Source organism: Theobroma cacao, chromosome 8 (genome assembly GCF_053813885.1).
Source record: "Theobroma cacao isolate CCN51 chromosome 8, ASM5381388v1, whole genome shotgun sequence".
Classification (NCBI taxonomy): domain Eukaryota; kingdom Viridiplantae; phylum Streptophyta; class Magnoliopsida; order Malvales; family Malvaceae; genus Theobroma; species Theobroma cacao.
Genome location: NC_142646.1, coordinates 5,699,892 through 5,974,433, shown reverse-complemented (window position 1 = coordinate 5,974,433; position 274,542 = coordinate 5,699,892). Strand labels below are relative to the sequence as shown.

Genomic DNA, 274,542 nt, shown 5'->3' with positions numbered 1-274,542 from the left:
TCCAGATGTGGTGATGCCTTCTAGAAACACTGCTGTATCTGATGTCCAGAGAATTCATTTGAGAGAGAAAGAGAAACTTAAACAAGCCATGGCCAAGGTACCTAATAGAATTTGCTTAACTTCTGATGTGTGGACAGCATCATTTCTGAGGGTTATATTTGTTTGACTGCTCACTTTGTCAATGAAAATTGGAAGTTATGTAGCAAGTTACTTAACTTTTGTCATATGCCTCCTCCACATGCTGGAGTTGAATTAGTTGCTACTATATTTAATTGTTTGAAAGAATGGGGAATAGATAGAAAAGTTTTCTCTCTTACTTTAGATAATGCTTCTACTAATGATAACATGCAAGGTATCTTGAAAAGCCATCTTCATTTGCAAAGTAGCTTGATTTGTGATGGTGAATTTTTTCATGTGCATTGTTGTGCTCATATCTTAAATCTTATTGTTCAAGAGGGCTTGAAAGCAATCAATGAAGCATTACTTAAAATTAGGGAGAGCGTGAAATATGTAAAGGCATCGAACGGGAGGATGAAAAAATTTCAAAAATGTGTTCAACGTGTTGGTATTGATGCAAGTGTTGGGTTGTGTTTAAATGTGTCAACTAGATGGAATTCAACATATTTGATGCTTGATAGTGCAATCAAATATCAAAAAGCTTTTGCTAGCCTCTAGTTTGTTGATAGAACTTATAAATATAATCCATCTGATAAGGAATGGGGGAGAGCGATTATAATTTGTGAATTTTTGGAGCCCTTTTATGAGACCACAAACTTGATATCCGGTTCATCTTATCCAACTTTCAACTTGTATTTCATGCAAGTTTGGAAAATTTAATCTATTTTAAATGAGAATTTGCATAATGAAGATGAGGTGATCAAGGATATGTCTCAAAGGATGAAAATGAAATTTGAAAAGTATTGGAAAGATTACAGTGTAGTGCTTACATTTGGAGCTATTCTTGACCCAAGGATGAAGCTTGATTTCTTAAGATTTTGCTATTCTAAGATTGATGCTTCTACTTGTCATGAAAAGTTAGAAAATGTGAAGACAAAGTTGTACGAGCTCTTTGAACAATATGCAAGCAACACTGGTGCATCAGGTACATTTTCTCACTCAACGAGTAATTTGCCTAAGCAAGCCGGAGGAGGAACTAAACCCAAGGGATTAAAGATCTTTAGTGTAAGTTTTGTGTCTTTCCTTCATCTTATTATATGAGAATTTATGTTACTTTATTTATGTTTTGATAATTATTTTTTTTGTCTATGTATTTAAAAATTGTAGGAGTTCAAAATGTTTCAAAATGAAACAATTTCTATTGCTAGAAAGTTTGAGTTTGATGTTTATTTAGGTGAGGCAAAGCTTGATTATGAAGTGTTTGAAGACTTGAATGTGCTTAATTATTGGAAGGATAATGCTAAGCGCTTTCCTGATCTTTCTGTTATGGCACGAGATGTATTGAGCATTTCGATTACTACGGTAGCATCAGAGTCTGCTTTTAGTATTGGTGGTCATGTTCTTACCAAGTTTAGAAGTTCTCTCCACCATGAAAATGTTGAAATGCTTGTTTGCACAAAAAATTGGTTACATGGCTTTTCTTTAGCTGCTGATGGTATTATTTATTTTATATATTTTAATGTCTTTAATTTTTACTTGTTAAATTAATAATTTTAATTAAAATTAAAACTCACTATATTCTCTTTTTTTTATGATTATGAATATTAGATGATGATTCAGAGTTGGAGACATCATTGCTGTCCAAATAAGACTCAAATGTTTTGATTGAGGATGAAGATTGAGAAGAATATAAATTAGTTTTAAAATTTATAAATATTTGATTATATACTTATGTTACATGCTAATGGGATTGTAGTTTGTGTATTTATGTTAAAGATTGAAATTTTATTTATATTTGATGTAGTGTATTTGCTTATTTATGTTTAGTGTAATTTATTTATTTGTAATATGTTTTTATTATTCAATTTATGTATTAAATTATTGTATAATTTTATTGATAAAAAAATAAAAAAAATTAAAAAAGGGTTGGCCCAGCCCAACCCATGGGCTAGCAAAGGGTGGGCTGGGTTGGGAATTTTACAACTCATATAAAATATGGGCTAGCCCGACCCATATTTTTTCATCCCACAAGGGCCTGGGCCGAGCTGGGCCGACTCGACCCATATTGACAAGTCTACCCAAGATATCCAATTACTTACTGCCTAACATCTTATTTTCCTTGATTCGCTATGTCACTTAGCTACAAACGCGAAAGCCCATCCATAATGTCAATAAGTAGAGTATTCATTAATTTTGAAGTATCTGAATTTAAATTCGATTAATAAATGAGTTATCCGAATATTACAACCATTTGAATATTTTTAAAATTTAATATTTTAATCCAAATTTTAATACATATCCACTACACAATAATTATCCGAATTCATTTAAAAACTCAATTATGTAAAAAATTATTAAAATACTCTTCATGAGTATTCAATTATCCAAACTCAAATCCATACCTATATCCATATACAATAATATTTCTCACCCATATTTCATATATTTCACTAAAAATTAAATTTATAAAAACACACAAATAATCAAATTTAAATTTAAATAATCAAAAACAATATTTCAAATATCAACTTAAAAAAATAAATAAAAATATTCAAATAATATCTTAAACAACATTACAAGTTTCAACAAGACAACAATATTACAAGTTTAATTAACTAATTGAGTTTGTTCTTAATTACATAAAATTAAAAAAAAAAAACTAAGTTCCAAAACTATTCTAATCTCACAAGTATATATACTATAAGTTTATATAAATAAAAGTATATATATTATAATTAATAATTTTATAAATTATAATTTTTGGAATGTCAACACAAAATAAAAAGTAAATATATTTATATTTAAAGTAAATATACTAAAAGTATATATATATATATATATATATAGTAGTAATTATATTTCTTATAAATTAACACAATATATAGAATATATATATTAAAAGATATTACAAGTTAATTAATAATCATAGTTTCATGAATTAATTTAATTAACAATATGAGTTTGTCCTTAGTTACATGAAATAAAAAAAAATAGGTAGGTTCTATAAGTATTTTAATCTCACAACTTCTTTTTAGGTATATATATTATAAGTTTATGTAAATAAAAGTATATATATTATAATTAATAATTTTATATGTTATAATTTTTGTAATGCTAATTCAAAATAAAAAGTAAATATATTTATATTTAAAGTAAGTATACTAAATGTATATATATAATAGTAATTATATTTTTTATAAATTAACACAATATATAAAGTATATTTATAAAAGACATTATAAGTTAATTAATAATGATAATTTCATAAATTAATTCAATTAACAATATAAATTTATCTTTAACTACATGAAATAAAAAAAAAAAACATAATTGGGTTCAAGTACCAAGTAGCAAGGGGTGGTATCAACTTGACACGAGTAGTGAAATTACTAGCTAAACCCGTCCCAAACCTAATTATAAAATATCTTAACCCTATATAATTGAATTGGATACCCATTGCCATCCTTAATCGATGTTGGAGATTTCATCATTCTTTCATTTTGACCATTTAGCTGATTCTTCAGCAACCAGCACGAACAATTGGTTAGCTGACTTCGAGTTATAAATCATAATAATCTACGCATATGCTGGTCTTGGTTCATAAATGCTTAAGCATGCTTGACGAAATACCTAAGCATCCTTTTGAAAGCCAGGGAGAATTGATTCTTAAGCTGAGATCTGTTAGTTACAAGGCCACTGACCAGCAGAATGCAAAATGGGAGTTTCTCCCCATTTTAGGTGGTCAGTCCTAACTACCATATGCAGTTCCAGACTCCATGGTGCTTGATGTGAGTTAGATATGGTATCTTCAAGAAAAATGAAGAGGTTCAAGTAGCATAAAACATCATTTAAATAATGAACTTTTTGAAACATTATTACAATTCAAACCGCTAGGGCAAACAGAGCTGCTTCCACAGAGACCAAAGCAACTACATACCATCCTCGGCAATTTTGACCAGCTTTTACAATTTTCTTGAAAAATAAATGGCAACCATCTCGGCAGCACCAGAAATTAATGATCAACTACATATACCAGAACATGATTTAATGCCGTTGGATTCGTTCTCTGCAGCATGAAATAATAAAAGCAAGAAACAAGCCTTAGTTAGGACTTAGGAGAGGCTTTATGTCTCTCTACAACAGCATTAAATCCCTTCTTTGCAGTCCGGGCATTGGTTTTTGTGTGCTGTCCTCTGCAAGGCAACTTATCCTCATGCCTGATCCCTTTATAGCACTGAATAACCTTCAATCTGGTCATGTCTGCATTGACACATCGCCTCTAAATCACCCAAGAAAAGAATAATGTTAGAGAAGGTAAGTTCCTAACGCAAGGAAGTTGAGTAGAGAAACAAGTTTATACCAAATCTTCTCCAATGACATATGTGGAAGAGACATGCTCACGGAGAGACATGAGTTCTTTTCCAGTTAATTCATTAGTGAGTTTGTTATCTATATTGAGCTCGCTTAAGATCTGGCGAGCTCTAGTACGGCCAATTCCAAAGATGCTCTGAAGAGAAACTGCAAGGCGCTTGTGGTCTGGAATTTCAGCACCTCCCACACGAATGTATTGCACTTTTATTCCATGGAACTGCAGAAAACAACATGTCAACAATAATAGGTTCCAGTTGGTACCGGGGAATTCATTAAAAAAAAATATTCATTTTTTGAAGGCAAATCAAAGAAAAAAATGCCTGATTTCAACTCTCAAGCTCAACTGATCCTATCAGGTAAGCATATAAACCTTGACCAAAACAAAAGTGCAGATAAGCATATGATCCTATCTGGGTTAGCTGCAGCTGAACTTGAGGGGAAAGAAAATAGAAATCCAATTAAACAATAACACTGCTTACTGCGATAAAAGCCTTAACCGTTATCCAATTTACATCTTAGTTAAAAGAAAATTTGTTTTCTAGAGTTCAACATGTTAATAGAACAACGACAAAAAGAACATCAAAATCCTCCCATAATTAAACAGTTAATATAAATAAAAGACAAGAGCAACAGACAGTCTCATTAACCCAGAAATGTATGACATTAAAATCTTGAATATAAATAGTAATCTTGATATAATCACAAACCTTGGCAAGAGGCCTTAACGCGTAGGAATATGATCAGCAAATTCTTAATGAAGACATTTTGGCTAACGAGAATTAAGGAATGAAACTCACCGTTATGTTTTGGAGAAGCTGATGACTGACATCGGAGAGTACTCCAACTGAACCCCGTAAACCCAACATTCTGGAAGGCGGTGAGAGTAGGTTTGACAAGAATCAGAGTTTGCACTGCGGTGACTGGGTGGAGAGGGTTTTCCGAGGATTTTGTTTGCCATTTTAGGAGTGGGAACTGGGAATAGCAATTATCAACTTGGGCCGCTGAAACTTCTGAGCCCGTTATATACAAAAGCCTCGATCTGTTCCCAGTCTTGCCTTGGCCCAAAGGCTTGGGATGAGTCAATTTTCCTTTTTTCCAAAAACAAAGAAATTGCATTGGGTAATGATTGTTCCTATAAATTATTAAAGGGTAAAATACTCTCACACTTTTAAATTTTGATTGAATTTATATTAAATTTTATTTATTTTTAAAATAAACACTCTATCTTTAAAACAATATTTTTTACTAGACATGTAGATCCAATTGTTAGTCAACCGTTAGTATTTCTGACAACTTGCTAACGTGATAATAATAAAATAACAATTTTACCTCTAATTAATTTTTAAAATTATTATTATATTATTTTATTAGTTAAAAAAAAACCTTCCCATTTAGGGGGCACTGGTGCTCCTTTGGGGAGCCTTATTTAGTGCTCCCTTTTCTTGGGAGTATTGATTTGTTTTTTTTTTTTTTTTTTAATAAAATAATAATTTTTTAAATTAATAGAGAAAGAAAAGGTATTTTAGTTTTTTTATAATTTCTATTAACGGTGTTTGCACTTTTGGGGCGGAGTGTTCATTTCGAAAACTAATGAACTTTCGTATAATTTTGATAAAAACTTAAAAAAATAAGGGTATTTTACCCATTATTAAAAGATAAAATACATTAATATTTTTAAGTTTTAACCATAATTACACATAAGTTTATTAGTTTAGAAAATAAACATCAAACCCCAAACACATAAACAACGTTAATGTTAAATTTAAAATATCTAAAATACTTTTTATTCATCTATTTTTTTCTTATGCCGATCGAGGAGTTCCCTTACATCAACTAGTCTCCCATCTCCTTGGGCTCCCTTAGGGAGCACCAAATCAAGCTCTTGGCTCCCACGAGAGCACCAAATTTGGTGCTCACAAGTAGCACTGATTTGGTAGAATCTGGCGCTCTTTGGCTAGATTCGACCATGGGGTGGTAGGTTCAAAAGTAATCAACAGGCGACAGGGTTGTTTTTTTTTTCTGAAAAATTATAATTTAATAATTTTTAAAATTAATGAAAGATAAAATTACTTTTTAAATAATGTCACATCATCAAATTAATGAAAATATTAAATTAACTATTGAATTTATATATCTAGCGGAAGATATGTTTTTGAGACAGAGTATTCATTTTAAAAGTTGATGGACTCATGTGTAATTATAATTAAAACTTTGAAACTTTGTGTATTTTATCCATTATTATATTTTATATTTCAATGATCTAGTGACCTAAAGTGTAAATATTAGAATCTCATGTCGTCCACTCCATACCGTAGATGTCAAACTTTATTCATGTATATAGTGAAAACTTTAGTTACTAGTCATTCTGCATAGATAAATGTACGAAGTATTATTTGATAAAGATAACTAAGAATGTCTTCAAGGCTTATTACCATTGTTTATGTTGTCAGCATTATGAACACTATCCTGCCAAGGTTGGCTACCTGGGCCTCGAGCAACGCCAATAGAGCAGGAATGGCCTAATAATTAAGGTTGAAGCCATGATGCCAACATGGAGAGGAACGGCCCAATAATTAAGGTCTCGATGGAGTATACGCTACATAAAAGCCAACTCTTTTTGCATGAAATAGCAATGTTAATTCGTTGCCGAATATGATCACCATGAAGGTGATGTGGTCCCGGGGCTCATCCGCCTGGAATCACACAAAATGCATGTCCATGAATCCTGGTTCAACCCGGATTTCTTCTCTACAGTATAAATTAGCTATTTCCGCTTAAGGTCCAATATTGCTTGCCAATTTCAAAGAGTTCTACGAGAATTCGTTCAGCTGCAACTAGAGGTCACTTTCCATCCTTAAATATTTGGCACCACATGGAATATAAAAATGAAAATTAAAAAAAAATTATTCCAGAAAAGAAAACATTCAATTCTGTTTTTTAAGTAAGAAATAGATATAGTTTCGATTTTGTAAAACTAAAAATAATGTTTCTAATATTTGTAGGGATAAAATTATAATTTTTTTTTAAAAAATAGAGATAAAATTATAAAAAGAAGAAGGGCTTCTGCTAACCTCTTCTGGTGGATACATTATTTTTTTTATAATTGAGAAAAAGAAGATTTAAACTTTATTTATTATTCTTTAGGCAAAAAATTCATACACAAACTAATGACCAAAATGCTTGAGTGCTGTGAATTCATATATTTATTGTTAAGTTAAATACTTAGATGCAAGAGTGAAGATTGATTTTTAATATGGTTCAAAATGTTCAAAGATTTTAACTTAAAATAATTGAGTCTAACTTAATAAACATAGGATTGATTATTGTTTTTTTTATTTACATAAAGGAAAACTTCGTTCTTTTACCACATAAAGGAGAATTTATCGAAATCGTAAAAAGACATACCATATATAATAAATAGGTGATATTAATTAACGATGTTCATTGCCACGTAGGAACAACGAAGCAGCGCTAGCATCCACAAACCAAACGAGCTTTCCATCTTGGGGCGAGACCATTTGAGCTGGATGTGATCCAATGGGCTTACGACTCACCATTACATCCATGAAAGGACGGGCCAGATCCATCCCCGCGGCCACGATCGCCACGTTGGCTGCCGCGTTGATCACCGGGAGAGTGAGGGTCACGCTCTCTATCGTACCGTCTTTGGAGACACAAGCAACCCACTGAGACTCTTCTTGCAAAACCGGGTCATTAGGATACAGAGACGCCACGTGGCCGTTGGGCCCTAAGGATAGGAGAACAAGATCGAATCTCGGGCAGTCGCTTGATGGAGAAGCTTGGACCGTTCGTTTTTTGACTTGTTGCCTAATAGAGAACTCGTAGCTACTCGCTGCTGATTCCCCTTCTACGCCATGGCTTACAGAGATAATGTGTGCTGGTAGTAAAGGAACCTGTATTAAATTCGTAATTAAGTGATTAAATTCCTTTGAATTAGGCCAAAAAACAAAGTCTGATTAATTAACGGGACATTACAAGAAAGGATAATTCGTTAAGTACAATTTTTTTATATAAATCACCTTACAATACTGATTATTTTATATATTTGCATATAATTAATAATAATACTAATTTCTATTATATTCAAAATGTGCTACTCATTCATAAATATTGTTTCGTTTGATTTTCTTTAATCAAAGTTTTTCAATTTTAAATTGAACTATTTTAAGTATTTGATTAAATTGAATTTTAACAAATATATATTTGATAATTATTTTATGCACAAATTTAAAATAAATTTTTTAAAATTTTAATTAATGATAATTAGATAAATTGAACTTGAAAAAATTAAATGCAATACACTAATAGTGTTAGGCAAGACGCCAGTAGCCCGTTTGAATTACGAAATAGACAAAAATAAAATAGAGTAACTATTACGTTGAAATAGAATGAGGTGAGAATAGAATAACATATATACTACGTAATTTGGTATGACGAATAGAGTAGAGTAAAAATAATTATTATGACTTATTACAACGTTTAATTGATAACAATAACTTTGAAATAAAAAAAAAAATAAAAAACAAAAATATCTTTTATTATGTATATGATTAATTATTTTTATTTTATTTTTTAAATATTAATAATGTATAGTTTAATTTAAATATTAATTATTTTAATATAATTTTATTATTTATTTTTTAATACTATTATGATAAAATATTATTAACTTTTTATATATTCTCATTAAAAATTTAATATATTAATAATTTAATAAATAAATAAAATTTTAATATTTTAATCATATTAATATTAATATTTTAAAATTTATAAAATATTTTTTTTCTTTCTTTTCTTCTCCATGGACCGACTACCGAAAAAGTGATCGGTGTAATAAGACGTCGATCTGACGTATCATGTGACCGAAACTGGCCACTAAGACGTCAGATCGACGCTTCTCGCTACTAGATCTGACCGTGAAGTGCTAGATCCAACAGTGGGATCTAGTCGAGAAGCACCAGATCCGATGCTTTCCATAGCCAAATGTAGTCGTGGAGTGCCAGATCTGGCTATTTCTCGATTCAATCTTATTGAAAAGGGCTAGATCGATGCTTTCTGACCATATTCGGTCGTGAAACTGTCGTAGCCGTCGCCATCTCCGATGATGAGTGCAGGTTAGAGAGAGAATGAAAGAGAAAAGAATATGAAAAAAGAGAAAAAAAATGAGAAGAAAAAAAACATTTATAAGTCTAAAATTGTAATATTTTTAAATTATAAAAAATATTTTATTCTCATTAAATTTTAATATTATTCCTCCAATTATGGAATAACAAAACTCATGCTGCACTATTGGTACAAGAAATAGCTAAGATATTCCCTGTCTATTCCCAAGGGAATAGTTTACCTTCGTTTGGTACAATAATAACTATTCTTTAAAATGGGTCAAAATCAAGCATAACTATACCCGAGCTTCCCCATATGTTTTTTATTCCATAATTGAAGGAATAACTCTAAAATGAGATGAGACTAAAATGCTCCTTATAACTTAAAAATATTACAACCCTAGGCCTATAAATATTTTTTTTTCATTTTCTCTTCTTTTTTGCTCTTCTCACGTTCTTTTCTCTCTCATTCTCTCTAAGTGACACTCAACAGTGAAAATGACGGTGGCGATGACTACGACCATGACGACGGCAACAACTGTGACGACGATTTCACGACAAAATATGATCAGATAAGATTCAAGCGGAGATCTAACCAAATATGACACTTAAAAGCCAGATCTAGCCGCGAGAAGCACTGGATCTGGTGCTTCCCAACCAGATCCCATAGTTGGATCTAGCACTCCACAACTAGATCCAACCGAAAGGGAAGTGCTGATCTGAAGCCGTAATGGTCAAATCCAACCACATGGTGCACCAAATCGATATTTTATTACACCGATTACCTTTTCGACGACCGACCCATAAAAAAAATAAAAAAATTATTTATAAAATTTAAAATATTAATATTTTACATAAAATTTAAACATTATTAATATTAATAATTAAAATATTAATATTTTAAACTATTAATGTTTTATTTATTAAATTATTAATACATTAAATTTTTAATAAATATAAATAAAAAAATAAAAAATAAAAAAAAATATATTATAAATAAAATATTATTAATTAAAAATATTAATAATTAAATTATATTAAAATATTAATATTTAAATTATAAATTATTAATATTTTAATTAATTATAAATTATTAATATTTAAAAATAAATAATTATATATATTAATAAAAAATATTTTTATCTTTTTATTATCTATTATTTTTTTATTTCAAAATTATTATTACCAACCAAATACTATCATAAATCATAATAATTATTTTTACTCTATTTTATTAATTATATCAAATTACGTAACACTTATTTTATTTTATATTCATCTTATTCTATTCTTACATAATAATTATTTTATTTTATTTTTATTTATACCGCAAATCAAATATTCTTATAAAAAAACTTAAATTCAATTAAACTTTAATTTTATCCCATTTTCAAAAATAACTATTACTAAATAATAACTATTTCTTATGACATTGCATACCAAATGAAGTTAAAAATAAAACATGAGAATAGACAAAGTATAGCTTAACTATTCCCTGTACCAAACATGCATTAATAGCATTAAAAAGGGCGTCGTAATAGTAATTTTTTTTTTAACCTACGCTAATATATGAAATTATCAATTGAGGAATTATCAAGAATAGTACAAAAGGACCTGTCAATTCCTAACACTCCCTGCACACTACACGAGTCTAGCCCGAATACTCCCACTCTCTTTTTACGCTGCCATTAGATGCCAACTTCTGGTTGCTCAAATACAGCAAAAATTTCAGACATATCGAAAGGATACAAATGAATTAGTAATTATTTGATTCAAATTTATGAACCTCGCTATACCATATTATTTATCGTTGGCTTAAATAGTTATAAATTCTTGAATCACTATCAATTTCTTTAATTTAAATTCCTATTCTTTTATTAGATTTAAATGAACCATTTTAATTTATATCCAAACAAATTTTTAACTTACGTGGAAAATTAAGCACCGTCAAGTCCCAACTACTATTTTTGGCTCATGTGACTTGAAGATGTAATCACATGGTAGAACAAAAAATTCAAAGATTTGGTGAACCACAATCGTTACCTCTGTTATCGATCATCGGTGGTTGATTGCCATCGTTTACTGACGCCAAAATCACAAAAAAAAGAAGAAGCCTTTTTCAATTTCTTTTATTATTTTCTTATCTGCTTTACTCAGAGTAATTTTTTAAAATATAAAAAAAAACTGAAGATCTAAAAGTTTTGAGATTTGTTGAAAATCGAGTGGACGTGTGGAGTGAGAGAGAGAGAGAGGAATTAGTAGCAAAATATTGCCATGACTAGATACAGATTTTGTCTTTTTGTGAAAAAAAAGAGAATAATGAGGAAAAATAGAGATTTTTTTTTAAAAAAATTAAATCAATTAAAAGGTAGAAGGATGAGTACGGAACTCAGAAATAGGATTTTTTTTAGGTTTGGTTGGTGACGAAAGACACCAACGAGAGGAGACAACAATGGTCAGATTCTGGGTAGATCCTAGAGATCGTGAGGCAAAGTGAGGATAGAGAGAGAAAAAGGAAGGAACAAATGAAAAGGTTTATATGGAATTCTCAAAACTAAGTCGTTTTAAAGAAAAGTGGAAAATTATCACATAATTACATTATCAAATAATAATATGAATAAAAAAGTTAACCTTTTACCAAGTAACTAACTATTCGAAAGGGTAAACAGAGATGAAGGATGCAAAATAACCTTGGAGATGAAACATTCTTTGGCTTGCCAATAGAGGCTATCAGGGTGTAACTTGGCGACGACGTTCTCCTCCGCCCAAAATACATGCCATTTCGGCCAGTCCACCAGTCTCAAGAACGGTGCTTTGGTCAGTTTCCTGCATTACAAAATGATCATACACAAAAAATGAAAAGGAGAGAGAACCAAACCATAAAGAAAAACAAGTATTATAGTGTGTATGCAAAAGGTTTATAAGGACCCTAAGCGCTTCGGTATGTCTCCTCCAGAGAGAACAAGAGAAAAAGAGCCTATATCTTTCACAGCAGATTCAGCGACTTGAAGCACATAGTCAGCAAGACCTGACGATAGCTCTTCACTGCTATCAAATAGTCTCAGCTCTGGCTCTATCTTCTCCATTGCTTGCAGCTCAGTTTTCTCCTCTCAATACACCAAGTTTCTTCACAACACATAATATATATATACACTAGCAGCAGGAAGACCAGCAAAAGAGAGAGAGAGACTTTTGGGGCATTTACGGCGAAGAAACATGAATAATGCTGTAGGCTTTCTTTCACGTTTCTTGGAGAATTGGGAGAACAATAAATTACCAACATTTTGCCGCCTTCAAGAGAGGAGCACAGGAACCCCTACTGCAACTAGGATTTTTTGTGGTCGTTCTTTCTAGTTTTAAATTACGAAACAACCCCTAGTCGCTTCTCAAGATTTGATGTTTCGGGGCAATAAATCACATGTTGCTTCTATTTTTAAAAGTTTGACTGAAGTATTGGATAAGGATGAAGTTACTGGAAGGCAGTTAATGGTTGGCCAGCGCGAGGACCAGCAATGCTAGGCCAAGGCCATTATTCCATTACCCTTCAAATTTGTGGAACCTCAAACCCAATGAGGTCCTGACAATCGGGGTTTAGCTCAAGTACTAATTATTCAGTCCTTTTACCTGTGCATTTCGGGTTGCGTTTTTCTTTTGTTTTACTTGCCAGGCAAATGTGATCCAGGTATATTTCTAGACAGGGCTACCAGCTCAAACTCCTAGTGTGGCTTTTTCATGTTTCATCTTACTAGTCAATCACGTGTTGAAGAGATGGTTCATAATACGATTCCAACCCCCCCAAATTAACTCCAACCACAATACATTTGTGAATAATTAAATTGAGTTTTGTCTTTTCATACATGCAAAAGACAAAAAAAAATGTACATAAATATTACTACTTCCTGCAAGCTACGTAATGATAAGAAAAATCAGATCCTATATTTGTTGTAGCCTAAGCTTGTCCTTTGGACAGATCAGGTTGAACAAGTAACAGATGATCTTCATATGATCTTTCAGTACTCCTTTTAATATGTACTCTTTGCCATTGATCGATTAGTATATTGATAGATCAGGTCTGAAATTAGCCAACTCTGGAGCGAGCTAGGTTCACTTCAAACCTCAAATTGCCTTATGTATGTTTTATTTTATTTTGTTGGATACGGAAGTTCATTATTCGTGTTCTTCTGTATGCAAGTTCTGTACTTGTTTTCATTCTTTACGGAATAGCAGGCTAGCCTGTTAACTAACACGATTCTTAGCTTTGACCTTATCGTTCAGTTCTTATTGTTTCTGGTTCTCTACGTAAAAAGGAATTTTCAACTTGGTTCTCTAAATATATATTGAAATAATAGTAACTTGCCTTAAAGTTTTGGGACTCTCTCCCACAAAAAAAAAAGTTATAGGCCTTTAATTAGGGAACCATAGTGGAGATTAATGATGGAGAATTGTAGATTTATTTTACAGAAAAAGCTCTCTATGGGAGACATGAAGGAGCACTTGTTCACTTCGATCTATTAAATTAAGTTCATGACTTTATAGAAAGAGAAATTCTAAATAACATAAAAGGACTTTTGCTAGTATACATATGTTCTTGACTTTCTTGTTTCCCATGCATGGACTGAAAGCGCCCGGAGACCTAGATAGTAAACATGATTTGTTTAATTAATTAAAACACGCGGGAATTGAAGTTTGATCTAGAGGAGGGAATTAACTATTAGTTTGAAGTCCTCAAAGCTAACAGCTCCATCGCCATCTGCATCCATGGAAGCAATAACCCCCTGGCATTCCTCCAGGGACAACTCAACTCCAAGATTCCCCAGGATTTGATATAACTCCGTCGCTGTCACAGCCTCTTCCCCATCAACATCAAAAGCCTGGAAAGCGCTCCTGAGAAAACTTGCAAGGTCCCCGAGTTCCATGTCCTTCGTGTTCATCTCCAGGAACTCTTCGATGCTCAGCAATCCATCCTTGTTAGTGTCTCCTTGTTGCATCATTGCCGTTACATCTTGTTCACTAGCGTTGTAACCAAGCGAACCCAGGATTCCACCCAGCTCCGCAGCATTGATTGCTCGATCGTTGTCTGCATCAAATGCTCTGAATGCCTCCACCAGACCCAGGACATGGCTCAGTGTCTCAGTTTCTGCAGACAAAGAACCCGGTTGAGCCATGGAGCTTAAATTTTACCATTCAACTTACCTTTGCCTCGCTCCCTTCCTATAAATAACTAGCGGAAAAGATTGGATCGCATATTTCTTTTTTGGCAAGGTGGCACTGGCACCTTTGTGTCGACATAAAGTTGAAGTGAAAAGAATGTCAGATACGCTTAAAGGTTCTTATCCTCCCTTTTGGTTGACAGTATGCTGATTCTCGCCCTCAAATTTGACAAGGTTGCTTAAATTATTCTCTTGCTTCGTTGCTGATAAGGTGATTCGGCCTAACGATTAATACGTGTTCCTTATTAAGGCAGTTGAGAGTTAAGATTCAAGCCTCATCTCTCCTTTAAGACTTGCTGACATATTGCAAAAAGAAAAAACTCCTATCGTGCCTTGGATCAAGATGTAGCTTTTTGAAAGAAAGATTGTAAATGTACTAATATAACATGAGTCTAGATATCAGGAATGGGTAATATATGTTGTAATGTTTTTTAGAAATTTTTATTAGACTATGATTATATAAATTTACTTGATATTGTATGGAATACAAACTCAAGGTAGGGTAGCACTATAATTCACTTTCTTTATCAACTTGGCAAAGGTACCATATATATATTGGGTTGCTATCTCACCAACGAATGGAAGTCTATTTCCCTCACAAGTTGTTTCCAGCTAAACACTATCTTGCTTTCTGGGATTCCTGATAAAATAGATGCCAATATTCACTTGTACAAAAATAGTGACACCTCGAAAGAGGAGCCGTTGTTTCTCAAGAAACCTAGGAAAATAACAAAAATTGGTTATTATTAGTGCTCAATATTTGGGCCTTGGCCACAAGAAAAAGGAACTTGAGGTTGTAAGTCCATGCATTGACCAGAGTCGGTGGTGGTCTGGTTTAGAATGAAACCCTTCGGCCTGCTCGTTGGAAAGGGTTTTTAGTGGTCTCAGGCTCTGAGCCTACATTACCTGGATTTGGCCTCTCTTGTTCTTCGGCCTATCAAGGTTCAGTTAATTGGACTGGACTACATAAATATATTATATATATATTCAAGCGGAAGAATTAACACTTTCAAGTTTCCAAGTAATTGTGTCAAAAGAGTGATAAGTATACAAGCCATAAAACTGACAATAAGTTTCAATTTGAAATCTTCAAAATTTTGAGCAAATTTAAAGACTTTCTGAAAAATTGAATCGACATCTTAGTTTCATTTCATGATAAATTAAATCCTCATTTTAATTAATTATTTTTCTTTTACCTTAATATGATTAATGTGAAATCAAAATGCAAAAAGCAATTATTCGATCTGTTAAGATTCAATCACATAGATTAGATATTTAAATTTTTAGACTTACCAATATTTTAGGGAAATTTAGTGGTAACAAGCGGCCATTAACGAAACAGAAAGTTGGAAAGCATAGAAATTTCTGATCATGAACAAAAATGGGAGGGCCGAACCAATACATTTCTATCAAACATAGCATGCTTTACTTCAAAACCCAAGTTCAATCCCCTTGACTTCGCAATGCAATTTCCTATTTGAGCCTTTTTCTGTCAAGGTCAAATATGTGGGGAAGACATTTAGAGAAGCATTACTTCATTTATGTGTTTCAAACTTCTTTTTGAAAAAAAAAATCCCCACAACACATTTGAACTTTAAGTAAACTTGCTAATTTTTCTTTTCTTATGAAATTAAGTAATAAATTAGTATGACAGGTCATTATCCATGTAGACACCTCAAAAAAAATAATATAATAAAAAAAATATATAATAAAAAATATATAATAAAATAAAAAATAAATAAATAAAAAGAGAGAAAGAAATGACTGGGCGTATGCCTGGCCATCCCTTCCCCAACCACCATGCATGATGGGGCTCGGCCACTAACTCCTTGGTGCCAGAACTCCATTGCTGGGTTGTCCAAATTTTTGGACAACCTAGCTTTTAAGGACACCACCTGCAAAACCAAAAGAGAGATCAAAATCCAAAAAAAAAAAAATCCTAAATCTACCAGCAAGCTACCTAGCCACAGGCAAAAATAAAAAAACAACAATCAAAAAACAAAGCACAATAACATATATACAAAAAAACAAAAAAAATGAGAGAGAGTAGGGGGCTAGGATTTGGATTCGGGTTTGTTTGAGTGAGGGAGATTGGTGAGTTTTGAAGGAAGTGTTGGATCTTTGGAGTGCCGGCTAAAGGAGAGTGGAAGCCAAAGCTTTTCGAGGTCGGTATACCAGCCACCGACAAGGGAAAGGGTAGACCCTGTTGGGTCACCGTCGACCGAGGCAGGGAGTGCTAGATCCGTCGATCGGAAGGAAAGAAGGCTTTGAGGGAGAGAGGGAGGCTGAAGTCTCATCGGTCGACGGTGAGGAAAACGGTGGAAGCGCCAGCCATAAGAGAAAGAGAGAGAGAGGGGAAAAATTTTAGAGAGAAGGCAGAGAGGCCGGCGGCTAGAGAGAGAAAAGAGGGCAAAAAATGAGAGGAGAAGAGAAAAAGAAAGCTTAAAAACTTAGGTTTAAGGTCTCCAAAACGATGTCGTTTTGGAGGAGCACAAGTTGCCAAACAAACACTCCAAATGGTGCGTTTTAGGCTCAGTTTAGTGGACCTAGGAAGTCAGATCCAGTGTAGCAGACTCGGGCTTTTTGTGGGTCTCCGAATTGGGCCAATTGCAACCCAATAAGGTATAACTCTTCTTTTTTTGCTTGGGTTTATTTTAGTTAGTATTGGGTCGAGCCCACTTTAATTAAAATGCATTTATTTTTTTTAGAAAAGAAATATATATATATATATATATATATATATATATATATAATATGAATGCTTATATTTAATATTAAAAAATCAAAAAAAAATAATGATAGTAATAATAAAAAATAATAGTAAAGATGCATAGTTTAGATAAATATATATATATATATATATAAAATAAGAAAATTCATAATAGATTTAGTTTGTTTTTTAAAAAATAAATATAGTAATAATGATAAGTAAATGAGAGGAAATAAAAAATAAAATAAATAAAATAATAAAAATAATAAAAAAATGAATGAAATGATTATTTGAAAAATTTCACCTAAGAGAGGTAAAGAATTGCTTCTTCTAAGTGGATTTTTTTTTTAATGCGAAGTTTGAGATGGATTTTCATCGAAGCGTTGGGATAAATCCGAACTCCAAATTTCAATACCCATCAACTCAAATAATCGTTGCTAAAATAATAATATATATTGAAAAAAATAAATCTACATAATATTGCATTTAAATCTAGGTTAGTGTAGTTAGTTAATTAGCAAATAATTATCATTAAATAAAATTAAGTTAACCATTAATTTAATTAATTATTTATTTGATTAAAAAAGGAAAATAATACATAAGATGGAATATTAATTCACTATGCTAGTTAAAGAATATAGATTTAAATAGGAAACTCTAAAAAATAATAATAAATAATTAAATAATACTAAGTATATAAACAATGTGATAAATATTTAAATACATAGTTGGGTGAATTATGAATCACCTAAGTCAATAAACGCGTGCATGTAGACATCAGCATTTTATCCTGTCATAGCACGCTACATTTATTTTGTAAATGGCGCGAGAATTCCGATGATGGGATTTTCCTGAGGAGCTTGTAGAGACGAGTTCTTCCGGGGATATCTCTATGTGAGAAAAATTTCGAGACTTCACCAAAGCGTTGGGATGGTCTTCGAATGATTTTCCAATAAAAGATTACCGACTCAATTATTTAAAATAAACAAGTCATGACATCATTTTATGCTTGCATCATGTGCATACGTAAAACCAAATAAAAAAACTCAGTCAGTCAATTTAATAAAAATTTAATTAATAAGTAGTGATTAAATTAAAGGTAGGCTATAATAAGATAACTTAAGATTAAATGGTACCGTTCGTGGAACGGGCGCTATGGAGGTGCTAACCCTTCTCCGTGCGTAACCGTACTCCCGAACCTGTCTCTAAACAACGTAGATCAGTTCTCGTTCTTTCGACGGACCTAAAATTAATTAAGGACTTCGTCGATTAGAATCGGATTAATAAGTGACCAATCACACCTAGATAAGAAAAAAAAGATTGATGGCAACTCCCTAACCATTTTAATTTTCGCCCGCGTCTGGAGGTCGGGTTCCCGGACCGGCATGTTACGACAGATGGCTACTCCACTGGGGACATCGAGAGTCAAACCATTAATTAATCATAAGTTATCTTAAGCCTTAAATAATTTGTTGTTTTCCCTAGCATCAATTTTGCATATTTTTGTTTAATGCATTCAGTTATTTTGCTATTATTACTTCACTATTTTTAATAATTACGGGAAATTTAGGATAAGGGGAATGTGAAATTATTGGTCCAAGGTCAATATATTCCTTCTCACACACTACTCCGGTGTTGGTGCCACCGATGGTTAGAAAACCTCTTATTTTGTATTTGACTGTGAACAAGAATTCTATGGGATGTGTATTGAGACAACATGATGAAACGGGGAAGAAAGAACGGGCCGTATATTACTTGAGCAAGAAATTCACGAAGTATGAGTCCAAATATTCTGCGATCGAAAAGATGTGTTGTGCGCTAGCATGGACTGTCCAGAGGCTCCGACAGTATATGTTGTATCACACAACATGGTTTGTGACGAAATTAGATCCCATCAAGTATATTTTTGAAAAACCCTACCTGTTTGGAAGAATAGCTCGATGGCAAGTGCTATTGTCTGAGTATGATATTGTGTATGTATCCCAAAAATCAATCAAAGGGAGCGCCATCGCCGATTTCCTTGCAGATCGAGCTAATGAGGATTATGAATCTATAAGTTTCGATTTTCCAGATGAAGATTTGATGGTCGTCTTGCACATAGAAAATGATGATTCCAATGAACTTAATCTATGGAAGATGTATTTTAATGGAGCATCCAATACTTTGGGGCACGGAATTGGGGCAGTGTTGATTTCTCCAAATGGAAAGTATTATCCAGCCACAACGAGATTAAATTTCAATTGTACTAATAATATGGCGGAGTATGAAGTGTTGGTAATGGGATTACAAGCAGCAATCGAGATGAAGGCTGACATGATAGATGTTTACGAAGATTCGGCTTTGGTGATATGTCAAATGAGAGGTGAATAGGAAACTAGAGATTCTAAACTAGTTCCATATAAAAAGTTGGTTATAGAATTAAGCAAACAGTTCAAAGAAATCAGCTTCAACCATTTGCCTCGAGAAGAGAATCAGATTGCTGATGCTTTGGCCACCCTCGCAGCGATGTTCAAAATAAAAGAAGCGACTGATGTACGCCCTTTTGATTTAGAAGTCCGTGAAGTCTCTGTACACTGCTTGAATGTTGAGGAAGAGGTTGATGGTAAGCCGTGGTATCATGATATCATGCCATACATCCAGCACCAGGCATATCCTGAGAATGTCACGGACAATGACAAGCGAACTCTTAGAAGATTAGCAATGGGTTTCTTCCTTAGCGGAGAAGTGCTCTACAAAAGGAGTCCAGATCAAGTACTCTTGAGATGTGTGGATATTACGGAAGACAACAAAATAATGAAAGAAGTCCACGAAGGAACTTGTGGAGCTCATGCTAATGGACATATGTTGGCTAGACAAATTATGAGAGCTGGTTATTATTGGTTGACATTGGAATTAGACTGCATAAACTTTGCTCGAAAATGCCACAAGTGTCAAGTTTACGCTGATAGAATCCATGCTCCACCAGCCCCATTGCACATTTTCATAGCACATTGATCATTTTCAATGTGGGGAATGGATGTGATTGGGCTTATTACGCCGAAAGCCTCTAATGGACATCGATTCATATTGGTGGCCATTGATTATTTCACGAAATGGGTAGAAGCAGCTTCCTATGCCAATGTGACACAAAAGGTGGTGTGCAAGTTCATCCAAAAGGAGATCATATGTCGGTATGGGCTACCGGAAAGGATCATCACTGATAATGCAAGCAATTTGAATGGTGCGATGGTGAAGGAGGTTTGCACTAAATTCAAGATCAAACATCATAACTCGATAACTTACCGTCCGAAGATGAACGGAGCGGTAGAGGCAGCCAATAAAAATATCAAAAATATTGTCGAAAAGATGACTGAAGTTTATAAAGACTGGCATGAAAAACTTCCTTTTGCCTTGCATGCATATCGAACTTCTGTGCTTACCTCCACCGGGGCAACTCCGTATTTATTAGTATATAGTACAAAAGCAGTTCTACCTGTTGAAGTAGAAATCTCATCACTGAGAGTGTTGATGGAAACAGAATTGGAAGATGCTGAGTGGGTCCGCTCCCGTTACGAACAATTGAATCTGATTGAGGAGAAAAGGCTTGCAGCTCTTTGTCATGGCCAGATGTACCAACGAAGGATGATGAGAGCATACGAGAAAAAAGTTCATCCCAGGCAATTTCGAGAAGGAGAGTTGGTTTTCAAGAGAATACTCCCTAATCAAACTGATTTTCGGAGAAAATGGATGCCGAATTGGGAAGCACCGTATGTGGTAAAGAAGGTTTTTTCAGGAAGAGCTTTAATTTTGGCTGACATGGATGGGGAAGATTTGCCTAATCCGATAAATGCGGATGCGGTAAAGAAGTACTATGCTTAAAAAAAAAAAACCAGAAGGGGTTCGTGGTGAAAACCCAAAAAGGGCAGCTCGTACCTAAAGGAGGAGACTCATGCTGAAAACCCAAAAATGGAGGCTTGAGGTCGAAAAGCAGGAAGTTATAATGAAATTTAAAGATGTCAGCCTAAATGGGACACAAGATTGAGGTAGAAATACATTATGAATGGAGCTCCACAATTTCACAAAACAGGGGAAGTTAGGGAGTCTGCAACCCACAGATTTGCTCAAAGCATCAATCAAGGACAATTCTTGAAATCGAATATCAGATTGTTTTCTCTGAATGGTCTGAGTGTTCATCACTTAAAGATCTAATGTTTGCTCTGTAAATTCTCTTTGCCTTGAATTATTTGATTTCTCATATATGAAATTCTCCTTTGCCTCTTTATTTTAACCCTTTCATTATTTACCATCCCATGATTCACATAGTGATTGTCATAGAAATGAATGATGACTGGTAAAAAAAATAAACTAATTAAGTAAGAAATTACACTCATTGTTCAGCAAAAAACTTAATGATGAGAAAAAAAGGAATGGCAGAGCCTCGAACCTAAGGCAAAGTCAAATGTCAAAAGAGAGGGTACTTAAGAAAAATCTGGAGTTACCTGAAGTCTCCAGAAGGAAAGAAAACAGGCAAAGAAGATCGAGAGTTACAGTGAAAAATCGGATGAAACAAGAGAAGGGTCTCGGAGCCTTAATGAATCATAAACATGAAAACATTTCATCATGTCAATCACGCATACATGTCTAGCCATGCACCCGACAAGAATCAAAATTAATTCATGTCCCAAGCTTCGAAGGTAGAAATTCACTTGACCTAAAGTGTTGGGATTGTAAAACTTTGATGGAAGGATTTGAGTTTTTTCATTTCATGTTAATCTAATTAAGTTAGCATTAAAGAATTTAATCGAACCTGTTGTGAGATAGGTCGAGCCTAAATTTAGTTTAGGAATTTTAATTTTGTTTTAATCAAACCTGTTGTGAGATAAGTCGAGCCTAGATTAAGTCTAAAAATTTTAATTTTTTTTAAATCGAACCTGTTATGAGATAGGTCGAGCCTAAATTTAGTTTAAGAATTTTAATTTTGTTTAAATCAAACATGTTGTGAGATAGGTCGAGCCTAGATTAAGTCTAAAAATTTTAATTTTGTTAAAATCGAACCTGTTATGAGATAGGTCGAGCCTAAATTAAGTTTAGGAATTTCAATTTTTAAATCGAATCTGTTGTGAGATAGGTCAAGCCTAGATTAAGTCTAAAAATTTTAATTTTGTTTAAATCGAAACTGTTATGAGATAGGTCGAGCTTAAATTTAGTTTAGGAAGTTCAATTTTGTTTAAATCGAACCTGTTGTGAGATAGGTCGAGCCAAAATTAAATCTAGAAATTTTAATCGAATTTGTTCTAATATGGGTCAAGCCTAGATCAAGTCTAAAAATTTCATTTTTGTTTAAATCGAACTTATTTTGAGATAAGTCGAATCTAGATCGATTTGATTAAATCAACTAGCTTCGAGATAAGTCAAATGTGGTGTCTACGTCTTTGCATTATCCTTGATTCTCAAGAATGTATAAAGAGGGACAATTGTAGACACCTCAAAAAAAAATAATAAAATAAAAAATATATATAATAAAAAATATAAAATAAATAAATAAATAAAAAGAGAGAAAGAAATGGCTGGGCGTATGCCTGGCCATCCCTTCCCCAACCACCATGCATGATGGGGCTCTGGCCACCAACTCCTTGGTGCCAGAACCCCATTGCCGGGTTGTCCAAATTTTTGGACAACCCAGCTTTTAAGGCACCACCTGCAAAACCAAAAGGGAGATCAAAATCCAAAAAAAAAAATCCTAAATCTACCAACAAGCTACCTAGCCATAGGCAAAAATAAAAAAACAACAATCAAAAAACAAAGCACAAGAACATATACACAAAAAAAAATGAGAGAGAGCAGAGGGCTAGGATTTGGATTCGGGTTTGTTTGAGTGAAGGAGATTGGTGAGCTTTGAGGGAAGGGTTGGATCTTTGGAGTGCCGGCTAAAGGAGAGTGGAAGCCAAAGCTTTTCGAGGTCGGTATACCGACCACCGACAAGGGAAAAGGTAGACCCGGTTGGGTCACCGTCGACCGAGGCAGGGAGTGCCAGATCCGTCTATCGGAAGGAAAGAAGGCTTCGAGGGAGAGAGGGAGGCTGAAGTCTCACTGGTTGGCTGTGAGGAAAACAGTGGAAGCGCCGGCCATAAGAGAAAGAGAGAGAGGGGAAAAATTTTAGAGAGAAGGCAGAGAGGCCGACGACTAGAGAGAGAAAAAAGGGCCAAAAATGAGAGGAGAAGAGAAAAAGAAAGCTTAAATACTTAGGTTTAAGGTCTCCAAAACAACGCCATTTTGGAGGAGCACAAGCTGCCAAGCAAACACTCCAAACGGTGCATTTTGGGCTCAGTTTAGTGGACCTAGGAAGTCAGATCCAGTGCAGCAGACTCGGGCTTTTTGTGGGTCTCCGAATTGGGCCAATTGCAACCCAATAAGGTATAACTCTTCTTTTTTTGCCTGGGTTTAGCCCACTGTAATTAAAATGCATTTATTTTTTCTAGGAAAGAAATATATATATAATATGAATGCTTATATTTAATATTAAAAAATAAAAATGATAGTAATAATAAAAAATAATAGTAAAGATGCATAGTTTAGAGAAATATATATATATAACATAAGAAAATTCATAATAGATTTAGTTTGTTTTTTTTTTAAATAAATATAGTAATAATGATAAGTAAATGAGAAGAAATAAAAAAAATAAAAATAATAAAATAATAAAAATAAAAAAAATGAATGAAATGATTATTTGAAAAATTTCACCTAAGATAGGTAAAGAGTTGCATCTTCTAAGTGGATTTTTTTTTTAATGCGAAGTTCGAGACGGATTTTCACCGAAGCGTCGGGATAAATCCGAACTCCAAATTTCAATACCCATCAACTCAAATAATCGTTGCTAAAATAATAATATATATTGAGAAAAATAAATCTACATAATATCACATTTAAATCTAGGTTAGTGTAGTTAGTTAATTAGCAAATAAATATCATTAAATAAAATTAAGTTAACCATTAATTTAATTAATTATTTATTTGATTAAAAAAGGAAAATAATACATAAGATGGAATATTAATTCACTATGCTAGTTAAAGAATATAGATTTAAATAGGAAACTCTAAAAAATAATAATAAATAATTAAATAATACTAAGTATATAAACAAGGTGATAAATATTTAAATACATAGTTGGGTGAATTATGAATCACCTAAGTCAATAAACGCGTGCATGTAGACATTAGCATTTTATCCTGTCATAACACGCCACATTTATTTTGCAAATGGCACGGGAATCCTGATGATGGGATTTCCCCTAGGAGCTTGTAGAGACGAGTTCTTCCGGGGATATTTCTAGGTGAGGAAAATTTCGAGACTTCACCAAAGCGTTGGGATGGTCTTCGAATGATTTTTCAATAAAAGATTACCGACTCTATTATTTAAAATAAACAAGTCATGACATCATTTTACGCTTGCATCATGTGCATACGTAAAACCAAATAAAAAAACTCAATCAGTCAATTTAATAAAAGTTTAATTAATAAGTAGGGATTAAATTAAAAGTAGACTATAATAAGATAACTTAAGATTAAATGGTATCGTTTGTGGAACGAGCGCTATGGAGGTGCTAATCCTTCTCCGTCTGTAACCGTACTCCCGAATCCGTCTCTAAAAAACGTAGATCAGTTCTTGTTCTTTCGACGGACCTAAAATTAATTTAGGACTTCGTCGATTAGAATCGGATTAATAGGTGACCAATCATACCTAGATAAGAAAAAAAAGATTGGTGGCGACTCCCTAACCATTTTAATTTTCGTCCGCGTCTGGCGGTCGGGTTCCCGGACCCGCACGTTACGACAATCCACCGTAACAAATCAAGCTCACTTCTGTATTGTAACATAAACCAATTAAGTGGAGAAAAACAAGGCAAGAAAAAGGAGGAAGCTTGAAAAATCTGAAAAATTTTCAGCGTCCCAACTCCTGTGAGCACGAGCTAAGGTCCTTTCATGTCTTTCCAGTCCCAAGTACCTCAGTGAGCTTCCTCAAGGTTTTGGGTGTCAAAAGATTATGATCTTTGAATGTGATTGACAAATGCAGAAAGCCAATGACAATGAGGCAGTACTGGTCCTGCCAACGCCTCTCTGCCTTATCCACATTTTCGAGCTGTCCACCACAAAATATGAAAATTATCATCCTTTATCTAATTACTCTGTCTACGCAAATCTCTCTCAACGGGCCATTGGTTAATTTGTACATCTTGCTCGAAAGCTTTTTGTCGTTCGATACTCTTCCATCGTTCCAACCAGACGCGCAGTTGTGTGTAAGATGTTTAGTTTGAATATATTAACATCAGAAAGTCGTTCTCAAGGCGTAGAAAAATATCAACTGGGGAGTTAGAAGCAAGTTGCCCACATAAATTCTGACAGCCATCTCGTGTTCGGAACCAGCAATGTCGATTGGTTAGACTTTGTTATCAACATTAAGACAGCCATTTGTTCCCCTTAGAAATCTTTGGCTCCCTATTGTGATGTAGTTGCACAAAAGCTGAACATACCACTTGTCAGAAACTATTATTGCATTCAAATACTATACACAAATGGGAGCGACTTAAGAAAGGCGACTTGACCACTGAAAAACGGAGAAATAGGGGGTTTCCAATGCCAGCGCAAAATCTGTTTATCTAAATCTTAATCATAATTAACAGCTTCTCAAGTTAACAATAGTGTATATATCTATAATCAAAAGCACCATAAGAGTAATCCATTTGTTTCCAAAGATCACATTGTCTTTAGGGTATTTTAACACACTAGAAGAATACAAGAATGGCTACTACCCTGTTTTATATATATATATATATATATATAAAATTAAGTAAAGAAAATGCAACTTACAATTTCTTCTGCATTGTTAATTAGACGCCCACAGTCCACAGGGGTTGGGAAAGTAACAGGCCAAATTAAAATTGCTGCCCATGGCCACTAGACAGCGGAGCATCAAACTGTTAAAACAAATAAAATAAATATATAAAATGATCAAATGCTACTACCACCCAAAGTGTTTGGAGGCTATTTCCAAATTGTGCGGACTTTCAATATTCTATCCTGCCGACAAACATGCCACTTACATTTCAACCAATTAAATTATCCTAATGATACTTCCAAGATAATTAAAAATAATCTATGACGTTTATTTCAGCAATTGCGTACTTGTTTTTTTCTTTTATTTGTTACGTAACTTTTCTTAAAATTTGAACTCCAATTATATATTTTTTCTGGCGCAAGAGCGGCTAAAGCCCATAGTTTCCCAAGCTTGGCTCATAGGCTTCCTTTGCTAAATATAAATTTAATGTATTAAGCTTTCTTAAATGCTCAATATATATATATATATATATATATATATATATATATATATATATATATATATATATATATATATATATATATATATATATGCCATCATCATTGCTAGCTAGTTCATTAAAGTGCATTCTTTCTATAGTAGTCAAAGGAACTTTTAGGAATAAAGTGCAAGTGTTCTACTAAAATTTGTCCATCTACCAATTTTTTAATTGAGGGCCATTCACACATTGCAGCAATGTACAATTAAAGAACTGAAAAACCAAGGTGGTTTTCACATAGTAGGATTTTTGTTGGGTGACAAATATTTTTGTTTTGAGGTCGAACACTCCTAGTGAATTGCTGACTTACAGATCAGTTGGAAATTTCTTCATTGGCCATTTCTACCTCTTCATAAATGTTTCTTCTTTATATTCAACACTGGATTGAATTTCTTAACGATTAATCAAAATCTGGTTGATTCAGCATGCATATGTGGTCCTCAACTTAACCAAAGAATCATTTGGATTTGAGATTAATTTCGCCAACTTGGTTTAACTGCTTGTAACAAGATGTGTAGTGACTGGTAATAAGGAGATTCCCACCAGGGCAGGCAAGTTGTAGCTGAAAAGATTCTTCAAAAACAACATGCCACATTAAAAAAATAGGAGATTCAGGGGAGCTCCTAGAGAGCCAGCAGTAAAATATAATGTAAAATGAGATGTTGTTACCATAAAAAAAAGTTAGAAAAACACAAAAACAATCTATGGAGTAGTACAAATTTATATTAATGTATTTGACCGCAGCACTCAAACTGAGGTGAGTAACAGCATGAAATGATTTGCTGGTTTGATTCCCACCTACTTAAATAAAGTCAGATTTGAAATATTTTTAATGAATTAAATAGAAGAGCAGCTGGGGGAAAGATCTCAAGTTTTCAAGCGTGAATTGAATAAAGACAAAAGATCAGGGAAGGGGGGGCCAATGTAAGGCGAGCGCGGAAACTAAGCAGAAGGTGACCCTTCAACATTCCAAGGAACCACAAAGGTTGCAATGCCAAAGCAATGGGTTAGTCAATTTGGCTCACGGCGAGAGGAGTAGCCAACGCAGCTATCGGACGCGGCGGTGGCCAAAAAAGGCACTGCTCTTGGACCCACGCTGCTCTAATTCACGCTTCATTCCCCCATTCTGGCTCGCGGTGTTTTTTTGGTGTCTAGCGATGACAGTGGGTCGGGTTTATCGGGGCACACACATGTCACATTCTGTCTCCGTACTCTATACCGTTCGTGAAATTTTTATATTTTTGGAGAGGTTTATTTTGCAGTATGAAATTTCTGGATTTATGCAACTTGCTGCCTTTGGTCAGTTTGTTACGTGTTTTTGCTCATTTTATAGACGAATACAAATTAAAGCAAAGACCACATAAAATTTGTGTGGAGATTTATAAATATCAGAGAAGGCATACGGAATATATCCAGAGTACTAAGTGAAAGGTACCTCTTGGTTGCTTAAGTATTAGTTTTGCAGAGTAAGATATTCTACAGGAATTTGTGGGGAGAAAAACAAAATCCTGACTTTCGGCTAGCTTCTTGTGGTGAAGGAAATTTCTAGTCTTTTCTCTCTACTGTTTCGATTGCAAATAATTCACGTGGATGAAAATTCGAAGACTTTTTTATATAGAATTTCTGTACATACTTATGGTGTGTAAATAACCAATTGCAACGCTATCTCTAGTCTTAATAAGTGCACTGAACTTCAACTTGCTGTTTTGGTCAATGCAGGAATTTAAGGTCGGTAGCATTTTCTTCAAGTGGGATTACAGAATCAAGTCTCCAAACCCCCTTTTCTTTGCAAGAAAAAAAATGGTGTCCAAGCCAATAAACACACGAAGCATCACTGTCAAAACCCGTAACTTAACTAGGTATAAGGTTTGGTAGGTTTTCGTGTTTAATGACTATGTCACCTTGGCTTTGTCGTGATCTCTGTATAGGATAATTAATCCGGTTGTATGGTGATTGGTAGCAGCCTAAATCAGTCAAATAAGGAGACTAAGCTTTGTACTCCGATATGTCACATAGATGTTTCTTTTTTCCATTTTTCAGTACTCCTGCAGAACTGCACGTAAACTTGCTGTCTGCATATTTACTGGTTGGTTCTGAATACGGCAAAGAAAATTTTAGTATCATTTGCTAGAGAACAACTTATCATGTATAGAAAGCCCAATTTACATTAGACTCATCATTGTTAAACTTTTGTGAAGCGACTTTTTCTTAGATATAATCAAGTAGTTAGTGAAATGGGAATCGATGAATATATTTGAATTACACAAACAAATCGATTAAAGAAAATTTGAAACTGCGTTTGTTTTCCTCTAAGCTATCATCCTTCACTGTTTCCTCACTGCTCAATCCATGTTAGTTGTCCCTGTTTGCCAGAGTGCCATCAACTTCAAATAAATTCATTGGTCAGCGAGTGGGATGTACTCATACTGCTCACTATGTATACTTTGAATCCCTAACCCAAAACTAACGTTAATTTGAGTTGAAAGAGAAATTCAAAAAAATCATACTCAGACCACGATGATGACAAACAAAACCTCTCACCAATTAAATAATCTCTGAAGTTAGTTGTATAAAATTTAGATATTTCAGCCAAGACTTTGGAATTATTTTTTATGATGAAAACGATATATATATAGAACTTGACACAAGAAGATTTTTCTTCTTTTGAATTGAACAGCACCCTTGATTTATATATATACATCATTCTCTACAAGAGAAGTACTACTCTAACTGAGCTGTTGCTGCTCATTGAAAAGACTAAAGAGAAAAGTCAATCTTTTCCAGCAACTGCCTTTCTACTTTTCAAGGGGGAAAAATAAGACTAATACAAGGAACAGTGGATTAAACAAATTTAAAACAAAAACAAAAAAGAAAAAGAAAATAAATAAAGCAAAGGGATTATAATATTCATATATACACAAACTGCATGATCCCATCCATCCCACAAGACTTATCATAATTTTAAAAAACCAACAAAGAATCCTTGACGTCATAGTTCATCTTCTCCAAATTAGGTTGCACGGCAAACTGAATCATTGGCGGCGGCCCACAAGCCAAGGCAAGAGTGTCGTTGGACCCCTCCGGGATGTGCTCCCTCAGAATACTCTCCGTGATGAATCCCAAGCTATATTGCCATCCTTCCCTGATAGATTCTTGCACCACGTACCACACCTTCAACCTATCATGCTTCTTAGCCCAACCATCCAGCTCCTCTTTCAGCAAAATATCGTCCTCTGTTCGGTTCGCGTACACCACATACATCTCTGTCTCGTCCTCGGGGTCCTTCAAGATAGCTTGAATGACTTGATAAATTGGCGTGATACCTGTCCCACCAGCCAACATTGCCAGCTTCTTGGCAAACTTGGGTTTGCCATGAACCATGAAATTGCCACGGCACGTATATTCAATGTGACCCAAAGGACCCTTCACGTCTAGAAATGACCCTAGTGGCAGAGAGTCCAAATGTTGTGACATGAGCCCTCCGTTAGGGAATTTCGGGTGCACCCCTTTGAAATAAACCTTGACCACTAGATCAAAGTGGCCCACTTCATCAATGGTGCTAGTTGGGGTGTAGGCTCTCATGCAAAGCTTATCATCGATAGTAGCACACAGAAATATGTGCTTCCCAACGGGTAATCCTAGAACTTGATCTTCCGATGGCAGTGCAAATCTGAACAAACGAACATCGTGAGAGATTGATGTTTTTTCGACGAGTTTGCATGGGATTTTCTCACGTGGAACCAGCGCTACAGGTCTTGTTGGCGCAACTTCTTTAATAGGAGCTAAAAAGCTCAAGTTCGATGCCCCATGCACGGAGTTATTAGGCGATGACGTAGACGAGTCCGAAGCATAACCCGTCGTGATCATCTCACCGATCCGATAATCTTCTAGCATTTTCTTGGCTTTGTCGGAGTGAATTGCGTCAAATTCTTCGGTGCAATCGGTTCCAGCGTTGATCAGAATACTGTCGGTGCCACCAGGGTGATCCTTGAGGAACCGAGTGCAATCGTAAACGTGACCGTGGACGACGATCCAAGCAGAATCAGCGGAGTTGTGTTTATTGACCTCGGACATCGAAAACGTTTTGGAGGCAGTGTTCATGAAAGGAGATGAGACACTCTTCTTCAGACTTGGGTTTGCATCGGCCGATTTTTCGAGGTGTCGTTCCTTTGCCATCCATCCGCCGGATTGGTTGCCTGGCAACGTTGGGTGCTCGAAAACAATGCCGATTTCTCCTTTGTGTGGCTTGCATATGTTTGTTTTTACACGGAACCAGCAGTTGTTCATCATTCCCTGTTACATTATGAAACCATTCATTAAATCCATTAGAGCTCATCCATTTATTTTTCCCTTAAAAAATAACTATGCATTCTTAGTACTTGTTTAGCATGATTTTTTTTCATCTTATTTACTTCTTAAAAGTAAAAATAAGACTAAATTTAAATTTTGAGAAGTTTTTAAAAAAATTAATTTTTTTAAAAAATAAAATTTTAAAAAAAAATTTAAGAAAAACTCCTATAAAGAATTTTTTTTTCTCTTCTTTTAAAAATATAAGAAAATTTTTATTTTTATTTTAAAAATATCTCAATCTGTTAAAAATAATTATAATATTACCTTCTCAAAAAAAATATTTTTTATAATAATTTAATAAAAATTATAATTTCTAAAAAAAATTTATAAAAAATTTTATCAAATAATTTTAATTTAATTTTAAAAGTTATTATTTTTTATAAAAATTTTATAATAACTCTTAAATTTAAAAAATTAAATCAAATAAGCTCTTAATTTTGTAAAAAATTAAATATTTTTTATGCAAAATTAGAATCAGACACTATAAAAGAGTATCTGGCTCTTTGTTTGTTTTTGATTTTTAGTTAAACTTTAAATTGTTTTTCGTCTTTTTTTTGGCCTTAGAAGTAACCCCATGGGGTGGATATGAAGGCACACAATCCCACCACACGCCATAGCCTCCTCCATGCAGGGGCTAGTAGGGACTTATGGCTCCAGCCAACTAACCTAACATTAGCTGGCTATCCCCAATGGGCCGCAAGTGTCCTACAAGCCACTTTCGACCCTTTGTTGACACGTGTCAGAACTGCACTGGATGATCAAGATTGATGTGATAGCTACTTCCCTACTACTACTACTACAGAATATACTCGGTATTTATCCTTAAAAAAAAAACATATATAAAAAAAGCCATAAAAAAGTTCTTACCATGACATTCCAAATGAGCTTCTCGGGCTGGGTGTTGAGGGTCTCATCCCAGGCTCGAACCGCTATCTCCTTGGCTCCAAGCAGATCGAGCACCTCCACCTCCAGCGACCAGAAGCACCAGCACCAGAATTTGCCATACTTGTTGGGTTTCTCAGGGTGGTCCAGCGTGCACACTTGCCACGTTTCACCACCGTCCATTGTCACTTCAACACGTGTCACCTTCTTCCCTCCACCTGTTGTCAATTTCACCCCAGGAAAAACAAAGCACGTTAATGTAGGAGATTACTTTCATTTCCACGACTCTTCCCACAACGGGAAAACACAACTTGCACTCTCCAGCACACAAGTTTTCAACCAAACGACTTTGCCATTTTACATTTTCCCTGACGTCTTTGATTTCTCTTCCATTAAACTTAAAATAAATTTTAGTCTTTGTCGGTAATGTCAGAACAGAAATTGCCATTTGCAAAGAAATCATTTCTCTTTAGAAAGATTGGCTCTTCAAAGTTTTACGGGGTTCTTGAGATTTGGCACTGAAACCAGCAGCTATTCTCACCAAATGATAAGCCCAAAAAAAAGAAAACACATTGTATCTGTCCCATGTTCCTATCAATATGACGGCCAAAAGCCAAATTAAAAAAAATTCCAAAGGATTTGATGTAAGTCAAGCCAACAAACAAAAGTAGCATTTTATGGAAAAAAAAATGATGATCAAGGTTTTTCATGTGCACCAAAATCTACAGTACTTACGACAAAAGGTTCCCCATCGATCGGATGAATTAAAAAAATAGGCAAGGGGCATCTATTAGAGGACAACCTTAAGTCTTGTCCAGTTTTGTAGTGGTGCATGGACCTAAGCTAACGCAAACCATGTCGAGGTCTTTTGTACGGATGATTCCAATTGGAGACAAAGACCAAAAGATTCCCTTTGAAAACAAAGCCTAAAAAAAGCGAGAAAATTTGAAAAACAAATCTCTGTTAACTCACCGGAATATGCATAGCCCCTCATATTGTATGGCCTCTGAGTCGTCCATGAGTTGATTGGCAAGATCTCTTCCTGACAAGGTGTCGTTATCACCGAGTTGATGTTCAACTCATTGATGATGTATTCTGGCTTATACCACCAAGCTGCGAACATTACATCACATGTTTCATTATCAGCATTTTCCCATGCAAGGTAATTTTACTGCTCTATTAATAGAAAATGTAAAACTTCTTCCTTTTTTTCTATGTACCTTCAGCGTTGGCTAGCTCTGCGTCAACATGAGAAGGAAGCACTCTATTATCTTTATAGTGATAATAATTCTCAGATTCTGGGGTGGTAACGATAATTCTCTTCAACCATTTCACCATTCTCCCACCAATAAACCCTGGAATGATCATCCGAACAGGGAAGCCATGATCAGGAGCTAAACACTCACCGTTTTGCATGTAAGCTAAGATAATATCCCGAGACGGGTCCATAGCAAACTCCTTCTTTATGCTAGTTCCATACTTGGAACCACCGCCACCTGGCAAATCCTCAGCCCCTTCAAAACACACATTGAGGGCCCCATGTCTCTTACTAAAGATCCCACATCGCTTGAGCACGTCACACAATGGTACACCTCTCCACACCGAAGTGGAAACTCCGGCAGCGCCCCAGTTGAAGCCAATCGTTTGTTTAATCATGTTTTGTTCTTTACGTCTGTTTCCAGCGCAAACGAGGGTAACCGGGAACTCACGGCTTTGAAACTCGTTGACAAGCTGGTCCATGGTTAACTTCATCGGCCTTTTAACCAAACCGGTCACTTCGACAGTCCAGTCGTCCCATGAAGCTTTAGGGACTGGACCATGGTTACGGACGTAGTGAAGAGGAACAGGGGTGATAAAGCCGTGGTGCATGAGACGGTTCAAGGGGGCTTCAGAGTTGAAAGGGTGTTTCCCTGTGAGACGGACCATGGAAGGGTTACGCTCGATCCAGTTATCAGCGGTTGCTTCGTCTCTAGGATCCAAGATGGACTGTTCAAGCTCCCTGTTGGATTTGATGATCATGTCTTTGTAATGGTTTGCCTCATTCTCTTCATCTTCGCTGGAAGAGTCATAATCTTGGTCCACGAAAACATGTTTCACAGGGCGGTGGGTTGGGGTTGGACCGGGCTTCAAGGGCTTAAAAACACCGTTCAAAGCCGGTTCAAGGCGCCTGAATTGTCGATTGTCGACCGAAGCCGCCATAATGGAGCGTTACTTGAAAAGAGAAGGAGGAAAGAAAGCAAAAACCTCTTTTCTTTTCTCTCACTCTTTTTTTCCTTTTCTTTTCTACTTCTTTTTCACTCTATACCCTTTTTTTTTGGGATTTGAGTTCCTCTGAGAAAATGAACGAAGCTTGGGTGAAGGCTTTATATAGGCTCGTGGGGTAGAACCGTGTCAAGAGAAAATGGGACCCTAAACGATTGCACGATTGCATTATAAATCTAGCGACATCAAAGCTGTTTTTCTCTTTACAGATTGTTTGTTTAATCTCCCTTTTTTCATGAGAGAGAAATTTTGTTTTGGCTCGATGGTTGGCGTCGCGTCGGCTCAAGTGGCTGCGGTGGTGGGTCAAGAAGGCAAGTAGGGTTCCCCTATAGCCACACGATTATTTTGCAGATCGCATCAGGCTAAATAAATATACACCATTTAAGGTTATACCGTCCACCTTTTTTTTTTTTTATATATTTTCACTACTCATCCTTCTTACAAACGAAGGATCCATCCACTTTTGGTGCTGGGTATTCATCTATTTAAATGTATTCTGATGATGAGTAAAGTTCCTGCCAAAGGGATTTGTTTTATCGGCTTAGTATTCATGTGGCTTTCATAAAGCTAATCCAGTGATTAGTTAAACACTGGCTGGATGGTAACTTTCCTGGAAGACAAAAGTGTTGGTATCTGGGGAAAAAAAGAGTACCATTATCAACAGTGTGACTTTGAATTCCTGTACTCCCAAACAATTTTAAAGCCAATTTCCTCTTATGGATGCAATGTATCCGATTCGTCAGACTGAGAAATCATTTTTTTACTCATTTGGATAAAAAGCAAATGACTACAAAATAACATTTAAAAAGCCAATATGCTTTTACCTCTTTATCTTTATTGGATTACGTTTAAGTTTATTCTTACTATGATAACATTTAACTAGCCCATAGCTTTAAAAAAATAATTAAAAAAGTCTCAATTCAATAATTAACGCATGATTTTTTTGCTAAAAAAAAAATTTGAATTCCCTAATCTCTCAAATTAATTAACTAATATCCTAGTATGTAAGGTTGATAATTCAATCATTCAACGTTGACAAGAAATCGTCGTTGATCTTATAATTAAATTTACCAGACAAAATGATATGTTTGCAAGTGGTTTGATTGATCAAAGAATGTGACTTGAGTATAGGTATACGAGCCTTCGTATTTATATATTTCCCTAAAATTAATAAGACGACTAGCTGTACGGTCAAGGATCATTGTTGCATCAGAAATCCTTTCTTACAAGCAATAACCTTGAAGTAATTTAGCCACTGATTTTAAATTCAGTAGGACAAAAACGATTCTTACCTTTTACTTATTTAAGCTTACACAAAAGGAATTAGAAAATAAAAACTTTATTATTTGAGGGTCATATCTACAACCCTTTTGCCTAAATATTGTTCATGCAGGATTTTCTTTTGTTTCCCTATACTTGATATGTTGAATAAATCTTGACATTTTTTCCATACCAAAGGAGAAAAATGAAAAAGAAGTAAAGTTTGACAGACTAAAATCATTTAAACCAAAAATTTAAGGTTGGAAATAGAATTATTTGTCAATTTTCATCACTTTTGACGAAAGAGATAAGAATTTTCGTATGGGTCTAAATATATTTGTCATATTTTTTTTTTCTCATTATTTTCTACCACAAAAAATAATTAAAAAAAATCAGAGCTAAGAAATATCATTATCATCAAATATCTATTTTCATAAAAGATAATAATGTGGTTGCCTTTCTGAACCTGCCTTTGTCGCTTCACTTTGTTCACGAAATAGCCTGGCATGTCCTATTGACTAGTCATGTTGAGGGAAAAAAAGGCTACAAAATTTGGCCGCATGGAAATTTAATCATTTTCCTTGCATGATGAAAGACACCAAAAAACAAGCAAGATTTATATATTTATACTTCTTTTTTATTAGTATTATGTTATAGCTAGCATTGCAAAGTCAAAAATGGGATATGGTCCAATTGGTAAGGTAGGAGCATGGATTTATAATGCTAAGACTTAGGAAGTTGCAAATAAGTTGCTTTCGGATCAAACGCTTTTGCCTATTTAATTAGCACCTTGGATATTAATATCCAACCTTAGTTTATAAATCGAATTAGAAAATATAACTAATGTAAATTTTTACTTTATAATTATAAATTAATAGATATTTGGTAAAATTTACATTATGAACATGGAATAAGACGATAAACAAAAAGTAATAGTAATACCCATTTGTGGAAATTTTGTTGTCGGTCCGTGACAACAAGGGTATTAAACTAAGTAGTAAGATTATTATTCAAGTAATACATGTGGCGACAAGGTTAGGGCAGGCTTAATTAAAAGTTTAATGAGCTTGATTAATGGAAGGAGATTAGACTAGACTAGATTAAAAATGTGAAGATTCTTTGGATTTGAATGAGGCGAGACAATAATTAAGAGGCTAAGCAAAGACAATAATAAAGAGAGTCCTCCTAATTAATTAAAGAATAGATTGTTTAGACAACTAAGAGGTAAAAAAGAAATAAAAGGGGTTAAAAGGAAGGTGGGGAGAAGGACAGGGAGCAGGCGAGGGTCAAGCCGGGTTGGGGCCAAAGGTGTAGCAAATGAGCAAAGGGGCAATTTGATTGCCTTTGTGGGCAATGGGAAGTGGCGCATGGGAGAGGCCAACGGCCAATGAACAAAAACGTGGGGCGGGTTTTGATGGCAGGAGGAAAGAGAGAGTACGGGTAAAGGTAACAAAAATGGAAAGGGTCACCAAAGAACAGAGTCAAGACTGGGGGCGGCTAATAGGGAATTGAGGGGGAAATGAGATATTGGCCCTTGGTGAAGCGTTGAGCCACCTTGGTTTCTGCTGGCTCTCATCTGTAGACTGCCAGCAGACAAAAAAGTTGTGTCAAACTTGAATAGGGTCCATAGATTGAGGGGCAACTTTCTCAATTCCTTTTAATGTTTTTTTTTTTTTAGTTCTTTTAAGGTTTTTTTTTCTAAATATAAACATGGTTGGGGGAAACAACTCGGCTCCTCCTCACCATTTGTATGATGGGATTGTCCTGGAAAAGGGTAAGTAAAAGATAAAAAAATACTCCATCAAAGATAATATGGGGGGGGGGGGCGGGGGATAAGATTTGGAAGAGAATATGTTCGGTCTTTTTCGTATGGCTTTGCTATTGGTTTAGGACAGTTTTCTTGCTGTACAGAAAAAAAAAGCCATACCTTTTATTTGGTCCTGTAGCATGAGATTTTTGGTCAAGTAGCACCTCATATTCACCAGCCCTGCCTACATGGCTGCCTCCATACTTCTTTTTCAAATTTTATAAAAGAAGCAGGAATGTCGTTCAATTGTTCATTATGCTTAAGCATGTGTTCAAAGCTGATTGGCTCGGTAGGGAAAAAGTTGATGATGCATAGTAGACATTGTCGATTTCAAAGACCGGGTTACCATATGATTGACTATGTATTATTTTTCTTTTCCTAATGACCATAATTAAGCTAAGTCATTGCCCTCTATATATATTTTAAGTTAATTAAGCAATAAGACATTCCATCCCATAGAATCATAAGAAACCAACAGCAAAGCAAGCATCAGCACACTGTTCGATTCAAGATCCTGAGAAGATTGTTTTCTTCTCTTTTTCAAGATCAATATCACAAGACAAGTAGAACTAGGGAACAGGTACTGTCAAAGAAAACATGATCAAAAGCAAAGCAATTATAGACAGTTGATTCATAAATCCAACAAAGAAATACTTAGAAAATACTTAGAAAAGAGTTAATTTAGATTAACTCTCTCAAGTGTCATCTAAATACTTAGATACATTTAAATGGTGATCAAGCAAATAAATGGGCAATAAACTCAAATTTGAGTAAACATCAATATTTTCATAGAAAATAAGCAATAAACCAACACAATATCCAAGTTTTTTTTTTTATCCACTATATCCACTTTTTATAAAAGACACAATATCCACTATAATTTAGATTAACGCTATGCTCGTTGTTTCCATGCTTTCTTTTTTTCAAGCTGCCTAGTGTAGAGCTACTACAGTCAAGCCATTTCTAATGCAATTTTGACCATGCTCGGATCAGAACTAGGCGAAGTGATAAATATAAAAGTTATAATCATTCCTCTTAGCTTTTCAATGGTCTAAGAATCACGTTGATTGGACTTCTGTAGCTTGAATTATGTCTGAAATATCACTGCATGTTCAATGAAATTTGCACCTGGCCAACTTGTGCCATTCATTACCACTTGATGCCTTATCTTTTGAGGACCTTGAAAACATAGGAACTAAATCAGCCATAACTAAAATAGGCATTTTTACCATACAAAAGAACTAAAATAATTTGGAGTAACTAGTTTAATCATAAGTTAACTAATTAAAAAAAAAAAAGAAAACTACTTACAACTTTGTCTAAACTCAAAAACTTAGCCAATATATCACTCAAAATATGGCAAGATAACTCTATATAATAGAGTTATCACTTTGCTGCATTACTTTTGGGTCCAAACATTAAGAAAAAAATTTGAAGCTTGGGTTATATGTATATATATAGTTAACCTAATTAATCTTGAAGCCAATGGGAAATAATATAATGCCTAGAGGATTTTTATGGTTTGGCTAATTTTGCAACTTGACACACGGGATTGCATTGCAGATAAAATAAGGCAAAGTTATAAAATGACATTTAAGTGTGACAAATCAACTATGAATAATATGAATGCATTCATCATACCAACCACTTGACTGCACTTTGATAGGCCTTGAATTTTTGCTTGTGACTTGACAACTAAACAATGATTCTGCTTTTGTATGTTGGGTTTTTTTTTTTTTCTTTTAATTTCTTGGATTGATTCAGACTATATGAAATTTCAATATTGAAATCTTACTGATTTTCTCTCTATATTAAATATTATTATCTTCCTAAAGCAAGTAGAGTTCTTTGGAGTTTGAAGCAGGGGTATCCTGCTATTTGTTGATTTGGGTTTTAGTAATTTTTTGCCTCTAGGTGACTAACCTGTTAACCACACAGTCGGCCAGTTCATATCATGATATCAGCAACAATACTCCAAAATGCTAAGAAGGCAAAACAATATCTTCCCTCCTTTCTTTATTGGGCTTCCTCAGCAAATTCGGTTCAAGCCAGACTACTCAACGACATCAAATCCAAGCCCAAAGTTGGCTTCCATCTAAGCCCTTCATTGGCCTTAAAATCACAACAAACTTAATGCCCAACACACATTCCATTGCTCTTCTATTTCATGGGTCAAGCCGATTGAGATTATATGTTTCATCTCAAACAGAGGAAGTTCGGTTTTGGAATGGTCCGAAAAAAAAAAGCCCAGGAATTATTAATACTTTAGGAAAAAAATTGACGAGAATAAAAACAAATAAGCAGTTAGTGACCAAATCCACATTGCATTCTATATTTGGTGAAATCACCTTGCATCGTATTCATTATGATGAGATTCTCTGTGTTACGTATTTACGAATTTCATCTTTTAAGTTAACAACAAAAGAGGTAGTTAATTATGACAACCCAATTTCCCTATATATCTTAATTAGGACTTGAGAGATCATTTGCCTTGCACTCTTTCCCCTTCTCTTGGCATGGCATGAGGGAGGGTCCATGAGAGGAATGCACACTGCTGTTACATTTGCAGCCAACTTTCTCTTTTGACAACCTACCGAATCCATGAGCAAGCAACAAGGAAATACAGATCAAAAGAAGAAGAAGAGTGCAAAAGAGATGCCCAACACGAACGGAGTTGTCATAACTACGTACGTAGAATCACCTTCGATCATCCGACCACTTTCAGAATCCAATCCTAACAAGAAAATTCAGCCAAACCCAGATTCCAGGAACCCCAAGAGAAGCCAAGGTTATGATCGGCGGGCTCAGCTCCTAGCTTACACTCAAGAGCTGAGAGCAGCAGACAACGGCGATCAGCTACTCCGATGGGGTGAAAAGAGTTGCAGGCACAAATCAAAGGTGATTGAATTTCTTTTCTGGCGTTTCTTTTTACCTTTTCTCTTCCGTATATACATATCATATCCACGCAAGCACAGCAGAAAAAAGCATTATCACAATGATGAATGATATGATGAACAGAATTGGAAATGCCCAACCACACCAAGAAAACTTGGGATTTCATTTCTGAGAATTTTCGGAAAGGCAAAACGGCGATGCAAGTATCAACGGATGGCATCTGAGGAGGATAAACCACGCAACACTAGTGGGAAGAAAAAGAAACATGGGAGAAGGAAATTTTGGGTAAATTTGTATATATTATTATGATATTTATTTCTTTCTTCGAAAAGACTTAAATCGTTTCATTCATCATATTTTTACCTTGTTGTCCACAGAGAAAACTGAAGCGGATGTTCAAAGGATTATCTTTTGTTTGGCATCGGAAGAAAGGGTAACATCGTAACGGAAAGCAATCGCGATCCCATACGAGAAGGGTGGGGAATTTGCTGCAGCTTGTTCCATTTTGCATGCCTAAACCGATGGCCACTTTCCCGGCATACACGGTCTCGCGCACGTATTTCAATCCACTATTTGCGATCTCTTTGTTACTCAACTGTAATATTTACCAACTGCTATTTATTTATTTTTTTTTGCAAATCCCTAATTATTATCTTAGATGATATAAAAAATTATTTCTTAATTAAATTCTCATGCGAGTGAAAAGATATGAATGCAATGCTAGTGATTAAAAAGAAAAAAAAAAAAAAGGAAAGCCCAAACTATTGACCTCACTTGATATGACGAAGGTTTTACAAGTCAAATTCATGAGATAGAAATAAATAAGCAAATCTCAAAATCATAGATTGATCGAGAGTTCACTTAAATGGAACTCTAAACCAAAGAATTGTTGATTCTCCTCTGAATCTTTTTCTTGAAGCTGTACACTAAAGAAAAAATATCCCGGAGAATTAAGGACCATTAGAGTGCAACATGAAGATATGTTGCCAGTTGCTTCTAAAACAAAGAGTACAGAAAGAATGTTTTCATTTTATGCTGCTGTCAAAGTAACCGCTATGCAAGACCAAACCATAATTCGAGACATATACCTATGAGGGAACTGACAGCTAAAATACCTTTGTTCGCCTCAGCGACTAAACACCTAATTACCAATGACTGACTTTCCTACATTCTGTTCATTACCTGCTATCAATGTTACATCACATCAAGGTATAATTTCCACCATGTGATGGCAGCTGCAAATAAATCTAGATATTCTGAATCACAGATAAGTAAAGAGTCCAGTCCTTGTAGCAAGTTACCCACTCCCATTACGTCCTCGAACCCTAGGGATTCGCCTTAGTCCCACTGACCCCAACAAGCGAGCAGGCCGAGTACGAGCTACTGGGGCAACAGCACGAAAAGCTTGGTGCATCCCAAAGTCATCATCCTCAATCAGACCATAGTCCATGAATCTAGTAGGCAAGCGAGCAGATGAATCTAGATGAAGAAAACCATCGTCTAAAGAGTCATCTGAATCATATTCATCTCTGTAGATACCGCGATAGCCTGGCTCAATAACATAATCCCCCAACACCACTGCCCCTGGTGTTGATGACATGATTGTACTGATCACATCATTCCGCTCTCTCTCATTTTCAAACTTTTTCCATTTTTCTTCAAGAACAGGGTCCACTGCTCGAGGTCGTGCCAATGGGTGCTTTGCCCTAACATGTTTCCTGAGTTCTTTGTAAGTTCCAACAAACAAGCACTTGTCTTGCATGCAAGCCCTTTTTTTCTGATTGAGATATTTTCGTACAGGTTCTACCACTGTCCAACCCTTAACTTGTCCCCGACATAGCGGGCACAGAAGCTCCGGTACTTCCATCTTTTCAGTGGGCTGCCCCCCACCTGAATCAAGACTTGCATTATCCACCAACCCATTGTCAACTGAAGTTACTTTAGTGTAGGCCTTTTTGTATTGCTCAAGACAATTGGAAAAGCGCCGGCTAGTAGCACACATGTATGGGCGGCAACCCTTATCATAAGAGGAACAAAGGAGGAGAACAGCATTGTGCGGGAACTCCAGACAAACTGAACATTTTGCAGCTTCCCAATCTTTCTTCTCTGAAGCTTTGGAGCATTTTTTCTTTCGGGATCCTTTGCCAGCCTTCTTTGGATAAGATGGCAATAAAAAAGGACTCACCTTTTTATGACTAGAACCAGACTTTTGCACCTTGCTAACTTTGGCCATTCACAAATTAAACCTGAAGCAGCAGAGAGAGGGAGAAGGATCAGATCATTGAGCACTACAAATTTTTGTAAAAACATAAACAAGATTAATCTATGCCTTGCACTTTACACAAGATTAAGAACAATTTGATCACATATTCCATATTTTCTGATGGGAGAGCCTACTAAAATTTACAGGCATTACCAAGCATAAACTTTGAAACATGTAAAATAACAACTAAAATGTTCTTTGTTTTGGGTGGAAAAAAGGGATAAAGCCTAGGACAACTAAGTAACTATGTCTCTAGGGAAGGAGAGTTTATTGTTAGAATGGGTGCATATTCTCAAAAAAAGACGCCTAACATGCTAAAGAATTGTCACTTCTAAGGCAACAAAAAATGGAAACTAATGCTTAAAAATTAAAAACTAATAAACATCAACCAATATTTATTGACCATTAACTAGACTGGACTAAAAAAGTTGAAGTACTGTTTGAGCATAGGTAATGTTCTTGTTGCCTAAAAACGGAAATTGTAGGCTTTTACAAGTAACAGTTTGATCTCTAGTTAAAGCAGAATATGGAACGCACTACCTGCAAGAAGGTATATCCTGAGCCCAATTAACAACATTCAGACAAAGGCATTATTTGGAACCATAGTTGATAATAAACAGATGGATCTGTCAAGAGAAGACTTCTAGGCCAGTTTGACAATATTCAGCACTAACCTAATTTCTGAAAACCAGTTCTTAGATGAGATACACCCAAATTCCAATACTAAGAAAATCCACAAAGGCCAATTCACTAAGTAGATGATCAAAAATATAGGACAAAAGTAGAGTGTCACATTATCAGAGACCCAATTGTCGTTGTTGGTCAATGACACATGATGGTTGAAATTATTACTAATACTTCCACTAACAAGGCCTCTAAAAACACTTCAAAGAAATATACAAGGGCTGATTTATTTGTGTAACCAAATTACCTTTTTTTATTTGTTTTGTATGAGACAACTGAATGTTACAAAAAATAAGACAAAAGGAATTTATATACAGGGCAAGTCTCATCAAGAAAAATATTTCAAAGCAGGAAACAACCTTGCCCAGTGAAACTAGAAAATGGGGGGCCTAGTTTACATGGAAAGGAGTAACACGGTGCCAAACAAAATATGAAAGAGGAATAATGGTTTAAAGCCATCACCACTTTCCATTCTTTTATCAATTACACGGTTAGCACTCTTACCTTGCCCTACACCCTGGGCTATCCTAACCCACCCCATAGCATGTATTGGATGGCAGCCACCAGATCAAGAAACGGTCCAGCCGTTTGAAGCCTTGACCTCTTGGTGAGGTTCCATCAAATTCACCAAAGAATTGTTGGTTACAAGTACATATTTTACCTGCATAGCACCTTTTGCAAATTATCTGGAAATCATAATCAAATTATATTTAACAACTTTCTTTTTAAATTCCATTTTCCAGGGACATAAATCTACTACATGCAAGGCCCAATTTGGATTAAGATAAAGCTTGTATAACTTTGAAGACAAGTTTAAGCAGAAGAACTAACATAAACACAAAATGATTCTACACTCTTTATGAGCATAGTGAAAAGCCTGCTCAATAGAGTTAACAAGTAAAAAAATGACTGACCAATTAATTCAGTCTGTAAAATTCTTCCTCCATCCCATAACTTTTGAGTGTTCCTTTATTTTTAAAATTTTCCAAACAAAATAGTATAAAGTAAGTCAACTTTTGAATCAAGCTCTACACTATAAAGAACTTTTTAAAATAATTTAATTACAAACTTTTAAAACACATATAAAGCCCAAAATTATTGGTCAGAGGGAGTAAGGCACTCGCACACTGACATTGCCCACCATTTTTTACATAAAACATTTGTAATGAAAAACAACAGCTTTCTTGAGAAATGAAATATTCCAAAATTACTGATAAACCACATCTTAAGTAAGAAGTTAAAAAATGCATTTCTAATAATCACAGCATTCCCATAGGACCCATACAAATGACTGCTCTTTCATTACAATCAAGATAGGAGGAAACAAGGGAAAAGATGAAAATGAATTTTGCAACAAGCACCATTTCCATCAACCTATCGACCATACAGACGTAATACTGATTTAAGTGTAAAGAAAAAAAAAAGGGTATGATACTCGGAATATCCCAATCGAAAATGCACGCCATACCCCATCCACGTTTAAAAACCATACTTGGTAAAAGTAGAGCCTAAAAGCAAAACACAGAATAATTTGCAATAAATAAGGTTTAGCTCTTATACAGTGATTACACTTTATAGCGAAAAGTATAGAAGAATAAACTTTTTACACACGGCAAATGAACGTTTCAAGTGTATACCTATCCTTTGAACTACAACACCAAGTTCTTGTCAATTCGTTCCTAACCAGTCCTGAAAAAACTAAAGTGCTACTCTTAAATCGTTGAAAGCAATAATTTTGTTTTTGATTCTCCTCCAATAACCACTAAATTAATCAACTAAACGTCAACAAAAATTAATGGAATAGAGTGTCAGCGTTTAGTTTGTAAAATTCCAATCACAAACTTGAATCATGTACATAAATAAAATATTATTAACAAAAGCAAGGAAACGTGCAGGAATATTCAAAAGGGGAAATGAAAATGAAAAATCTTAAGAAGCAAACAGTTATAACATCAATTAATCATTAACATTGTCGGATTAATGCAAAAAAAGAGACAGAAATAAAAGCCAATTTTCTAATCAAAGACGCAATTGAAGGGCAAAAAGAGTGTGAAAGCTGATTAAATTATAAAATAAAGCAGCAGTAAAAGCAGCCATTGTTTAAAGCCCCCTATGCTAAAAAAAATTGAAAATTTAAAGCGCGATCAGAACACGGAAGATCGAGGTGCAACATCTCCAAGAGCAATAAAATCCAAATTGAGAAAACGGAATTGACAGTCAAAAGATATGAATGTGGGAGAGATCGACGGTAGAGATCGAAAGGGAAATCGGAATCTTGCGTACCTGGATATGTAACCGTCGATTCGAAATTTTTTGAATACAAGGGGAAAAAAAAAAGAGGGAGAGAAAATATTGGGAGAAAATTTAAAAAACAAAAAAGAGAGAGAGGGGGAGAGAGGGAAGAGGGGAGGTTAAAAAATTGGGGGAAGGGAAGGGAGATAGCGATTGCGTAGGGAAGTAGTGGTTTCCGCTACCGCTGCAGCAGATTCTGGCGCTGTGGAGAGTGGATTTTACTTGACGTCTTTACCCCTCTCTCTTTCTCTCAGTCACACTACTGTTCTCTCTCTCTCTCTCTCTCTCTCTGAATTTGCCTGCTTTTAACTATAACGCCACGCCACCATGTCGATATTTTTACGCAAGTTTAGATACTAATTACGTGGACCGGATATTCAGGCCCAAGCAAAAGCCCCATCCAAATAATAAAGTTTTCAATTCCCTTTGTTGTTCTATATTTGAATTATACATTGGGTGCATAATGAAGCCCGGTCTCACAAAATAGTGGTTAGACGATCTACTGTCTGATTGTGATTGCTCAATGTTCAATTAACCTGGCTTTTAAACCAATTTTCAAGTACATGAATTTCCGGATTAGGTACATACATTTTGTCAAATTTGAAAGGTCTATGCAAACCAGTGCTGCAAGTTTTATTCTATTAATAAATTTGACCTTTTTAATCGATATTTGGGTGCTTATGTCAACCAAATGAAACTCATGTACCCATTCAGATCATCTACGTATGTTTGTTTTCAACATTGAGAATTCATTTTAACCAAACTCTCATACGCCTCCACCACTAAGGCAGCCAGTACCAATTTGAAAATTGGGATCTATCACGGCCAGGTTTTGGGCCTTTCGGCCGAAAACGCAATAATGACCCTCATTTTTAGGCCTTTGCCACTGGCCCCGCTCTGAATACAGTTGGCTCAAAATATAACGCGAAGCATATTCAATTAAAAAAATCTCTACGAGATTTAAATTTATCCATATAATTATTATATTTTTAATTTGATTCAAAAATAAAAAAAAAATTAATGCTAATAAAGTATATCGTAAGAAAATAAACGAATATTATAACTCTTGATCATAAATTTAAACCAAAGTATAAAATACAATATAAAAATTACATCCATTCAAACATAAGTGAAAACTTTTTTGTGATGGAGAGGGACATCAAGAGAAGAGCAAGCAATAAATCACGACTTGGTTGTGTACATAAACAAACTACTATTCATTTGCATCAATAATGAGATACATATATACAAATAGTGTTTCTTTTCCAACTGTTACCAACAATTTCTCCTACAGCTTGACCCTACACTGTTCACCCGTTAAAAGAAAAAAAAAATCTAACAGAAGAAAAGACTCGCTACATCAAACTCCACAACAGACAAAATGAAATGACAACAAATAATTTAAGAGCAGTTCCGCTCTGCAAAGCATCATTGCAGGAACAAGAACCAGGTGAAAATATGATTCCTATCATGGAGATTGAGATCTATGGCAAGGCCATTAGGCCATAGCAATGCTTAAGAATTGTTTTGGCCTACCTATGTTCAGACTCTCAAGTCTTTGGGAGAAAATCCAAAAGGTAGTAGCATTAGAGCTTGAGGAGGCAAACTTGTCTTCTTCGTTGTGATAGATGGAGCTGTTTCCAAGAGCAAAAACATTTGCATGTGAAAATCAAAATCAACTGGACTCAGTGAAAGGCAACAATCTAATGCATAACTTTCAAAGGACCACGCAAGTTTCACTTGCAAATGGCAGGATTAATATTAATCAACATGGATAAACATATGATAGAGGAAAATGTTTACCTCATTTCTTATTGCAACTTAGTTTTCAAGGCTAAAAATCAAAACCGTCGGCCAAGATGAGGAGATGCTGAGCCTGAGTGCGTTGGTAGAGGCCTCTTCACAAATGGATGCTGTAAGAGCTTAGCAGCAGTTGGCCGAGCATCTGGATTGACTTGTACGCATTGCAAGATGAACTCTCGTGCATCTTTTGACAAAGAATCAGGAACCGGTGGTGGTTCACCCCTGCCAATTCTAAACAATGCTTGCATCTGTTTTGAGTTGCACAAAAAGATGTCATTAATAACAGAACAATATTAATACAATGTTACAATTACATGAAAAAAGAGGGAATAAAATTTTAACTCCACAATAACACTTGTTCTTAGCTCTCCGGCATCAAAACAAGACACAACTCATATACAAGAACAACCAGCAAATTTCTTGCACAAGAAAGGAAATTATATGAAACAAACTGGAATAACCCTCCCCCTCCTCTTCCAACCTGCTTTTCCAGACATTTTATGCCCGGCATCCTACTACACTACACACGCTTCAATCAATCAACGCCACATGGTAAAAACCCAATTTCATTGCTTAAAAATTCAATAGGCGAATTTATGATCTGGTGATGACGACATAAAAATTTCCAGAATATCTGGTTGCCATTGTCTTTTTCTTTTTCTTTTTATTTTTATACTCACTTTATTATCAAAAAAGTCATGCCAGTATCAAGAAGAAGTGATACTTACACATTCCAAATGAGAGTATGGAAACAGACCAGTTAACATCTCCAACACAGTACAACCAAGGCTCCATATATCAGCAGGAAGTCCATACCCTTGACCCTTCCGGTTGACAACCTGAAATTCAACAGCCAATAATCAGAATTCAGTAAGAGTAAAAACGTGGTCTGTCTCACAAAGTTTATTACAACAGCAAAGACAACAACAATAATTGTATTTCTAGAGAAAACGTATTGAAACCCATCTAACTAGGAATTGAAGACATCATTCAGGAATGACCTAAAAAGGCCCAGCAGCATTTCTGAAAGGAAGAAGTGCCATCATCAAACATTAGCAACTACCAGTCCATGAAAATGATCTAACCTCAATACAAATATGCTAAGAAATTACTGGTGGCTAGATGTTAAGAAAAAGGAAATAAAATCTAGCAGCCTCATGATATTAAATCATGTTCCTATCAATGAGGCCTCAGGAAATGATGGTGGATCATCAAGAGTGATTTACACCTTTTTGTCCAGTATAGAGATTTGCTAAAAACGTATGCCACCAATTCTTTTGTCCATCATAGATGACTATTCCTATGAGCTAGATAACTCCAGCAGTATTTCTAACATAGAAGAGATGTATTTGCTAAGAGTGTATGTCATATTTATTTTGTCACCATAGTCATTTTTGAGTATTCCTATAAGCTAGATACCTAGAGCAGTTTCTCTAATACAGAAGAAACAGATAATGTCATGTAAATCAAACAACAGCCATAACAGGTTATCAATTCTGAAAGGAAAGAATAGAGGCAAACCTCAGGGGCCATCCAGTATGCCGTCCCTTTGCATGATTTAACATCATTCAACTTCGTTGCCTAAAAACAAAAACCACCACCAATATAAAAAATATGATCATTTTAGAAGCTATTTAGAAAAAAAAAAAAAAAAGAAGAAGAAGATCAAAGTCTTAGGATAGGACAAAAACCTTTGCCAATCCAAAATCAGCAAGTTTCACTGATCCACTTGCATCCACCAAAATGTTTGCACACTTAATATCTCTGTATCAATAAACCAGGAGATGAGCCTTCAGAGCATAAAATTCAAAGTGTGTAGTAACTTAGGTATAACATAAAACAAACAACTTTACTTTCAAGGTCAAAACTTGATTAATAACAAACACCAAATAAGGGAAGAGAACAGAGATCAAGAAGGCATCCAACCTTAAGGGAATAACAAAAACAAATATTAACGAGTAAAATGTTGAGAAAAACTTCCATGATCAAAGTAAATCATATTCTTGACCTTAAAATGTCCTCTCAGAAGAAAATATTACACATGCATACAGGTATAATGTTTCACTATGGCAGATCACAAAATAAATAAGGAATCAGAACTTCCATCAGGTCAGTAAGCAATGTTTATATTAAACGGTTATATTGAGCATATGAAGCAATTTGCTGTGGTCAAAGATAAGTAAGAAACACACATAACTAAAGTACAAATAAAAATTCAGATTTGGCTAGATCTAACAAACAAAAATTTTAAGTGGCATGTAAATAAATAAGCAGCAGCAGCATAAAAGGTCTCTTGACTTACCTATGAACTACATTTCGGTCATGAAGATACTTCAATCCATGCAAAATCTGTCTTGTATATGCAGAGACTTGAGAATCTTTGAGATGATATTTTGAATATAGACTTAAAAGGGAGCCTTTGGTTACAAGCTCAAGAAAGATGTATAATTTTGATTCATCCTGCAATGACCATAATATCAATACATTAAAAGTAGACAATTAACAAATAAGCTAAACTAAATGGTTATCCAATTAAGCCAAGGTATTTGACAACCCAACATATAATAACTAACAGGATAATGTTCCAAAATGCAGACATCAAATAGAGATTTACGTTCATCAACAGTTTGCTATTTGTTCAATATTTGGCAATGGAATGAGAATTCTTTTGTCAATCAACTCTCTATAGCTAAACAAGAAAAGGCTACATCTATTAAACACAAACTTTGGCACTTAGGCATTTCTTATAATGCAAGAATAAACTAAGTAAGGTAGATATTTAATAGTCAAACATTATATTGCAATAACACTAGAAATTAGCAAAGCAAAATAGCCTCAAACACCAGCAACAAAAGACCCTTTTAGATGACTCAGAGGGGAAAACCATGCAAAAGCCCACCTGAAATTAAGCTCTATATATTTTAACACACTCTTTTTAGAAAACTTAAACTTTGCCCCCGAGATAAGCCATTTTCTTTTTCCCACTAAAAATTTTCTGTGAAAATGCACATTTTGTCAATTTTAATTTTTAAATAACAAATTCCTGCTGAGGTGAAAAAAATCAAACTACACTGCAAATGGCTATAGTGAGAATCTTATGTTTAATATCTAAACATAGGAGAGAGGAGGCTTAAATGTTACAAATGGAATCACAAATTAGTTAAGTGTGTAAGTAGCCAAATAATAAGCTGATTTTTGTCTTCTACAATACTTTAAAAAGAAAAAAAAGGAACAAATTTTTTGTTTAATTGGTTATCATATCCAATTTTGTTAAAGTAAAAGAATATCTACGTAATCAATTCCATTAATCAAGGTAAATGTCAGAAATTAGTACCTTATCCGTGCCATAATACTGAACTATATTTTCATGTTCAAACTGACTTAAAAGAGCAATCTCCTGAAAAAGAAAGGAAACAAGAAATTAAATAGACAGAGACAAGAAAAAAACGGATTTTTCAAGAAAAAGATAAATTAGCACAAAAGAAAATGAGTATCTAAAGAAGTAAAAGACAAAATCAGTCTCACCTGTTCAAGTTGGATAATACTTTGCTTCCCCTGACTTCCTTGATCAAGCAGCGAAACTTCCTTGACAGCAAAGAAGAATCCATCACTACAGGGAAATGAATGGATGAATAATTAGTAAAGCATGTTTAAAAGAAAGCATCTCTTTCCTCACATAAGTAATACATAATTATTGGACAGTGGACAAACAATAAATTGATAATAAGATAAAATAGGCTTTCCGATGCTATTCTGAAAGATTTTATGACCAATGATTCCTCCTGTGCCTCCAAGAAAATACCATCTCATAGCTTAAACAATCCAAAATCTCTGCCTTAGCTCCATATCTCAAAGATAGTAGTGCAATGTTGCCCCGAATTTATATTTCTTAACTCTTAAAAAATAGTAAACAACTACATCCATCATCTTGAAATCAACCATAGAACAAGATATCTAAAGTGAAACAGTTCCTAACCAAACAGGATCACTGAAATTGACAATCAACATGCACTTACAAGCAAATGAAAATGATGATGAACTTAACTCAGGTATTTAGCTCTCTGTGCAACTACTCAGCATAGAGACAGGAGTTCCTAATAATCCACAAATTATTGAGCAAAAAAAAATCCACAAATTGCCCACAAAAAATGCCTACACGGGTATATCAATTATGCAAAACTTCAACCAGCAAACAAAGTAACACTTAAAAGCAGATAATCTAAAGACTAAAATCACATCAACCCCTTCAAGTTTGAGACAGCAAAACCATGAGATGTCCAAAAAGTAGTCACCATTGGTGTTCACTATATTAATAATATCTAGCAATCTAAGGATGCAACCATCATGAAGACGTCAATCTCAAACGTCAATCTCAAACAGGTAAAACGATGGTTTCTAAAGAAATAAGGGGCCATAGGAAGGCGCTTTCTCTGGATGCTTAATTAACACTAACAACACCTCCCAACCTAGATGCTTTCTAATCTCTAAAAAGGTGCCGCCCCAAGTAACCAAACTATGATTCAATGCAATAAGGTGGTACCCAAAATAATTTGCACATATCATATATAAATCAACTCGAAAATAACATAAAAATTTACATCTAAGCAATGAAATTCACCTAAAACATACATCTAATCAACATAAAAATAAAGTTGCCATCACTTACTCAGAAATTCCTTCGAAAACCGATCCAAATGATCCATTCCCCAGAGGCTCACCTTTCTCCCAATAAGTAATGTTCCTTTTGAACCTACCATTAGGTGAAATATTCGACGTAGGCTCCGTTGTAGAACTGGAAGAATCATCGTCATTCGAAGTCGTAAACGAACATGACTCTGAAAGAACCGCTGTCTCCCCTATTCTCATTAAACTCGCCTCCTGCTTATCATTTCCAACATTAACCCCATCCTCCTCTTCTTGACCTTCTTCATTTTCCTCATCGGAAGAGGAAAGTGAATGAACTGGAACCAAACACCCACTATCGTCTTCGGGGGCGAAATCCCTAAATAAATCCCAAGTTGAGCACGCGTTATCGATTACCGGTAGCTTCATCACCGCCGGCGGTGGCTTTAAAACCGGCGGCCTAGCCCCTTTAATTCCATTATTTCCTCCTCCGCTGACACCTACGCAACACGCGTTTAACTCTAACTTGGTTGTAGTAGTAGCATCCACCACAATTCTATCGGACAAGTAGCACTGGCTTAACTTCAACTCGACCGAGTCATCCCGAGTCAACTCAGTATCCAAAACCCTGTCAGACAATTCAGCAACTATCACTTCAGTGCGGTCTTTTTCCTTGGCTGTCTCTTCGTTCGGACTATCCAACCGGTTTAATCTGGACCGGGGTAGAAGATCCGATGACGATCGGATTTTACGGGCCTCCCAAGCGTCGGCTGGGATGGAAAAATCTTCAGGCCCACTAAAGCCCAAACTCCGACAAATCAGGTCGAACTCTCCGTCGGTTCCTTGGATACGGAAGCTGGTTTTATCCGATAAATCGAGCGATCGCGTGATTAGAGAAGAAGACGAAGAGGAATCTTCAAGAGACGAAGAAAAAGACGCTGCATCGTAATCGACGTGCTTCAATGCATTGCGGCGATCGAGTCTCGGCTTTCTTCTGCTCCTCTTCGAGTCCATGCCGCTTCTATCACTGAAGAATCGTTGCAAGTGATGCATATGGAGACAAATCCATCAAAAATCTCAAGAATTAAAGTAATCTAGGGTTTCCAAAATATCACTTTAGAAGGAAAAATAAAATTTTCTTTTCTCTGCAACTTTCGTGGGAAAATTTAGGTGAGAAAAATGGGATCGAAAAGGAGCTGACTCAAAGAGAAAAGAAAAGATCAAATGCGCGACAGCGAGACTGGTAAACGCCGTCGGAAGAGAGAGAAGGGTTATACGCGGTGCCACGTGTCGGCTTGAAAAGGTGAAAATTTTGGAAGGATTGTTTTGTTTGGCTTAAGGTGGGACCATTATGCCAACTCTGCAACGTCTTGCCACGTAAACACGCTGGTTTATTCTCTACGGCGGCGTGCACCATTAGTAGACCCCTTATGGCAGCTGTCAAAATGGAATATCTCAAATATGCCCCTCCCCTTTAGTTCGACTTTATGCGGGGTAAAGGTGTGAATTTGTGAAATGTTAAGTGGCAATTATGAAAATCCATAATGTCATGGACAGCAGCCAATCATCATCTTCGTACTACGAATAGATAAGCTTATCGATTAATTATTACTGGTAATTATTGCCAATACAAATTTTTAGAATTCTGACTGCTGTCCAACATTTTTTTACTTAGTACATGTACAATAAATAAGTATATTGAATTAATAAATTAAGTTAATTTTTTAAAATCGGTGCACAAAAATTCACCAAGAAAATAAAAAATAGTGTCGTTAATATCTGATGCAAAATGATTATCTAAATTCACTTTTTAAGGGTAAAAAAATTTGCAATATTCCAATCTTTACATTTTAAACTCAAAAGATCAAATTAATTTTTTAAATTTTAATGCACCCAGTAGTATTTATCAACCTCATACTAGCTCAAATTTGTTATCCATCCGTAAGTACTTGATGTTTAGAAGAAAAGTGTCCGTTTTGGAGAAAAAAAATCACAAACATAATTATTAATTTTAGACTTCATTATTGACGTTCTTATTATTTACTTTTTTGTTTTATATTACTTTTTAAAAAAATTTCTATTCATTTTTATAAAAAAATAGAAAAATATCAAATAGATGAAGTCTTAGTAGAATAAATGCTTCTATTTTATTTTTAGTATTTATATGGAATATTTATAAATTTTGTAGATTAAAAAAATCCTCCTTTTTTTTCACTATAAGTGATGGAAAATCATTATTTTGTTATAATACTTCTCTTCGATGTAATTAAGAAGAAAATAAGATGTATAAATCATCAAGCTGTCAATTGGTTTGTTGATAATAAAGCATTGTATCTTCCACGAGTATTTAGCTGTGATTACGACGTTCCACAAAGTTGGATGCCTAGCTTTCACTGAAAACTACAAAAGAAAAAAAAAATGAAAAATCAAGGTGCAATTTAAATTTAGCCGAGTAAGAACCACGAGGAGAAAGTCTATCTTGGCTTATAGCTCACGGCATTGCAGACAGTTAACCAAGATTTAAGATATTTTATCTATTACGAGATGAAAAAAAAAAACTTCCACTTTAAAATTATGTGTATAATGTGTATATTGTTATATAGATGAATGCGATATTATATATATAATTAATTAATTTTGTTTATATTCTAATAGTAATTGATTAAATGTATTTTAATATTATTAAAATATAAAATGTAAACAAATTATAAATTATTTAAAATAATTTAAATAAAAATTTAATCTTTATTATATTCAATTAAACACTTATAGATTTATTTTTAAATCAAATAAGATTTTTTTTATTTTAAACCTAATAAATCGTTACGATTAATAGTTAACTTAATTAAAATGTCACTTATCAATTTATATCACCTGACATGCTGACATATAATAATAAACGATAATATGACATATTGATGTAGCCACATAATATTTTTCATCTTTATATTAGTATTATGTGAGTATAAAATGATAAGTAACATTTTGATTAATAATAATTAATTAACTCTTATTTATAAAAATTTATTTTATTTAAAAATATAAAAAATTGATTAAAAGTGATAAAAAATAAATGTTTATTTAAAAATTTTCAAGCATTATGCCTATAATTAACTAACCTAATTGAATTATAATTCTAACATTATCATTCATAAACTTTGTTTTTCCTTTTTTTTTTCTACAATTCATCAATTTAAATAAGATCAAGACAAGCCACCAATTTTAATTTTATTCTCTTAATGGTCAAGTTATTATTATTCCAGCGACATATATTTCCAATGGAAAAACGCTTGGTTTTTAATGATTGTGATATTCATTCAACGTATAAGTTGGTCAATGTTGTTGCCGTTTGTTTCGTAGACTTCTAATTTATGCATGATATGTTGAATATATCAATATAGGAAGCTTGGGTTCTGACCAAAAGAATATACTAAAAATATCTATGTGGTTGAAGGTTGAAAATTAATGTTTATGGTTTTGAAATATTTGGTAGTCAAATTTCTGGAATTCTTAAACCTAATATTGGATGTTTTGATTTGACCTCATTTTTCTCTTTCTTAGACCACCAAATAGGAAAATTTTGAAGAGTATTTTTTTTTAAAAAAAAAGAAGAGATTCGAACTCATGAGATTTGAACTTATACTCTTTAAATAGAAAAATCACATACTAATTAATAAATCAAATGTTCGATTGTGAATAGTAATATTTTTCAATAATTTGAAACATTGAATAGGACGTAAAATGTAAGCATTTTTTTTGGCCATAAATGTTAACATTTACTACTTCTATTTCTTTGTTCATGTAAATTTGAAATAAGGTCCTAATTTATTATTTTATTTAAAGTAATAAATTAAATTTATCATTCATATTTGAGCAATTGCAATTTTATCATCGTACTTTTCTATTTGATTCAAACAAATTTTAAAAATTAACAATGATAATATTTCATTAAGAAATAAGAGAACATTCTACAAAATATTTTCTATTTTGATGATTTTCAAAGTCAATTAGAGAATATAGTGATAAAATTACATTAGTTTAAATATTCGCAAAAATTTTGGTAAGTCTTAAATAGAATAATAAATTTATATCTTGTCCCTTATACAACTTGATTGAGTTTTATTTCAAAAAATAAAATTTCATATTGTTTTTACTTTAAAAACCTGCGAAAATGATGAAGATCTTTATCTTAAGCTATGGATTGAAAAATTTAAAAGTTTGGGTTGCTTTCAAAACCACATGGAACCACGGTTAAAGTGGAAGGAAATAAAGAACACGAGAAGTACCCCCCATCTTCCTGTGCTTATTAGCTGTCTGTGCATTCTGGCCTTTATACCACAGCCGCCAACTAGACCGCCTTGTAAAAGAAAACCAAGTAATTTGGAATTCAGTCAATTTTTGTTACTAAGACCATCCTACTTTTTGCAACTTTCAAGTCTCCTTCCTATTTTCACACCTTGATCAAAAAGAAACATTACTAGTTATTGACAAATATACAGACAATTTATTCATTTATTGATTAATACGAAATTTTTGTAAAAAAAAATTAAAGTTGAGATAAATCTGAATTAAGATAAATCACTTTTATATATAGTAAAAAATAGATAGATTCGAATCAAGATAAATCATTTTTTTTTTGTAGTAAAAGAGATCATATAATAATAAGTACACGATTATATATAATAGAATATTACAAATTTTATATTAATAAGAAATAAATGAGTTTCGGGCTTATAAGAATTGTAAGAAAATTTTATTGTTTTATTAGTTTAGTTAATAATAAAATAAGATAAATTATACTTTTTTTCCAATACTGATTTTTTTTCTTTCATTTTTCTGATTATGTATGTTATTTGAAAAATCTATGCTTATTTTTTAATTTATTAGTTCAGTTAATACAATTGAGTTTCTCTACATGTTTGATCCATACCCAAATCTCAATTCAACTTTACCACTTGAGTTAAAGACGAAATAATAACAATTCATTCATTATAACCTCAAACTGAAAATCTTTTAAGCCTTTTTTTATATTTTGAAATAAAATAAAATTATAAGCTTATTTAATTTTTAAAAAAATATACAAAAAACTGTACTTGTGAAAATTCCAATTTACACCAATTCGTTTTACCACAGGGGCACTTGTCCTTTTGGATGTATGGATTCTTGCATCCCACAACCTTCACATGACCCGCTTGTGGCTACAAAACAAGAAAACAGAGAAAAAAGTGATAAAAAGAGAATGACATATACATATAACTAATCACGTGATCAATTATTAATAAAACTTGTTTCTTTTTATGATTATATTCCTTGATTAAAATCGAACATATTACTATAGGCGATGCTGATGCATGCCACCGTGATTTGATAATAATCCTTTACAAAAGCACACGTGAGTGTACTAATGTAGGCCATAATAAATACTACTAACAAATATACGTACACATGTCAATATAATTAAAAAAATAATAAAAGATGGCATAAATGCATATATTAAAAACAGAAAGCACAAAATCATCCTACCAAACCTAATTGCAACTAAATATTTATTGAAATTTTCCAAATGGTCCAAGTCAATTTAGCATAATTATTAAAATCGAATTGAATTAATGACTATATCAATTGGATCGGTGATCCAACCATTGGATTAATCTAGTTCTTATAGTAAACAAGCAAGCAAGTGATTTGATCAAATCTATAACATATTTAAAAGGAAGCCCCAAAAGGGGCTTCCTCCTCCAGCCACGTGGTGGGTTAAGAAAAAAAAGAAAAAAAAGAAAAAAAAGAAGAAGTGAAGTAAAAAGAGAGAAAAAAAACAACTAGAAAGAGGCCCGTGTGCAACGCACGGGCCATAGTCTAGTTTGATTAATTTTGTAATTTTTCAATTTTTACATTAGGTATTGATTGGGGTGGTTAATTCGGTTTTAACTTAATTTAAATCATATTAAAAGAAATTGTATTAAATTAGAAACACTTAAATGTCATCAATAGGGAAGTATCAAAAAAAAAAAACATGTCATCAATACGGTTTAGACTTTGATTTTAAGGAGGACCGAGTCTTTATAAATTATAAGCTTTAAATCAAGCATTATATTTGTGTATATATTTTTAACTTGTTATATTTAAAGATATAGTTATTATATAAAAAATACATTTAAATAGCAAAAATAAATTTGCAATTCAACCATGATTGGATATCTTTTAGGATCGATTCTGATAACTATACTGTTTAAGCTAGAGTTCATCTCTAGGTTAAGATAAAGTTAATTAATTTAATTAAAGGAGAAAGGATTAAGATGAAGATATAGAATTATAGATAATAGTATTATAGACAGAAACAGCCATCTAGCAACGTAGGGCCTTTGTCTACCACAACCCCACACGAGAGTTGCACCAAACAAAGCAGAACCCAGAGAAAAGCAGCAGACCATATATAAAAAAGCCAAACTTTCTCAAAGAAAAGTCAAGTTCAACACCAAATAAATTAATAAATAAATAAATTGCTAAAGAAAAAGAATTCCACAAAAATTTGACAATATTAATTAAATAAAATTAATAAAAAAAAAGAAAGAAAATTTTTTATTCTGTTAGAAGAAGAGCCTGTTCTTCATACGTTTCATTCCCCAGTATCCAAAAGACTAGAACAGAAGAGAAATTTTACGCCTCCGTCGCTACCCTCAGACAAACTGAAAACAAAACCCTAATTTCTTTTCTTTTTTTATTTTTGGCCATTCAGAAAAAAAAAAGAAAAGAATATCAAATAAAACCGGCATTTTTATTTTTTTCATTGAGCAATCTATCTTCCTCTCTTTTTCTCTGTGGCTTCACTTTCGTTTTTTTCCCTTCCTTTCCTCTGAATCTTTCTCTCTCGGTCACTTCCCTATAATTATTCCTCTTAAATTTTTCCCGGAAAGAGAAACGCATTGTTTGGATTAGGGGACGGTTATTAAAAAAAAAAAAAACGGTTACGTCTTTGAGGCAATAGCCAGGAATCGTAGCGGGGTTAGGGTTAGTAGTCTCTCCCTTTTCTTTCTTCTGCCCTCTTGTCATTTGTCTAGAATTTCCCCCAAATTTTCTTGTTGCCCCTTTGGGTTCAAACCCTAGCAGTTGGGAACTTATAATTGATATTTAATCTAGGGTTTCTAAATTTACTCCAAATTTATTGTTATTTAGGGTATTTTCCCTAATTAAACTGGTTTATGGGCGTTAACGGTAATTTGGGAATAGTTCTTTTTCCTATGTTTTTGCCTTTGTTGCTGATTTGAAAAGAGGGTTGGATCTTTTTTTCTTTTGTTGGGAAATATGAGGGTCATTTGAGACAGGAATATCTGCAATCTGCAAATCCATCTTTTAATCAAAGATGGAAGAGTAGGGAGAGAGTTAATTAACATATAATCTTGTTATTGCCATTGCCTTTGTTTTCGTTGCTATGGCTTCACACTTGTGTTAAAAATATGTTTCTCTTCTAAAAACAATTCCATCTTTGCCATCTTGTTGAATGACCCATTGAATCCATAAAATTACTGGCACCCCTGTTTTGGTGGTTTGGAAGGGGAAGAAAGACTACGGATAGGGTTAGGAGTTAGGAATTTAGGAATTTTGTGTAGGAAGGAGATTAATTTGGTGGTTTAGGGTTTGAAGAAGGTTGAAGAAGTGGTTCATTTCTTTTTAGTTTTCTGATGATCATGTTCAGTATCCCTTATGGAAAGAAGTGAACCAGCATTAGCTCCAGAATGGTTGAGAAGTACTGGCACTGTTACTGGGGGTGGCAATTCAGCCCACCACTTTGCTTCCTCTTCTTCTCACTCAGGTACCATGCATACTTTTAATATTCAGTGCATTTCTCATTCTATTTATACCGTTTTACAATGTTACTCTTGGACAAGTATCTGTCAGTTAGATGTACCTTTGATATGACAACTTTTAGATGCCCATCGTGTTTCTCATGTGCATTTATACTATTTTTTATGGTTGCGTATAGGAATGTATGAATATCATTTGGGAATATATAATAACTGTATTCTTGTTGTTATATTAGATGTTTCTTCAGTGGCGCATCATGGGAGGAATAGAAACTCTAGGAATTTAATTGATTTTGATTCCCCTCATTCGGCATTTTTGGATCGGGCATCTTCGTTGAATTCACGGAGGAGTTCTAGTAATGGTTCTGCAAAGCATGCTTACAGTAGCTTTAGTAGGAATCACCGTGATAAAGATCGAGATAGGGATAAAGAGAGGTCGAGCTTTGGGGACCATTGGGATCGTGATTCTTCTGACCCTTTAGAAAGTATCTTAACCAGTAGGGTTGAGAAATTAGGAGGTATCTCAATCAGTCGGGTCGAGAGAGAGACCTTGCGGCGTTCTTATTCTATGGTCTCTAGGAAACAGGGTGAGCCTTTGTCTCGAAGGATTGCGGTGGACTCAAGAGACAGTGGTAATGGTAACCATAACAATGGCAATGGTCTGCTTTCTGGGGGTACTATTGGGAGTAGCATCCACAAGGCTGTGTTTGAGAAAGATTTTCCCTCTCTTGGAAATGAAGAGAAGCAAGGGGTGCCTGAGATAGCTAGAGTGTCATCTCCTGGTTTGAGCTCAGCTTCTCAGAGTTTGCCTGTTGGTAATTCAGCTTTGATTGGTGGAGAAGGATGGACCTCAGCTCTGGCTGAAGTCCCCAGTGTGGTTGGAAGTAGTAGCACAGGTTCCTTGCCTGCCCCCGTAACTGTTTCCACCTCAGGTTCTGGTGCTCCTAGTGTTACAGCTGGTCTTAATATGGCTGAAGCACTAGTTCAAGCTCCGTCACGGATCCGTACTGCCCCCCAGGTAACTGGCTCAGTCACTAAGTTAATATTACATGGATAACTTATATTTGTGATCTAACTAGACATTTCTATTTCATACAGCTATCTGTCAAGACTCAAAGACGTGAGGAACTGGCTATTAAGCAATCAAGGCAACTAATACCAGTGACACCTTTGATGCCTAAGGGTTCAGTAAGCCAGTTGCCTTTGCTTTCAGCAAAACATTGTCTCTTAACTTTGTTAAGTTTGTAGTTTTAATACTACTAGACAAGTTTGGTTCCCCACCCTCTTCCTGCTGCCTTCCTGTACATCTTCTATATGATCAGAGATTGTATGCTGCTGGATATTTGTTTATTTCTAATGCCTGTCCATCTACCTTTAGGTTTAATATGTTACATGAAAGCTTTATTTGGAACTTCAATACTGGATCACATTCTTTTTTGATGAAATCATCAATAAGGCAATATAACGAAACTTTTGATCAACCAAAAGAGATGCATGTTCTTTTTGTAGATCATACTTATTCCCATTTAGATTAGCTTAATGGCGATAATGCACTGTTTTTGGTTGGAGATGCATTATACTGACCATTTGTCATTTCTGATTTGCTATCCTTGATCTTATGTCCTGTTCCTGTCTGATTGTCATTTTTTAAAGATAACTTGGGAGTTTGAATATGAGTCTTCCCTTATGAGTCAGATGCAGCAATAGAGTTGAGGTTAAGTTTTGAGAAAATTTAAATTTGTGTTCTTTATTTGATGTCAACCTCGTTTAGGAAAATTTACATTGGCCAAAGTAGTTGTTTTGTTAGACTTTTAATTTTTTTGGTTGCTTATGTTAGCCAGTGGCTAATGTCATTTTAATTGAGTTCTCTTTAATCTTAGAAGTCAGGTGTATTCTAGTAATTTTAGTCTATAGATTTGCCGGATATTGCTGGTATAGTTGTTGCTTGGATTATTAGGCTTTTTGGACATAAGCTTTTGTTCATAGCTTTGGGGTTATTTGGATTTAATAGTTTGTCTTGGATTGCAAGTCCTTTTGGGATTTTGGTTGCTAGAACTCTATTTATATGCATGTAACTTATTTTAATTGATAGAGAGAGAATCTGTTTCTGTTGCTGCTGGCACGCCTTCTTCTGGAATTGTGTGAACCAACCACAGTTGTTGATGTGCAGTCATAGGAAATCTAGGTGTATCCCAGCAACTTTTTAAACCTGAAAATATAACTTAGTTATGATCTTTTAATTCTATTGAAACTTTCTTGAAACTAATATCAATAATCTCTCTTATTTGCACTTAAATGATGAGAGTTATTTTTGCTACTGTTAACTGCATCCAATCACCTCTTTAGAGCCAGAGTATCTTATCCAACTGAACATCATTGCAAACCCTCATTCTCTGCATAGTTTTGGGGCTTGTCCCCTTATTTAACTCTAAATTATGGCCTTCAAAGTCTGTCTTGCTCTTGTGTCCTACATCAAGATCTTTTCCTCTCATCTGTGATAATCCTTTTACTCTTTTGCTTTATTGGTTAATGTTATTTTTGTAGTTCAAACTTAGAAGCTTGGCAAGTATTTTGGAGTTTTTGTTAACTCCTTTTCTGTAACTCCCATAATGTGTAAGAACACCTAGGTTGGTCTATGTTTTTCCATAGCTATGAATATCTTTGGCCATTTGTAGGGTGCACAACTTGTAGGTGGGTTCACATACCATGGTCTTTCCCCAGGTTTAAGTGAACCAAAATTTGTTTTGGCTGGAATATTGGTGGGACTGTTGGCATATATGGCATTTCCTTTCCTGTCTCTCCCACCTCCTCTCCCTTGCCTTCTCTCCCACCCCCTCTCTCTTACTTGCTCCCTCCTTCCCTAGCCTCTGTATGATTGTATGTGTAGAGGTTTCAACTTACTATTTTATTGAGCACTAAACGGACATGTTTCTTGTTTTATCTGATACAGATAATGCTCTGCTTTGGTTAGCTACTTCTTGTGATAATCTTCTTTGACCTTTATGATTTTGCATAAACTTGAATGTGAGCCAGTGTTGAATGTATGTGATGTTGCCTTAAGTTGTTGCAAATTTTAATGTAGGGTAGATATGGAACTACATTAATTATGTTTCAAGAGTATGCTGAGATTGTTGATCATCTTCATGATTGGCAGACAGAAATGAAATTATGGAAAGGAACTCATTAAGTCTCATGCATTTGATTAATTGGTATTAAAAAAAAAAGATGGTCAATTGATGTTCTAGAAGGATTAGAATTTTAGAAAAGTTATGCAAGACCATCTATTCTACCCCACCACCTAAGCAAGCCTTGTTTTCCTTTTCCTCCTTTTTCAACCGCTCAAGTGGATTTTCAGTTTGAAGTTCATGAGGACTTTTCTTTATCATGTGACTTTCCTGATATGGACTTTTGATTGAATTATAGCTATTCTGTGTGCATTTGCAAGGGAATTTAAAATGTCAAGATTAACTGTAGGTAGCTAGTGTGCTGTCTGCTCATGAAGTGTTGCTCAAGTTGCTCTGTGTTTGTGTGCAGTACTTGTCTTCTCTACTGCATGGAAAGAAGAACCACTTTTTTATTACTTTGAAATTCCAGGTAATAATTACCTGATTTTTTGTCCCAGGTTCTCAATTCATCTGATAAATCAAAAGCTAAACCAGCAGTCAGAACAAGTGAGATGAATATAGCTGTCAAGAGTGGGCAGCAACAATCCCCGCATGGTGGACATGCCAAGTCTGATATGCCAAAGACATCTGGGAAGCTTTTGGTTCTTAAACCAGGATGGGAAAATGGGGTGTCATCCCCTACTCAGAAGGATGTTGCTAGTCCAACAACCAATTCCAACAGCAGAGCTGCGACTAACCAACATGCTGTTGCTCCTGTCACATCTTCTCCTGCAAGAAACTCAAACAACACCAAGCTTTCTGCTGGGGAACGCAAGCCAGCTGCCTTGAATCCAATAGCTGGGTTCACTGTTGAAAAGAGACCATCTTTGGCTCAAACCCAGAGCCGAAATGATTTTTTTAATCTCCTGAAGAAGAAGACCTCAACAAACACTTCTGCTGCTCTTCCAGATTCAGATCTGCATAATTCGTCTTGCACCACAGAGAAATCTGAAGTAACAAAGGAAGTAGTCTGTGCTTCTGCGACTGCTCATGCTAATGAGAATGGTACTGCATCAAATAGCAATGGTGACGCCTGTCAAGAGGCTCAAAGATTTTCTGATGATGGAGAAAAGAATATGAGCTCCACTGCAATGGTTTATCCAGATGAGGAAGAAGCTGCATTCCTTCGTTCTCTTGGCTGGGAAGAAAACTCTGGTGAGGATGAAGGCCTTACAGAAGAGGAGATTAATGCTTTTTATCAGGAGGTAAGAGATGTCTTTTCTTTTTGCCTTTTTAGCAGTACTTTCCGTTCTATTGATATAACAATTTATTCAATAAAGTTGCATTGAAGTCATTTATGAGTCAATTTGTTTGATTAGTGTTTCTAATGAACCTTGATTATACTGAAAATCATGTGGAGTAGATCATGGTTTATCCTTTATAACCTTTGGAGTAGATCATGTGGGTAAATTTGTTATGCTTTAATTCTGATTCCATGTGCTACAAGAGAGCTCTTATCGGACAATTTCTGTATGATATTTGCTTATTTTGTGTGTATTCATATCATTTTGCAGTACATGAAACTGAGGCCGTCTCTGAAACTGTGCCGCGGCGTGCAGCCAAAGCAGGCTGAATCTTTTGCAACTAATTTGGGTGGAGCGTCTTCAGAATTGAGCTCGTTGGACTCTGGATCTGAAGCTTGACTTTCTCTGTCCTTGCATAGTAAATTGAAAGAAGTTCCAATTTTTGATGGCAGATGCTTAGTTTTTTTTTTTTCTTTTTTTTTCCCTTACTTTTTTGATGTCCTTCTGTTTGAAAGAAAGGTGATGAGTTGGGTATTGGAAGGGGGTAGGTTTTGGTATGATGGTGCATTTGGCAAATAGTGCAATAAGTCCTGCCCTGCACTGCCCGCCTATAACAGAGAATTCTTTAGGTTTCTAAGGTTGAAGGTTGGTTGGGGAAAGATTGATGGGGGCTATTTTGTCTGGCAGTGGGAAGATGCTGGAAAGTTGCATCTTTTAGGGATATTTCGTCCTTTTTCTTCCTTTCCTTGCCTTTCCTTTCAAGAGGGTGGTTCAATTTTACAAGAAATAGCTTTTATTGGTGTTTTTGGTCAATCTTACGGAAAATAGGAAATCAAAAAGTTCCATTTTTAGTTTTAGTTCAATGTTATCTTTTCATTCCTTTTCGTAGAGCACTACATCCACACGTGAATTTATAAAAAGGTAATTCAGTCTTCAAGAGCAGTCAAACCTTATCATTTATTTTCCCCAATTTTATTGCAAAGCTAAGTAATCTGTGTTACAGCACTTACTATTAGCTTTTTCGCGGGTGAATAATTTTCAGGGTAATGCTAAGTTCCAAGATCGATTTAAATTTAATTGAACATTTAAGTTAATATGAGTTTAAATATTAATTTTTAAGTATAATGCTTTAAAATGATGTTGAAATAAATTTGTTTTTTTAGTTGCGTTTCACGAGAATTTTTAAGGTGAATGGTAGAAAATGTTAAGTGGATATATAATCAAATCATATTAATATGTTAATATTTTACGTTAATATTACGTGATAAAAAATAATAAATGATATTTTGATTAATAAATTATTAATTATAAATTTTATTTAAATTAAAATAAAAATATAAAAATTTAATTAAACATCTATTATCAATAATATAAGCAATAACTAGGGAAAAAAAGAGAGGATAAAACAGTCTAGCTAAATCCGTCAAATGTTAGTTGTTATCAAGTAAAGGAGAGGCACATGGAGAATATTCCTCTAAATTAAAGTCTTGTTTCAAAAAAAAGTCCAAAATGCTCTTCTTCTACAGGTTTGTTCTGATTCTCATCCAACATTTGTAAAATGAATGTATCCATAAGTTGTTGTGGCCTCCTTGGAGTCCTCTCCTCACCACATTAAATTAAAGGTTGGAATTATGTATCCTTGCGTTGTCCTCACTTGCGTAAGGTTTCTTTCCAGCGCTTGGCCTACCGGTTCCTGCTATGGCAATTGAAACATGGCCTGCATTGATCTTTACCAATTCTGCATAACAAGCATCAAACAGGTTGTAGATTCCAATGTCGCAAACTCGAATGGCATGTGTTGAGGATCCGCGGCATAAGCAAAGTAAGGGTAGACGTTAAGCATGAGTGGTGCTGATGGAGGGGTGCAACATCATTCATAGTAACCAAGGCTTCCTTGCTGATGGAGGGGTTGAAATCAGAAGGATTTTTTTTGGGACAAAGGTTGTGACCCTGGTGCTGACTAACGTTAGTGCAGGGTGGACGTTGTCCATGGCTCCGTAAACATAGGCTGAATCAGAACCGGGGATTGCGTCATTACCTACGGCGACCCAACCAAACGAAACATCATCCATGTAAAGGGTCGATATCAGATTGAACCCAACTGCATATTGGCTCGGTTTCTAACACCAAGAGAGATTTGGATATTTGACCCCCTCAATGCTTCAGGTACTTCAGGTATTGGCTCAGAGAGATTCATGATTCAATACCACACCTCTGATAAAGTCCTACCACGTCTTTAGGAAATGGAAGATTCCTTTCCATTCCTCCCACGGTTAACACCAATATTATAGGTTCCTGCATAATTTGCCACCAACCATATAAATTTGCAGTAACATATATATAGGAAATTTCTTGAGCCTCCGATGATGAACCAAATTTGCTATTTGCAGCTGTACGGTTTGTTTCACTATAAAGACTCAAATTTTTCTGGTTTGGGGAAACTAACATGCTGACGGATGTGTTTTTATGCGTTAAAGGGGTTGAAATGATGTAGCAGAGTCTATAGTTTTAAATGCCTTGAACAATTTCATACCACTAAAAGCAGGGCCGGCCCTAGCGTGAAGCCACCCAAACAAGGGCTTTGGGCCTCTAGTTTGGAGAGGCCTCAATTTTAATTTTTTTTTATAATTTTATAATAATTATAATATAATTAATTATATTAAAAAATATAAAAATAAAAAATAATTCATCAAATTATTTGTTCTTTTACTTTTTTAATTATCTGCCTAATAAATTTCAATTGTCTATTATTTCTTTATTTTTAAAATACTATTAATTCACAACTATATTTTTTTATTTTCAATAAAATAACAGTTACATGTATTTAATCATTTCTAACAGCTATTTTTTTTCTCACTTATTTCTCTTATTTCCAATCAACACATTTAATGATTTCCAACAACTATTTTTTTTCTATATATAAAACTAATTATTGTTTTTAATATATAATATCTACTTTTGAAATTTTTCTTTCTCATTTGCTCTTTCTTCTTTTAACTTCAATTTTTCTCTAAAAAATACACAAGAAGTTTGTTCTTTTATTATCTTCATAAAACTGTGAGTCTCATTTGCAATTTGCAATAAGCATTCAACAATTAGATACTATTGTTCTAATCTTTATAGATTTTTTTACTTTAATTTAGATTTATATTATATTGTTATATTATTTTATTTTATGTGATAGTTAATTTATTTGAATTAAAAATTTTGATTGTTGATTTAATATTAACTATTTAAAAAATATAAGATAATTATAATAGTTAAATATTTTTAAAATAATTTTAACAATTTCAGTAAGTGTTTTTTCAAGAGAAAAAAGTTTTTCAAAACTAAAATTAATAAAATTTTATTTAAGATCAACAATGTTTCAAGAAAGATTAAATGAATTGATTATATTATCAATTGAAAAAGAAATATTAGAAGAACTTGATTATAAAAGTTTAATTAAAAATTTTACGTTTCAAAAAGCTAGAAGGATAAAATTTTAATAATTTTTTCTAATTTCAATAAAAAAAAAAGCCTCATTTGAATATTTTGTTTTAGACTTTTGAATTTATTGGGCCGCCCCTGACTAGAAGATCCCACTTCTTGTTTTCTACTTAGAAACAAAAATTCAGAGGAACCTAAAGATCCCAGTTCCAGTTTAGCTTATTGTGTTGTTGATTAAAAAGAGATGAAATCCAAATGGGATATTCAATTTGTACTGTAAAAGAGACCTTCAAATATCTTCGTTCAACCTATCTGACTTGGCCATCACCTCCAAAAGTATTGCATCTACCTCCAAACTAATGCTTTTTCAATCATCAGATAACTCATTAGCCTCAGGCCTTATAGCAAGTTCTTGGCAATATATAACTTTTCTTGTTTGTGAAGTTGAAGTGTTATAATACTGCAAAGCAAGTAGATTCTCTATAGGACTGGAAAGCATCTTTCCTTTCAAGGACAAGCAAACAAAAAACCTAAAAATGCAAAAGGAAAATGACGCATAGATCTCCAGTTCTGTTTCTGTTCATTGAACTGCAAAAGTAGGAGCATTACCAGCACAAGGAAGCCATTTGGTTTGCCATTAGCACGATTGGTTGTCACAAATATCAACTGATTCCACAAGAACCCCATTTTTACGGTGAACTTAACTTTCTGGTGTCTGCCAATACCTTGAACCACTTTGCATATGTACATAAAGCATAAGGAAATTTGCACCCCAGCGTTATAAACCAGCAATATAACTAATAATTTGGAAAAATAAAGAACTAGTTTCAAGATGTACATTAATGTCATTGTCTTTTAAAGTTTTAAGAATTATCGATGTGTAAATTTTAAAGATATAATGAAACTTACGGTTGATTGTTATTTAAAAAAAAAAAAAAGATTATAGTTTTCTCTATTATGTGCATTCGTTTGTACCAAAAAAAAATCTAATTATAAACCCAATAGATATAGGTTTATCTCAATAATCACAATTGTCTATTTTTCAACAAATATAATTATTTGAACTAACTTAATTATTTGATCGGGAAACCCACCAAGAAGGCTGTCACTTGGAAAAGACCACCTAAAAGTTGACTCAAATTTAACACGGATGGAGCCGCCAGAGGTTGTCTGGCAAACCTGGGGATCAGAGGGGTGCTTCGTAACGATTAGGGGAGGTTAAATTGATGTTTTCCAAGAAAGCTGGGTGGGGGATACCAGCCTTGCGGAAGTTTTGGTGACAAGGGAGGCCGCGACCATCTTTGCAGCTTCCTTACGGGCAAATTCAGCGAACCTTATCATTAAAAGTGACTCTAGAAACGCCATCACCTGAATCAACAAACTGGAGGGCTGCCCCTTGGAGACTTTGACATTTGATATTTCAAATCATTACACTCAAAGACAGAGTGGCAGACTGACAGATTCAATATACTCTAAGGTCTGGTAATGAGATGGCAGACAACTTTGCCAAACAAGGATTTACTAGATTAAGTGACCTGCAGCGAGTCTTCCCTCAGTATCTGCTTTCCTCCCTTCTGTTCGTATTAGAAGTTTATGTCAATTCTGGAACTTGGGCGGATATAGTGGATTTCATCCTATCCCATTCTCCTCAAGCACGAGGAGAAGTAAGAAGTAGAAACAGGCTTGCAGGTTTTGTTTGTCTTTCTTACTTTTCTTGATGTGAAATGATCGTGTGAATAGCTTAGTGCATGATTACAGTGTCGCTTGTCACAATTGTATAGATTTTGAGGCTGCAGGTTGTTGTGAATCCTGGTTTCTTCTTAAGTTCTGCTGTTGGCTACTTTTCTGTAAGCCATGCTAAGGCAGTAACTCGACTGCTCCCTGCAGGTGGCTTCTGCCTTTCTTTTGTAATTTTAAAGGATTTTTCCTTCTTGAATAAATCCATCTTAATCTTTAAAAAAAAAAAACTTAATTATTTGATCAAACATAACTTTTGAATAATTATAATTGTTCAAAAGACCTTTTTCCTTTTTAATTATTGAAATTCTTAAAACATCCTTAAGACATCCATATTAATTTTTAGATAAATCAGCATTTAATAAGAGCTTAACCTGATGATTAATAAACTTAAATGCAAAAGTCAGATTCATGCTGTAACGTTATCTCTATAAGCTTTACTTTTAATGCAGATTCTACATATAGTTTCACGTCAAACAAATTACTACTACTAAACAACGCCTAGAGCAAATTAAGTCTAAGAAAATGAATAAAATTGATAAACAGGCTGCATATATATTTCGCTTTTTAGTTAGACATTTCAAGAAAGTAGGCACTTGAATGTTTGGCCTCCCCTCTTAATTTGGAATCTCATTTAATCCTGACGCATGCTCCACGCATAAAGGTAAAGATCTTGTATAGCAGACTGGCATTCTACAACGTAAGTATAATGATTTTCCTTTTAAAAATGGAGAATACTAGTTTCCATTTTGTGGCAAAACGTTTGTTTGGGTTTATATTTTAGTGGAGAATTCATTTTGGATGGGAGAAAATTAAGAAATTTTGTTCCATTTCAATGGTGAAAACAATCCATAAAAAAAATTCACAAAAGAACTTCCACTGTACCATTACCAAAGATAGTTACATCTTATTTGGACTAATCTTCCACTTGATCCCTTAAGGGAAAACCACGTGAACGGTCTCTAGCAAAGACTAAAGAGCCAATAGCAATGGAATCACCAAAATGGATAGACAGGTTCCGTGCTGGGGAAGAAGAATCCGAAGTTCTGCTCGACTGCATTTTCCTTCAAGTTTTCATTGAACATCTCAAAGAAAAACGCCTCCATGAGATGTCCTGGCCTTCTTGGAGTCCCATTCTGCATCACATGATTCATAAGGTTCCTGTTATAAGTTTGAGCATTTGCCACACTCGAGAGAGGTGGATTTCCCGCAGTCGGCCACCCAGTCTCGGCTACTGCAAGTTTTACATTAGCGAAGTTGATCTTTTCTAAGGCGGCATTGAAAGCATCGCACACGGCATCAAAGAGATTGAAATATTGCAACCTTCCATCGCTCACCACCGCTGAAGTGGAAGTGAACAAGGCATATTCAGCGGAAATATGAGTAGGGTCCGAGGAGTATGCAAAGTATGGGTACACATTGACCATAAGGGGTGCATCCTCTTGAGCCAGAATGCCAGCAATACTGGTTATGGTCTCTGTTATATCGCTTGCAAAAACACCAGCAGAAGGAGGGAACGAGGCTCCCAGTGCAGTTCCAGCGAGTACAGTGGTGACCTTAACCCCGGTTAGCCCGACTGAGGAGAGTGCATTTCTGATGTTGTTCATGGCTGCAGGAACATTTGCACCCAATGGCCCTGGAATGACTTCGTTGCCGATGTTGATCCATTTGAACGAAACATCATTCTTGTAAGGGACGATGTTCGTGTTAACCCAGGCATTGGCTGCATCTTGACTTGCTGCAAAGCTCGCTATGTCTTCATTCCTTGGACCAATAGCGACGGATAGCCCTGACCCCCGTAACGCTTGAAGCACTTCTGGATAAGGCTCATAGATCCTGATATTGTCAATTTGACTTCTTTTGTAAAGGTTGATGACATCCGTCGGAGATGGAAGATTATTTCCGTTTAAACCATAGCAAACACCAATATTGCGGGCATCTGCAACATTATGGTGTATCAGTTAACATCGAGGTCAAAGACATTAACATTATGCAAGTAAACATGAAATGGAATGAAGATATAGTGCCAATTTTGGATGTATAATCACCAAGAGAAAAGATTTTACCAGCGAGAGAAAGCAACTGAGTTAACAGCACCAGTGCTGAGACAAACAACTGAGCAAATTTTGAAGCCATCCCTTTCCTACTTGCTTTTACAAATTCAACTGGACGCTTGAAACAAAGTTTTAGGCTATTGACAAAGGGATGTCCATTTAATTGGTGCTCTTTTCATGTGCACATAGCCAGATTTATATAGCCCTTAGGATTCCCCGTTTTTGGACAATAAAAATGTCATGGCATTTATTTGGAACATGATTAAATGCTTTTTAATACCTTCATTCATGTACTTCCCTGTTTTTTTCTTGTCCATGAGCATAACCTTCCTTATGCAGTAAAACAGTAACTTCATATACCCTTCTATTGACCAAGTAATATGAGAAGATGAACTGGGTTTTCATGGTACAAATTGACACAACGAATAGAGATGAGCTGGCTTCCCACTCGGTAGGAAAATGGTTTAATTGCACATTTAAAAATAAACGGGATTCGAACCCTGAAATTAATGTTTATGTATTAATGAGCCTGATTGTTTACTATTCCTGAGGAAATATACCCATGCATCAAGCTCAGATATTGGCTTCAATTTAAGTATCTTGGATGGATAGGTTGTTTTCTGACTTGATTAGTGCCTAGATTAGGAGAGGATGGGTTCATGTCAAATGAGTAGATAACTATGCAGGCGCATTGCATTATCCTTCCTTTTATTATTTAGCAGTAATTTGAGTTTCCTAACAAGTAAAAGTTTGGTTGTCATTGCTATGCACCATAAAAGAAATTTAAAAAAAAAAAAAAAAAAAAAGAAAGATTGGTTGACATCCTCTACTAAAGAGGTAAATCTGCAGTTGATATCTTCTGCTCCAATTTGACCTTATTCAACTGTAGCAAAGCGAAAAGCTTTCCATAGCTCAAATATTATCCCCACTGCTCCATATGCGCAGTTGTACCACGAATTAAGCTAGCTATTTATTTACATAGCTTAAACCTGTCAAATCACACTGGAACTTTCATTGAAGCAGTAGTACCTCCTTTAATTACAAAAATTTAGAACTCATTTGATTGATTTTTTTGCCTTTTTAAAAAATAAATAAATGAATAAAACAGAGGAAAACTCAAAGTTGAAAATGAGTAAAAAGGGAAAGACAAATAACAAAAAGTTAAAAAGCAAAACCATCAACCAAACAAATGTGCCTTTACAGGCAGGCTAGTGGGTTGAGTTGAGAGCTGTAGCTTGGAGTGGAATAACTAGGCTGATGGATTGAGATGTGGGAGAGGATAACTGAAGAGCAAAGACTATTGTCCGAACCAACAAAAATGCCTGAAATTGGCAAATTGAGAAAAGAGGAAGGTCAACGTGACCAAGACAAAATAAATTTGATTTGCCCCTGAATAGAACTGGAACAAAAAAAAAAAAAAAAAAGACAGAATAAATGTTGTCAAGCGCAGGTGGTTGAAACTAGAGTTAACCACCATCACAAATTTCAAAAGAGCAGGATGAATCATACTTTCATTCCCGAGACAGTTAGTACATCATAAGATTTACAAAGGTTAACAACTTTCTGTCCCACTGATTTAAGCACAGATAATACATACACATATAACTGCCTCACTTGTGGTTCCAAGCTCCAAAGTCCAAACACCAGATGCAAGGCATCTGTCTTCATTTATTCTGAGTGAGAAGTCCAATATATCAGCCCGCTGGAAGATTCAAATTAACACAAAAATGAAATTAGAGAACATCTTAAGAATAAAATTGGCAGTATACATACCAACAAGAGAGAAAGATATTCACCTTCAAATTGGAATAATTCTACAAAATTGAACTAACAAAGTCATGTAAATACATGACATTGATGATGGTTGCAATTCTGAATTTTGGAAAAACATTTACCTGATTAAGACGAACACACACTGTAAGACACCTGCAGTTCCAGTCCACACCGAAGGACCAGATTTCACAAGCGAATCTTGTATCAACAGGCCCACTGAAGCAGCCAGTGAGACAAAGGATACAACATAAGCAAAGAAAAGCCAGAGCTTCAACCTATTGCAATGAAGGATTAGCATCCATTATCCAGAAGAAGAAATCAAAGGAGTAATTTAATTCTCATTAAACAGTTTGAGTTCAAATACACAACAGAACAGATACAAGGATAACCAGCTCATTACATTCCTAATAATTAAAGTTTGCCATATAGATGATCTTAAATATCAGCAATTGACCGCAATTATCTGAAACCAAGCAAGGACAAGATACAAGGCGCGTGGCAAGAAAACAAGACAAAATGGAAATTAAAAGCTTAAGCACCATTAGTAATTTCCTATGGCTTTCATATAAAGCCAAATCCTTGTTTCGAACTCCAAATTTCGATCAGCGACTATGAAATGGTCATGCAACTGGAGCACATGTACAGATCAGTTTAATTAAATATTACTAAACACAGCGACGAACTGGATGAACCATGCTTAACAAATATTGATAGCCCATAAACCACTCCACTCCCAGATGGTAGCATCAATACATGATGCAAATTTCTTTACATTTACAATGAAAATTTTGAAGTAATTAAGCAAGACAATTATTAAGCTATCTTTTGACTAAGCATTGACTTAGCTCAAAACTAGAGGAACCTGCATGAAAGTAGAAGAAGCCAAATGGCTTAAGGGCATTTCTTGTGTCTCATAAGCAAATTCAGTAGTGACTCATACTGAATAACCTAGCTCAGGCAATTGAGTAGCATGAGTTATTGAGGAATGAGTTTGGGAAAATAAAACTAAAAATACATAAAAGAAAGTGTTTTTTCAATTCCAACTTAAAGAACCCAAGGTTCTCCTAGAATATCAAGAACCCAAAGACTGCAGTGAAAACACAAAGCCAAAAATGAATAATTTCAGCCATAATGACACAAGATTAGCACCCCTTTTTCCTTTCTTTTTTTTGCTTTATCCAGTGCCTAAATTATACAATTAGAAATAAGCCTCTGTCATTCCTTTTCTCACCATAATCCAATGTCTATACTCGAGCTACAATAAATGGCCATGGCAACATATGTGTTCGAATTGAGTTTGCTCTGGTGCAGGAAAAAACTAAAATGAATGACCAAAACAACTATAGGAAGTATATCAAGAAAAGTTTCAAAAAATCAACAAGACTGTTCATATTTTATATTATTTCTCCATAAGCAATTGGAACATAAACTGCAGAAAACACTATCATTCAAATTATTTTAATTATATTTGCTTTCTTATATTTTAACCCTTCTAAATAAAAGGAGAACTTGTAATTCAGCTCTTAAGTCTGTAATATTGGTTTTAATACTAGAATATCAGTTGGTAAACAGCATGTAAGTGTACAAGGTATATGATTTGTAAATGAATCATCATCACAACTACCATCCACAGATGCACTAAAGCCTCAAGGTTAACTTCAGTGACAACACACACAAAAGGTGGATAAAAAATTGTAAACCAGCACTCTGCGCATCAAGTATAAATCCTCAAAACTTGGATGAGATTTCTTTGATTTTCAAAAGTCAGCTCCTCCAAATTTATGCCATATTGCCAGCTAAAATGCTTCCAGGATCACGACATTATCATGTCATGCTTCAAACACAGTTGCATGAAGAGAGAGAGAGAGAGAGAGAGAGAGTTCAACATTAGGAGACTTTCTAAAATGATTTTAAGGGACAATTCCATATTAATAAACTCTACATGAATATGAAGACCCTTCAGTTAGATTACCACTTGAAATTATGCATCCAAACTGTTCAAACTTGCACCCAAAAAATGGGCGCTGGACATGAAAGAAATCTAATCTAGAACTGAATTTAAGGACATGCGTCTGTGCTAATATGCACCATCATACTCAATTAAAGTAACGAACAACGCATTACCACTGAGGAACAGCAAAACCCTAAGTAAGTTACATAACTTTTCAATCATACGCAAAATGATAAGAATTTTAGCACAATTCAGTAATAGAAAGCATAATCAAACAACACCGATAAGCAAATCAAACGTTATTCGATCCGGAAAAAAAATCAACTAAAAAAGAGCAAGCAATTGGGGGAGAGAAGCAAAGAATTTGCTAACCTCCACTCGCCTTCTTCATAGGGAGAGTAATCGATATCCTCTTTTCTAACACAATTGAACATCAAAGCCGCAATAGATGCAAATATTCCTAAAACAAAAAAAAAAAAAGAAATAATCAGCCATATAAACATCGATAAAAAAAACTTACAATTAAACAAAGAAGCAGATAATGGAAAATAGAGGAATTGTGTTGTACCAGGTAAATAGTGGACGAAAGAGACAGAAACGGAACTACAAACGACGGCGTCGATCCAAAACCACCAGCCGGCACCGAACACGGCTCCAGAGACGCCGGGCCCGAAGATCGCCCACAGCTCCCCTAAATCCATTAGATTATTTTTCAATTAATTAACTAATTATTGAAGATGAATTAACGATTCGATTCTTTTCTTTATCTTAAGCCCTCTCTTCTTTATTTTTTTTTTTTTGAAGTATATTTTAAGACTTCCTTTAGTACAGCCTATTTGTGAATTGTTATTTTCCGCCCTTTCTTTCTCTCTCCCTTACTACCTTCCTCCCGAATCCTCCCTACGTTCGCTGGCCTCTTCCCTACTGTCTTTTTTCCTTTATTTTGTTTGGTCTTTTTCATTTTTTAACTACTAGTTTTTAGTTTTTACATTTTACTGATATCATTTACGTTTCAGTAAAGTTTTTTTTTACTGTATCCTCGCATTGTTGTTTTTTCTCTCATTTACTAGAATCTTTGTTGTTTTCCGCATAATTTTTATTTTCTTTTAATAATAATGAATGAATACCTTGCATGATGTCAGTAAGATATTTTTTCTTTCATTATTTTCACTTTGAATAAAGATTTAAAAAAACATAATTTTTAAAATTTTAAAAAAAATAAATATTTTTTTATTTTTTTATTAAAATTAATAAAATTATTCTATTTTTAGTTTAAATTAAATAAATTTGTATAACTAATAATAAATGAATTATTATTAATTAAAATATTATTTATTATTTTATATTATATTTTGTTGACTTATCATATTGACATGTTTTAACAAATTTTAATGTAATTATTTTTCACTATTTATATTAATGTTACATTAGTACCACGTGAATATAAATAATAAGCTATATTTTGATTAATCACAATTGATAATAATTCAAAATAAAATTATAAAAAATTAATTAAATATAATCAAAAATAAATATTTATTTCAATCCACAAAATGTAACATGGGATTCATGTATACCCAACGATTAAAATAATCCATGGTGTGGTAATTATTTTCAACAAATCAAACATGAATAAAGCTAATGATATGAGATATTTTATAAAATAAGCTTTATAAAATTTTTTGTTTTTTCAGAAAAAATGTAAGAATAGTAAGAATGGAGCGAGTATTAAATAATGCATCGAGCTTTTAATGCAAAAACATTGTTAAGTTTACAAGTAATATGAATCCATAAGAGAGAAAAATAAAAGGAAAAAATGTGATTTTTTTCCTATGATTAAATGCTCAACCATAAGATCTATCACTAATTTTGAAACCATATTTTGATCAATTTTTTTAGAATAATCCTTTCATTTGATGCGTGGTTTTATATATTTTTTTCAAATCTGATATTTTCGTGGATAGCTTTCAATCTTAGTAATAATAATAACACTTCCTTAGTCTATTCTAAACTGTAAGAATGATTTTAAATTAATGATCCCTATTTATGTATAAAATAAATTAAATATTTATAAATTGTAAATTTGGACTATATAAAAATGGTATCCTTTTTAAAGATATTAATTGTTAAGCCAAAAAATTATTTAAAATATTTATATCTAATACAATTAATAAATGAAAAAATAAAAAGAAAAGTTATGAACAACACTAAATAATAGGTTAAAACTTTCAAAGTTATAAAATTTAACACTAAATAAATTATAATGTGAATCGAAATTTGAATTTATGATTTTTTTGGTAATATTTAATATTTATGAATTTGGTACACTATTTGATTTAAATTTATATTTATAATATTAAAATATTATTATTTTAATTAAGCATAATATTGAAAAAAATATTGGAATTATTCAAGAAAATTCACAAATAAGTACTTATTGTTTCATTGTATTCAATCAAATTATTGTACTTTTATTTTAAATCAAATACTCTTTTATGACTAATTGTTAATTAATTATCATTATTCAAAATACCACTTGTTATTTTATATTCACGTACTATTTATGTGGAGGGTAGAAAATATCATGTGATATTGTTATTATGTTATGTTATTATCCATTATATAATGTCAGTATATTACGCGATATAGAATGATAAATAACATTTTGATTAAGTTAACTATTAGTTATAAAAGTTTATTTAGTTTAAAATGAAAATACAGATAATTTAATTGAATACAATAAAAGAATAATGCCTTATTTAAAAAATTTTAAATAATTTGGAGGTTTTTTTATATTTTGCATTTTAATTCTTATTTTTTAAAAGATTATTAATCTATAAAAGCGACTATTCAATTGGTTCAATCTTAAAATTTCGAAAATTGAATTAACTAAATTAATGGAACTCTTGTTTGATGCATGATGCTCTTACCTAAAGAGTAGCTTTCGAATCCCTCTTTCTCAAATTATAAAAAAATTAAACTCTTATAAAAAATTAACTGAATTGATTGAACATATCTTAAAACCAAAAAAAAAAATCAACTTAAATTTGATAGGTTTTACTATATTTAAGCATTTATATTATATAAAATATTAATTATATTAATTAATTTTATAGTATACTAGGATAGTGCCCGTAGCTATGCTACGAAAAAGATCACAGAAAATATTAATTATGTTAGAGTTGATTTCAATTTGGTACCTTTAAAAGAGTTTGTAAAGAAAGCAATATTGTATTAGTCAACTGCATGAATGTTCGTTTTTTACTGATAGAGAAAAAAATAAATTAATATTAATTGAAAATAATTATTTGCTATAGTTTCAATTATCGAAAACTTGCATCTACATATATGATTATAAAACAGTTGAATATTAAAAAATGAGAGAGTATATAACATGTACTATTGACAGATTAAGATAAACAGTTGTACAATATAAGACAATCGTATAATATAAATATTTTATCAATATAAAATAGTTATTAATTTATAATAATATATATTTTATATATAAAATGAATGGCTAAAGATTGTCAAATTTAGTTGATTTATTTGTTCAATTATGACTATGTGCTATGTATATTAAGAAATGAATAAACTTTATTGACTTTTTCATTTTATTCAATGAATTAAATGAATATTTATTGAAATTTAAACATTCATGTATAAAAGAGATATCTAAATACTATGGATTCAGGTTCATGCAGAATAAGAGGATATAAACAATAAATAATATTAAATTGTAATTGATAAATATTAAATGAATCTATATTATAAATATTAAAAATTAAAAATTATTGTTTTCAAGTATTTTTTGTACTGAAATAAATAAAAATAAAAAAAACCCTTCAAATGTAAAAAAACAACGCAACTTTGACATAAAGTGTAAAAAAATTTTAATTCAATTGAGAATGATAACCAATTGACCTAATTAGTTATCCTATTTAAAACTGAATTTATTCAAAAAATACGATAATCCTATCAAAGATTATTAGATGTATAATAAACTATTAAAAAAATGAGAAAGTATATAACTTATACTATTAATAGATTAAAATAAACAGTTGTAGAATATAAGACAACAGTGTAATGTAAAGATCCTATCAATATAAAATAGTTAGTAATTTATAGTATTATATGTTTTTTATATTTAAAATGAATGGCTAAAAGTTATCAAATTCAATTGATTTATTTATTTAATGATGATTGTGTGCCATGTATATTAAGAAATTAGTCAATTTTTTTGACTTTTTTATTTTGTTCAATGAATTAGATGGATGTTTATTATAATTTAAACATTTATATACAAAAAAAGATGTCTATATACTATAGATTCAGGTTAATGCAAAATAAAAATATATAGATGAAAAATAATATTAAATTGTAACTGATAAATATTAAATGAATCTATCTTATAAGTATTAAAAGTTAAAAATTATTGTTTTCAAATATTTTTTACTAAAATAAATAAAAGTAAAAAAGAAAAAAAAAAACCCTTCAAATGTCAAAAGCAATGTAGTTTTGACGTAAGATGTAAACAAAATTAATTTAATTAAGAATGACATATGTCAATTAATTGACCCAATCAATTATCTTACTTTTATATAATGAATTGGATGGATATTTATTGAAATTTAAACATTTAAGTATAAAAGAGATATCTATATACTATAGATTCAAGTTCATGCAGAATAAGAGAATATAGACAAAAAATAATATTAAATTGTAATTGATAAATATTAAATGAATATATCTTCTAAGCATTAAAAGTTAGAAATTATTGTTTTAAAGTATTTTTTATTAAAATAAATAAAAGTAGAAAAACAAAAAAAAAACCCTTCAAATGTCAAAAACAATTTATTTTTGACATAAAGTGTAAAAAAAAATAACTCAATAGAAAACGAAAAGTCAAAAAAATAAAAAGAAGTTTTAATTGAATGACACTTGTCATTTAATTGAAGATTCAATTGAAAAAAATTAAAAGAAATTGAAACATCTTACTTTTATATATATTATAAAAATCTATCTTCTAAGTATTAAAAGTTAGAAATTATTGTTTTTAAGTATTTTTTTATTAAAATAAATAAAAGTAGAAAAATAAAAAAAAAACCATTCAAATGTCAAAAACAACTTATTTTTGACATAAGGTATAAAAAAAATTCACTCAATAGAAAACAAAAAGTCAAAAAAATAAAAAGGAGTTATAATTGAACGACACTTGTCATTCAATTGAAAAAAATAAAAAAAAAATTGAAACATCCTACTTTTATATATATTATAGATATAATGTACTTAAAAATATGCATTATTAATGATTGATTTTTTATTGGTTCAATTGTAGATTTTATATGCTGAAAGTCGATCAAAATAAGTAAATAGACTAAACCAAACAATCAAATAAATTTGCATGGAATTAACCAAGTTAAATCGATTTCAATTGATATACTTAGTGCTTGTTTGGCTTTATTTTTTTCCAACTTATTTTCCTTTTAAAAGTAAAAGTTAGGTCAAACATAAATTTTGAGAAACTCTTTAAAAGAATTAACTTTTTTTAAAGAATAAAATTTATAAGTACATTATAATTTTTGTAAGAACAAAAAAAACCTTCAAATAATGATTTACATAAAGGAAAAGAGGAGAAGAAGATCGATAAGAAACGAGAGGGAGTTTTTTTTTTAGAGAATTATCTTTTTAAGAAAAAATAGCTCTCATAATAAGTTGATGTGTTTTCAAAAAAAAAAGAAGAGAAAGCTCCTAATTGGAGGTTTTTTAAAGCTTTTTTTTCATATTTTATTCTTTAAAAAACGTTATATTTTTTTAAAGAGTTTTTTATGAAATCTTGTTTGGCTTAATTTCTACTTTTAAGTAGTAGATAAGTTAAAAATAAACTAAGTCAAACTGACACTTAATATTGAGTTTATTTAGATAGTTCATAATTTGAATTTTAAAATATTTTAATTATTATGTTTAAAAGATTGTCAAATCTAGAGTCTAGCATTTAGTCCATTCAATCATTACGTTTTTCAAGTACTAAATTAACTAAACTAATCAAATTCTTATAAAAAAATAACCAAATTGATCGAATCATGTCTTAAAATAAAAAAAATAATAAATTCAAAGATTTTACTATTTTTTAGTATTTATATTATTTAAATATTAATTAATTATATATAATGTATATAAAAATCTATATTATTAATGATTATATTTTATTAGTTCAATTCTAAAATTTTATATACTAAAAATCAATCAAAGTAACTAAATAGATTTAATTGAATAATCAATTAAAATTGCATAAAATTAACCAAATTTAATCAATTTCAATTGATATTTTGATTGGAACCCATTAATGCTAATTTTTAGAGTTGATGACTGGAATGTAAGAGCCTGTTTGGTCTGACTTTTTTTTAGTTTAAAAGCTATTATGAAGCTTTTATGAAAAATAATAACTTTTAAGATTAAGCTAAATCTATTTGATAAATTTACTTTAATAAGTTTTTTTTATAAATAAATTGTTTGACAAAATAGTTTATATAAGTTGTAATTTTTATTAAAATTACCATAAAGGGTGTTTAATAAATAATTTTAAATTAATCACAAATTCCTTTGTTCATAATGAAACAAAGTTAATTTTATTTTTTTATTTATAAAAAGTATAAAAAGTAATTTTTATATAATATAAAAATTTTAATTAATAATAAGTCATATAAAAATAAAAACAGAAAATGTTTGAATTATTTTTAATAGATGAGGATATTTTTGAAATAAAAAGAAAAATTCTCCTAAAAAAGAGACGTGTTAAAAAAAAAAAGAAAAAGCTCTTTTATGGAGCTTTTTCTAAAGCTATTTTTTTTAATTTTATTTTTTTAAAAAATTATTTTTAAAAGCTTTTTTAAATTCTTATTTGACTTGACTTTTACTTTTAAGAGATAAATAAACTGAAAAAAATCAGGCTAAGCAACCAATAAATTTGGCATTAGAACAATACGGATAGATATATAGTCTAAAATTTTAATTCCATAACCATGTACTTGCTCACCAAACTAAAAAGACTTTTGTGCTATTTGTTACAAACTTTTTGAAGTGCAAACCTTGAAAATTTGGTTATGAAAAATTTAAATTACCATAATTATATGATATTTTCACATTTTCTTAATCTATTTAAAAAAGTATAAAATTTTATTTGATTGTTATTTTGATTACTATTTAATTGTTTGAACCACATTATTTGAAGAAATATTTGATGAAGCACTCAAGCATATGATCCAATAATAAATAAATAATTTTTTTTTTCAAAAGAATTGGATTCAAATTCTTATTTTTTAAACAAAATATTAATAAATTAAGAAATATTATATTATGAGTAGAATTAATATATAAAATATATTCTTTTTACAGTTAGCGTAATTTACTACAAACAAGAATATTTCATTCCAAACCATAAAATTTATTATTTAATAAAAAATAGAAAATAAATAATAGTAGCAGAGGATTTTATTGGTTTTATGTAAAACGCAATTCATGATTACGTGCTAAACATGTATGTGATTTTAATTTGGATAGCAGAGGATTTAGGAAGGTAAGCAAAAAAAACAGATCAGCACTGATACTAATAAAACGGAAAAACAATCAACGGCAGAGGTGGTTACATCGGATCCTTTTAAACCAATATCCACACGCCACGTGCTGAAATCCCCGCAACCACACGAAAACACAGGAATTCCTTCACCACATCCTATCCAAACCCCACTTGAGAAAAAACAAAATAAAAAGGAAATATCACTCCTAAAACGGACCGTCCTCGCTGCCTGCAAAAAACGCGAATCTTTCTCTCTCTTATTATTTCTCTCTCATCAGTCTCTTTCTCTCTCTTCGAAGTCCCCCCAAAAAAAAAAAATCGAAACAACCCAAAAGAAAACAACGCACACTTAAAAACGGATCCGAAACCAGAAAAAATAACTGAAAACCCTAACCCTAGCCGCGAGTTTATCCTATTTCTCTTCCCTTCTGTGGCTATTCATTTTTCTTTTATTTCTTTTTGAAAAGACTTTTAGTGGAACTTGATTTTTAGGGTTAGGGTTTTGTGTTTACGAGGGGCGGAGATAGGATAGGATTAGGATTAGGGTTCGACGGTTATGGAATGCGAAGGGGGCGGTGGTGGTGTTGGTGGTGGTTGTTGTTGTCGGTGGTGACCGAAGCCCTATGCCACCGGCAGAAGAAGATGATGGGTAGGGGTGCGGATGGAGGTTGCGGCACCGAGGAGAGGCCTTGCCGCCCAATCTCTAGGATTCCGGGTCGGAGTCCAGTGACCCAACCTAAGAATGCCGAGAAGCAAATTTCCAGCGACGTTGGTGTTGATTTCTTTTCGCAGGCACGGAAAGCCCTTTGCGAACGTTCCCCTTTTGATGTCCCTGTAGATGGCTCTGTTTCCGGGTCGAGTGTGCCAACGCTGCCCAGTGGACTGGCTAGTTTGTTGAAGCAGACTGATAGTAGGAAGAGGCATAAGAAGTCGCATTCGGGAGCGGATAAGAAGTCTTCGAGACAGGGGGAAAGGGCGCGAGGCGGGAGCATTTGGGTTGAAACGGAAGAGTATTTTAGGGACTTGGCATTGCTGGATATTGATGCTTTGTTTGGGATTACTTCGTTTAGCTTTTTAGCTGCTAGGAAGAAGTGTTTTGTGATTCCTTACGTTGGAAATGAGCCGAGGGAGAATTTAAATTTGGATGCTGACATGGATGAGAAGGCGAATGTGAGTAGTGGAGAGAACTTTCATGTTAGGAATGAAAATGGTGATGTCCATAAAGAAGACGGGACGGAGATGGTCAAGGAGGAGGATGGGCAGTTAATGGAAATTGATAGGGTGGTAACTCAAGCTCAGTTTCCAGCGAAGGAAGAAAAAGTATGTTCTGTTTCAGATTCAGCTAGTGGTTTAGAGTGGCTTTTAGGCTCTAGGAGTAGGTTACTGTTAACTTCAGAGCGGCCTTCAAAGAAGCGGAAGCTTCTTGGAGAGGATGCTGGGCTGGAGAAAGTATTAATTGCGTGTGCATGTGATGGGAATTCATCTTTATGTCACTTCTGTTGCACGGGTGATACCAGAAAGGAATCAAACAGATTGATTGTTTGCAGTTCTTGTAAGGTTGCTGTTCATCAAAAGTGCTATGGTGTGCAAAATGATGTAGATAGTTCTTGGTTGTGTTCTTGGTGTAAGCACAAAAATGATGGCAATGATACGGTGAAGCCTTGTGTACTTTGTCCGAAGCAGGGTGGTGCTTTAAAGCCCATCCAAAAGAGTGATGAAAATGTTGGGTCTGTGGAGTTTGCTCACTTGTTTTGTTCGCACTGGATGCCTGAGGTTTATATAGAAGACTTGACAAAGATGGAACCAATTATTAATGTGGGAGGAATAAAGGACACCAGAAAGAAATTAGTCTGTAGTGTATGCAAAGTGAAGTATGGTGCATGTGTTCGGTGTAGTCATGGTATGTTTGTTGCTACCTTTTTCTATACCATTCTGCATCTCTTTTTTGGTTGGTGCACAAGGGGAGCATTCTTTATTCAAATCTTTGGCTACTTTTTACATCCGTTAGACTACAGATGTGCAACTGCAAAATGTGTTATTTGAAGTGCTTCCTATGAAGAATAATTCCTATATTTTTGTTGTGTAATTAGTAGTAACTTCAAAAAATTCAAATAAAAGAAGGGAATTGTTTGGATATGCTATTACTGCAGTTGATGCTTCTTGTTGTTGGAAATCTTTTTGTTTAACTTCATTTTCTGTTCATACAAATAAGTGCCACCGGCTCCTTTTTTGTTTTTGTTAGCTGAAATTGTTTTTTGGAAGTGTGAAACACAGTGAGTTGGATGATTCAAATTAGATGATTCAAATTACAAAGCTCTAAAACATTTTTGCCCTCTTTGGCCAGTGTGAATGATCATTTTGCTACCTTTTGTGCTATAAGAGCGTTATATCTTTTTCATGCACCTGTGACTTTGTTCCATTCCATATATTGATATAGTAGTTTGTTCAACAGTTTTAGAATATGTTTCCTCTTTCAATGTTATCTTAGCATATGCATGGTGAATCTGGTGGACAGAAGCTATACTTATATATAACAATTACTTGCATTTTTATTGTTGGTAATATGTAATGTATCATCACTGGCAGTTGGGGAAAATAAACTTAAGGTACTTCAGGAATAACATTAAACGTGAGGGTAGATGTTAATTACCAAGATGTAATGTTTTGTTTACAAGCAACAAACATGGTCACTTACGGCCTAGTGGTATGCGTGATTTGTTTAATAATTGTGATATTTAAAATTTCAGCTGTCAGCTTTTTATGGTTGTTGGTAGCTTTTAGGTTTATGGTTGTTGGTAGCTGTTAGGTTTATGGTTGGTTTCCATCCATGGACAAAAGTACCAAAGTTTGATTATGGGTAATTGTTTGTGGATTTCTGTTTATTTGTAGAAAGTTTGCTTTCCATTTTCTTTTTCAAACAGGAGGTAACAGTTAAGCTACCTATGCAATTGCAGGGTTTGTTCCCGTAATAATAATAATGTGAACATATCTATTTTTGATAAATTACTTGGAGGGAGCTTGTAAAAGTATGATGCTTGATGAGAAATATTTTCATCAACTCGCTTGAGTATCAACCTCCTTATCAAAATGTAACTTTTCCTCTCTCTCCCTAAAAAAATTGCTTGGTCTAAGAATTTTCTGAGATTATTATTCAAATGGAAGCAAGGTAGTTTGACATTCCCTCTTTTGTCAACAAACCTTTATAGAAGAGTTCCTCATCTGGTAATATTACTATCTTTGAGAAACAGGTTTGTTCGAGAGCGTATTTTCAAATTATAGCAGTACAGGTGTTTTAAAATTTGAATTTGTGCCCTTTGTATTTGAACATTTCATGCAGTAAATATTTAATGTAGAAACAGGAGAGGGCAGTTTTGAAAACTTCATACAGAAAAATAAACTGTAGGAACATCTCATGCTGACAATTTTTATTGTGATTTTTTGATACAAATGTGAGATATGGGTTCGGAATACTGTTATGTAAAAGTCCTTGAGAGAATCCTGGGTGATTACCCTTCCCTTCTGATAATGACTTGCTTGGTCCTTTTATAGGCATGTTACTAGGATGTTGCAGTTTATCAAAGTTTGAATACGTAATGGAAGTTATCATGAAAATATTTTATCATACTTCATACCTTAAAGTTTATATTGTTGGGTTTTCTTTAGTATAAACTGTCTTTGGGATAAAAATATTTGGATTAGAGTGGGGCTGGTGCTGTATACATTGACCTAAAGGGTTGTTGTCTTTTGTTGAAGATCATTTGGTTTGTTTGGCTTCTTGCCTCATGACAAACTGCTTCCTTTACAGCTACTTTTGTGTTTGTAAGCAAAACTATCGTCAGGAATCGGAGGAAAAGGTTAAGGGTAGTTCAGTAGTGTAGTATTCCCTCATTCTGTTTGGAGTCCAAGCAGTTGAAAATGATACTTTTTAGTTTCAAAAGGACTCCAGTGAGTTCATAAGTTTATATTCCTTTTTGTAGAACTGCTATCAGATTCTTCCTTTGAACAAACCTTTCAAAGGCAACTCTGCTGATGCTTTCAAGGTTGCAATGTGTCTATACATCATCATGTGTTTTGTAATGGGAAACTGGTAGTTGACTAGATGATATAAATGCCTCTCGTGTCCATAATATAATTTTTCTTTAATATCTTGATGTTAATAATATTTATATCCCATAGCACAGTTAATAGTTTATTAAAGAATGCAATTTTGAGACTAGTCTAAAATTGATCTTGAAGTAAATGATCACCAAGGTTCCACTTCCATGATCTTGGCATCCTTGATGCAAATTTTGAGCAAGTTTTGTTACCTTAATTAGTGTGCTCATTCAATGCTTAAATATCTGTTGTCTTGACGTGTTTTGTTTTCTGTTGTTTATTAATTTTCTTGACATTCTGAACATGTTTATAATGCTTCCCCTTTAATGGATGTTTATATGGGTGTTTTTCCAGGAACTTGCAGAACCTCCTTCCATCCTATATGTGCGCGAGAAGCCAGGCACAGAATGGAAGTTTGGGGAAGATATGGGTGTGATAATGTAAGTCTCTTAATTTCTTTCCTGTTAGTGGAGTTCTTTTGTTGTTATTATCTACTAGCAGTGACTGTGGATGTTATCGTGATGTCATAAATGCTCAGTTCTTTTTAATGTTTCTACAGATTGAGTTACGGGCTTTTTGCTCTAAGCATTCAGATATCCATGATAACAGCAGTTCCCCACAACTTGGAGAACTTTGTGCAGCTGGCAGTGACTCTTCGTTCACTGACCAACCTTCCCCAACATCAATAGATAATTCTCAAACGTTAAAGATTGGCCTAAAAAATGGAGATAAAATTGCAGTGCACGTAGAAGCTCCAGATGATAACTCTGATAAATCTGGTGATGGTGAATTACAAGAGATAGGCTTGCCTGATGCCAGATCAAATACCAGAGTTGCGTCAGAATTTGGTGATGCACAGCAGCTTGTTGATGTGGGGTTGTTGGAGAGGAGCAATGGTGATGATGTTTACCCATCTGACTCCCTTAACCTTGCACTGATTTTGAAGAAGGTATCCATCCAGTCATTAAGGGATTGATAATATTTTCTCAATGTTTCTAAGGCTCCCGACTGTTATATTGTCTTACAACCTGCAAATTATGCAGCTAATTGACCGAGGCAAAGTCAATGTAAAAGATGTAGCATTGGAGATTGGACTCTCACCTGATTCTCTGAGTGCTACATTAGATGTAATACGTGCAATCATGTGCTTCCTAATCCGGCTATTGTTTTCTGAAGTAGTTTTTTTTTTTTAGTTTGTGCTTTCATCATTTTTTAGTTCTCTTGAATGTTACTTTTGGTCTTTCTTTTTTCAGGAGGATAGCTTGGCACCCGACTTGCGATGCAAAATAGTGAAATGGCTTAGAAATCATGCTTATATGGGTCCTTCCCAAAAAAATTTAAAAGTTAAGATAAAGTCTTTGATTTCATCCAAGGGTGAGGCTGGAGCAATTGATAGTTCTGATGATATAATGGTATCAGAGTCTGATATAACAGATCCTGTTGCAGTTAAGTCAGTACCCCCTCGGAGAAGAACCAAAAGTAATGTAAGGATTTTGAGGGATAACAAAGTGGTATGCTCATCTGATGAAATTATTAATGATAATGGGGTAGTGATGGATGAAGGTAGGGTTGATGGACTTGCTAACGAAGAAACAAATGATTCAAGTAAAGCATTCATTCCTGATGCCTCTGGAAAGGTAAATTATCAATCCTTTATGATTTGGTTTGAAGGTTTTTTGGGAAGTTAACTTCTAAAATATTTTAATTGATCATTCTGTTAAATTTATGTCTTTGAAATTGTGTTAATATGTTCTGTTTAGTTCTCTTTCCTAATAATTGTTGGATGGATTAACTAATGATTGGTATCTTGACATCATTTCTCTTATCTGGTATAGGTTTGCTTGCTGATTAGTAGCTTTCAAGTGATTTTAAGTTTGGTCGTTTTTGAGGCAATGCTTCTTTTCTGCCGATTGTTATAGTTTTATGCTTCCATCAGCCATTAATACCTTTTGTATATTTTAATGCTTTGTCCCTTTTCTTTTGATGGGGTAGGGGACTGGGGGTGGGGGGGGGGGTGGGGTGTTTATGGCGTGCGTTTAGATGTGGTTGCGCATTGTATTCTATATTTTTGGTTTCAGTTGTCTTGTTTAGGTTCTCCTCTTGTTCTACACAACGGCCCTCTTCTTTCTAATGTTTTGATTTTGAATCTGCTTAGTACGTATGTAAGGTCATATCTCCCCAATGAAATACATCCTAATTGTGTATGTCATTGTATGCCATGAACATTGTAGGTGTAATGTTTATTATGGCTCTGGAAAATTCGTTTCTTGGAGTTGCTTTTGGGCAGATACCTTCCTGCCCACGAATTTATTTTGCCCTCCACAGTTGTTTTTGTCCACCAATACTCGCTTGGGTATACGTTGTGACGAGAGCTGATCTACCATGCCACTCATTAAATTGTATAAACTTAAGTGAAGTATTTCTTTTGTGATGTATAAACCTGTTATTTTAATCTATGATATTAATAGTAATATTAAATAGCAAATTAAAAAGGATAGTTGGGAGAAGGTTATATTTATGTTTGCTTTATCTTTGGTTGAATATGATGTTTAGATTTTCTTTGTCATGGTCTGTGAATGGTCATAACTTGTTTGGTGTTATTTTAAGATGTATTTATAACATTCACAATGAAGAAAATACCTTTTAATGAGCCAAGAAGTGAACTTGAACTTGAAATGTGTAAGACAGTACTTAAGTGCTTTAATTTCTTTGTGATCTCTGCTTTTACAATGAGCAATTTTTGAGTATCTGTGAATAACTTTTCGTGTCTCACCTTTCAAAAAAAATACTTTTCATGTCTCAAGATTCAAGAGAAGAAACTGCTTTGCAAAAAGTTTGCTTCTGTGCCTTTATATAGTCATTTGTTTTCATTTATATATTCTATATAGGTTTTACTTTATATTATTGATGCCCTTACATTATTTACTTCTTTTTTTCTTTTTGTTTTCTTGTCCTTACTTAAGTGATTTTTTTCATCTATGTAGAATTCAACCAAGCGTGATGGTTCCCTGGACTCTTCAAAGAGACATTTGCCCACATATGCAGGTAAACTTTGTTGAATTATTTTTTTTTTGTATAATACCCTTTTTGTTGGTCAAGTCTATTTTTGATGTGGTTCAATTTTTGTGGGTTAAGTAAATGCAGCCTTTATTGTTTCTAGCACTGTTATTTTTATATTTTCATTCTTCTAATATATACACTTGCCTTTGTTCTTTCTCTCTATTTTCATGTCACTAGGCCTTTTCGTTGAAAAATAAATGGAAGTTTGTTGGAACTGTATTCTGGTTGTTGCATGTAGAAGATTCTAACATGCATATATGAGAAAGTAACAATGCCATATTTCTGAAGTAAAAAAAATGTCTTGAAGAGGTATTCAAGCTTTATTGTTCTGAATCTCTCATTTGAAGAGGGAGCAAAGTTGTTACTTGCTAGGCTTCCTTACTATATTCTTATTTCACTGCAATGTATTATCCTTATACCTTTTAGGAAATGAAGGCTTAGCTTTGGTGCCCTTTCTTATCATATTCAATGTAATGATTTGCACTGTGGTGAACTCTGTCCTGTAATCTTACTTTGTTGTTTGTGGAAGTTTTCTCGCACGTAGTGAAGTATTAGTTAAAGAAAAAGATACCATCTGTTATGCAAGTGTTTTTTTGCAAGAAATATTTGTAGGAAAAAGGATCAACTTTTGTTTTTCCTTTTTCGTTCTTTTGCTGCTGAAATGCATGATGAGTTACAAGGGGGATGGTTTGCTGTGTCAAGCAGTTTATAGTGGCCCAAAGTTCTTCCTTTTTCTTTACTTCTTTTGTCAATCAAAGAGGGTCTACACATTTCTGATTATATGTTGAAGTTTAAGAAATATCTATACTTCTTTCCTGTATATGTTGCCCAAGGCTATTCAGATGAAGTTTTTCTTTTTAGACTTATCTGCTTTCAAAGCTAGTTCTTCAATGCGCTTTTGGCAGAGTTGTTTCAGGTCTTGATTGCTCTTGGGACCTTTGAGTTTCAGGTGGATTAAATATGTTAAATGGTTTTGGATTTTACTGTGGGTGCCATGCTACATTATTTAAGAGATGGCTCCCACCAATATTTCTTTTCCATAATTTGGTTTGAGCTGATTGTAACACGGTTGTCTTCTTATGGCAAGGACAAAGTAACCATTGTTAGTATTGGCATGCCGTGCATGCATCATGTAGAATCAATTCATATGCCAAGGATGGGCAATTAGTGAGCCATTTGATATCAAGTGTTAGGGCTAGAGTCTGAGGATACTTTTGCAGCCCTAATTGTCAGTTAAAAGTGTCACGTGGGCATCAGTTTGGAAGGGTAAATTACAAAAAGTCCCTGACAAGATTGCATTATTACAATATTCCTCAAAAGTCTTGCTAGACGTGCACTTCCTCACATAATTTATCTTAAAAGCATACATATTCCTCCTGATATTAGTATAGGAAGTTAAATTTACTTCAAATGACCTCTGAATCAATCACAGTATGGTATATCAAATGAACATGACTAGGCATCTCGTTTTTTACTTGCACTGGAGTTTCTGTTATTATGTTGTCCTTTCTTCTGTTTTCCTTTTTGTGGAGTTAGCTCATGAAGTAATTTATTTCTCTATTATGATTCCAATGTGTATTATATCAATAACTGGAAATTGTATGGTTGGACAGGAAATTCAGTTGATCCTTTAAATGACAGCCTCTCTGAAAGGAGTCAATTAGAGAGGGCAACCACTCCTGACAAGAATACTGCAGCAAATTCAGATCAAGCAAATTTTATTTGCCCAACTGTGAATCCAATTATCCCTGATCTCATGTAAGCTTTGCATAAAGTACACTTCTTTATTTGTTAAAGCTATAGCTATCTTTCTTTCTTTCTTTTCTTTTTTCTTTTTTGGTGTTTGTTTATAATTCAGAGGAGTTTGTCCATCTATTTTGACTAGATATTTTCTGTTGCAGAAGAACTGAAGAATTTTCTAATTTTTACATTCATCCCTATATACACAAGAAATTGCTGCAGATGCATAATGGGATGCTTTATAAGAATAGAGTAGGTGAGTTTGAAGGCAGAAAGGACAAATTAAAAGAGTTTGGTGGTTAGTTTCTTCTTTCTTTCAGCTTGTTGTTTTGGGTAGGTCTAACAAGTTCCACTTTGCAGGTGCAAGGGAAGGAGATCTCTCTCGCTTGGTGGCATCCTCTAATGCCAGTGTTTGCTGTAGTCATGAAAGTGAAAATTCAAAGTGCAATGACAAGAGTTGTTCATCTGATGATTCAGAGCAGTTGGTTAAGGCAAGGAAATCGGGAGCTCTCAAATTTTCTCCAGAAGATGAAGTTGAAGGAGAAATTATTTATTATCAGCATAGATTACTGGGCAATGCAGTTGGAAGAAATTGTTGGACTGGTATTTACCTTCTCCGCTCTAGGAGTCTTTTTGTCTGTGTGTGTCTCTGTTGTTTTCCTTTGATATATAACCATAAGACCTGCATTTTGTGCAATTTTTTCCTTGCAGATAATTTAGTTTCTAGGGTGGCTAAAAGTCTACCGCAGGAGGTTGAAGCAGCAAGGGGACAAAGGTGGGATGCTGTGCTTGTTAACCAATATCTTTATGATCTAAGAGAAGCAAAGAAGCAAGGCCGGAAAGAGAGAAGACATAAGGAGGCACAGGCTGTGTTGGCTGCTGCAACTGCTGCTGCAGCTGCATCTTCAAGGATTTCATCATTAAGGAAAGATGGCTTGGAAGATTCCAGTCACCAAGAGGTTATTCTCATGGATCCTTGTTTCTATGAATTCTTCTATTGCCTCCACGTAAGGATCTAATTTCACTCTAACCCCTTTACAGAATGTATTGAAGTTGAATGCTTCTGGTGGGAGGGCTGGCATTAACTATCAGCCAAGAGCAAAAGCTGCACTTTCTAGGAATGTTGTTTCAAGGATTTCGTCTGAAAAGTACTCTGATATTGTTCAATCAGTGTCAGATTTTTCTAAAGAACATCCCAGGTCATGTGACATCTGCAGGCGGTCTGAGACAGTGCTGAATCCTATTTTAGTCTGTTCTGGTTGCAAGGTTTTCTAGCCTGAAATAATGATTTTTTCCTCTTCATGGAAAATCTTACTTTTATGGAATTTTGATTTAGTCCTTCTGCTTACAGGTTGCAGTTCACTTGGATTGCTATCGCAATGTTAAAGAATCTACAGGTCCTTGGTGCTGTGAATTATGTGAAGAATTGTTTTCATCTAGATCCTCTGGAGCTGCATCTCTAAATTTTTGGGAGAAACCTTATCCTGCTGCTGAATGTGGTTTATGCGGTGGTACTACCGGTGCTTTTAGAAAATCTGTGGATGGTCAGTGGGTACATGCTTTCTGTGCTGAGGTGATTTATTCTGTCCTGTTGGTTAATTAATGTTTTGTCTCTTTCCAATGAAATGAATTGAAGTGATTTCTTGCCCTACTATTTTGTAGTGGGTTCTTGAATCAACATTCAGAAGGGGACAAGTAAATCCTGTAGAAGGAATGGTATGTGTGCATGTTAAGTCATTAGATAATTACTTTTTTTTTATAAACCAAGTCATTAGTTAATTAATACTTGAAGAAAAATAGGTCTTATTTAAATTTGTTTTGTGGAATTGAATATCAGGAGACTGCTTCAAGGGGGGTTGACATTTGTTGTATATGCCGTCGCAAGCATGGTGTGTGCATTAAGGTGAGAGCTATAATTGCTTCTTTCTTTTCTTTTCTTTTTTGAAAAAGTAATTGTTTTAATACTTAGGTTTTTAACTAGAAGGAGCTATTGCAATTAAGAGACTTTGTAGCTAAGTAGCTGAAGTTTTATTGTTTGCAGTGTAGTTATGGTCACTGTCAGACCACGTTTCATCCCTCCTGTGCTAGAAGTGCCGGCTTCTATATGAATGTGAAGCTTGTTGGTGGCAAATTGCAGCACAAGGCATATTGTGAAAAGCATAGCGTGGAGCAGAGAGCAAAGGTTTGAAAACTTCAATGTTTGTTTTTAAAATTATTGACTTGGTTTATTGTTGGTTTGTTGTATTGTATTGTTTATCTGTTGAATAATTTCTGTAGGCTGAAACTCAGAAACATGGAATTGAGGAGTTGAAAAACATGAAACAAATTCGGGTAAGGGCATTCTGCCACGTTTTGGGGTTTGTTTAGAATTTGTTCTATGTACTAATTTGGTGTTGTAATGTTTAGATTATTGTATGAACTGTGTAACCATTGAGTTTTTGCTGTGGATTTTCCTGTACAGGTTGAACTGGAGAGGTTACGCCTTCTTTGTGAAAGAATCATCAAACGTGAAAAATTGAAGGTAGGAGCTTTTCTAAATGGTTAACTTAACTCTCTTGTTTTGCTGATGTGGCTGCTTCTGTTAAGCAGTTTTTCCATTTCTCATGATTAAATGTGAGAATGCGATTGTGAATGTTTGCAGAAGGAGTTGGTTGTTTGCTCTCATGAAATACTTGCTTGCAAAAGAGATCATGTTAGTCGTTCAGTGCTTGTACATAGTCCTTTTTTCCATCCGGATGTTAGCTCAGAATCTGCAACAACTTCTCTCAAGGGCCATACGGATGGTTACAAATCATGCAGTGAAGCAGTGCGGTCGGATGATGTAACTGTGGACAGTACTCTTTCAGTTAAGCACCGTGTGAAGGTTCCTGTGTCTATGGACAATGATCAAAGGACTGATGACAGCTCAACTTCCCAGAGCCTTTTTGTTCGGAAGCCAACAGAGAGGGTGCCATTTTCCGGGAAGCAAATCCCTCATAGATATTCTCTTGCATCGCGTAATGGTTTGGATAATGCAGAATGGAACTCAAAATCAAGAAAGGTAGAATTCTATTTTTTGCATCAGCATTTTTTTCACTTGCGTTCTCTTTCACAACCAAAAAGGAATCTTGGCTGATGCTTGCCATGTTGTGAATCTCAGCCTATTGAAACATTTGAAAAGGAGTTGGTAATGACATCAGATGAAGCATCTATGAAGAATTCACGGTTACCCAAAGGATATTGTTATGTTCCTGTTGATTGTCTTCCTAAGGAGAAGCAGATCACGCAGGATGCTTGTTCTGATGGACAATTGGAGCACAATGGATAAGAGGAGGCTGAGTCAATACCTGGGTGTTCAATTGCCTAGCGATGGGAGGGTGGCAGCCATATGTGACCCTTAATAGCTGCTTTCTGTGCGGAGGTGCCTTGTTTATCAGATTATGAAGGCAGTACAATGGCAGGATGAATGCCGAGATGGAGATGTGATTGGGGCCAGTGTCGCCTTGATGATAGGGGAGCCACATTCTGGCTCGGGATGGTAAGTTTTGGCAACATTGTTGTATATTCATTGTGAGAGTAATTGTACAGTGGGTGAGGGATTATTCCATCATGTTTTGTCAAGGGGTAGAAAATTCGTAGGGGTTGGGGACAGGAGATCTGCATAGTGTAACTCTATGTGAATGTGAGGAATTAAACAAAAAGAAAAAGGTGTTGCCTGCTGTGCGTGCTCTGTATAGTTAGTGTGTACATATTCTTTGAACATTTTAATCTGCAAAGGAAATCTTGCTCAAAAAAAAATTGATACAAGCATCTGAATCCATTTCTCCTCGAATTTTGAAAGATTTCATCTTCTCTTATTGTGAGTAGGTTAAAGTTGATTGATGGGAAGGAACTTTTTTTTTTTAGGACAGCAAATACTGGCTTTACAGAATGCTTTAGTCTTTTTCCTAGTACTAGATTTTTGCATCACATTTCAAGAATGACAATAACTACGGGGGGAGAAGAGGGGGAAAGAGATGATTTCACACAAATACATGACGAGTCCTACTTTATTCATCCCCTTGAATTTGGCTTTAAGCCTGGGAGCACATAGTTTTCATCGGATCTCCTGTCCGTTGTAAGAAGTCAGATCTTGAACATATGGGAATTGACAGCACCGGATCAATCAGCTGGTAGTTGTGGCTGGTTTCGCTAGACTTGCCCTGTATGTCATATATAGACAGTCCCTAGGTATGAAAATGAATTGCTCACCAGTGGCTGCAAATGAACTGGGAGAGAGATGCAGCGTAGTGTATAATTTTATGTATTGATAGTGTATAATTTTATACACTTTCAAGGCATCAGATGACGTCATTTTATTAAAAATTAAATTTAAATTTTTTCAGGATTTAAATATAAATATTACTAATATTTTTTTAAAAAAAAATTAAAAATAAATAATCGTTTTATCTCACCAACTCTCTCTTGCTCAGTCTCTTCCCTTGAACAACAATATATTCAAAATCCTAAAAGGATTTTAAATTTTTACAATAATATTTACTTTTCTTCATAATTTAATTCTTAATATTTATTTCACTCTTCTATTTGAAATTACTTTCAAAAAATGATAATAAATACTGAGATAAAATTTATGATTTATTCAGCAACAGTTGCAAGCAAAACAACTCAAAGCCGTAAAGAAATATAATTGTCTTCTTGAAATATAAATGCAACAGGTGGTTTACCAAAGTTACCCAACCTGCAAGTGCAAAATTCTATTGAACTCAGCTTTCTTTCAATACCCAGCAAGTGCAAATTTCGTGAAGATTAAATAGGACGAAATAAAAATTTAGACATAATCTTCCTTTAGATTGATGAACAGATGAAACCCAATAAACAATTTTAAACAAAAATTTATTAATAAAAATTCATTTTTCTTCTTTACAGCGTAAGTCTCACAAGATTATCAATTGAAACTTCATATGTCAAGTGTCAAAAGTGTTCGAAAATTTTTTTATTAATTAAATAAACAATCATAATATATAAAAAATAGTAAACTAAAAAGACTATTATAAAAGAAAATTATTTTCACGAATCAAAATTTAAAATTTAAAATTTTAAAATTATATCAAGAGAAGCGAATAAAAAAAGAAGAAGTGATTGGGTGAATGGAAATGGAAAAAAAAATTGTTTTTATTTTTTAAAAAAATATTAAAATTTATTTTTAAACCTCCTAAAATTTTAAATTTATTTTTTAGTGAGATGGCATCATTTGATAGCTTGGATAAAAGTTGTACATTATCAATGTATCAAATATAAAATTTAAATTATATATATATGCTTTTTAAGTCTTTAAAATTAATATAATTTTTTATTATATATTTTTAAATACAAAAATTTTAAAATAAAATATTTTTACTTTTTAATTTTTAATTATAATTTTACATAAGTCTATTAATTTTTAAAATACGCAATACTGAACAAACGCATTAACAAAGTGTAAAATGTTAAAATTACCTTTCTTTCTTTTTACTTTTTTCATTATTTTCTTTTGTTTTCAAGCCAATCGGTGGCCCTCTGGGTCAGCCACCCCTGTGGCCCCCACCCTCATGCTCTCTAGAGGAGTCGGAGTGCGAATCTCGCCTTCCTCATGGGAGGCACGCCCCCTACCCCGAATGCTCCCCCAGGGAGCACAAATCTCGCTCTTGGAGGGGGGGCGGGGGGGTGGGGTGTTGAGGTAGGGGGCTCGAAGTGCGAGGGAGGGAGATCTAGCCAAAGCTGGATCTGACGTTCCTCGACTAGAGTCCGTTTTGAAGGTTCGATTGGAGAAGAGGCAAGGGAGGTTTTTTTGAAATAAAAAATAAAAAATTATAATTTATATAGTATATTAATTTTTAAAATTAATAAAAAGTAAGATTATATTTTCAATATTACAATGTCATCAACCTAACAAAAATTTTAATGATGTACTAACGGTTAGGTTTATATATCTAACAGAAAATATTATTTTGAAACAGATTATTTATTTTAAAAATTAATAAATTCGTTAAAATTATAATTAAAAATTAAGAGTAAAGTTACTTTACCTAAAATTTAAATTACTAATATTTCAGTTTGAGACAAAGACAAGGGGCTTATTTGGTAATTCAGTGCAATAAAAATTAGAAAACAGTTATCATTCATCTCTCTCATCTCAGTCGTCTACGTAACGTATGGAATCAAGTCAAAGGACGGAAGTCCATGGGCCAATGTCCAAAAATAATCTTCTTCCACTTTTTACTTTAGTATCCTCAAGGCCACAATCTTGAGCCCACTCGAAGTCTGAAACCTCTCGAACCGACGCTACCGACATGGGTTCCATAGACACACCGACGATTACGGAGAACGGTACAACCCAGTCTCACACCGCCGCCGCAGCGGCCGACGGCGACCAGAAGCCTTTGGCTTCTTCAAACGGCGCCCCAGCCGAGATGACGCTGGAATTGGAGGCAACGAAAAAGAGAAGGGCGAGTATGCTACCTCTAGAGGTGGGTACTCGCGTGATGTGCCGGTGGAGAGATGGCAAGTATCATCCCGTCAAAGTCATCGAACGTCGTAAGGTGCATTACGGTGGACCCAATGATTACGAATATTACGTTCATTACACCGAGTGTAAGATCTTTAGTCTCGTTTAGGTTTTTCTTTTAAATTTCTTTTTTTGGGTTTTATGATTCCAATAAAATTTTAGAATTATTACGTTAGAAATGTTGAAAATTGATATGTTTTTGGTTATAATAATGGGGAATTGATAGTTAATAGGAGACTTGATGAGTGGGTGAAGCTTGAACAGCTTGATCTTGATTCAGTCGAGACTGTTGTTGATGAAAAGGTTGAAGACAAGGTAAACATTCATTCCCTCCATGGAACCTTATATTTCTTTTTTGTCTTTCGTTATCTTTGAGGGTGTATTGATCGGAAGAACTTTGCCAATGAGGTTTTCAGGTAACAAGCTTAAAAATGACACGCCATCAAAAACGAAAGATTGATGAGACACATGTAGAGGTAGTAAGTAATCGTAAAACTTCCACTCAGTGATGTGCAAAAGTCGGTACTCATTTGAATTTCTTAAATGCCACTGGTTTCGTGAATTCTATTATCTCTAATATGTTCTTTTCTGTTCTATAGGGTCATGAGGAGCTAGATGCTGCTAGTTTGCGTGAACATGAGGAGTTCACAAAGGTAAAAAATATAGCGACCATAGAACTTGGAAGATATGAAATTGAGACGTGGTACTTCTCCCCCTTTCCACCAGAATACAATGACTCGTTGAAGTTGTACTTTTGTGAGTTTTGCCTCAACTTCATGAAACGCAAAGAGCAACTTCAAAGGCACATGGTGAGCTTTGCCTTAATATTGCAATAGTTTTTTTCTTTTCCTACAATACCCAGGGTTGCAATACCTTATCGAATTTTAATTGTCCTCTATGTACTAGTTCTTTTCTAGCTTTGTAATCACCTTGTGTGGTCATTCTATCCTGATTGGTTAGGAAGTTTCAAATGTAACTTTGGTTTCATATGTCATGAACCAAAGTTTGCTTCCTACATAGGGCAAATTGTTTTCTTTGTACGTTTTGCTGGAAGTCGGTAAGTGACCCCTAACAAATCTTTTTTCTTCTGTATGCTTTTATGGAAGTCACTTAGTGACCTTAGATTTCACAAGGGACCCTTGACATCTTGTTGATACTCTGATTAATTTGAGCAATGACAAGCCCATCTTTATATTCACCCCTCTAGAAGTATACAAATTATATAGATGTAGAACCTTATGTGGAGGTCTAGATTTTCATCTATCTTTTTCACTCTTAATCCAATTGATTAAAGATAAAAACAATTCATGCACATAGACAAGCTGGCTATTTTGCTTTTTCGTATGATTGAGCAAATCTTATGGTCAAGTTTCACTGTCCAAATTACCAGGTACTTAGTATATCCACCTGACTACAAGTGCGGAAAGTATAGTTTTCCTTACTAAGCTGCAAGTGATTGATTCATGCATATGATGATTTTCAAATCTCTTTCATTTAAGCATGAAAATGGCAAAAGCATTAATCGTGCTGAAACTGTTTATTCTTTTGTTCCTCCAGTTGTTTAGCTGCCTTAATGGTTGACAATTGTAATTGTGTTTTAAGATCAAGTTATGGAAACAATAATCTTTTTCTCTTGACGTTGTAAGTAATATATTAAATTGCATTTCCCTGCAATGTAATTTCTTATCAGCAAAGTTTTTTTTCTGCCTGCATTTGTTTAATGAGTTAATTACTTTGGATATTGCTCCCTAGACAATAGTTTTTTATTTTTTGTCTTAAAGTGTCTATCGACATGCACCTGCCTTTAGACACAAATGGATGGAAGTAATATTAACTTTTTGTTATAATTTTCAACACTGTAGAGAAAGTGCGATCTGAAGCATCCCCCTGGGGATGAGATATATCGAAGTGGTACGCTGTCAATGTTTGAGGTATGTTGTGGCATAGCTCTTAGCCTTTCACTGGTGTTACTTTTATTCCCAATACTCAAAAAAGAGGAAGAAAGGGTGTCTTTCTTGGTGCTAGTTAAGTAAAACTATGTGATTCTGGTTTTCTTCAACTCTATCCCATTGTTCATTCATAAAATTGTAACTTTTATAAGTTCAATTTTTACAACATTTCAATCATTAATGAAGCAAATAATCATGGATTATCTTAAAGGATATTTTAAAAATAAGTTGTGTGCTTTGGCCTAATCTATCATATATATGAAAGTCAGCTACAGGCAAAGCCTGTGCTGAACCTGGGCCCTAGGATTTTTTAAATTTCCTTGGGGTATTACATTCTTTATGGCTTTGAGGGTATTTTGGCAAGAGGAGAGAGAGAAACCACCAAGGAGGGAGGAGATAGGGGGTGGAGGGGCGAATTGGTCCCCCAACCGCAGATCCGGCTGGTGAAGGGCTGGAATAGCCTTCCCGGTGTCAGATTGGTGCTGGGAGGGCCATATCTCCCCTTTCGGAAAGAAGAAAGAGATCAATCTTAGCCCCCATACACAATTAGGCAGCAGCAGGGGCCAACCTGGCTTCAACTTCCACCTTGGAGTTGGGCCCCTTCTGGCTGGTGTAGGGTATGCGGGCAAGGAAGAAAAAGCTGAAGAAGAAAAGAAAAGAAAAAGAAAAGAGAAAAGAAAGATAGTAAGAGGAGAAAAAAAAAAATGCCACTGTTGGCTGGAGAGAAATAGGAAGGGAGAAAATGAAGATTAGGGTTTCTAATTATGTTTAAATACTTAGGCCCAACTCCAACTTCAAAAGAGTTAAAGAACAAACCCAAACCTAATACAAGAGAGAAATAAGGAGGAGAACTTTGTGAGGTATAGTTTCTTTATGCTTTTCCACTGATTTATTATGTTAAGTAGATCTCATCCAAAAATAATAATATTAATGGTGATATACACGTTTGAAGAAAAAGTAATATATATTTTATCAAAAAAAGTAGTAGACCAAAACTGGAACGAAGTGTGGGAAACATACTAGATATCTTTCTATTTTGGCTTACAAGTGTAGAAATGCTTGTTACCATTTTTATGCTTTTATCCTGGCTCGCATGCTGTATTTTTCTGTTACATGGCATGATTTGTAGAATGCTGCTGATCTTTAATCTTTGTTGACATTCTTGTTCCTTCTATCAAATGTTTTGAAACAGGTTGATGGCAAAAAAAACAAAGTTTATGGACAGAATCTTTGTTACTTGGCGAAGTTATTCCTTGACCACAAGACCCTTTATTATGATGTTGACCTGTTTCTGTTTTATGTTTTGTGTGAATGTGATGATCGAGGTTGCCATATGGTTGGATATTTTTCCAAGGTAACTTGTAGTGCATTTTTTGTTGCTTATGATTTGATGCAGCATGGTGTTATAACGAATCTCTATATGTTTGGGGCAGTTTTAATGTTTTGTAAGTGCAATTTACTAGTTATAGTGGCATGGGGTGCATGCAGCATTGCTCTTGACTTTGCATGATCAAATTAGAGGCTCGCAAGTAGTAGACTTTATTGTTTATCTCTGTGTATTTTGGGACTTTCAGTTGCTTATTCAACCCCTAGTATGTCTCGTAGAAGTTTGTGTAGTTTTGATATATCTTTTTTTTTTTTTGCCTTGTCATTGTTACCTTCACTGTGTTTGAGACAGTGCTCCCCAACACAAACATCTTAGTTAGCATTTTGTCTCTGATCATGCAGGAAAAGCATTCAGAGGAATCCTATAATTTGGCATGTATCCTCACCCTTCCTCCTTATCAAAGGAAAGGCTATGGAAAGTTTTTAATTGCCTTCTGTAAGTTCCCGGCCTGCTATTGTATTTACTTATTTATTTATATGAATGGACCAGAATATGTGAGCTCTGTGTGTGTGTGTGTGTGTGTCAGAGAGAGAGAGCAGAAAATGATGATGTTTATTGAATTTGAGCATTAAATCTAAATGAGAATGTAACCTTCTCCTATGAAGTTAGAGTCTCAATATAACACCAATTTGGTTCTCTGAAATTGTTCTCAAGTTAACTAGAATCAAGAGCAGCTGCATGGTTATATCCAACATTGCTGTGGAGTACATCAAGTAATATGGCCTGTTAGTATCAGTGACCCTCACAACCTCCTTCCTAGGTTTCTGTCTTCTTAATACATAGCTACGCACTAGTAGCATAGTATATCTCAAAAACAAATGCTTCTATGTTTAATTGGTGCTGCTGTGCATTTCATACTGTTGGTTATTTACTAATTAAACTTTGTTGCTCATATTGTCTCTGTTCTGGACCAGCATATGAACTTTCGAAGAAAGAAGGTAAAGTTGGCACACCTGAAAGACCATTGTCCGACCTAGGGCTGTTGAGCTACAGAGGGTATTGGACGAGGGTTCTTTTAGACATCTTGAAAAAGCATAAAGGAAATATCTCCATCAAGGTATTGCTGTCTGGAGCTATATAAAATATCTAGTGGGGCTGTAAATTTATGCAATTCACACTGCTTTGTCGTTATGAGAATGTACGTTCTTGCTTGGGAGGGTGGTCAAGTTGAGTCAAGCCAACATAATAAAACACGTGAGTTCAACTCAATTATGATCAAATTAAAATCAAGTTTGACTTGAAAGACTTGCTTTCTTTGTATAGCTACATATTAAATAATGGAATATAAAAAAATTAGCACTTCTTAAACTTGGTCTGCTCTACTACTCAAGCCACTTGAGTTTGTGCTTTGATTCTTCAGTCTACAGAATCTGAGTACGTTCTAGTTAGCCTGAGTAGCTTGTGATGTTCTAGTTAGCCTGAGTAGCTTGTGATGTTCTAGTTAGCCTGAGTAGCTTGTGAGCAGGCTTGCTTTCACTTCAGAATGGTGATCATGGGTGGGGCTCTAACCTTGAATTTAAAAATAAGCATCCTAAAATATCACTTGTACTGTAGTATATGTTCCATATGGAAATTAGAGAAAATGAAAATGAGTTGAAAGAGACATGCCTGAAATGATAGGTTTGAGCTGCCCTGGTGTTGGTTTTTGCTGAATAACTGTCTCTCTTATGCAGTTTCTTTGAGAATTTTGGTTCATGCATGTGATATGAAGTCATTGCATTGCTGGTGATTGAGTTGTTAGTTATGACTATTTTCTACATGAATCTATTTTCTCCAGGAGCTGAGTGACATGACAGCTATAAAGGCAGAGGATATATTGACCACTCTACAGAGTCTAGAACTGATTCAGTACAGGAAAGGGCAGCACGTTATCTGTGCAGATCCCAAGGTATTGGAACGTCATCTAAAAGCTGCTGGCCGTGGTGGTCTTGAGGTTGATGTTAGCAAATTGATCTGGACACCATACAAAGAACAGAGTTGATGCTAAATGGTACTAACGAGTTTGTCTAACTAGTTGCTGTTTACTAGGAATTTGTAACTTCTCATGTTTGTATAAAATAGATGTTAGAAATTAGTAACTTGCTCGTCCTCCTACCATGACGTGCTTTATTGCCTTGCCATCACATGCCATGACAAGCTAACCTGTATATGTGTTATACAAAGAGATACAATGTAATGACTATTTTCCTGTTATGTTTCTCCACCTGCATGAGTCGCATCTCACCCTTTTAACTTGGGCTAGTGTCATAATCATTTATCAAGTTCTACTTTTTGTATCTCACTGTAAAGTTTTCCGCTATGGATGTTTCTTGCTGTTACTGCTTGGATCTCTATACCATATGGTTTCTTTCTACCCTTTATTAATATTATTCCATTATTACTTTTAATGTTTTGGGAGGTGGAGGTGGGGGTGGGACCATGAAACTTCCAAGTCTTCATAGAAGAAAAGCTATAGCCAAAAGGTAAAACTATTATTGGCACTTTGGCGTGCAAGCAACCATTGGTTAGAATATCAGGAACTATCCCCTTTTTTCAACAATTTGTTTTCTGTATTCATCTTTAATTCTTGTGGCCGTCTGAATCTAAAGTATCGAACCATCTCAAGCATGAGAAGGCATGTTTTTCTTTGAGCCACTACCGGCTATGTTGGGAGCCGTATTGTAGAGTGGACGCATATGGAATATCTAAGCGTTTGGTTTGGAGGTTAAAACAACCGCAGGTTTACCTCTAAAGAAGCATGTCCTAAGTTGAAATTTTCTTTCGTCCTACCTTATTATATGCATATTATTAAAAGGTAGTTGTGAAGTTGGAAACATCTTGGAGAATTATTCATAATCTGGAGACTTTTGTGTATCCTTATTTGGTATGACATTGGGTCTCAAATCTTGAATTATCTTGTGTATGTAAATGTCTTTTTATTGATCTTTGATGTCTTGTCCCTTTAGTTATGTTTGTCTCTTAATTTGTCAATGGATGTGAAAGAAAGTAGTTTCTTTTTGGTGAATTGAAAAGAAAAGAATAAATAAAGGAAGTAATCCTTTATATCTGGAAACATTTCATGGTAAGTTATCTTGTTTGTCTACTAGATACACCGTTGGGTTTAAGCAAAGCTTTATTAACCATTGGTCATAATCAAAGACCAGGGTTGATGCTAGGCATCCTAATCCTAGCAAACCAGTCTGGACTCTGGACTGTAGACCTGGCATTCTATTTAAGTGACTGGTGACCACAGATTTATGCGTCGGCTTTAGGACATGAAACCAAAATAGCCAATTGGCCATTGGTTTTAACAGTCAATTGGTGACAGGTGTGGCTTAATTCCAATTTTAACACCAGGAACACATCATTGATTCCTCCGAACCTGTAAAGCAATGTTTAACTTTTCAAGCAAGTTTTGTGACAGACTCCTCCTTGATTGCCTGCCGACAGGGCTATTCGTTGGGACAAACATCAATGCAGGAGTTATTGGCTATATGTCCTTTCTCTGCCATTTAGCAGTCTGCAGATAATAAACAGGCCAAGACTTCATCCACACTGGTCTCGCCACTGAAGCTGACTGCACATAAAAGAGCCTTCTCATTCTGTATGATTTTTTTAAAAAGTAAAATGAGCTGGTTATAGAATGAAAAAAAATATTAATAATAATAATAATAAAAAGATACAACTCTCTCCAGAAAGATCACAGTTAATCACTGTTTTCACTTTCACAATTCATTTCAAATCTGAACATTTTTTCTATTCTTTTGTTAAGTAATGGCTCTGGGAACTTATCACAGATGTGGAAATTGCCCAGAAACTGCCCATGCCTGTCCTTGTTAGTAAATGTTTTTCCTCATAGAAAAGTGTATGCTTTTTGTTTCGTAGTGTATGTTTGGGTTGGTACATACATTACTCTTGACTATTCAGTATCATTCACAAATCCATTCCACATTGTTCGGTCCTCCCCATCAGTGTTATCCAAATGTTTTGCACTGGTCAAAACCTCGTGCTTTTAGAATTCATCATTGACCCTCTTCCCCGCCCCTTATTCACATCGAGCACCATCATGCTATCAGAAATGATTTGTGTGACAAAATTATCTGGAATAGAAACTTGATCTGACACCCCCTAATGGATACTCTGTTGATTTTGGCATTCACATAACAACCGGCAAGAAAATATAGTGGTGGGGTCTATCAATAATTTTGGGAGATTAAAGCCTAAATCTTTGAACATTGATGAATAAAAATTCATATACATCTGCGATTAGCATCACCATAATTTGATGCCTCTCTTGAAATACATAAATGAAACAACAATCATCAAAATTGGAACTTTTAAACACAAATCATATACATTACCTATTGCATTATCTGATCTTGTAGTGTATTTTTTCTAGCTCTTATCAGACTGTGGTTGGTTCTTGATGTCTGTTCAGTTGTACCTGTTGAAGCTGTAAGCTTTTCAATGCAACCCCACGTGATCTCCTCTGCCAAAGGGTATCTCCATCTCCTTTATCACCTTGTTTTGGCACTCTCCTGATCACAGGCAAAGGGGGATCCATGTTTTCGATGTTGATTGAAGCAGAATTCTCTTTTCCATCATCATTCTTGGGCCGGCTTGTACCATTCACTAACACCTCTTTTCTTCTGCAACTGGTGGTGGTAGTATTTGTGGTGGTGGCAGGGCTACTAGTTAGATTCTTGCCTGAAAACAGCTTCTTGAGCTTGAGATACTTGATACTGTTATTGGAGCTATTCTTGGTGGTGATGGTGAGTTTGTGAGAAGCAGGGAACCCAACAATCCTGTTGTTCCTCTTGACTTGTCCCATGCAACTGATCTTCGGAGACAAAGGGTCATCAGAGAAAGAGGCAGACCGGTCTTGCCATTTGGGGAGAGCCACATCTTTAATGGATGGTTTTGAACACAACATTGGCAAGAAAGCTCCCTTGTGATGCAGATGCATGTTGTGATGGTGAAGATGTTGATTGTACCCATTTCCCATATATGTCAGCTTCTAGTCTTCCCGTAAGAAAGTAGGAAAGAAAATGGATGCCACCAGGAAAAGAGACGAGAAGAAAATTGAAATGAGAGAAGGAGAGAGAGAGGGAGATGAACAGAGGAGAAGAAGGCTTTCGAAGAGGTTTTTAAGGGGAGGGGTTGAGTTTGTCTAGTCCTCTTGGTGGGGGCAGTGTCGAGTTTGTCAAACGTGAACAAAGCGTTGTACTTTTTGCAAGGTTCCCCTATCATTTATTATTATAATAAACTCTAATTTATCTTGTTTTGGTGCTTGCTTAGTCTTTCAAAGACTGTCGCTAAAGAACACAAGAGGACAAAATAGAAGTGGGTTACTCCCTCGTTTCTACTTTGAAGCTTGCTTTGTTGGTTTACATAAGTTCCTTCACACGCGTGAACAGAACCATTATTTTGGTTTCTTGGGGACTGGTCAGCATGCTGTAAATTCAAGAAAGCTGCCTACTCCTCACAATTATTTTTAGGTTCCCAACCCGTCTTCTCAAGGAACCACCAAATCACCAATCCAATTATGCCAACTTCACAACCTACAGATTGTACATCATATGCCGACCCTCTTTCGTTTCCTTGACTTGAGGTCCATGGGGTTGCCCATGTCAAGCGCCAGCCATGGTTTTACATCCCTATAATAATTTTATTTACTTGTGGTTTAGGACTACTTTTTTTAATTTAATTTTGATAAAAAAATAATAATTTAAAGTGTTGCGTTTTCTCCGAAAGAAAAAAAGAAATAAAAAAAAAAGTAGTGAAATTTGAATTTAATTTCATAATAGAATGAGTTGGTGGTCAAGATTCTAAATCTCTGTTCCATTTCCTTGCATCATCCCAGGTTGTTTGTTGGTAAATTTGTTTTTAATACATGCGAAACACATAGATTTTATAGCTGATGTTTCTTTAACTTGGATCAACATTAACAATGAGTCAAAGAGACCACAAGGAATAATGCAACGTGTTACATGTGGTCAGTTAAGGGTTTACTTTATCAGCTTACACTTACAAATAAATAGTTTAATTACAATTATATATATATATATCGTATATTAAATTCACTGAATAAATCAATAAATAAGTCAATTAATTAAATAAATAAACATAAAATGAACCTTAAATTTAAAAGTTTCAAAATCTGAGAAAAAGCCCATTAAACATTGATTAATCGGCTATAAAACACTCAATGTGTCATGTTGTCATTTGTCTCGTATTTATGTTTTACTTAAAAAAGATTTATATAACAGACATGTAATTAATAATTAAATATTTGTAAATTTATTAACAAATATTGACTCAATTAATAAAATCGTATGTCTAGACATAAATAGTTTGAACTTGAAGTTTCACTCGTGATTTATCTTGATATCTTTTTTTTTTTCAAAAAGAAAGTATTTCTCAATATTTACGGTCCAAATTCAAGAGGAAAGCATTATCATTATTTAATTAATCTCCTTTTTTGGCTGGAGGGTGGGTGGGGTCTGGGGATCCACATTTATTTCTTTTTAATTCATTTCTCTCTACTTTCGATATGGCGGTTACCTGCCAAACTTCTCACTGAACACGCTGAGTTGGTGCCGCCATAGACATGTTTGAGTATTTACCACCGTCGTCGATTAGAAAAACCTCAGACTAATCACTGCCGTCGACATGCATCTGAATCTGATCAATTAAAACCTTAGCCCACGTGCAGTGAAGTGATCAGATTTGCAGACTCTAAAGAAGGGGAGAGCCGTACACGTGGTGATGATCTGTGGAGAGAGGAAGGATAAAAAAGGATGGTCAGATGTAGATGCTTACAGCTCAGCAAACACACCATGTATTCCCGCATGTGGAAGGCACGTGAAAGTTGGACTTGCTTAGTACTGCCTTTGTTTGCCTGACATCAGATAGAGATTCCTATTTTTTAAGGGAGAAAAACGGCTATAATTTACTCTAAAATTAAGAAATATCTTTACACACTCAATAATAATATTTTTTTTAATTACAGTCTTGGATATTTGTTAAATTTAATTAAAATATTATTTTTATAAAATATTTTTAGTATTAAATTAAAAATAATTTATTAGTTTATAAATTTTTTTATAAATACCACTTTAGTTAATGTTCATAAACACTCTTCAAAGTTTTTTTATTAAATTTTTTAATTCCTTAAGACTATTGATATAATTTAAATTCTTATAACTTTTTTTATAAGATATTAATTTCGAAAAAAATGGATTCTAACTTAACATTTTAAGTTGAAGATACATCCACTTTATCATCAAATAAGGAAAAGAAAAAGGAAATTAATTATTTCTATTTTGGCTAGCCATAAGGTACGTGGGTTAAAGTTGAAAGCATGGTCCTACTTCTAACATTTGCATACCCAATATATAAAAAAGTGTAAGGATTAGGCAATGGAAGGGGGACAAGACGAAAATGGTAATGAAAGCTCAAATGGCAAATAGAGCTGGAGTTAGTAGAAGTAGCTAGCTAGCAAGGGAAGGTACCTGAACATATTGCATTCAGAGATTGGCTTAATCTTGAAAGGCATGCTTGTCTGTGACCCACCATTTCTCCCATTCGATCCATGCTCCATGCATGTGATAAATTATTGAAAGTTCATAAATAATTGTTGTAAAACCTTATACGCTGTCTTCTTCTTTGATTTTCTTTACTCTCTCTAGTCTCTCCCTCTGCCATATGCAAATACATATAGTTATATTAAAAAAAAAGGTTTTGGGAAGCATGAGAAAAGTAGGGAAAGCGAGGAGGAGGAGCTAGCTGATCTGCCTGGCTAAAGACAGCCTAGGTAAAGTCCAAGTAAAGATTGGCCCATATATTAGATGGCTTGGTTTTAGTCATAATTGGGTTTGCAGGTTGTCCTACATTCAGTATTTCTTTGTCAGATTTTATGTCTTGTAGTATCAGCTATACATGGAAGCCTCCTGCATCCTGGCACGAAAAACAGAGAAATCCCATGATTTTTTTGCAATTATCTCATTGGCTTCATCTTGTTCACTGCAGTGGCTGGAGCAGCATGTGCCAAGGAGGACAGATCCTGCGTACAGCTACTGTTTAGTACAAGAACAAAGGCCGGCATCGGCGGTGAGAAAAAAAATGAAAGGTGGGAAAAATGGCTTGGCCTTTTTTACGTACGATTTTGGAAAAAGGCCAAAGAAAGGATGAGGTTGCTTTGAGAGGGATAAAGATGAGGTCAAGTATGAGTTGTTATGACTTTTGTCAAATAATCTAGTTCCTTTTTCCATACTCAAGCTCTTGGTTGCGCTTGCAAGGTAAAATGCTGATAATCAATAGCAGAAAATCCCTCTCTCTATTTATAATGTGCAAACTGAAATTAAGGTCTATATGCATAGCAAGTCAACTCCTATTGAGGAAGAGGTAACTTATTGTTATATGTCGGTCAGCAATTAGTGGGAAACCGCCCCAAAGCTAACCAGCTGAAAAACACGAGGTCGGCGGTAATAAATCAAAATAATAAATTTTTACTATATCATTTCAATTTTATCGTTTGGATTATTTTACATCCCGTATTTCATATGCTTCCGTACCTTTTAAAATTATTAAAAGAAAATTCTAAAGTCCATTTAAATTCACAATGATTTTTAACAAAAAAAAAATCATATTTTAATTTAATCAATTGAAAATAGAGAAGATTTACTTGGTAATAATTTTTTTGAAGGAAATAGCATAACTTTTTGTATCCATCTTTTTTTCTAGTAATGTACCAATAACCAGAGCGCATTGATGGTGCAATTGTAGACAATGTAGTGGCGGAATTAATCCTTGCAAACTCATAGGTGGTAGAGTAAATAATACTAATGTTTTGCCAGGTTTATTAATAAGGCAAATAATAGGCTGACCCTTTTTTTGGCTCATCGCTGAATAAAATCACAGGTTTAGTCATTGTTTTTTCCCGTGACGTTCAAAATTCATACCAAGTCAAGGTTTCTCAAAATCTCTATTCTTCTCCTGAAAAGATTTCTATATTCCTGACTGTGTTGAAAGTTTCAGTTATTTTTAATTGAGACCAAGTACATTAAACGAGTCAAAGAGACCACGACAAACAATAACATGACATATTAAGTGGAATTTCGTTTGGAAATAATCAAATGATCCGCAAGGACTTGCAATTATACATACGTAAATAAAAAATAAAAAAAATCAGTTTGTGAAACAAAATTAATTAATAGTAAATGGTTGTGATTATGGATAGGATTGTATGCTTGTATTTGTCACTCTCGGATTATATTTATGTGAAGGGAAAATGTTATGAAAATGTCAAATAGTTATGAAGATCCTGATTATCTGATTTTTTTTTTTTTTGGGTAAGTTTGTACACATGGTTCTTAAAATAATGAGGGTAGAGAAGAAAAGCGTAAAAGCTGAATAATGATAAGAGGTGCAGTAAGTGGAAATAAGGGAAGCTACCTCCATGTAGCGTTGCCAGAGATTGCCTTCATAATGAGAGACATGCTTATCTGTTACCGTTACCCTCTTTTTCACATAACCCATCTGTACAGCAATACAAAAGAGATAATAATAATATTAAAAATTTGGTGTCTAAGTTTAAATTTCCATACATGTCTGTCTTGTCTCTCCCTATAGACGGCCCAGAATCAGTCAAATAATGTTGGCCTAAATCCAGCAAATTACACACCGTACAGTATGTGTAACGCTTGGCTTAGTTTAATTGTGATTGTTGGTTGTCTCGTCTGACGCTCACTATTATTTCTTTGTCATTTCAATAGGGTTCTATCAGTTACTCACATGGGAAATCTGGTGGCAACAAAAAGTAAAGATTTTGCAATTTTCTAGTTTACATGATTTTCTATTTGTGAGAAAGGAACAATTTGCAATTTTCCAAACAGAAAAGGCAAATGCTGAGAGATTACTTGATACAGACTTCTTGGTGTGTTAGAATGGAAAATTTTAGTCTTTTTTTCTTTTCTATTTGGGCAAGGGAAGATTCAAACTCTTATCTCATTGATCAAAGAATACCTGCCCTACCTTTGAACCAAATGATTATTTGTATTTAGTCGAAGATTCAAAATCAAAAGAGAACAGGGAGAATCCAACATTTGATTTGGACTCAAATATCTATAATAATGAGGCAACTCACCATTTCCATCTTAGGGATGGGGCAAGGTGTATTCCATCCACACAGAAGAGTTTGAAGAGAATAAAGACATCAATCCAATGATATACCTGCCCTTCGATAGCAGGAAACCAGGAAACAAAGTCAAATTATGAGTCAAGAATATAATTCTCCAATGTTCAATGTATCTATATAATTCAGTAAATTATCGAGCGTGGCATCATTGGCATATAAATCAAAAGGTCGCCACACCTTGCTTCAAAACAGAACTTCCAAGTTTATAGCTTCCTACTTATCACAATAGACCAGAATATAGTGTACAAAGATGTCACAAGAATCTCACCTGCCATGTATGTATGCTGGAACTAGGCTTTGATGAGTCAAACCTAGGCAGTTACTGGAAAACTTCCATTTATAACTTCACCCCTTCTTGGTTTTTCTCTCTTAAGACAGCAAAATAGTCCCTCATTTAAGTTCAAAATAAAAAAGGGTCTTATGACAGCACCTTTTGATTTGAACTCGTGACAGCATTCCATTCAACACATAAAGGGGAACAAAAAAGCCCCAGTGACTTGGTTACTGCAGCATTTGAAAGGGCAACATACTCCAGAAAAACATCTTCCCAATCAGCTATTATTCAGAGGTGTCATCATGGTTGTCCTTTGAGGGTGGAACTACCTCATCCTTTGAGAAATCAGATTCAATATTTTCTTGATTAGAAACTCTATTTGGACCATCATCCACTGTATCAGTATCTTTTGGCAACCCAATATTCTGTTCTAACACTCTATTCTCTGCAGATTCCTTCACTGTTTCAACATGGTGATTGGCTTGAGCTAGTGATCCGGATGAAGGAAAAGTTGCAGAACCACCACCCGATCCTTTCAAAAGACTAACATACTTGAACACAAGTTGCTTATAGTTATTTAGCAGGTCTTCCACATCACTGATAGTCAAGTCACCCGCATGAGCAAACAAGTATGGGTAATCCCGAAAAACTTTGCTCGTCTGATCCTCCTTCAAAAGCATAGCTGCCCCTCTATTCTCCAACTCTGAGATTGATGGAATTTTAGTGATTGATGACTGATCTTCCTTATTTGAAGGTTTTGTTTCCAAAGATTTAGGTTGTACTAAGTGGTCCTCCATAAGAGTTTTATGTCTGGATTCAGTAGATTCTCCGGGATCATGTCCAGCAATTTGGTCAATTTGACTGGAAAGACCATCCACATCTGTTGAAAGGCCAGACAGAAGAGCTCGAGCAAACTCCATGTTCTTCTCAAACTCAGTTTCCTCCATTGAAAGTGCTTTTGCATCAATACTCGAGATGAAAGACTCGGCAGAGAGCATGTTTGTGAAAAAATAGGCTGCTTCAGCAACTAATCGAGATTGACGTCTATAACGTTGTATATACAACAAATTTGAGTGCAGCTGTGGAGGATTTGCCTACATAAAAATTTCATGAGAAGAATATTTTCTTAATAGTTTTGCAATGGTGGGAGGATCAACTACAAACTAATCCTGCATATATTACTAGTCTTACCTTTATGGTAACATAAATCAAGACAGGAAGAAATTCATCTGCTCCAGGAGGATTCTCGTTTGAAGCAATTGAAGCATTAAGCAACAAATTATTGATAACCTTGCAACAATTGAGGATACAAACAAGCTTGTCTCTTGGAGCCTTGTACATATTGATTTTTTGTAACTCTTTCTGTGCAAGCTGGCAACATAAGGTAGTATAGATTCAGGGGAAAAACTAAAAGGTAGAATAGTTACAGTGGGGCATCCAAACTTCCTAACCATATCAAGTAGGAGCTTCATTGATTAAAAACTTTATCAGAAATATGCTAGAGCCATAATCAAACTGGACTGAAATGTTCGGATATTTCTTGCAAATGATATATGTATGTTCTTCAAACAACAAAATGTAGAGGCCGTAAATAAGGTAGGCTCAACTGCCCAATAGTTAGTAAAGCAAAAGCTAACTGCAAGAGAGTATAATAATTAAGAGTATCAAATTAAAAAGGCAGGAAATTATTACAACTAGTTTGGTCATTATCATGATGACAAGCTCATTGAACATTTTGGTGGGGGAAAGACATTGTAGACAGTTCACAATAAAGAACTGGTTAACACCAAAACTGGTCATTTATGGTGAACAAAAGCCTAAATCTACATCACTCTCAGCCTGTCTTGCTCATAAAATTCAGCTATAACAAGCCATTTGGAGTTAGGGAGAAAAACTAGATGACCAACTTCCAAAAACACTGAATACCAGTTGCTGTTCTTATGCTGATAATATTTCTGAGGACAACATTCTATAAAAGCAGCATAATAAGCCTGGACCTTCAGCTTTCAATTAACAAATTACATTGATAGAGTCTATGCAATTATCAGTACAACAAAAATTTTTGTCACAACCAACTGCAGCTTCGAGTACTGCAACAAAGTGAGCTACATAACAAAATAATTTCACTGTTGCTTAAGATGATATCATTGTTCACTGTTGCTTAAGATGATATCATTGTTCACTGTTGCTTAAGACGATATTATTGGTCGCATGTAGAGCTTATAAAGAACTGAATGAAGCATGAAGCTCCCAAAAAAGGGGGATATTTTATACGGCGTGGAGCAAAACTAAAAAGATTAGAGGTATCAAACAAGATGAGGAAACAGCTATATATGGTTACATACTAAGCATCTTCAAGTATTAACAAGCATCAAAGGTTATGGTTTTGCTTCTGTACAATATCTAAAATTTAAATCAGCATATGTTCAACATGACATGAACCAGATCAACTGTCACGTAAAAATAGATTAATGTAGCAAAGTATTGCCATGTTATCAAGGCACAAGGCCTCGGAGCATTAGAAAACCACTACATGAGTGCACAGTCCTCATTTGATCATGTCATGGGAGAACCTTACAATGAATTCAAGTCAAATTTAGACTTCTCTCCTAATTTGGGAGTTAGGCATGAAAGGATCTGCTACATAAGATGACTTAGACAGAATCTTTTGGGCTCAAATAAGGGCTGAATTAAGGAAAATAAATTCTCTATGAAGAGATGTTCTTTCCTTCCCAGGTGAGGATTTTTTGCTCTCAGAGAATCCAACTTCCTGCCTGCCTTAGACAAATTTCGGAAATATGATGATACCTATCAGCATTCCATTCTTGGAAGCATCTAATAAACATGGTATTCTTTTTGTTGGTTTCACCAAGATGTACCTCTGATTGCTATTTGAGAAACCAAGGAGCTTCTTATTAACTAGGAGTTCACTCCTGATTTCTAGATAAAACCATCAATACTTATCTTCGAAGGGACCCAACACCTTGATATGTTTGATTCTTTCCAGTTAATATTCTAATCATTTCACTATTTGCAAAAAAGATATAAAAGTCTACTGTACAAAATGTCCAAAGGGTTCTTCCATTAGCATGCCAAACATGACAAAAATAGTTCAAAGAGCCAACATATGCAGAAGGTGAAGTTTACAACATACTGCAAAAAGGAAATTGCTTGAAACATAAAATCCCACGACCTACCAGCCAAGATGTCTCATTCTGAAAGGTCGGCTTAATATCCAAATTCTCAGGCCGAACAAACTGCTGAATAAGAGCCATCTTCTCAGAAAGTTGCTCATCATGTTTTACATCATCTGGAAGTGAAGCAAACACACGGGTAAATAACTTTGTCATAACATACTTCTCCAGTCCCTGTGTTTGGAAAAGAAAAAGGTAAATGCATCAATACTGGAAAAGATTTTTCATTTTCTTAGAAGAAATTGCCTAAAAATAGAAATAAAGATAAGTAATTTAGTGGATAAAGCATGTAGACCAGAACCTGACAGGACAAACAAGCAAAATAAGTAGTATCAGTGACTTACTTCACCAGCACTGTCCAGCTCCTCCTCGGAGCATCCAGCCCAAAGCGGATGAGCTCGAAAATCAGCTTCCATGTTGGCAAGGAACGCCTGTACAGCAGCACTATCCCTTTCCGGATCAGGAGCATTGTTCGAGAACGAAACTATGAAACTGCAATACAGGGACAAGTCAAGCTCAAAAGTCAAAAACACGGAACTGATTGCCTCAAGAAAGGATCAAACTATTCCTTCCAAAAAAGAAACATGCCAATCCTTCCTATAGTAAAATTAAGCTGCATTTGGCAATGAATTTAAAAAGAACAACTCAGGCTCCCCATTTTTAGCTTACATATTGAGAATTTTACTTGAATTTCAAGTAATCAACTATAAAAATCGATCAAATAAACATTCATTAAATCACTTCCGATTAATCACAAATCACGTTCTATCTTAAGTCTTTATCTACATTTAAAGATGAGCTTTTAGGGGACAAAACAAAGAAAGAAAGGCAGCAATTAAAGATTGATAGACCTTTTGATGGATTTGACGAAATCAGCAGCAGAAGGCTGGCGCATGCGCTCTAGAAAATCCTGCAATCCTAAGAAAACATCGGCGTTCTCCATTTGGCTGACCACCGTCTGATCGTTTGACAATTTCTGAGCTCACGTTGATTAGCGACGAGACTCGAGAGAAAGAGTTTTTGCCTAAGAGAAGTACTTTTTAGAGTGAACGGTGCGTGATAGAGGGTGCAGCCGCGGTTGGAGACAACAGGAAAGTTACAGCTATTAATTTATTTTTTAAAAAAATAATTGGAAATTTATAAAATGGAATTAAATTATGCTGTGTCCCTGCTGTGAGGTTATTAACCATTTCGTTTGCGGCTCGGGCCATCTTGTTCTTCGTCCGCCTATTCATTACGGCCCGTTTCGGGAAGAGCTAGAGAGAATCTTTCTAGGGAAGGTGGGTTAAATCTCCTTAAGCCCAAATCATAGTCCAAGTTCAACACCCATTAACTCGATTCATCAATATTTATTAATTAATTATTATTGAATTATTATTCTATAAACGTTGACGAAGTTTTTAAATTTCACAAACACGAAATTAGATCATTGTCATATTTATTTAATAATTAACTAATTGTAAATATTAAATAGTAATTACAAACATTTGTCAAAAGATGACATTTTAAAAAAAGTCTTATAATTAATGTATTGTTTGTTCTTAAAATTGATAAAAATAAAAAATATATTTTAGAATAAAATTTTAACTAATCTTAAGAAGGGTCGATAGGCATGTATTAGCCGGATTCTTAATTAATTTATTAATTTTATAAATATACTATAATAAAATGTGTTAATTTTATAATTTCACCGGTACAATTTTGCAAATTTATAATTTTTATCTTTTTTATTGTATATTTTTAGAAACAAATATTAGTTTAATGATCAGATGTGGAATTCAAATTTTTGAAATTTCTTTAAAATAAAAAATAATCTTTTGATTAATTTTTTCAATAACTTGGCTTCAAGATTGAATCTTGACGACTTGATAATATAAAAGGTTTTTATTAAACGACCCCGTATTGAATAAATTTGATTATTTGCCATCTTTTGTGAAGTGTATTGATCTAAGGTTGTCAAGTGTAAGTGACAGTGTTTCTCATCTAAGCTGTTTTGGTAACCGCAAAGCAACTGAAGATAACAAGCACGCCCAATTTCTGAAAAGAGATGATTCGGGAGGGGAACTGATTACCCAATGGTTGCTCTCCATCTCGTCTTAAATCATAAAAGCATTTGCAAAATTGTACAAGGAGCAACTTTTTACATGAAATGGCTTCTATAAATGTAACCATAATTTAGCTTTTGGAGTTTACACCACCAGTATACTTATACCCTCTCTTACACACATCAAACTTAATTTCTATGCAAAATGAGAAAGAAGAAAAACAAAACTCTTAACACTTTTTGTCTATAAATACTATGACATTGCTAAACTCAAAAAAAAAGAATTGGAACATACCCTAGATTTTCTGATTATACAGCTCCTACATTAATGTCTTTGCTTGCCATGATCCAATATTATTTCACGAAAAAATTTCGAGGAAATGTGTTGCAGATATGTACCATGACAGCGTAACCGGATGCACTGTTCTCTCCCACCTCAGCAGTGAAAACTGCTTCTCCTTGATTGTCAACCACAAAGGTTTACTCTTGTTTGCTCCAGAATACCATCCGATCCAAATTAATTTAGAATAAAGCACTCCAAACAGCTCCATCCCCTTCACCACACCTTTCGTGAACAACCTTGATCTTCTCCACTGATTTGCAGATTCCGCTGCAGCTCCAATCAAATGATGCAACACATACATTGCCTGCTTGTGCCTTCCACTCACAATCTGTGGTACCGGAAATAAACTCGAGTTAGAGGGAAGACCAAGCTAGAAAAGTATGTTATGCATTAATGAAATCAAATGAGCACTCACAATCTTTATTAAAAGTTTTAACACCTTATTCTTGACACACTTCCTTTGTCAGAGCAATACTAATAAGGTCCAAACTAATACGTTGTAACAACTCAGGGATGCATATGGTTGCATATTTTGCAATGCATAACACTAACTTAAAACAGTCGACAAAACAAAAATGAAAAACAAAAAAATATATATGACTATTACTAGATTTTGACAACAAGAAGCCCTTGAGTGCAACTGCAACCCATCCGATCATCTGGTACCATTGCATAAACATGTAATCCCATCCTCCTTATTTCCATTTTCCATTTATTGGTCCTTATGATAGTTTGAAACTAACTATATTTCATATAAAGTTAGGCACAAGATTAACTTATTTATATTCTTCAAGAACATTACCTGGCGGAGTCCCACAGCACATATTCCTATCATCTATATGCTCAACCTCAAGGCCGATAAACCATGCACCGAGGGACACATCTTCATTAGCATATTTATGCAATATAGGCCTGCAATCAGTCAGAGTCACTCTGAATATTAGCCATGGCTTTTTAACACAGAATATTATTGGTGCAGAAGATCAAGGGTGCAAAGTTACAAAAATCAAAATAATATACAAATTCACCAGTCTGCTTTGCCCATATAGTCCAAGGATATAAATTTGATCAGCATTTTAGTGCTCTTGGGCATTTTCATTTGGCTTTACACTCATTTGAGGACTTGAATTATGCCCAATTTGACAGAATTTATGCAACATAATAAAAGATTTTCAATGTTTTGAGTAACGGTATGCTTGAAGTAAAAAAATTGCTACTTGATTTGAATGGGAGAAAAACATAATCAAATAGACAACTGAAGCAAAGAAGGGGATAATGGTGAAGACACTGCCAAATCGACACACATACAAGGGGCCATGAAGATTAAATCAGAACCCTCGATATGGCTCAGCAATATATAAGACAAAAATCAAAGTTCTTACTGGTTTATGGAGATGTAGGTTGCCAGATCCTTTGAAATTGCATATATCTGCCCAGTTGCATGTCGAAAGTATTTGTTGCCCTCTTCTCCAAATTTCCAGTATTCTGGTTCGTGGTATTTGACATTCCTACAGTACAGAGAGGAATTCAAGAAAAGTTACATAACAAATTTGCAGGAGGGAGCAAAGCAAATCAAACAGAAATATTATCAACAATAAACAGGTCAACAGGATATTACTTTTGAGAAAGAACAGGTCCAGATTTCATGCACCCTATATAGACTCTGGGCTTCGAACGGTGACGGCCAAGAGTTGCAGCTAGCACACCTATAAGAAATATGTGTAAGAAATTCAACTTAGAAAACAATCAAAATTTTTTTCTTCACCACTATGTTGGGTGATAAAATGTTTTCAATAATAAAAAAGAAAAATAATAGGAGATGGCAAATGTACCAAGGTTAACATGGACATCATCATCCACCTTGACATAAAACTCAGCATCCCATTTTGCAACTGCAGTAGAAAAGAAAATTTTTGTTTTTGCAGATAATTCATGATATCCTTCAACATGCTCCTGCATTTTAAGATTGAAACCACTTATTGGTAAGAAATGCCATAATATCTCATTAGGATATCAAAGATTATTGCAGGAGTGCTGTTTTACCAGTCTAAGGAAGTCCTTATGCTGAGCATCCTCTGAATCAATAGCTCTATCTAAAATGCTGTTGGATGTTGCACTGGGTAATACAATGCAGATATAACTTATGTCAGTTCAAATTACATACTGAAGCAAGCCATATTCATCACATTATTACAAGCATCACTTGCTTAATATTTTGAATTACTCCATACCTACTTCAAAACGTATAACTCCCTAGGGTTTTTGCCAAGAAATGTATGCACTGAACAAGGAACAGAAAGATGATTTACCTATGGCCAATCATGAAACGGATGACAATCCCTTTCTCCCGCTCCAACTGAACAAGCTTTTCCCCTGTTCGAATACAAATGTCAAAATTCATTTGAGATATTAAATAACAAACTAATAAAATATAAAATCCTCAAAAGGGCTACGAAACGTTGAAAACTATGAAACCTTGAGGCATCCAAGTCTCTCTGACAGAATCACGCCGCCTCCTACTACTAAAAGCAGTGTTAATTCCAATAACCATGAACACTTTCTTCCTTGGTGGGCCATCATGAGCCAAGGTTGAGACAGCACTGGAGGCATCCAAGTTCCCCATTTCTTGAGAACTACGTGAGGCAGCTAACTGCATCTGAAGCATTGCAACCGACTTGTCTAGAGATCTGTCAGGCCTCAACAAAAATCAAATTACGAAGAAATTATTAGCCAAGTCTTCAATTCTTTTTTCCAAATAATAAGAACCCGATTTTGTACTCACTGAATTGCTTCGTGGGTTTTCAAAACTTCACCCATTACATCATTATCTTGTGCAGGCTTCTGTAACACAATAAAACTTTCTTTTAGAAACATTAAAATTGTTTTTTCTTAAAAAAAAAAAGTAAAAGAAAACAAACAATGGAAGTTATACTGTGATAGTGAAAATAACAGAAACATACTTTCTTCGTATCGCAATCCTCGGAGACAATCTGCAACTCCTGTTCACGTCGATGCCGAGAGATGAGCTGACCGTTGGATTCAAGTGGGAGCCACAGCCTGTAACCAAAATCCAATGGCTTTCCATATATAAAAAATAAACTCCATTCCAAAGATTAAAGACCCAAACCGGAAAAAAGAAAAGAAAAAAGCTCTGACCCAATTCATTAATTCAATCCACAATAAAAGGAAAAGGCAAAGAACTAATGGCAAATCAAAAAGAGAGACCTGTTACAGAAGAGAATTCCGAGAGTGAAGAAGCAGATGCAGAGAAATGGGATCCATTTAACGGAGATTTTCTTGGGGCTACGGTGCTTCATGGCCGAGAGACGAGAGGGAAACGAGGAGAAGGAAGAGGGAGGAAGGCGGAGCTGAAGATGTGAAAAATGCGAGATTATTAAGTTAGTATATTGTTTTGAGTTTTCCGTTTTCGCATGTCAGATCATGTTATAAGCCGAAGGAATTTTGATTAGTCTTACGCGCGTTGGACCGTCGAAGAACAGAATAGTTATTAGTTAGGCAACAAGGTACTTGCCCGCAGTCATATTTGGACCTTCTGTACGTTTTTCGGCCCCACTCCGTGGAACTCAACCCCCGCCAGTCACGCTACCCGTCATGAACCAAACAGCGTATTTGGGCGCATTATTATTTTTTTTTTTAGAAAAGGACTTTATATTTTCCATCCTTCGATTTTGTTAAGAATTGTTTTATTACATCGTTGAGGAAAGAAACAAATTTGTCTTTACAATCCATTGTGAAGAAAAGGATTTAAATCTCGTATATTCAAGACATCGGGACAAAATCATCAGCTATGATTTATTTTTTATTAAATCAAAACTTTTCTTAATTTGATAGTATCATACACAATTTTGTGTATTTTGTATTTTTTTTATTTAAAGAAAGAAGAAATTAAACACTAATAATCGAGTTAAATATTTAAATTTTTTATTTTTTAGATAATATATATTTTAATTACAATTTTGAATCAAGAATATTTGTTCAAACAAAATATATAATACATATTCTTTTAAAATTATATCATATTTATTAAATAAATTATTAGTGCAACTATAAATACACTTAAAATCTCCAGTACTGTTTTTTTATGTTGAAACAATATTTCAACACAAAAAAAAAAAAATCTGCTAAAAATTTGTCCTTTATTGAAGCACCACTTTGACTTGTACAAGTGGCATAATTATTTATTTTTAATTGTTATACGTAAACTTTTATTAATGAATTGTACCATATATAGTAACTACATTTTTGACTTTACAACAAAGTAACGTTATGCTAATCTTAATCTTATTACGTAATGCCCAAATATAACTTGAGATGAAGTGCTAGCACCAGAGGCGGAGGGGAGGGGAGGGTGGGGCGGGGGTTAATTTTTAAATTTTTCTACTTATTTTTATTTTTTAAAATATTTTAATTTCATATTTATAAAAATTTTATTTTTTTTAACATATATTTTTAAAAAATATATAATTTTGTTCTTATAATAATTTTTTATTTGTTAAGATATCCCACAACAATTAGTTAATAGTTAATTTTAATAGACTAAACACTAAAAATAAAATCTATTACAATAAAATTATACTCAAACTTCATTTTTTAAAATCTTATGACCGTCACCTCTTGTTCTCTTTTATTCTTACTAAATATAAACAAAAATTTATTTTTTTCTTATACTTTTTTGTTTAAGCATTTTCTATGCATAAAACTTCTAGTCAATAACTTAAATTCATGTCACGATAATTGATAAGTTTAGTTTATTTATTATTTTTTATTTTTATTATTTCAATTTTAAACTTTTTCTGCATTTAATAGTTTTTTTTAATGATTTTGATTTTGGGTTTACCATCTTAGTCATTTTTTGTTAAAAACAACAAAACAATGATTTGATTAAGCACCTAAAGTTAATTATTACTTATTTGTTTAGAGATTTCTTGATTACTTTCTTATAAAGTATTTATTTACTAAGATTATTGTAAATAATTAAAATTTTTATTTGGGGTTGCTTTCTTAATAAATTGTTTATTGATATTGTACTTAATTTTTGTGATTAATTTTAGGGAATTGCTTCCCATTGAATTATTTATTGATAGTACTTAATATTTTTTAAGATATTGCTACCCATTAAGATTTTTGTTATTATATTTGTTAATTTTTTACTATTGTTGAAGTTTATTTAGGAATTGAGATTATTGTCATTATTAAATTATTTATGCTTATAATAATTAATTATTTTAAGTAAATTATTAAGATTGATTTCTTTGAATAATTTAAAAATTTTTTGAAATATGAGAATAGATTATCATTAGTAATAAAAGAATTGAATCTTATTTCAAGAAAATGAATTTTTCAGAAAATATTGACCCACTTGAGTCTTCGTCACTCTAAATATAAAATCTTAACTCTGTCACTTATTAGTTCTATAATATAATGTGAGAATATGTTCAAACAAATTATGACAGCAACAATTTGGTTGATGACATGTACCTTATGATGATTTCATTATGACTTAGTAAACCATATTATTGTCACTTAAATCTTAACTTCTGTCCAAACAGCAATTGGCACTATTGCCTAATTTTTCAAGTTGCATAATTAATTATTTATCCGTTACCATTTACTTATTATATGCTGACAAATAAACACACCATTTAATCGATGAAATGAGCCTTGTTTCATCATTCTCATATATATATGAATTCAGAACCAAAAATGAAAATCGATATATGGTTGCTAGTGGATGATAGCCTAAGTACACTAACACAGAGCCCAGCAACATCACAAAGCCATTATTGGGCTTAAATTCCTTACCTTTAACACCAAGGGGGCAGAAGCTCCACACTTAGCAACCAAAACACTTAAAGCGCCGATTAAATAGCCCAAACTCCTCATATCAAATACCAGCAATAATATTCTCACAACCCATCACACTGGGTCTAACCAATCATAGCTTCATGACGATCCTACGGTATTACTTAAACAATATCCCTTCCAAACACTTAGCCACATAACCGGCAGCGAGGTAACTCCTAACATCGGTAATTCCTTCCTCTTAAGCAGTGACATGGGTTACTCCTCCCTCATCCAATAATAAAGCAATCCAGATACGGGTAACTCCTCCACTATCGACAGTCTATGGTCATTATTACGGGACGGATTCATAAATTTTTCTAATGATATTATATTTAAATCTATTTTAACTTAGAAGTCTTTCACTTCATTTTTTATAAAATTGTAAACAAATTAATAGATATATTAACATCATTAGTTACATAAAATTTTAACATAAATAATATAATTAATAAAAATTTTGACGCTTGTTTATTGATGTCATCTGACACTATTTCACTTCACGCCCGTCCGCCCTTGATAGTTACCTGGGAAGAAAGGGTGAACTTCTTTTTGATGACCAGAGCTGGAGGAAGTCATTTCTGAATTCTGATGGAGTCAGTTTCCATGTCAAAAGTTCTTCTTGGTCGGTTCAACGTTCAAAAATTGTGGCTCAAACATTCATGCCACAACTCATGGACCGGATTTCAACGAGTTTCCAGACATTGTGAGTCAGATATGCAAGTTAGAAACATAACAGAAATGGAGAGAAAAACAGGGCTTTGCTCTGATTTGAGTGCACCCTTTGCCTAATTTTGTCTTGTCATATTATTGAGATTTATTTCTTTTGCTCAATTTGCATCGCAATGCTTGCTAGTTAGTTGGCAAACCGCATGGATGGAGTTGTAATATTGCTGTAGGAATCTCGATTCTATATCAGTTGGCAAATGCCATGCGATTATTCTAAGCATGTAGCCTACTATTGCTGCGAATGGAAAATTAATTAAGGCATGATTATTGATTAGGTGAGTGTGTCAATTTGTTAGTTTGGAAATTTTCGTCTCATCTCACACTTTGTAGGCAATGTAGGGACAATAACTTGAAAAGCTTAAAACTTGAAGTTTGGTCAACAAGTTAATTAGAGTTTCATTGCTTTTGGTGGCTTTTGATTGTTTGTTTGAAAACTAGAATATGCTAATCTTATCATCCATAGCATTTCCGTTGAAAATTATTGAAATTGACCATTATATCTTCTAATGAGAAATCCTTAATTATGTTAATTATAAAAAAAATTAAAAATTGCCTAAACTTGAACATTTTATTCACTGATAAATGCATGTATATTTAATTAAAGAATTTAGTTAGAATTCTTATTTCTTTCAAATTAAAAATATATAAATTAAAAAAAATTGCATAGTTTAATTTAATTTTTAACTTACTTATAATAATGGTGAAATCTATTAAAATGGAAAATTATATATTCTAGTGAGAAACCTTTAATTAAAATATAAAATAAAAATTACTCAGATTCGAGTATATTGTCTAGTGATGAGTACATGTATCTTTATTTAAAAGATTGAGTTAGAGTTTTTGTTTCTTGCAAATAAAAGATATACAAACTAAAAATTACAAAATGTTTAACTTTATTTAATTTTTAAATTACTTATAATGGCGAAACACTAGTAAAAACTATTAAAAGTTTATCAATTTTTTTTCTTGTGAATTTATAATCTTTGAGTAAAGGCACATGAAAAATCACAATCAAATATGATGGATATATATATATATATATATATATATATATATATATATATGCATACTTTTCCTAAATCAAGTAATTCAAAACATATTTAAATATAAAAAATAGAATAATACAATTTACCAAACATCAAATTTGAATTTGGTATAACAAAAAGTTTAATTGATCATTTAATTTCACTATAACAAACCCACATATTGGGGGTGAAGAAAGCTAGAAAAGGGGTCCCATTAAGAAAAAATAGTCCGCTAACGTTCTTTCATGGACAAAGCATCAAATAAAGCTTTGCTTTGAGTCAAAGTATCATATATATCTTCTGTGCTGGCAGTTTTGTATTTTTGTTTGATTTTTTCTTTCTTAATTCGATGGTTTTTCTTAACAAATTTCCTAGAAAGTTACGGATGGTTTTTTTTTTTAAATTAGATTTTGACGGAGCAAATAATCTGCTGCGATGACGCCATTTGAATTGTGGGACTTCCAGAGGCTTGAAGAAAAGGAATCAACGGTCCATGTTTAGTTTAGGAAGTATATTCAGACACGCAAATTTGGAAGCTTGATACCGACTTTACATGAATACTGTGGGTCCCACCTTGGAGTTTTGATGATGATTTTTTGGTTGTCCTTCTTTGATTTCCAATATCACCCTTAATATTTTTATTGCCATAATTTATTGCTATTTTTATACTAAAATCAAATTTTTTTTGTTGTCTTTTTAAAATTTAAAAACACATGTGAACTTATTAAAATAATATAATCAAGTATGAAATGAAAACTACAAAATAAACGTAAAAAAAATACTTTTGATGCATTTTTCATGTGAGTGTCCACTATTGTTAAACAATACTTATCTTGGACCGAGAAAAGAAACAATTAAACAATACTTATCTTGGACCAAGAAAAGTAACAGTTATTTATGTAAAATTCCCTTTTTGTCCCAAACATTGCTTAACAATATCAATCACAGTTTCATTTTGTGTTATTGCAAAGTCGTACTTGTCCATGATAATGAAGCTATTTTTGAAAGTTTGAAGGCAATCTTGGCTTTTCGTTATTATATATTTTTTATTATTTATATTCAAATCAATGGTCAAAATGAATTTTATAAGACAATTCAAAATAAATGAGTAGCCATTTAAACAAAATGGTATTTTAGATTTGTAAAAAAGATGCAGGAACTTTCAGGTTTTTAAATTAACTATATATATTGCTCATGATTTCGTAGTTGGGAACTTAATCTTCTAAGCCTTAACTAGCAATGTTTTTGGGGGGGAGTACTAATAAAATTTCATAAATATTGCAAAAATAAAAAATAGAAAATAGAAAAAATCTAACTAAGGGCAATAATGTAATAAAGTAAGTCGGTTCAGAATAATATATATTCGAAAATTCATGATGCTGAGTTTGCCCTAGCGTTTTGTGATTCTCTATTCGTTGCCGACTGGCCGTATATAAGCTGCGGCTTCTACCCTTTTTGCCAGCAACAAAATTCTTACATCTACCATCTGAAAGCTCCGACCTCAGCTTCTCTTCCCAAATTTCCAATCCGTCAACTCCTCTTTTTTTCCTCATCTTATCCAAGGTACGATTCTTCACTATCTGAATTTATGCATATTTTTTCAATGAATCCGTTCGATTCCATTTATTTTTTTTCTGTAGTATTTTTCTTAACCTTTCATTTCTTTGTCCGATAGCCAGATTTCTGTTCTCTATTGTTGAATTGTGGCAGATCTGTTTTCATTTTCCTGTTTTAGGAGCTTATTTTCGTTTGATTTAATTTCGAAATGGATCGTTTTTTATATCGGAACGATATAGTTTGGTTCTAACCATAGTGTGATTATGTTATTAAATCTGAACTTATCTGTAATTTCTGTAGTTTTTTTATTTTTTTTCGTATTTAGATGGTTACAATGCAGATTTAATATCCTATATTGTTTTTTTTTCTATTTATGTTTCTTTATTTATCGTTGAATAAAATAATTGGATTATTTGTTTGGAGTTTTTGTAGTAATATTTATTAATTTTCCAAACTTACCTAATCTTTAACAGTGTTTATTTGATAGGAGGTTTGAGAATTGAGATTTTACTTCTTCTATTTGCTCTGTCTGATTTTGATTTTCTGAATTCAACCTTAATTTAACATTTTCTTCTATGGAGAAACAGAAGAATTTAATCTTGGTTTAGATTGTATCTGTATATTCCAGATAGTAGATATCCTGAATTAGGACGATGGTAGGCTTTTAAGAAATGCAAATTTGCTTATTCTGATGTTTTGTGGGCATTTGAAAATAGACATATGTTTAGTTCGTATGTTTTATGATGTAATATCTGTAATGGTGGAAATTGTATATTTATGCTTCAGTGTTTTATTTTATTTTTTCTATTTGAATGATCTAGTGTTTTTCTTGCTGAACTAACGCCTACCTGTTTTTACTTCATGTTGATGAGTTTTATACCAGCTATTGACAAACTATGCTTTTAACCATTACCTGGACTGACTATGTTATTGTTTTTCAGGAGGTTGGCAGTTAGTCTGCTGCGTCTGCAGTTTGTCAAAGTGGAGGGTGTTAGTTTTGAATCTTCTTTTATGTCTGAACGAGCCTCTCTCTTTTTGTCATCAATTGGATTGCTCGGAGAGTACTGTCCAACGTCTAGGAAAAGAATAGAAGTTCCTCCTCTGAAGTTATCTGCATGCATATTGAGGCCAATAACACACACTGTCTTGGTTGCCATTTTACGCGACCTCTTCCAAGTGAAAGAAAGCTGTCTGGTAAAGGAGGATTTCTCACCACAATTCAAAACACCAGCATCTGATCTGTGCCCTTTCTGATTAACTCTCTCCTACAGTTTGATCAAGATGGCTTTGCAAAATATTGGTGCTGCGAACAGTGATGATGCCTTTTATAGGTATAAGATGCCAAAAATGATAACCAAGATTGAAGGGAGAGGAAATGGTATCAAGACTAACGTGGTTAACATGGTTGAGATTGCAAAGGCTTTGGCTAGACCTGCTTCTTACACTACAAAGTATTTTGGTTGTGAACTGGGAGCCCAATCTAAGTTTGATGAGAAGACTGGAACTTCACTTGTAAATGGCGCTCATGACACTGCCAAGCTTGCTGGGCTTCTTGAGAACTTCATTAAGAAGTATGTTCAGTGCTATGGTTGTGGGAACCCTGAAACTGAGATTATTATTACTAAGATGCAGATGATTACCCTGAAGTGTGCTGCATGTGGGTTTGTTTCTGATGTCGACATGAGGGATAAGCTTACAACTTTCATTCTGAAGAACCCACCTGAGGCGAAGAAGTCTTCAAAAGACAAGAAGGCGATGAGGAGGGCTGAAAAGGAAAGACTTAAGGAGGGTGAGGCTGCTGATGAAGAGCTGAAGAAGATTAAAAAAGAGTCAAAGAAGAAAGGTACCTCTACTACTTCAAAGGATGCTGCTTCCAAAGGTGCAGCAACCAAGAAGAAAAACAAAAATTCTGATGAGGATCACTCCCCTGCACACAGCCAGGCTGATGAGAATGAACAGGTGGCCAGTGATGATGGTGACAATGATGTGCAGTGGCAAACAGATACTTCACTAGAGGCTGCCCGACAACGTATCCAAGAGCAGTTGAGTGCTGTTACTGCAGATATGGTGATGCTTTCTACCAATGAAGAGAAGAAAAAGACTGCGAGGAAGTCTCCAGAGCGTGAGGGCAAGGTTCATGAGAATGGTGTCAGTGCCCATGAGAAACTTGTTCATGAGATAATGGAATACCTCAAGAAAGGGTCCCCTGCGACTCAGCTTAAATCGTTCCTAGGTTCACTCTCTGGAACCTCCCAAGAAGTCATGGATGCACTGTTTATAGCACTATTTCATGATGTCAAGAAGGGGCTTGCAAAGGAAGTGACCAAAAAGAAGAGCTACTTGGCAGCGGCAATTCAGGAAGAGGGATGGCAGATGGTGCTCCTCCATTCTATCGAGTCTTTTTGTGGCAAGGCTAGCCCTGAGGCAGCGAAGGAGGTGGCTTTGGTTCTGAAAGTGCTGTATGACAATGACATTTTGGAAGAAGAGCTTATCATGGAGTGGTACCAGAAGGGTGTAGCTGGTAGCAATAAGAGTTCTCAGATTTGGAAAAATGTCAAGCCTTTCATCGAATGGCTCCAGAATGCTGAGTCCGAGTCAGAAGAGGAGTGATTCTGAAGCTCTTTGGCATAGTTGCATTTATAATGCTTAGAGCAGACATGCTACTTTTCGTATAAAAAGAGAATGGTTATAGATTTAAGTGTGTGGCGACAGTCAGTTTGTTTAAATAAAGGACAGTGAGCTAGCTCCTACATGCTCTCTGTTCTGTTGCGTTGTGATTACTAGTTGTTGTTACCGGTTTGAGTCTGGTGTTCTGATTTGCTTCATCTGACTTTGTTTCTGTGTGCTTAAAACTATATGAAAGTTGAATTGAGTTCTGCTACTTTTTCATTTTTGCGTTTCTCTTGTTTTCTTCAAGTTGGAAACGCTGAAGGAATGTCCCAAACGAGGTAGACAAGAAAGCCTATAGGCTGGCCCAAGATCTAGCCTGCCCTGTATTGGCCCTTGTATAATGCTAAATCGTATAGTGGTTGGTAACATTCGGAATGGAAAGGTAGGGAATGTCAGATCAAATAATAAACAAAACTGGGAATGTTAGATCAAATAATAAATAAGACTAAGGCAAAGAAGATTAAGTTTGAAATGATAAGATTACAGGATACGTGTCAGATAAGATCTGAAGATAATGATTTGCAAATCTTTGAGCACTTGGTTAAAATTTTGTTTAAACGAAAGGGTGGATGATGATTGACAACGAGGAAGCGAGACCAGATTGAGCTGGGTAGAATTGGGGATTTATGATGGGATAATGTGATGAAGAAAGGATATAATTACCTTGTTCACTAAATTACCGTTAAAAATATGTAGAGAAAAAATTACTACAGTAACAATCTGAGGGTCCTGATTATGACCATGTCATGACTATTTATCAGTAATTTTGTATAAACTATTTTGTGTACACTAAAAGACAGGAGAATAGAATTCAATGTCGGCGCATAGTAAATGTAAATCGCGACAGGAGAGCATCCAAATCCGGTCGTTGCAATCGGGACGTTCTCTCTCTCTCTCTCTCTAACCGTAAAACGCAACAAGAAATCACCTGCCCGATTTATTCTTCCCTTTACCCTCCGAAATTCCCTCTCAACGGCCTTCCCACATCAATTTCCGATTTTCTCTCTCTCACCCAAGCCAAACAGACACTCACTTTCTCACTCAAACAAGTCAGTCTTTCACGTTGACCTTACCCCTCCCCCACTAAAAAAAATGAAATCCCAACCATCTGATTGGTTGACATGCCCACTCCGCCATCATCATCGAAGGGCATTTTCGTACTTTATGCACAGACAGCTCATGTTTATTCGGAGTTAGAAGTCTAGTCTAGTAGTACCGGTACTTGAATTAAATCACCAAAAGGCGATTGTAGTCCACGCTCTGGAATGGTAGCGTGGCAAGAGTAACGTAGAGCCGTAGAGGCGGTTAAGTTGGTCGTGGGCTAAAACTGTAAATTTCGAACCAATCAAAAATGGCCTTTCCCTGGTTTTTAGTTTCTCTTAATGCGAACAAAACTTTGCTTTCGTGCCCGCTTCTCCGACCCCGAGACGGAACTCTCTCTTTCCTACATCACCTCAGACACACCAAAAAACACTATAAAAACTGGAAGAAAGAAAGTCTCAGACTCTGCATTTTTTCAACACACCGTAGTGCCGTACTCTCCTATTTTTCTTTTATCCCTTTGAATTCCCTCCCTTTTTTTTCTACCCAAACCCTAAGCCCCCCAATGCCGCCTCCACGGCCTCCTCTTCCTCCTCCTGAGTTCCGGCACGTCGATTCCAGGATCTGGCGAGCCTGCGCTGGCTCTTCCGTTCAAATCCCCACCGTTCATTCTAGGGTTTACTATTTCCCTCAAGGCCACGTGGAACAATCCTGGGGTTCCACTCCGGCACTGTCTTCTCTCGTACTCTCCAGACCTCTCATCCCTTGCGTTATCTCCGAAGTTCATTGCCTTGCCGATCCCAAAACCGACGAAGTCTTCGCTAAACTTCTCCTCGTCCCTGTCGACCCTTCTAGACTTCCCAATCAATTTTTAAATATCAACGGTGACGATGAGGATTCTGATAAGATCGTTTCGTTTGCGAAGATTTTAACGCCGTCCGATGCAAACAATGGCGGTGGCTTCTCCGTCCCCCGGTTTTGCGCCGACTCTATTTTCCCGCCACTAGACTACAACGCTGAACCTCCGGTTCAGACTCTCTCCGTTACCGACGTTCGCGGTGGCGTTTGGGACTTTCGCCATATTTACCGAGGAACGCCACGTCGGCATCTGCTCACCACAGGATGGAGCAAGTTCGTTAATCAGAAGAAGCTCATCGCTGGCGACTCTGTTGTCTTCATGAGGGACTGCAATGGGAACATGTTTATTGGAGTTCGGCGTGCGATGAAGAGAGAAGCCGGCGGGGATTTCGGGAGGTGGAGAGAGCCTAGTGATGGAAGAGCAATGCAAGGGGAAGGGAGGGGGAGGATGACGGCGGAGGCGGTGGCGGAAGCGGCGGAGAGGGCTGCGAAGGGTTTGCCATTCGAGGTTGTGTACTATCCACGGGCTGGGTTGGCTGATTTCGTGGTGAGGGCCGAGTTGGTGGAGGCTGGACTCAATATATTCTGGGCTGGAGGGACGAGAGTAAAGATGGCTGTTGAGACGGAGGATTCGTCACGAATGACGTGGTTCCAAGGGACGGTTATGTCTGCTGCGGTACCGGATTCTGGCCCCTGGACTGGCTCTCCTTGGCGAATGCTTCAGGTTAAAATGCTTCGGTCTTAATAGTTCGAATTGTGGTTATTCATTTTGACTAAATTGAATGTGGTTTACTGTTGACTTCAATATTAACAATTTAATCTGTATTTAATCGAGAAGTATGTACTGAGTTTTAAACGTACACTTGAAAGTGGGACAGTGCGATTTACTTGTATAGGATAAGTTCTGATGATAGACTGATAGATTGGAGGGATTGAGGTTGAAATGAGATTACGAAGTTGTAGCAGCAGGCTGCATTTTACTTTCGTGTATATTTCCTTTTGCATACATTCCCCTAAAAACAATGCGCTATGTTAGGTTTTAAGTCGTTAATTTAACATTTAAATGAGATTTTGAGAGACAGAAACTCGAAATAAGTCGAGCAAATCTTGGAGTTACTCTCCATAGGATGTTGGCCAGGTTGGGGTGGTGCAATTAAGATTATGGATTTCTAGGATTTCTTTAGAATTTGCTTTAGATTAGGAATTTTTTCACCATTTTTCGTTTGTTTCTTCTAAACTGTGTTTGAATTTTGAGTGGCCTGTTAAATGGTGGTTTCTCATTCACGGTAAGATGGAAGTTCTAATTTTGTTTTGCTTATTGAATTTTGGCAAGTCATTTGTAAAATCATCAAAATTCTTATATTTGATTTATATTTTTTGTGGTTAAGTCTTACTTTGTTTGGTAAATGAGTAAATTGCTTAAGTATTGAATTTTGTGTAACTTGACTAACAAGGAAAATGCAGTTTACCTATTTTAACATCAAATCCCTTCAACTTGTTACTTTCCTATGCTTTGAATTTGAATGCTTAGGTGAATACTATCTTGTGATACTCCTAACTATGTCATCCTATCCTCTTAGTAGAGAATAGGTGACTTTTTGGTGCTTTGGTAGAGTTATGGTCTATGAGTGGTAATAATTGGAGAATATTTTCTTCTTTGCTTTATGTTTGTTTGTATTCCAAAGGTAGCATTTTGGGGATTGGGTTGTGGTAGAATAGGGTTTGTTTAATTTACATTAAGTTTTTCAGAGGTATTAAGATTAAATTTTCATCCAATTTGCTTCTTATAGAATTTCCTCCCCTTTACCTTATGCTGATTCTCAATTTTACTATCTTTATATCATAGGTTGCATGGGACGAACCTGAAGTTCTCCAGAATGCAAAGAGAGTGAGCCCATGGCAAGTCGAAATTGTATCCTCCTCACCGCTTAATTCTTCATTCCCCTCGGCAAAGAAGTTAAAGTTTTCTCAGGATTCTGGGCCAGCTGATGCAGAGGGAGAAATCTTCTTCCCTATGACAGGGTTAACTAATTCAATGATGGGCTACATGAATCCATCAATGTTGAATTACAATTCTTTTCCTGCTGGCATGCAGGGAGCCAGGCAAAATCATTTTCACTTGCAAAGTTTAACTAACTATGCAAGTGAGAATACCCCAATCATGTGCACTGATAACTTCTCTGGCAACTATATGTTGCCCAAGTTGAAAGGGAGATCCACTGAGCTCAACATTGGCAGTTCACAGTCTGACAATTTGTCACCAGATAGCCAGAGCAGCATTCTTTCCTATGGCACTGAAGTTACTGTAAATGGGGGCTCCAACTCAACTAAAGTAGGTGTTAGTTCGTTTCAATTGTTTGGCAAGATAATTCATATGAAAGAGCCTGTCAGAAGCAGATTTGATGATGTTGGTTCCATTGAAGATGATGGTGGTAAAAGGGATGATGAAGCTGCGGGACCAGAGAAGTCATTAGATCTTTCATTGGCCTACGGCTATTCTAATCTGCTCAACAGGCTAGATGTCCAATGCCAAAGAGCCTCAGCTGTTGAAGGATTTTCCTTGTGAATGAATACGTGTCCTCATCACACAGATGAGTAACTGTTTAGGTATGATTTCTCTGATTGGATTTCCCAAGCTTATCATGCTACTATTGCACTTTGAAAATTAAATGTGACATTTTTATTATCAAAGTAGTGGGAATTTCTTTTTGCTATTTGTAATATATAATTTATTTTACATAATATACTTTTCTTTTGAGCAGTCTGGATGTTTTAAAGTCTTATCTATTGGGCATCCTGTTCCTTTAGAAATGTTCCATTTAATGTTATTATGTTACTGTTTCGAAGATCATGCTCTTAGGTTCTTGTCATGCATTTGATACGCATGACCATATCTTAAAAATGTCTGTTGACATTTAGGATTATGAAGGTTGGGGAAAAAGTTGTGTTCAATTGTGACTAGACTTGTACCTGCATCTTCTCAATAGGAACATTGTCGGAATACATAACTATTAGTATATTGCTGGCGTCTGCTGACTGTCATCCAAGAATGAGCATCAAAACAAATAATTCTCCTATTTCCAAATGATGTGTGTGCCATTCATCATCTTTGGGCAATATTATCAAATCAGTTGAGCCAGGAAATGATAAAGAGACTTTGGTTGCAGCCATAAAAATCGAGTTCTCTAGAAATCACCCCAAATGTTGATGACTTGTGGTAGAGCCAAAGGCATTGGTGTGTAGGGGTCTGTTCCAAAAAGCCTTGTGAATCAGTGAGGATTTGAGAAAACCAGTTTGTTTTGTGAGCTTTTTTTTTTCTGGAAAACTGCCATGAGGGGGCTTAATAAGCAAACTTGAATGTTATTTAAGACAATGCTAACTAGTGATCTATTATGGTTCCGTGCTGGCCTTTGGTGTAAAATAGCTTTATATGCTTTTCTGTTTGATCCTTCCATAACCCATATTGATTTGTTGTTCTTAAATCTTTGGTTGCAGGTACTTTAGGGCAGGAAGCTGACACCTTGTAGGACTGTTAGTAGTTTCCGTATATGCTGAGTTTTTGTTTTAGTTTGAGGTCTTGGAAACTTTTGACTGTTAAAACGTTGACATGTACTAAGTAGTTTCATTTTGTTTGATTTGCACTGAACTCTGGATGATTGGAGGAAATGCGTAGACTCGCTTATATCTAGGTTCCATATATTCCTAGGTTGGGCTTTTCGCTAATATGGTCTTTGATCACAATTGTTTTGCAAGGCACTACGGTTGCTTGGCTTTTAGGAGCACATCTTCAGTTTCTCTTGTGATTCTTGGAATAAGTTTAGTTTAAATTGTATTATAAAATCAACGTTAGAGTAAAATACACAGACATTTTCAATTTTTTGTCATAATTATATATGTGTCCATATAAATCTTACCGTTATCATTAATCAATTGTTAATATATTTTTTTTAATTTGATAAAGTGGTAATATTTATAAAATAATTTTATCTTTTATTAATTTTAATAATTATTATAAATTATATTTTCCACTCTTAATTTTTTTTCTCTCTTGTCATAAAAAAAAGCTCTCAATCGGGCCATCTTTAAGCTAGCGGCACTTCCCTGCGGTGCACCAAATCTAGTTCTCCCTTGAGGACCCTGGTGCTCCTCAGGGGAGCACTAACATCGATGAGCCCCATTCTCTCTAAGGGAGCCCAAGATCTAGGGTGTGCAAGTAGATCTCGTGCTCTTCTAGGGAAATTCGATCGAATCTAGCATTATACGATCAAATTCGACTGTGGGATGGCCGGTCAAATGTAAGAGAGTGCCGGTAGGCATGAAAGAAAGGAAAAGATGAAAAAATAAAAAAAAATATATTTTAGATATGTCATGTTTAAATATTAATACCATTTACATGTTTAAGACAGATTATTTATTTTAAAAATTAATGGATTCATATGTAATTATGGTTAGAAGTTAATGGTATTAGTATATTTTACCCTTCATTTTATCCTCATTTTAGCATTATTTCAAAGTTCAATTTATTTTCATAATCCAAAGTACAAGTTTAAGTTCACTTTTATTTTTTTTTTACATTTAAAATTTTAATTATCTTTTTATAAAAATATTAAAAATTTAAGGTTGGAGTGTTCTTCTTAATCTGTGATCAGATATCAAATTAAACATAAACATTTAATTCTAAATAAAGAGAATATAATATTAATACATAAAATTTGCTTTAATCTTCGTTTAAATTCATGGAGGGTTAAAATTTAGTAGGAGTTTAAATTTGTTTTCTTGTATCAATACAAAATTTAAGGATCCGTTTGGCAACCAAAAAATAACTTGTTGAAAAAAAATTTTGCATAAAATATTTGATAGGAAAATTAAATATTTTCTATGGTTTAGATAAACTATTGAAAACATTTTCTATTGTTTGTATCATCTAATGGAAAATATTTTTCATCATCATTGGTGGAGTTATTTGGGTGTTAAACTGTTAAATAGGAGTTTATTACAAAACACGTGACATTTATTTTTCACATGAAATGAAAATGAGAAAAATTAAAAATGGAAATGAAAATGAAAAAAATCAATAATGATATTTTTCAAAGCATTTAATCACATATTATAATGAAAGTAAGTTCTAATTTTCAAAAAAAAATTCATCTTATCATTTTTTAACCATAACACTAAAAAAATATCAACATTCATTAATTATGTAAAACATCTAAAACCTATATTTATAAATATGTATTCTTTAAATGATGATCATTGAAATATTTTTTGTTATAATTATTAATTAAATTTATTCATTTTATAAATAAAAATATTAATTGCATTGAATGATTTCATTAAAAAATATGTTTTTAGTTTTAATAGTATTGAATAATTTAAATATTAATATTTTAAGTTAATGTTTTTAAAGTTAAGTATTAATATTTTTATTATTTTAAGTTAAATATTAATATTTATCAAACTTATTGTGCTAAGCTTAGTATAAAAGCAATTTTTCTGTTCTCCATAAAATATATTTTAAGAGCGTAAGATATTTTATGTGATCAATGGGTATTTTTCCTGTTAAGCCGTAAAATATTTTACATCTAAAATAACTTTTATGTCTCCCAAACAAGCATAAATTCTAAAAACATTTTTTGAAAAATATTTTACATCGAAACAAAATGAATGCATTAACTTGCAATGGGCCTATCTCCTATATGAAAATAGAAAATGGACTGGGTTGTTTTGGCTCATTATTGATTGTGCCCTTGACTTTGACTAGGCATATTAAGCTTTGCCCCTGTGTTGATTCATTAACCTTAGTTTGACCCTCTCCAATCTTGTGATATTTTAGTTAGTGGTATATTTTCAAAATAAAAAGTTGTCTCACATAATAAAAAGTTATCTTAGCTCAAAAATTATGTTATATATAGTAACATAGTATGATTATTGAATTGTAATTAGATTTTTTATGTGAATGGTTATATCTTTTAGTAAAGTAAGATATTGAAAAAACACTTCTAAATCCAAAAGTTACGAGATAATTAGAAAAACACCACAACTCAAAAATTTACATATGAAAAGTTATCTTTCATATTGTATCTTAAAGACTATGTTTTATGGAATAAGTGATTGTTATTTCATAAAATGATTATTGAAAAAATACTTTTATCCAATAATTATATCTTAAAAAATGTAAAGGTTTTTTTAAGACAAATAGATGTTTTGATGAAAAAGTTGTGTCTTTGAAGAAGAGACACTTGCAAGCCTATATAAAGGGCTTGCTACCAATTATTTTGACATATCAAAATAAAAATAAACAATAATAGAAAAATCAAGAGCAAGAGAAGTGTTGTATTCTGAAAATTAATAAAAAACTTAAAGTTCTTATAAATTACAAAAGCGTTCCAATTCCTTATAATCTACTTGCCGTAGATAATAAGTTCTATAACTAAACAACTTTTTAAACCCTCGATTGTATATAGTAGTCTACTATCGTAAAATGCAAGATAAAGTTAGACGTTGGCTTTATTGTATCCCTAAGGCTATTTACATTATTTCTCTTTACATGCTAAGTGGTGGTGGTGAAGTAAGTTTTAAATATAGTGTCTATTAAAAAGCTCACATTGAAGTCAATTTTTCTAATTCCTTAAATTTCATCTAAACCTTGTTTGCACAAACATTAGTTAAATAGGTTTTTATGACAAATACTTGATTAATTGTCATTAGTTAAAATACCCGTTATCATTATATGTCCACACAACATGATGCTAGTATGAAGAGTGAAAAATGTCACATGATTATATTAGTTTATCACATCAACATATCATGTAACAAAAAATGACAAATAATATTTTGACTAATTGTTATTATTTCTATAACTGATCAAAACATCAATTTTGGGATTCCAAAAATTCATAGCCACAATTCCATGTAGCTTATTTAAAGATTCCTACTCCATCTTTAAAAATGATATGTTCAATTAATCGAACCTTTTTCATTTTCTCTTAATTTAAATGTTGGTTAAATTTGGACATTTTAAACCCCTAAAACCAAATTTTGATAAGTTGGTAGGATCAGTTGAGTGAATATGATTAAAGGCTAGTATTAATAAGGCTCATTGGGTTTGGATTTAACTGTATTAAAAGGCTCATTGGGTTTGGATTGGGTTTTCTGTCCAAAAAATAATCAGACCCATGTTCACTTGTATCTCTACAGCCCAAGGATAAATTAGTCAGTCAAACTCTCCTCAAGCTCCAGACAGATCTTCTACCAACACTGTTCGGCAAAGGCAAGCAATTTCAGCAAGAAAGCCGTAGGGCTATCTGTTATTGCTCCTTTATCCAGGGTTTAATTTAAGTACCCTTCAATTTTCTGACATAAATCTGTTAGAAACTTTAGCAATCTTAGATTCATCTGCTACAATTATACATAAAGCAATGGCTGTATCATTCTCTAACCATTCTCTGTTGGCTTCTCACTTTGCAGCTTCATTTTCTTCTTCTTCTTTAAAGCCCTCAAAGGACAACAAACTACCTTTGTTAACCCTTCAATCTCTCCATCGAAAACCTCGTTTTTCAAAGCCCATACCTGGGTTTTCTCCATCCAACCTTTCCTTCCCTTTGAACAGGTACAAGAATCCCAAGAGGCTTACTTTCAAGGCTTCTCTTTCAGCCCAAGAGTCTGCTCCCACTGTAAGTTCATTTTTTTCCCTTCTGGGTTCTTGTTTCTTATTTTGTTTTAATTTTTTTTATCTCATTCATTCTGTCGTTATAGTGTCCTACTATTGAAGCTGTTGTTTTCTGTTGCATTAAAAAGAAAAGATTTGTTGAATTTCCTTCTTTTTATTATCGTCGTGGTAGAGGAAAATTAACTAGAGATGGTAATTTGAATTGATAACAAATACTTATTATTGTTGCATTGTTTATAGGAGTATTAATTTTATGCAGTAATTTTATCAGGACGATGTAAAAACATTGATAGGAGAAAATTTGCCAAGTTTAAAGGCCATGATTAAAGTTTACAAGGAGGCTCTTCTCAATGGAGATGATAGGATTGTATCTGAGATAGAGAGTAGAATAAGCATTTTACAAATTGAGAAGAATGGATTGGAAAAAAAAGTGTTGGAGTTGTCTGCAGAGATAACCACTGGGAAAGAGAAGTATATCCGTTTGCAAGCTGATTTTGATAATTTCCGCAAAAGATCGGAGAAGGAGAGACTTACGACAAGGTCTGATGCCAAAGGAGACGTGATCGAGAATCTTTTGCCCATGGTGGACAGTTTTGAGAGAGCCAAGCAACAAATAAAACCAGAAACGGAGAAGGAAAAGAAAATAGATATGAGTTATCAGGGCATATACAAGCAATTTGTGGAGATCTTGAGGAGTTTGCAAGTGGCTGTTGTACCAACTGTTGGAAAGCCCTTTGATCCCTCTGTAAGCGTTTTTTTTTTTTAGTACTGTGCATAATATCTGTTTTCTTGTTACTAGTCATAGTAGGCTTTGTTTAATTCAGTCACATTGGAAAAGTATATTGCAAGGTTTGGATATATATATATACATGGTTCAGTTAGTTGCCTATCAGCTTAAGTTTTTGAAGAAGGCCTTTGAGAATAGTACTATATAATACAAATCTTCAGTCAAGGAGGGACTTGGGTTCAATCTGGTTGGGGTTTTGTCTCTATTCAATTTTTCTTGGTTCAGTTTGTGTTTCAGGCTTGGTTTTAGTCTCAAGCTCCATGTGTTAGCCTGATTATCTTTGAGGCTTGCATGTGATGGAATGTTAAGTGAGTGACATCACATTAGGAAACTATAGTTCACGTTTGGACTAGGTACCTGTGATCAATTGGAACTTGCTTATAACCTCAAGAGTTGGATGCCATGCATCTCCAGCACTGAAAGTATGCATATCTACAATTTGAATCAGGACATTCTAGGTATTGACAAAGAAAATTTTGAAGCAAGATTGCATATAACTAAGAGCTATAGTTTTCTATCATTCAGTTTAGTTTTCCTGTCTGGATCATTGGCTAAGATAATACTATGCCATCCGGCTGGCATTAGTTAGTCTTGCAATACATTATTGATTTAGGCATATTCCACTCCAGTATATGATGAAATTGCATGTTGTCCTTATTTTGAGCCCAAAATAGAAATATACTATTCAGAAGTTTGATTGAAACAATAAACTTGTAGACTTTGGATGATAGTCATTGGCAAATGGAAATTAGCCACTTGATATTCCCAGTCATTTCATTATTGATTCACTTGTCTGTTACAGCTACATGAAGCAATAGCACGTGAGGAGTCTCAAGAGTTCAAGGAAGGGATTATAATCCAAGAATTTCGCCGTGGATTTCTTCTTGGGGATCGACTTGTCAGACCAGCGATGGTTAAAGTTTCTTCAGGGCTAGGTAGTCAGAAAGCAAGTGTGGCCGCTGAAAAATCTTCCGGGCAACCTGCAACAACTGGAGTGGATGACCGATAATGTTGTTTTATAAGCTCAGCAATCCAAATGGGGATAGATACTTGCATTGGCACTCTGACCATCTCATCAGCATGTGAAGGCTTTTTCTGTTGAACATTTCCTTTGCTATTTTGCCTATGACATGTGACCCTTGGTTTCGATGTTGTCAAATTCAGTCTTCATGGTCTGAGAGCGGGCAAAGCACTTGTACAACTAAGAATATTCACATTAATTGATTTGTTAAAGCAAAATCTATTCCTTTTCTTTTTCCTTCCTTGGCATCCCCATGTATATTGTATTGGTGTGATTCGAAATGTGCTTTGATGTTTATCAACCCCTTAGCTTAAACACCAGCTTTTCAAATGCAAATCAGCAGTCAAATTTGAGTAAATTTCAGTTGTCAGGCAGGATAGATGTGAAAATTTCTTTAATCCCATGTCCTTAAGATTTCAACTCCACCTTGAACCTGATTTTCACTACATATATGCACATATCCTAGAACCTATATTCCCGATGCTGTACCAATCTGCAGTCATTCTTCTTTAACTGAAAATTTGCATCCATCACACTCACAAACATGTAGGAAGAAGCTCGAGAAAGGTTAATAATAGCATTCATAGCAGAATCTTCTTTAACTTCAGAGTCTGACTATGAGACTAAGACCAGCTTGGCCCTCCGTGTTTCACCACGTCTGATGTTTAGCATAGGTGCCTGTCAAAGCACTTGCAACTTGCAACTTAGAAGTCGCATTCAGAAAAGTCCCTATCGAGGATAATAGCTGTGATTCTCTTCCCACTCTTTGTGCTCCCATGCCATCACACCCAGGGAGATGAACAGGAAATTAATTGAGCATTGTTCAAGCCCGTCTGCCATCGTTTCATAATACGGTTCTGTAGCCGTTTCTGGTTGTTGATTGCTGATGTGAAATGCCAAATCACTTATATTTTACTTTCACAGGAAAGCTAATTTCAGTGACATAAATGTACCTGCCACTCAACTAACATTAAAGTCAAATGGAACAAGAGAGATTAGCGAGCTTTTGTTAATCACGTATATTTTCAAGAACCCAAATCTTTACAACCAATTAAAATCTATTTACAGAAGCAAAAACTACATTCTCCAATCCTCTTGATGTCGTAAAGTGTAATGTCAATTCCTTCATTTACATCAAACAATTAACAAGTTTGCATTTTGCTATTTTAGAACTGAGATCCATTCTGGTCCTTCAAAGCATGAAGGAGATGAAGAATTTTGATCTCCTGCGCTCTGAGCTGTCTTCTGGATTGTAAACCACCAGCATTCAGTTAGGTTCCATCATTTGAAAACAGAGCTTTATGGCTGCTATCATCACAAAAGGTGCACTCAGATTGTGGATGAAAATCGTATTACCCCAGGTACTTCACAAATCCATTCATAGAAAAAGTCAATTTACCTCTTTTGCAGTATAAGATCAACCAAGATAATGACCCACACAGGTTAAACATGCCAGTGATAATTATAGGCACATATGAAAGAAGAATGGACTGAACCGCAAGCCACTTTGACAAATTTAATAATATTTCCTCCCCTCTCTCCTCTTAACATTTAGATGCACCTTTAGATAATTTAAATTACGTGGAGGAGGAGGTCTTTACAATAATAGTACAAGTGAAAAGTAAACAAGGAACAGGCCAAGAGAGAGAGGTGCACATAGGAAACCCCAACACTAGCATAAGCAAAACAAACTAACCAACAAAAAGAAAACCCTCTAAAAACAAACTACCACAAAGGAACAGAATTCCAACCGTTATACAAGATTCTTTTCACTAACCGACTATAAAGAGTATGCAAAATTAAGAGCATGTAAAAGAATATTAACCTTTGACACTTCTATTTGTAAATTAGCCATCGGCTAATCACCTTTTCTTTTTTGACAAAATTACTCTTTCAATGCATCCCGGATGGAAGCAGAAGGAATGAAATCCCTGTAGGTGCATTCAAGAGTGTGCATAGTAATAAATCCCAATTACCAAATTACATCTTTCAAGGTCTAAAGCCGAAAAATGAGTTAACCTTGCCTTGTCTATTTGTACAATAGGAAGTCATCCCTTTCATTCTACACTAACTGCAGCTGCACACGAGGCACAAATGGTGTACCACAGGGTGATAAAACTACTTATTACCATCTTTGAAATCATAGTAAAGTTTCTCCCATAGTTAGGGTTCACATAACAGTGCAGATGATCGCATCAATTTCACCTTAACTTAATTGACATCCCCCTGTCAAACTATGTTCTTCAGAAAAGATCAATTAATCAACACTTAAATCGAAACCCAAACAATTCAATCAAATACAATCTTTTACAAGCTACACAGAACGTAATATAACAAAGAACAAGTCAGAGGTTTCATGTCAAACCAACTGATCGGAAACAGAGTTAATTGAGATTAATCAAAAGAGAAACAATAAATAAACAAATAGATAAATTACCTACTGAGAAGAAGAACTTTGAGCGTTGATGCTGTTATAATATCTGGATAATCGACGAGTCGGCGGCTTTGGTTTAACCGGTTTTTTCCTCAGACCGAAAATTTCTTGAACCAGTGGCACGTGTACCAGAACTAACTTCCATGCCAACCACCACCCTATAAGTTCGAATTTATAAATTCAAAGTGAAAAACCACATGATTATCAGCCAATAAAATCCTTAAATTACGAAAAATAAAATTATGAATTTCATAGAAAAAAATTACATAGAAAAATGAAGGAGAGGACGAAAAAGATTGCGATAATCGGACGGACTAGTAGCAGATTGAGATAATTCCAAAAAGATAGAAAATTCGACGAAGTCGACGATGAAGAGGACTCCATGGACTGCAAAGCTAGAAGCACCGCATCCACGGACCTCTTCCAGGAGAAGAACGTTTCTGTCTTTATCCTGATTCTGGGCTGGGCTTCACTTCGTTAGCTGAACTTGGAAGCAAGAACAAAATAAATAGAAATTATTCAATTGTACGCATCTTTCCGGTTACCGTGCTTATTCTCTTTTATATTTTTTATGTTGAGAATATAATTATATTTTGTTAATAATAAAAATTCTAATAAAATAAAATTAAAATTAAGAAAATCACATACGTTGATAGTAATTATTCTTAAATTTATATAATAATATTTGTGTTATTAAAAAAATATTAATATTCAAATCGTCAAATTTTATTGACAACAACAACATAGTCCATGAATAAAAATATCATTCAAAATATAATATTAAAAGCTTAAATTATTTGAAAAGATTGATTCAATTTTTAATAACAAAGTTCATAACTTATATCATACCTTCTTTTATTTATGTAAATGGTTATGTATATAAGCATATTATATTTTTAATTGGATTGTGTATATATAACGAATGTAAACTTTTAAAATCATTCATAGCATTTACGCATTAGTAATTTATATTAATTGAATATTTTATTTTTATTTACGTTAATCATATTTTGTTGATATATTTTTTTAAAGATTTCTCATTATTTTATTTTACCAATAAATTTATTATTTAATTAAATACATAACCATATAAATTGTACCTAAACACGTCATTGAAATTGGATTTGGACTTAAGCTTAAGGTAAGCATTTTGGTCTAATAATGAGTTCGACAGGAACAAACTTTCTCTCTCTCTCTCTCTTAATTTTAAAATTATGCCGTTTTAAATTTTGTATATAATCTTAACTCAGAAAGAAAACCCTAATTTTTAATTTCTCATATCTTTTTTTATCTAAAGCATTTGACTCTCTTTTTTCTCTCCAACCCATTTTACTATTAACCAAAGTTAAGGATGAGCGATAATTAGACCAAATTGTGAGAAATAGTTAATTTTATAAAATTATTTTAAAAATAGAGTTAAATATTAAATTAATTATTTTTATTCAATTTTGGTTACAATTTAACAAAACTGTTCTTAAAACCTTTGCAGACAAATTAGATATTCTCAATTTCTTACTCACATCATCCATAACACTACTCATCTCGTTCTCCCAATTTTCTCATGCCTTTTCAATAATTTAAAACAATGTTTTTGGTTTGCTCATTTCCCTTTCAAAAATCTTAATAATAAAAAGAATTTAAATAAAGAAAAGAAAAAAAATGGTTCAAGATTTTTCATTCATCTTGAAATAAATAAAAGGTTTTTAATTTTTTCAAATTTGGTGCAAATTTGAAATAAAAGAGAAAGTGGAAAAAAAGAAAAAAAAGGTGAAAAAGAATTGTAGCAAAGAAAATGTTTTTTGCATTTTAGATGTAGAGGAAAGGAAATGAATGGTTTAAGATTTTTCGTCATCTTGAAATAAACAAAAAACTTCAATTTTTTCAAAATTGGTGTAAAATTGAAATGAAGAGAAAGTGAAAAGGAACTGTACGAAAGAAAACGATTTTTATGTTTTAATTGCTTCCATCCATCTTTAATTTAGAAAAACCTCATAAAAAATTTTTAAAAAAATCCTTATTAAATGATTTTGTTGATGAATCACAAAACTTTATATCACTTCCTAATAATTTCGTAAAAAAATTTATTAGAAAAATGTTCTCTATTGTGTGTAGGGGCTTTAGGAGATTACTATAATATTTTTTTAATATGACGTATAATAATTTTTTTTTCAATATACTGTGTAATAATTTTTTTTAACATGATGTGTAATAATTTTTTTTAACATAATGTGTAATAATTTTTTTTAGTATAACGTGTAACAACATTTTGAATATAATGTGTAACAATGACATTTTTTCAATATGCCATGTAATAATTTTTTTTCAATATGATGTGTAATAATTTTTTTTCAATATAGTGTGTAATAATTTTTTTTTCAACATGATGTATAATAATTTTTTTATTAATGACATGTAATAATTTTTTTTCTAACATGACAAAAGTAACAACATTTTGAACATGACACGTAATAAGAGTATTTTTTTCAATATTACATATAATAATTTTTTTTTCAACATGATTTGTAACAAGAATAATTTTATTTAAAATCTTTTTTTAAAATTAAAAACAGTTAAAATTATGTAAAAAGTTATTTTAAAAAGCACTTTACTTATGATGGTTAAAAAAAATTATTATTTTATTAGTTTATTTTTTTTCTAAACCCAAACAAAAAAAAACAGAAAAAAAATGCCACATGGCAATCAATTGGATACTTTAATATAATGGTATTACTTATTATAAATGGAAAACATGAAAAACAAATGCACCATGGCCCATTCCATTCTCACGTTGGGGACCAACCTCTTTCTTCGACGGAAAAGGGGAAAACAAGCTTGAACCTAACTGGAGTTCTGTCTACATGAGTTGAGACGAAGGAAACATTCTTTGCACGCCAGCTTTAATCCATTTCCGCCACGTGTAATATTACCGGGACAGGCCCGTATGCCTAGCTGTTGTTGCCGGTCAAAAAACTCACCGAGGCCCAAATATGATCCAGGTTCATTCCCTCGTCTTCGTCTGCCACCCAGTCACAAAGGGATGCGTTTATAATAACAATCTCTCCATTCCTGTCTAGTTTGTACATACGTTTCCATTGTGCAAGGTTCAGGGACTCAATTGAAAAAAAGGAAACACTTTTATTTTTTTTTTCAAATTTTTTCTATGGAAAGCTATGCTTGTGCTTCACCATCGAATCAACCAAGGCTTCGTTATTTCCGTTGTAATTGCTTTAGAAACTGTTGCCGCTGTTTCTGTTGCTTTTACACCTACCATTGAAGGGCTGTAAGCTCTTCCCCACCTGAAAAAGTTTCCCCAAACACTTCAATTTTTGTAAAATTCCCCTTTTTTAGGGTTTAAATGGATTTATCTCACGCTCAATCGGCTCTGTCTCTGGGTTTTACTAAAACTTCCATTGCAGACGATTCGATTTCGCTTCAAATAGACACCAGCTTTCGCTGCTCATCGAACCATGTCCGGCGCGTTCCGTTACAATTCCTCGAAGGAAAAGACGACGGTGCCCCTCGGTTCCAGAACGGCAAGCACATAAATCACATCAAGGAAGATGAAGAAATTAGGATTTTAGGGCAATCCATGTGCGTGAAAAGACATAGGGATTCCCAATCTGTTTCCAACCTTTGTAAACGGTTAGCTACCGAGCCCAGTCTGGACCAAAGACGAGCCGCGGTCCGGTCATGGGGAAACCAACGGCTCGAAGAGGCGGATCCGGAATTGAGTGAAATCATGAACAAGGAAAAGCAAAGACAATTCTTTGGAATTGAGCTTATTGCTTCCGAAAACTTCGTGTGCCGAGCTGTGATGGAAGCTTTGGGAAGCCATTTAACGAACAAATACTCCGAAGGAATGCCTGGAGCAAGGTACTACACGGGCAATCATTTTATTGATCAAATCGAAACCCTATGTCACGAGCGTGCATTGGCAGCTTTTAGTCTTGATTCCGAGAAATGGGGAGTCAATGTACAGCCATATTCATGTACTTCCGCGAATTTCGCTGTTTATACTGGACTTTTGTTGCCAGGTGATAGGATCATGGGGTTGGATTCACCATCCGGAGGGCATATGAGTCATGGATGGTATATGCCGGGTGGGAAGAAAGTATCTGCTGCTTCCATATTTTTTGAGAGTTTTCCTTATAAGGTGAATCCGCAAACAGGGTATATTGATTATGATAAGCTTGAGGAGAAGGCACTTGATTATCGGCCTAAGATACTTATTTGTGGTGGGAGTTCATATCCTAGGGAGTGGGACTATGCTAGGTTTAGGCAGATTGCGGATAGATGTGGAGCAGTATTGATGTGTGATATGGCTCATATTAGTGGTCTCGTGGCTGCTAAGGTTTGGACTTGATTTGTTTTGATTAGTTATTGGCTTGACGTTTTGATTCTAATATAAAGATTTTGTGCCCTGAGTTGAGGTTTCTGGCATTTTTTGCCAGGTTTATTTGGTTTCTTGCAATTCATTTGGATAGTAATAGGCCTGTGTGAAATTACATATGTAATCTATAAAAGTATACGGTGCTTTGAGAACACTTAGATTAACTTACTAGTAGCATGCTGTTGGCATACTGTTTGTTTGCCAAAAATGCATGCAATTCACACACCACAACCTTCAATGCTATGCAACTGAACTCAACCGAAAAGATATACTCACATTTACATTTAAGAAAGGAAGAAAAAATAACTTCACTTACCCTTTAGAGAGAAAACTTAAGCTTTATTTTGTGAAAAGCAAATCATGTCAGTCTGTGAATTTGTATGTGCAAGCAGCATTTGTAACTTATCCTGAACTGGCTATTTAGTTGAGCTCAGGTAAAATTTGTCTATGTAGTTTTGTGAGATAGACTGATTTATCATTTAATGATTATGAACTGACTTTGTAAGCTATAAATGGATCATCTAAGATTTTCATTTTTACCTTCTCCTTAACAACTTTGAGTTGATAGACTTGGTAATATGTCACCTAAAGCACATGATCCTTTGAGTTTATACACATATAAATGCACATACACCTCATCCTTTGTTCTTGTTAGTGAGGGAAATGGGTGCTTCTTTTCTTTTTTTCTTCTCTCCTTTTGGTTGGTTGAGTCTACTTATTTCAGAGAAAAGGTGATTTTTTGGAGACTGCTAGTTATAGAATTTATATTTTGATTGTTATTGGGCTAGTGATCATATGATTTTTATAGTTAGTGTCCAGTTGGCTTTATGCTGAATTCATTTAGGGTGCTCTGCTTGTTTTGCTGTTACTAGCTCATCCTTGATACTTACAAAATTCAAAGGTATAGACTGTTGATTTTCGACAAGGTGTTTTCCACCGTGGTGCTTGAGGGAACAACACTTCTCAAATGTAAATGTTAGTGTTATATGGGTACAAAATAACAGGAAGGATTGTGTGTATTTCAAGCTTGAAAATAGTAGAATCGTATGTTGAGGTTTTGGATTGTACTGAATACTGCACCACCACCCCCTCCCCCCTTAAAAAAAAAAAAAAAATCCTTCTATGATGCTGCATCCCTTGAAAGAAAAATACTAGCCTTGACATGTAATGTCTCTTCAGGTTGATCTCTCTTTCCATATTTGCCTTCTTATGTAAGGCATTATGTGTTTTTGTTTCCCCTACCAGCATGCTCACTATTGTCCATTGCAGGAATGTGCCAGTCCATTTGACTACTGTGATATTGTTACTTCAACAACTCACAAAAGTCTGCGGGGCCCAAGGGGTGGTATAATCTTTTACAGGAGGGGTGCAAAATCAAGAAAACAAGGCATGTCTCTTAGTAATGGTGATTGTGGTTGTCAGTATGATTTCGAGGAAAAGATCAACTTTGCTGTTTTTCCATCATTACAAGGGGGACCTCATAATAATCATATTGCCGCTCTTGCCATAGCCTTAAAGCATGTGGCTACACCAGAGTACAAAGCATATATGCAACAGGTGAAGAAAAACGCTCAGGCTTTAGCATCTGCTCTTGTAAGAAGAAAATGCAAATTGGTTACCGGGGGCACCGACAACCATCTGTTGCTCTGGGATCTCACTACTCTAGGTTTAACAGGTATTCTAATCTTGTCCGCTCAATATCACAAACCTGGTGTATTTACATAGTTAGGCAATATGTGCTAAGTGCTGACATCTTGAATTTGTTTTTTGTTGAAATTATGTTATTCCTTTCTGTGATTTAGTTTGATTATGTTAACATTGCTGTTGTCCATCACCTGTGACCAATTTTCACCCAAAACTTTTTAATGGCTTTTTTCACTTTCTTTTCTCCTTTTTGCTAGTCAGCCTCTATTTCTGTTTTGAAGCAAACTTTGTTTTCTTGTTGGACAATGTGGCATTGATTCTTGAACCCCTTGTGAGGATCAACTTGCCGTTTAATTTATAATAAAATTTACCAGTCTTATTCAAGGCGATGTTTTAAATAGAGATACCTTATGCCAAGGTGTTTAATTCCATGTAAAGACTACAAATAAGTAATTCTTTCGAATAAAATATAGCATTAAAGATTATAAAGGCATAATATCTTGTAGAAATATTTAACCGTAACAAAAATTGTGTCGTGAAAATAGAAGTTGGTAGTTGAGTTTAGAGGCTGTCAAACTTTCTTGAGAATCAAACGAAAATTGAGCTAATTGCTTGTAGACCACATTTGATTCAAGTGTTTCTTCTTTCTATTTCTCACAAGTCCATGCTTTCCACAATAAATCATTATTATTTTGAAAACTGGCATTTGTTTTAAGCTCTAAGGCAATTTGAGGTTGCCTTGATACAGGACACACCTCAATGCGTCATATGCCATAGCAATACTTATTAGAACAGAGGGTAGAGGTTCTGTGTTCTTGTTTTATCGTTCCTACATTTTTCATATTTTTTTCCAATGATATTCCATGTGCATTAAGTATCTTAAAACAAATTTATATTCAAAGTAGCATCCTAGCCATGTTTTCCTGAGCTAGTAAAAATTTATGTTCCATATTTGTCAATGTGTTTGTGGTGTTTAACAAGATTGATTTGGTTCTAATAGTTTATTACTATAGTGAGCCCATATATGTGCCATTATCAATATGCAGAGTGCATTCTCCTTTGTATTAATGCAGATGCTTTCCTGCTCTCTTTCCCTCACTAATAACTCCTTCTTATTCTGTTTCCCAGGTAAATGCTATGAGAAAGTTTGCGAGATGTGCCACATCACTCTCAATAAAACTGCTATATTTGGTGATAATGGTGCTATTTGTCCTGGAGGAGTGAGAATTGGTAAGCAGTATTCTTGTTTTTGCAATTGGAGAAATTTCTCCTGACTTTTTCGCAGCTTCATGTATGGTTTTTTTTTTTTTTGAAAAGACAGCTTCATATATGGTCTCATTATATCATGCTTTAGTTTTGTTCTGCATGTACATTATCTATGTTTGTTGCCAGATTTTTGTTACAGAGTCATTGAAATGAGGCATATGGTAATATTTTGTGCTGGACTTTCTAGTATCAGTTCTTTAAGTGCAATAATATGTTATTTTTACCCCTTTAATGTATTTAGAAATGACTAATTCATGTGGTAGTTAGGGTGTTTATTACATTTACTATGGGTAGTTGAGGTTACAAAGGTGCTAAAGGAGCGCATATTGTGCTTCTGGTTTGTGCTTCTTGCCAGCTAACTGGCAATGGGTATATTGAGGCCTCAAAACATTGTTGAGAATCACATGAATCATTAATTTTTCTTTGATGTAGTGACTCAATTATTGATGTGGTTTCCTGCTTTATAAAACGTTAAAATTAGCATAATTAAAATAACAACAGGTTCCTACTGTATTAAAACAGATGTATTATATTTTATTTCAACCACTATATTTTGAATTCGGTTCATTTATAGTGGTTCACTGACTAATACTCTTTATGTTTTTATTGTCGCCAAAGTGCTGGCTTACAGTATGTTGTTCCATTCATCTTAGTTTTCCTAATTTTATTTTTTTCTCTCAGGTTCTCCTGCTATGACGTCAAGAGGTTGTTTAGAGTCCGATTTTGAGACAATGGCTGACTTTCTTTATAGAGCAGCTCAGATTGCCAGTGCTGTGCAGAGGGACCATGGAAAATTGCAGAAAGAGTTTCTCAAGGGTCTTCACAATAATAAAGATATTGTTGATCTTCGGAATCGGGTTGAGGCATTTGCTGCTCAGTTTGCAATGCCAGGATTTGATACTTGAAGATTTATAAAGATGGCATGCATGCTACTTGGAATCATTTTCTTGCTTCTCTGGCATACTATCACATTTGCTTTTGGTAATCCGTTCTGTTTTGCCCATCCACATTTTCTTAATGAACTCATGTAAATTACAGAAAATAGGTCAACATTTTTGGATATGTTTCCAAAATTTAACAGAAATCACATTGCATTGTCTGAACCAGCTGTGTTTTTAACTTTTGTAATTTTTGTGAAATGTCATACAGAGCCATTTCTTTTAAAATAGGACGTGTAATATTTATGATGCAAGCATATTTTATGAAGTTCACTCTTGCTAGCTCCCCTGTTTGGTGTGCTTTTGGTGACAGAGAAAGTCAGTGAGGCAGTGAAAGTGTATAGCTCCTTATGGCAAGAACCTTAGCAAGAGATGCGACCATATTTATAATGTGGATTGTCAGGGTTATATGCAGCCTACTGAACTGGTTGACAATAGCACTGTTAAGTTACTGCTGATTGTTCCGGATAATTGAAACAAGGCAAACAACCACTTTAAGTATCCCTGTTGATTTTGATGTTTTTAAAATATATCACACTACTTTTTTCCTGCATACCATGACATTGTCTCTGCATTTGCTTGCTATGGCTCCTATAGCTCTTGGGATCTTAATCATTTTTGTTTTGTTTTGTTTTTGGTTTTCGGTTATTGGCTAATTTTAGTAAGCGGTGTAAAGAGGAAACAAAAGCTGAAAACTTTTCTTTAAAACCAATAAAGAAGAACATAATTTGGGGTGATAATGTGGGGCTTGGCGTGTTGTTGAACGGGTAATCATCCTGCTCAGTCCGTATAGCCCATAGCACAGTTGGAAGAATAATTTTTCTGCTGCTGCCGAAACCTGGTGCTAGCTTTTATTTTATTCACTACTTGATTTTGTTTTGTCTGTGCTCCCACCCATTATTTTATGCGCCCTTTTTTCTTTGTTTATTTATTCAGCCTCCTCGCATGGAACCCTTGAAGGGAGGCAAGGCATGAATTTCCGGCAGGGACAAAAAGCATGAGATACGGTTACAAGTGAGAAAGTGACCCCCCCATATTTTCTTTAGTTTACAATACCACAGACCCCCAAAAAGAGGGAGAAAATAAAAGAGAAAGAATAAAAACAACTTGGAGGGAGAGAGAGACTAAGAAGGGACATGTCAGGAAGAAGGGATGTGCTTCGAAACTTTCATCATCAACTCCATTGCTGTCAAAGTTGAACCGAATCAGACAAAAGCTTCCTACGAGCAAAGAAGCTGCTGCTTTTGAAATTAAAGCTACCCAGGAATCTCAGAGTCCTCCCTACAGCTCTAAGTCCGCCCTTTTTCATCATTTTTTCACAGCTAGAATGATTAGTCATTTACTATAACAACTTTGAGAGGACCTCTTTGGACCACCGGATCAAGAGGAAGCTACTTTCAATGTAATTAAAATAAATAATTTACCTACTATATATATATATTTATTTAATTTAACCACAATTCATTCAGGATTTGACTCTGATATTCTCCCCGGTCTCTTAAAACCAAAAATAAAAATAAAAACGAAAACGCAAGAAGCTTCTAGCCCTTTTTCTCCCATGTAACTTGTAAGAAAGATAAAAACATCAGAGAGCAAGTAGGAGGCTGGTTTGCCCTGCATGAAAATTAGTCCTAACCTTCTTTTCTTGTTCCCTTTTTTGACTTGACTGTTTATAGTTTAAGATTGTTCAAGCCCAGAATTTACTCTGCTTTGTCGTCCCCCTCCCCTGCATATTTTTTATATCTGGTTTTGGGAAAAGCAGCTACTACTATCTCCACAGTAGAAACAACAAATGCTTCAAAGATTAAAAAAATAATAAAGAAAATTTTTTAATAGAAGAAAAAAAGGAAAATTAGAAGGAAGGGAAAGGGTTAAAAGGTACAACAACCCCCAACAACTGATTCCTCTACCTAGTATTTTTTTTTTTCAACCATCCTAATCTCTCTCTTTTCTCTCTCTACCTATGACTGCAAAAGTCCAAAAGCTTCTTCCTCCCTTCAACAATCTCATCAAAGAAATCATCAAGTTGGCCAACAATATTCTCAGCACCAGATCTTAACACCCCAAAACACCCCTTCAAATTCTCCACTCTTTCCCTTATCCCCACTTCTGTTTCGCACTCCACCGCCCCTCCTTGTCCACACCACCTCTCCAGTTCCCCTCTCAGCTCTTCCATCGCCAACTTTGATCTCCTAAACTCGTAAAGCAATATCCCTGGCCTCCCATTGATCTGGTTGATCTCTGCCGCCACTCTTTGCTGCAGTCTTGCTGTTGAGATCATGAAAGCTGATCCGAAAAACAGACACCCTTCGTATCCTCCTCTTAGGAAACTTGATTCCGGCCAGCAATAAACCAGCCCGTATAGCAAGATCATTAAAAGCAATGAGCTGACATTCCTCATTGCATATAAAACTCCTCGGAAACCGTTGAATCCATTCAGCTTTGATTCGATAGAAACCTTCTCGTCAAACCTTAATGAAAGTGGTTGGATTCTTGTTTCCATCAACGCCCTGTTCTCTTCTTCCAATCCCACAGCTTCTCTACGGCACCCTGAAATTGCCCGGACGACCTGTTTTCAATAGTGAAAAGAAAATATCAGATCATGAATTCAGTGCTTTAAAATTGGAAAAAAAAAAGGGTGGGGCTCAACTTGGATAGTAAAGTTGTATGCTTTGGGAATTTAATGACCTGTCTGGAGAGCTGAGGACTAAGATGGCGATGATTATCAAGAGAAGAAGTGATATTAAATCCTGCAGAGTAATAGTTTTCCATGCCAGAGATGCCTGATTTAAGGACATGACAAGCCTCCCAAAGTTTGGAACTTTCATCCATGTATTCGTCAAGCCACTTATCACCAACAGGAAGATGGAGTTTTTGGACAAGGAGGAGTAGCTGGGAATGGAAGGATCGGAGAAGAGAAAGAACCCTTTGTAGGAATTGGATTGACATGAAGTTATTAGAGAGATAAACGCGTTCAAGATCATCTATGCCACGAGTGAGAAAGGTGTAGAATCCATTGACTGAGCTGGTGGAAGATGGATCCATTGTAAAAAAAAAAAAACAAGGGGGGTGGGAGTTTTAAGAGTGAGAGTAAGGGGAGGAGAAAAGTTTATAAAGTGAAGGGATATTTGAATGAAGAGGAAAGAGGCGTAAGGTAATAGGCAGGAGGAAGGAGGAAGGAGGAAGGATGAAGGAGGAGGGGGTGGAAAAGAAATGGAATGGAAGGGTGGGAATATCTCAGAAGCTCAGGTTTCTAAGGTTGAAAAGGATTGTTGGGAGCAATGATGGGTGTTTCCTATAGAGGGGAAAGGATGATTGGTAATATGCCATTTTCATTGTTTAATGGGCAGAAAGGAAGAGAAAGGAAAAAATAAAATAGAATAAAATAATTAAATGGAAATTTGAGGAGTTGAGAAATATATTAAAAGTGGAGAAAAAAATAAATTTACAAAAAGGAAAAGAGAACGAGAGAGAAGGAAAAAAACTGAGGGAGAGAAAGAAAAGTTTGGGCTAATGACCCTTAAAGACATGAAATTGTTTTGATGAACTTGCTTCCAATTTCTTCCTTTTCTTTTCCAGTTTGTTTTCTCCCCCAGAATCTCCAGCTCTGTAAAGTTTATATATTTATAATTCAGAGAGAAGAGAGAAGAGAGAAGAGGGCAAGTGGGTATTTTGTACTATAGAAGTAAATAAGTTTATTGGGCATTGTTCTATGATGATACACTGCTGAGTTTATTGGGTTATAAAAAGTTTGACTCATTGACTGAGATTCAGCTGCTTCTCTAATTCTTTCCTTGTGTTTTTCTTAGCTTCTTCCCATTTTAGAATTCAGATGTTTGAACTCAGTGCTTCGTTTGGCTGCTTCCCACCTCTTTTCTTCCTCGAGCAACTGACTTTGGTCCTTCACTTCACCCTCCATTCTATTGAAATTTGTGGGTTTTATTTTTCCTAGATATATATATATAATTCCCTTTGTTTTCTTTGATTTTTTCAAAACAAGGGTGGGAATTGAAATGATGAGGTTCTTTGCATTTGTGTCTTGCTTAACCCCTCTACTATGCAAAATCAGTCTTTTTAGGCCAATTTTTATGTTTATTCCTATCACTTTTTTGTTTCCCCATTTCTTCAAGGAATATATCTAAAAACTCATGACCTAATCAACACCGTTGCTTTCACCAGCTTTAGGAACCATCAACCGGCCGATCCTAAATGAGAGGGATTTTGTCCATTTGCTTACTTAGATTATCATTTTTAATATACAATGTTTCTGGACCCAAATTTGTTACATTTGACTAAACAAGTTGCCAATGATTAATTGTTCCTACTTGTTAATCAAAAACAATCGAATGTTTAAGGGGAGGATATATACATATATATATATATATATATATATATATATTTTTTTTTTTTTTTCCCCTTTATTCCCTTACCATAATTTTCTTAAGAAACAAACATAAAAAAAGGGGGGGAAGGGGGGGCGTGGGGGGTTTAATTTTCTTTAACATTGAATGTTCCTTTTCTAGATGGGGGACCAGAAATCTTAGCTATATTGGGTTATGCTTCAAATAATAGTATGAAAATGGGGTTGAGAAGGGTGCTCGTGGGTTTTTGGAGAATGGGACATGTTAAGAGGATGTTGGTCTTTTGAGATTTTCATTGGAAAGTGAAGAAGAAGAAGAAGCCAAGGAACTTTGTTTAAGGGGCATTGATTCAAACGCCCCGGCCCTCCATTATCTTTGATCTAGGACCATGAGCACACCCTTTAATTATGGAGTATAAAATAAGATTGCCTCCCCTCTCCTTCTATCTAATTGGATTTTATTATTATTATTCTTTAAAATAATGCTAATACAAATTAGAACTTTAATTTGTATTAATCTTTTGGAAGTTAAGGTACATACATAAGATGATCATAGGATTTATATTTATTTAATACAAATTTGACCTGGGAAAAAAATGGAAATATCTAACATAATATTATTTGCAAGAGAAGGAAATTAATACTTGGGATTGTTTTTATATGTAAATGGATAAGCATCTGCACAAATGCAAATATGATTCGGGCTTACAAGTAGAAGCTCTTTCACATGTGAATGCCATTAAAACTGTATTTGGATCCCAGCTCAAAATTATGATCACACTTGCCAATTTTGCAAAGGAAACAAAGGCATCTTCTCAGAATCCAAGCCCTGCTGAGTAAATTAGGGAAGCTCGGGATTTAGTTTCTGGATGGGGAGGTTGGTGGTGGGTGACAACTTACTTGCTTCCTCTTCCACACTAAACCAAGGACTTCCAAGTAAAATATAGAATCCAGTGTGACCCAAAAACAAAATCATCCATACAATTTTTAAAGTTTGTTGTGCACCTGTCTATTTAATTAATTATAGTTTAATGGATATGTTTTACATTACATTAATTTTATGATCGAAATATAAAAAAAAAATACGTATAATTAAAAGTCTATGTTGATCATGTATATGGGTCCATGGATGGCAACGAAGCAAATGCTATGACATGGTTAGACTGGTGAAGCCACATCCCTATCACGACATCAAGAAACTACCCTAGAAATCCCATATATAGGGGAATGTTTCATTTTCTTCTTAATGATCTTAGATGGATACAACTGGATGGTCCAGAGCCTCTAACAAAATGAAAATGATATAAGGAATAATTGTTCATATGGAGATTCAAAGGGGCTAGCTAGAAAATATGGAAACTTAAAGAGGGAGAAAAAGAAAAACAAGAAGAAGGGGGCATACATATCCAATCAGTTGAGGAACTGGAGCAAGATATGGCTAGTCTTGGCAAGTTGCTTATCAGGTTAGCTCACTCCAATTAAATTTGGGGTTTCCTCAGGGGACCACCCACACTTTCTTTTCAATCTTCATATTGATATATGTTTTATTATTATTAAGATTAAAAGATGATTTTTCTTCTCTTTTTCCCCCCTTTGCTTCCCCTCAAAAAATCCTGCTTTGGTTTCAAGACAAGTGATTTTTCCCAAACCTGCTGTGAATCATGATACATGGGGTACCCACCTTAGTGTTATGCTTTTGGGTATGAAATGAAGTGAATGTGACTGGAACTTTGATCTGGTCCATGTTCATAACTTTGGAGTTAGCATTACCTTTTTTATTTCTTCTTTTTTCCTTTTAAGAAAAATAATATCAAGGGTAAAGTTATAGAAACTACAATCTATTCCAAACTAAATTAGGGAACCTAATATTAACACTTTTGTACAAAGGAAATGACTTACAAACATTCAAAAGTTCAAACCCAAATCTCAGATTTTTTCAAGAATTGAACTCATTATTAAGAATTACATGTGTAGATGTATTATTGATAATGTTATGGTTAAATAATCAAAACAAACTCATTTGGAAAAAATTAGGTGATTTTCTTACATTTCTCATTTTTAGAAGAAAAAAAAAAGAAGGGGCCTAAATTGGGAAGGCAAAGGATTCAAAACTTTCACTGTTGTGTACATACAGAGTACAAACTAAGGATTGAATTAACTCCACATCAAGATATAACAATAAATTGAGGAAACAACACCAGACTGTATTGAATGATAAACCAATCTTTTTTTTCTTTCTCTGCAAACTCTGAATACACTGTGGCCATCCCTTTGATTAATATTTCAGTAGCAGTGCAAACAGAAAGAAACAGTTAGATCCAATATGGCATTTCACCATCAGCAATAATTTTTTCTTTTCTATTTTTAAATGTAAAAATAGAAAAAAAAAGGGTACATCATAAATCATTTGTAAAATCAATGAAAACTACATTTACATAAAAATTCAACACAAAAAAGTTAAGGATAGAATTTGGCTATGAAAAAGATATTAACCTTCATTCCTCTACACACAAATGAATTGAGTTTCATCTATTTGTTGTGTATGGAAAATTGAAAACTTTTTCTTTCAAAATGGTAAATTTCTTACCCTTCACCTTTGTTGAAGTAGTTTTAGAAAAGAGACCCAAAATTCTTTTGATTAATGCAAAGAGAAATGAGTTGGAAATTGGAAGGATGGCATTGTCCTTATGCAAGGGAAAGAAGGTGCTCCAAATATCAGAAACACAAGGCAATTAAATAGCTGACCCAAAGAAAAAAGTGAAAGTAAAGCTAGGTAAAAGGGTTAATACCTAAAACATTCTAGGACAGGTGTCAACCCCAAAAACTACACAACTGGATTTATAATTATATGCTCAACCTTCCAAAGTGGGAGTTTTCTTTTCCTTTGGGCCACCCCTTATGAACCCTTTTTTTTACAATCAAAATTTCAAATGCCAGTCTCAGATTTGGGGAACAAATAAAGAAACTTTAAATTAAACCCAAAATAAATAAATAAATGAAAAAAAATTATAAAAAGAAAACATTGTTTCTGCAACCAATCATACCAAAGAGTGAACTTTGAATCAACATCATGCAAGGGGCCCCTCTGTTCAATGTTTTAATTTGGTTATTAGGCCAGCGATTTCTGTCCTCTTAAACCTTTTAGTAATTTTCCTTTAATCATAATTATTCCTTTTGACGATTCAGTATTCTACCCTATAATTTGTGGGTAGTCAGAATATTGTTTGAAAAGTGTCTAGCATTTGTATTGGTATTCTTTTCTATATAGATTATTTAGCATTGACTATATTATTACTTAATACATACTAAATAATTTAAGCAAGAAATCTTCATTTTCTGTGGTTGCAACAACAGAAAAATCCTTAATCATGTGCCGTGTAAGGGTGAACTACTTTTTTCCTAGAGGAAAATGGGCCACAAATACATTTTATTGACATGACCAATGAGCATGGAGTTCATTACATGGGCGTCAAGACAATGCTTGAGATGGGGTAGGAAATTTGCCATGGGTAACTATAACATGGAATTCATATTTCCTGTTTGTTCAGGGATGGGTGTGGATGTATGCACAAATGGTCTTCAACAAGGTTAAGAGGAAGAGGAAATTTGGGGGTTGTCCAAGCCTTACGAGCACATTCTCACATGGAAGGGAGGGCAAGGCTACCAAAAATGTGGAGAGAGAGAGAGGGTCAGGTCAACCAATTAGTATATCTTTGCTAAAGCAGAAAAAGAAAAGTTGGGGATATGATGGGTATGAGTCGAGAAGAAAGGATCCAATTATCAAATTTTAAGTCCAATAGGCTCAATTCTTTAGGGGCATAGACCATAGACCCTATATCCTAGTTACCCCTCTTTGACTAACATTTGATGGAAGAGTTTGCTTTCCTTTCACTTTGCTTTTTGGTTCAACTAACCAAAACTCCACTTCAGGATTCCTTCCCACTGTAGAGTACCTTTTTGCCCCTTCTCATCCCCTAAAAGAGGGAGCATTCTGAACTTATATGAATTTACTGCCTACCCTCAAACCATCAGCTAAGCATTTATAGTAATGTAATGTAGTACTAGTGCTTGTAGGCTTTAGCAAAAGGGTATCTAATTGAAAGCTATATAAAAAGTACTCTTTTTCCATGATTATGGCTTTGATTTAGTAGAAATTTTTTTGGAATACCAAGTTGATTAAGGCCCCTAGCTCATCATGTCATAGGAGGGAACAAGCCACATGTTGTAAATTGAATGGTTGATACCCTCAATGGCGCTTAGAGGCCCTGTAGAGATGTGAGGGAAATAAATTTTTGACAGCTGACATGTTTGCTGATCCTGACCAGGAGAGTGTCTGCACCAAACCATTCCTCCTTGAAAACAAAACCTCGTCACTCAAACTCATTCTTCTGCAGGTCATCGAATACTCAAGGCAAGGCAATAAACAAAACTCCACCAAATATCTTTAGGCAAAACATAAAAAATAAAAAATTGGAATGCCTTGTTTGTGTGTCCCATATTTAGACACATAGCAGCACAAGGTTAGGTGGACCAAAGACCTGTTGCAAAAATAATTAATCATCATTATTGGGTTTCTCAGCGTGCAATTAATCTTTAATTTTGCTAACGAATACTCTAACGAATCACGTTCACCGTACACGTAACTTCTTTCACTTTCAGCAACCCAGGATTAGTCATTCCCGAATCCAAATACAGTGAAAACTCATGCACAGAACACTAAATGTTCAGCCCATTGACTCAATGGACACCCATTTCATTTATATCTATTTATCTGTCTATCCTATCTGGATATGGTCTTTTGCTTGAGCTGTTATGCGACAAATGGCCTCCCATGAAATGAATGGCTTTTCATGGCTGAAAATTCTCTTGAAAGTTCCTGTTGGCATCAGTGAGGAGCCAGCTGTTAGATACACAAGGGGAAAGGGAATTAGTGCGACTACTAAGGCTGCTGGCGCTGGGTCTCATAAAAGTGCAGGTTTAAGAATCAGTGGACTATTTATGGGTCTAAGTTGGAGAGGGACCATCGTCCTAGTTTTATGGTTTTGGCCGTCTGCACCATGGTCCAATAAGCTTGATTCTAAGCCGAAATTGCATTTAAAAGTGGGGCTCACACTGTTTTTTATCATTGAATATATACATAAAAAAGCCGGTAGTCTTGTGTTTACCGAAGTTTTTAAAAGAAGAAAAAAGAAAAGGGCGCAGTGTTGCTTTTCTTGGCTTAGGGCTGGCTAGGCCACTGTTACAAACTTGTGCAGAATTTGGAGGCAACGCTTTGGAGCCAATCAAGAAGAATATGGGGGTAGGCTAAGGCTATAGCCCCACATTATTATGCTTTTTATAGTTCACAAGTTGTAAAAGTGTTAAGACAACAACTGAAAAATCTTATATTTAAAAGCATTGCGGCTTGGTGGCCTAATGACTTTGTTAGGGAAGCTTAGGGCGGCCATTGTAGTTCAAAGCTGCATGTAATCATGTTCTGTGAACCCGGAAAAGAAGATTGAAAAAAAGATTCTGATTTTCAAACTCATACCGACTGGATTTGGTCTGTGCACTACATCATTTAGTAACAGAAAACTTTATGGATTAAAGCTCCATTTTGGCTAGTTAATTATGGTTTCTTTTAAGATTCCTGTTTTTTATTTATAATAATATGGCAAGGCAGGTATTATCTGCTACTTTGGTTTTAAATGGTTTTACTAGATTCGATGTTAATGGAGAGGGAGAGCAGAGTTTGGAGCTGAGTACAAGTATGAATAGGGTCTAACAAGGTAGAAGCAATGCCTGCTTGTCAGCTAATTTACCAGACAAAATTGATCTTTGTGTTTGGAAAATAAGAAACCAGCCAGAAAGCGAAGACATCTGACAGTGTTTCTGTGGGTATTAAATATATAGTTTGTGCATAGAATTTCTTTCTTCAACGTTTCTGTGTTTGGAAAATAAGCAACCAACCCAATCATGTGGAGAAACATAAGCAATTAATATTTATTTTTAACTACTAAAAATTGTGGCGGAAGCTTAAAAACAGCACGCCTGGTGGGACTCGAACCCACAATCGTCTGATTAGAAGTCAGACGCCTTATCCATTAGGCCACAGGCGCCAACTTAAGCTGTGGAACCATTTTACAGTTTTGGAGACAAATTGTTACATTATGTGCACATTTGATTTATAAAACAAAATAATTATTATGAAAGAATAGAATACATTTTTAATGTAATTTGGTTTATAGAATGAAATTATTATTATGATATTATTAATTATTCCGAGTTTCATGGAATTCAAGTAATTAAGTAATATGATTCTGATATTATTTAGTATACTATCACTAGCAAGTAGAACTTCCTAGCATTCCAACTTGGACGACAAAATTTTTTCATCTCTTTTTAGGGTTACCTCCCTCTTTTGGCGAAAAAGGCAATGAGACTCCTATTTTCATCTCTTTTTATTCTCCCTCATAGTGTTATTCTCCCTCATAGTGTTATCTCCCTCTTACTAAGCACAATGTAACAGGGGATCATCATCAAAATCTTAGGTAAAAAGAGTTGAAGATTCAAGAAAAAAAGAACAGGCGTGGCTTCACTTTCTAAGAAAATTCTTTAGTTGCAACATTCACATTTACAGATCAACACCTAAAAATCCTGTTACTGAATGAAGCATCACATTTTAAGCGAATTAGCAGAAGCAATCAATTCGTGTCAGTTAGCCTCAAAAATTTCTATCATTTAAAGCCGCTTGATGTGTCATGAGCATAGTCTTGAAAACACAATGGACATTCCAGCCATATGTCCAACAAGCAATTTGGTCATTTGCCTCAGTGAGTTCATATTTGACTTGATACTGTTATTTTGAGTCTTTCAGCATATCATAGAGCACAAGTCTGTTATCCTTGCCTGTGAAATGTTAGTGGAAGGGAGTACCCTGAAGTTGCCGTTTCGCAAACAGGTCAATGTCAAGTCTGAGTTGCTCGTCATTATCTGCAATTATCAATGGAGACAAGTCAGAATGCAGTAAAAGGGGCAAATTCTTAAGCATGCTTCAACTACGTACTTGCAATTTAAAGTCCATTACTAAAAAATACTAGTTGTTTTACACCCCCCATTTTACCATTCTTGCTGTTTCCTACTTGTTGTAGCAAGCAGAGTTATCTATGATTACAAGTAAATCCAACCTATCTGATGCAAGATGCTTCAAAAATGGAGATGATATGGCATTCTGATGAAGAATACACTATATTTGAAGTCAGATGTGGTGAAAATGGGGTACCCTCTACTGGTGATAATAGAAATTATCTTTCTAGTTTTCATCTCTTCATGGTAATTATTATATGGATTAAAAAGAGGTTCACTGAAGAATTAGATAATAAGGGCTTTGCTGCTTTGGCCCACCTATGACAAAAAGAACAGTAATCATCACGAAATGAAGCCACTCAAGAATCATACATATACCTCACATGCATTTGTTCTGTCATTGCAGTTCCATCTTTTGCTAGGGATACAATCAATGAATGTACACCATCCGCAATAGTGGTTTATATCAATGCCTCGGAACACTGCTTCAAGACATCCAACAAGTCTGCAAAGGAAAGAAGCTCCACCTATAAGATCTAATGCGTTGTGAAAGGTGAACAACAAAAGAATTCAGCTTGACATTTAGGTGAACAAAACTTACAGAATAATAAACAGTAGAAGAGAAACGCTCCTCAGAATGGGCCTGTCCGGCTTCAGCTTCTGCTTCAAGTTAATGGAACTTTTGACACTATATTCAAAAAGGCCTGCTTTGTTTTTAGACAATTGTCTAATCTGAGGGGTGAACAAAAACACAAATCCGAGTAGAAATCCTGACATAAAAGCTCCAATATTTGCAAAATTGTCAATGTATGGTAGCAGACCAAGGAGGAAATTGATCGCAAATACTATGAAAACTACTGCTAGAGCTGCACACTGCAATGAACCACAGCAGGGATCGGTAAAATACAAGGTCAGTTGGATATAGACATAAGCAGGCACAAGGAGAAGAGTGTGAAGCACCTTGTTTGTGTATACTTTCCAGTTCCGAATAATCCCAGAAAGCATAGCTCCAAGTAATCCAAACAGAGCATCGGAAGAAGTAACCACAGGACTATTTCGAACAAAAAGTGAACATACCAAGCTACCAAAAAATGCAGATAGTAGGTAGATTATCCCAATCCTCACTGTTAAGCAGAAGTGAAAGAACAATAAGCTTTAACCAATCGTTAGCCAATCAAAATATAGCTTTTTTTATTTTTATTCACATGATCAATGCAAAGTGACGGTTATGCATATATCAGAGAGCATTGGTCTTACAAGGTCCATAATCTCGCTCCAAATGAATTCCAACAAAGATTATACAGCTGATGTTGATGGCAAAGTGTATGACCCCAGCATGTAACCAGGGACACACAAAGAGTCGCCAAGTTCGGTGGTTCTGAGCCAAATCTGCCCTTTGAAGTGCCCCAACTTTTTCTAGACTGCAACAATACAAGAATGGTTTCAGCAAGAAAAGTAAGGCTAAAGGGTTGAAATAGCAAAATAAGACCAATACAAATCCAGAACCTCGTTTTCTTTTTTCTTGAAACAGCAGTCCAACAAAAAATGTTAGAGATGACAGGGTAAAAGGTTTCAAAAACTTTACATGACAACAAAAATAAAGTAAAATTATTCATCTGTTCTCCATTATTCCTTAGCAACTTAGTGACCAAAATCATAGCAAGTGGGCTATCAATTAGCGCTCATAAATAAAAAGAACAAAGAAACGGGTTATCAAACCTCTTCATTAACAAATGGTTCAAAGCACATTAATTAACTAACATTTCTTTTTCATCTTGAGTCTTCCCTCAGCTTCCAATAAACAATCCCCAAAAAGAATACTTGAAAACTCATCAAGTTTCAAGAAAGAAAACCCAAGCAAAAAGGAAATGAATTACTGACGTGGAAGCAGAGGGACCGAGCAGGGGATTCTCAGAGAGAGGCTGAAACAGAGCACTGCCGAGCGAGAAATAGTTGAAGAGCATGGTGGTTATAAAAGCCAGGAGGTGGAGGATGACGAAGATAGAAATGAGCCATGTGTCCGATGACCTCTGGCGGTAACGTGACTTGAAGAACGGAAATCTTCCTTCTGGCTGATTAATGCTTTCGGGGTGGTTGTTGCCCAAGGAGGGGGAGATTGGTGGCGGTGCTTCTTCGCTTTGGGGCTTGATTTCGATCTGGGTGTGGGGCTGATTGGCTGGGGTAGCTTCTTCCATTGAGAGAGAAAAAGAAAACACACCAAAGAAAAAAAGGGGTGTTTTTCGGGGTCAAAAGAAAAGAGAAAGAATTTGGAGGTTCTTGTTGTTGCCTCCCAATGCCAGTTAAGGTCTTAACCGTGGTGGACAGCGAGACAGAAGGATATTTTTCTCTCTCTAGAAGGTTGGGTTTGGCGGGAATTTCCGTTGAGTGAGGTTATTTTTCATCTTATTTTGAGTTATATAAGTAATGAATGGCAGGACAAACAAGTGGATCCGTGGCGCAATGGTAGCGCGTCTGACTCCAGATCAGAAGGTTGCGTGTTCGATTCACGTCGGGTTCAATTTCCCTTTTTTGGATTTCATCCATTACATTTGGGCTGGGCTGATGAGATTATATTTGGACCTTTGAAGACGAAAAGAAAACCAATATATTAATACAAAAGTAATGAGAAATTTTATATTTGGGCCTTTGAAGACGAAAAGATACCAAGATATTATTACAAAAGTAATGAGAAATTAATCAAACTAAAAGCCTTGGGGCTCCAACTCATTAAATAGATCAAAATCTCAAGCAAATTGCAAAAAATAAACAGCTAGTGAAAATAAGTCCTTTGATTACAAAAGGTTGCCAACCGGAATCTGCCCCTCCCCTTTTTATCCTCATTGATGTGAGGGCTAACCACAAGGCGGTGGTCCAACAGCTATATATAACAAATCACACAGCATATGATGAGGTCATTGAGTTCTACTGTAGCTTATCATAATAACTCTATAATATAATATTTGCTACTTATAATTAAACTTCTATTGGTCTCTTCCCGTGATATTTTTAAAATTATACAAATTTATTTACATAAATATTAAATATTTGATTAAATGATTGATACATACTATCAAAAAATTCGATTGATAATTGTTACAAAATTAAATTCGAATCCTTTTTATTTATTCACGTGTGCTAGGTTCGGTCAATCATATGTTATAGGGTTTTACCAAACTTGCCATGTTTAAGGAATTATGAGTCCAAATTTGTTAATCTGACTTCACCAGAAAAAGGATAAAGACACAAGTAATATTATCCAATAATTTACTCCAAGTGGAAGGAACAGACCGACGAAGTTGTTGACTGGCAAATTTCTTTATAATATGAATTGAACGCGGAAAATTAAAAAGCCGCTAATTCTGATTTGTTCCATTTAAAAATCACAGCTGTCAACTTCTCCTCTTCGTCTCATAAAGGAGAGGAGAAACAAATTTCTCCCCAAACAGTTCCATAGATACTGATGAATATTTCTCTATAAAGTATTAATGGTCGATTTGAATTTGATGTTTGTAATATTTCAATAATAAGGTTTTGATCCTTTACTCTAAGTTCATTGAATTTAATTATTATTTTTATTAAAAATTGATTTAAAAATAATTGATAGTGGTGTTAAATTTTATAAATAAATTTAGTTGCATGACTTTTTTATTAATGATGTGATATGTTAATTTGAACTTTTTTTTAATTTCTCAATACACATTAATAAAAAAATCTTTTTAATACTTTTAAAAATATATTAATTATTATTTAATTTCAATAATATATAATACTTTTAGATTGATATGTGTCATGTAATAAAAAAATTAATTCATTTCAACATATTATGTCATCACAAAAAAACCATGTCGTCCAAATTCAAGATAAATTCCTTTCAAAAAAAATTATTGCCAATTATTTTTAAATCAATCTTTAATAAAAATGTATATACTATATTTATTAAAACTGGAGTAAAAGGACTGTAATCACAGTCTGGAGATAGTGGGAGAATCAATTTTAGATTCCTAGATAATACTTACTTAAGCAATTCGGACTTTTTGATATATGATTTAATTAAAAAGAGTATGTATTTTTAGTTGATAGAGTTAAGTTTCATTTTTTAAAGTTAGTTAAAACTATATTTATATAATAGTAATATTTTGATATTAAATGGATTAGTTGACAGTTAATGTAATTAATGTATTGAGAAAAAAATTTACCTAATATGATAATCTTAAAGATTATATTAAGTTGACTAAAATTCTTTCTAAAATCATATTTATAACCATATAAAATCAAAAGACAACACATGGTATCTTTGATATTTTAAATTTTTTTTATTGTTAAAGGCATTTCTGATTTTTTTGATATATTATTTATTTATTTATTGCACTTAAAAAAGGGGGAGGGAGGAGTTACAGGAAGAGAATTAAATGAAAACACACTTTTTTTTCCCTTATCTTTCCATTTTGCTCCCTCCTTTACTGTATCTTTTCTTTTTTTCGTTTTTAATTATTTAAGAGATTATGATTTGTAATAAATTGAAAAGAAAAAAAAGACTAAACGATTGATTGGTCAATCAATTTGTATTTGTATTTTATTTTTTAACACAAAAATTATAATTCCTAAGCATAATGTAAAGGGAGAAAAATATTTATTTATTTTATCAAAAGAATTACTAATTATCTATAAAATGTATCTCCGCGCTGAAAATTTGGGGGAAAATTAGGTGGGGAGAGCTGTCACGTGCCGAGACTACTCTCGGGCCGTTACGGAGCTGCCTTCGCAACCATGTCGTCCGATCTACCAATCATTTCGATGGCGGGAACAGACGGCTATTAAAATCCCTTTCCACTTTTTTCTTTTTTAAATCTTTTTTTTCACAAATTTTAGTTCGTTGAATCTCTCTGATCCTCCTATTTATACACTCCCTATCGCTCAAGTTTACTCAATATACAGACGGGCACTCACCTTCTATTAAGGTCAATTTCTTTCCCAAAATAATTTCCTTCTCTTTTTCTTTTTAAATTTTATATCAAAATCCAAAGTTGTTTAAAGTTCAATTCAGTTAGGGTTTCCTTCTTGCAATTTTATTGAGTTTTTTTGTTCTTCATTTTATGTTAGGGGCATTGAAATGGATTCCGCAGCTCTGCACGAGGAGATCGACTCGTTCTTCGAGTCAGCTCCTCCGCTCAAAGATTCCTCTAAAGTCACCGACAAATTGAAACAATTCATCGAATTCAATTCTCCATCGTCAGGTACAACACCTCGTACCTAATCAAACATGTGTTACGTACTTGCCTACCGTGTACATATAATTATAATTATAGGTATGTATGTCCTATGTTATATTCAGGAGAAGGCAGAGGCAGGAGGGTTGTGTGCGTGACATCTGGCGGAACTACGGTTCCTCTGGAGCAGCGCTGTGTTCGATACATTGATAATTTTAGTTCAGGGAATAGAGGAGCGGCTTCCACAGAGTAAGCAATTGTAAAGCAATTTAAGTTGATATATTTTAATTGGGGGTGGATTTTTTTAACTGGTTGGATTTTTTTGCAGGTATTTTATAAAGGCTGGATACGCGGTTATATTTTTGTATCGGAGGTGAATTTGATGTTTGTTGATGGATTTAGATATGGATTATGTTTGTTTATGGTTAGTGGATAATTATATTGGTTCTTTTGTGTGTGCGCAGGGGAACCTGCCAACCATATTGCAGGTCTCTTCCTGAGGATCCTTTGTTGGAATGTTTTGAGATCGCTGATGATGTTGATATTCAAGGTTTGGAGATTATCTTGACCCCGAATTATATATCTTTTTTGAATGCTTCTCTTGTTATATACATTTGAGATTGGTCATTACTCAAATGCATTTAATTGGCGACCTTAGGTTAGGATAGGTCTTTTTGTGTCATTATATGGGTTACGTTAACAGTTTATTAAAGAAATTTAAGGGAGGGGTGGTGGTGGTTCATCATAGTTAATAGAATTGGAGTTCTTTATTTTATGCTGGCTTTGTTACGTTTTAATGACATTGATTTGTCAACTTTTAAACTAAAATATATGATAAAAATAGCTGGTGTTTCCTACTGAGATTATTGGGTTATGTGAAATATTACAGTGCGGCAACCACATTCTGAAGCAGTGAAGGGGGCCATTAGGGATCATCATGCTGTATGGACTGTTCATAACTTCATATTACTAATTTTTCAGTGTTCTCACTTTTATTTTATGACCTCAGTTTGGCTTTTGGCCCTTTTAGTTCATGATTGCAAGCCTAATTAGCATAACAGTTAGCCTTTTTGTACTTTTGTTGCAGGCAGTAGCAGGCGGTCTTCTTTTGAAACTACCCTTTACAACCATTTTTGAGTATCTTCAGGTTTGGCTTCAATAAACTTTTAAATGACTCCTTGAGGTTCTTAGCAGTGACTAACAATTTTTCCTTATATTGGTTTTTTCAATTTTTGCCTTACATCTTCTTTGAGGTTTCGAGATTACTTTTGGACATCTTTGTATGTTTGGGAACTAATAATATGTTTTTCATTGGTTGTGTTGGTTTTGTAATAGCTTTAATTGTTTGGTTAAGTGTATTTATAATTTTGGCTTGCCTTATATGCTTTTTCATGGGTGAGCTACCATTTTGGTTATAATAGCTTTGACTGCATGGCGTCCCATCTATGCTTTTGGCCAAGAGAACTATTGTAGCTTTAGCAGAAAAGGGCAATGGCTCTCTATCTTTATGAATACATGACTTGGAGAGAGATTTTTCTGAAGTGAATTGTAGGAGAAAATGTTAGGCAGTGTACTTTTTCTCTATATTTGGTAATTGTAGAGTCCTCATGGTCTTTAGATAGTGGCTCTTAATTGTACTTTTTGTGATTATACTGTAATATTAGTGAATCCATCCAATTTTCAAAAGAAAAAAAAAATATGAATGAATCCATCCTGTGCAGAGACCATCTCTTATATCTTGAATGCTTTTTTTTGCAAGAGCAGATGTTAAGGATAATTGCATTATCAATGAGAAGCCTTGGGCCTCATGCAATGTTTTATCTTGCTGCTGCAGTCTCCGACTTTTATGTTCCATGGAAGAGCATGGTAATGATTCAAGATAATGATCCTCTTCTTTTTGGCAGACTGAAATATTATTGTCATTTGAATAATCTTTTTATCTATCTCTCTATTTTGTAAAGAAGACTGATTAATTGCATAGGCAGAGCACAAGATTCAGTCAGCATCTGGCCCTTTGGACATGCGACTTATGCAAGTGCCAAAGATGCTCTTGGTGCTAAGGACGGAATGGACTCCCATGGCTTTCTGCATATCATTCAAGGTTAGACACGGTGGTGCACTTGCTTTAATGTTTGCTTTGAACGCTAGGACTAGGAATGATTGAAAAGGGTTGTTGATTCGATTGGCTCTAATTTATCCTGTTTTGCCTAACAGCTTGAGACGGACTCAAAGATTCTCTTAGAGAAGGCCAGTACGGCTCTTAAAAAGTACGAAATGCATTCAGTTGTGGCAAATGAGCTGCTGACCCGGAAAGAGGAGGTCATAGTTGTGACAAGCGGTGGGAATATTTTGGTTCACCGTGACAGGACTCGTACTGGTTCTGATGTGGAGGATCCTCTGGTTGAACTCCTTGTTGATAGGCACTCAACTTACATTAAAACAACTAGCACATGATCTTTAAGCAAACAGGAGGTACTTGATATACACTAGACGACTTTCAAAATCACATTTTACCCCTTGAAGTTCTCCATTCTATTGAAGATCTTTCGACATTGACACAGTTTTCCTTGTGCCACTGTTATAGAGTCTGTAACAAATTGTTTTCCTTCCTTGATTGTAACAACGTCTGCAACAAATTGTACTAAAAAATTGATAGCAGATACTGAACTCTGGAAGGAACTGATGAGCTGAATAATTTCTGTATGGCTAAACAAGACTTAGCCAGAGCTTCTGTTTCTTTTCCATCTTAAAGAAAAATGGAATAATGAATACCACTTGAAAATTTCCTGTCAAAAATTATTCTTCTGCTTTTTCGTTTACCCTTTTTAGCGTTTATTGAGTAAAATACTTCCATAAAGATGGCTGAAAATGACCTTTTTTTTTTTTTTAATTGAATACTTGCAAATATCCATATGTATCCGACGCACAATTGCTTACACATAAATGCTGCTGTTAGGCAAACATGCAGCCTGTATTGTTTGAGTATCTGTTCAAACTGGGCTACCTGCTTACACCAGAGCTACATGTGTGTACAGTGTATCATGGCAAACACAAGCTAAATTTTCCACGTCTTTATTCCCATGACCTAATGCTCACGCCCAAATGTTTTAGCCCACCAAGCAGCAGGCCTACAGTTGGGTCAGAACCTATTAAGTTTAGCATGCATTTTGTTCAAACGTGTTAGTCTTTTAAATCCATCTGCTGCATTCTAGAACTGCAGTGTGAAAATGCAGAGGTTCACCAATAGTTCATAAAGAATAGGACCGGCTTTTAAACTGGTTCCCTTCTATGTTCACCTACCTGACTCATTTGGTCACCCTGTGCACCGACACATGCAGACACCCAACACCACACACGTAAGAGTGGAGAGGAAGGAAACTTTCAATCGTAAATAACAATTTCTTTCTTATATTTGGAACAATTTTATATACAGTTTCTCCTTTTCCTTTCTTTTAAGCACAAAAGTATGTATATGCATTGGGGATCTACCATGTGCTACATAAAGAATTAAATGGTGGCCCATATATACGAATTTTTCTATTGAGATTCATCATCTGTATCAAGTTCAAGGCCTTCTGCAGCTAAAAGCTGATTTATAACCTTCTTCTTTTCTTCCTCTGCTTTCTTTCGCATCAAATCCCTCTTCTTTAGCACAAGGGTATGCCGCTTAAGAGTATTGCTAAACTGTTCCATTGATGCCTTCTTTTCTTTTGCCAAGATTTTTCTCTCCTCTTCAGGATCTATCTGAAATTCCATCCAAACAAAACTTCTGAGAGATGTGGCAACATGAAGTAATGAAGCATAGAAATAGCAACTATCGCAAGGATTGAGACACCACCCGAAATTAATTACAAGCTCAGGACAAAGGCCTTTCCAAGTTCATCAAATTCTAAAGTGGAAATCTATTTCTTTAATGCTAAAACATGTGTGTACTTAAATTTATTTCAATGCCCTGCACTGGGTATAACTTCCCATAAATAAGATGGTAATCAGGCAAGTGGAAAATCTAGAATATGTTTAGAAAGCCCCCAAGTACATTTAGATTATTAGAATTTCAGAATTAGTACCTTAGAACGAGAAAGACGGCGGACACGGAGATTCAACTCACGCTGCTGCTGCTCAGCCCAAGCTGCAACAGCCATATCACCCCGCTGATCCCAAGCTTTTCTCTTTTTCATAAGCCACTCCATCCACGCTTGAGATGCCTGGAAGAATGGAGAAAATGGAAAATGCCACTCTTAAGGGGCTAGCTAACAAAGTAAAATAACGATAGAAAAATCCGACTTTGCTTAAGGCGTTTTAAAAACAATTGTAATTTCACCATTCCAAACAATTAAATCAATACATTACCTCTAACATCAAGTTCGTGTATTAACTTGATAAGCCATTATTTAGATTCAAAGAAAAACTAATGCAAGAAAAACAAAAGGGCAGTGAAAGTACTTATCTAGGTTTTTGGTAACAAAATAAATAGGAAGTCTGTGTACAAATCCCTTAGTTTAGAATTTTGAGATTCAAGTTAATAACCTAAGTATCTAAAATCTAAAACAGCAAGGTTATATAATTGTAAACTATGAAAACAATTTGGATTGAAAATATTAGATCTTTCACTGCACAGCTTATGTCTACAATTTCAAATTTGATATTTGTTTTGACTCTTAAAATGATCACAAAGCGCATAGTGTTAAAAACCAATTTAAAAAATAATTGTGATGACTACTCCACAAGAAAATGCACATCTAAGTAGACTGACTCCATTAGAAAACATCTAAGTAGACCGAAGCGAAGTTTCATATCTTACCTTCATCGGATTGACCCGGTTATCCATATCATATTGTCTCCGTCTCTCCACATCTATGAGCAATTCATAAGCAGCTTGAATCTTAATGAATCTTGCTTCAGCAGTTTCACCTTTTTCAAGAGCCCCTTTACCATCATAGACTTCAATATTGAAAATTGATCAGTTAGTAAGAACAGATGCGAAATTTTTTAAGAAATTGCAGAAGTGGCCATGAACTTCCAGTGAAATAGATAAAAACATCTATTATAGCATCCAGAAGGAGTCATAAAGGGTTAAACTTAACATGACATAACATTGTTACACTCTCCTCTCAACAGTCTCAGATGCTAATTCCTATTTGGTGCAGACATATGCGTTTCACATGGAAACATTGTGCCATGAGAGATACCCGAAACAATTCCTGAGAATAATAACCTCCCATCACCGCATAACCACCTTGTAGTTTAAGGTATCAGTCACAACTACTAGAAAAATGGCTACCGGAATGATGAGCACATGCTTAAAAATGAAAGGATACAAGATGCCATCAATTAACCTAATATTGAAACCTTAGACGCATATTTCAGTTGAAACTTAAAACAATTTGAATGTTTCCAAATCAATATAAAACCCACATACCATCAGGATGATAGAATTTGGCCAAGCGCCTGTAGGCAGTTTTTATCTGCTCTTCATCGGCATCCCTTTCTAACTCTGTTGTTTAGAAATCAAAATTTCAAATATAATTGGATTAATTACGCAAACCAAAACACAATAGATTAATATATGGTTTTTGTTTTCCTCTGCAATATAACCAAACTTTAAAAGAATGGAGCTTTTTCTCATCAACCTAACACGGCATAAGCTTAAAAATGCAATAAAATTAATTACCAAGAGTTTCATAGGGAGATTTTTGATCGGTCCAATTCGATGCCCTAACGAGAGTCCTCCTTTGATTGACACGAAACCAGGGCTCCTTCCTGCTCAAATCTCTAGACAAATCCAACCAAGGAGAGAACAAAGATGGCCTAATATTAGGATTTCGAAAGGAAACCCTAATTCTGGATCGAGCTTGATGCTGGTGGTGGTGGTGGTGGTGGTGCCTGCTACAACACATGAACGAAGAAAAGACCGTGTGCGGTCTACAAATTGTCCTCAAATTGCTCATTTCCTCTTCTCTTTTCTGGGGTTAAAAATGAGCTTAAATTATTAAAAAATTCAAGAAAAATGAGAAGCAAGATTATAGGAGAAATGAAAAATTAGGGTTTTTTGGGGGCGAAAGAAATGGGGATTTTTGCATGGTTGAGTAAGAAAAACAAAGAAAGACGTGAAGGAAGTGACGAGGTTCTGATAAGAACATTTGAATCTGACCGAATCTTGGTTTTTTTTTTCCTCCTCCATTTTTTGTTTTTGTTTTTTTCTGTCAACATATATTTTCATTTAAATATTTTAATAAAATCTTTAGTTTTTTATCGAATAGAAGTAATTTTGAGATTTTTTTAAATATTTTAAAGATTTTTTAAAGTATTTTGTCAAATTACTTTAATTTGATAAAAAATTAAAGATTTTAAAAAATTCTAAAATAAATTTATATTTTTTTATATTTTCAATCAAATTCTTATATTTTTATTTTAAACTAAATATATACTTATAACTAATTATTGACTAATTACATTAAAATGATATTTCTAATTTTTATACTTACTTCACATTATGTAAATGTGACATTAACAAGTCAAACTAAAAAATCATATTATCACTTTAAGAAATATATCAATTAATTTTTATTTTTGTTGACCGGGTTGAAATTTGTGGACGACCGGCGCCTCTTGCTTTGGTTTAAAATGGAAATACATTACACGGTTGACGGTTGTTTGTGCTAATCAATTGGTATTTTTGCAACTCTTTTTGACTCGTATCTTAGGTGGCTTTTTTATGGCTTATTTTTAGAAAATTCAATGTTTTAATTTCTCCTTTTTGTTCTCAGCTGATGGGTTATGGCAGAACTGGCTCCTTGTTTGTATATTGCAAACCATAGTGGGGTTGAACTTTGGGCTGAAGGTTGAAGTACAAGTCAAGTAATGGCCCCAATCCAATTTGCAGAAGGTCTAAAGGATGGCTTATTCTGGCTAATGGTTCACCTGTAGCAGGAAAAAAGAATCCTTTTTTCTCTTAATTTCTGATAGTATCATGTATCTTTTGTTCCACTAACTTCAATAATTCAATAATGCCAAAAATAGTGTAAAGACAAGCTTAGTAATATAGTTCTCCGCCTTCCAAACAATACAGTACTATACAACACCTGAAAATCTAACTTTAATGACCTAAAATTCTTCTTGATACACAGCATAAGGATTCGTATTTACAGGTTTTATGCTCAAGAAGTTTCTTTTGAAAAATTATAAGCACATACATATTGTAGTTCATACAACAGGACCTCCAAAAATCCATTTCTTACCAGTTGAACTACACCCTACATATAATTGCTGGTTCTCTAAGTTCTATCTTTACAGACTAGGCAGGTTCACGTGGACGGGCAGCCCAAAGTGAACTGAGAGCACGTAGGCGATGAAAGTATTCCCCCAAGGCAAGTAAACCTCGAGCTGCTTGACGAGTTGTTAAGATTCGAGCCATCTGCTGCAACGTCTGTTGGCGGAGGTGATCAGCCTGTTTTGAGGAAAAGCACATTCAAAATCCAGTAAAAAAGTGTAAATTTAGGGCCATATACTAGAGCAAAATTCAACATTCTAAATAACATTCTCTTTTTCTTCATATGTGTTTTATGGACTCTGTTTTTAAGAGTTTAAATGGTTAATTAGCATTCTGTTGAGGATATCGCGGGTGCCTGACAACTGTTACAAGACTCCAAGGACGGATGAACTCCATGTTGAAAAAGGATGTTGATAAAGCCTGAGGCAAAGATTTAAAGCTTTTCTTTCAGGATGGAATCCAAAATTTAAAGCTTAGTAAAGATTTCTCTAAATTCCTTGAAAGAAAAAATCCCATTCTCCCACCTCCCGTAAATTCTGAAAGCACCTAAGAGTCAACTTCATTTATTATTATTTTATGTAGACTAAAGGAATTCTTTTTTGTGGGGTATATTATTACCCTTCTTGGAGAAATCAGGAAGTCAGGCGAGGCAATTTGCTACAAGCTAATCTTCATGTAAAAAAAGGAGCCACAAGTTTTCTTTCCCAACCCCCACTGCCCTTCAATTTCTCATTTAACAGATTGCACTTAAAATATATTTAAGATCAAGAAATCAAATGCAGTTAAAGGAAAGAATTCACGGGGCACTAAATGGTTCCAAGCAATTCATAACAACAACTTGATGTCCAATCAAAAAAGTTATTTTTTTTAAATAATAGGACAAAAAATTTAATGATGAAAACGTAATGTCAAACCTGGTTTACAAAGCCCTCTAAGGCTTCCAACTTATCAATTGCAGCAGCCATTTGAACTCTGTAGTTTCCTGAACTCAAATCAGCTGCAACACTCTGGGCCAAATTCTGCTGGAGTTTATCAATTCCTTGGGAAAGAGCATCTTCAGCTTGCTGAGAAGATTGTCGAAGGTTACAGACCTCCAAATGTTGTTGATCAGTCAAGGGCTCAATTTGTGACATGACAGCCTGTACAAAAAGAATTCACAGTTTCATAATTCACGAGTAGAAAAGTTTGTTAATTATTGTTGCATCAGCCCTGCAATAGTTTATTATCATAAGAAGTTATTGATCTCAGTAGGCAGCTCGTATATAGCATTTCCAGGAACAGACAACAAGGTCTCAAGATGGTAGCTTAACGTAAAGCTTATCTGTTATAGTCTTTTAAAGTTTAAGGACCATGCAAAAGAAATTAATGACCTAAAATCTTCAAACAAAATTCATATAGTTAAGGATATATGTACTACTCTTTACTCTTAGAGTAGTCAAAAGATCTGCAGTCTTTTTTGAAATAGAGGGATGATAATGCAAGAATTATCATCTGCAGTCTTTACCCAAGAATTAGGTCCATGATAATGCAATAGAGGGATGATCAGATAATTAGTAACCAATAAAAGATCTGCAGTCTTTTGACAAAAATGAGTTATGAGACGAAGCATTACATTTAAAAGCTCTGATGGGCGAAACCCGCCAATCCAGTGGAAGAAACGCTCAGCTGAAGTTCTCCATATGCCTGAGATCAAATAGAAGATGTCTGCCTTTGCAGCATCTGCTTTCATGCGGAACAAATTGCAATAGTGGTTCAAGCCACTTTCTACCAGAATTCGGAGCTCTATATCAGTAATATGTGCCTGGAGTGCACTTCTAAGTTCACATATCTGTTTATTTTGCTCTTCAACCCAGTGTCCATATTCCATCTCAAATGCAGTGATCCCTGCAAAAGTCAAATTAAACTTTTCTGAAGAAGAAACCAAGATGTGGTCACTGAACATTCACATGGGACATATGATATCCTGAGAGAAACCTTTATTCAGAATTGGTTACTAGTTAATGTAAGATAAGGTAAAATATGTCTGGTTTCTTGGAAGCTATATCAGAGAAATCATCCATATAAACCACGAAATCACATTAACAGATGTGTTTTGCATTGAGAGAACTTCAAACATCATGTTCTTGTGAAAAAAACACTATTCTAGTGACATGTTCAGTAGGAATGGGCTCTGATGGTCCTATTCAGTATTCCTAGCTTTCCATAAGCTTCTGAGAAATTCTGGTCAAAATATAGAAAACATACAGAGAAATAGAATTTCTTCAAATCATCTAATTGCATGAATGCTAATCCTCTGCCAAGTTTTTAAAAGAACCATTTTTTTTTTCTAAAAGAACCATATCCAAGGGCCAAAGGTGGGAAAAGTAAAGAGAAACAGAGTTAAAAGAAAAAGAGACTTCTCTTCTTTTTATATGCAGTTTGTAGCAGGGAAGGGATTCTATTAAACTGGAATTTGGATAGAGAGAAAGGAAAAGCATTGCTATGCAACAGAGGAACCATATACCATTTCCTAGCAATTTGCAATATCCATGAGCCAAAAGTTGCAAAGATATTAGAGTGCTGTGTCTCTCCATTATTTGATGAAACATTAGCAAAAACTCGTATTAATAATATATATATATATATATATTGAGATTCTTTGTCCGCATTTCCAATCATGCAATATCATTACAGGGAATGTCAGAATACCAGAAGAACAAAAACTGTCCAAAATTTATTTCAAAACTCATAGCTTCAAATATCAGATAGCATGATTTTACAAACTAATAAATATGCAAGTATACTAACTTCCATTCATGACATTAGTGAATAAAACCATTGAATTTACCTATGTTATAAAAGTACTAACAAGATGACAAAATCTTGATCATCAGGGAACAATTATATTGCAGTAAATTAAGATGTTGGGAAGCTAAATATAATCTGTGAGCCCATCTCTAAAGCAAATAATATAATTGAAGCAGATGAAATCACAAACCTGAGTTTACAGTTCCAGACAATCCAAAATAACCAGTATCTGATGCACTGCTTATGTATATACCCTGCATTAAGGCATTGCCTAATTGATTATGCATGCCACATCTAGAAACCTGATCAATATTTTCTTGAAAAATAAAGAAATGCATCGTTAATAAAAGGTGAAAACATGCTGGGGGAGAGAGAGAGAGAGAGTGTGTGTGTCTTCACTTCACCTGCTGTCTAGCTCTTTCAAGTTCTTGCTCCAATTGAGCTAGTTTCAAACGACTTGATTCTAATTGTTGAACATAGGCCTGTAAGAAAAAAATCAAATCATAAATATTTGTATATTTCCAAACAATGAAATAACTATAACATAGCACATATTTCATATGGCATGCATTTTCCTTCCACCTTTTTCCGTAGACGACTTTTACGAGCAGCTTCACGATTTTGTGCTAGACGCCTTTGTATCTGCACATATTACATGTCTATAAATAAAAGATAAATACAATTGAAACAAGTAGGAGGTCCGCAGAACAAATAGATTTACAATTGAGGACAGCTACTACATGGCAGCAGAACAGGAACTACACTGCTGCTGGAAAACTCAATTACCCCTGAAAAGAATTTTCTACCTAAGAATAACAGAATCAAGTAATTTACTTTCATTTTTTTAAAATGTACTATTTAGTCCATGATAGTAAAACCTTGGGGAATAGAATTGATTGTACAACGAATTGCATCAAAACACAAACGCTTATGTCTGAACTTAAAATTATATAATACTTGGAAGCATATCAAAAGCATAAATACTCATGAGTAGCACATATGACATAAAGGCTAGTCATGGATAAATAGTGGATAACAAAGCTAGCTTTTGTAAAATGTCCATGAGGGAAGGATGGGTGTATAGTGGGGAGAGAGAGGGAAAGGAGATGCTGTAAACTCATCACCTTATCAGTGGGCTTGTTTGTTTCTTGATCACTTCTGGAAGGTTCAACTTGCTCACAAGATATATATTCAGCCTATGATTTAAATCAGAATAATTTAGTTATATCCTGCAATTGGAAGAAAAAGCTCAAGCATCCATTCATGAAATAAAACCGAATGCAACCTCACCTTGTTGTCTAGCCTAACATCCACCTGCACAATTGTGGATGACCCTGTATTTGGACTATTGTCACTGTTGAAGACATCTCCCCACCTGCTTATCTGGTGGAATTGCTCATATATTGCCATCCTCTTGGTAAGTTCAGTTGATGGAGAGCTCATACTCTATCAAGCAACTGGAACAGAGAACCAAAAACAGACAAACAGCAGATTGATTCATTGTCTTTTGCATCAGAAGAACGCATAACCAAAGAACAGGGAACTTTTTCCTCCTAAAGTGAGGAAAGCGAGTTATGCAAAGATGTCAATGGTAAGACAGTTTTGTTCTTTCCATAAAGCAACAAAATCATGGGCAAGGACACCGAATGGGAAATTTCAACAATGCTCACACAGTTTCCTTACCTCTGCCTATGGACAGATCTCCATGGCTTGATACAATTCCTGAAAAAGATATTCGCAACAACAATCACTTCAATATCAGCAAAAGTGGGCCAAAAGTCACAAAACTACCAAGCAAGTTCAGCTATGGCAGGAGTGATATGAAAAAGCAATTAAGCAGCAGCAAAGTGATTGGTATGTGGATGTGGACATAGTTGGCTTTCTTTTTTGAGGAAGTTAATCAATTGAGTTATTTCAAGAGCATCCCTCACTGGTACTCATTTGAATTAAGGCTTTTTTTTATGGAGTCTGATTAAGGTTTCTGGAATTCTGCACAGGCAATAAAAGTGAGCCCCCCACCCCCCCCCCCCCCCCCCCCCCCCCCCCAAAAAAAAAAAATTCGCATCACTTTTAGGGTAACATCTAATAAGACATCACACAGCTAGGAACATAGCAGGGTTATTAACAAGATGTTCCCTATTCCCTTCTGAACCTCAAAGAAAGAAAGCCCTATTCCACATTTTCAAGCCTCGTGAGTTTTCTATACATGAAAATTTGAATGTGAGGAAACTGTCGATCAACATTTTTTGAGTTCCGGAGCCCAAACAAGGAATCAAAGCCACTAAAATATGCATCTAGTCTTCTTAAAATATTGCCGACAGAGAAATCCCTATGCCCAAATCTTCCTCCAAGCAAAAAGAAAGGCCCAAAGAGTGTCAGTTTGATCAACTAGCAGTCACATAAAGGGTTAAGTATACATTAGTTCATTTCACAATCATGAACTAAAATACAAGATAACCAGCTCATGGTCTGAATTTTAAAAGCAAGTCACCTCCTAAACTAAGCTTCAAGGAAAACTTTCCAGAATTTGGCGCCAAAATTACATGTTACAATCATCCACCAAGTAAACCAAAGTGTTCCTATTTAGCCGCAACCATATATTACCAAGAATCAAAAGATAAGAACATGATCAGCAACAACTCAAACACCACCCTAGTAGACCACAAACTTACTTAACTAATGTCATCAAAAGAGGGAAAAAAGAAAAGATTGAATCTTTCATAATTTCTATCGTTCTCATAAACCCATAAAAAGAAAAAAAAAAAAGACTGAAAATTGAGAAACTTTACTGACTAACCTTATGGATCAACTGAATTATCAAAACCCGTAACTCCTTCAATAACAAAAAAAAGCCCAAATGAACACTCAAAAGAGCTCTGTTGTTTCTGTAAAACAGCAGCTTCCACCACTCCTTGAAAGCAAACAAAGAATCAAAAGCAACCCACAAAAAAAAATACTTAATAAATAGAGAGAAAAAGAAAAGAATGTGTAATATTATTTTATAACGCTACAGTCAAACGTTAACGTCTGAGTGTTCCCACTTTAAAGCAGCAAAAATATAAATAAGTAAGCAAAAGAAAATGCCACAACTTTGAAAGAAAAAATGCGCATAACTTTTTATCCTACGCACCCCATACTCCCTTAACCTACGCCACTTATTACCTCAAGTTGTGTCACCCTTTAACGTCCACAAGTGACGTCAATTTCCGGGGGAAAAAAATATTAACGAACCTTCCCCTAGCCCAGGATTTCCTGGTTGTCGTCCGATGGGGTCCCACGTGGTGGAAAATCATTGGATGGTGAGTTTCTGGGTTGGTGCAGATAGCAGACAGCCACTCACTCTTTGCAAGACTTCTTTCCATTTCATTTTTTTCCCTGATAAGGTGTATATATATATTGAAAGGATTGCTATCTATCAGGATATGATTAGTATATAATGCAACATATGCTTTACTTTTATATACAATTTATTAAAATAGAAAATTTGTATTGAAAATCGTGATATAAATGTTTTTGCGTAGTATAAAATCAAGTTTTTTTTTTTTTATGGTTTTAGATGATTATAAGGTTATTCGCATGTTGTCTTTATCGTTTAAAATTTATTAAATTAAAAATACATAATATTTGAAAAAATCTTTAAATTAGTTATAAAAATTTAAATAAGTCTGTATTCTTTTATTATATTCAATGAAATTCATATATTTTTATTTTAATTTAAATAAATTTTTATAATTAATGGTTGATTAATTTTTATTAATTAAATTATCATTTGTCATTTGATATTCACATTACACTAATATGATACTGATGTGAAAAGTGAAAAATGTCACAAGATTATATTATCATATCACATTAACATATTATGTTTATCATCAATTATAATATTTCAGTATACCACGTGACACAAAATGACAATTGACATTTTAATTACGTCAACTATTAATAATAAAGATTAATTTTATTCAAAATAAAAATATAATAAGTTATTTGACTTAAAATAAAAATAAAAAATTTTCATTAAATGTAATAAAAAATAAAAATTTGTATAATTTTTTAAAATAATTTAAAGATTTTTTTATATATTATGCCGAATAAAAAATTCGTGTTAATAAACATGAAACGAATATTTTTTCATCATTACAAAACAACATTTTCATTATGATTGATAATATATTAAATTTTAATATGTCTATATGTAAATCAAATATAAATTGTAATACAAGAATAACATATATGACATTTTAACTATTTATAATAAGGAGTACATGAAAATCAATAATGGAACCGTAGACCTTGGCACGACACATCTTCTGTTTTTTAACGGGGATAGACGCATGGGACCAAGGTTCTAATCATGACTTCTACAATAATATGGCAAAGCAAATAAAAAGGTAATGTTAATAATTGGATGTCTAATATCTTTTTGTAATATGATTTTGCTTAATAAATTTAAAGTCCAAAGTTAGAGATAATTTCAAGTCTAAAAGCACATTATTATGTACATGATTTTGACACAAACTACTCCTACTAAAACTATATTAAAAAACATCAATCTTATCTTTAAGGTGAGTTTAATTTAATTAATTTTTCAAGTGTGAAATTGTTATAAATAACAAAACGTCCAAAGTGATTGCTTCTTTTTTAACTCTTAGGTGGCGCAGGAGATGTTCGAGCCCCGACGCGTCTAAAGCGAGAGAGAGAGAGAGAGAGGGAGAGAGAGGTGGCCGTGCACGTCTACATTTGCTTCTTTATATTCTTTTGAAGAGCTCAGTAGGTACCCCTTTGGGGTTTTCTTTGAGTTAGAAAGTGTGGTTGGGTTTGATGGGAATTTCATGCCTATTTTTTTTAAAGAAAATCGTTAACATTAATCTATTGTTTTGTTCAAATCAGGATCTAATCTTTTGAGTTTTATTCATTGATTAATGACAAAATAAAAAATAATAATAATAAAATGATGATGATAATTGGAACGAATTATAATAAATTAGAACTGTGTAGAAATTCATTTCACATATTAGGAAACGCCAAAGAAAAAGAAACAACATGGGTATAATGTATAGGTAAAAAATTGGGCAGTCTTATCGAAGGATATAAAGTTAGATAGGATTGTAATCCAAAACGAGAACTAGGGCAGGCAAGGGTCAATCACCAAAGGCACAATAATTTTGGAGATAAAAAAGAGCTCATTCTTGTTTTGGTTTTTGTTGGAGAAGGCTACCCCATCATCAAAATTATCTCTGATCAATAACTAGCAATTTTGCACATAAATCCGCCATCGCTGTCACTCTTTTATTCTCTCACTTTTAACACAACTTGACCCACATTAATACGTTGCAAACATGCATTACTTATCCCCAAATGGCCAGGTATAGTTGATTTAATGCCAAATTGCAAGCCTTTTCCTTCGCCTCTTCCTGCTCCAAGGGGCCGGACAATGAAAAGGACTGCCATCCGTGCCTGTAGATGTAGAAAAGAGCTGCAAGAAAAGTGAAAATCCCCATCTTTCCATTAACAGAAAGCAACTAAAGGGTTTTCCAGCCCACGCCAAAGCTGTAGCAAAAGCGGGAAACCTCGTCTGAATTGCATTTGCATTTCGTGTAAAGTTCTTGATGTTGAAACTTGCAAGTCTGAGTAGGTCATATGCACTCTTTCATCAGTTTTTTTTTTTTTTTTTATCCATATGAAGATATATGTGATCTTACTCTTCTTTCCAGTCATCTTTTGGGTTGTTTAAGGTTTTACTTTTAACCATTTCCTGTCCTATAGTTATTATAGATAGGACACAGATGTCCGTTGTGAATCACAAATCAAACATGTAATTTGACACCATGAAATCACTTGGCTTAAAAGTTTTAACCAGTAGAGGTAATAAGTCAAGATAAGTATCCATATGTTTACTTGTTATGAAAGCTATATTTGAAGCCTTAATTAGTTGAAATTGTGATTAAAATCATCATGCTTGCATATATTGGATCTTTTTTTTTTTTTTTTTTGAAATATGGAATGTTTGTCATGGAGCAGTTGGTTTTTGAAGTATATTCTAGTTTAGATTCTGCTGTGGAGATACCAAACTCAAGTGAAAGAAAGGTATTAATGCTGTGTCAACTCGCACAAGGGCATAATAAACTAAGAAAAACAAAGAAAATAACATTGCCAAGTGGCCATGCATGACGCTGGGTATTTGGCTATTTCTAATGCATGCTTTTTGTACATGATTGCCACTAGGCAGATGAGCACTGAGATGTGGGATATGTGGGCTTTTTTAATTAGTTATAAAAAAAATCTCAACATCATTATTATTAATAATTAAAATTACTACTAATCAAAGCACCTTTTGAATAAAATGAGTTCCTGGTGTACTTTGCCTTCTCTTTTTATTAAGCTAAGATTATGGAGAGAGGGAGAGGGAGAGGGAGAGGGAGAGAGAGAATCTGTGTCCACAGAGAGCTAAAGACATCCACCATTGAAAATTAGGTCATGCGGAAGTGACTTCACTTTTTCTTTTATGCTTTGAGGTGGGAAGTTTTTGGATTCTTTCTCTCCTTTTTCCTGTGAGCTAATGGGCAATGGCAACTCCCTTTCCTTGCTACCTCCCATTACTCATGGAATATTCTAAGTGGTCTTTTAATATCATTGCTTACCAAACATAAGATAACTTTAAAAAAAATTGGTGAAAATGAATCTCCTTTTCGGAGCAATTTGACAAATAAAGGCATTTTGGGCTAATCTGGACAAGTTTCTGCCCCATCACTTGTTAAAAGGGTAAATAAATAAATAAACAAACATTTACATGTATATGTATATATTCTAAAGGCAAAAAATCTTCACAAAGTACACCCATAGTGTACCAAACCACTGGCATGCTAGCTAGAGGATTCTTTGAATCGATTTTATTCCCAAGTGGCAATAACAAAATCATTATCAGGGAGAGGAACGATAATAAATAAACGACAAAATTACTTAACACCAAGGAAGGGATGGAAAAGAAGAACATATGAACCAACAATCCCTTTGTCACCATCTTCCAAAGCCACCTTATGTTTGTACCTTTTCTTTCCACCTATTTATGACAATCACAAAATATTACTGTTCTTTTTCACCTTATATTCATCTTCAATTACACTTTATTAATTCATTTCATTTATTTAAAAAAAATATTCGAATCTGTTTTTTTTGCAGACAAAACATATTTCTCATTGAATCAAATGTTTAAGTGCAATCCTGCAATTGTAGTCTACTCTTTAAACACGTCAAATCCTTAAATTAAAAACATTTTAAAAACAACCAACGAATTATTAAATGCAAAATAATTTTTGTTTATGTTTTCTATTAAAAAAGGAAAAATCATAGTGTATATATGTATATATATGAATTAAAGGTGCACAACTTTGCTGTCACAAAGCAATGGGTTTGTGGAACATTTTGATGTAATTGGATATTGGGTGATGAGACCACAGGATCGAAAAATTCTCCACTAGACGTCTCTTCTTTTGTTTTTTTAATAAAATGAAATGTTTTCAACCTTTTTAAAATCTCATCACCTCATAATTAATTTATTTTTCCAGCTCTAATTATGCCTGGAATTGCGTTTTGGAAATGAGCTCCAAGGAGAGAGGTACGTAGCTAGCTAGCTAGCTAGCTAGCTACCAATTATACATATGCAAGTCTCACTTTTCAGCAGAACAAATGAAACAATTTCAAAGGAAATTCTCTTCAAAGAGCTTGGCAATCACTCTTTCTTCTCCATTCAACAAAAAGTTTTGCATACATAGACTTCTGTTTGTCAACAATGGAACCTCGGATATGCTTGTTATGCTGCCATCTTCTGTCTTGTACGACTGTTAGGTAGAATGGCATCCTTTGTATGGCTGTTTCTTTTATGTTTTAATGCTCTGCTCCAAAAGCTTGTCTTTTTACAAGAACTGCGTCTTACAGTTCCCCTTTGTAATTGCTCTTCCTAGCATTGATTAATAATACTCCCTTGCCATTCAAAAAAAAAAAAAAGAAAAGAAAAGCATTACAAACAACTAATTAACCTTGTAATGAAAGTTATGTTCATAATGAACACAAAATAACCAAAAAAAGATAGGTGAACCTTTGGTTTTATTCTCCTGTTTGATGGGAAAAAAGTACAGAATATAAGTGGCTGTACAAATATCTAAAGTTCCACACAAGGTATCAAGTATAAAGAAAGCTATATATGCTGCAATATGACACAATCCAAGGCATAGAGAAAGTAATCAATAATTATGTTTGGTTTGATTCTTCTGCATTGGGTTTTTATATTTTTATGTTATTTTTTTAATTTCAATATTCGTTTTTCATGTGTCCTTCATGTCTCCATGAATACTATTCTATGTCTATGCTACATTTGGTGGCTTGAAAACAAGGAAAGATTTGAAGCCACTGGAATTGCTTTTTCCTATCATTTTTCTTTCCCTCAGGTGGCGTGGCCTAAAAGTCTAGAAAGTGCATGCAATTGGAAAAGTGGCAAAGCCACTTAGATTCCCCATGGGGGGTATCCCAGAATTGGAAAAGGATTCTTGAGTTTGAAACGTAACCATTAACAATAAACACTCAAAGAGTGGGGAATATTCTCTCACGTGCCAACGCAGAATGGTGGCTCTGCATTTGCTGCTTAGAGGGCTAATAATAATCAATAAAAATGAAGGGTTTTCTAGTACTCAGGATTTGTCAATTGTCACCTTGTTATAGGGCAGCCCTCGAGCATTGGTGTAGTAAAAGTCCCACCAAATTTTATTTTATTTCTTCAGGATTCGTCAAACTGAAATGTCACTCTCTCATTCGATCGGTCCTTGGCAAATTTGAAAGGGCGTCATTCGATTGTAGTGTCAACCTTTCAGTTCTGTCAATCTTGGTTAGATTTCCTTTGGCCACAATCCAAAAAGTCTAGGGGAGCACCTGTCCATCAAAGGGTTTTTTTAGTGTCAAATGCCCTCTACTTTTGTCCACAACGCCTGCTTTGTAAGAACGCATGGGGGCACTCACTTCTGTTCCAAAATTTTGGGACCAGATTGGCATTTAGGGGATGTATGTATAACTTTTGTCATTCTCTCCCTTTACTCCCCATTTTCACTTCTTTAATAAAAGTCGAGAAATATATTTCTCTTTCGTTTCGTAAATCATAAGATCGTTTTATTCGTTTAACAAGACTCGAATCTATCACTTATAATTTATTAGATATAAATCATTCCATTCGCTTCTAGGGCATGCTCCCTTATCTTTTTGTCTGAATTTAAGCTTTATCATTTTATGTTTTCTAGTGGACATATTGTCCGTTGTCTTGAATCCAGAAATACAAACAAAACCCGAGATTTAATCTTGAACTGGGCTTGGCTGGTGACAACAAGGTCTAAACGAATCTTAACTCTCGAGTTAGTCTGGAAGAAGTGGGCTTGGGCCCAGGAACAAATGGAGGGGTATAATCGTCATTAAGGTGAAGCCAAACTTCATGCCCCGGGCAAGATGTCAATAGCGGATTGGCTCTCCAGTACATGAGAAAGATCCTCCACCGCCAAGAACTTCCAGAAATAACTACCTTAACGGTCAAATCAGTTGTTGGTTTCATTTCCCCCTCTGAAAATTGGAACAGCACCCACCCACACAAAGAGAGTTTGATGAAATAAAATGAGCTTGGTAGTTTGATACTACTTGGTTGGGTCTTGATTATTTTTTGGGAGTCTCATCTCTATAGATATCCCACCAAATTAGCAAGGAAAATAGGTCTGGCTGTTTAGATGAGTAATCTTTTCTCATTCTCTCTCTCTCACGCCCGCACTCTAAAAATAGGATTCTCCTCAACAAATCCACATCTGCCAGATCGTTTCCAACGCCTTCTTCGATCTTTCTGGCGGTTCAGATATTACTTCTCAACAGCCATCTACTCTCACCATTTTCTTCACAAACCCTGTATTTTCTTTCCTTTTTTTGGGTGGTTATATGTCACTGTTTTTCTTTACTTGAAACTGTATTTAAATTCCTTCCAGTCCAATATTTTCCTTTAAGTGATAGTGTGTGATTAGTCAACTTAGCTGGGATCTGGATATTGGATCATTAAGATTATACTGCTCGATGGTTTGAACTGTTATTGATCTAGAGACAAAAAAAAGAGTTGTTTTTTCCTTGGAAATGTTGATTACATTGTGATTTTATTGATTGATTGGTGAATGGGAGATAGATTTATGATGTCTCCAGATAGAGCTCGGGGGCAACGATTTCCGCCTCTGGCTAGACAGAGTTCTCTATATAACCTCACTTTTGATGAGGTGCAAAGCCAGCTGGGGAACATAGGCAAGCCTTTGAATGCTATGAATTTGGATGAGTTGCTGAAAAGTGTGATAGCTGTTGAAGGACAGTTGGTGCAAAACCCTTCTTCTTCGTCATCGTCTGCTTCTTTCGTTCTTGGGAATTTCAATTTGAACGGAACATTGCGTAAGAAAACGGTCGATGAGGTTTGGAAGGAAATTGTTGATCATGGCAACGTCAATGCAATGGATAACCAATTTGTTCAACAGCAATTGACGCTTGGAGAAACAACGCTTGAGGATTTTCTTGTTCGCGCCGGTGTTATTAACACTGCCAGTCAAAATGGTGTCCTTGATCCACAACAATTTATGGCAATTGATCCAATGGCTGTAGTTTCACAACAGGCTGATTGGCTGCAGTTCCAAATGGCTACCGTTCAGCAGCAGCAACAACAACAAATGACAATGATGGATTCAAATTTTAATGTTCCAGACTCATCAGTTTATGAAGGCCAAGTTGTAGACGTTGGGTACCCGAAGAACCAACTGGCTATGACAATGCTGACTGCGATGTCAGCAACATCTCAGGATTCTCAGGCGACTACTGCGAGGAAGCGCAGATGTTCAGATGTGATGGAGAAAACTATTGAGAGAAGACAGAAGAGGATGATCAAGAACCGTGAGTCAGCAGCAAGGTCGAGGGCAAGGAAGCAGGTTGATATACGCGAAATCTCTTATGAATTCTTCGTTTCAGAGATGTAGAAGAGTGAAAAATAAAGTGAATATATGTAGCCCAAATAATACTTATCTGTTTGTTTGGTATCATAGGCTTATACCAATCAATTGGAGGTTGAAGTAGATCAATTGAGGAAAATGAACAGCTGGCTCAAAAGGCAGAAGGTACCTTACTCGAATCTTTTTTGTGAAGAAAGTATATGCTTCAAGCATTTCTTTCAAGTTAGTGTTTAATTAAGCATCTTAATCACAGTTTGCAATGCGGTTATGACTCTTATGAAAGCAAATCGAGGCACCTATTGTCTTGGTTTATCATTGCATACCGTGTGCATTATCTTCACTGTCTTAGTACTGTTTTGCCCGTACAATGCTTTTAGCAAGCTTGCTATCATAGGATCATGAACAATGTTCTTGGCTTGGATAGTGGTATAAGCATATGGCCATAGCTCGATTTTACAGTTTTAGAGTAGAGAATTTCTGTCTAACTTTGTTCGTTGTCTTCCTGATTTACGAAGTAATGAAACAGATTATGTTAACCATTGATGAATTTAACAAAAATCTAAGAGATAATAAGGTATGTCTTGTTCTGGGAACAATTTTATGTTCACCCTCAGATTTGTTCTTAAAATATGGGGTTTATTAATTTATGTTCTCAGGATTTTCAAAGAATTGTTCTCCCTTAGAGCTTTGAGAATATGCAGCAAAGTTTGCATGACTTCAAGGCCTTGTCCAGTGTCAACTCTTTTCACCTATTACAAGTTTGAAATCAAGGGAATTTAGCCCATTTCATACCCTACTAGCCACTAACTTTTTAAAGCCTTGTTCTTGAAGACAAGGTCATAGAGATTCCCCCACAAAAATTTGGCACAATATTAAGAATTTCGCATGTACCAAGAAAAAAAAAAAAAACTGAATGGGCATAGAATAATATTTGTTGATGGAATAAAAATTAATGGGTTCATATTACTTACTGGCTATCAGTTCAATTCTGATTAGCTATGCCTATGCAGTCAACCAATTCATGAGAAACTGACAGCTCTTTTAGGTTGATGGGATGGCCAGGAAACTTATGAACATAGGTTACTCCAGGGGCTGGTGTTTCTTTTAATTTCTGTTGGTATATTGTTTCACAGCAGAAAATCAAAAGTTATTTGCACAGATGCCAGACATAGATTTCGTTCCAACATGTTAGGAGTAGCTAGCTAAAAGAGCTTGGCTATAGACTTCAATTAACTTGTTTGAGATAGAAATGAAGGCTCTTCCTGAAGGGAAGATTTAGAGTAGCCTTAGCCAATCATATCTCCATATGTTAGTAGCGGAGCATATAACAGACTTGTGTGTTGTTGTTGTTTTTGAGGTAATCTCTTAAAAAGCTGTGAAAAATATGCAAGTGAAGGTATGTACTTAGTTTTGGAAGTAAAAGATTTACAGTTTTTAGCATCTATAGAAAGGTGGGAAAGATTAAACAGTCAGAACCACTCGTTTAATTGTACTTGTTTGAACAGGAAGTGAATATGCTTTTGTCCTCGAATACAAATGCTCAGCCCAAGTACCAGCTGCGGCGTACCAGTTCAGCTTCATTTTAGCAAAATTTTGTCCATCCTTGGCCAATTTCTGGTCATCATAAGCTTATTCTATTTATTCATTATTCTTTTAGATTGACATAGAAATTAATTTTTTTTTTAGATTGCATTAATGTGAGCTTTCCTTTTCTTGAATTTACCCTACACATTCAATGTTGGACATATTGACTCATATCCTTTTTGGTCCAATAAGGTTGAATATTACAATTAATTGGTTAAATTAGACTGCTCCTGGCATGCAAACAGCATTTACCAGAATTTAAAAGAGAAAAAAAAATACTGTAAAAATGGATCAATCATTTATGTTTTTCTTCTAGTTTATACTCTCATACCTCTCAATTAATCTCACCATAATAATTTGTCCATATGTACCATTCAAGTATAATTCAATCACCCCAAATTTCCAGTGGCATATCCTGTACAGAATATGCCAAAAATATATTTGTATGAATATCCATCATTTTTGTTGTGATCATGGTATCGTCCCAAATTTGATATAGTAATTAATTAATTGTTATAAATATATATGACATCTGTTTTCAGAGTTAAGGTCCAAATTTTATACTTGTTTCTTTCCCTTATCATCTGTTCCATTTTACTAATTAAAAACAAAACTATCAAAACTTTTTTTGGCCAAAAGTGTCTGTGCACTAATAGATATATATATATATATATATATATATATATTGGAACAAAGGATGTACTAATTAACCTAACCAAACATCTTCTCCCAGAGGTCCATGGCACTCAAAATGATTATTGAAACAGTTTTCTTCTGACCCCAAAATGGGCATTCATTATCATTACACTTCTTTTCATCAGTTTTGTTTGCAAAATCATGAACTGTCAAATTTCTCTATACGGCTTAGATGGACCCTCCCACACTGTACAGCATGATGTACTCCCTTTTATACAGGAAATATGGAACCAAAAAGTTAGCAGAATATGTTGTAAGGCGTGGAGCAATCTCATTTGAATAGAACGTACGACCAGGAATCCAAGCTTGGGGTGAGGGGGTGGGTCCGAGGAAGAATAATATCGTCAGCCAATGAGTCTTTGGAACAAATGCCAATGGCATTTCTACTTCATGTATGCGTAGCTGAGCTCCTTTTTTTTTTTTTTTTAATATGCTTTGCTTTAATTTCTCATCTCTTCAAAAAAGGAAAAGAGAAGAGATCAAAGAGGGAATTAAGAACTAACTTTCTCTAATCTAATTACATTTCACCACGTTCACTCTATTTCTTATTTGCATGCTGTACTAGATATTTTCTTTTCCCTCCTTAACTAAAGAAAAAAAAAGAATTAGGTGTAGAAATATATATACCAATCATATAGTATGATCTTAGGGTATTAATTTAATCTAATTAAAGGGTATTTAATTTGAAGAAGTAGTGTTTAAGTCACATGATAAATTTAAACGGATGAAATACCAAACTTAGCTGTTAATTGAACTTGAATATTCTCAATATGACAAAGGTCTGAAAAAATAAAAAAAAAATAAAAGTATTTATCATTTCAAAAATAAAGGGAAGTATAAGAATAAAGGGAGAAAGAGGAGGAATGACCAACCAAACGTGCAGTTATATCGAATCCTATTCCCAAGCAACCAAATAATAAAATAAACTAACAAAGACTTCATTTCTTTAAGTCTTTTTTCTTTTTTTTGGCTCTGCTCTTACTTTCTCTCTCTACTCTTACTTCAAATTTCCACTGTACCTTGCCCCGTGTGTTTGTCTACCCTAACATTGACTCAAAGCTTTCACGTAAAAAAGAAAAAAGAAGAAACCCTTCTCTCCTTCCTTCTCCACATGATCATTATCAAACGGCTGGCATTGAAACAAAAGTCCAATCAGAACCTTGTTAACGTTGTAGCATAAAGCAGCCTTAGATCTATATCGTCCCCCGTTCTTTTCAAAGTACCCTTTGCCATGTCTTTCTCTTTAGAAACTTCGCAATTCCTTTTCTTTTCTTGCACGACTGCACCCCCACTCTGAATTTTCTCTCGTTTTTTCTTACATTTTCCTCACCTTCCCCGGAAAATTTCCAAAACACCCAGAGTTTTTCAGGTAAGCTTTTTTTTCTGCTCCTTTTTTGTCGTTTTCTTTTAACTAACGTTAACTGTTTCCGGCGAGACATGCATATATGTATATCCCCATGTCTTCTCTATTTTAGTAGTTTTGTTCTTCCTTTTTGGAACAAAACTGCGTAGATCTGACGGTTGAGATAACGGTTTATCAGATCTAACGGTCAATTGATTGATTTACTGTCGCTGTCCCTACGCAGGGGGTTTCTTTTTTCTGTGTGCCGTACAAATGGAGACTAAAAAAGGTAACATCGAGTTGATGTTCAACCAGGGTTTGCTAACGTCCGCATGGGGAACGCTGCTTACGCTACTCGCCTCCTTGGTTACGCTTCAAGCTGGGCAGCTTCTTTCACCACGAGTAAGTTTGCGAATCTTAATTCCTGAAAAAATCAACGTTATGTTTAAGTGTCTGTAATTTACATTGGATTTTTTTTTGGGTAAGTACTAGGTTTTTTTTTTTTAGCATGCTAACTTGCGCTGTTGTTGGTGAAGTGTACACGTTCGGAACTGAAATAGAAACATAGATTCGGTTTATGTAAGTTCTGTTGAGTTCCGTGAGTGTGATTCTTTGCGGGCCCACCATTGATTATCTTATCTTATTTTTTAATGTGACAAAATTTATTCTCATGTCAAAACCGATATCTTTTAACTATTACTTTATTTGTGTAAAGAAAATATTTCTTTTTCTTAAAAATATTTTCTTAAAAAAAAAGAAAAAAAAATCCTTTTCATGTATGCATATATATTTTATTCATCGTGGACCACGTTCAACCCTGCATATAATATGAATATATATGTAATAGTCTAACGTTAAAATCCGGAAGAAAATCTTTGCATGTTTGATTAGCCCAGTAAGCCTTGGATCAAAGGCCCATCCCATGTTAGTCATCAAGAAAGAAGCCCAAAAAAACCCAATAAACAAGGATCATCGTTTGTTTTGGACCGCTTCGCTTTCCATTGTGTCGGTTTAATGTAACTGCTAAGATTAAATTGATTTAATAGTTTCAGGATCTTATTGAGCTGTTGATAGCAACCCAAGGAAAAAACCGAGAAAGTTATTTGGGTGGACGTGAATGTGAACCGGTTGATGCTGAGGGAGATGGAGATGAAGACAATGATGATGGTGGGTATGGAGAAGGTGAAGAAGAGGACCCTTCCGATGAAGAGGGAGGAGGAGCTGATCATGGGAACAGTCCCAATGACGCAAATGGCGACTCCAAGAAGGGAACTGAAGGAGGGGCAAACGGTGCTGGAGAAGAGAATGGAGAAGAGGAAGAAGAGGAAAATGGCAATGATGACGACCGGAATGAGGATGATGATGATGCCCCGGAGGATGATGAGAATGATGATGAAGACAATGAAGGTGGCGACGAGGAGGAGAAAGAAATTGTAGAAGATGAAGAGCCCGAAGATGAAGAAGAGGCAGAGGATGAAGAAGAGCCTGTTCAGCCACCAAAGAAGAGGAAGAAGTAGTTATACACTTTTGAGACCTGCTTCTTTTTGTTGCTTCAATAATGCAAACTGAGTTCTTTAACCACAGTTTTATTTCATGTAGCTTAAGCTTTAACTATTGAGGGACAACAATTGATGACTTCAATTTTCGTTCATATATGCATGTTTAGACAACTTTGAAATTTCATGTTTAATTGGCATTGAAGCCAATCACAATATTATACTTTATGATTAGGACTTTATAGCTAGAAACTGATAGAACACATAACTTTCTTATTTAATTTTATAAGCACTATTACGTCATATATTTTATCCGAGAACGGACCCTAGAACTGGCTGAGGAGATTAAAGTTTCTCTTTCTCCTCTAGAATTCCAATAAATATCACTACACTAACAATAATAATATTAAATTTGAAAAGATAAATTAATAATTATATTTAAATTAAATACAGAAATCGAAGCAACACCGTGTTGTATCTGAGCAGAGGGAAAGAAATTTAACTGGAAAAGCAAAGCTAACCTGTAATATAAATATCAATGTAATTTTTGTTGAATAATTTTTTTCTACTATTTCTTTTTCCATGGAAAATAGGAAAAAGAAGATCTCAATTTACCTATAATTATATCTACAAATCACTGCCTGACATAATCTCTAGCTATTTACATTTAACACAAGGCCACGCATTAAACATATTGTAAATGCCAATCCTACCCCCCAGCATTTGTTTTGGTAAGCATATCCTCTTCCTTGAACCTATCAATTAAACACACAGAAGAAAATCATCTGTTAAGAGAAAAACCAACAATCAATTATTGAGATGACCAAACAAATTATCCTTTTCTACATCACATTTGGTAGATATGATCTCTTCTATAAGAATGGCCTCTGCAATGTTAATGCTTAACACCACGGTTTTGTTTGGTTTAAAGCTGTGTTTCTTCAGATTTCATGATGAAAGAAAATCATTGGCCTGAGATACATACTGCTAACATATCATAACTCAAGACTTTACTAGATTGCATATGCAATGTGTCACTTACAAGCACCGGTCATCTCTTTGTGGCATCAATAAACATGGCTCGAGTCCAATGCTCAACATCCTCTGTTTGTGACGGTGGAGGGGGAAATGTTGGATGCTCCACAAGATCCCATTCTTCAATAAGGCTTTCGTTCTTCCCAATATCAGGCATCTCAGTGGCAAAAAGAAAACTGGCAGCTGAACTTGGAAGGTTATGATCAGAGAGGTTTTTCTGCAAGGTCAACGTAAAACAAAATCATAATTGTTTATTCAAATCATCAAGCTTCCAAGATACAGTCCAAAACCAATCTCATCAATCGTGGTTATTACAATCTCTGTAAAAGTGGAGATAACAATTGGAAAAGCATATAAATTCACTACCAAAGCTAGAATAAAAATCAAGAAATGATCCAACCATGCAAATGCCTTTCAATTGAATGGCAACAGCTGAGTTGTAGAATATATTTTAGTCATATTTTTCCAAAACTTCTACCTCCCCAATGATAACAGCAACAAAAGATAAAAAGACAGAAAAGTAGATAGAATAGAATGTACAATGGTGAGAAGTCAACAAGCTAAAATCTCAAAAGGTTCAGTTGAACAAAGTCAAAGGCAATTTTATACCGTCAAAGGCAGCATGTGTGCACTCTCCAATAACATGCTTGATGACATGGCAGAATTGACATTCCATACAGATTTGTTAAGTTGTTGAGCTTGCTTACTTGACCTGAAAATCCAAAAGATAAGCACAATGAACAACTATGAAATCCAAAATATATACATACATGCCACAGGTGAACGTGTACAAAGAGAGCAGCAAATATAAAATAAACAACAGTTGTTCTCATACTCATCATGCCAACATATTTGTACGATAGATTCATCACCAGCCAGAAACTAGGATTTTATAGAACTGAGTATCAAATCAGTTCAAGCTCAGCTCCCTCCACGGTACAAGAGACTCAAAACAGTTTGTCTTTGAAGGCTTATCAAGACAATTTCTACTTTGACAAGACCAAACAAATAACAATTGGTGAAATGCTAATTTAAATTAGCTGTGAGTAGGTTTGATAAATGAAAGAGCTAAAAATCAAATGAAATTCAGTTTTACCAAAATTAGAAGGGGAAAAAAATAATTCATATCCTACCCAAGAGATGCCTTTCAGACCATTTATAATCAATATGTTGGTGATCTGTTTACTTGAAGCAAGTTAGAAGTGGGGAATATGGTGCATCCTAAAATCAAAGGGTTACTAATCAACTGATAAAGACATTGGAAAAGAAGCACAGTAATTTTGTTTCAGTATGTATGGTGACATTCAAACTCTTCCTACAAGATATCTGACTGTCTTCTCATTCGAGAAATTCAAATGGCTCATTCATGAATCCAACTCCTGAGACTTCCAAATTTAGCTATAAATTTCTCAAAGTCTACTTTGTAAAGGAAGACCAATTTAGAACATAAAGAACCATCTGAAAATAACTATACAAATATTTTTCCCCCTTAAGTCTTATTGAAGAGCACCTAAAACCAGTTGTTTTTGTAGTTCAAAATTTTCCGACTAGTACAACTTAAATGATGATTCAGTTCATAGATCAGAAATAGAAGGCAGGATATACCTTGAACAAGCCATTTTCAAGGAAAAAACAGATCGCACTTCCTTGGTTGAAGATAGAGTGGCCAGTAATTTAGAAAATGCTTCAAAGGTAGATGCCTCAGTAGGAACATCTAAACAGAGTGAGTTATAGCAGAAAGCTGTTATGCATGCAACACTTTTCTTCAGAAGAGATATCCCTATCTGCAAGTCCTTATGTGTTTCAACAGTGTGAGAAGAGGCAGAAGAATAATTGAAGCTATTACTTCCAGATGAATCCAGGCGGGGCCTTCTCTCGGATTCCATTGAAGCGACACCAAAATTACTAGAGCTTCTATCTGTCCATGAATTATCCCCACTAGTAGAGCAATAATTTTGGCGCGGTATAAAAAGTGGATATTCATTGCTGCAAAACACAAACCCATATTCAGTCCCATAAGAGAAAAGCCTTGGTCAGCCATGTTAATTAACATTTCTAGTTAGACACCTTCGAGAAGAAGGGCGTGCATTCCAATAAGAATCTCGTTGCCATATCCGTGAGCAAGACCCCTGAGATAAAACTATAATATGATGAGCATAACAATAATAGATATCTTGCATGCAATCAATTTGCTTGTTTATCGTTATTGAAACCAACATCCTTCTATGGGAAACAGCAGAACTTGAAAAGGGGAAATATCTCCAAAACATCGTTGCTAGTAGACATTTTGCACCACCAGAAGCAAACAATGGAAAACTAACATATTTAAAGAAATAATCACCAGCACAAAAACATAAAGAACATTTGAAGGAAGAACAACCGTCATAATGCTTTTCAGCATAAAAAAGTCACGAAATTTGAATTCTTTGAAATTCATTCTGGAAAGCAGAAGGTTGTTGAAAATGAAATGCAAATAATTTTGTACTGTAATCAATAAATTTTAAAGATGCAAGTCATCCTAATCGAAATGAAAAGATATTTTTGAGTAGACCTTGCAAAATGAACTACATTTCAAACATTAACAAAAAAAAAAAAAAAAACTCTTAGAAATGCTTAATAAAATGCATAAAAAGAACGATCTATTCTTTTACCAACACCGTCTTAAAGAATGGTAATTTTGTTTAGTAATTATTCATTACGATTTGCATTTTTAGACCTCTTGAAGATTACCCATGGGAAATGCAAATGACTAGAAAACTCAAAAACTCAAAAGATTCAAAGAAATCCAAAACAAAAATTTTCAAGATATTTTTTAGAAATAGCATACAGGTGTAATCAATTCTTCGTTCTTACCGCAAAACCTGAGTTATGAAGTACAGGAGCAGCCAAGTTATGAACAACAAGATTAAGAAGTTGCACCATGTATCTGTATTCAAATCATATGGATTATCAAAGTGTCAGAAAATAAAAACTCATAGTACTAAATAACTTAGATAATGATTAACATTTAAAACATAGGGAAGGCCAAAGGAAGTATCCCAATGTTATATTACCCAATGAGGTGAAAATAATTATAGCAGGGGTATTGTGGTCTTATAGCCTTATAAAAATAAGCAAAAACATTACCCTAATGAGGCAGCAAGCTGCTCGGATGGAACAGAGTGTGGATCAAGCCCTCTTGGTAAGCCAACATTGCAAATCAGATCATACTGACCACAAGATCCATCTCTTCCCTCACCATCTAAATTTACCTGTGAAAATTGAACCCATTTAGCTTACTTAAAAGCAACATGATTTAAACTAGGAGGCTTAGTGCCTCAAATAGGAAAGGGGAAGGGCAGGGGAACTAGGCATATAAGCTTTTTGGGCTAAATATCCTCATCGTAACCACATTAGCTACGTTGTTAACTGAAGGTAAAAGCAAAATATCACTCTAGGTTTTCAGTTAAATTTCCGTAACTTACATAATCAATTAAGATCATCAAGAAATGGTTGTTAACTAAAAGAAGCATATCAAGCACACTTAATAGTCACCAGTCACTATATGGGATCAAAACAAATTTTTCATAGCACATACCCGGCGTTGGGGAAACAATTTGCATATTTGTTTTATGACCACAGACTGCTTGTGAAGACGCTCTGAGGTAATTGCCATCTGCAACTCAGGAAATGCATTAAGTCACAACTTTTAGATAAATAAAGACATTCTAATAGACTAGAAAAACCAAGAACCCAACACAAACATAAATCTAAATTCTCAAAAATAACAAAACATCAATAACAGGCAGTTCTTACAAGCCCCAAACTCTGTGTGCAGATAAGGTTGGGATAGAACTTCTCGAGCTTTTCTACGCGATTCTTTTCCAACTGCAAAGAGAAAAATATAATGCCTATAGTTATCGTTCATACAACTTAAAAACCAGATTCTCATGAAGAAACAAAATGAGACAAAGTTAGTACCATGCCACGAGCGGATTCAAGCACTCCATACTTAACCTTTAAGTCGTAAGACACTCTCTCAATCTTAGCCTTCCCTATAAATAAAGCATCATTTAAAATAAGTCTAATTACAACTAACATGAATAGAAATTATGAATAATAACTAAGGAGAAAGCATCAAAACCTTGAGCTAATTGTTCTTTACTGCGACGAAGCTTCTCTTTCAAGTCAGTTAGCTTCTCGTTTTGAAGAATTTTCCAATTGAGTTGATCATCAGCTTTCCTCTAATAATAACACAAATAATAATTAAACAAAACTCGAAAAAGGAATTAAAAAAAGTTTAATTAAGTGAAAGAAATGGAACCTTTGCAGCAAGCACTTCGTCTAATTTTGAGTATAAAAAATCACGACGGCTTTTCAAAGATTTCAACAAAGAATTATACTCATTTAATCTGCAAAGAAGAGTTCATCAAAACAACAAAAAAGTTAACAGCTCAAAAGGCAAATTCAATGAAGTTTATACCGAAGATTTCTTTTTCTACCTGTAATTGACGCAAACGGCGCAAATAGAAGCGCGATTTGAATTGTCGCAAATAGCGCAGTTGCTGGCTTTTTTGGACATCATCTAAATTAAAACCGTCGTCTTCATCAAAAGATCCGAAAATCGAAATCCCTAAAAAGAGTTAAAATGAAAACGAAAAGTAGTGTTGGATTGACAACAAAACATAATAATGCGAATCAAGGCGGAAAGATTTCCCTTTTCCTTTTTCTTTGTCTCGAAGGGAAAAGCGTAGCAGAGGTTGAGCTGAGATAGGAAAGGACGGTGTATGATGAGTCACCACCGGAGACGTATCATGCTGGAGAAGAGTCCAACTCGAACACGACGCCGTTTAACTTTCACGTGTTACCGTGTATATTGGTTTACGTATAGCTGCTTCATTCCAGTGAAAAAAAAAAACCTGATAACAATATATAAATTGCTGATGTAATTTGATTTTATTTAATTATATATTTTTTATTGTTGAGATTTAGTAATTGGCATATGGACACGGGCGAAATAAGTAAAAGAGACTGATAGAATGTAAAATTAGGCTTTTTTGTTTTGTTCTTTTGCAAATTGAAGAGAGTGAATTTAAATTTAAAACTTATGAAATGAATAAAAAATAATTATATTCGATGGTATCATTTATTCCCCTCTTTTTTTAAAAAAAAATTAAGAACACAAATAAACAATATAAAACATCTCATCATTTCCTTTGCTCTTAAATTATCTTGTTTAGTTAATAATTTTATTATTTATTTTATAATTTTTTTTATAAAAACAACGTGATTATAGGTCAGGTGTCTCGACTTCATCAATTTCTTAGAACAAGTCCTTTCTTGGCCTTCGATAAGCTTGTTCTTTCTGAACAAAATCTATCTGCTATTGCAAAAACGCATGATGTGCTTCTTCTATGGTGACTAAAGGAGGTACATGTTAGATTCTTTTGCTTGTCTAAATGGGTGCATATGCAATAAGGAAGCCACCTCGCAGCTGTGCGATGATGCCCAGAAATGGCAAATTACTAATGCATAAAAAATATGAAGAAATATCCTAAATTAAAAACACTCTTTGCAGTGGACAGAGGTATTGGAAAATGAGAGAGAGAGACTACTCAGTACGCAATATATCATGTAATGAATAAGATGATTACTGTAATTCATACAAAAACTGATTAACAAGTTATACTATAAATTGTGATTAAAATTTCTAGGACTACAACATGATCAACATCAGCAGGAGAACATTCACACCTCTAAGATGTTTGAAGGTTCACATCTCAGACTATACTTCCTTTTGCAAAAATTTGTGGGGAAGTAACACTGGATTAAAGCTTTGAGGTACAAGCACAGTCGCTGCTCAAGCCATGAACCATGTGGTCTCATAGATTCCATCTTGCAGAAAAGCAAACCATGAAACTAGAGTTGCCACTCATATTCAGATTCGCAAGAGCAAGTCAGACTCAAAGATTGTCATCTCTGAACCAAGAAGCATATGTAGAGCTATTGACAAGTATGACTTAGCTCCATGTCACATGAAGTTTCTTTCCACGACCTTTATCAACTCCTCCAGCTTTTCAATTATCTTTGGATTCATCAAATCTCTAGCTTCCCTTAGGAGAGTGCCTTCCTGGCTGAAATTATACGCATCCACCACGGCTCTCATCAAGGTATGGAGCTTCTCTGGAGTCCTAACATTTCATCACAAAAAGTTAAACAAGGCACCAAAATTAGCCTAAAGAAAAGAATAAAACAAATTTAAAAGATACTTTTAAGTCCACTGTTGAGCTTCTGTCCATAGTCTGTTTAGGTAAATGATAAGAAATCCAGGCAACCAATTCTTTTCTTTTTCTTTGGGATAACTACTAACCCAACCCATCATGTTCAGCTGAATCTTTGTGCATCACTCTCCACCATATATACCCTTGGAAAGTGCAATCTCAAGGACTTTCACAAGGTGGAAAGTATAAACAGCAGAGCCTGAAACCCTAGCTTTGGAAGATAAAGGACTTTCACAATGCAATGCAAAGCCTAATTCACAGATGTACTAGATTTTGACAAAAATTAATTCAGAGCAATAGACTTACGTGTAAAGGTTGTCCACATCCTTCCCTTCAAGTTCTTCTCCTGGTGTAAATGCATCATTTAGGGCACACAATCGCTCCTCAGGATCCTCAATTTCAAGTAGATACTTCACAATCCTAATCTCTTTTGGCAGGAGTCTCTGTAGATTACCTCTTGCAGTCATATACAAGTGGTACAATATGTCTTTTACCTGCAATTCATAAAATAAGTTTGTAAGATATTTCAAAGCAGCATCCTACTCCTGGTAATTAATCATAACATTCATTTTTTAAAACAATTGGCTGCTGGTGCTTAAATGAGCCTATCCTGTTGAATCTATAAGAAATTCTAGAACTGCCAGAATTCATCAATAATTTTCTATACCATCATTTTTACAGAACAGAACATAGAAAAGAAAATGAATAGTAACAGGCAAAGGTCATAATTCAGGCAGCCAAGTACATCAATTCGTTTCTCATGACTGACCATTTTGTTACACCGCTTAGAATTTCTAATTTCTTCCACATTTTATCAAAATATAATCCTTTTTCCCTTTCTCTTCATCTAACATCTCTTCTCTATCTCCCAATTCTTTCAACCAGATGAGGAATTCAAATTTTTGGTCCATTGGAGAATTTTCTTCCCCTAATCTGATGAATTGCTCAAATAATTCATAAGATCATCCCTAAGGTTCTTCAGGGTGCAGTCTCCCCTGAGTCAAAAAACTAGAACTACATCTAGCTGATCCATAATATGATTATGCAGAGCAGAAGGAGGGCCTTTTCCCCCCTGAAGTCAGAAACAGTTACCTCATCTTTTGTCATGTTAGATTCCTTGGCAGCTGACCAAGCTTTTGTGATCATTAGCATCAATGCTGAATCAAGTTGATTTTTCGCAGCCAAACTATCTATCTTCTGACAAGCAACATCTAGAGAAGGAGAATTGATAATATCTTGGAATTTCAACTCTGCTGCATTAATTGCTTCAATGCTTTCAGTTGCAGTATCATAAGCTTGTACAGCAGCCAAGCATGTATTCCCAAGCTTTGCCAGAGCTGCCATATAGAAACAAATAAATAAAAGGAATGTTTTCATCAATCTCTGCACAGCATAAAATAATAAGTATATGAAATAAATGTTCTAATCACAGGCCAAGGTGAATTTTTTTCCACATTGAATTTAGGTAAAGTAATGGCCTATTAAGGCCTTGCCCTCCAACAAATGCATCAGCTAGGTATATAAAATCCAAGATCAAGGTGGATTTTGGCTTCGAGGTTGAGTTTTTTTTACCCTTGTTCAGTTCAATGGTGCCAACCCATATTGCACTGGAAACCAGAAACTCAACTCATTTGTGGCCTTCAGAAAGTGATGATCCTGGATTTATTGTGTCTGACTATTGAGAAGGGGGTGTGATTCTGTAGTTATCCAGTGGCCAATTTTAGCAAAGAGAAGGCTTGGACTTGCTAGCATTACAAATTAGCACTTTCTTTGTTGGAGAAATGAAAGAGAAGCAAACATAGCTAAAAGAGTTTCAATTTATAAATATACAACCTAACACATTTGTTAATGTTGTCAGGCATATAATAGAACATGGTACACACTAAAAGTTTATATTACAAACTAGTAATATAGCATTGATAAAAATATCATTCTTTCATCCTGCCTTACCATTTTGCTCTGTTGGATTGTCATAATATGATTCTGCTACAGTGTGAAGATGCACAAAGAATTCTTTTGTAAAATCTTTACGACGTCTAGCAACAATTTCGCTAACCTCTGATGGTGCACCCTTAACCACTTCAAGAAGTTCATTGTGTCGTTGCACATCTTCATCGATCTAATAACAGAAACTCAAACTGAATCACTACGACATCAGCATGAACTTAAAAACAAGAGCAGGATGCATCAGACATGCCTCAATTATTTAAATATCGCCAAGCAATTTATCTCAATAAGATGAACACTGCCATCCAAAGGATATAAGGAATTTGCATTCCCAGGAATCTCCACTGCACATGGATCAGCTCAGCATGTGCACATCATACAAGGAGGCAGCTTACTCTCCCTTTCTCTCTCTCTCAAAATCCAAGAGTAGGGAGAGTGTCAGAGCAGAAATTTTCTCAAAGACATTTAAATACAAATAATCAATTCATAATACAGAATAAAGAACTCTCCAGATTCAATATCCCACATAAAAATCCTGAATAAAAGAACATACAGAAAACTGATACCGCTGTCAAAAGATCATTATAAATTACATGACCCACCTCTTTCAATTTCCTTCCAAGTCGGAGAAGCTTATGCTTCATCCCAGGATCAGCCTCACCATCAGCTCGATCCTGACAACGTTTAAAGAAATGAGGCCTGATGCTGCTCCATTCCTTACTGAAAGCAAGTAATCTTCTCCAATCCGTCGGTGTGGGCTTGTCAACCATGAAAACTTCAATTAACTTGTCACAAACTCTGATCATTTTACTGTTATCCAAGCCCTCAACACTACCTTTTTCATCCTCATTGACGTCATCATTAATAGGTGAGGAATCAAAAGAATCCAGACCTGCAACCTGCTCTCCATCACAATCATTTGGCACTGCAGTTTTATCACCAACAACTGCAGCAAGAGGCCGCCGCAGCCTCACCTGATTAACAACCAATGCAGGACAACCTGCCATTTCATGACAGTTATCTGTTAGACAAATGGCCTAAGAATAATATATACATCTTTTCAAGAACTAAAGAAGTTCCTAACAAAGAAGCTTTCCCAAACCATCATGCTAACCAAAGTTCCCAATTCTTTTTTATCGGCAACGTTAATAACTACAGGACTTTAAAAAAATGGTAAAAATTCAAGAAACCAAAACATACCCAATAAGCACCAAAGAAAATAAATGTGACCCAACAAAAAAAACATTGAGCAAATCATCATAGAATACTTCAGCAGTTACTTATTATTATTATACTAAACTCCTGGTTTAACCCAATTCATATAAGCAGGACAACCGAGAAAGAGAGATGAAACAGCAAAGAAAGCACTAGGTTAATAACCTGCCGTTGCAAATTATAAGTTACAAAAGAGTATCTTACTTGAGAACTTCGAAGACAAACAACGAATCCGAGATGAATTTGAATTTTTAGTGGAGGAAAGCGAAGCAGAAGAAGACCCATAACTTGTAGCTTTAGAAGATTTTAATCTCACCGGCAACCAACAACAAGCTTGACGACTTGCACTAGCCAACTCCATGGAAAAAGATTAAAATTTTAATTTTATTAATTAATAACAGGAAGAAATTATCAAAGTTCTGGCAGGGTTTTAGAGTTCCAATTTAAGGTTTTAGACTCGGCCAAAAAAATAAAAAACGCTGATATTTTAACAAGGTTGCAACTGGCAAGCTCTCATTTTAGTTAGCTAAAACGACGTCGTCATTAGATGGCTTAGTGGTAAAATGGTCTTTTTCGGTTTACAGCCGAACGATGAATCGGCTTTTTGAAAGCCCCGGAATAAACAAGAGCTAAGAAGCTCGGAAACTGGCGTTGTTTTTTCGCGGGAAATTTTGAAGAGAGCAAAGCTAGCCAATGCTTTCGTTAGCGGTAACTTTACCGCAAGTTACACTCTTTCAACAACCTTCCAATTCCACCATTCAAAAGCCATCATTTCGTTGTTCAAATTCCAAAACCCAGTCCAAAACAACAAACACCAAAAATCCACCCCAGTTTTCTTGCTTTTCTTCTACGGATTCATGTTTTTTACCCGAATTCGATCATTCGATCTCTGTTTCAGCTTCCCATGAAGACCCAGATGCCGGTTTTATGGATATAACCCCGCCGTCGGTTAGTCGAAGCGTCGACTCTGACGACCTGGCAGCTTTGCTTCAATCTTGTTATAATGTAAGGCAAGCTAGGAGAGTCCACGCGGTTGTGTTGAAGCGTTTAAAGAACCCGGGGACCTATGTTGAGAATAATTTGATTAGTGTATATTCAAGATTTGGGAAGTTAATGGAAGCTCGAAAGGTGTTTGATAAAATGGCTGAAAGAAATGTTGTTAGTTGGACGGCGATGATAAATGGCTACTCGAAGTTGGGTTTTGATGATGAAGCTTTGAGGTTGTTTGCGGATTCGATCTCGAGTGGGGTACGAGGGAATGGGAAGATGTTTGTTTGTTTGATGAATTTGTGTAGTAGAAGGATGGATTTTGAGTTAGGGAGACGAATCCATGGGTGTATTCTGAAAGGGAATTGGAGGAATTTGATTGTGGATAGTGCTGTTGTTAATTTTTATGCGCAATGTGGGGAGTTGTCAAAGGCTTTTCGTGTGTTTTGTTGGATGGGAAAGAAGGATGTGGTTTGTTGGACAACTATAATAACTGCTTGCGCTCAACAAGGCAATGGAAAGGAGGCTTTTTCCATGTTTTCGAGAATGCTAAGTGAGGGTTTTTGGCCTAATGAGTTCACAGTCTGCAGTGTTTTGAAGGCTTGTGGAGAGGAAAAGGCATTGAAATCTGGGAGACAATTACATGGTGCCATAATCAAAAAGATCTTCAAGAATGATGTTTTTGTAGGGACTTCTCTTGTGGATATGTATGCAAAATGTGGGGAGATTTCTGATGCTAGGATTGTGTTTAATGGAATGGGGAGTAGAAATACAGTTACATGGACTGCCATTATAGCAGGGTATGCAAGGAAGGGGCTTGGTGAGGATGCCATTAGTCTTTTTCGAGTAATGAAGAGACGAAATATAATTGCTAATAACTTGACCATAGTAAGCGTACTCAGGGCTTGTGGTTCAGTTGGGTATTTACTTATGGGCAGGGAAGTCCATGCACAAATAGTAAAAATATCTATCCAAACGAATATATACATAGGAAGCACTCTAGTATGGTTCTACTGTAAATGTGGGGAGTACAATATTGCCTCCAAAGTCCTCCAACAGATGCCACTTAGGGATGTTGTCTCATGGACTGCCATGATTTCTGGCTGTGCAAGCCTAGGCCATGAGGCTGAGGCTCTTGATTTTTTGAAGGAAATGATGGAAGAAGGTGTAGAACCCAATTCTTTTACCTATTCGTCAGCTTTGAAAGCTTGTGCTAAGCTTGAAGCTGTTTCCCAAGGGAAGTTAATTCATTCCTTTGCAAATAAAACTCCTGCCTTATCTAATGTGTTTGTGGGTAGTGCTTTAATCCATATGTATGCCAAATGCGGTTTTGTATCAGAGGCTTTTCAAGTTTTTGACAGCATGCCAGAACGGAATTTGGTTTCTTGGAAGGCTATGATCATTGGTTATGCAAGGAATGGACTATGTCGAGAAGCTTTGCAGCTCATGTATCGGATGGAAGCAGAAGGTTTTGAGGTGGATGACTACATCCTCACAACAGTACTCAGTGCATGTGGAGATATTGAGTGGGATGAAGAGCCTTCCGCAGAATTATTACCGGCGACCTAATTGGCCTAGTGAGCAGTTTAGGTGTAAACTTGTTTATGAAGGCATGGAGTTGCGTTGCACTTGTCAAAATTATAACTAGTAATGCATGGTATATATAGGATGGACAAGGAAAAAACAAACCGCTCAAAAGAATGTTATTGGGTTAAGCCATGGCCTGTCCCTCTTGTATGAAGAAAGTTATGCTGGAAGAATTGCAGTAAGAAAAATGGAATTATTGGCACCAGTGTTGTTTCTTGATCATGCTGATTGCTGAACAGTGAATATCACTCCAGCAACTAGAACATATATGTAGGCATGCATGTAGTCCTTTGTAAACATGATGTAAATCTACATTCATACTCACAACTTGAAAAGATGATGTAAAGTTCGTAAATTTCGTCCTCTCCTTGTACATTATTAACCAATTCAATTCATTTTGTCTCACATGAATTTAGAATTTTCCCACTTGATAATTTATGAGGTATGAGTAAACATCAGGTGTCCTTTCTCCTTAGACGAAGGAGAGGGTTCTTAGAACATTAATGCATTCAAGGACCATGTGTTAGGAGCTTGCCTTTCATCTAATCTTCACATGGAGTGTCCGAGAAACTGATACGTACCTTTCATGTAGCCATTGCACTCAAAAGATATTTTCACGTGCTTGAGATACCTACAACCTTGAGGGCAAACGATTTTTACCTTCATTATGGTAACCCAATCCCTTGTATAACACAAAGAAGGAGTATTAATAAGCAAAACAAATTCATAAAATGTGTCATTATCTTTGAAAACTTCCACAACATGAAAGCATTAAAATATCCAAAAAACCCCCAAAATCATGAAGTTTTTGCTATAGTTTCAACAAGTCGTGTTGAATAAATTTCTTCCCTTTTGAACCTTATAAAGGTTTATTTCAAACACCATACAAACTAAAAACAAGCAAAGTCATTTCTAATTTAAGATTATAACAACTTTATCATTTGTCTGCGTTATGGTATTAAAATAGCTAATTCCTCACAGTACATTATATTTTTATGTAAATCTTATGAGCCTCCACCTAATAGAAATTAGGCAGATCTACCGTAATGTGGTTGATCCGTAATAATAAAGACAAGGAGGGGTTGAATGCAAACAAATGGGAAGAGTAGGGTCCAAAGTAGACAAAGGGGATAAGAGGCCCTGAAGTCTAAAAAGTGAGAAAGAAAAATGAGGAAACTCAAAAACCAGCACACGGACTTCCCGCTTCTCCCGCTTGTCTCGTCCCCTCTGAGAATCCTCCCCCTAATGTTTTCTTACCGTTTCATTTTCAATTAAATCCCTCCCTTCAAAACATAAAACAGGAAATTGTAACTCCAGAATTTAATTTGTTATCTCTCTCCAGATCTTTTTGTTTTCCAATTCACTCTTTCTCTTCAACCAAACACCTCTTCACTCTCTCCGGATCTGTAAGCTCTCTCTCTTTCTCATTTCCGATTTTCATCTCTTCCATCACGATTAACTTGCAAAACCTAGTTACTTTTTTATCAAACGATTTTTCTATGGTTTATTGATTTTTTTTCATTTTCTTTTTGTTTTTTTTTGGAGAGCTAAGTAGTCTGATGGAAATGAAAGCTTCATCAATAGTTAGTGATTTAATCTTTTTGTTATTTGATTCGGAAATATCTATAGTGGAAAAGCACTTTTCTATTTAATTTATTCTTTTTTGTTTTGGTTAGATGAGATGCATTTGTCTGCTAGTGTTTTTGCCTTTGACCTTTATGCTTTTAGTATTATTATTATGTATACATCTGCCTGCTTTGCTTATATCCATATGTAATTTAAGATTGACCAATTCCTTTGACTTCGAGTGGTCGAGAATCAAAGCTTTTAGGGCTTGATCTCCTTGATAGATTGTAGGTAATGCTTTAAGACAATTTCTTATCATGAGTACTTTTGTGAGTTTAAGTTTTGGTTACGTATATCTGCTTGTATTTATGTTTCTGATGTCACAATGATACAAGAAGTTAATGTCTACAGAAAAATCTACTGAATGAGCACTGGTATACTTATATAGAGCATTCTAGTTTTATGGTAATATGTTTTTCTTGTTTGTTCTGCCCAACAATTGTAAAACTGTTTGAATAGCTAAAAAGTGAAAACTGGAGATCTTATTGTTTATCAAGCAATTTTTGTAGTTATCTACTTTCAAATGTGACTCTATGTGTGAGATCTTATGTTTAATTTTTTTTCCTAATGGAATTGGTCTTCTGTTGAATTTGGCTAAGTTTATGTGAAAAATTCCCCGCAGGAATCTGCAAAGAAATCCTTGAATTCTTGTCTGCAGCAAGTACTAGAGCAAAGTTTGAGGGCCATGTTTTAGCAAGTTGGATGCCAAATTTATGTGTTGCTGACACTATGGAAAAGGAAAACTTCAGTGACAAAAATATTACAGATTTTCCTATTGATGAAAAACTAGAGGGAAATACTGATGGAATTCACAAAGAAGATCAGGGTAAAACTGTCGAAGAGATGCAAAGTCTGAACATCAGCAAGGTCGGCATTAATAAGTTAGATGATGATAATGGACAAGACAGCTTAAGTTTCAACAAGGATCAGAATAGAGTCTTGGAATCTAAAGCTGTTGGGGACAATTTAGACAATGATGACAAACATGTTGTACAAGGTAACAAGATAAATACGGGTGTGGATTCGGATTCTAAAGCACAAGAAGAAATGAATGAGACTACAAAAGAAGTTCTTGATGAGGAGGAGCCAGAACCTGTCTTTGATGGAACAGAGGTTCCTGGGATGGAAGCTAACCGGAGTTTATCAACTCGTTCCTTGGATCCTGATCCAGAGGAAGAGGGATCTGTGTGGCCTGAGAAAGCGGTGGCACTTAAGAATTTTGTCAAGGAGAAGGGTGCAGTTGCAGTAACCAATGTCCTGCGTCGCATTTCTTTTAAAAGAGATGAAGTTGAGCATGCCCCTGCTGATGAAGATAAGCACTCTGCAGATTCTGCTAAACGTGGGGAACATACTGCAATGTCTCCAAAAACCACAGAAAGATCTGCTTGGAATCCCCTAAACTACATTAAGATGTCACGTGATGCTGATGCAGAAAGCAAAGCTGAGCAGGGGGGGGATATTATCGAAGAATCACGTCTACCTATTGTCACAAAAGGAAGAATAATAGTATATACAAGGTTAGGATGCCAAGATTGTAGAGAAGTTAGGTTGTTTCTGCGCAGGAAAAGGCTTGGATATGTTGACATTAACATTGATGTATATCCCAGTAGAAAATTGGAGCTAGAGAAGTTTTCTGGATCTTGTGTAGTTCCTAAGGTCTTGTTTAATGAAGTACTGATTGGAGGCTTGAGCGAACTCAAAGGCTTAGATGAGTCTGGCAAGCTTGATGAGAAGATTGATTTTTTGATTTCTGAAGCACCATCGCTTGAAGCTCCGCAACCACCTCTTTCTGGTGAAGATGATGTGTCCAGTAATGGGCCTGTTGATGAACTAGCTCTAATTGTCCGAAAAATGAAAGCAACTATTGTTGTTAAGGATCGGTTTTACAAGATGCGCAGGTGCACTAACTGTTTTCTAGGTTCAGAAGCAGTGGATTTCCTATCAGAAGATCAGTACTTGGAAAGGGAAGAGGTTAGTTGGGATTTTTATTATGTTTTTCCTGACTAGTATAGTGAATTTCAGGTGATAATTGATTATTGCAAGGTCACGGTTTTCTATTACTTCTATTATTTTCTCCATTTGGAATTAGGACCAAAGATTTCCTGAATTAGAAGACTCTTTCAGTGGTTTCATACAGTAAATGAAAAGCTAAACCAAAGAAAGGTTTTTTTTACAGCATATTAAAATATTGCTTCTTTTGAACTTAAAAATGGTATGAACTTCACATTATTGTAGATGGCTTTCAATTTAGTTCTTGCATATCAAAATACTCTTCAGTAGACCTTTTATCGATATTCATTCCAGTCAGATGAATAGATGCAACAGTAGAATTTTTACTTAAGTTCTGAAAATTTCCATGAGGCCTTTTCCTGCCCTTTTTCTTTTCAAGCAATCTAGATAATGTTGAGTAGGCATATTGTGGATTATGGATGTCTGAGTTTATCTTTTACCATCATGTTTTATGATACTATATTGTAACAGTTTCAAACATATAGTAGTACATATTGCAATAACAACACTTCTCTTTTTTCCTTATCCTCTTGTTTTTTTTTTTTTTTTGAATGGGTGGTTTTGGAGATTTTGGACCAAGTCAGACTGCCACTGCTTTTAAGTTTAAAATTTAAGATTTTGTGTGCTTGTTCTGCTTATACATGTTTGGATGTGGTTATATCTCCATTAAGTCCCCCTTCCCTTTCCGTTGTTCTTGCATTGTGGAACAGGCTGTTGAATTTGGGCGAAAGCTTGCTAGTGAACTCTTCTTTCGACATGTTCTTGAGTGAGTCCACACCATCCCAGTTTATTCTTTTGTGTAACATTTTTAATCTGTAGTAGAAAATTCTTCTCATTTTTTTGTCTATGGTGCTTTATGATAGTGAGAACCTATTTGAGGATGGTAGCCACTTGTATCGGTTCTTGGAACATGATCCTACTGTGTCATCTCAGTGTCACAACATTCCAAGGGGTATAATTGAACTGAAGCCAAAGCCCATCACTGAAATTGCATCAAGGCTGAGATTTTTGTCATATGCCATTTTTGAAGCCTATGCATCAGAAGATGGAAGACATGTTGATTATAGAAGTATCCATGGAAGTGAGGAATTTGCAAGGTTTGATGCTTCTTAGTATATGATATTGCTCACTCTAGTATCTTCAAAATTTTATTTGTTCTCTTTTAATGCTTAAGTATTCATTGTTAATGGAAAAAACATTTTAGGTACTTAAGAATAGTTCAAGAGCTCCAAAGAGTGGAAGTGCAAGACATGCCAAGGGAGGAGAAGCTCGCCTTCTTCATAAATTTGTACAATATGATGGCCATCCATGCAATATTAGTGTGGGGTCATCCTACTGGTCAATTGGAACGAAGGGAGCTGTTTGGGGAGTTCAAGTATGTTGTTGGTGGGTGCACATACTCCCTTTCATCTATTCAGAATGGCATTTTAAGAGGAAATCAAAGGCCACCGTACAATCTTTTGAAACCATTTGGTGTGAAAGATAAACGTTCACAGGTAATACAGTGTGAGTAAAATTGATGCTTACTGCTACATGATGCTTCTAGCCATTGGTTTAATGGCTTGCATTTCCGGATTAGCTCTTTACGTTGTTTGCTGTTAATTATGAAAACCGGTGAAAATACATAGCTTTTACTTGTTGGTGGAAACTATCAAGTGAATAAAATCTTTGAAACCTGTGCAGAATATTTTGTCTATATCCTTAGAATTTGGCAATCTTTTCAATTTCCCCATTGTTTCAGAAGGAAGAACTGAGACTTTTGCATATGAATTGACCTCACAATGCTCTTGGGTAGTTGATTAGGTTGACTTATCCTCACAATGCTCTGCAGGGTAGTTAATTAGGTTGACCTCTGGCTTGTGATTGTGGAGTCAGAATAAGTTTTGTTAAAATGTATCTCATCATCATGTACCAAAAAAAAACATACTTCATCATCAAGAGTCAAATGTCTCATGTGGAAATTCAATCCAGCTCATTCTATGTTGTATGTTTTTATCAGGTGGCTCTACCCTATTCAGAGCCTCTAATACACTTTGCCCTTGTTTGTGGTACCCGATCTGGGCCTGCTCTTCGATGCTACTCCCCTGGGAACATTGATAAAGAGCTGATGGACGCAGCTCGGGATTTCTTACGAGCTGGTGGACTTATTGTTGATTTGAGCGGCAAGGTTGCATATGCTACTAAGATCCTCAAATGGTATGTTATTTCAAGAGAGATTCTTGGTGCAAAAACTTATATTTCTTTCTAGAGACCTTTATTTTCTGTTTAGGAGGTAAAATCGGATTTTAAAATTTTCTCTACACATGTGCATGCCCTTCACACTAACACACACATGCTTAGATGCACACATGCACACACTCTAAAACTTATAGGCAAAAGGAACTTCTAAATACTGATGCCTTCATTTCAACTTATGTAGCCCTATAGAAGTTCTTGGTTGTAGAATTATGTAAGTTTTGGTGGCCTAAGTTGGGTTCAGAAGCAACAGAAGTGCAGGATAAAGTCTCAATTTAAAACCTCACTCTCAAAATTATAGATTACTCTTGCACACTCATGTACACTAGGGAACAATAATAAGATGGATGCTTTGTGTTTTTATTTGTTTTAAAAAAGGGAGTTATCGAGAGATATAGGGATGAAAATAAAAAGTTACTGCTGGGTGATTTCCATTTTCTTTAGAAAAGAGAAATAGTAGAAAAATGAGAGTTGTTGATAAAAATTTAATTCAAATATGACCTAAATGAGACCAGTGCACTCACAACAGAATATGACTTGTTATTGTCTTATTTAACTTTTTGGTAAATTCAAATTGAGTTGGTAATAGTGGGTGGGTACCAGTTGAACCTCCCTATAGTAATATAGATGAAGTTCACTTCGAACTGCAGAGAGAAACAAAAGATGTGAAAGATACCATTCATGCAGCCACCAAACACCATGCTGTAGTAAAGTGATTTTCTTAGAATTAGTAAAAGATGAGTGATGGAAATGCATACCACTTCCTTGGTTATTGAGAGATTTTCCAAATGTAGTCAGCTTGTAAATTTTTGTTGCTTTATTTATATACTTCTTCTGGGACTTTAACTTGTGTTGCTTGCTCTCTGTCATTCTAATCAATAAACAGGTTTAGTGTGGATTTTGGCAAGAACGAAGTAGAGGTATTGAAACATGCTTCTAATTACTTAGAGCCAACCGAATCTGAAGCTTTGCTCGAGATGCTTGCTGATGATCAGTTGAAGGTTGTATACCAGCCATATGATTGGGGTTTGAATCGATAGGGTTAGACTTTTCCTTTTTATATACTCCTTATACTTGATCATACAGGTTCCCTGTTTTACAAAATTTTTGGAGGGAATTACGTTGCAAAGAAAACTTGAAGATACGTACAGCATTAGATATCTGTCAGGCTGCAGTTTTTATCAAATTAAAATACAAAGTGATCTAAAGTTTCTTGTTTTGTTGTATATTGAGAATTCCAATGCGATTACTTTTACAAAAGTTACACCTTGAAGTCATTTGCTTAATCTTCCCTTTTGAGCATTTACCATATGAAAATATCTATTCCTTCAAAATGCACAATCTAACCTCCATGAAGATTAAGCAAACATAGTGTAGTATGGATCATAGTGCATTGTCACTTGGGCCTCATCATGTTTCTTTGGTTCAGAAGCAGTAGCGCCGTCTAACTATGTGATAACAAATTGCGTAATATCTAATCTCAAGTCATTATTTTTGATAAACTATATATGGTAAGGTTTTTAAAATACTAAATCTGCGATAAAATATTTAAATAAGTACCCACTTCCCAAGCCAACTGCCTGACATATGTATATTCCCGTGCAACTGCAACCACGAATCTAACATTAGTTTAGAATTCTTCATGACCTTGTCCACGTTTCCCTCTCCATGCAAAGCGTAACGTACTCAGAGGTCTCTTCTCTTGGACAACAATGTAAATTACAATCACTCCCTCTCCCTCACTCCCACACCACATATCCAATAAAATGTGACAGGGATTTGTTGGCCGAATTAGAGTTATAAATGAAGTTCAGTTGCGTCGGTGATTGCTTAAAGAAAGCATTCTTTGCCACGACCCCAATGAATATTGATTAAATAATACTAACTACCCACTTGATAGCGAACTTGCCATTGTCTAACCAGTGAAGCTTTTTCTTCTCTTGAAAAACCTCACCACTGCCACTACTGTTTTTGCTTTGTGTTTCTTTTTAATTACAGGAATCCGGAAAGCTCTTTCGGGGTTTCATTAACTCTGGCACAACTAATAACCAATTGTATAGAGTAACCTTTGAGATTGCTCTCATTAATAATTGTTTTTCAATTTCTTATAAATTAAATAATTTTAATTTTCTTTTTTTAGAACAACCTCATTTAATTTTGATAGAACAAAGAAAATGAAAGAAAGAAGATACGCTAGTTTAGTTTGACCTTTTGTTTCCAAGGAGATGGGATGGCTCTTTTGAATCATACGTATTACCTACCAACTACCAAGTCTCTTGATTCCGCTTGGCAATGTTTTGAGGTGCAATCCGGTTGCTCGTCGAGCAAGATTTAGAAGGAGTAGATAGCCGATGGAAGCATCAGGCTTTGAAATGTCTTAATGGATGAAAAGCCGAAGGCAAAATAGTTGATCACACCATAATCAGATCTTAGACGGTAAGTTACGCTCAATAAAACCCTTTGACGAATTCATTAATAATATTTTTTTTCTTTTTAATTATACATTTTTTATAATTTTTTATCAAATAAGTAAAAACAGTGAGTGAAAATGATGAATATGTATACATATAAAGCAAATGTAATAATCAAATTAAATACATAATGCTTATCTAGATGATTGAAAAGATTGATTTTGAGGTGAACTTAGAAATTGAAATTTGTTCAAGAAAAACTCTGAAGCCACAAGAAAAAAAACGTGGCGCACAAGTAATCATGGATTTTGTCAAGAAAGAAGCAGATGTACGGAAGGTTTCAACTTCAGATGACTTAGGTCTGAATCCTGTATGGAATTGCTTGCCAAAGTGGCACCCAAGGTTATGTACTGACTTTTTATTTTTACTTTTAAATTTAGCCATTCTATTGTTAGTTATAGCCTACCTTCTATGAGCATGTTTTCATGGAAAATATTTTTACAATGATTTAAAACCTCACATTTTACTCGTTTATATCGCTTTTTATGCCATAAATTGAAATTCACTGCTTACATTTAAGATTAACTAATTGTATGATTTTGATAAGAGGCAACTCTGCATCAGGGCAGTACTTGTTACAATTAGAAACACACAAGGTTTCATGTATCAGCCAAGTAGCAGGTTCTACACAGCAAACTGTCAAGAACTTGCACTCTGCATCACTCTTTTTAAGCTTGAAACTGTTATTATGCTATATATTCTTTTCAGTAAAATTCAGGAAAACTGCAGCACATGGCATATAAGGACGCACAATCATCACACACAATCATGTTCAAGAACAATATTTGTACCTTAAATATCCTACTAAAGTTCATTATTTGATCGTCCAAGCTTATTCGGTTCATGCTTTAAGCTCTCGTCCGATCAACTAGATCATAAGTACTGCAGGGGTTACAGTATCTACCTCTTTAGTGTTGCACATAGGAAACTTGATCCTCCTGGAAATTTGTTCTGCTCAAATGAAAAGTGCATGATTGTTTCTTGCGTCACTCTCCTAGCATCCTATACGATCCCCTCATTGCCTGCCAAGATTGCATACTTGTCTTTCCTTGTAAGATTGGTACACTCAAATCCTAAAGCTGCTGCAATCTGATTCTGCACATGATTGGTAACTTCGAACTTTGATTTCCCTCCAGTATTATGTGTTTGGCAACTTGGCAACTTGTTAAGAATCTTGACCGAGCACATAGGATTTGGATTCATGAGGTGAAATGTTGAGTCCAAACATTTGAGTCCGCTAGCTGTAGATCCGTAGAACAGGCTAACCTGCAATTTTATTGCTACAGGAACTATTTCATCAGTCATCTCTGCGAATAACGGGCTGAACCTTAGCAGATAGGGTTCTCTGCAAGTGGTTCCTTCGGGGCAAACGACAAGGTCACCTTGGCTCAAAAGCTTCTTCATAATTTTTCCATCTTTCTCTCGATCTCTTGATAACCTGACCGTCTTAATAGGGGAAATTACCTCACTGAATCTACTAATGCTGTAGGTGACAGCATAGACAGACTTCATGAGAACTGCACTTAAAAAAAGTGGGTCTAGTAAAGTTCTGTGGTTGCAAACGTAAAGCATGCCTCCTGGTTTATTTTCACCATTGATTGAAGCAGTAGTAGGTTCTGGTTTTGATACTGTAATTATACACCCAGACAAGGCCAATAAAGGCATAGATAACTTAAAAGGTAATGATATGAAAACAATGGTTCTGGTGATGTTCAGAAGGAAGCCAAATGGAAGCCAAATGAACATAATTAGCGCAGCTAATGGGGTTGGCCTAAAAGCCAACCTCCCATCATGGAAGATTAATGGCTTTGGGTATCTCTTCCTTGGAAGGACTTGCCAATTTTTCTTTTCTGCCTCTGTTACTAAGTAAATTTCCTGTTGCAACACAGATTTTCTTAATGCTCCTTGAATAAATAAATGTACTCATAAAATAAAAAAAAATTAATCAGAGAAAGAGTAAGGGGCTGAGAAGTGGAGTGAATGGAAAGGAGAGTTTGTTAGTCTTAGGAATTTTACCAACCTTGCAATGTGAGAAAATCTTCTGATCGTGAGATTTTCTGAAGCAACCTAAACCAATATTATGAGTACACTCGCTTATAACAAGTCCAGCATCCATCTTTTCCTCCATCAAACCCAAGAAGTACCCGCGAAATTCCTTCAACTCTCTTGCAACAACAGCATCAATTCCCAAGTAGTCTCTTAAGAATCCTTCAACCATGATTTTAGGCATTCCAGTCACTGCTACCCTTTTTTTGTAGCTCATCACTATATCAAAGCCTTCACAACCCACATCTTCCAGGAAGAACTTGGGCAAAATGGCAGTCCCAGCTCTAAACTTCTCCTTCGTAATACCAACAAAGCTTACAAAAACCAGAATCCTCAGTCCAAGCTCCTTCCATATTAACAAAACAAGAGGGTACAAAAGAAGCAAGATAAGTGCTCTAAAGAGCCCACCTGCTTCAAAGGCCACCAGCATGAAGTAAGGAAACAGTGAACATGACTTCAGGAGTGCACCCTCCACGTGAAAAACCAATGTCTGGTTTGCAAGCTCATCTGTTCTATGGACAAGTGTGGAATGCTTAAGAAATTTGAATTGGGTTGCAGGGCCATTGCTGACCTTGAACCTTAGATAGGGCAGCTTCCCTGATGATTTAAGCAGGGTTTCGAACAATAAGGAAAGAGCTTTTAGTGGGAAGAGCTTCTTTATTTTTGCCATTTTTTTGCATACCTTGTGACCAAAGGGCTGAAAATTTATACGAACGAGTATTGTTATTTGTTAGTTACTTTGGTTTAAGATGGACAACGGCTCATTTATTCCTCTAGCCGCGTCGTCAGTCTTGATAACTTTGATCGCTTATTGACAAAGGTTTCCATAAATGGCCGAATTTAAGTGTTAATGTACTAGGCAAACTGTTTTGAGTCCCCAAACTTGTCCCATAGCACTGATTCTCGGTAGGCCATGGTCACCTTCGGAAAAATTGATGTAAACCACCCTCAGGACTTTATACATACACTAACGTAAAGGGACAAAAAGAAATTGGGACAATGTTTTCATGTTGCTAATTTTGCAGTGTATTTTTTTCTCTACTATGGTAATCTTAAAAGGGTAGTTTATATATATCTAATAAATGATCTTCCATATCTTGTAAATTAAAAGAACTCAGCTAGAATTTCACATTTTCGAAAGTCTGAGATGAAACTAATTATGATTAATTAGACAAAAATGTGAGGAGGGGGGGTGGGGTTGGGAAATGAGCTTTTGCTATATCTCTTAAATCTTGGAAAAACGTGAATCATTAATAGATAATGTTCTTGTTGTGCAATCCAATGCTTTGTCTTTTATTAAGTTCGTTAACAATTCGTTTTCCACAGTGGTTGATGGGAGTGATTTTATTGCTTGATTACTGCTTGTTCTGCCGAAGAATTCGGTGGGAAATAAGCCTCACATAACCCACGAGGTGCTCTGCTTTCAATCATTTATAGCTCTTAACTGAATCAATTTTTGGTCTTCTTTTCCATTTTGATGCATACAATACTTTAAGTAGATACATATATATACATACGTAAATAAATACGCAAATTAACTTCTAGCCAGGAAATAAAATTAATGTCGATCTCTTGTCCATTAAAATTGAGTTATGTTATCAGCTGTGTATTCTGTGTCTTTGTTCTACAGCATTATTATTAATGTTATTTATTAAGACAATTGATTCCTTCCATCGGAACAAGCACTATATTTCTAGCTAGAGCCTAGAGTCACTTATGTTAGTAAAATAATTAAATAAAACATAAGGGTTTAAAACATAATTAAGTGAAATTGATATTCTTCACCTACATGCACCTCTTTTAAATTATTTCATGGCACTTGGTTAGAAATTAATTCAACAAATTATCAATGGAAATAATGCAAAAACTCATTATGTTTTGAGCTATACCTAAATGAAAAATAACTCTTTATCAACTTAAAAATCCTCGCTAATTATAATCCTCACAAGAGTAATTAAAAGCAAACAATGATAACCTTTTAGCATATTGGTTATACTTTCTGCTATGTAGGAAACAATTACATATCGTAACTCACAAGCGGTAGCAGTTGCTGGTTTCTTATTTATTTAATGCATTCTCAATTCACATGGACAACAGATGAACAACTGACAACCTCGATCCAGGATGAACCATAAACTCACAAGTCACAATCAAAAACCTGTAAACAGAACTTATCCAAAAAAAATCTGTAAACAGAATTCTTCGCCAATGTGCCTCATTTAGAAGAGAAGTACATACTCTGGTAATACCAACTCATTGTACATAGTTAAAAGGGTTGAGCAATCCATATGTTTGGCCGCTCTCCCAAGTCCATCTTTTACCACATTGATTAAGCACCTTTGTAACTAATTAAGAGATGGTAAAGTATCATTAGCCGGGAACTTTTTAATCTCAGTCCACAAATGTGTAAAATCCAATTCAACCATGAAGAGTGTGCATAGGCTGTCCCTAAAAAGCCGCAACAACAAACTTTCTTCGATTCTAATTCCACTAAGATCCATTGAAGTAATGCAAGTCTTTACCCCTATAAAGTTTTCTCAAGAATGATACACCAGTTTGATTTGTCATAAAACTTATTGACGATCACAGCATTATCCATTCCAGATACCAACCTGCAGAATTTATTTTAAAAAAAAAATGAGCAGATGATATTTATCTGCATATGTATATGACAGTAGGTAGTTTATGGTCCAATCATCAAACCCCAACATCGTACTCTAAAAGAAACAAAGGAACTAATTGATTTTATTATGGTAAAATTTTAGGCTTGACCATGTTCTTTCTCAACCCAAATCATCTAAATCCCATTGACGTCAACTCCCAATGCAATTAATGATTTCCAAATTAAACTGTTGTAAACCATTTTCCATCCCCTAGATGCAAAAAGAACATTTTTACACCAAGTAACTATCACTGAAAAGCATGACTTTCACCATGTATCTTAAATCCATGGTAAGCAACATCGTCTTGAACCAATGGGGGAAGATAAAAGAGATGATTGCTATGATCACTTACTTGACATATGCCAGGTTCAAAAAGGGTTCTAATATTGTTATGTCATGACAACATGTCCACTTAGATTGGTAAAATTAAGTATATTATAAACGCCAGTTAGATAGATAAATTCTTTAGCAATCACATCATACATCTAGGATCAGAACCCACTATCAACCCCATTTTGGAGAGTTAATTAAATGGGGGAGGAGGCTCTCTCCAGCTGCAGCCCAATCATTGGGTAATATGTTAATAAATAAATGGATAAATAGAACTTAAAGCACTTGCAAAAATCATATTGCATACCTTTCAAGCTCACCTTCACCAAACACATGGTAATATCTGTCATACACTACAGCACCCTTCTTATCATCTTTCCTTGCCAGACCATTTGCAAGAGCACCGGCAGAAGCACCACTAACTTCAGCACGATGATAAGGTAAGTGCCAAGGGACAAAATATTCCTGTTGACTCATTCTGTGTTTAGAAACCAATACATCATCTTCATTTTGAGGGGTTAAACACATTGATTGTTGCATATTCTCAGTTAAACTATCATTAGAATCTTTAGCATGTGCTTGTGAACCATTTTCCTCAGTTTCAGGAATGCTTTCTAAAGTGAAGGGTGATGGCCCACGAACACGAGGACTACCTGGTCCTATCCACTCTTCCACATACTTTTCAGCAAGTGGAGTCCATTTGGTAAGTAATGACTTATCCTCTTGTTCTACAGCCCAAACGGTTATTAGAACTAGGCCACCCTTTTTGACCACCCGGACTAATTCTTCAATGGCTTTCTTTCTCCTATCCTCTGTACTTAAGTGATGTAACACGGCAATAGAGATTGCTGCATCACCAAAATTTGTTCTGTAAGGAAGATTAACAGCATCTGCAACCAAAACTTCATGCCCTTTATCTGCACATATTTTGATAAGAGGGGCACTTATATCACATCCTATAAAATAGCAGCTGGGAGTTAAACCCAGATATTTCCCATTTCCACATCCTGCATCCAAGATAAGAGAGCCGGTAGGCAAAGATTCCAAGAAAGCAGCAACCTTTGGCCACTTAGCAAAACGGGTGGAACTAAAATGGGGGGCAATAGCATCATAAACACGATGGACGTACTTCTTTTCTATTTCAGGAGTAGATTTCACGCTTATAGATGAGCACCTATGGTCCTCACTTACAGACACGGATTGCATTATATGGGGTTCTCCATCAGGTACAAGAGTACACAAACTAGAACCATCTTTTACTTTGATTTCCATCATACTGCTACAAGTTACTGGATAAACAAATACACAAAAACTGTCAAGGGATAGAGTGCATTTACCCCAAAATCGATGGATGTATCTACCAGCTCTCAGAGAAATAAAAACCATCAGTCTTAAGCATTGTGCCTAAGCAGGTTTGACCTGCATAAAAACCATTTATCAAAACACACACATCAGAACCTAAGAAACAGCAAGCTGTACATAGTTTTGCACCCCAGAATCTTTAAAAAAACCATTTGGCATCACCAATCTCAGTTGGATATCAATAGGGAACAACATAAATGATGGTTCTAAAATACTAGTGAAAACATCCAGGGAAGCACACACACGTAAATTTCACTAGTTTATCTATTCGAAATTCAGCAATGCTGCTCCTTGCTTTTCAGCTGATTAATTCTACCTAGTTAATGCAACAGAAGAAACCCAAACATGTATTGAAATAAAGCCAAATATTAGAGTATTTCTTTGATTAATGCACTCTTGAGCTTCAACTAAAACAAGCCAAATTTCATATCAGCAAACTAAGAAGGGGCACTAATACCAACCAGCAATAACCACATTCCCCCCAAAGCTATATAGAGTTCCAACCAAATTACCATTTTCCATTTTTTTTCTTAACAAAAACTAAATTAAAATATTTCAATCTTATATTCTTGTCTGTATAACAAGAAGACAAAAAAGAGCTAAAGAAAAATAGCAGAATATTAATGGAAAAAAACACTAAAAATAAAATATTAATTATTCATAAAAGAAAAAGTTATACTCTTTTACCAAGAGATTATGGTAGCTTACATGATTCAGTCGGGATAGAGAAGAAAAGGATTAGAGCGGTGCCGAATTCATTTGATTTTGCGAATTTTGTGAATTAGGGTTTTTCAGAGGTACGGACAGCATTTTTTATGGGTAAAAGATAGGAGAGTAACATGTCTATAGTAAGCAACGTGAGCCCTTCAATAATGGCCGATAGATTATTCTATTATTCTATTTTATTCACTATTCTACCGATGCAAATTTACATTATTGCTTATCCTTTGTAAGTTTTGCGAAGTTTGGTCCATAGCTGATACATCATCATTTTTTCAGATTAAATGAAAGCTGAAAAGGGCAGTCATATTATTAAATAGAAATGATTTAATAGTTAAAAAAAAATCTTGAAGTATATAAAAAGATTTAAATAAAATTTTAATTCTTACTGTGTTCAATTAAATTTTAATATTTTTATTTAAATCAAATAAAAATTCTCTTATCATTTTTTTTTATAATTGGAAGAGAGATTCGAACTCTACTCTTTAGGTAGGAAGATTATGCACCAACTAATAAGATAAATATTCGGTTTCTCTTATCATTTTTATATCATATAACTTGATAACATATTAAAATATATGATAATATTATACATTGAGACATGATAAAATTATTACATTACCGACATAAAAATCATAAATATTATTTCAAGTTAATGACAATTAATTAATCGTTATTTAACTCAAAATAAAAATATAAAAATTTGATTAATATTATAAAAATATATATAATAATTTTTTAAAAATAATTCGAGGGTTTTTATAATATTATGTTATTTGAAATCAAAATTCATCCATAATCATTAGGGTAAAAAAAAAATTTTAATTCAATTGTTGTATCAGTGTTGGAAATGAATGGCTTAGTAAAAATATAGATTTTGATTTCCTAAGAATCGATTTGGGTGGCAAACAAACCCTGAAATGAAAACAAATTCATTTGGATTAACATTTTCAAAAAAGGTATATTTTGTTTCGAATTACTAGTTAACTATACACACGAAAGATAAAAACTTTTGGAATTTGTCTTTTTTTTTTATTATTGCATCATTAATGTGATAGTGATTGCTTATGGTCGAACACTTAATTTGACCCAAAATGTTGAATGATATAGCTGCGGTGCAAATGGAGAACTTATTTTTTATTTTTATTTGAATTTCGATTCAATGCATCTATCTATAACGTAAACGTGGGAAGACAAAAAAGAATAGTTTTCTATATGTCGCCATATGTAGTTGGTGATTGTAGTTAGAGGTCGCGGCAGGCTTGAGACGAGAATTAAACATGTGTTTCACGAGGCCAAATTCATGCAGGAAACTCGTGTCACTCTGCTTTACTTGGCTTGGTTCAATTTTTAACTTGGAATCCATTGAAAGGATGGGTTGAGCTTGAGATTAATTGTTATGTGATGATTAATGGCAAAATAGAATTGTTCTGATGAATAATAGTAGTTGATTTGTGGTAAAGGATAAGGAGTCTGCTAATCTTGAGCTTAAACTTCAACAAGGGGAGTCATTCTCATTAATCACTTTCGTGGATGCTGAGGCAACTTGAAATCTATTCCAGGCTCAGGGGACGAAGATGCAATTCCAAAGTGACAGTGACTTGGAGCTTGGAAATTGGAAAATATTGCTTAATTCAATTTTCCTGCATTGCGGACAAGGTCTATAAGATCTTAACCTCTACATTTTCTCTTTGAAGATTTGTTTGTGGATGTATAGTGCGAATTGTCAGCATCAGAATGGAAAATGTTCCACTAGTTCAAGACAATTTGGTCCAAGCCAGCTGCCGCACGACGCCTTTTACTGTGCTTTAGCAGCCAGTCTCTCATCAGCTTATGGAGTCATGGTACTCTCTATGGCTCTTGGTCCCGCTACAATTGAATTAGTTGTGCCATGTGGCTAAATAATTCTTTCTTGCTAAATAGAAACTCCACCATATAGCTAGTCTCGTCAATATTGCAAATGGTGCGACTTAATCTTTTCTTTCCTTTTTTTTTTTTTTCCCTAGAAAAGTGTGGCCTTGTCAATGAGTGGTGCATAATGGGACTTGAAAATCGAGGTAAGTTCAAGGAATCATCCCGGGCGAAGTTTTTGCGTTGGAAATTTCTTCTGCTTGACGTGCTAGTGTGGAAAATACAAGTTCCTGCAATCAAGGGTGAAGCTAAAATGGCTAAAAGCATCCATATCTGTCATGTTCCGAGAACGATACTGAAAAGAAACCTTGTACACTGATGGCAGGAGCGGTTCAATAAAATTAAAAGTTTAAAGCGATTATCATATATTTTTTAAATAATTAAAATTTTTAATTTAAATAAATCAATTATCATATAAAATAAAGATAATATAATAATATGATATAAACTCTAAATTAAAATGAATACTTATTACAAACTATAAATAAGGCTCACGATTTTATAAAGATAATAACATAACATATTTTTTATTTATTCTTTTAAGAAAAATTGAAGTTAAAAAGAAGAAGAAAGAAAGAGCAAATGAGAAAATAAAAATTCAAAAGTAGATATTATACATTGAAAAAAAATAACTGATTTTATATATAAGAAAAAAAATAGTTGTTGAAATTTATTAAATATGTTAATTGAAAATAAGAGAAATAAGTAAAAAAGTAAAAATTATTGGAGATGATTAAATACATATGACCGTTAGTTGAATGAAAATAAGAGAAATAATTGAAAATTAATAACATTTTAAAAATTAAAAAATAACAAAAAATTAAAATTTATTAAAAAATAATTAAAAAAAGTGAGAAAATACATAAATTTATTAATTATTTTTATATATTTTTTTAATTTAATTAATTATATTATAAAATTATAGAACCTTCTCAAATTTGGAGCCTTTCTAAATTGGAGGCCTAAAGCCCTTGCTTCGGTGGCTTCACCAAAGGGCCGGCCCTGACTGATGGCTGGCGTGAGCAGATTGATCTCATTTTTTGTTTGCTTCCAGGAACCTCCACAGCAAATACTGTTGCATATCCACAACAGAGATGGTCCCCGGTTGCACATTGTTCTCAGTCAGCGTGTGGCAATTACAGGCAAGTATATATAGGCATTGCAAAAGCCACTGATCTCAAACTCAAAGACTCCATATTAGCTTTTGAACCGAATTCTGAAACAGAAAAATGTATTATTCTCAGCATTTATCATGCATTTGCATACCTCATGCAGTGTTGTTACAACCTAAAAGAAGTTGGAGCAGGTTGTCAAGTACATTAATGAAACAGTCCTTACTATCAATTATTTTTACTACTGTTCTTTCAGTTAAGTTTAGGCGATGTCTTTTGCTTGACACTTATTTGTGTTTCCATTCATTTTTGGTCTAATTTGCAGTTCACATTCTAATGCTGGGAAGAGACTTGGTAAGTGCACCATGCCAAATTTATTATGTTATGTTCTACTCATTTTGGTGAAACTCTTTCTTCTCAAAATTTTATGGACTAACCTGGGAATATCAGTTTCAACATGTCAAAGTTGTAAATATACTTTTTAATTTGTTCTGGGTAAGAACAATACAGAAGAAATGCAGCTTATAAGCTATTTTCGGCACTAATTAACAAGTATGAGTCCAATGTCATTGTAGGTCATTGCACACAGGTTCCACGAAATGTGAACTTGGAAAAACTGCGGAGTGGATATCTGTTTCCTGAGGTTGGATGCATCTAAATTGATGTTTTCATCAAATTATTATCATGTGCTAATGTCTGCATCACTATTATCTTGTAATAATGGCTTAGGGAGATCTCTTATATTCTTCCCAGCTAGTACTCTTCAATGGACTTACCTTTTATGTTTCCTTACTCAGATATCCAGGCGAGAGTCTGAACACATGCAGAAGAATCCACACGCAAGCTTACTAAGACTTGGTATTGGTGATACAACAGAACCAATACCGGACATCATAACACTAGCAATGGTTGAGGTATTAACCATTTGGCTGTGATACTTAAAAATAGTTCCCGATTTCTTCAGGTTTTCAAACTGTTTTTTTTTTTTTCTGATTTACAAAAATTGCAGCATGTACGTGGCCTATCAACAATTCTAGGTTATAGAGGATATGGAGCTGAACAAGGCAACATGGTATTATGACATTTTCATTTCCTTTTTTCTTTTGTTCGTTTTTTCTCACATCTGACTAGCTGGCAAGAATGCCAATGACTCTGACCAACTTTATATCATGGTACTAATTAGGAGCATTTTACCTGGATTTTTCTGAATGCCAATGACTCTGACCAATTTTATATCATGGTACTAATTAGGAGCATTTTACCTGAATTATTAAGCATTAGATTCTCTTTGTTATTATTTACCCACCACTGTACAACATACATCCATCACTGTCTGATGATCAATCTGTTATGTTAACTGCTGCCTTGTTGTGGATTTGATTTGTTGCGCATTTTGAAGATTTAGATATTCTGCCCGGATGCTTACAAAATTGGCAGGGAGACATTTTCAGTTGCAGAAAGGACTACTTGATGGAGCCCAGGAGAATGGAGTTAGGAATTCTTTGTATTGCCATTGATGAATTATGAGGCAGTGTCCCAATTTTGTTGAGACATCCTTATCAATGGTACCAAATTGTCAAAATCATTGTTGCTGGATTGGCACTAGGTAGTTGGCCAGCATCATAACAAATTCATCATAGTAAAATATTTGGCAGAACCTATTTAGGCATATGTATACATATACATATATATAAAAGCTTGATCATTTCAAATGGATCCCAAAAGAAACTTCTTTATATCATCATAGATCAAATGTCAATAGATTGGAACCGTCTTTGTCGACAGAAAAATTCTAGGGCACAAGAATCATTCTGATTGAATAATTACTCAACAGAATGCTGCATTTATATCACATAGATTGCAAAATCATGCAAAACAGGTGTAGGAACGCTATTAGATGATGTTGATATATATCTTCATTGTGACAGTATTGAATGTTTTAATTATGTATTAAAGTATGGCTTCCCAGAGGGATAAAATCGAAGTAATTGAAGTCATTCTGTTAAGAAATGTATTTTATACACTTTTCAGAACACCAAAACACATAATATCTTCAGATTTTTCAGCCTGTTTCACCACCCTGCGTTCACAGTTGTATTAAGCATAGGTCAGGTCATTAATTAAAATTAAGACCACTATTTGAATTGTCAGAAGATTTTTCACTGCTAATCAGCATTGTCTCGCATAAAATTGCATAAATTAAATGTCAATAAATTCAAAAAAAAAAAAAAAGGGAAGAATGAAATGTTGATGTTTGGCCAGAGAAATTAATGAATGTATGCATTCTTCAACTTTGAGAGTAACGATTTTATTTCCTTGGCAATCTGAGATGTAAAGTTGCGTGGAGTGGCTTTTTGATATAGCTAACGTACTCTGTATCCTTTTCATATCTACTACAGAAAGATCTTCCTCACTTTTTTGCAGGCACTAAGAAAGGCTATCGCAGAAAAACTTTACCAGGATATGGGTATAAAAGCTGATGAGATTTTTGTATCTGACGGTGCACAGTGTGACATTTCTCGCCTTCAGGTAAGCTTCGTGTATGTGGCAAATGTGCAGACTCATTACATCAGCAGAATACAAGTGATTAACACCTTGTTTTCTGTTTTAGCTGGCTTTAAGTTAATTTTTCATGGCTTTCCCCTTTGGCAGATGCTTCTGGGACCCAATGTGACAGTGGCAGTGCAGGATCCATCCTTTCCAGTAAGTTTTCAGTAGTTTTTTCATTTTTTATGAAGCGTACTTAGAAAGTAAGCATATTTATTGTCAAACGTAGTGATGTGGTACAACCTTGTGGACCTGGTGAATTAGGTTCCTTCAGATTATGCTCTGAGATCATTTGTTTTGGCTGTTAATACCCCTTCAATTTGTTTCTGGGTAAGAACAAGCGTGTAGAACTCTTTTAAAAATTAGCAGAAAACTAGCAACAAGCATGACAGTGATTGATATCATTCTTTATAGTTTATACCCTTTTGCCACCATATTGATGTACCATTTGGACAGGCCTATATCGATTCAAGTGTCATAGTTGGTCAAGCTGGCGAGTTAGAAGAGGAAACTGGGAAGTATGAAAACATAATCTACATGAACTGTGGCCCTGAGAATAATTTCTTTCCCGACCTGTCAACTACTCCAAGGACAGATATCATTTTCTTTTGTTCTCCAAACAATCCCACTGGTCATGCTGCATCGCGGCAGCAACTAAAGCAACTCGTAGCGTTTGCAAAGGCTAATGGGTCTATAATAATTTACGACTCTGCATATGCTGCTTATATCACAGATGAAAGCCCCAGATCAATCTTTGAAATTCCTGGTGCCAAAGAGGTTGGTCACTGTTATTAATTGTCCTATTTATTAGCTAGTTTTGCTGCAAATTTAATGTGAGCTTGTTTAGATTTCTTGCTAAAATCTTGCTATTCTATCCATTTGGTGTTGCAGGTTGCTATTGAAATTTCATCCTTCTCCAAATTTGCTGGGTTTACAGGTGTGCGACTTGGCTGGTCAGTGGTCCCTAAAGAGCTGCTGTACTCCAATGGGTTCCCTGTTATAAAGGATTTCAACCGCATTGTGTGCACTTGCTTTAATGGTGCATCAAATATTGCTCAGGCTGGAGGCCTTGCATGCCTTTCAACAGATGGTTACCAGGTACCACACTTTGTACAAGGGTCTGATTAAAATTTCAGTACTAAAATGTACTGATCTGAGAAATTTCTGTGAGCTGTGACAGTACGCTTCTGGCCTACTTGTAAGTGATGATGGTAAAGTTTATCTTTTCAGTGAAATTGTATTACTGGTTGCAGGCACTACGTAATGTTATTGACTACTACATGGAGAATGCCAACATAATTGTTGATGCATTTTCATCGCTTGGTTCGAACGTCTATGGAGGCACGAATGCACCTTATATATGGGCACACTTTCCAGGATTGAGTTCTTGGAATGTATTCAGTGAAATTCTTGAGAAAACAAACATAGTGACTGTTCCAGGCAGGGGATTTGGTCCTGGAGGCGAAGAGTATATTAGAGTCAGTTCATTTGGTCAAAGAGAACGTATAATAGAAGCTTCGAGGAGGCTAAAAAGATTTCTAAGATGAATTATATATATATATATGTATGTATGTATACCCTTCAGTGACTAAAAGATGAGGGGTTTCCGGTCCAATTTTAATTGATGAAACAACCTTTGTCTAGATAACAATGACTTTGCGCACCTAATGTTCATCGAATTTGGTTGAAGCTTATGCTCTTTGCTGGTCATCAAACTAGAAATATGTTCAGTTCAACAGTTTTGAGTACATTTCCAAAGTTGAAGTAATTTCAAAACCCTGCCATAATGTTCCATCAAATATACAAAAGAAAACGATTGAGCACTTTTCCTTGTCAAATATTCATTCGCATCAATATCAATTCAGTGGCGCACTCTGAAACTATAAGATATTTGTTTGAATATCTGGTTTCATTGCTGAGATGCAAACTATGTGAAGTCTATGTGAAGTAGAAAACTAATCTAAGGAATAAGCAGGAACCAGGAAAGTTAACTAGCCACCCACGGTGTGGTTGAGCAAGAAAACTTATGTCCCTAGCATTTCAACATCAGGTTAAATGAACTTCAAGAAAAAGAAATTGTTTAAACTGAGTGAAAGCGTTTGAAGCAGAAATTTTCAGTTTGACAATCAAATTTTCTATAATTATGATGGAATTTAGATCTCTACAGACGCACCCCAAACAACCCTCAAAGAACTGTAATTTTGGAATCAGGAAAGTAAAATGGTAGAAAAAAGCAGAACAGTTTATAGCATCTAGTCTCATCTCTTAGGCTTTATCCTCAAGTCCTTGTCAGGAAATGCCAAGATTGCAAAATTCCAAACAGCATGGCATAAAAAAAGTCAGTAAATCAGCAACTATAATATTATCCCTTGCTCACCAAGCTAAAAATCTACCTTCCAACAAAATCGAGCACTTTATACGTTCCCCCTTCCCTTTCTTGTCCCTGTCTTGGAAAAATTGCAAGCCGCCATGAAATAGTCAGAATAAACAATAAACTCAGCTCTTGATTTTGTGCTTGCTTGCCCCCCAAGCTGAGGAAATCGATTTTTCAATGAAAGAGTCTGGTGGTTGTTTCTCATCAATGTTCAAGAAGATACATCCCAGTCATGTATCAACATCAGAGCATGGCAGAAACGAAGTAAAGAGTTATGACCACGATAAAGGTTAACTGGAATTATCAGCTGCCTAGTCTACTGCTCTCTGTTTCTCCTCATCTTTTTGGACATGTAAGATACTGCTTAGTAGAGTAAGGGGTTCTCCTTGCTTTCTGTTCTGCTTCATTTCTGACTCACCTAGATGTCAGCTGCACCCAACAATATGTGCTTCTGCCTGAAATGTGAATTCAACCATATTGTAACATCGACCGGCGGATCCTTTGAACTCCTGGCAATCAGCTTTGTATTAATCTTATGATTGTTGTTTACTATGCTTAGCCTGCTGTCAGGTTGGTGTGATTAACTTATTGTTTCATGCTTGAACTTGTATATATAGCAGCCTTTGTACTGTTAAAATGGTTTGTGAACTTTCTTTACTAAGTTTTACCCTCTTTATTGGTAATGTTTTAGCCAAAAAATTGGCATCTCATATGCCATAGACTTGGTTTGGATCGGTAGATTAATAATATAAATCAACTATCACAAAAATAATATAACAATATAATATAAACTCTAAATTAAAATAAAAAAATTTACAAAAATTAAAACTATAGTACCTAATTATTAAATGTTTATTGCAAACAGTAAATGAGATTCATAGTTTTATAAAAATAATAACATAACAAACTTCTTGCGTATTATTTGAAGAAAGATTAAAGTAAAAAAGAAAGAGTAAATGATAAAAAAAATTCAAAAGTGAATATTATAAATTGAATAAAAAAAGATAATTTGTTTTATATATAAGAAAAAAATAAATTGATTGCAAATAAAAGAAATAGTTGAGGAAAAAAAGTTACTGAAAATTATTAAATACATATTACCATTACTTGATTGGAAATATAAAAAATAGAGAGTAGAGAATTAATAGTATGGTGAGAATTGAGAAGTGATAAAAAATTTAAATTTATTAAGTATATAATTAAAAAAGTAAAAAAAATATTATTTTATTAATTATTTTGTCTTTTATATGAAAAATAAATTAAATAGTTGACAATTAATAAAAATGTAAAAGAGAGAGAAAATAAATACCTAGTAGGACTGAAAAAATAAATAATTATTTTAATTTTTATATATTTTTAATATAATTAATTATATTATTATTATAAAATTAAAAACTTAAAGCCACCGTTTTGATGATTTTTACCCTTGAGCCGGCAATGACGAACAGTAAACTCTGATGAGGGAAGAGTGTTGAAAGAGGAGAATTATTCTCATAATTATTGCTTAATATTGACAAACCAAACTCATCAACCTTTGACACGTAGCCGTAGCTCATAACGAGGGACAAATGTAGACAGGAAGCAATTTCAGTTCCAAGCTGAGCTACATGCATAATAGCACCAAGTAAAGCATTCATGAATTCTATATCACCTGCAGTACCTTTGCCTTTTTCATCATTCAAATTCTCCTCAGATCCAATATGCACAATTACTAAATCAAATTGGCTGGTATCTAATATCTTTCCTTCTTGAAATCCAAGCAACCCCAATAATTCTGAAGCCAAACAATTAATGGACTGTGCAAAGGTAAAATTGATATTTCCAAATAATCCATTCAAATGCAACAAAAGATTTCAAACCATAACTGTTAGTCAGTAGAGCAGCTCTCATTCCCATGAACCTGTCTGACATGGTTGGAATCAAGGATGACTTCTGGAACTTTGCTTCAGTAGAAAGTTGCCCATTCTGGTTAAAATATGCCTCGCACGCATCCATCAGTACCGCAAACTCTCTTACTATCCTATCATCCTCGCTTTCTGAAGGAGGCGCATTAGGGAGGCTCAAAAAACCACAGTTGGCTTTAGATGCGAGAGAGTGGAGGTGGGCATGTGATGGCTCAATGAAACGGGCCAACCCGTCCCCGTATAACACCAATCCTCGGCTTGGCTTGTTCGCCATTGCTGTTACTCAAAAAGCTCAAAACACAAACTTGAAACCAAAAAGAAAAAAGAGATGGAAGGAAAGAAGGAGAATCAAACTTCGGATATTATTTCGCACCAAATATATATTTATATATAACCTAGCACATTCCCAATTTTTTATCAGTAACACCCTCTCGTGCTTCCTTGAATGAAACTTTCAAAATTGTTTTTAAGTGAAATTAATATAATATAAATCATAATGAAAATAGAACATAAACTCTTCTAAATCTATACTTTGAGTATATGTCTATTTATATTTTTTTCTCGAATATACATATAGGAGATTAATTTATGTCACGTTATGAATCAAATATAATTTAAAGATGTCAATTTCACTTTATGAATCAAATATAATTTAAATATGTCAATTATATTTTCAAATGAAAAAAAAGAAAATAAATAAACTTCGACTCAAATTATGTAATTTGTATAGATTTTTATATATACATCTAGTAGAAACTAGATGCCACTTTTATATATAAAGTATAATTTTTTACATTAAATCAATTTGAGTTTATTACCTTTATAATATACACAATTTCAAATATAAGACGAGATTTCTTGTTATTATTTCTTTTTTGATAAATTGTCACATGTTAATTCATTATCTTTACATGTCAAGAGAGTATATTAATGATGATAAAGAAATTTCACATCCATATTTTTTTCACTTACTTTTTGATTTATTACAATAATAATTGTTATTATTCGAATAACAAACTTCCATTCAATAATAACCGAATCTTGTAAAACCAATTTCTAAACACATTTCGCACAAAAGCTTTGTCTGTGCATAATTTCTTTACCCCACTCCAAGTCATAATTGAATCATCATGTTACTGTGACACTTAATGATCCAACTTAAATTTCATTTAAACCACTATCCATCAATTTCTTGATAGGTTAAGTAATGTGATGGATTTGATTCATTTCATTGTTTAATAGACTTTAAACATTCGAAACGAGAAATTTCCAAAGGCATGGAGGCACGGCCCTCAGAAAAAGACAAAGGGCTACCCAGTGCCAACGAAGAGGTGAGGTTCGAAGAACGAGTCTACACTCCAAGGAAAAGGGAGAAAAATGCCACATCTTTGCTGACGCATACGCCATCTTCAAAACTTTTGACGTTAACTGTTAGGTGTTTTAGCACATATTCGCTGACGCCACCGTCCCTCTCTAGGTAGAATCCGACACTTCCTCGCAATCGACACCACAGAAAAGAATTCAACAATTTCAGGCTACCAATTCCTTGGCCTCCAAGCCAATTCAAACCTTTATCCCACATGAGACATGACCCTACATGGAAGTTTCGCTCTTTCTCCCCGCGACAGCAGCCTATAAATTTTCCAATTTCGTTCCAGAAAATTAATCCCATTCATTTCGTCCTAATTCTGCCCTCCAAGACAAGTCTGATTAACAATCATCTAGCTCGTCTGAATCTTTGTTCTATATATAGCAATCTAGCAAATCCCAGATTTCCTAGTTCAAGTTTCTGTCAGTTAGGCAATGGCTGGAGTTGGCTTTGCAGGAGTTGGTCTAGCAGAAGCTTACGTGATGCGATCTCTGCATAAAGAGAAAATGAAGAAAATGGAGAAGGAAGAGGCAAAGACTGATAGGATTCTCGATGAAGAGAAGATCCCTGGTGGTTGTTTCTTCTGGGTGTCTAAGAAAAGCCACTCTGCCAAGGTTGCATCTGCTGATTCTACAGAAAAACCTACTCAAAACCAAATATGAGATGACAAAAGTTGTCTTGGGGGACCTTGTTGGTTTTTCTTTAATTATGGGGCTTGGTCCTAATTAGATATTTTTTTGGTTTGCTTTGTTTAAAATATATTGGGTCTTTAACCTTTTGGTTTGGTACATATTATGGCCACGGAAAAGACCTTTTAGCTTGATAAAAGTAGGCATATTAGGCAAAGCTTAGCATCTGTGTGGTGAGGAACTGATGATTCTGTACTCTTATTTGCACCAAAAAAAGGAAACAAAAAAAGAGGTCGATACTTGCAAATTTTGTTTTTGTACATAAATTGAGCATCAATATATATATTTTTCCCTTTTTATAGTAAAAATTGTTTTTTTATTGTGATGAATGGCAGCTACATTTTAATGGGAAAGAAACTGGACCCATGGTTAAGTTTGGGCCTCTCTGTTTCGGCCTAAGGGTTAATATCAATCAAGTCTCTTCATCAAAAGTAATAAAGTAGATCAGATACAACTAATCATGTCTCCACCTCTCCTTAACCATGCCTAAGCCTGTACACCAAACCCACTTTAACCACCTAATACTTTCTTTTTTACCCTTTTTAATTAAGTAAAGGTCAAAGAGACCAATTAGAAATATGATTATGAAGTTGGGATTAAAGTATTAAATCATTATCTCATAAAAGATATACTACCATTGTTTCTAATGTAAGATCTGTTCATGGGAAGTGGGGTACAAACCCATTCCAATCCCACAGGATTAAAATGTAATCCTACTAATCAAATCAGAAGCTGATCCCCCAGCCGCCCTCTTTTTTTTTTTTTTTTGACTTACATCTTTGGGGGGTGCATGTGCTTCCTGGGGCTATCACGTGCAATGTCCACATGATGGTGAGGGGTGTATCACGTGATAAAGGGGTGTGGTGACGCTAGCTTTTAGCTTACCTGTGTGACAAGATACAATGAAAACTCTGAAATTGGAGGCCCTTTAACCAGAAAAACAAAGCCATGTGCACAAGGTCCATCGTGGCCGCTGAATATGACCCCACGATGACAAATTTCCATGCCAGAGTTCATGCACACACCTTGCTCCTGGACCAACCCAATCATGCACCAATGCTTCTTTTACATTTTTTTCCCTTGGCTGCTACTTGTTGTCTACCTCTGCAACACTTAAACTACTTTGATTGGAATTATGGAACAAAGTTTACTTCCCAAATGGTAGACCCAAGCATGCTCTAGCTTTTGAAGTTACAGTCTATCACCATATTCTCTTCTAGACCATGACAAATCTAGACTCGCAGACCATCTTCTGTTGAGTTCATTAACTCAACAATATTTGAGTTATTTCATTAAAGGGTTGTCTCTCAATCATGCTATACCAACTTTTCAGAGTAAAAATAGACTTGACTACGTTATAGTAAAAAGTCCAAATTAATTGAGCTTGAGCATGTGAAGCTACAGAAGTAAATTATAGGTAAAACTTTTATCCAACACTCATTTAATATTTGTTTTAAGAGCCAAATTTACATATAATTTCAATCACAAATCCAAAGTACCAGTCACTGAGTCACTGGGATTAAAAAAAGAAATAAAACATGATAAGGTATGTAAAGGAAAATTTCCAAAGTAAGGAGTGGAAGAATAGAAATAAAATTGTAACCATTTTGAGTAAATCCATGGTGGTCCAGAGGGAATAGTGATCCCCCCAAACAACCATCAAATTTCAAAACTCAATTATGAATTATGAATGGTCCAGCTAGGTCTGAAGTGGAGATCAGTCATATATGCCTGAATCATGGTCATTGGGTCAGTCAATTAAATCCCTTTTACACCACTGAAAAACTCCAAAAAAGCTTCAGATTAATCCCTGTAATGAAAAACCCAAAAAGGGGGGGCTTTTCAGTAAACTCAAAAGGGGTTCATACCCCACATAAGTATATTCATAATGGCAATTAAAAATCCTGATTTTATTAATTTGCAATAATTAGCAAACAATTGACAACAACTCCAAGCTTTGGCGGGATGTCTCTTTTCTGCTAATACAAATCAAATCCCATCCTTTGAAATCTGAAAGCTGATATTTTACCTGCAAACAAACCTCCATTCCACCTTATTATCTCTCTTCTTTTTTTCTTTTTTTTTTTTTAATTTAAATCAAAGCAAAACCCCAGAATTTTCTCCTTATTTACGCCAACTAGAACATCTACACACTCTCCCAAAAATCCCACCCAACATAAAAGTTTACTACAAAACACCCACACAACAAATAATAAAGAAACCCAACAGTTCGAAATATAAAAAAGACAGCCTTTTTTTTTCTCTGTCCCTCTCAAAACTAGCTCTTTTTTTTTTCTCCTTATTCACCGTGGTTGTGTCTGAAAACAGAACCTTCTCCGTAAAGATTCGTCTACTCTTTCTTCCAGCTTAAGCACCTGCAGATCCGCTACTAGGTACCTACCCTCATTGGTCCTCAGCACTTTTTTTACTGATGTATTTGGTTTTCTTTTTCTTTGAGTGGTTAAATGGACTAAAAATGTCAAACTTTTTACATGGATTATTGTTTTTCTCAATTGGGTCCATTTTTGTTTTTGTTCTTCCAGTGACAAATCTGGGGGTTCTTTTTTGTATTTGTTTAGATATTTTGTTAAAAGAAAAAAAATTAAGGAAAAAAAGAGTGGTGGTGTGAAGCTTTGTTATAGGTGCTATTCCTTTTTCTACATTTGGCTGTGGCATTTGGTTTTGGATTCTCTTTCACTCTATTCCTTTCCCCTTTTGTGTCAGTCTTTTTGAAGGTGGTCTTTTGCATCTTTGTTTCTTTTAAGTGTGTGAAGTGGCATTTTCTCTTCTTTGCTTTTGTCTTTTTTTGAGGTTAAAAATTTTGAAATTCACTGTCTTTTTTTTTTTTAATAATAAAGGGTTTCGATCCGAGATTTTTTCAAGTCAGCATTTTGAAGTTTGTTTCTGGGGTTTGGCATTTTGGGAAAGGCCTTGCCTTTCTTTGAATAAGGTATGTTCTGGAATTAGCTATTTTCTATGTCTCTAATTTGGCTTTTAGTTCAAATATTCTCCTTACACTCCTTCAGTTTGGATCTTGTGTTGGTTTCTGAAGTAATGGCCGTGATCTGAATTGACCTTGTATGCCTTTGGGGGTTTGAAAAAACTGTGTCATTTGCTGTTACATCTTTTTTCCAAATTATGTTACTGTCATGATGAAGTAGACTTATTCATGGGATCTTAATGCTGGCAGTAGGCTTTGGATTTCAAGCATGTGTCATACTTGCACTTGAACCAGCTTGTTAACTGGTCTCAGCTGTCAAAGTTGGAATGATATGGTCATATTTCGGTTATTTGTTATAAGCAGGGGCAGTTTAATCAAAGGGATTGTTATGTCATACAGCTGGTGATTAATTGATTTGCTGGTAATGTCGAGGGTCACTAAGTGGAAGATTGAGAAGACAAAAATAAAAGTTGTATTCCGGTTACAGTTTCATGCTACACATGTAAGTTACATTTTGTGTTTGTGAAATTTTGTGGCACATGTTTTTTTTTAAGTTAATCCCTTCTTGATCTCCTCAGATATATGATTAAAACAGGTGAATGAATTGGTATATTAGAATTTATCTAACAACAAATATGTACCAAATTGAACAATGTAGCTTATTAAGGTGTTTTAAGAAATCCAATAACTATGCATTGAATGTATAACTTCAGTTCTATTATATGAATGTTCTAAGATTCTCACCTAGCCAATTTACCTTTTATGTTACTCTGCTGTGTGACTGCATTTTCATGTAAATTGCTTCATTTTGTAGGAAACATATATTTGAAAGCAAAGTATTGCTTTTAAGTCTTTGGCTTGTTCACAATTAAAGAGTTTTAGGTCAACTTTTTTGGCACTTCAAACAAATATTTCCATTTCCCAAGGAAAAAATTGGTAGGGAAAGTTTACTAAATGGTTTTAGATTGTTCAATGTTCCGGAGTTTTAGAAGGTCAACTGCTTGAGAGATCAATTTGTATGCAGTAGCCATGAATTTAGTCTTTAACTCATACCTTCTTCCAGAACCTGTTCCATGACTGCAGATTGCAGATTTGAGTGTATGATACACCCTCCTATAAGAGTAGTGTCAATCCTCATGCTCCTGCAATTGACACCGGACCATCTTGAGTCCTGCATTTGGGCCATGATGTATTGAAAATTGTAAAGATTTTTAGAAGGTATAAAACACTCAGTGGTATATATGACAACATCCATGTAAATGAGAAGAAAAAACAAGCAATTAATTGGAATGTCCATCCATATGATGAAAGTTAGAATTTAATGCTTTGATTGGTAATTATGTCAATGCTTTATGTTATGCCTCTTTTAACCTTGTTGATTCATATTAACCATAATACTGGGAGAAAATTTAGAATGGTTTAACATCAGTCCGCTAGACTGAACTTCTTGAATCATCCAAGTGAATCCTTTTCGTCCATTTTATCTAGTCTGTATGTAAAATACTCTTATGTTGTTACTAATTGGTAACCTTTGAGTTGCATGCCATTTTACATTGTTTAATTGTTCATATCAACCGTAATAGTGGAAGAAGAATATGATGGTTTAATTTTACTCAACTACACTTCAGCCCTATACTGGTTGAATCATCTAATGAATCCCTTTCTCCATTTCATCTGGTCTGTGCTAAAAGACTCCCAAGTTTCCTACTATATATATTGCTTATTTAATATGTGATTGTCTGTCCATCTTTCATCACTGGGAAATATATTCTGATGCATCATTCATCTTGATTGTCGCAATGACTGCATACTATATATATTTTTTCTGCACAATTCAGATTCCACAAAGTGGATGGGATAAACTGCATATATCCTTCATTCCTGCTGATTCTGGAAAAGCAACTTTAAAGACAACCAAAGCAAATGTGAGAAATGGAACTTGCAAATGGGCTGATCCAATCTATGAGACTACGAGGCTTCTCCAAGACATTAAAACTAAACAATTTGATGAAAAACTCTATAAGCTTCTTGTGGCGATGGTCTGATCCTAATCCTTATACTTCAGTTGCAATATTTGAGCGTGCGTTCACACACACACACACACACTCTTTGCATGATTTAAATTTGAATTGCAAATTCTGATCTGTAGACAGTTTATTCCACACTTCTAGTCACAGTCAGAACAGATTTTCTTACCCTCTTCTTGTTTTGACTGAGATTAACTATGTCTTTCACCTGAATCTGATTGGCATCAGGGTTCCTCACGATCCAGCCTTCTCGGTGAGGCTACCATCAACCTTGCTGATTATGCTGATGCATCAAAGCCTTCTATTGTTGCATTGCCTCTCCATAGCTGTGATTCTGGAGCTATATTACATGTAAGGTTTTTGAATTTCTCAAAACAGTCTTGGGGGAATTTTGGTAGTGCTTTTTGGATCACTCAGGTCATTACATGTATTTAGAGGCTAAAATGTTTTTGTGTAGCCTACTCTGAAAAGTATGTGGAACTCTTTCATGCTTGTTGTTGAAGTTTCTTCTCTGTTATTAGAGATTAATAGTGTTTTATGCCTAAATAATGTTTAATTTGTATCGATTGACAGGTCACTGTACAACTGCTAACCTCTAAAACTGGTTTCAGGTATATACTAAAAACATGTAAACTTCTTGGTTCAGCTAATTTCAACTAGCTTATCTGTAATTACACTTGGTCTCAGGGAGTTTGAACAGCAACGAGAACTTAGAGAGAGGAAATTGCAGGCAGGGCCAGATCAAAATGGTCCTGATCAGTCATCTTCTGGGAAAGTATCAGTTTCTGAGGAGAGCGTCAACAGTCACATGGACAAGGTTCAGTCATCTGTTCTTTTGGATTCCTAGATATTACTATATTTGTTGTATAGTAGTCAAGGTTTTTTCCTTTTGTTTCGTACGTTTATTCTGAGATCTTTACACATATATAGTCTTTGCTGGAAAATGCATAGTAGATCATATGTCTTTTCTTTCCATGACAGTTATTGAATAATACAGATTGCAACATATATTCCTCTTGAAGAGGTGTTAATTCAGATTACATATGAAAGTATTAGCGGTTTTAAGGTCAATCAGATCACTTCTTAAAGAGATGTGATGGTATCTATTTCCTGGTTGAATCTAGAAGAATATTAAATCACAGAGATAATGATTAAATAGAGCTTGTTGTTACTAAGAATGCCATTAATATTTGCATGGATTTTTATGGCTTTGCTGTAGAAACCATGGAAAATGGTGTGCTTATGAGCTAATGTGAAGATGTTATTGAAAAGTCAAGATGGTTAAATGAGCAAAATTTATATTGTAAAGCTCTTTAGCAGTCCCATGCTACAATACCAATATGCAGAAGCACTTTCAAAAATAAAGTTTTCCCACAAATTTAGGTTTCTACATTTTGGGTGAAAATTAGGTTATCTAAGTTATATGAAAATCTATATTATAGGCTCTTTAGTTGTTCCAAGCTCCTTTATGAATGAGCAGCAAGTGCTTTCCTGTTGCCTTTCACAGTAGAGGATAATCTAATTTTTATGACCTTTTCTTCTGTATATAGGTCAATACAAGGGTTAGATTTAAAGAAAAATCTAAAGAGCACCATTTGCTTGAAGAAGATGTTGGCCTGAATGAAGAATACGGAGACTCAGCTGTTGGGTTTGATGGCTCTTCAAATACTTCAGAAAGTTTATATGCAGAGAAGCATGATACGTCCAGCACTCATGAAATTGACAGCCTGAAGAGTACAGCCTCTGGTGATTTGGGAGGACTTAGTCACAGCCCTCAGCAAGAGAAAGGGGATCCCTCTGATCATCAGATTTTGGCACAGGGGACTAACGATTGGATTCATGGCTGGAGTTCAGATTATTCTGCAGATAATGACTTAACTATTGCTTATGAAGAGAATAGCAGACTCAGAGGATGCTTAGAAGTGGCAGAGTCATCTATTCAGGACCTTAAGGTGGAAGTAAGCTTGTTACAAAATCATGCTAGTCAAATAGGTGCTGAAACAGAGAAGTTTGCTGAGCAACTTGTCACAGAGATTTCTTCAGGAGAAAGGTTGGCAAAAGAGGTTTCTGCATTAAAATCAGAGTGTTCGAAGTTGAAAGATGACCTTGAGCAGATGACAAATTACAAACTATGCCCTGCATTGAGCAGCAAAGAAGCTATTAGGAAAGACCAGGATCACTTATTTCAAGACTTAGAGGTCACATGGTCAAAGGGGCTTTTAGTTATGGAGGATAAGATACGGGAACTTCAAAACAAGGCATGTTTGAATAACCATGAAAGAGACCTTAGGTTCCTTCATGCAGACTTGGAGGCATTGCTTGGTATTCTGCAAGATCTCAAACAAGGAACTCAAGAGGAAATATCTGTTCTTAGATCAGTACCATCTGAGAGATGCAACATGAAGGGGAGCAGAGAAATTAGTTTAAATAATGGTGAGCAATTTATACCAGAAACTAGTTTTGATGCAGAGCTTTACCAACCGGAACTAGGCATGGTTCCATGTGTTAGTTTGCCTGGTCTTATGTCACATGAACCTGATTCTGTGGGTGCTACTACTGCAATGAAAGGCAAAATCTTCGAACTACTGAGAGAGTTGGATGAATCAAAAGCCGAGCGGGAAAGCCTTGCAAAGAAAATGGACCAGATGGAGTGCTACTATGAAGCTCTTGTTCAGGAGCTCGAGGAAAACCAAAGGCAAATGCTGGGAGAATTGCAGAGTCTCAGAAATGAGCATTCTGCATGCTTGTATAGGGTGCAATCTACTAAAGCTGAGATGGAGACTATGCAGCAAGATATGAGTGAACAGATCTTGAGATTTTCTGAAGAAAAACAAGATTTGGAATCTCTGAGCAAAGAACTGGAAAGAAGGGCTATTATTGCAGAAGCAGCACTCAAAAGAGCACGTCTTAATTATTCAATTGCAGTGGGCCAGTTACAAAAGGATCTCGAGCTACTTTCTTCCCAGGTTATGTCTGTGTTTGAGACAAATGACAATCTCATCAGGCAAGCTTTTGTAGATTCTTCACAACCAAGCTCCCAAGGATACTCAGAGATGGTAAAGAATCGGGAATTGGATCCAGAAGAATTCCAACCTACCAAGCCCTTGCATTGTCAAAACCAGTATGTAGGGGTGAGGAAACAGCAGTTGGGTGGAGATATCCTTTTAGAGGACTTGAAGAGATCTCTCCATTTACAGGAAAGCCTTTATCTGAAGGTTGAAGAAGAAGTTTGTGAAATGCATTACCAAAATGTATACCTAGATGTGTTTTCAAAGACTCTACAAGAAGCTTTGCTTGAAGCAAGTGCTGATGTTAAACATATAAAAGAGAGAACAGATGAGCTTATGCGGCAATTGGAACTTTCAGTCGAGTCGAAGGAGTTATTGATGCAAAGGCTGCAGAGCGCTATGGATGACGTTCATTCCCTTAATGAGTACAAGGCTACTTGCATTGCCAAGTATAATGATATGGCTGTGCAAAAACAAACTTTAGAAGCCAATGTAGAAACTGTCACCCATGAAAATCATCTCCTTTCTGAGAAGATAACTGAAATGGAGCACCACTTGATGGAATACAAAAGTTACAAGAGCAAATATGATGCCTGTGCCATGGCAAAGACAGAGTTGGCTAGTTTATTGAAGAAGGAAACCCTGGAAAATGGTAATCTTCGAAATGAGAACTCTTCTTTGCAGGAAGATTTGAGAATGATCAAAGGTGAGTTTGATGAATTGGTTACTGTGAAGACAAACTTGCAGAATACTGTTGACTTTCTTCGAAGCAGGTTGCTGAACTTATTGTCATCTTATGGCAAAAATTTTGATGAATTGTCCCTCTTGAGTGATTTGGTTGGTCAGGATATTGAGTCCAAGGACTTAACATCTGTCATGGTGTGGTTAGAGGAGGTCCAGCATAATGCACATGAAAAATTTCTTCATCTCTTAAAGGAAAACAAAGAACTGATGGAAGAACGAGATAAGGCTCTGGTGTCATTAACTGCAGTGGAATCAGACATGGTGCTGATGAAACAGAAATTCGAAGGTGATATACGAGCCATGGTGGATAAAATGGATTTATCTAATGTAGTGGTACAAAGGGTTCAGTTAGAAGTTGAAGCTGTTGCCGGAAAGCTCAGGGTTAGCTCTGAAGTTGAAGAAACTTATGCACAGCAGCAGAGAGATCTTTTATCTGATATTGAGCACTTCGAAGCTGAGCTGCAACAGCTTACTTCTAAGAACAGGGAGATTGCTGAAGAACTCTTGGTGTTAGAGTCTGTCAATGAAGAACTTGGAAGTAGTAAGCTGACCGTGACTGAACTTATGGAAGAAAACAAAGCTTTGATGCAATCTTTACAGGATAAATCTGAGGAGTCATCCAAGCTTTCTTTGGAGCTTAATGGTTTGAAAGAAAGTTTGCGTTCTGTGCATGATGAGCTGCTAGCAGAAAGAAGCTCGAAAGATAAATTAGAGAGTTTGGTTACAAACCTTACTTCCCAAATGAATGAGAAGCATCATCAGTTGTTGCACTTTGATCAGCAGAAATCTGAACTTATCCATCTCAAGCAAATGTTATCAGATCTAGAATTAGAAAAATCTAGAGTTTGCAGTCGTTTACAACAATCTGAAGAATGCCTTAACAATGCTCGCAAAGAATCTTCTTCTATTACTTTTCTGGAATCTCAGTTGTCTGAAATGCATGGATTTTTAATAGCTGCAGACGTTAGCCTCATTTTCTTAAGAAAGCGGTATGAGACCTGGACTGCTGACCTTGTCTGTCAACTTTCCCTCTCCGAAAGCCGCCTTGTGGAGCTTCAAAAGAAGCATCTTGATGCTAAGAGCATGCTTAATGGTTGTCTTGCTCGTGAAGCACACTGCATTGAAGAAAATGCAAGATTATCAGCGAGTCTTGAGTCCCTAAAATCCGAGTTAGATGCTTCAATGGCTGAAAACAGGGTACTTCTCAATAAAAATAGCTCTGTAATAGCTGAGCTTCAGGAATACAAAAGTAGAATTGAAAAACTTGAGTTTGGTTATTGTGAGGATAAAAATCAGCATGCTCTTGAAGTCGAAAGGCTGAAGCAGTTACTGGTCAGTTCTCGGGAAGAGATTGATAATCTGATGGTATTGAAGGAAGAACTGGAACTCAATGTCGTAGTACTCAAAGCTAAATTGGACGAACAGAGCTCTCAGATAACCTTACTAGAAGGGCCGAATGATGAGGTGCTGTTGCTGCAGAATCAGTGTAATGAGCTTTCTCAAAGGCTTTCTGAGCAGATTTTGAAGACTGAAGAGTTCAAAAACTTGTCCATTCATTTGAAGGAGCTTAAAGACAAGGCTGATGCAGAATGCATTCAGGCTCGGGAGAAAAGGGAATCTGAAGCACCACCAACTGCTATGCAAGAGTCCTTAAGAATTGCATTTATCAAAGAACAGTATGAATCACGGCTACAAGAACTGAAGCACCAGTTGGCTGTCTCCAAGAAGCATAGCGAGGAAATGCTATGGAAATTACAGGACGCCATTGATGACATTGAGAATAGAAAGAAATCTGAAGCTTCTCTTTTGAAGACAAATGAAGAGCTTGGAGTGAAGATCTTGGATTTGGAGGCTGAGTTACAATCGTTGATTTCTGACAAGCGTGAAAAAATGAGGGCTTATGACCTGATGAAGGCTGAACTGGATTGCTCAATGATTAGCCTTGAATGCTGTAAAGAAGAAAAACAGAAACTTGAAGCTTCTTTACAAGAATGCAATGAAGAAAAATCTAGAATTTTAGTTGAACTTAGCATAGTGAAAGAATTGCTCGAGACCTCCACATCAACCATGAGTGTTCAGAAGGAAAGAAATGACAAACTGAAAGATGGTTGCATCTCTGACGAGCTGGTTGTCAATAATGCTCCAACTAGCGATGTTGATCTTAAATATTCGGAACAAGATACTTCAACATACACTGAAGAAGCAGAACAGGCGTGCTTAGTTCCCATTGATGAAGGTGACTGTACAAGGGTACTCAGAAATATGCAACCTGAGCAGGTAAACTTTAACGTTTTGCTTGGAATATCTTCTTCTAACTATTGTTTTGTTCAATTACTAATTCACTGTTTGTTAGTGAATTATAATTCTAAAATTTTCATTTCAGCAAATGATTCTGTTGTGTTTTATATATCTGCTTTGCATTATCTTAGACTTAATGGTATAATTTTAGAGAATTTAGTATGTTGATTATTGACTTACTGTAACATGCTGAGAAGTAGACTTCACTTAATGTCCTTTAATAACAGCCCTTAGCCTTCCATTCAAGTTCTTTTAGCTTCATGGTAAAAGATTTTCAAAGCATAATCTTAGAGAAAAATTTATTGATCATAATCAAACAGGTATATAAGCTATGACATAATCTAACTTTAATCAGTGGTCTTAATGCTATCTCCCTGGTATTCTAGTTCTTGCCTGTTGCTTGGCATCTCCTGCGTGAAGTGCTGATCTTAAGGTCTTTTTAGTTCTTTTGATGAGCTATCTTGCATTTTTGTGCTGGACTGCTAAGTAATTAATTTATGCTAACTGGTAAAAAAAGTTTATTTCAAATTTACCCTATTTCCTTTAGCAAGAATCTTGGACAAAAATGATCTTTGAAGGAAATGTTAATATACTTTCATTTATACTTTGTCTGCTGTGTGCAACCTTTCAATTTACGTAGTGAAATTTCTTTGTAATGATGATTTGCTTAATTGTTTATCAGGATTTTCTTGCATCGAGCAATGTAAATGGAGTTCAAAGTCTTGCACTTGTCAACCCAGAGAACTTGCTGAATAGTGATGCAAAACATCTAGCTTTAATCAATGATCGTTTTAAAGCCCAAAGTCTAAGATCTAGCATGGACCACCTAAACAGTGAGGTATGTATATCTTGTAAGCCAGTAAGGTGCAAGTTAGTGAGAATCCAACTAGAAGTCATTTACAATTTCTTATATTGTTGAGCATGAGGGAATGTTATATGTTAATCTTCAGTCATCAGTTAGCTTTTTTACAGTTGGGACAAAATTTTTTTAGGATAATGCTTAATATAATGGTGATTAATATACATTTTTTTTTGTGCTTGTAGCTGGAAAGGATGAAAAATGAAAATCTGCTTCTTTCAGAAGATGGTCATCATTTCGACTCTAAATTTCCAGGTTTACAGCTGGAATTGATGCAGTTGCATAAGGTGAATCATATGGACCTCTTTACTTCCATAAGGTTTTGATAAAAGCCATTCAACCAGGCTCTCAGTTTTGGCCTTTGCACAGGTGAATGAAGAATTGGGAAGCATGTTCCCTTTGTTTAATGAATATCCAGAAAGTGGAAATGCATTAGAAAGGGTACTTGCATTGGAACTCGAGCTCGCCGAGGCATTGGAAACTAAGAAGAAATCAAGCATCCTTTTTCAGAGGTATGTTATGTCCTAGAAAAGAACATTAGTCTGCTTTCTGATTCCTTTCAAACTTATTGACAAAATCATTTGATTAAATCTCTCACTTGTCAGAAGCTGGTGATTAAGAAGCAATTTGCTTTGTCCTAAGGGGCTTGTATAGCTTTGACCTTGAAGGTTACTTCAAGAAATTTGCTGTGTCTTCCATGTTTAAAGTTCTAAACCTGGTGCATATTAAATACCTAGGGACTAGATTGTTGCATGCATACATGACATTTACAAGAATAAGTGGAAATTCATAACCCTCCCTTAAATTTTGTTCTGCGACTTGTGCATCTCTTTGTCAACCTACTTTCAAACTAAGATAACTGGCTCGCATGAAATAATTTGTTACGTGCACACTATCATGATCTACATCCACTCTGTATGAGTTCTATTTATACCAGGATTAGCAGGTGTTGTATCTTTGTTGCTGTCTGCAACCTTTGTAAGCTAACTATAAGTTAATTATTTTCCTTCAACTTGTCTGTAGTCATATTCTCAAATGTCTGTTTTTTGTGTGCTGAAATTGTTGGCTATAACATGCACTGATCACTAAGTTACTACACTAACAGAGCATGGGTCTTGTGAGTCTGGTGTGGCTATTATGGTACACACTTGTGTGTGTGTACTGTGGCTCATTTTTCGTTAACAGATTCTGGCTTTGGCCAAGATTTATTTGGTCACAAAGATGACTGAAGCAACCGTTTTGGTGGCCTGGTATCTGGTGTACCAGTAATTTGGGTGCAGCAATCAAACCGATTACTGGTCTCCAGTTATTCCTTGTATACCATTCAGAGTATGCATCTAGATACGCATTTAATTTGCTTGATCTTTCCCCTTTAAAAAATTTTAAAAACCATTGCCAGTCATGTATGATGTATCCAATGAGCTGAAAGAAACATTGACTGGGAAATTCTCATAGGCATCACTTGGTATATCTTCTGATAAGTGGAATCCTTGCAAAATTATCAACCCTCTTTCACTACTGTTCACATCTTTTACTTGTGCTTTCCCCTGGACTTCCCTTTACTGATTTCGTTTCTCCCTTTCTGAGCCTCATTCACACATGATATGTCCAGCAAGTTTGGCCAGAAAATCTTAATTTTATTATAAATTGCAGTCTGGGGTTGGGACATTAAGACAAGTTAGTTTAAACTCTAGCCCAGCAAATGGAACATCAAAGAAATTTGACATAACTTTCTCTTGTGGTCCAGCTCTTTCTTGAAACAGCACAATGATGAGGAAGCAGTGTTCAAAAGTTTTAAGGACATCAATGAGCTAATCAAAGACATGTTGGAGATAAAGGGAAGATATGGAGCTGTAGAGACTGAACTAAAAGAGATGCATGAGCGATACTCTCAGCTAAGCCTTCAATTTGCAGAGGTTGAAGGAGAGAGGCAGAAACTCATGATGACACTCAAGAATATGCGGGCATCCAGGAAGGCCCAAAACTTGAATCGCTCCTCATCAGCCGCTCTTGGGGACCATTCCTAAGCCACAAGAACAAACTCGGCTGTGGAATTCCTGTTTGCCATGTCCCAGAAATGACCACTTCACAGGGTTAAGTTAATGACAGCTCCTTGTCATTATATTATCAAATTTCTTCAGAATTCACAGGCTATTGAGCTATTGCAGAGTTCAAGTTTTTCAAGCTTGATACACAATGTCAAAAAGCAAAGCAGCTGTATTTTATGTAAATAAATATATATTTCCCGGTCTTTGTCACAGGAAACTAGTATCATAAGATATAGATAGATGTAACACTTGGACCTTTTTCCCCCGGTCCTAGTGATTGAATTCTTCTATTGTATAGTGAATCAAATTCTTTGATTGACAGAATCATTTTTATTTCATTACTAGAAACAACGGTTCATCCCTTGTTCACCTCATCTTTCCCTTTCTCTGCTTTCATTTTTCTGTACTGCCACTATTTCTGGCTGTAGTTTGTTGATTACCTGCTTTACCTTGTGTTTTCATTTTTCACCCCCATTTCACTTGCCTTTGTCTCTTGTTTTGCTGATTTGGATGAACCTTGTTTTCACTTCTGGGTGCTTAATGTTACCTTTAAGAAGCGAGTTCCATTCAATCCAGTGGTTAAAGATTGAATATCTTTTCCAGTAAGTATAAATAAAAAAGGAAAATGCTAACATCATGATCTCAAAATGAAGAATCCTGTAAGAATTTTCGACTCTGCTAATCGAGTGCTTGTACTCATTTCTGGTAATGGTTCTGGTCCTGCTCTTAACTTTCTTTCCTTGGCCATGGATAAGCATTGAATTTTAGTTATGCTTCATGGCTAAAAATAAAAGAACGAAACAAGGAGAAAGGATATAAACCATTGTCCTCAATCTAAGGCTGCTCACCATCTTGATGAAAAAGATAATTCTAAACGATCAAACATGGGGTCATCTGGTATGCAGGTGACACAAAAGAATCACATTTTCAAGAGCAGTCTAACTAAAAATAACGAAATCAATAATTTGTCCTATAAATTTCTTTTTTGAATCTTTTTTTGGTCTATCATCAACTAAGCTTCAAATTCAACACCCCTTTCTTTCACAAGCAATAATGGAAATGCAAGGTTTTCCAGTAAAGCAAACCACACAACTTTTTTTTTTCTTTATGTTTCTGCTGTCACCATCATTGGTAATCCTGAAACAAGTAATGTTGAAGAATTGCATCTCAACAGCTGTAACAGGAATGTGTTTGAAGGGGCCGGCATCAGTAGAACAAGCATCAGCAATCTCATTAGACAGCTACAAGATTGTGCATGCACAGCTGCTTTTCTTTGGAGAATCATTCTGTTGTTTCTCTGTGGATATAATGTCTGAGTGTTAGTGTTCAAGTAGGGATACAGCATGCTGATCGACAAGAGTTAGTACATGAAATAAAGTACACAGTACAGGTTAATGTAGTACTAAACACACACACAGACACAGACACGATAATGTGAAGATGGTTAATAAATACCAGAAGAAGCGCAAAAAAAGGTTATTTGAAATCAAATGCTCCATAAGAACCCTTCACACTTGATGGAATCAGAAAAAATCGTGGTATAAACGAATTTCAGTGGCTAAAAAAAGCATAGATGTACCGTAGCCCACAAATCCCTTCCACATGCAATGAATCAAATACATGCCCTGTGGATTACCATTGTTTTTGTCTGACAAAGGAAGACGCAGAACGACATGCATTGTGATTACGCCTCCTGGAAGCTCACCAACCGGGAGTCTGGACTCAGCGAGTGTCCTGTTGTTTTCAAGTATCTTTCCAGCATTAATTAGCTTCACATCCTGTATTGTCTTTGGGCAATTTTCTTTGTCTGTGAAACAGAGAACAGAATTCCAGGTGAAAACATAAGCTAATTACACACCAAAACACAATGTTGTAATAACAAAACAAGAATTCAGATACAAGGCACAATATGGGAGGATTAAAAGCAATATACTACCTCAATGTACTAAAAACAAAGGGCACTGAAGGATAATATATGACAAGAGACATAAGTGGAAATCAGTATATTGCTCATACAAGTAACTTAACTTCGTCCGGTCATCTAAATTGAAATTCAGATTGCACAATGCTATATGTGTAACCATAGGCATTCTGGAATGGCAGAGTGGGTGTTATGTTTTCACCTGTCAGCCTAAATTAGCAATGAAAAATAGGAACAACAATGCATCCGACAACTTCTTACACTGCCTTTCTCTATTGTTAACAAGTAGGAATCCAACAAAATAAATCATTGACCCTATATTATTCAAGAAATCTGTATGTTATTGATCTAAATTCATCTTTGAGTTCCTGTAGCATTGGATCCAACATTATGAAAGGGTAAAGAAAAAATAACCGATCACCCAAATTTGCCACCTAAGAAGAGAAGTAGCAAAAGTTAAATCAAGCGAGTAGGGAAAGAGTAGAACAAAGGACTCGTAACAGAGTCAACCAATTTGCAAGCATACAGTACCTTCACTCTTGATACAGAATGATTTTCATTTTTGAATCAATGAATAACAAGACAAAGACGCTTTGCCTACAAGATAGACTAATCGGCAAAAGACTAAAAGCACAAAATTCATGATGCATACAATTATAAAGGTAAAAATGAAAAAGTTTGAGTAACCTCTAGGCCACTGTGCAAGTATTTTCTCTTTGAGGGATGACACAGTTGTAGCTGGACTATACTTGCTTGGACCAATGTCAGTTCCATCTGCAAGCCTGAATTTGAGCTCTACTAAATCTTCTCCAGCCATAGATGAAATTCCCCCACAGAAGAATCCACCTCAAACTCTCATGCTAATCTCTAAAAGACCAGTCTTTTTTCCCCCTCAATCAGATTGAAAGAACTGTTCACTATAAAGCCTTTCTTTTTCTGTGCAGAAGAAGTTCGACAAAGAACGGAAAGTTTGCTTCTTGTAAAGGAAAACCAACAACCCAGGATAATCTTTTTGCAAAATTCACTGCAAAAAGTAATCACTTGAACAATGAGGAGACTTCAAACTCCATAAAAAGAAGGGTATTTTTAGAGGCTTGAAACCTAAGAGCTGGGACTGATCAGAAATTTGGGATAAACAGTTCAGATAATGAGGAGAGAGAAACCTTTGCAACTTGATGTAGAAGGAGAAGAATGAAACCACGCAAATAGGAACTGTCCAAGTGAGATTTTTAACCTGAATCTAACAGAAAATCCAATGATATGGAAAGTGACACTTTTACATGGTCACCCGTTCATTTTCAGTCTAATTACTAAAATAACCCCACACACTAATCCATTAAATGAATATATGACTAAGATTAACTAGTGGATAAAACTGGCTCATACAATTTCTTGGCATGCAACTTTGAGGAATATGAACTTAGTCAATTCCATGTAACATGTTCAAGACATGCAAAAACTCAGATTTGTGGAAAGGCATTTTGGAAACATGGCCACAGCAGAAAATTGGACGGTGAAAATTCTCAGAAAAATGGAAGGAGATGTGAAAGTTCTTGAGTTCACTTTAAGAAGTTGACTCAACAGCTTAGGCAAGTTGGAAGATGGAGGGGGCATATGGTGCTGAGTGGAAATCACGTTTTTATCACATTATTAGTGAAGTCTAATTAATAATTGGTTCTTTCTGAGTTCTGAATGTGCAAGTTGAGCACTGACAAACCACATTAGCACCACTTTCTTCAAAAAGAGAGGAAATATTTTCTTCTTGTTCATCTCTTTTTCTTTACCATCTTAAATAATCCCAAAGTCTGATATTTTTGCAGTAACTTCCCACCAATGTGAAAAGTGAGAATTATCAAGAAATTTCAACCTATTCAAACAAAATAATGGGGACATTAGAAGTATCATTATTGGAAGAACTGTTTTTATCATATTGAAGAGACTGGCTCCTTGTGATGGTGACACAAGAACAATTAGCAATTATTTATGAGCAAGCCTCATCTGACTGGCCTGCAAGGACCACCAACAGTAGACAGAGAAAACTTAGGTTGCCTGATTTTAAGGCCTACACCATAACGATACTGTCAAGTAAATTATGCAGCAATCGATGGCCAAGATTAAAAACTCTACATTTGATTCTTCCAGGTGAACAGAATCATACTCCAACAACAGAAGGTTAAACTAATAATGCAAGAATGAAGAATCATTATCATTAAGATAAATATATAGGTTGCATAATGGAGAATCTAACACCATTTGATGTTTATTCAATATTAATTTACTGTAGAAAAGACTTGTGGGGATGCTAGGTTGACAGATTCTTTTGGAGCAGTATGGAATCGCGGCCACGCCAACAAACCCCACATCACTATGAGGATCAAAGTTAGGGAAAGCCAACAACCGAGTATATTGACAATACGATGAATAACAACGAAAATTTCCGAGGCCAACTAGCAAGACCAAATCATGCCGTCCAAATTGTGACCAATTCAGCTTGAATCTGTCAATGGCAGATGAAATGACAGAGCTGAAAGCAGCCTAAATCTTAGCCCTAAAAGCAATCAACATTCATTCAAATTATTTCTAAATAAACTACTACTTAGGTTACATCAGAACTAACTACATCTGAATCAGGATGCCGAATTTCCCAGCCAAAGGCTGACTAATCAGAGATTCCTGGCAAGATAGCAATCCTCCCCACCCCAACAACAAGGGACAACTAATGAAATAGCAGTCAAATTCGAAGGGAAGAAGTTAAATGTCAAATCCTCTATCTTCTATGTTGGTTTATTTTCCACCACCCCATTTTTCAATGCTATGTTACATCTTCTGCAAGCAAATTCTTACAATTGTTAAAAGAGTTCCATAAAAGCTGAGAATCCAAAATGGCCACTTCCTAAACGGACTCATCGTTGTCCCCACCATCATTTATTTTTACTTGTTACTTTTCAATATTTTGGAAGTTCCACTAGCAATTCAGGCTTCAACCAAATTAGTATAACTCTTCATAATCAAACAAGTTAGTTTATGACACCACAAGCCATCAACAGCTTGTAAATAAGCAGCAAAAAGCACACCGCAATCCGAAATTCTGTATAAAATGGTTATAAAATCACCCAGATAATGAGATAAATACATGAGACACTGTTTTACATTTGGTAGCTGCACAGCAGGGAGGTCCACCACTAAAAGAAAAAGAAGACTCAGTGGAACTATGAAATCCAGGAGAATATACTTATAATAATAATGTTTCCCTAGCATAACCGACAGAATATGACTTAGATTCTTGCTTTAGCCTTTATACAAAAAATTCAACACCCCCAAAGAAAAAAACAATTAATAAATACATATAGCCTGGCTAGAAACTAGAAGTGGATTCTTGTCTTTCATCTACAAACTATGAAAAGAATTGCACATGATCCATGATCTTGGCTGAAATTAGGGCAAAGTAAGCTGTAGATTGATATGTTCCAAGATTAAATAATAAGTTAAGATAAATAACTAAGGTTTCCAAACCAAATATGCAACTATGATAATGGATTAGCCCCTCCGTACATAGCATTTCATTCCCCTTAAAGAACCCTTGTCCTCATGGGTTAAGTTTTGGGAAGCATCACGGGAGCTTTCCCTTGCCAATCATGGATACCATACATGTATTTTTGCTTGCAGAAGTTTTTGTTCGCTTAAACCACCAACACACTTGAAAACATTTGAAAGGATATAATCAGATCACAATCTTCTTTTACGTGGCACATTTTGAGAATATGAATGCTTATAGCACTGGACATTTGTAAGACCGTTCTTTTTTCTTCTCAAGGAATATTGTGGGCTTGCAATCGAAGTGGTGCCAAGCTGTTCAGATCTTCAGCTGTATCCTTGATATCAGTTGGTGCTAATCGAAGGGAACATGCTTCTATTACTTGATCCAACGAAAAATCTTTCATTACTCTATTTTCTACTGCTTGGTACAACAGAAATTATAGATCAGCTTCTGAATAAAATTTCAGCATTTGCCAAAAGATTAATAACCTGGTATTTCTTCTTTCTTTTTCCACCAATGAATGTAGCACCTAGTTCTTCCTCTTTAACATAGTAAACAACCAGCACCCTGTAAAAGACTTTACCACTGTTAAAGAGGTGTTTATTATTTCTGTAGCAGCTCCCATGTTCCAACGAGGAAATTAATGTTTTCCCAAGACAGAAGTGGACTCAAATAGCTTCAACTGTCTAATTTCTGAAGTGCCGAGTCTTTTCAGATTGGCAATCCACTAGCAATAATCGATAGAGCTCCACTTTGAACTGATATGACAGCATTCCGGCATTAAAGATGAAGTCACTTAGAAACCAAAAGAACAAATGCTAACGTTATCAGGAACTGTAAAAGTCTACGGAAAATGAATAATATAACAAAAAGTTGATGCTTCAGAATTACAAAATAATTTCCAAGTGCCCCAGTTTTTGTCCCTTCCTATAATGTGCAGGTGCCGGTTGCCAATATAATGTAAATCTTTCATCACGAAGCATTTTAAGAGTAGGCTAAAATTCCCTGGAAAAGATATGCTTTGTGATAAGATTTAGAGGGTTTAGTATATTTAACTTTGAATAATTTGACATACTTAGCTTCTATGGTATTATAAACAATATTCCCATTCTGATTTTCCATTTCCTTCTAAGAGTTTAGAAGCCAAACCTATACATCGACTATTTCCTTTTCCTTTCCCTTTTCCTTTTTATGAAACACAAAGTAAAAAGAGCAGAAGTTGATTTATTCTATATATAAGGTATAAACCTATCATTTGTTTTGATCTTTCCTTCTGGTTTGCTGATGTCTTTGGAGTGGAAAATTTCTAACAGAAGAGATGACTACATCAATAATTTTGTTGATTTTGAATCTCAATTATGTATTGTTAATTATCATAAAAGAAGCGCAATTAAAGATTTGCAGCAGGCATAGGATATGTATTGATGAGCAGAGTACGTGCTGGACCTGCAGGAATTGAATCCATAAAATAAGAGACAAGAAAGACTCCTAATCAATTAGCAACCAAGCAGCAAACTGTGCTATTTTCTTTTCTTTTCTTTTATTAATTATTTTTGTGAAGTTTATCACAATATGCATTACACAGATGCATTAAAATGAGGGTGCAGATTGACATCTGAACTTGTACTCATGAAATCACTAAATGCTCATATCCTGATCCAGAGGATACTGATATCAGATTGCTCTCCTTTAAATTGCTATAACTCAATCTTCTACAAATTGAAAGGTATGTCGCCCAACAAAGGTCCAAATTAGCTACTGAATCTAGCTGTCTAACCAAAAACAATTTATCTGACTCTGTTTGCAATGGTTTTTTTTGGCAGTTCAAGTTTGGTTGCTTGCCGTAAAAAAGAACCAGAAAATTTGATAAAGAAAGTGTAAGGTTGTCTAATGACACGTGCCCGAGCTTGAGGGATTCGAATCTTATTTTTCAAGTAAGAAAATTATGTATTAATCAATAAATTAATTACTCGGATGCAAAAGCTAAGTGCATATTTAATCTAGTTTTTTTCAATTTATCTGTCATTTAAAAATAGAAGTATTTTAAGAAACTCTTAAAAAACAGTTTTTTTTAACAAAATTAAAAAAAAAAAGAATTTTAGAAAAAACTCCAAAGAGATTGCATTTTCTTCTTTTTAAAAACACTGCAAGCTTTTCAGGAAATTTTTTTTTTAAAAGATATTCTCATCTACTAAAAATAATCATAACATTATCCGTTTCTATTTTTTATACAAAAATGCTTTGTATATTTTAAAATTTTTATTTAAATAAAATAAAATAAAATAAACTTTTTTTTCTATTATGAACAAAAGAATTCATGATTTATATAAAGTTATATTAGTTTATATAAGTTGTTTTGTTAAATAACTTATTTATAAAAAAAACTATTTATAAAAGTAAATTTAACTTAATTTTAAAAATTATTATTTTTTATAAAAAAATTTAAAATTTAAAAAAATTAACCAAACAATATTTTAAATAAATACGTGTTGTTCTGCCTTTTCCCAGTAGATACGAGGTTTCTCTGACTCGGCCTATTAAGTTTCTTGGGCTCATCTGGCCAAGCCTAGATTTGTCGATGAAGGCGTAATTTTTGCTTACGGGTCATGCACAAGCCCATCAACATAGATGCATTTCAATTTTATAGGTATCTTCGCCTTATGCTGGTTAAATCCACATTGTCTAGTTAGCTAATTGCATCCCTCACTTTGTTCTCAATTGTACCTCCATTCTAATTCCAATATAATTAATTAATATTTTGATCTAACAGCGTTACTGTTTTTTTTCTTTAAGTTTAGAAAAATTCGAACCCAATTATTTTTCTTTTAAACGCAAAGCACATTGAATTAATACGAGAGAAGTACAAAATGCTCTGAAAAGTCTCTACTAAAAAGGGTGGAGATAATCAGTAGCAAATACAACCCAAAAAACCAAAACGATCGAGGTCCAGTCAAAACACAAGAACCCACCCCAGACAGGATCTGAACAATAAACAAACCAAGATCACCAAGATACATGAAATCAACATCACAAGCCAATCGAGAAACACATAACGATCAAAGCAACAGAGGAGAGACAAAACAATTCAAAGAAAGGACCTCAGAAGCAAGTCAATCAAAGGAGCATAACGGCCTCAACAAAAGCACAGCAACCATTCCAACCCTGGAATAAATCACAACTCAATCCCTTTGAAAACCACAACTACCACGAGAAAAATTTGACTTGAATTCTTGTCAACCACCAGAAAAAGAGACAACACAGGCCAGTATCAATTAAGTCAAGATCACTCCATGACAAACATCAAAGCAAAGAGATTCCCCACCACCTTAAATGCACCAGAGGTGGAAGAACATTGGGAATAAAAAATGCAGTAACGATAACCATGAATCAAGACCAGTTCCAAGATCAACAAAATTTCCAGTCACCACCATCTCTAGTTAATCATAAGCATATCAGTTTCTTTCCCCACCCCTACCTTAGCAAGCGAGTCCGCAACACTGTTAGCAGATTTGGTAATATGAAAGATAAGCCATTCCTTCAGTTTACGTGTCAGTTTGATGATATGAAGAATTTGTTTCCTGTGGCGCCATGGCACTATTTCGGGACATTTAACCCATTTAATAACATTAACAGAATCACTCTTTAAGACAAGCTGATGAGAATCTACCCTATTGGAGGCCACATAAATGAGAAGTGCTTCTTTAATAGCTAAGAATTCGGCTCTATTTGCATCTCCCACACCCGTGGCTTTGGAAAAGGTGATAAAAACTCTGCCATGGCTGTCTCTAAGAACTCCTCCGATGCCGAACTCTCCAGGATTTCCCTTAGCAGCTCCATCAATATTAAACTTGAGTTGGCCATGATTAGGAGCTTTCCATTCAACAGTAATCTTCTTTTTTAAAGGTTTTTTAGACAAAGTGGTCTGCTGAGGGGTTCTAAATATATCCATAACTGAGCTTGTTTCATCTTTCCATTTGGATCTTGTCCACCATGCCATCCTAGTCTTTACCAAGTCAAAAATTTGAAAGCGGTCCCACAACTTTCCATTAAAAGTCATCTCGTTTTTTTGTAACCAGATAGACTAAAGAATTGCAAAATAACCCATTCTCCACACCTCAACCCTTCCTTTATCAAGATGAGTTGCATTCCATGCGGTAAAGAAGGCACCCGCTTCACCTGGGCTCACCCAATTAATCCCTCACATGTTGCAGCAAGCAGCCCACAATTTCCAAGTAACCTCACATGAAAAATAAAGGGTCAACTGTTTCCAATTCTCTTATACAAAATCACAAAAGGTTCAAACCCGATTATTAGAATAAAAAATAAGGTTCTTAAGAAGTTACTTTATTATACAAAACTATATTTATGCTGCTTCTAAAGAAGTAATCAATATTGAACTGAACAAACTAAAAGGACGGTCGAGTTACACTAGCTTGATAGCTTCTATCTCTTGACAGTCAGAATTTAATCTACTTAACCAAACAAGATACATCACATGCAGTAGTACTAGTAGTTATGGGAGGAATAATATTGCAGAATGCCAAAGGAACTGAACTGCCTTCTTGCTCACCAGCATTGCAAAATATTGAACTCAATTCGGATATAAAACTACCCGAATACGTCAAGCACTTGCGTGGATCTCCATATCTTTCATTCCCATGATAGAATTCAGGCACTGAAAAACTGATGAGATTGTTGTTGAACCTTGGTACGTACAAATAGCCATTATCTTCATCATCACCATCAGCTTCTGGTTCTTCGTCATCATATTCTTCGACCTTCTCTAATTCCTCTCCTTGGAAAAATTCAGAGTTTTCTAGCTCCACTTCCTCATCTTTTTCCTCATAAACCGCGTGACAGCATGTAAAAGTATCATCTAAAGACACAAGCTCGAGAATAAGCCGACCATTTTCTCTGTATGCTTCAAAATATTCATGATACTTCACTTTCTCTTCTTTAAGAATGAGCCTCCCATTCCTGTAATGTCTCCTTAAAATCCATGGCATGTGACCTGGCATATTCCCTGTTCTTGCTAGCAAAGGAATCGCAGGCGGATATGCTCCTTTCATTGCAGGCCCTCGCTTTCTCTTATCCGGGTTGTAATCACGATTCCCATATGCTCTCTCCATCTCTAGCATTCGCAATTCGTCAGGGCTCATGTAAACTCCACTTTCAGTCCCAAGCATATCGTCCATCCCAGAGGACCAAGAAGAGTATGATGAAGAGTGAGTGCTTAAGGATCGGAACAAGGATTGGAAAGAATGCACTGCATGTGGGATTGTGTAGGAATGGATGATGAGAGGATTTGAGTGAGTTGGACTTTGAGTTGGGGGGGTTCCTGGTGCATATATTAGGGTTTTGAGACCTGGTAGCAGGAGATGTTTATAAGCGGTGCCTTCTTTTTGGATTTGCATGGGACATTGAAACCTAAATGACCGGGGAATGATACTACAGAGGGATAAAACCATGGATATAGTTTTTGAAATCAACCCATCTTCCTTTGAGAATCCCATGCTTTACTAATAATAATGAAAGAAGGAAAGCTTCTACTTTAGTCGAACCCCAGCGAGCAAGCTGACTGAGTATGGTAAATATATAAACAGACTTGGTCAAGCGATTGAAATGGCTCTCTTAACCTGCAAGGGGAAAATTAAGGGAAAAAAAGCTTTTTTGGTTAGAAAATAATTGAAGCTGATTTTTCGTAAGAAAAATATTGATCAATAATTCCTAAAATTAACTTTAATTAGCCTAGAAAAAATCCAAGCGTTAATATATATACATTTATATGAATTTTGAAAAAAGTGATTAATGCCATAATTGAAGGTTATTAGGGCTCAGTAGGAAAAGGACCCACTGAAAATTGTCTACAGTATAGAGCAGTGCTTTTTAACAAGAGGATGGCATAAGCTCTCAACACTCTTATTTTCATATGCATTCCATTCGATCTCCTCCGTTTATCTAGTTGACTTAGTTCATCTTTCATCATTCTCTATAGCAAGCAATCCATGACAATAATTGCGCAATGATGAAGATTTCACTGATTTTTTTTTCTTTTTTAGTACAAGAAGATTCACTTATTTAAATGTGTCAAAATCAAATCTTGTATATAAGGAATATTCAAAGAATTTTAAAAAAAAAAAATTAATGTGTTATTCTCACCAACATTTGAGAAAAATAATATATTAACTCTTATTTTATAATTTTTTTATAAATATCACATTAATATCTAGTATATTTTTCCGAGGAATATTAGGTATATTGGGAGAAAAGTGTGGGCAAGGCATCAATGCGGGGCTCTCTCTCTCTGCTTCACTAATGTTGCATGAGGACAAGGTGACAAACTCTCCTAAAGGTCCAACACCTTTATAAATTGAAGCATGCGAAACCAATTCTTCCCTAGGCATACATGCAAAACGACAGTAATTTGAGAGGGAAACTGATCTTTAACTGACACTCACCGATTTCCACTGTCATTTCGGTCAAAGTATAAACCAGCAGAGAAGAAAAACAAAAGAAAAGTGATTCTCTAGAATTTTGCCTACGTCTAAAGCACAAACATATAAGCTACCTACACTTGATAAAGAGAGAGGGACAAGTAATATAGCCCACACCACAGTATACAAAAATGAACTTTCAAGAAATCTGTAAGCAAATTGTAGATGGAAGGGAATGCAACAATATATATCCATAGAAAATGAAATGAAAAAGCATCTATGTAAGATTAATCACGTTTTTTTTACATTAAAAAGGAGAGATTTTGACAATCGAAGTATATCGAGCATTTATTAGTGGTTTTACTTGTATTGTGCTTAATTAGATAGCCAATGTAATAAGAGAGAAGGGGAGAGATATCTTACTCTATATGCGGATGTGTACTAGCTACATTACTCCATTCTCTCTTCCTGGTAAGCCATTTTTGCATACATTTTCTCTCGAACTAGAAGAAACAAAGAGAGAAGTGAATTCGGCAAGGAGAGACTGACAAACACTCTCTCCAGTCACAGTCTCACGCAAACAGAACTTCACATCTCTTGAGCAATTTTCTCCAACTTGGTAACCTCTCTTTATAGGAGAAACTTCAGGGCTTAATCTCATTTTCCCATTATTAATTTATTGGACAGTCTTTGGCAGCACTCTTCATTAAAGGTCACTATAGTCATTCTTCGTGTCTAAGAGAAACGGCTGCCCTTATGGGACTTGGAGCATCTACTGTGCTACTTTTGGCTTTAGGATTTGCTTAGCAAGGCACAATTATAAGCTTTGAGTGGAAATGAGCGTAGGGAATCACAAAGAGAAACCATCCATCAACTGATTTTGTTTGGTTTTGTATCTTAAGCACCAAGTTTTTGTATACCATTACCGTTTTTTTTCCTTGGCTCTCCATTAACAACCATTTTGGACACGTTTACTATCGTCTCTTCTTTTTAATTTCTTTATATATATATATATATATATATTTTTTATTTAGCTGAATTATTAACGAATAAAAAAATATTGTTAATGTTCATCACTTTCAAATGAGTCAAAACTCGTAATATTTTGGTGAAAAACGATTTGACAAATGTAATAAATAGAGTGAAATCCCCTCGATCATCCCCATGGAGGTTACAAAGCATTCTCCAAATAAAAAATATCAAAGAGCAATTGGGGAGATGGAGTATAGTTCACACTCTGAGATGTACTAATGACATGGCAAATAATTTGGCAAAGAGAATTAACATTTGAATTTTTAATTCTCTCCTATAAAATTATTCTTCTTTCTTGGTATTAGTAGGTAGGCTCTAGGCTAGTTAACCATAACAAATTTTAGTACATTAAGTACAAGAGTGTGTAACACAAGTCAAGGATAATCGAAGTTGGTCAAATATCCTCAACAACAGAGTGAAGTCAATTTTACACACAAGTCAGCTTTCAAATATAATGTGTTTCAGTACTACATGTACCAAAAAATAATGTGTTTCGCCAATACCCATTGCCATTCAAAATTAAAAACGGTTTACACGGTGGAAACCACATTTTCCACTAGGTATATCTCCCTCTAGAGACGGCCCCCAAACCTTACAGATTGACTAAAGAGTTTGCTTTCATGTGCATCTTCACTAGCTTCTAAGTAAGCATTTCAATGTATGAGGTTGAATAATGAAAAATCTTCAAATCTAAACCTAGGTATTAAAAATTATTTTCTTTTATCAAATAATATCAAATTAAATTATCGTTACAATTTATATTTGTGATCATCATAACAATTTAGCTAATAACTTATATGATTCTAAAATGAGATCAAAACTCAATTATAAGTATATAGGGGATGGAAGGTAGGGGAAAAAGGGACTAATTCAACTTAAAGACAAGTTTATGTCGTAATCATCACTAATCAGGCAGTAATCAGTACCCATGATAGCTGCCTTACAATCCGTTGGATCTGATGATCAGGAGGTTGTGAGGTGAGTCCACAATAGAGGTTAAATTGTTCACGTGGGCCCATGTGCCAACTGAACAATAATGTACTGTACAGTGCATAAATTAAATTAACGCGTGCTTGGTAGGACATTGTATCGCAATAGCACACGTGGGCTACCTGAACTTCACTTCTGTGACAGCTTAGTACGATACGAACGTTTGGACGGCGTCTTTTTTTTGTTGACTTGTATGATTTTATTGACATCATTAATTATTGGTGAGAACTTTAAACCTCCTCTCACCCTCTTTCTCAATTTCATTTTCGGTTTTTTCTTTCGTACAAAGAAAAAATAGCAACACGCATGAATCAAGTCAAGTTCGTGATTAGCCTATTTAAATTATATTTTATTATTAAAATACAAAATTATTTTTTAAATATTTTAAAATTAAAATAAATATTTATTAATATAATGATATTTCAACACAAATTTAAAAATTCTTATGTAATCAAGGTTTGACTCGAGTCAAATCAAGTACATTCAAGTGGGTATAAAGATGAATTTCTTGGCAAAAATATGCATGAGTTACTCGAATACTTCAATAGACCCTCTAATACCAATTAAATTGTAAGCTTAATTTTGTGTGCAAAAGATAGATAATTGATTTTGTTTATTAAGTCTTGAATTTCCTAAATATCTAATTTGATCATCAACTGTTGAAAATATTCATTTATCAAATGAATCCAACCAATGACAAATTCTCTCTACCTTTTTTTTTTTTTGAAAAAAAATTGAGTTATATTGATTTCAATCTGTACAACAGCACCAAAAAGGCTAATTACAGTAGCATGATCATTCACTTAGACCCCCTTCAAAAAGAAAAACACATACTGTACATCTTAATTATCTCATCATCCCACATATCTCCTCATGGGCGTAACAAATAGAGCCCATTAAGACCTTATCATCCAAGATTGGTGAGATCTCGGGTCATTTCTAGATTAGCTTTTCAAAGTCCCATGTGTTCTCATCTTCTCACTTGCTAAAAATTTAGGAGCTTACTGTGGTCTAGAACAAGTCCAATCAGGCATGCATTAGGGAATGGAAATAGAGGAGCAATACACAACCAGAAAATTATTCACAACAACACAATAATGGAATTAGCTAAACACGTTGAGCAGCTCATGGGTTCTTTGCACACCGAACTTTGCTCAATTGTCCGCTCCATGATTTGATTTTATTAAAACGTTGTCAATCTGCCATTCTCAAGCTTGATCTTTGAAGCAATCAACAAGGACAATCCTCCTTGTTTGATTTTGGTGGCACATAGTTTTCTACATCATCCATATTAAAAGAAACTTGAATCATAAATAAACATTTCTCTCCTCTATTATAACCTTATGCAAAGTAAATATTATTCCAAAGAAATAAGATCATAAATATTAAGGTGCACAAAAGAACAAATAAAGAAAAAATAAAAAATAAAAGATCATCATTGAGTAAATCAAACAGTAACCACTGTTGTAGTGAAATTATCCACCTCTATGATCTGTATATGTCGGAGACAATGTCATGTTTTTGGTTTTGATAATTTTCGACCACGACAAAGTCAAACTTCCGTTTCTTTTTTCTTCTAAAAGTATTCAAAAAGAAAGCAATCGTCGTAGTTTTCAAACGACTAAAATATCATTTCACGAGAAAAATAATAAAAACTGAATGCATTTGCATTGGTTCAGAAATTGTCGTTGCCTTGAAAAAGTTATGACATGATCATCGAACCAGTCCAAATGGAAGGATATATTGTTAATTAATCCCCAGCCGAATACCATAAACAAGAATTTGAGCATACAATCATCAAATCATAAAGTGATCATTTGAATGTCAAAAGAGAATCGAGGATATGAATGAGATCATAAGTTTGGCTTTAATGGGAACCAATTTCTTGTGGTGCAAATTGCCTGCAAAAATGCATATTGATGCTGGCATATATCAGGTCCATTGAAATCATTAATCACCCGTTGATTCAATATACAATATTAAGTGCTGCAAAATGGAAACAAACCCAAATAATCCTAGTGGCAATGCTTGATTCAATACAAGTTGCATGCCACGATAAGGAACAGTATAGATGCACTGGATTACTGATCACCGAAGTTGCAAGCTAGCTGTCATCCAGATTTGATCATTGAGACTATTAAAATCATCACGCGGCTGGCTTCAGTAGCACAGGTCATAAAAATTAATGCTACCACTAACTTGGTACCTTCGTTTTGTTTTTGTTTTTGTTTTTTCAAATTCTACAATAGGGTTTGACTCATGTAATGAGTCTATTGAACAAGGCTAAACAGTTCTAACCATTTATAATACAAAATTACCCCCAGAAATTTGATGAAATTTCACACCATTTAGTGTGTAAAAGGGATTCATATTAAGATTCAGACCGTTTAGGTAGTATTTTCCTACTTAATATTGGAAAGTTAAAATTCATTGTAATATGTAATTAAAATGTTAACAATTGATTGAGTTTATTAGTGACCGATCATGGCATGGTAGAGTTTAATTCCTTAACAAACATGAATCAAAAGGGCTTGACCTGTGACATCGGTAGATGAACCAGCCAGCTGCCAAAATAAGACAGTGAAAGGGTAGGAAGGATTTGCAGGGAAATGCCGAGGCAGAGGCTGCAAGGCCAATCATGAGGACTGACAGTAATATAGATATTGGGAGGTAGCTGTACTTCATATACTACTTACTATCGCAGATAGCAGCATACATTATGTAACATCTACGTGCATGATGATGATTAGTACTTTGGCCCCCATTGGAAATTGCCCCCGGCCCTGGCCGGTACTTTTGATTGTCGATTCTTTCTGCCAACACCAGTGCCACGCCGTTCTGTAAAATTTTCTTTTTGAGGGGCGTGGATATCATGGAACCCAACTAGATTTTCTCTTTCATGCTTGGAGAAAAAAAATATCTGAACTCTACGCCTAGTTCCTTCCTGGTCATCACCATAATACATTTTTCCCTCTTCCCTTTTAAATTCTTTTTCTTTGGGGAAAAAGTATCTTGATGTTTCTGAAAAGCTACCTTCTAGAGACGATTGATTGATTCATGATGCTTTGGAAACATGAATTTTTCTTTTTTCCAATCTTTTCTATTTAGCATTTGCCTCTTAGCTATGAGCAACTGCATGCACCCCCATTTTCCTTTTTATAAAGAAGAGCGAGGATCAGGAGTAATCAGGTTCTTATTGTTATCTCTTTTCTGATACCTGAATGATTTGAGCTTTCATTTTTTAAAAAATAGATAAGATTATTAATATTAATTATAGTATACCTCAAAGTTTGCTGTGCACCCCTTTATATATATATATATAGTAAAGAGAGAGGTATGCTTAATGTTCTTAATCTTTGCATACGTGTCTATCTATGCTTAATAATCTTTTTGAGTTGATGATATTAATAAGATATGTCATCCTATATCTTAAATATCTATATCTTATTCTTTATTCTATCCAATCATCCAATTTAATCATAATCCATGTACACCATATGTACAATTCAATATCAACCATTTTTTAAAAAAATTAAAAACATGAAAACAACAGCCTAGGAAGGTCGTACGTACAAATAAAATGTCCCAAAACGACCCCCTCAAATTTGTTCAAGTTGTAAACCAAATTGGTAGTAAAGGCAATGGAGAATGACAGAGTTTAGCAAGGGTGCCATACTCTTAACCCTTTCAAGATTGTGTGGATTAATCATTGATGATCTATATGAGTTGGGCAGAACAAAATTTGGGCAAAACGCCAGAAATAAATGCATAATTGCCAATGAAATTATACCATAAGCCCATTCCCATTCCCCATCAAAATGTACCCTTGCAGCGCCTTGCATGTGCCATGTTATGTTGTTTGGTCAGTATCCATATACAATATCCTTTCTTTGCAAACATAAAGGAGGAGAAAAGGAAATAGTTACATAAGAGGGAATTTAGCATTTGGCATCGAATAATCTACACATGAAAATTGCCAGCTAGATAAACCCAAGAAAGGGAAAAAAAAAAAAGGGAAAACCTGAAAAAGCTCATCCCTTACCAAAACGAAAAACCTATTTGTTCATAACCACAGGACAACGAAACCCTAACAAGATCATACCCCTTGGAGCCTCTACCACTAACCCTAAAAGGGCATGGAAAGGAGAAATCACTCTTATCACATCAATGAAGATGACCACCCAAAAGAAGGGGGAAAATTGGAAAAAGAAAAAAAAAAGTAGAAAATTTGACTCCTTATGGAAGAGGCTTTGCTACCTAACTGTGAACTGGCCTGATTGCTGGCACTGGCAAACCGAGAAAACAAGTGGGACTAGCTCTTACACTGCTGTAGTTCAAGCATTTTCCTCCATTTGCTGCAATCCCATTCTCCATTGGAGTCTCAGCCATTGATGAGCATTTTACAATTGAATCTTCAATCACAGCATCATTATCTTCAACCAAAGTTTCAACAATATTACTCTTATCATCCTCGTCGTCATTGTTAATATTGATGTCAAAAACATTGACTTCAACCTCTTCCTTTGCTTCTTCATGATCAATCTCGCAATCCTCAATACCATCAATAGGATGATGGTCAGCCAAATCGTTCTCATCCAAGGGCACAAGATGCAATGTTAAACGACCATTGGATCGGTGAGCCCGGAAATATTCCTGGTGTCTCACCTTCTCCTCCCTAAGAATCAACCGTCCATCGCTAGTGTAATATCGCCTGAGCACCCAAGGCATATGAGAAAACTGATTTGCGGTGCTGGCAAGCGACGGTATTGGTGGAGGAAACTCTCTCTTCGTCCTCTTACGCCGTTGTTCTCTCTTCCCACGGCTTCTATCGCAAACCCCAGAACAATCGTTGCTATTAACATCATGACCACCATCACAAGTCTTGGAAACACAAACCTCTTCGCTTTTGTCGAGATCAAAGCAACTCTCCGTGCCAATGTAATCACCGATCAAAGAAGAAGGCGATGAGGAAACCACGCTTGAGGCAATCATGCAAGAATTGAAATGCTTTTCAGTTTGGCTCTTCTTTGGACCAATCGTTAAGGTCTCAAGGCGAAGCTGTATCTCCGACGATGATGCTGAATAATATTTCTGGGGCTGCATTTGAAAAAAGACAAAAAAGGGGTTTTCGGATTTGGGGAAGAGGGACGGGGTGGTTGGAAGGTAACAAAAACTAGAGTCGCATGGAGAGAAATTGAGAGAGAAGGGTAATTGGGTTATAAATAGAGTGAAATAAATTGGATAAAATAAAGAAGAGTGTGTTATCGAGAAGAGGAGTATTGAAGGGAGGGAAAGACGGACGGATGGATTGAGGCAGAGAGAGAAGAGAGATGACAGCTAATATCTGTGACGTCAAGATTGCGTTATATATGTGACATGGAGCTAGATTTTCACGAGAATCTCCTCTATTTTGCAACTTTTCCACCTGTTTTTTCCACAAAAAAATCAAGGAAATTATTAGTTTATATATATATATATATATATATATACCTACTAAAATACTTGTCACTCTTTTAATCCATTATAAAGTCTAAAAATCTATCTTATCCACTGGATTAAATAAATATCATCAATTTTACTAGAATTTGAAACATAGAAAAAACTCTTACAAGGAAGAAAGACAATACAGGAAGGAAGGAGGGCATATCTGTTTTTGGGTATATTTGAAACAGTTTCGTGGTGTACGTGGTGATTCTTTTACACGTGTGATGTCAGTATAATTTGTACCTATCCTGAGGTGTATTATTCAGTTGAATATATATATATATTTGGCTCCTTACCCTAAATTTGTAAATTGAATTTAAATAAAACGTTTTTTTTTTTTTTGAATTGTTGTGAGCGTAGCTCCATTGCAAAGTGCCACTTAATTCTGTACCACAATTCAAATTTATATTAAATATAATATTTTTTATGACATGGTACTAATCTATGGATTATATATATAGTTAATGTACAAATCAAAAACATATGATATAGAGGAAAGAAACGTGAACAAGTTTTGCTGCGATGAACAAGAAAAAAAATTTATTTTTGATAGGCTAAATAATAGAAAAATAAAACCAAAAATCTAATGATACGCGTCCGAAAAAGGCTTGAGGGTCAAGAATGAACCAACACATCTGTCATGCAAACGCACGCCAGGAACAATTCTTCCCCCTTCAAAATCATTGATGAGAATTCCCTCTAATGATTGTACTATTTTATTTGCATAATAAAATAAAAATCAAGCAGTCATTGAAAATTAATATAATAAAAGGAAAGAAACATTCAAAACGTGTTTCTCCCCTAAACTAATGATTGTGGGATTATTTTTTTTATATTTTATTTGATCAGGGAAATGGACAAGGCTTCAGAAAGGAGACAGAGAGGGAGAGCAACGTACCAATATTCAAAGCCAAAATTCAGTCACATTTGAACTCCTTCAAGCCCTAAAAGAAAACCCAGATTCAAGAAGGTTAAACTAACTGATATCAGAAAGTGTAAAAAAAAAACTGTGCAAGAAAGACAAAGGGAAAATGGAGATGTGGAAACTTGCCTGAAAGAAAGAAAAACAAAGGGAGAAAGAAAGAAGAGATGATGATGATGATGATGATAAAAGAAGACAACTCACAAAGAGAAAATATATAGGGTAGAGACAGAGAAGCAATTAGCAAACGCATCCCCGTAGTAGTTTCTTTGATTGACAGATAACATGTGTCGTTTTTCATGCTTTCTTTGTTCTTTTCCTTGGATATAAGATAGTTTTTTTTTTTTTTTAAATGTCTAAAAACTCTCTTCTTGGAATAAATTACCTAATTTTAGGCGAGGTTTAAGGGATTAGGGAGAGATTGATCATGGAATGGATATGTCCCCACTCCGAAGTAACGTTTTAACCTTTTAATGGGCTGATTTTAGGGTTTTCTTTTCTTTCTTTCCTTTTTTTTTTACTATAAGATAAGATGATAAGGGGATGATCATTAATTATTTCTTGTCCTTTAATCTAAAAAATAAATAAAAGTGAAATTTAAAGACAACAAATATAGTAATTCGATTTTAAAAAAAGGTAGTAATAATGCTTATTGTAAGAATTTTTTATATAAAATTTTAAATGATTGTAATTTTTATATATTCCAGAATGAAACTTTAAAATTTTAGCATAACATATCTTGGTGCATCTTCCTCATATATAAACTAACGGTAAGTTCGTAAATCACTAAATTTTAGACAGATTAACTTTCTGAGATTGGTCATTTACGATTTAAAAATATTATTAATTTTTTATTTATTTACAATCATTGCTACATTGAATATTGCTTTAATTTCGACATGGAGAGTGGTTGGATTGTTTTTGGCCTCAAGAACTCGACCTTAATAGCATTACTCTCTCAAATTCAAATCACATTTATTAAAAGAAGAGTTTACATTTGATATAATATCAGTGTATAGTATCTATACATTATAATTTAATCACGAAGTAACACCTCATAAATGCATAAAAGTAATAATTCAAAAGTCTTTTAAAATAAAAATTATGAGTATTTAGAATTTTTAATTTTTAAATTTATTTATTAATAAAGTGAGAATAATTGATTCACTGTTGAAATATAAAATTTATACACCGACAGTGCATTAAATATTAATTTATTAAAATATGAAATATTGAGAAAAACAGACAGTTAGAAAAGGAAAATAAGTTAATTATTTGAAAAAAAATTGAGTAATTTTGTGGAGAAAAGTTGGTAGTTTTTTTAAAATGTATTTTATAAGAAAAATAAAAGGACTTCTGAATCCTTAAATGTATACTATCTGTGTACTATGATAAGTGGTTTTTAAATAATTTCACCAACTTAATTCGTATTACTTGATTCGGATGCTTAACTCGATAATTAGTATTATATGATAGTATAGATATAAATTTTTTCCAACTTTATGTTAAATTTAGTCAGTCTAATTATTTAATTCATCCTTCTTGTAATTTATTGGAACTAGCTATCACTTTGGTTGCTTGGACTTAATATTCTATATCTATATTATTTTTTAATGAAGCTTGATTGAGTTTGGTATTGCAAGACAAGTGACATCATTTCAAACAAAAAAAAATGATTTAAAGGCTAAAATAAAATTTCGATAGTAATATAAGGATATTTCTGTTACGCATCACACATAAAAAAAAAAGGATGAGATAACTCTTTAGTTTATATGTAAAGGTTTTCCTCCATTTAATAAGCATGTTTTTTGGATTAAAAATCTAAAATCGTGACGAGAGTCAAGATAGCTCCAAATGTTTTTAGGGTTGAAAATATGGACGTGATACTCTATTCCACATCGAATTTGAGTTTTTGAATGTCACATGGTTTAGGTCTAATAGTTGCTAGGATGGTACTTGGACTTGGGCTGTTATAATGGATATCAAAGCTTATACAATTTTACCGTGTCATGTAAATATAATATTAAAACACGAAACATGATTATCCAAAACCTAAACTCACTTAAATGTGTTGTTTTTTGATTGAAGTGTAAGTTTTACCATAATTTTTTATAAAAGAAATTTTTTTTTTGAAATTAGAAGAAAGGAGATTTAAACTCTATTTTTCAAATAAATAGATCATACACTAATTAATAAATCAAATATTCAAATATTTATTATAATGATAGTTGGATTAGAGGGAACTCAAAAACCAGAAATTACTTCCTGATTTGAAAGGACGTAAGAAAGGTATCAACCAGCCAGCAATCCGCCCAAATCAGAGTAGTTATCATGGGCCATCTAGGTAAAGCTCAATTGTATATTGGGCTGTAGGCCTATAGTCGAAAAACAGTACTAGTTCTTTTTTTTTTTTTTACGAAAAAATTTAATATATATGCACACATTAATTAATTATTTTTTTATATACACACATTAAATTCACATGTACATTGAATTAAAGGGAAAATGTTTTTAAAAGATAGACATCTAATGCATTAAGATCGAATGGATTCCCACCATACATATAAAATAAATTATATATATAGCAATAAAAATTAATATTTCTTGGATTGTGCTACTTGAATTATTTGATAAGAGTAAGATAAAGTTGGAAGAATATTCAAGATTCAAAGGGCAATATTTATCTTAAATAAAAAATTCATCGGACCAATACTTAATGCTGTGAGCATTGGGGTTTATGGGCCACTTATGGCCCACCATCTTCAGCTGATGTTTCTGTTTTTTGCAAAGTTGAATTTGAATTACTTGGCCTTCTCTCCATTACGAAAAATGTCTTTTTATTATTATTTTTAAATATTTTAAATGAGGGTAAAATATTCTTACATTTTTAACTTTTAATCAAAATTTTAAACGGGTTAATTAGTTTTCGAAATAGATACTCTACTTTAAAAATTTTTTTCGTTGGGTACATAAGTCTAGTTGTTAGTTGATCGTTAGAGTTTTTGTTAGTTTGATAATGTGATAATATTAAAATAATAATTTTATTTTTTATTAATTTTAAAAATTATTATTATATAAATTTATTAATTTTTAAAAAATAAGTGCTCCTCTTTATTGAGGAGTTGTGCTTCCTATTTTTTTTATTTCTTTTAAAAATATAATAATATTTTTTAAAATTAATAAAAAATAATATTTTAGTCTTTTCATACTTTTTATTAACGATATTTACATTTTTGAGGCAAAGTGTTCATTTCGAAAACTAATGGATTCATTTGAAATTTTGATTAAAACTTAGAGGTTTAGGGGTATTTTACCTTTAAAATTAAATTAATTATTAACTAATGTTCAATTTGGGGTCAAAATCTTTAGGTTTTTGTCAATTTTTTAAAAAAAAGTTTAAAAAAAAGCTCCAATGAGGAGTTTTTTCTTCTCTTCTTTTAAAAATATAAAAGAATTTTTATTTTTGTTTCAAAAATATTCTCATTTGTTAAAAATAATTACAATATTACCTTTTCAAAAAAAAAAATACCTTTTATGATAATTTTAACAAAAATTATAACTTATTAAAAAGAACTTATAAAAAGAAATTTACCAAACAACTTTAACTTAATTTTAAAAACTATTATTTTTTATAAGAACTTCATAATAGCTTTTAAGTTATAAAAAAACCAAACCAAACAGGCTCTTAATGTAATTTTTTATTACGTGTGATATACGTTCCATCCATCTGTCAATTTAATTCTTAATTATAAGTGTAAAGCCCGACCTTATAAAATGCTTGTCATGACATACATGTGATGGATAGCATGTTTACATACTAGGAGAGTCCCGAAAAATCGATAAAAATCGGTACTGTACTTAGAGGTACAATAAAATTGATCTAAGCCTCGAACTAGGTCAAATAGGGATTTTAAGGTGAAATTCAAAATTTTACAGTCAATGAATGACTTAAAATGGTGATTCGGAGTTCGAGGATTAATTTGGAGTTAAATCGAAATTTTCACTATCTAGGGGTAAAATGGTAATTTTACCACATGAGGATAAAATTGGAATATTGGAAGAAGTTTTTGATCAATATTGATTACATTTGACTCATTGGAGTATAATTTAAGGTTGATAAGTGAAAAAGTTCTAATTTCGATATTTTTGGAGCATAGGGCAAAATGGTAATTTTGCCATCCCAAGGGTAAAATAGTAATTTTCCACCACCAGGATACTTGTCCAGCACATGGTCTTCCCTTATCCTCATTTTGACCTTTGACTAATCATGTGATGGAGAATGGAAGCATAATTATTAAAGTATAAAAAGAAAACTAGACTAATAAGCATGTGACACGTGTCAAGTAAGAATATTTTATTATTTTCTATAAAAATCAGCCCATATTTATCCCATTCTTCTTCTCCATATTTGGTCAAGACAAAGGAAAGAAAGGAAAAACTTGAACAAACCCTAGATAAGAGAATTTCAAGAAAAATTATGAAAATTTCAAGCAATTAAGCAAGATAAGGTATCATTTTTCAATTTTTGCTTAAGATCTAGCATACCCATGCTTTATTTTCTTATTTTCATGGCTGAAAATTGAGTTGGCATGATGAAACCCATGAAGGTCGAATTCTAGAGAGAAAGAGTTTAGTGATGGTTTGGTTGGATTTTAAGTTATATGGATGTTTTCAATGATTTATGGTGTTTAGTGTAAAAATCAAGTTTGAAAATCACCCATTCTTTATGTGTTCTTCATTGGTCGAATTTTCTAGGGAGGATATTGTGGCTGAAATTGATGATATTTCATGATATTTTAGTGATATTTGATGTTTAGTGAGGCTATAAATTAAATGAGAAATTTTGGTGTGAAAATCTGAATTTTTGCTCAACGTATAGACATGTGTGATTATTGATCCGGGACTGATAAATTGAATCTCATTCACAGTCACTGAGGTAATTTAGGTATAATTAGAGTGTAGAAAGTGAGAAGAATTGATTTTGAGTTAAATTGGAAATTTTAGCCGATTAGACCGAGTATAGTGTGACTTAGGTCGAATATCACATTTAAGCAATTAATCAGACATTTTGCATCCCATCGCATGCATTCATTTAGATTTAGAGAGCCTGAAATAGTTTATGACAAATTGACACAAATTATTAAATTTTGTGTCATGTGTGATGTATAGGTGATGAGCTATTTGATAAGGATAAAGAGATTACACCAAAGACTGGGACTAGGAGTATTTCTACTTCTGATATTGTGAGTAACCTTACTATCGTCTTAATTATCTAAAGTAATTTTTATCCGATTTTGAGATTTTATGGTAAAATGGGTTTAAATGGTAAATTGTTATGCTTTTTTAATAAATGTGATTTTATAAATTTTTAGAAATTAAATGATGATTTTGGAAAAATAAAGTAATTGGAAATTGTTTATTTGTTGGGAAATTAATTTTGTGTAAATTGAATGACTTATGACAATATATGAGCATGAATGGCTAAACTGATTTTTGGTGTTAGAATTATTTGTACCGTGTATTCAGCTTTAAGAGGCTAGGTTGCGATAAATTGTCATATCATGCAGATAAAGATTTTATAAATCAGGTGGTAGATAAAATAATCCATAATTCCTGTAGTGGAGGTTCTGTGGACCAGCCTAAGAGAAGGGGCACAGAATTAGATATACCTTACCTC

At 34.6% G+C, this 274,542-nt stretch overlaps 40 protein-coding genes and 2 non-coding genes across 69 annotated transcripts in view; 17 read left to right on the top strand and 25 right to left on the bottom strand.

The window, feature by feature from the left end:
- LOC18592263 (zinc finger BED domain-containing protein RICESLEEPER 4-like) overlaps positions 1-1,933 on the top strand; it is a 4,098-nt gene extending 2,165 nt beyond the window's left edge. Inside the window, exons 1-4 of one of the 4 annotated variants that reach the window (XR_016027945.1) lie at positions 1-97; positions 1,036-1,182; positions 1,352-1,612; positions 1,726-1,933. The exon at positions 1-97 is cut by the window's left edge and continues 659 nt beyond it. Coding sequence is in view for 2 of the 4 variants with exons in the window: in XM_088809082.1 (XP_088665208.1) it covers positions 1-97; positions 1,036-1,182; positions 1,726-1,782 (301 nt within the window). In the remaining 2 variants the exon portion in view is untranslated. The remainder of the gene's footprint in view (positions 98-1,035; positions 1,183-1,351; positions 1,613-1,725) is intronic. The other 3 variants (XM_088809083.1, XM_088809082.1, XR_001929098.2) reach the window with 3 other exon arrangements.
- A 2,016-nt stretch (positions 1,934-3,949) lies between these two features.
- On the bottom strand, positions 3,950-5,447 carry LOC18592262 (small ribosomal subunit protein uS13m-like). Its single transcript, XM_007018891.3, has 3 exons — positions 5,286-5,447; positions 4,478-4,705; positions 3,950-4,396 (listed from the first exon to the last, which is right to left on the bottom strand). The coding sequence occupies exons 1-3, from the start codon at positions 5,352-5,354 to the stop codon at positions 4,223-4,225; spliced, it is 471 nt and encodes a 156-aa protein (XP_007018953.1). The 5' UTR covers positions 5,355-5,447; the 3' UTR covers positions 3,950-4,222.
- Positions 5,448-7,785: 2,338 nt separating this feature from the next.
- On the bottom strand, positions 7,786-12,832 carry LOC18592261 (putative 6-phosphogluconolactonase 2). The gene is made up of 3 exons (XM_007018890.3): positions 12,540-12,832; positions 12,302-12,437; positions 7,786-8,402 (listed from the first exon to the last, which is right to left on the bottom strand). The coding sequence occupies exons 1-3, from the start codon at positions 12,695-12,697 to the stop codon at positions 7,920-7,922; spliced, it is 777 nt and encodes a 258-aa protein (XP_007018952.2). The 5' UTR covers positions 12,698-12,832; the 3' UTR covers positions 7,786-7,919.
- A 1,308-nt stretch (positions 12,833-14,140) lies between these two features.
- On the bottom strand, positions 14,141-14,811 carry LOC18592260 (putative calcium-binding protein CML29). The gene has a single exon (XM_007018889.3). It carries the CDS (start codon positions 14,774-14,776, stop codon positions 14,303-14,305), a length of 474 nt encoding a protein of 157 aa, XP_007018951.2. The 5' UTR covers positions 14,777-14,811; the 3' UTR covers positions 14,141-14,302.
- A 14,849-nt stretch (positions 14,812-29,660) lies between these two features.
- On the bottom strand, positions 29,661-34,472 carry LOC18592259 (nitrate reductase [NADH]-like). Its single transcript, XM_018126128.2, has 4 exons — positions 33,337-34,472; positions 33,089-33,229; positions 32,102-32,334; positions 29,661-31,177 (listed from the first exon to the last, which is right to left on the bottom strand). Exons 1-4 carry the CDS (start codon positions 34,313-34,315, stop codon positions 29,846-29,848), a joined length of 2,685 nt encoding a protein of 894 aa, XP_017981617.1. The 5' UTR covers positions 34,316-34,472; the 3' UTR covers positions 29,661-29,845.
- A 5,440-nt stretch (positions 34,473-39,912) lies between these two features.
- LOC18592258 (uncharacterized) lies at positions 39,913-41,017 on the top strand. Its single transcript, XM_007018887.3, has 3 exons — positions 39,913-40,343; positions 40,464-40,625; positions 40,718-41,017. The coding sequence occupies exons 1-3, from the start codon at positions 40,047-40,049 to the stop codon at positions 40,775-40,777; spliced, it is 519 nt and encodes a 172-aa protein (XP_007018949.2). The 5' UTR covers positions 39,913-40,046; the 3' UTR covers positions 40,778-41,017.
- A 332-nt stretch (positions 41,018-41,349) lies between these two features.
- LOC18592257 (forkhead box protein, putative (DUF1644)) lies at positions 41,350-45,887 on the bottom strand. 2 transcript variants are annotated; one of them, XM_007018884.3, is made up of 3 exons: positions 45,571-45,887; positions 43,792-43,948; positions 41,350-42,586 (listed from the first exon to the last, which is right to left on the bottom strand). In XM_007018884.3, exon 3 carries the CDS (start codon positions 42,571-42,573, stop codon positions 41,638-41,640), a length of 936 nt encoding a protein of 311 aa, XP_007018946.1. In that variant the 5' UTR covers positions 42,574-42,586; positions 43,792-43,948; positions 45,571-45,887; the 3' UTR covers positions 41,350-41,637. The 2 variants fall into 2 exon arrangements, with proteins under 2 accessions (XP_007018946.1, XP_007018948.1); XM_007018886.3 differs by lacking the exon at positions 43,792-43,948 and having other exon boundaries at positions 45,571-45,886.
- Positions 45,888-46,772: 885 nt separating this feature from the next.
- On the bottom strand, positions 46,773-53,247 carry LOC18592256 (mitogen-activated protein kinase kinase kinase 1-like). The gene is made up of 9 exons (XM_018126137.2): positions 52,049-53,247; positions 50,908-50,992; positions 50,717-50,779; positions 49,685-49,842; positions 49,074-49,146; positions 48,904-48,963; positions 48,111-48,221; positions 47,383-47,630; positions 46,773-47,213 (listed from the first exon to the last, which is right to left on the bottom strand). Exons 1-8 carry the CDS (start codon positions 53,056-53,058, stop codon positions 47,421-47,423), a joined length of 1,770 nt encoding a protein of 589 aa, XP_017981626.2. The 5' UTR covers positions 53,059-53,247; the 3' UTR covers positions 46,773-47,213; positions 47,383-47,420.
- A 5,359-nt stretch (positions 53,248-58,606) lies between these two features.
- LOC18592255 (C-jun-amino-terminal kinase-interacting protein) lies at positions 58,607-65,072 on the top strand. Its single transcript, XM_018126222.2, has 5 exons — positions 58,607-59,815; positions 60,044-60,825; positions 60,906-60,995; positions 63,430-64,176; positions 64,486-65,072. The coding sequence occupies exons 1-5, from the start codon at positions 59,707-59,709 to the stop codon at positions 64,612-64,614; spliced, it is 1,857 nt and encodes a 618-aa protein (XP_017981711.1). The 5' UTR covers positions 58,607-59,706; the 3' UTR covers positions 64,615-65,072.
- Positions 65,073-70,376: 5,304 nt separating this feature from the next.
- On the bottom strand, positions 70,377-71,517 carry LOC18592253 (glucan endo-1,3-beta-glucosidase-like). Its single transcript, XM_007018878.3, has 2 exons — positions 71,448-71,517; positions 70,377-71,320 (listed from the first exon to the last, which is right to left on the bottom strand). The coding sequence occupies exons 1-2, from the start codon at positions 71,515-71,517 to the stop codon at positions 70,377-70,379; spliced, it is 1,014 nt and encodes a 337-aa protein (XP_007018940.2).
- Positions 71,518-72,870: 1,353 nt separating this feature from the next.
- On the bottom strand, positions 72,871-76,000 carry LOC18592252 (transmembrane 50A-like protein). The gene is made up of 4 exons (XM_007018875.3): positions 75,728-76,000; positions 75,532-75,619; positions 73,331-73,483; positions 72,871-73,137 (listed from the first exon to the last, which is right to left on the bottom strand). The coding sequence occupies exons 1-4, from the start codon at positions 75,858-75,860 to the stop codon at positions 73,104-73,106; spliced, it is 408 nt and encodes a 135-aa protein (XP_007018937.2). The 5' UTR covers positions 75,861-76,000; the 3' UTR covers positions 72,871-73,103.
- Positions 76,001-82,928: 6,928 nt separating this feature from the next.
- Positions 82,929-95,416, top strand: LOC18592251 (PHD finger family protein). 4 transcript variants are annotated; one of them, XM_018125950.2, is made up of 19 exons: positions 82,929-84,635; positions 87,185-87,270; positions 87,390-87,779; positions 87,874-87,957; positions 88,084-88,467; positions 89,815-89,875; positions 91,504-91,648; positions 91,792-91,886; positions 91,991-92,233; positions 92,342-92,589; positions 92,672-92,896; positions 92,982-93,203; positions 93,293-93,346; positions 93,468-93,533; positions 93,672-93,812; positions 93,908-93,961; positions 94,092-94,151; positions 94,272-94,670; positions 94,770-95,416. In XM_018125950.2, the coding sequence occupies exons 1-19, from the start codon at positions 83,297-83,299 to the stop codon at positions 94,935-94,937; spliced, it is 4,464 nt and encodes a 1,487-aa protein (XP_017981439.1). In that variant the 5' UTR covers positions 82,929-83,296; the 3' UTR covers positions 94,938-95,416. The 4 variants fall into 4 exon arrangements, with proteins under 4 accessions (XP_017981439.1, XP_088665074.1, XP_088665075.1 ...); XM_088808948.1 differs by having other exon boundaries at positions 91,792-91,928; positions 93,293-93,358; XM_007018867.3 differs by having other exon boundaries at positions 82,930-84,635; positions 91,792-91,928.
- A 2,390-nt stretch (positions 95,417-97,806) lies between these two features.
- On the top strand, positions 97,807-103,765 carry LOC18592248 (histone acetyltransferase of the MYST family 1). Of its 2 annotated transcripts, none has more exons than XM_007018863.3 (9): positions 97,807-98,239; positions 98,380-98,468; positions 98,570-98,629; positions 98,753-98,962; positions 100,016-100,084; positions 101,295-101,456; positions 101,831-101,924; positions 102,404-102,546; positions 103,267-103,765. In XM_007018863.3, the coding sequence occupies exons 1-9, from the start codon at positions 97,939-97,941 to the stop codon at positions 103,468-103,470; spliced, it is 1,332 nt and encodes a 443-aa protein (XP_007018925.2). In that variant the 5' UTR covers positions 97,807-97,938; the 3' UTR covers positions 103,471-103,765. The 2 variants fall into 2 exon arrangements, with proteins under 2 accessions (XP_007018925.2, XP_007018926.2); XM_007018864.3 differs by having other exon boundaries at positions 98,570-98,632.
- Positions 103,766-104,559: 794 nt separating this feature from the next.
- LOC18592247 (myotubularin-like protein) lies at positions 104,560-106,691 on the bottom strand. 2 transcript variants are annotated; one of them, XM_088809117.1, is made up of 2 exons: positions 105,830-106,691; positions 104,560-105,070 (listed from the first exon to the last, which is right to left on the bottom strand). In XM_088809117.1, exon 1 carries the CDS (start codon positions 106,471-106,473, stop codon positions 105,874-105,876), a length of 600 nt encoding a protein of 199 aa, XP_088665243.1. In that variant the 5' UTR covers positions 106,474-106,691; the 3' UTR covers positions 104,560-105,070; positions 105,830-105,873. The 2 variants fall into 2 exon arrangements, with proteins under 2 accessions (XP_088665243.1, XP_017980902.1); XM_018125413.2 differs by having other exon boundaries at positions 104,561-105,045.
- Positions 106,692-110,779: 4,088 nt separating this feature from the next.
- LOC18592246 (vacuolar protein sorting-associated protein 9A-like) lies at positions 110,780-116,242 on the bottom strand. Of its 5 annotated transcripts, none has more exons than XR_016027958.1 (7): positions 115,986-116,242; positions 115,479-115,626; positions 115,138-115,308; positions 113,132-113,311; positions 111,935-113,034; positions 111,616-111,706; positions 110,780-111,008 (listed from the first exon to the last, which is right to left on the bottom strand). XR_016027958.1 is itself a non-coding variant. In XM_007018860.3 (5 exons), exons 1-5 carry the CDS (start codon positions 116,075-116,077, stop codon positions 112,225-112,227), a joined length of 1,401 nt encoding a protein of 466 aa, XP_007018922.2. In that variant the 5' UTR covers positions 116,078-116,242; the 3' UTR covers positions 111,757-112,224. The 5 variants fall into 5 exon arrangements, 1 of the variants encoding a protein (XP_007018922.2); XR_001929136.2 differs by having other exon boundaries at positions 111,616-111,701; XR_001929137.2 differs by having other exon boundaries at positions 110,912-111,706.
- Positions 116,243-117,271: 1,029 nt separating this feature from the next.
- Positions 117,272-120,961, bottom strand: LOC18592245 (Galactosyltransferase family protein). Its single transcript, XM_018125887.2, has 11 exons — positions 120,747-120,961; positions 120,482-120,578; positions 120,304-120,362; positions 119,997-120,208; positions 119,831-119,894; positions 119,565-119,637; positions 119,354-119,474; positions 119,140-119,227; positions 118,904-119,029; positions 118,324-118,433; positions 117,272-117,849 (listed from the first exon to the last, which is right to left on the bottom strand). Exons 1-11 carry the CDS (start codon positions 120,836-120,838, stop codon positions 117,701-117,703), a joined length of 1,191 nt encoding a protein of 396 aa, XP_017981376.1. The 5' UTR covers positions 120,839-120,961; the 3' UTR covers positions 117,272-117,700.
- A 5,567-nt stretch (positions 120,962-126,528) lies between these two features.
- On the top strand, positions 126,529-129,583 carry LOC18592244 (Translation initiation factor IF2/IF5). The gene is made up of 2 exons (XM_007018856.3): positions 126,529-126,700; positions 127,636-129,583. Exon 2 carries the CDS (start codon positions 127,976-127,978, stop codon positions 129,302-129,304), a length of 1,329 nt encoding a protein of 442 aa, XP_007018918.1. The 5' UTR covers positions 126,529-126,700; positions 127,636-127,975; the 3' UTR covers positions 129,305-129,583.
- A 1,133-nt stretch (positions 129,584-130,716) lies between these two features.
- On the top strand, positions 130,717-134,986 carry ARF17 (auxin response factor 17). Its single transcript, XM_007018854.3, has 3 exons — positions 130,717-131,987; positions 133,110-133,870; positions 134,759-134,986. Exons 1-2 carry the CDS (start codon positions 130,971-130,973, stop codon positions 133,827-133,829), a joined length of 1,737 nt encoding a protein of 578 aa, XP_007018916.2. The 5' UTR covers positions 130,717-130,970; the 3' UTR covers positions 133,830-133,870; positions 134,759-134,986.
- A 3,510-nt stretch (positions 134,987-138,496) lies between these two features.
- Positions 138,497-140,977, top strand: LOC18592242 (Co-chaperone GrpE family protein). Its single transcript, XM_007018853.3, has 3 exons — positions 138,497-138,936; positions 139,204-139,677; positions 140,522-140,977. Exons 1-3 carry the CDS (start codon positions 138,682-138,684, stop codon positions 140,726-140,728), a joined length of 936 nt encoding a protein of 311 aa, XP_007018915.2. The 5' UTR covers positions 138,497-138,681; the 3' UTR covers positions 140,729-140,977.
- A 767-nt stretch (positions 140,978-141,744) lies between these two features.
- LOC18592241 (uncharacterized) lies at positions 141,745-143,676 on the bottom strand. Of its 5 annotated transcripts, none has more exons than XM_007018849.3 (3): positions 143,441-143,676; positions 143,178-143,332; positions 141,745-142,104 (listed from the first exon to the last, which is right to left on the bottom strand). In XM_007018849.3, exons 1-2 carry the CDS (start codon positions 143,556-143,558, stop codon positions 143,178-143,180), a joined length of 273 nt encoding a protein of 90 aa, XP_007018911.2. In that variant the 5' UTR covers positions 143,559-143,676; the 3' UTR covers positions 141,745-142,104. The 5 variants fall into 5 exon arrangements, with proteins under 5 accessions (XP_007018911.2, XP_017981592.1, XP_088665207.1 ...); XM_018126103.2 differs by having other exon boundaries at positions 141,745-142,048; XM_088809081.1 differs by having other exon boundaries at positions 141,745-141,982.
- Positions 143,677-145,970: 2,294 nt separating this feature from the next.
- LOC18592240 (serine hydroxymethyltransferase 7) lies at positions 145,971-151,640 on the top strand. Its single transcript, XM_007018846.3, has 4 exons — positions 145,971-147,525; positions 148,834-149,239; positions 150,337-150,438; positions 151,156-151,640. The coding sequence occupies exons 1-4, from the start codon at positions 146,530-146,532 to the stop codon at positions 151,377-151,379; spliced, it is 1,728 nt and encodes a 575-aa protein (XP_007018908.2). The 5' UTR covers positions 145,971-146,529; the 3' UTR covers positions 151,380-151,640.
- Positions 151,641-153,216: 1,576 nt separating this feature from the next.
- Positions 153,217-155,089, bottom strand: LOC18592239 (BPS1-like protein). Its single transcript, XM_007018845.3, has 2 exons — positions 154,101-155,089; positions 153,217-153,981 (listed from the first exon to the last, which is right to left on the bottom strand). Exons 1-2 carry the CDS (start codon positions 154,455-154,457, stop codon positions 153,370-153,372), a joined length of 969 nt encoding a protein of 322 aa, XP_007018907.1. The 5' UTR covers positions 154,458-155,089; the 3' UTR covers positions 153,217-153,369.
- Positions 155,090-161,797: 6,708 nt separating this feature from the next.
- Positions 161,798-161,870, bottom strand: TRNAR-UCU (transfer RNA arginine (anticodon UCU)). The gene has a single exon. It is a non-coding gene; the product is annotated as a tRNA-Arg (tRNA).
- A 449-nt stretch (positions 161,871-162,319) lies between these two features.
- KOM (Rhomboid-related intramembrane serine protease family protein) lies at positions 162,320-165,125 on the bottom strand. Of its 2 annotated transcripts, XM_018125439.2 has the most exons (6): positions 164,719-165,125; positions 164,095-164,258; positions 163,798-163,961; positions 163,439-163,710; positions 163,216-163,342; positions 162,320-162,744 (listed from the first exon to the last, which is right to left on the bottom strand). In XM_018125439.2, the coding sequence occupies exons 1-6, from the start codon at positions 165,030-165,032 to the stop codon at positions 162,625-162,627; spliced, it is 1,161 nt and encodes a 386-aa protein (XP_017980928.1). In that variant the 5' UTR covers positions 165,033-165,125; the 3' UTR covers positions 162,320-162,624. The 2 variants fall into 2 exon arrangements, with proteins under 2 accessions (XP_017980928.1, XP_017980927.1); XM_018125438.2 differs by having other exon boundaries at positions 163,439-163,961.
- A 158-nt stretch (positions 165,126-165,283) lies between these two features.
- Positions 165,284-165,355, top strand: TRNAW-CCA (transfer RNA tryptophan (anticodon CCA)). Its single transcript has one exon. It is a non-coding gene; the product is annotated as a tRNA-Trp (tRNA).
- Positions 165,356-167,556: 2,201 nt separating this feature from the next.
- LOC18592236 (phosphopantothenate--cysteine ligase 2-like) lies at positions 167,557-170,840 on the top strand. The gene is made up of 10 exons (XM_018125851.2): positions 167,557-167,795; positions 167,938-168,071; positions 168,170-168,293; positions 168,373-168,417; positions 168,509-168,594; positions 168,934-168,986; positions 169,132-169,191; positions 169,809-169,910; positions 170,026-170,145; positions 170,259-170,840. Exons 2-10 carry the CDS (start codon positions 167,948-167,950, stop codon positions 170,496-170,498), a joined length of 954 nt encoding a protein of 317 aa, XP_017981340.1. The 5' UTR covers positions 167,557-167,795; positions 167,938-167,947; the 3' UTR covers positions 170,499-170,840.
- A 580-nt stretch (positions 170,841-171,420) lies between these two features.
- On the bottom strand, positions 171,421-174,211 carry LOC18592235 (Chaperone DnaJ-domain superfamily protein). The gene is made up of 5 exons (XM_007018839.3): positions 173,716-174,211; positions 173,464-173,538; positions 172,846-172,985; positions 172,112-172,249; positions 171,421-171,788 (listed from the first exon to the last, which is right to left on the bottom strand). Exons 1-5 carry the CDS (start codon positions 173,990-173,992, stop codon positions 171,582-171,584), a joined length of 837 nt encoding a protein of 278 aa, XP_007018901.2. The 5' UTR covers positions 173,993-174,211; the 3' UTR covers positions 171,421-171,581.
- Positions 174,212-175,021: 810 nt separating this feature from the next.
- Positions 175,022-181,138, bottom strand: TGA7 (bZIP transcription factor family protein). 2 transcript variants are annotated; one of them, XM_018125849.2, is made up of 10 exons: positions 180,899-181,137; positions 179,785-179,823; positions 179,392-179,558; positions 179,226-179,297; positions 178,684-178,743; positions 178,506-178,583; positions 178,292-178,355; positions 176,927-177,198; positions 176,229-176,453; positions 175,022-175,491 (listed from the first exon to the last, which is right to left on the bottom strand). In XM_018125849.2, the coding sequence occupies exons 3-10, from the start codon at positions 179,542-179,544 to the stop codon at positions 175,339-175,341; spliced, it is 1,077 nt and encodes a 358-aa protein (XP_017981338.1). In that variant the 5' UTR covers positions 179,545-179,558; positions 179,785-179,823; positions 180,899-181,137; the 3' UTR covers positions 175,022-175,338. The 2 variants fall into 2 exon arrangements, with proteins under 2 accessions (XP_017981338.1, XP_088665022.1); XM_088808896.1 differs by lacking the exon at positions 179,785-179,823 and having other exon boundaries at positions 180,899-181,138.
- Positions 181,139-187,644: 6,506 nt separating this feature from the next.
- Positions 187,645-190,860, top strand: LOC18592233 (ABSCISIC ACID-INSENSITIVE 5-like protein 3). Its single transcript, XM_018125637.2, has 3 exons — positions 187,645-189,080; positions 189,195-189,266; positions 190,607-190,860. The coding sequence occupies exons 1-3, from the start codon at positions 188,289-188,291 to the stop codon at positions 190,685-190,687; spliced, it is 945 nt and encodes a 314-aa protein (XP_017981126.1). The 5' UTR covers positions 187,645-188,288; the 3' UTR covers positions 190,688-190,860.
- Positions 190,861-192,348: 1,488 nt separating this feature from the next.
- LOC18592232 (uncharacterized) lies at positions 192,349-194,401 on the top strand. 2 transcript variants are annotated; one of them, XM_007018836.3, is made up of 3 exons: positions 192,349-192,750; positions 192,968-193,125; positions 193,776-194,401. In XM_007018836.3, the coding sequence occupies exons 2-3, from the start codon at positions 192,997-192,999 to the stop codon at positions 194,238-194,240; spliced, it is 594 nt and encodes a 197-aa protein (XP_007018898.2). In that variant the 5' UTR covers positions 192,349-192,750; positions 192,968-192,996; the 3' UTR covers positions 194,241-194,401. The 2 variants fall into 2 exon arrangements, with proteins under 2 accessions (XP_007018898.2, XP_007018897.2); XM_007018835.3 differs by having other exon boundaries at positions 192,351-192,750; positions 193,770-194,401.
- Positions 194,402-194,630: 229 nt separating this feature from the next.
- On the bottom strand, positions 194,631-200,127 carry LOC18592231 (uncharacterized). Its single transcript, XM_007018833.3, has 13 exons — positions 199,736-200,127; positions 199,558-199,645; positions 199,378-199,477; positions 199,215-199,288; positions 199,050-199,121; positions 198,832-198,909; positions 198,381-198,505; positions 198,108-198,180; positions 197,322-197,383; positions 196,860-197,240; positions 195,864-195,966; positions 195,262-195,471; positions 194,631-194,974 (listed from the first exon to the last, which is right to left on the bottom strand). The coding sequence occupies exons 1-12, from the start codon at positions 199,816-199,818 to the stop codon at positions 195,271-195,273; spliced, it is 1,440 nt and encodes a 479-aa protein (XP_007018895.2). The 5' UTR covers positions 199,819-200,127; the 3' UTR covers positions 194,631-194,974; positions 195,262-195,270.
- A 718-nt stretch (positions 200,128-200,845) lies between these two features.
- LOC18592230 (uncharacterized protein At4g37920) lies at positions 200,846-205,137 on the bottom strand. 2 transcript variants are annotated; one of them, XM_007018832.3, is made up of 6 exons: positions 204,881-205,137; positions 204,064-204,461; positions 203,465-203,633; positions 202,607-202,851; positions 201,821-202,008; positions 200,846-201,416 (listed from the first exon to the last, which is right to left on the bottom strand). In XM_007018832.3, exons 1-6 carry the CDS (start codon positions 205,035-205,037, stop codon positions 201,374-201,376), a joined length of 1,200 nt encoding a protein of 399 aa, XP_007018894.2. In that variant the 5' UTR covers positions 205,038-205,137; the 3' UTR covers positions 200,846-201,373. The 2 variants fall into 2 exon arrangements, with proteins under 2 accessions (XP_007018894.2, XP_007018893.2); XM_007018831.3 differs by having other exon boundaries at positions 200,846-201,424; positions 204,881-205,135.
- Positions 205,138-205,253: 116 nt separating this feature from the next.
- Positions 205,254-207,661, top strand: LOC18592229 (Pentatricopeptide repeat (PPR) superfamily protein). The gene has a single exon (XM_007018830.3). The coding sequence runs from the start codon at positions 205,370-205,372 to the stop codon at positions 207,230-207,232; it is 1,863 nt and encodes a 620-aa protein (XP_007018892.2). The 5' UTR covers positions 205,254-205,369; the 3' UTR covers positions 207,233-207,661.
- A 737-nt stretch (positions 207,662-208,398) lies between these two features.
- On the top strand, positions 208,399-214,347 carry LOC18592228 (electron carrier/ protein disulfide oxidoreductase). Its single transcript, XM_018126277.2, has 7 exons — positions 208,399-208,656; positions 209,499-210,847; positions 211,597-211,652; positions 211,750-211,983; positions 212,091-212,382; positions 212,886-213,082; positions 214,008-214,347. The coding sequence occupies exons 2-7, from the start codon at positions 209,579-209,581 to the stop codon at positions 214,159-214,161; spliced, it is 2,202 nt and encodes a 733-aa protein (XP_017981766.1). The 5' UTR covers positions 208,399-208,656; positions 209,499-209,578; the 3' UTR covers positions 214,162-214,347.
- A 1,906-nt stretch (positions 214,348-216,253) lies between these two features.
- On the bottom strand, positions 216,254-218,351 carry LOC18592227 (putative glycerol-3-phosphate acyltransferase 3). The gene is made up of 2 exons (XM_018125630.2): positions 217,613-218,351; positions 216,254-217,467 (listed from the first exon to the last, which is right to left on the bottom strand). Exons 1-2 carry the CDS (start codon positions 218,306-218,308, stop codon positions 216,595-216,597), a joined length of 1,569 nt encoding a protein of 522 aa, XP_017981119.1. The 5' UTR covers positions 218,309-218,351; the 3' UTR covers positions 216,254-216,594.
- Positions 218,352-220,015: 1,664 nt separating this feature from the next.
- LOC18592225 (S-adenosyl-L-methionine-dependent methyltransferases superfamily protein) lies at positions 220,016-222,847 on the bottom strand. Of its 7 annotated transcripts, none has more exons than XM_018126242.2 (4): positions 222,702-222,847; positions 221,969-222,050; positions 220,939-221,638; positions 220,016-220,250 (listed from the first exon to the last, which is right to left on the bottom strand). In XM_018126242.2, exons 2-4 carry the CDS (start codon positions 222,015-222,017, stop codon positions 220,163-220,165), a joined length of 837 nt encoding a protein of 278 aa, XP_017981731.2. In that variant the 5' UTR covers positions 222,018-222,050; positions 222,702-222,847; the 3' UTR covers positions 220,016-220,162. The 7 variants fall into 7 exon arrangements, with proteins under 7 accessions (XP_017981731.2, XP_088665308.1, XP_088665307.1 ...); XM_088809182.1 differs by having other exon boundaries at positions 220,939-221,479; XM_088809181.1 differs by having other exon boundaries at positions 222,681-222,831.
- Positions 222,848-225,814: 2,967 nt separating this feature from the next.
- Positions 225,815-230,019, top strand: LOC18592224 (aminotransferase ALD1, chloroplastic-like). Its single transcript, XM_018126240.2, has 10 exons — positions 225,815-225,930; positions 226,062-226,090; positions 226,312-226,379; positions 226,534-226,650; positions 226,746-226,808; positions 228,161-228,265; positions 228,389-228,439; positions 228,740-229,060; positions 229,175-229,381; positions 229,537-230,019. The coding sequence occupies exons 1-10, from the start codon at positions 225,854-225,856 to the stop codon at positions 229,828-229,830; spliced, it is 1,332 nt and encodes a 443-aa protein (XP_017981729.1). The 5' UTR covers positions 225,815-225,853; the 3' UTR covers positions 229,831-230,019.
- Positions 230,020-232,045: 2,026 nt separating this feature from the next.
- On the bottom strand, positions 232,046-232,848 carry LOC18592223 (uncharacterized). The gene is made up of 2 exons (XM_088809046.1): positions 232,503-232,848; positions 232,046-232,453 (listed from the first exon to the last, which is right to left on the bottom strand). The coding sequence occupies exons 1-2, from the start codon at positions 232,833-232,835 to the stop codon at positions 232,046-232,048; spliced, it is 741 nt and encodes a 246-aa protein (XP_088665172.1). The 5' UTR covers positions 232,836-232,848.
- A 3,887-nt stretch (positions 232,849-236,735) lies between these two features.
- Positions 236,736-248,871, top strand: LOC18592221 (sporulation-specific protein). Its single transcript, XM_007018817.3, has 12 exons — positions 236,736-237,012; positions 237,478-237,569; positions 237,924-238,062; positions 239,399-239,599; positions 239,816-239,938; positions 240,161-240,198; positions 240,275-240,404; positions 241,138-245,616; positions 246,320-246,475; positions 246,682-246,783; positions 246,866-247,008; positions 248,244-248,871. Exons 3-12 carry the CDS (start codon positions 237,985-237,987, stop codon positions 248,521-248,523), a joined length of 5,730 nt encoding a protein of 1,909 aa, XP_007018879.2. The 5' UTR covers positions 236,736-237,012; positions 237,478-237,569; positions 237,924-237,984; the 3' UTR covers positions 248,524-248,871.
- A 489-nt stretch (positions 248,872-249,360) lies between these two features.
- On the bottom strand, positions 249,361-251,689 carry MUB6 (membrane-anchored ubiquitin-fold protein 6 precursor). Its single transcript, XM_007018816.3, has 3 exons — positions 251,153-251,689; positions 250,181-250,351; positions 249,361-249,841 (listed from the first exon to the last, which is right to left on the bottom strand). The coding sequence occupies exons 1-3, from the start codon at positions 251,280-251,282 to the stop codon at positions 249,786-249,788; spliced, it is 357 nt and encodes a 118-aa protein (XP_007018878.2). The 5' UTR covers positions 251,283-251,689; the 3' UTR covers positions 249,361-249,785.
- Positions 251,690-258,472: 6,783 nt separating this feature from the next.
- Positions 258,473-259,516, bottom strand: LOC148761134 (uncharacterized). Its single transcript, XM_088809044.1, has one exon. It carries the CDS (start codon positions 259,514-259,516, stop codon positions 258,473-258,475), a length of 1,044 nt encoding a protein of 347 aa, XP_088665170.1.
- A 6,816-nt stretch (positions 259,517-266,332) lies between these two features.
- LOC18592216 (uncharacterized) lies at positions 266,333-268,863 on the bottom strand. The gene is made up of 2 exons (XM_007018812.3): positions 268,842-268,863; positions 266,333-267,884 (listed from the first exon to the last, which is right to left on the bottom strand). The coding sequence occupies exon 2, from the start codon at positions 267,560-267,562 to the stop codon at positions 266,717-266,719; it is 846 nt and encodes a 281-aa protein (XP_007018874.2). The 5' UTR covers positions 267,563-267,884; positions 268,842-268,863; the 3' UTR covers positions 266,333-266,716.
- Positions 268,864-274,542: the final 5,679 nt, after the last annotated feature.

What these genes read in the sequence shown, in the direction of transcription:
- LOC18592262 (XM_007018891.3), bottom strand. Translation starts at nt 5,354, where the DNA reads ATGTTGGGTTTACGGGGTTCAGTTGGAGTACTCTCCGATGTCAGTCAT. An exon ending in AGCTTCTCCAAAACATAACG is followed by an intron (nt 4,706 to 5,285) that starts GTGAGTTTCATT and finishes TGTTTTCTGCAG; the next exon opens with TTCCATGGAATAAAAGTGCA. An exon ending in ATGTCATTGGAGAAGATTTG is followed by an intron (nt 4,397 to 4,477) that starts GTATAAACTTGT and finishes TGGGTGATTTAG; the next exon opens with AGGCGATGTGTCAATGCAGA.
- LOC18592261 (XM_007018890.3), bottom strand. Translation starts at nt 12,697, where the DNA reads ATGGAGAAGATAGAGCCAGAGCTGAGACTATTTGATAGCAGTGAAGAG. An exon ending in GACATACCGAAGCGCTTAGG is followed by an intron (nt 12,438 to 12,539) that starts GTCCTTATAAAC and finishes TTTGTAATGCAG; the next exon opens with GAAACTGACCAAAGCACCGT. An exon ending in AAGAATGTTTCATCTCCAAG is followed by an intron (nt 8,403 to 12,301) that starts GTTATTTTGCAT and finishes AATTTAATACAG; the next exon opens with GTTCCTTTACTACCAGCACA.
- LOC18592260 (XM_007018889.3), bottom strand. Translation starts at nt 14,776, where the DNA reads ATGGCTCAACCGGGTTCTTTGTCTGCAGAAACTGAGACACTGAGCCAT.
- LOC18592259 (XM_018126128.2), bottom strand. Translation starts at nt 34,315, where the DNA reads ATGGCGGCTTCGGTCGACAATCGACAATTCAGGCGCCTTGAACCGGCT. An exon ending in GAGGGGCTATGCATATTCCG is followed by an intron (nt 32,335 to 33,088) that starts GTGAGTTAACAG and finishes AATTGACAACAG; the next exon opens with GTGGAGGGAAGAAGGTGACA. An exon ending in AGCTCATTTGGAATGTCATG is followed by an intron (nt 31,178 to 32,101) that starts GTAAGAACTTTT and finishes ATAATGTAACAG; the next exon opens with GGAATGATGAACAACTGCTG.
- LOC18592258 (XM_007018887.3), top strand. Translation starts at nt 40,047, where the DNA reads ATGAGCAAGCAACAAGGAAATACAGATCAAAAGAAGAAGAAGAGTGCA. An exon ending in GTTGCAGGCACAAATCAAAG is followed by an intron (nt 40,344 to 40,463) that starts GTGATTGAATTT and finishes TATGATGAACAG; the next exon opens with AATTGGAAATGCCCAACCAC. An exon ending in ATGGGAGAAGGAAATTTTGG is followed by an intron (nt 40,626 to 40,717) that starts GTAAATTTGTAT and finishes TGTTGTCCACAG; the next exon opens with AGAAAACTGAAGCGGATGTT.
- LOC18592257 (XM_007018884.3), bottom strand. Translation starts at nt 42,573, where the DNA reads ATGGCCAAAGTTAGCAAGGTGCAAAAGTCTGGTTCTAGTCATAAAAAG.
- LOC18592256 (XM_018126137.2), bottom strand. Translation starts at nt 53,058, where the DNA reads ATGCATCACTTGCAACGATTCTTCAGTGATAGAAGCGGCATGGACTCG. An exon ending in GTATTATCCAACTTGAACAG is followed by an intron (nt 50,780 to 50,907) that starts GTGAGACTGATT and finishes TTTCTTTTTCAG; the next exon opens with GAGATTGCTCTTTTAAGTCA. An exon ending in CTGATTTTGGATTGGCAAAG is followed by an intron (nt 48,964 to 49,073) that starts GTTTTTGTCCTA and finishes TTTTGTTTTTAG; the next exon opens with GCAACGAAGTTGAATGATGT.
- LOC18592255 (XM_018126222.2), top strand. Translation starts at nt 59,707, where the DNA reads ATGGAAAGAAGTGAACCAGCATTAGCTCCAGAATGGTTGAGAAGTACT. An exon ending in GGATCCGTACTGCCCCCCAG is followed by an intron (nt 60,826 to 60,905) that starts GTAACTGGCTCA and finishes TATTTCATACAG; the next exon opens with CTATCTGTCAAGACTCAAAG. An exon ending in CTTTGATGCCTAAGGGTTCA is followed by an intron (nt 60,996 to 63,429) that starts GTAAGCCAGTTG and finishes TTTTTGTCCCAG; the next exon opens with GTTCTCAATTCATCTGATAA.
- LOC18592253 (XM_007018878.3), bottom strand. Translation starts at nt 71,517, where the DNA reads ATGGCTTCAAAATTTGCTCAGTTGTTTGTCTCAGCACTGGTGCTGTTA. An exon ending in TCAGTTGCTTTCTCTCGCTG is followed by an intron (nt 71,321 to 71,447) that starts GTAAAATCTTTT and finishes ATAATGTTGCAG; the next exon opens with ATGCCCGCAATATTGGTGTT.
- LOC18592252 (XM_007018875.3), bottom strand. Translation starts at nt 75,860, where the DNA reads ATGGATTTAGGGGAGCTGTGGGCGATCTTCGGGCCCGGCGTCTCTGGA. An exon ending in TTTCGTCCACTATTTACCTG is followed by an intron (nt 75,620 to 75,727) that starts GTACAACACAAT and finishes TTTTTGTTTTAG; the next exon opens with GAATATTTGCATCTATTGCG. An exon ending in TGTGTGTTCGTCTTAATCAG is followed by an intron (nt 73,138 to 73,330) that starts GTAAATGTTTTT and finishes TGAATCTTCCAG; the next exon opens with CGGGCTGATATATTGGACTT.
- LOC18592251 (XM_088808948.1), top strand. Translation starts at nt 83,297, where the DNA reads ATGCGAAGGGGGCGGTGGTGGTGTTGGTGGTGGTTGTTGTTGTCGGTG. An exon ending in ATGTGTTCGGTGTAGTCATG is followed by an intron (nt 84,636 to 87,184) that starts GTATGTTTGTTG and finishes GTGTTTTTCCAG; the next exon opens with GAACTTGCAGAACCTCCTTC. An exon ending in AAGATTCCAGTCACCAAGAG is followed by an intron (nt 92,590 to 92,671) that starts GTTATTCTCATG and finishes ACCCCTTTACAG; the next exon opens with AATGTATTGAAGTTGAATGC.
- LOC18592248 (XM_007018864.3), top strand. Translation starts at nt 97,939, where the DNA reads ATGGGTTCCATAGACACACCGACGATTACGGAGAACGGTACAACCCAG. An exon ending in TTACGTTCATTACACCGAGT is followed by an intron (nt 98,240 to 98,379) that starts GTAAGATCTTTA and finishes GGGAATTGATAG; the next exon opens with TTAATAGGAGACTTGATGAG. An exon ending in ATGAGACACATGTAGAGGTA is followed by an intron (nt 98,633 to 98,752) that starts GTAAGTAATCGT and finishes TCTGTTCTATAG; the next exon opens with GGTCATGAGGAGCTAGATGC.
- LOC18592247 (XM_088809117.1), bottom strand. Translation starts at nt 106,473, where the DNA reads ATGGGAAATGGGTACAATCAACATCTTCACCATCACAACATGCATCTG.
- LOC18592246 (XM_007018860.3), bottom strand. Translation starts at nt 116,077, where the DNA reads ATGGAGAACGCCGATGTTTTCTTAGGATTGCAGGATTTTCTAGAGCGC. An exon ending in AGAATGAGACATCTTGGCTG is followed by an intron (nt 113,312 to 115,137) that starts GTAGGTCGTGGG and finishes TTATGTTGCCAG; the next exon opens with CTTGCACAGAAAGAGTTACA. An exon ending in TGATTTATGTTACCATAAAG is followed by an intron (nt 113,035 to 113,131) that starts GTAAGACTAGTA and finishes ATTTTTATGTAG; the next exon opens with GCAAATCCTCCACAGCTGCA.
- LOC18592245 (XM_018125887.2), bottom strand. Translation starts at nt 120,838, where the DNA reads ATGAAGCACCGTAGCCCCAAGAAAATCTCCGTTAAATGGATCCCATTT. An exon ending in CGTTTCATGATTGGCCATAG is followed by an intron (nt 119,638 to 119,830) that starts GTAAATCATCTT and finishes TGTATTACCCAG; the next exon opens with TGCAACATCCAACAGCATTT. An exon ending in GGACCTGTTCTTTCTCAAAA is followed by an intron (nt 119,030 to 119,139) that starts GTAATATCCTGT and finishes TCTGTACTGTAG; the next exon opens with GAATGTCAAATACCACGAAC.
- LOC18592244 (XM_007018856.3), top strand. Translation starts at nt 127,976, where the DNA reads ATGGCTTTGCAAAATATTGGTGCTGCGAACAGTGATGATGCCTTTTAT.
- ARF17 (XM_007018854.3), top strand. Translation starts at nt 130,971, where the DNA reads ATGCCGCCTCCACGGCCTCCTCTTCCTCCTCCTGAGTTCCGGCACGTC. An exon ending in CTCCTTGGCGAATGCTTCAG is followed by an intron (nt 131,988 to 133,109) that starts GTTAAAATGCTT and finishes TTTATATCATAG; the next exon opens with GTTGCATGGGACGAACCTGA.
- LOC18592242 (XM_007018853.3), top strand. Translation starts at nt 138,682, where the DNA reads ATGGCTGTATCATTCTCTAACCATTCTCTGTTGGCTTCTCACTTTGCA. An exon ending in CCCAAGAGTCTGCTCCCACT is followed by an intron (nt 138,937 to 139,203) that starts GTAAGTTCATTT and finishes TAATTTTATCAG; the next exon opens with GACGATGTAAAAACATTGAT. An exon ending in GAAAGCCCTTTGATCCCTCT is followed by an intron (nt 139,678 to 140,521) that starts GTAAGCGTTTTT and finishes TGTCTGTTACAG; the next exon opens with CTACATGAAGCAATAGCACG.
- LOC18592241 (XM_007018849.3), bottom strand. Translation starts at nt 143,558, where the DNA reads ATGGAGTCCTCTTCATCGTCGACTTCGTCGAATTTTCTATCTTTTTGG. An exon ending in CCTCTCCTTCATTTTTCTAT is followed by an intron (nt 143,333 to 143,440) that starts GTAATTTTTTTC and finishes TCGAACTTATAG; the next exon opens with GGTGGTGGTTGGCATGGAAG.
- LOC18592240 (XM_007018846.3), top strand. Translation starts at nt 146,530, where the DNA reads ATGGATTTATCTCACGCTCAATCGGCTCTGTCTCTGGGTTTTACTAAA. An exon ending in CACTACTCTAGGTTTAACAG is followed by an intron (nt 149,240 to 150,336) that starts GTATTCTAATCT and finishes TCTGTTTCCCAG; the next exon opens with GTAAATGCTATGAGAAAGTT. An exon ending in TCCTGGAGGAGTGAGAATTG is followed by an intron (nt 150,439 to 151,155) that starts GTAAGCAGTATT and finishes TTTTTCTCTCAG; the next exon opens with GTTCTCCTGCTATGACGTCA.
- LOC18592239 (XM_007018845.3), bottom strand. Translation starts at nt 154,457, where the DNA reads ATGGATCCATCTTCCACCAGCTCAGTCAATGGATTCTACACCTTTCTC. An exon ending in GTCCTCAGCTCTCCAGACAG is followed by an intron (nt 153,982 to 154,100) that starts GTCATTAAATTC and finishes TATTGAAAACAG; the next exon opens with GTCGTCCGGGCAATTTCAGG.
- KOM (XM_018125438.2), bottom strand. Translation starts at nt 165,032, where the DNA reads ATGGAAGAAGCTACCCCAGCCAATCAGCCCCACACCCAGATCGAAATC. An exon ending in CTCGGTCCCTCTGCTTCCAC is followed by an intron (nt 164,259 to 164,718) that starts GTCAGTAATTCA and finishes GTATTGTTGCAG; the next exon opens with TCTAGAAAAAGTTGGGGCAC. An exon ending in CTTCTACTGTTTATTATTCT is followed by an intron (nt 163,343 to 163,438) that starts GTAAGTTTTGTT and finishes TTTCCTTTGCAG; the next exon opens with ACTTGTTGGATGTCTTGAAG.
- LOC18592236 (XM_018125851.2), top strand. Translation starts at nt 167,948, where the DNA reads ATGGATTCCGCAGCTCTGCACGAGGAGATCGACTCGTTCTTCGAGTCA. An exon ending in CCATTAGGGATCATCATGCT is followed by an intron (nt 168,987 to 169,131) that starts GTATGGACTGTT and finishes CTTTTGTTGCAG; the next exon opens with GCAGTAGCAGGCGGTCTTCT. An exon ending in ATGTTCCATGGAAGAGCATG is followed by an intron (nt 169,911 to 170,025) that starts GTAATGATTCAA and finishes TTAATTGCATAG; the next exon opens with GCAGAGCACAAGATTCAGTC.
- LOC18592235 (XM_007018839.3), bottom strand. Translation starts at nt 173,992, where the DNA reads ATGAGCAATTTGAGGACAATTTGTAGACCGCACACGGTCTTTTCTTCG. An exon ending in ACCGGGTCAATCCGATGAAG is followed by an intron (nt 172,250 to 172,845) that starts GTAAGATATGAA and finishes CCATTCTTCCAG; the next exon opens with GCATCTCAAGCGTGGATGGA. An exon ending in GCCGTCTTTCTCGTTCTAAG is followed by an intron (nt 171,789 to 172,111) that starts GTACTAATTCTG and finishes ATGGAATTTCAG; the next exon opens with ATAGATCCTGAAGAGGAGAG.
- TGA7 (XM_088808896.1), bottom strand. Translation starts at nt 179,544, where the DNA reads ATGAGCTCTCCATCAACTGAACTTACCAAGAGGATGGCAATATATGAG. An exon ending in CAAACAAGCCCACTGATAAG is followed by an intron (nt 178,744 to 179,225) that starts GTGATGAGTTTA and finishes TAATATGTGCAG; the next exon opens with ATACAAAGGCGTCTAGCACA. An exon ending in AAAGTCGTCTACGGAAAAAG is followed by an intron (nt 178,584 to 178,683) that starts GTGGAAGGAAAA and finishes TTTTTCTTACAG; the next exon opens with GCCTATGTTCAACAATTAGA.
- LOC18592233 (XM_018125637.2), top strand. Translation starts at nt 188,289, where the DNA reads ATGGGAGATAGATTTATGATGTCTCCAGATAGAGCTCGGGGGCAACGA. An exon ending in GGTCGAGGGCAAGGAAGCAG is followed by an intron (nt 189,081 to 189,194) that starts GTTGATATACGC and finishes TTGGTATCATAG; the next exon opens with GCTTATACCAATCAATTGGA. An exon ending in GCTGGCTCAAAAGGCAGAAG is followed by an intron (nt 189,267 to 190,606) that starts GTACCTTACTCG and finishes TTGTTTGAACAG; the next exon opens with GAAGTGAATATGCTTTTGTC.
- LOC18592232 (XM_007018835.3), top strand. Translation starts at nt 192,997, where the DNA reads ATGGAGACTAAAAAAGGTAACATCGAGTTGATGTTCAACCAGGGTTTG. An exon ending in GGCAGCTTCTTTCACCACGA is followed by an intron (nt 193,126 to 193,769) that starts GTAAGTTTGCGA and finishes TTGATTTAATAG; the next exon opens with TTTCAGGATCTTATTGAGCT.
- LOC18592231 (XM_007018833.3), bottom strand. Translation starts at nt 199,818, where the DNA reads ATGATGTCCAAAAAAGCCAGCAACTGCGCTATTTGCGACAATTCAAAT. An exon ending in TTCATAACTCAGGTTTTGCG is followed by an intron (nt 197,384 to 198,107) that starts GTAAGAACGAAG and finishes GTTTTATCTCAG; the next exon opens with GGGTCTTGCTCACGGATATG. An exon ending in GCACGCCCTTCTTCTCGAAG is followed by an intron (nt 197,241 to 197,321) that starts GTGTCTAACTAG and finishes TGTGTTTTGCAG; the next exon opens with CAATGAATATCCACTTTTTA.
- LOC18592230 (XM_007018831.3), bottom strand. Translation starts at nt 205,037, where the DNA reads ATGGAGTTGGCTAGTGCAAGTCGTCAAGCTTGTTGTTGGTTGCCGGTG. An exon ending in TTGGAAGGAAATTGAAAGAG is followed by an intron (nt 203,634 to 204,063) that starts GTGGGTCATGTA and finishes TTCTGTTATTAG; the next exon opens with ATCGATGAAGATGTGCAACG. An exon ending in CTAACATGACAAAAGATGAG is followed by an intron (nt 202,009 to 202,606) that starts GTAACTGTTTCT and finishes TATGAATTGCAG; the next exon opens with GTAAAAGACATATTGTACCA.
- LOC18592229 (XM_007018830.3), top strand. Translation starts at nt 205,370, where the DNA reads ATGCTTTCGTTAGCGGTAACTTTACCGCAAGTTACACTCTTTCAACAA.
- LOC18592228 (XM_018126277.2), top strand. Translation starts at nt 209,579, where the DNA reads ATGCCAAATTTATGTGTTGCTGACACTATGGAAAAGGAAAACTTCAGT. An exon ending in TTCTTTCGACATGTTCTTGA is followed by an intron (nt 211,653 to 211,749) that starts GTGAGTCCACAC and finishes GCTTTATGATAG; the next exon opens with TGAGAACCTATTTGAGGATG. An exon ending in GCTACTAAGATCCTCAAATG is followed by an intron (nt 213,083 to 214,007) that starts GTATGTTATTTC and finishes ATCAATAAACAG; the next exon opens with GTTTAGTGTGGATTTTGGCA.
- LOC18592227 (XM_018125630.2), bottom strand. Translation starts at nt 218,308, where the DNA reads ATGGCAAAAATAAAGAAGCTCTTCCCACTAAAAGCTCTTTCCTTATTG. An exon ending in AGATTTTCTCACATTGCAAG is followed by an intron (nt 217,468 to 217,612) that starts GTTGGTAAAATT and finishes GTGTTGCAACAG; the next exon opens with GAAATTTACTTAGTAACAGA.
- LOC18592225 (XM_007018825.3), bottom strand. Translation starts at nt 222,017, where the DNA reads ATGGTTTTTATTTCTCTGAGAGCTGGTAGATACATCCATCGATTTTGG. An exon ending in GGTGAAGGTGAGCTTGAAAG is followed by an intron (nt 220,251 to 220,938) that starts GTATGCAATATG and finishes TAAATTCTGCAG; the next exon opens with GTTGGTATCTGGAATGGATA.
- LOC18592224 (XM_018126240.2), top strand. Translation starts at nt 225,854, where the DNA reads ATGTATTATTCTCAGCATTTATCATGCATTTGCATACCTCATGCAGTG. An exon ending in TAATGCTGGGAAGAGACTTG is followed by an intron (nt 226,091 to 226,311) that starts GTAAGTGCACCA and finishes ATGTCATTGTAG; the next exon opens with GTCATTGCACACAGGTTCCA. An exon ending in AAATTCCTGGTGCCAAAGAG is followed by an intron (nt 229,061 to 229,174) that starts GTTGGTCACTGT and finishes TTGGTGTTGCAG; the next exon opens with GTTGCTATTGAAATTTCATC.
- LOC18592223 (XM_088809046.1), bottom strand. Translation starts at nt 232,835, where the DNA reads ATGGCGAACAAGCCAAGCCGAGGATTGGTGTTATACGGGGACGGGTTG. An exon ending in GTTATGGTTTGAAATCTTTT is followed by an intron (nt 232,454 to 232,502) that starts GTTGCATTTGAA and finishes ACCTTTGCACAG; the next exon opens with TCCATTAATTGTTTGGCTTC.
- LOC18592221 (XM_007018817.3), top strand. Translation starts at nt 237,985, where the DNA reads ATGTCGAGGGTCACTAAGTGGAAGATTGAGAAGACAAAAATAAAAGTT. An exon ending in ATAAGCTTCTTGTGGCGATG is followed by an intron (nt 239,600 to 239,815) that starts GTCTGATCCTAA and finishes GATTGGCATCAG; the next exon opens with GGTTCCTCACGATCCAGCCT. An exon ending in AATTGATGCAGTTGCATAAG is followed by an intron (nt 246,784 to 246,865) that starts GTGAATCATATG and finishes GCCTTTGCACAG; the next exon opens with GTGAATGAAGAATTGGGAAG.
- MUB6 (XM_007018816.3), bottom strand. Translation starts at nt 251,282, where the DNA reads ATGGCTGGAGAAGATTTAGTAGAGCTCAAATTCAGGCTTGCAGATGGA. An exon ending in ACTTGCACAGTGGCCTAGAG is followed by an intron (nt 250,352 to 251,152) that starts GTTACTCAAACT and finishes TCTGTTTCACAG; the next exon opens with ACAAAGAAAATTGCCCAAAG. An exon ending in TTTGTCAGACAAAAACAATG is followed by an intron (nt 249,842 to 250,180) that starts GTAATCCACAGG and finishes TTATATCCACAG; the next exon opens with AGAAACAACAGAATGATTCT.
- LOC148761134 (XM_088809044.1), bottom strand. Translation starts at nt 259,516, where the DNA reads ATGGGATTCTCAAAGGAAGATGGGTTGATTTCAAAAACTATATCCATG.
- LOC18592216 (XM_007018812.3), bottom strand. Translation starts at nt 267,562, where the DNA reads ATGCAGCCCCAGAAATATTATTCAGCATCATCGTCGGAGATACAGCTT.